This window comes from Fundulus heteroclitus, unplaced genomic scaffold, assembly GCF_011125445.2.
Source record: "Fundulus heteroclitus isolate FHET01 unplaced genomic scaffold, MU-UCD_Fhet_4.1 scaffold_70, whole genome shotgun sequence".
In the NCBI taxonomy this organism is placed as follows: Eukaryota; Metazoa; Chordata; class Actinopteri; order Cyprinodontiformes; family Fundulidae; genus Fundulus; species Fundulus heteroclitus.
This window is the reverse complement of record NW_023397143.1, coordinates 217601-474406: the sequence shown is the minus strand read 5'-3', so window position 1 is coordinate 474406 and position 256806 is coordinate 217601. Positions and strand designations below refer to the sequence as shown.

The 256806-nt window shown below is 39.5% G+C and overlaps 11 protein-coding genes across 20 annotated transcripts; 1 reads left to right on the top strand and 10 right to left on the bottom strand.

Moving 5' to 3' along the window:
• Positions 1-16694: 16694 nt before the first annotated feature.
• On the bottom strand, positions 16695-29550 carry LOC105935802 (eosinophil peroxidase-like). The gene is made up of 13 exons (XM_036133906.1): positions 29487-29550; positions 29317-29404; positions 29055-29230; positions 27295-27427; positions 26877-27006; positions 26574-26780; positions 26124-26487; positions 24340-24500; positions 23999-24257; positions 23747-23917; positions 20941-21178; positions 20059-20270; positions 16695-16846 (listed from the first exon to the last, which is right to left on the bottom strand). The coding sequence occupies exons 1-13, from the start codon at positions 29548-29550 to the stop codon at positions 16695-16697; spliced, it is 2355 nt and encodes a 784-aa protein (XP_035989799.1).
• Positions 29551-59554: 30004 nt separating this feature from the next.
• Positions 59555-86053, bottom strand: LOC105935801 (eosinophil peroxidase). Of its 5 annotated transcripts, none has more exons than XM_036133923.1 (17): positions 85846-86053; positions 67991-68064; positions 67829-67894; positions 67661-67748; positions 67370-67545; positions 67123-67255; positions 66704-66833; positions 66409-66615; positions 65958-66321; positions 63363-63523; positions 63022-63280; positions 62770-62940; positions 61292-61529; positions 60969-61180; positions 60802-60839; positions 60546-60695; positions 59555-60282 (listed from the first exon to the last, which is right to left on the bottom strand). In XM_036133923.1, exons 1-17 carry the CDS (start codon positions 85938-85940, stop codon positions 60274-60276), a joined length of 2571 nt encoding a protein of 856 aa, XP_035989816.1. In that variant the 5' UTR covers positions 85941-86053; the 3' UTR covers positions 59555-60273. The 5 variants fall into 5 exon arrangements, with proteins under 5 accessions (XP_035989816.1, XP_035989819.1, XP_035989820.1 ...); XM_036133926.1 differs by lacking the exons at positions 63022-63280; positions 63363-63523; positions 65958-66321; ... (5 more) ...; positions 67829-67894; positions 67991-68064 and adding exons at positions 81901-81991; positions 82072-82330; positions 82413-82573; ... (5 more) ...; positions 85434-85521; positions 85602-85667 and having other exon boundaries at positions 62770-62849; positions 85757-85901; XM_036133927.1 differs by lacking the exons at positions 65958-66321; positions 66409-66615; positions 66704-66833; ... (3 more) ...; positions 67829-67894; positions 67991-68064 and adding exons at positions 83732-84095; positions 84183-84389; positions 84478-84607; ... (2 more) ...; positions 85434-85521; positions 85602-85667 and having other exon boundaries at positions 85757-85904.
• Positions 86054-98938: 12885 nt separating this feature from the next.
• Positions 98939-103984, top strand: LOC105935831 (prosaposin). 2 transcript variants are annotated; one of them, XM_021323505.2, is made up of 10 exons: positions 98939-99142; positions 99234-99283; positions 99770-99844; positions 101659-101781; positions 101897-102007; positions 102098-102178; positions 102270-102450; positions 103376-103434; positions 103515-103580; positions 103656-103984. In XM_021323505.2, exons 1-9 carry the CDS (start codon positions 99091-99093, stop codon positions 103569-103571), a joined length of 789 nt encoding a protein of 262 aa, XP_021179180.2. In that variant the 5' UTR covers positions 98939-99090; the 3' UTR covers positions 103572-103580; positions 103656-103984. The 2 variants fall into 2 exon arrangements, with proteins under 2 accessions (XP_021179180.2, XP_012731869.2); XM_012876415.3 differs by having other exon boundaries at positions 98952-99142; positions 101897-102010.
• Positions 103985-104298: 314 nt separating this feature from the next.
• On the bottom strand, positions 104299-117543 carry mat2aa (methionine adenosyltransferase II, alpha a). The gene is made up of 9 exons (XM_012876412.3): positions 117237-117543; positions 114561-114638; positions 113866-113988; positions 111090-111202; positions 110858-111001; positions 108730-108948; positions 108398-108580; positions 108150-108283; positions 104299-106525 (listed from the first exon to the last, which is right to left on the bottom strand). Exons 1-9 carry the CDS (start codon positions 117328-117330, stop codon positions 106423-106425), a joined length of 1191 nt encoding a protein of 396 aa, XP_012731866.2. The 5' UTR covers positions 117331-117543; the 3' UTR covers positions 104299-106422.
• Positions 117544-120720: 3177 nt separating this feature from the next.
• LOC105935796 (inositol polyphosphate 5-phosphatase K) lies at positions 120721-135794 on the bottom strand. The gene is made up of 13 exons (XM_012876366.3): positions 135326-135794; positions 132825-133421; positions 130180-130287; positions 129896-130004; positions 129707-129823; positions 129146-129321; positions 127383-127494; positions 127123-127232; positions 125404-125614; positions 125186-125323; positions 125043-125108; positions 124855-124959; positions 120721-121902 (listed from the first exon to the last, which is right to left on the bottom strand). The coding sequence occupies exons 1-13, from the start codon at positions 135376-135378 to the stop codon at positions 121417-121419; spliced, it is 2388 nt and encodes a 795-aa protein (XP_012731820.2). The 5' UTR covers positions 135379-135794; the 3' UTR covers positions 120721-121416.
• Positions 135795-139379: 3585 nt separating this feature from the next.
• On the bottom strand, positions 139380-143441 carry smtna (smoothelin a). Of its 2 annotated transcripts, XM_012876378.3 has the most exons (9): positions 143345-143441; positions 143160-143262; positions 142579-142685; positions 142325-142400; positions 140974-141102; positions 140848-140899; positions 140576-140690; positions 140335-140486; positions 139380-140241 (listed from the first exon to the last, which is right to left on the bottom strand). In XM_012876378.3, exons 3-9 carry the CDS (start codon positions 142660-142662, stop codon positions 140094-140096), a joined length of 756 nt encoding a protein of 251 aa, XP_012731832.2. In that variant the 5' UTR covers positions 142663-142685; positions 143160-143262; positions 143345-143441; the 3' UTR covers positions 139380-140093. The 2 variants fall into 2 exon arrangements, with proteins under 2 accessions (XP_012731832.2, XP_021179187.2); XM_021323512.2 differs by lacking the exon at positions 143345-143441 and having other exon boundaries at positions 143160-143316.
• Positions 143442-145994: 2553 nt separating this feature from the next.
• Positions 145995-168981, bottom strand: slc35e4 (solute carrier family 35 member E4). Of its 3 annotated transcripts, XM_021323511.2 has the most exons (4): positions 168616-168981; positions 164513-164701; positions 164091-164350; positions 145995-148262 (listed from the first exon to the last, which is right to left on the bottom strand). In XM_021323511.2, exons 2-4 carry the CDS (start codon positions 164680-164682, stop codon positions 147733-147735), a joined length of 960 nt encoding a protein of 319 aa, XP_021179186.1. In that variant the 5' UTR covers positions 164683-164701; positions 168616-168981; the 3' UTR covers positions 145995-147732. The 3 variants fall into 3 exon arrangements, with proteins under 3 accessions (XP_021179186.1, XP_012731890.1, XP_012731889.1); XM_012876436.3 differs by having other exon boundaries at positions 164091-164701; positions 168616-168980; XM_012876435.3 differs by lacking the exon at positions 168616-168981 and having other exon boundaries at positions 164091-164932.
• A 3647-nt stretch (positions 168982-172628) lies between these two features.
• osbp2 (oxysterol binding protein 2) lies at positions 172629-195882 on the bottom strand. Its single transcript, XM_012876431.3, has 14 exons — positions 195373-195882; positions 192642-192847; positions 187270-187520; positions 186947-187115; positions 185791-185911; positions 185616-185682; positions 184189-184326; positions 183822-184067; positions 183554-183674; positions 179661-179764; positions 179469-179564; positions 178911-179095; positions 178604-178824; positions 172629-176792 (listed from the first exon to the last, which is right to left on the bottom strand). The coding sequence occupies exons 1-14, from the start codon at positions 195531-195533 to the stop codon at positions 176650-176652; spliced, it is 2229 nt and encodes a 742-aa protein (XP_012731885.2). The 5' UTR covers positions 195534-195882; the 3' UTR covers positions 172629-176649.
• Positions 195883-198838: 2956 nt separating this feature from the next.
• On the bottom strand, positions 198839-214829 carry atp6v0a2a (ATPase H+ transporting V0 subunit a2a). Of its 2 annotated transcripts, none has more exons than XM_012876429.3 (20): positions 214073-214829; positions 213463-213541; positions 213195-213292; positions 212264-212401; positions 211422-211519; positions 210314-210440; positions 210142-210224; positions 209952-210045; positions 209649-209861; positions 205522-205672; positions 205283-205422; positions 205018-205175; positions 204823-204913; positions 204620-204738; positions 201809-202019; positions 201599-201718; positions 201402-201518; positions 201046-201163; positions 200770-200941; positions 198839-199801 (listed from the first exon to the last, which is right to left on the bottom strand). In XM_012876429.3, exons 1-20 carry the CDS (start codon positions 214181-214183, stop codon positions 199699-199701), a joined length of 2541 nt encoding a protein of 846 aa, XP_012731883.2. In that variant the 5' UTR covers positions 214184-214829; the 3' UTR covers positions 198839-199698. The 2 variants fall into 2 exon arrangements, with proteins under 2 accessions (XP_012731883.2, XP_021179183.2); XM_021323508.2 differs by having other exon boundaries at positions 214371-214828.
• Positions 214830-216101: 1272 nt separating this feature from the next.
• On the bottom strand, positions 216102-221491 carry nfkbil1 (nuclear factor of kappa light polypeptide gene enhancer in B-cells inhibitor-like 1). Its single transcript, XM_012876449.3, has 4 exons — positions 221083-221491; positions 220865-220977; positions 217570-217681; positions 216102-217498 (listed from the first exon to the last, which is right to left on the bottom strand). The coding sequence occupies exons 1-4, from the start codon at positions 221354-221356 to the stop codon at positions 216912-216914; spliced, it is 1086 nt and encodes a 361-aa protein (XP_012731903.2). The 5' UTR covers positions 221357-221491; the 3' UTR covers positions 216102-216911.
• Positions 221492-236473: 14982 nt separating this feature from the next.
• aplnrb (apelin receptor b) lies at positions 236474-238486 on the bottom strand. Its single transcript, XM_012876445.3, has one exon. It carries the CDS (start codon positions 238376-238378, stop codon positions 237308-237310), a length of 1071 nt encoding a protein of 356 aa, XP_012731899.2. The 5' UTR covers positions 238379-238486; the 3' UTR covers positions 236474-237307.
• Between the last annotated feature and the right edge of the window lie 18320 nt (positions 238487-256806).

Here is a 256806-nt window from a genome sequence, read left to right as displayed (position 1 = left end):
GTCCACAAATGTAGCCCTTATGGAAGAATGACAAAAAGAAAGCTAATTATTAAAAGAAAACCACAAGGAGTCCCAGTTTCCACAAATCATGTAGCCACGGCAGAAAAGAAGTGGAAGAAAGTGTTCTGGTCAGATGAGACTGAAACTAATCTTTCAGGTGTGGGAAAAAAGCGGAAGCTGGTCAGATTGGGTAGGAAGGTAGGTGGAGATAAATACAGGGCAATTATGGACAAACCTGTTAGTCACTGCAAAGGACTTAAGACTGGGGTGGAAGTTTACATTATTTACGACTGAGATTTTGAAGTTGTGGCATGAAAAAAGTTCAGTAGGTAGGAAACGTTTTGCTAGGCACTGAAGATAATATCTACGTATTAATCTTAATATGTCTCCTTGTATTTGGTGCTGCAACACCCCTAAGATCCTCTACTTATCTGCTCAGAAATGCATTACTCTTCAAGGCCCCTGCACTTTTCAGTATTTCCAGGAAACCTTCTCCCACAAACCCACCCCCGTCTTCTCCAGAGCCTCCTCTGCATTAGTGCTTTCCTGAAAACGTGGAATCCACATGCATCTCACTGGCAATCTTCTATAAGGTCATAATTAGTAATTTCACAGTGAAAAGGAGGGGAAAAGGGAGTCTGCGTGGGGATACTTGATATCTTGGTTTCTGCTTGTTGGCAGACTGTTCACTCACAGCTCCTCTGCTGATGAATTGGACTCATTTGCAGGAGGCAAGTCAAATCCCGGTCCTGCTGGTATAATTCCAGATGTATAATGCATAGGTTGGAAAACTTAATCCAAGCTTTTCATTTTACTGTGTGCAGAAAACCATGAAATTCTTTCTAGTATGTACAACATAGACCGCACGATTGTTGCTGCTGAACCAAAGCAACTTCTAACTGCAAAATTTGACACAAAAACAAAGACTTTCAGTATCAAATTATGCTAATCCATAAATACAACCAGAGAGCACATTTACCATACTTTATGGCTGAAACAAAACCTAGCTTCTAAGAAATGTAATTTATCGGTTTTCACATCATGATTCAATTTGGCAAAAGATAACAGAAAAGGAAATTTTTACTGTAAATGTCTTCACTGAGAGAAAGTGGAGCAACAAATAATAAGAAATGTTCATTGCATGGAGTCACAAAGATGTTAAAAATCATTAGTGTGCTGAAAGCTTTACCCCCCCTGCCCCCCAACTAATTACAATAAACCCTTGTTTGCACATTCTGCACAGATAAAGGACTGTACAAATGCCTTAAAGTGCCTCTAATTCCTTTTTACGTTCTTGTAGTCACACTGTAATGCAGGTGTTGGTTTATAATCCAAACTTGTGACCTCTAAAAGACTGCATAAGGCAACAGATTTAAAGCATCAATCTCCCCAGTTTGTCCAACTAAACTCCTGCCACTCCCTATTAATGATGTTGTGTTTAGGATGAAGTTTTATGTTTATGGTTTAATCTCATGGGCACATAAACACTGCTGAAATGAAAAATGTGAGCCCAAAATGCAGATGAAGAAAGTTGCTGTCCTCCTATGGCTATTACATTTTATAGAAAGTGATTATGCTATATAGACTGCATTTTCTTATGATAAACGTGTAATATTTGTTTTGTCTCTCTTAGGGACTGCAGATGGAAATCAGCTCTGAGAACTACAGCCTGGTTTTCAATGTTTCATTGATTAATGCTTTTGTACATGGTCTCCGCCAAATAAACTAAATAAACTAAAAAACTAAAAACTAGTGGATTAACGAGGTGCGATGACTGAATTGAGGAGAGAGCAAACTGAGCGTGAACATAGACTCTTGTGACATTTTGAAGTTGTCTTAATGAAGAGTTAAGGCTTTCTGAACGTGTTTATTAAAGTTTATATATATATATATATATATATATATATATATATATATATATATATATATATATATATATATATATATATATATATATATATATATATATATATATATATAAAGTTTGAGAACATTATGCCTTGTTGGGTCTATGTGTTATGTATGATTCTGAACCGGTGTCTCACCAAAATTTCATTATAGTAACACATAACGACAATAATGATTATTTATTCTAAATGATACAGGGATGAAAAGTCTTCTAAATTTAAGGAGTGAACCGGTGTTGTGTCTACACACAATACATAACTTGTTCAGGCAACAAATCTTACGGGAAATTGGATCACCACCCGTTGATAACAAGTTTATCAGGTTTCTAGTTTAATCCAGGGAGGATACAAAAGAAAACAATGATTAAATCATAAAACTGTACAGCATCAGCAATAAGTTAACTCCCAAAGGGCTGTGGGCTGAAAACCTACTGAAAATATGCTAGAAAAGGATGATGTGTCTCAGGATCTGTCTCTTTTTGTCTTTTCAGATTTTCTTTTATTCCTTAACCCTGCTCATAACACACTGCTCATCTGCTTTTTTGTTCATCCTTAACTTGCCTACTATCCTGATTTTTTTTTAGTTTTTAACTTGCCTACTATCCGGATTTTTTTTGGTACTACTGCTAAAGACTAAAAAGAAAAAGTTTGCTAAAAGATGCCAAAACCTAAAATACTAAGCAGCAAATGTCTTGGGTGGAAAATGCAAAGAAAGTTTTGTCATAAAACATCCAGCATGCTGTCATGTGATACTTAAATTGTACCTTCAGGGTACTTATGGCATTTTACAAAGCACCCACAGAGGTAGTGTCATATCAAATAAATTAGAATATGTGCTTTGAAGAAGGCCTTCTATCAGATTAAAAGTATTTAAGAAAACAACAACCTTCAAGATATAAAACACTTTTCATTAAGCTCACTTCGCTCCATCAGAAAGGTTTGTTACATATCTGATGTAATATTCCAAACACAATCAAGATCAATATTACTTTATTGATCCTGTCAGGGAAATTATTTAGTCCAAGTGAACACAAAAAAAAAACAGTGAAAATAGAAAAACAGTAAATAAAAAGTTAAACTGAATATAATCGAATATGAATAGGAACACTAAAAGGCAAAACCTGCAAGTCAAATAAAAGTTTCTTGATACTCCAGGTTCACTTGCGGTCCACAGGGATCAGTCCTTGGACCAATTCCCTGCACTAGACTATAGGCATGTCTTGATGACATCAAAACCTGGATTATTTTAAAATTTCTGCTTTTAAATTCTGACAAGACAAAAGTTGTCATCTTTGAACCAGAGCCTTAAAATAAACTTCTTTATCAATCAGTTAATCAGAATGGCGTTAAATTGGCCTCTGGTATTAAAGTAAAAAACCTTGGTGTTATTTTTGACCAAGACATGTCATTTAAATCCCATATTTAACAGGTTTCCAGGGTTTCGATTTTTCACCAGGAGTGACTCTGAAAAACTAGCCCAAGCATTTGTTACTTCAAGGCTGGACTATTGTAATTGTTTACTATCAGGAAGTCCACAAAATGCAGTTCGAAGTCTTCAGCTGATCCAAAATGCTGGAGCAAGAGTTCTGATGAAAATCATCAAGGGATCATATTTCTCCAATTTTAGGTTCCCTTCATTGGCCTTCTGTTAAAGGGCTTTATATGTGAGAAGGAGAATTTAAAATTCTCCTTCTCACATATAAAGCCCTTAATAATCAAGCTCCATCATATATCAGAGCTCTGATTACTCCGTATTTTCCTAACAGAGCACTTCGCTCTCAGACTGCAGGTCTGCTGGTGGTTCCTAGAGTCTCTAAAAGTAGAATGGGAGGCAGATCCTTTAGCTATCAGGCTCCTCTCCTGTGGAACCAACTCCCAGTATTAGTTTGTGAGGCAGACACCCTGTCTACGTTTAAGACTAGGCTTAGAACTTTCCTTTTTGACAAAGCCTATAGTTAGAGTGGCTTAGTTTACCCTGAGCTATCTCTATAGTTATGCTGCTATAGGCTTAGGCTGCTGGAAGACACTAAGATCTATTTTTTCAATTCTGCTGAATTTTCATACTGTTCTCCAATTTTGTATTATTTGTTGTTATTTCAACTTATAACTTTATGTTCTCTTTGTCCTTTTTCTCTTCATAGTAGGTATATCTGGTCTGGCGTTCTGTTAGCTGTGACACCATCCAGGGGTGCAGATCATTTTCCTTTACTCTCTAACATAGAAAGGATTCCTGCAGACGACTGTCCACTGTGGCTCTACATCCTTGCATGAGGAGTGAATGCTGCTTGTCAAGACTTGATGCAATCTGCTGGGTTACCTTAGATAGGAAACCTTTTGACCAATCTGTCTGGATGAGTTGATTGAATTTGACTTTGTAAAGTCCCTTGAGATGACATGTGTTGTGAATTGCCGCTATATAAATAAAATAAAATTGAATTCAATTGCGTAATGTATTTAGCCTTGATATTTCAATGTACTGTGAGCTAAAGTATCAGATGTGGAAGTATGCAACTGATTATACAATCAACCAGGTCATCATTAACAGTTCAAGTTGTGTATTCTAATGGCATTGAGATTTCAATGACCTCCTTAAGTGGCCAGTCAGTCCTGCAGCTCAGCGACCTGATCTTTTGGCTACGGCTGCTCTCCTGACCAGCCAGGATGGGGGGAAGGGGGTGCCTGTTACAGGCCAGGATGCTCTGTACCTTCCTATAGCAGCACCTCCCAGTGACAAACTTTAATGACAAAATTCTCTCTATTCATCAGATCCTCAGCTCTGTTGTCCCACCAACCATCTCCTTTGAGCCCCCTCCCATCTCTTACATTTATTCCTTCTCATGTTTTGGCCTCCTTGACATTGCCACCATCTCATCTTGAATTCCGAATCCTCAGCCTGTCTCCTCGAGCCCCTTCCCATAATCCTTGGCAAGTCATGCCTTTTTTTTCTCTGCTGCCTCACATTGCAACTAATATCCATCCCCCTTGACAACTGGAACTGTTCCCACTTCCTTTAAAGTTGCAGTCATCACTCTAGTTTAAAAACTGGTTCTGGCCCTAATAACTTTAGTAACCCCAGTAACTTTAGCAACCCCACATCGAGCCTTCAATTTATCTCTCAAGTCCTTGAAAAAACAGTTGCCTCTAAACTTAACCCCTGGATTTTGCCCCATCATAGCAACGAAACAGATTTGAATTCCTCTAGGAAGCTGATTTGAGTCTTCTATCCATACTCCTTGATCTGAGTGCCGCCCTTCCACACTATAGGCACCGTTCCACCGACTCTACTCATTTTAGATCGCCCAGCTTGGCTCTTCCCTACTCGGTTTATCTTTGCCCATTTTGTGATTCAACCAGACTAGAAATGCCTGGAAGAGGGAAAAGCCTTCTGGAGGTGGCTTTAGCCTCCATCCCTCATGCCCCACTCCCTGTTTGCGACATTGACATTTTGAAGAAATCTGTAAAAAATGGTAAAGAAAACAAAAAAAACAAAAAAACATCATTATACACGAAGCGTAAATAAAAGAAAAAATAGAAATATTGTTTCTTAAACTGTATATGCAATACTGTCTTGGATATTTTTAAGTAGTAATCCACAGGAATAAATATTCGGATCACACATCTAATAATAAAATAAGTCACAACCTCTCTGCTGTCTGCTTTGAATTTGTGTGTTTGAGAGAGAGAGAAGAGAGACAAAAGCAGAGATGCGGAGCCGTAACCCACAAGCTTTGGGCCATTCAGCCGAGCGAGCTACCAGGGGTTTCCTGAAGTCCGAGCTTCCTAAAACGGCCACCCCTACCAAACCAGACTGCTGCTACTTCAGGCTGTTTTCAGTCACAAAGTTATCATTTACAGCTTATATGAGTTATTTTGCCTCAGCCATTGCGGGAGCAAGGAGAACACGCTAATAAAAAAAAGGGTACCTGCTTTCAGCGGTCACCTCTGCGAAAGCACCCCATTGCTCCCCTTTGGTGCTCTGAATTTGAAAGGCAGACAGCCGCTGCCTTGTATTGTATAAGGTTTGTAGATGGACACTTCAGAGGCAAAACTTAACAGCTTTCAATGTAAAATTAGGGAAAGCTTTGATAAATTCTCAGATCTGATACACTGCGTCTGGGCATAGAAAGCTGAAGCGTCCTTTTTGTAAACCCTTTAGGCATGGTTCATGGTTTGTAAATAATAAAATTATATTTCAGTTTGACCCACTCTGTTCATAGTGGTCCTTAATATTAATGTCATTGCTCCTCAGTTTTTGACTTACCTGGAGAAAACCTTCTCATTTCTCCTCACCAGTCACTGAAAAGCAGTGTGCTCACCAGTGTTGTAGTACTCGAGTCCGACACTCGAACTCGAGTCCGAGTCATTAGCTAAATTTAGAGACTCGTGACTTGACTTGGACTTGAGCACTGATGACTCGAACTTGGACTCGGACTCCTACATTCAGATCATTCTGACTCGGAAATTGAGAAAAAGACTCGACTTTCATTAGGCTATAATTTTAATATGTCATTAGAATATTATTTGGTGTATGATTTTAATATCTAAATGGCGTACCGCGCACGTGACGTCACCATCTCATGAGCAACGCCCCTTGCCGCTAAGGTAGGGCAAATAGTGTGAGAGCGCACGTAGCAACCAGCCATTACACATGCAACAGACACAACTATATGACCGACTTTTCAGCTGTTAAACTTTCACAAGAGGATGTCCAGGCGCCCATTTTACTGGTAGAACTGTGGAACAAGTTCTACCACTACCGTTTTTTTCTGTTTGTAGTCACCGTCCGGGAATCGATATAAATTGTCCGGCCTGCCGAACAATTTAGTCCGGTCCGGTGGCCATGCATTATCATTATCCAACGGCTGTATCTCCTCGCTGCATCGACCGATCTGCACCAGATTTGTGTGAGTCATGGGCCGGAGCCGCGGCGGTGGCCAATAGGCCGGAGCACGAGGGCCGATCTACAGCGAAAGAGTGGAGGAAAACGCATATTTGCCCTGTACGTGATATGACGTCACGTTCTAAAAATAGCTCGCTCGCCGAACGCCATTATTAGTGCAATGGAATGTTACTGCTTCATGTCATACATCACACGTCACGGCATGTTTCTACAACGAACTTGGATCAATAGTGACTCGACTCGGACTTGACTCGGATGAGTAGTGGACTCGACTCGGACTCGACTCAGATTTTTTTTTAATGACTTGGACTTGACTCTGACTTGAACACTGGAGACTCGAACCTGGACTTGGACTCGAGGCATAGTGACTTGACTACAACACTGGTGTTCACTCAAAAGTCCTCTCGAGGTAGCTTGGCTTGAACCTGGTCTTCATCAGACCTGGAGGAAGCCAGGCTGGCCTTGACAAAAAACTGCTCCTGAAACACTCGCAAGTGAGCAGAGCCGTGCTGTGAATAGCTAAAACTAGCCGGTGAAATTGGGCATCATCTCATACTCCATCTTCCCCCAAAGGCTCTCTTCTTCTACTGGGATTCTAGATATTCTCCTCTCTTGATTCTTTTTGTACCTAACTGGACACAGTCAGTTCATTCTCCTATTACTTCTGGCATACCTCAAGACTCGGTCCTGGGCTCACTCCTTTTTATTATTTATCTTCTCTCCCTTGGCGCCATCCTCCGGCACTTCAATATCCAGTTAGACCTCTCCTGCAAACCATCCACAACATTACCACACCATCATCATCTTTTCTCCTGCCTCTCTCTATCAACTCCTGGTTCCCAACCAACTTTCTTAAACTTTACTCAGATAAAAACAGAAATGCTCCTAACTGGCACCCATTCCACCCTCTCAATAACCAATAACCCTGTATTTTAACCATCGACAATTCGCCTATCTCCACCTGTCTTTAGGTAAAGAGTCTCAGAGTCATCGTGGATTGCATCCTCTCTTTTCACTCCCCATATTAATGATATTATTAGGTCTGCTTGTTTGCATCTTGGCTCCAAAAACTGACAGAGGCAGTTTTTGGACCAGTCCAATGTGTTCCCCAGGTAGACACCCAGATACCCGTTGGTCCCTACCACCTCTATGTCAACCCCGTCAATGCTGACTGGCAGACAGGGTTTCAACTTAGCGGTACTAGAAGTCAGATGTGTACAGGGTGAAGAGGAACCAAGGTAGCATCAACCCTTGTGGGGCCCCTGTGCTGCCAGAGGTACTTTGTATCTACACCATAGGTACCCCTTCTGTGTCTTCTAGGTATCCTGCAAGTACTTCTGTATCCCTGATGATTCCCGAGAACGTCGGACAGATTCCTGCAGTGCTACAAACATGAGGGTGGTTTTAAAACTTTGCAAAGATCAGCAGATGTTTGATCAGTATTCTTCTCTGTAAATGAACCTATGTGTTGAAAGTGGAACCAGATGCTCAGTGCCTATCATTTAGGAGTTCTTTCGCCATATAAATAGTAAGAAATCGTAATAGCGACAGTTAAGCATATTATGTTCATCTCAGACAGTCCTTGCTAACGTTTTCACCTAGAAACTACCCAGCAGTTAAATCGTCATTTCACTCTGAGGTAACGCTGGAGCTGCTGGGTGTTAAAGGCTTTGCTCAAGGGCGCCTGGCTGATGACGAGGGAGGGGCAGTGTATGGTCTGTTGGTTTTTTACTACATAATTTAATATCGTCAAATGGATATACTCCTCCCTCTTTTGTTTAATTTTAGTTTTGAAGAACAATGCTGGTATATGACCTGCAGGCCTAGGAATACCCAGTCCTTATATGGAGCAGCTGAAAGAGAAAAAGCAGGAAGACCTGAGCAAACTACTTTGTAATCTGTACCCTGCCAGGGTAAAGTCATTAAATCATGCTGTAAATTACAATTGAGGCAGTTGCATTGTTTTTGGAGGACACGCTGTCCCCCAGTCACATAATGTTCCTTCTTAGCTTGTGTAAACAATAAGGACAAATCAGAGCCAAGTGGAGCTCCAGAATAAATCCTCCCTGAAGACAGCTGAGTTGCACAGGCTGTAAATTTTAGATGCGGATAATCAAGGATGAGGATAAAACTTCAGTAATCTAATAAAGTTCCATGTTAATTTAAGAAAACAATAACTTAGGATCAAGAAAGAAATAAATAAGTTAAGAAGCATTTGTAGCCTCATAAAAATGATCTCGTGAGTCACAGAAACCTCAGCAGAATAAAAACAGGCATATTGCAAATGTTTCCTGTTTTGTCTCACAGTTTAATATTTTTCCAGCATATAATGACTCAGGATGCTCTTTATTTTGGCTTGCATGCATTTGTACTTCAGCTTTGAGGATGGCTAACATTTTGATTCAACGTACCAAACGTTCCTCCAGAAAATTAAAAACATGTGCTTCATGACCAAATCTGTCCTCTACCCTAAGACTCCAGACAGTCAGAACCAGCTGTTCTGGGCCATTCATGTGTTTTGTTGGTAATTCATTGAACTTTTTCCATGTCGAGGTCTCTTCTTTCGCTCTGTCTTTATGCCCTGCACCGCTCCTTCACATGATCCCGAGACACATCTGTAAGGGATTAGCCTGGTTCTTCAGTCCACGTCTCTGGAATGCCTCACTGTTCCTGACTTTTTGGGCACAGAAACAAGCTTTAAGGAATTTGAATAAATCAGAGATGAAGGAAAAACTGTGACTACATTGAAGACGTGAGAAAAGAAGATAATCTTCCTCAGGTCCTGGTGCTAAATTTATCATGAAACCGAAACATAAACATTTGGAGTCATTACTGAGTCAGTAAAAAAAAAAAAAAATGTACAGTGTCTTGCAAAAATATTTGTACTTCTTGAACTTTTGCTGCTTTTGCATAACTTGAAACTTCAACGTAGTTTATTGTCTTTTTATGTGTTGGACCAAAATGCGAAGTGGAAGAAAAATTCTACATGGCTTCAACATTTTTCTTTTCTTTTTTTTTTTTTAACAAATAAAAATCTGTGGGACTGGACTTGTATTCAGCCTTCTTTCACAGACCAGGTTGGGGAATCTGTTGGCATGGAAAGTGTTGGCCACGAGCTTCACAGATCTGGGCTTTATGGAAGAGTAGCAAGCAAAAACCCCCTGTTGAAAGAAAGCCATTTGAAGTCCTGTCTGCAGTTTGCCACAAGTAACAAAGCAAACATGTGAAAAAAGGAGCTCGGGTCAGTTGAAACCAGATTTGAGCTTTATAGCCCACATGCAGGCTAACTGCGCCATCACACTATAAAACGTGCTGGTGGCAGCATCATGCTGCTTGGGTAATTTTCTACAGCAGGTATAGGGAAGCTGATCAGAGTTAATGGGAAAACGGATGGAGCTAAATATGGGACGATCCTGGAAGAAAACCTGTTCAAGGCTTAAAAAGACTTGAGAATTGGGTGGAGATTTTAGTTTTAATTAAATGTAAAAAAGAAAAAAAAAAGAAAGAAAAAAAAGAGTGTGGCTACTTTTTTTCAAGGTAATGTAAAGTAGAGGTTTTAGGTCATTAGGGTCTACTTTGCACTTGAAAAAAATACAGGAGAAAAATTTTAAGTAAAATGTGAAAACACGATGTTTGCCTCCTGCTATACAATGATCCCAAAATAACTTATTTTAACATCTGTAGCTATTTTACAATAGCCACTTACTGCATTGTTTGCTCTATGTTATATATTTATAGATTATAACTCCTTCAAAAGTGAGGCAGGACCACACATAACCCTGAAAACGTCCATGGTAAATCCAACAGCCTCTGATCGGCTTCATGTGTTTTGTAACATTCAGATTCCTCTGTAAATATGTCCAGATTTACTCCAACACTTCCTTCCAGTAGCTAGTTTCCCCTCAGTCTGTTCACGTAAAGTTCAGCTAATGCTCTATGACAAAAACAGACCATTTGAATACTTTCTCCTGTGGTATGAATAGTAGGTATGCACTCCCGTTGGAGCACACAAGATTGAGGTTAAATAACACATAGAGACACACATACACAGTCTGGTGGACTACGTGGCAAACTGCACATGCACTGTGTTTTCTTCAACCAAAAAGCGGTAGGCGGAGCACTTTATCGTGACGCAGCCCAGCAAACTTTACATTGTGGGGTTATTCGTTCTCCTGCTGAGTCCACATCCACTGAGATGCAGGCAGAAGTCTCTGTTAATAATATAATAAAACATTAAACAGTGCTCATAATCAATCAGGAAAAAAAACTCTGTGTGCATGTTTGTATTTAGATTAACCATATGGTCTGTTGGTTTTTTGGGGGTTATTTGCCTCTTGGAGTAAAAAAGAAACACAATAAGGAGTGTCACTATCCTTAGGTTTTTTAATAAAAATATATCAGACAACCCTTACTTTCAGATTCAGACATAAAGTATCATTAGAAATGATTTGGACTGTTAATTTTGGTTTGTTAAATTTGTATTTTTCTTATTTGGCATTTGATCTTTAAAATCTTCTTCTTGGGCATCAAAGACAGACACATATATCCTATCAAAATCCAGATTAGGTACGCAGGTATCAAATTTTATTCATCTTAATTTCTTTGATGGTTGAAAAATGCCCATTTTCTCCAAGTAAGTAAGGATTTGCTTTTGCTTCCCCTAAACCTCTTTCTTGTGTAACATTTGCATGTTTACGCCATATTCACCTCCGTTTATACTGAAGACACCACTGTCTTCTGCTCTTTGCAGACACATGCTGTCCAGGTGGTCTGGGAAACAAAGTTCACCCAGGGATCCCAGGGGTGAGTAAATGTGTGTGAGTTTGAGTTTAGGAGATAAATCTGGCTTATAAAGAATTTAGAGATAGTCAAAGACACAATTAAGGATGACATTGAAGCAGCTCTTCTTCATTTTATAAATAAAAGCAGACAGTTTGAAGCACTGCAGACATTCCTTTTCCATTTACTAAACTTCTCTTTTTCGTCGATGTAAATATAAATAATTTGTGTTGAGTTGAAGGATTCACAGGGAATCCTTCAACAGTAGAAGTTACAAAGTCTTGGACAGCAGAGAGAACTATTGCTATTTGAAAATGTGGCAACATACATATATATTTTTTTGTTTTGTTTGAAGGCTCCCTCTGTTGGACAGACTGTAGGTTTTTCTCTTACTCAAAATTCTCTGTGCAACTTAAAGCACCACCTGTTCAGGACTACAGCATGTGAAAAAAAGAAAACCCTACAGAGACTCTACCTATAGCAAAGGAGTATTTGTTTTAAATACAAAAGAATCACCTAATTTTGTTTCACTTTGGTTCAAATAGAATTTAATTGTCTTTATTGTGTATTAGTATTGTAGTAAGAATGTGTAAAATAGTTTAAAAGATATAGTTTCTGTTTTCCACATTTAATTGTTTGTAATTACATGATTTCACACGAAAAAATGCATAATTTCTGTACCTTTAAGTTTTTCGTCTTACCTCTTTTATAATTCCCCCCCACTGAGGGTGGATGCCAGATGAACCTGGGTCCTCATGTTTGTCACCAAGGGCATTTTTAGGGTCTTGAAACATTAGAGGTTTCAGCCTAAGACCAAAATAGTATAAATCAATTCATTTTCAAAATCAGTTTCTTTATATAACGCCAATTTATATAAAGTTTGGCAGCTGTAGGTTTGGCAGCTGTAATAAATAGAAACCTGGGATTATTCTTATTGTCCTCTATTAAAGATGAATAAGACGCCACTCTAGCTCTATGAAGGGTCTTTTTACACAACAGTAGACTTTTTCCAGATTAGGTAGGATTCATCCAGATGTGCTGAGTGCCATTTTCTTTTCGATTGCATAGTGTTGTCCTAGACTCCTGTTATTACTTCTGTTATTAATTAACTTCTTTTTCAATGGGGCTACAGCGTCTAATACAGAGCGCAATGAGGAAGTCACACTATCTACAAGAACATAAATTTGTGAGGGGGAAGAAATTAAGTTGCTGCCATCTGCTGTCTGTGACACTAAATAAATCGAAAATGGAGCAGCTTCTTTAAAACTTGTTATAGCATTGTCTGATAAAGATCTACTATAGTGAAACTTTCTTTCTAGGATGAAGAGCTCTTTTAAGCTAAACTCAAAAGTTTAAAAAAATGGCCATGATCACGTACATGAGATGATGGGCTTGTTTATAAGCAATTCAAAATGAAAATTATATAGGGCATGTCGTACTAGTTCTCTGCCTTGGCTAAGTTTTGATTGAATGTAAATTATTGTGAACAAAGCAAAAAGGTTCCTTTTCCTTGGCTCTGATTTTGTAAATAGTTGAAGTGAACGATGAAGAGACACAGAGTTGGATTGATGAAAAAAGACATTTTGCTGAAGGAAATAATGACAGCTTTTGGGATATACAGAAACAAATGCTTAAAGGAGCTATAAGTAAAATATTAATGGGATGGAAGTATCATTCCCAATAAACAATCGGTCCTCTCCATCAACAATATCTTAATCAAGTTTTTCCTCCTTTCAAACCTGGAGGTACGGGACAGAATTACTTCAGTTCAGAGTGTAACCCGTGTTTACTTCCTGGTTTCTGAGCCAGTCATATCAGAGTTCCCAGGGTTCTCAAAACAGAGCACAGCATTTGATATTTTATCTTGGCAAAGGAGCAGCAGCCTACAAACATGAAAGCCAGTAAGAGAAACAGATCAGAAATAGAACAGAATACAGCATACATGTGGAAGCAAAAATTCACAACAGCAACACACAGTTTAAAAACAGCATATTAGAGTGGTGTGATTGACAAGCTGTTGTACCGATTTGGGCCACAAGGTGTCAGTATTACACACTTATTTTAATAATCAGGAAAGCTCTCCAAAAAGTTGATCAAAATTTATTTTTTACTGTAATTATGTTCTTTCTTTCATGAACGTATTCTGTTTCCTGCATCTTTTCAGTCCCACATTCAACATGAATTATTTTGATGTGGCCTGCCACAAATAATAAATAAAACATTTTACAACACATTCTGCTGTTCTTCACTGACCATGTGAGCCATGACACTTCTTTGGTAATATAGAGCAGGGGTAAGTCTGACGTAGCTTTGCAAACTATTTTATTCTGTTAATAAAGCTGTTATCCTGGCTGTAATAGCATGATTGCAAGCGGAAATAAATGTGTGCTTGAACTTTAGAAATAAAAAAATGTTAGGTAGCTGACTTTTAATTATATCGTTTGTGGTAGCCACATTTATTATGCTCAGAGACCGCAGCATATGAGAAAGCAATACATTATGGTGTCTAAAAAAACAGATAGCTTGTATTAGGTTATGCAAATAAGTTGTGTGATAAGGAGAATGCTGGTGTTTTATGTGCATGCATTGTTGGGTGATATTGGAGTATTGCCTGATGGGCCCTGACCATTTTCAAATGCATTCTGCAGTCCATAACTCTGACTGTAGATGGGTTTATTTTGCAACCTTTTTAACCACTAGCTGAAAAAAAATTTACATGAGTGGATTTTTCAAAAAATTTTGGTGTGAAATTAAGACGCTGCAGTAAAAGATGGATTTATTTTAACATTTTTCTACACCTAATACCAAGAACATATAAGCTGGAAATTCAGCTGAACACAGGCCGCAACTTAAAAAAGGTTTATTAAAAAACTGGTGGGAAACAGGAAACTGCAGGGAGAATTTTTTGGACCGGGCCAAGTTTCAGCTGCATCGTGCATCGTGTAGTATATAGACGGAACCTCTCACGACCACCTCTTAAATCAGGAATCGGATGGTTGGATGAAAATCCAACATGTTTGAAATTCAGTCGGCGCTTGTGAGTGATCGTGAGAGCATCCTGATCTTGAAGCAGAGCTAATAGGGTCTACGAGCCGATTTCCCTCAACCTCGTGCACTGCAGATGTGCAAATAAGGGAATTCTTCTTCTTCGCCTATGAAAACATGGAGAAGCATGGCAGCGGTACGTGTGACATGGAGTCAAACTACGGAGGAGCATCTCATAGAATTGCCAAATGAGCGCGTTTCATTGGAGTGAGCCTCATATTTAACAGTGAGCATGGACACTTCCGTCTTTTTCCTTCTACTGTTTACATTTACAAGTCGGACAAGCGCCATCTCTCTACGGGACTGAGCCCGAGTTGTGGTTTATGGACGTACAGTGTAAGCAATCAGATCGCATCAGAGTGTCGGGCAGTACAGTGTAAAAACAGATATCGTGAGCAGTGAACTTTTAAATCCTGCGGTTTCATTGTACGGTTTCAGCTGTATCTGAGTACAACAATTGAAAATATCCTACAGTGTATGCCCAGCTTGGCTGAGGAGAACTCAAGATCAAAGGCAAGGCAAGGCAAGGCAAATTTATTTATATAGCACAATTCAGTACAGAGACAATGCAAAGTGCTTTACATGATTAAAATATAGGAAAATAAAACAGAATAGTGTAGAAACAAAAAAAGAACATTTGAAAACAGTAAAACATTTTAACTTGAACATTCAAAGGCAATTTTAAACAAATGTGTTTTTAATCTCGATTTAAAGCCACTGACCTTCTCAGAACCCAGGGGGTAGCATTAGATCCAATTAGCTGTCCCACGAGTTCCACTTGTATCCGGACACTATCATATGTCATGGGCTAAACAAGCAGCTTAGTCCAAAAAACAAACTATAAGGTCGATGTTAAAAAATCAGAAGCAAATGGAGAAATCCAACAGGGGCAAGGCAGGGGAATCCAGAAAACAAGGCTGGGTCAAAAACAAGCAAGACAGGCAAAGAACCCTGGCTAGGCAAAGAACATAAGGCTTTCAAAAACGTGGCAATAGGCGTCTTTGAAGCTCCTATATATATATATATATATATATATATATATATATATATATATATAAAAAGGGGCAGAAACAGGTGCAGGCAGTCAGGCTAATTGGGCCTCAGCGGCAGAGATCACAGGTGCATGGAATTACCTTCATTATGGCAGAGCCAGAATCATAGCAACATCTTTACGTGGGGTGCTAAGAAATGTGGAGGGCACCCCACAATTAACATCTTTGAGTTGTCTTTTTAGACGTTTCACAGCTCCTTCTACTTTTTAAAAGCATTATTTTAACCCATATTCATAAATTCATAATAAAAAGTCATAAATATAGTGATTGCTCAATTGCTTTTGAATGTAATAATTTTTAAGTATTCTCATTTCGTCTTGTATATTTGTTATTTTGTATGTATATACATATTTATATGTTTTGTTGTCGCTGTGTACAGAACTTTGGACAGAGGCATCTGTATTAAATGTGCTATATAAATAAAGTTGACATTGATATTGTTTTGGGAACCCCTTGAACTTTCATATGATTGGAAACCAGGAAACCAGGAAGTAAACACAGGTGACACACTGCACCAAAGTTGCTCCAGACCATACTTCTAGATTTGAAAGGAGAAAAACTGGATAACAATAGAAAATGATTTAGGTTGATTTTGCAGTGAATTTCTTTCTTATTGTTCCTTTACGAAGCACCGCTGGCTAGCTTCTTCAACTTTAACATTAGCACTGTCACTAAGCTTGTTGAAGGTAAATTCTGCCCCAACACAGACTATTCCTCAACCACAACTTTTTTTTAGCCATTAACTTTTACTTTTAGCAATGCAGCAATTCTTGATAAAACCTATACAAACATGTTAGCTTTAGCTACTTTTTTCTGCTAGACTTCACACATAACAAATGAGAATAATTTTTTTTATGAACCAACATCTTGAGTCAGTTTCTAGTCTGTTACCTAATTAATACCCTAGTGACCTCGACAATCTGTGGGTTCGAATCTCACAGAGGGCCATTCTGGGTCCCTGAGCAAGGCCCTCAGCCCTAGAATGCTCCCTGGGCACTGCACAGTGGCAGCTCATTGTTTCCTAAGGCAGTGGCCCTCAAACTGGGGTCCCCGGACCCTGGAGGTCGACGAACCATGGGTTGGGTGTCCCTGAAACGCATGTTGTTGGGCCTGAGGAGGCACTGCTGTAGATGTGTCGGGGTAAAAGGTAAAAGCCAAATCAGCTAAAATTAGGAAGTATAACAGTTACATCGAGTTTGGCTTTATCGAGAATGAGGATAAAATCTCTACCCAATCACTAATATTAGGTGTATTTATATATATATATATATATATATATATATATATATATATATATATATATATATATATATATATATATATATATATATATATTTAAAACAAACAAAATTCCTAATTCATTTAACAGTACAAAAAGCTGTTTAAAAATACTATCAGCATGAGGAATCTAAAATTTTACCACTGCTAAGGGGTCCCTGGCCAGGAAAAGTTTGAGAACCCCTGCCTTAAGGGATGGGTTAAATGCAGAGGATGAATTTATTTGGAATGTATGTTGCAATTAAAAAAAAAGTTAATTCTTAATACATTTTTACTGTGCAATTTGTGATATGGATGTGAGTGAATTACTTTTTTCCGATTACCCTTATGCTACAGTTGGAATCATGCCGTATTAACTCATACTACAATATAAATGCCAGTGTGAAAAAGGGACAATAGCTTCTGGGAAAAAGCAATTGTTTCTTTGGTTCAGGGTACTTTACTAAAATATGAGCAATAAACTTCTAATAAATTAAACCAGGGAAGAGGAAGAATGTGAAGAGAAAGGGAAGGGAAGGAGAAGAGAAGGGCTTACTTTGACACTTACTAATATGTCCTACTGGCACCAGTAGATGCGCCACAATTTCCTGGTTTACTGAGAAACGCTTTTTTCTGTCTGCATATAGAATTGGACCTTCTGCATAAATGTGTAGCAGTTTGATGATCTGATGAACCTTTTGTCCTTCATGTGTGTAGCTGCTTTAGCAATAACTGTTTAGCTTTTCACTGAACTAAGGACAAAATATTTTTTAAATCATGATGCAAATCCAGCTTGAAGCTATACCAGAGATAGAGGCATAGACAGTCACAGCTTTAACTTTTAGCTGTAGCTCAGGTGAAAGTCCCTCTTATCTCTGTTCCTCATGATGACTTTGCTGAAGGTTAATAGTGCAAACCTCTACCTCATGTCTACTGGGTAAATGTAAGCGATTAGTTGTAACTTGCAATTAGCCCATTCTGAGTCAGCATTCAGGTTTTAATGCTAACTTCAGCCTTGCTTATCCCACTTCCACCTACGGTTTCCCTGTTGGAATAGTGAACAAGGCAGGCCGGTGGCTCTGGGCTGCCTGTCCGTCCATAGCTGTGCATGTAGTGGCGCAGTTGGAGTGCTGCGTTTTGCACAGATAATGTTTTTAGTCTTCTTTTTCATTTGCACATTATCAGCTTATGTAGCAATTATATGGAACATCCTAGAAACAAATCTGATTGTTTTAAATAAAATTATTATATCTAACGTGTTTTGGGGTCCTAAAGGAGCTGTAAGTAGCTAGTAGCTAATTTTGTATAGCCATTTATTAATTTAAGAAGATCCACCCACATGAGCCTCTGTTGAATGGCATGTTTTTTTGTGTTTCCCCGTTTGACATGTGGCTTACAGAAATTGGCTTTTGTGCCATGTCATATTGATCCCCCAAGGACACATACAGTCATAGATTACACATTTTAAGGGTACCAAAGAGTGACCAGTGAATGGGAGTGATGATTTTGTTAAACACTTTTATATCTTGTTCACTGTAATTTCCCTCTGGGATTATTAAAGTATTTCTGATTCTGATCTCAACCTTCTTATCACCAACTGATTCAATGTATTCATTTTATTTTTGTGTTTTTTGGTTAGCGATTATGCTGCTACAACAAAAGCTGAATTTATGTTAAGTTTTCACATCTTCATGTGAGGTGCTAAGAAATGTGGAGGACATTCCACATTTAACATTTTTGAGTTGTCTCTTTAGACATTTCACAGCTCCTACTAAAAGCATTATGTCTACTTTGCAACAAATTCATCATAAAAAGTCATCAATACAGTGATTGTTCAATTGCTTTATTGAGTGCAGTGTTCAATGTAAGACAACAAAGTTGCAGTAAAACAAAAATATTGGCAGACAAAGCATACCTTATCAGAATCAGAATTAATTTTATTCTCCAAGTTTGTGGGTATAAACAAATAATTTGACTTTGTACTTCAGGGCTTGCAACATGTAAAAAAAACAGGTGGTCAAGCAGAACAGAAAACTACAATATATAACAGAAACAATATTTTATGTGGAAAAGGTAAGAACAGGTGCGGCATGTTAAAGAAAGGTTTGAATTCCAGTAAGCATTAAAGGAAATAGTAGATACAGATTACAGAATCTGCATCAAGACGTCAAGATTATTGGTTTTTGGTCCAAAAGTATATTCTATGTTGCAAACTTTACTATCAGCCAATGGGTATTTGAAGATTTTAAGATGTATTTCATCCATATTTACCTACAAAACTTGTCATATGTAAATCAGAAGTGCACATATCACATGTAAACATCACCAACCTTTAAAACCTAAACTGTCTCAAACCAAGTTTTGCTTTTCTCCATTTAAAGCCAAGTATAAAAATATGTTTATCTAGATTATTCATGTCTATTTTTTGTCTTCAATTCTGGAACATTAAAAAAAACCTGCATGCGATTTGCATCTGACTTCTTTATTTCAGTAGGATACCTGAGTTAATAAGCAGTACAGCTAATACTGCTGATTGATCCCATCCAAATTGGCCTTATGCTGAATTATGGTTAAATAAAGTAGACTGTAAACTGTAACAGATTTGGTCAATTACAACCTATGCTTAATAAGCAAAAACTAACAAAAACTACCATATTCTTACAGTAAAGAGTAAACTGAGGCTATAGTTGTAAGATCTGTCTTTATCTGATCATCTGCTGCAGAAGTTAACAGATGTAAAAGCCCAGAGGTCATTGGTGTTTTTGAAGCTGGAATTTCAGCCTGGAAAAGGTGTGTTTGTGTCCCATAGTGAAGAACCAACGTCTCGAGAATGGCCAGCTTGAATTTCTTTTTATTGTAGTCTTTTTATTGTGGTCTGGGGGGGCGGGGGTGGGGGGGTGGTCTGGGGGGGCGGGGGTGGGGGGGTGGGGGTCTCTGAGACTTTATGGTCTTTATGATCTGAGGAGAAACATAATTTGTGTCAGAAAGCTGAGAAAATTATAGAAGTGGAATACAGTTTGTACAAAACTATCCAAATTCATATGAAAGAACAAACCATACACGTCATGTAAAACTGGACTGAGGTTTTTCTATTGGATATAAAAGCAGCTTCTCTCACCATGGCCACAGGGTCTCTCTCTCCATGCCGACAGGTCCAGACGAGGCAGAGTGGAGCACTGCACCACACGGTTTCTGTTTGAGATGAGCCTGAAGGCATCAGGAGGCACAGCAGTGATGCCCGTGTTGTCACAGATGACTCTGGAGAGCGTAACAGCAGACAAAGCCTCCCTTTGCTTTGCTGTAAAAACGCCGGGGTTCTGCCACCACAACCTGAAAATTTTGGTAAATATATTTTAACTTAACTCTAGGGTTTATTTTTCGACCATAGTAAGTAACCCAAATTTGAGTTCTCAATGAGTCATGCATTGATATTCCTTCAGCTCTCAGCAGTAATGACTTTATGGGATTCTTCATCAATAAAATGTATTCTATTTAAAATAAAATAATTGCCATCCTCCCAAACACGATTACCTCGTCCTTAGTAAGTGAGGCGGCATTGGAGGAACGTTTACAACTAGATCGGTGTTTGAACTGTTTAGACACAGTAGAGCTGTCTGACTATCTAAAATTTTATCTTCATCTAAACCTTCTACTTGTATGTTACCATATAACGTAAAAAGGATTCCTGGATCAATGTGTGCTTCTGTGCTTTTTTTGTCTCTCTTTTTGTGTCTCTGCTCTGTCTTTTCTAACCTCCAGTCGGTCGAGGCAGATGACCGTTCACACTGAGCCTGGAGACGACTGTCCCTGTGACTCTACGCTCTTTCATGAGGGGTGAATGCTGAGTGACAAAACTTGATGCATTCTACTGGGTTTCCTTGGATAGGAAACCTTTTGACCAATTTGTGTAATCTGATTGAATTTGACTTTGGAAAGTGTCTTGAGATGACATATATCATGAATTGGTGCTATATAAACAAAATTGAATCAATTTACCGACCTGTCACCTTCACGGATCTTCTTGAACTGAGTTGCAATGAGACAGGCAAACAGAGGCCCCACACGGCCGCCGGGCACAAATGGCTCTGAAACGCCTCCAAGCCACACATCAATGTTTTCAGGCGTCCCGTAGAGCTGCAGTAGCTTACGAGCCAGTTCAGTATTCCTCAAAACCCGAGCCAGCTGAACCTGGTTGCGGGGCTGGGACAAACCACAGAACCTGCGCCATGCATTGTAGCCTGAAGCAGTAATCAACATGAGGATGAGAAAGTTTAGAAACATCAAGAAATAAGAAACGTTTGTTAGAATAAAAACGTAAATTAACATGGGTCATCAATGTGTAGTAATATTTTGATGTTAATATTCTGAAAGATTTCCTCTGATGAATTGTGTGACGTCTGTAAATACAAACATAGATCATCTGCATGGGGTAGGTGTTGTGGCCTCTTGAAAATCTTTAATCTATGCCATGTTGGCATGTTGCTGCTACAAGGGGTTCAGTACAGAGAGCAAATAAAGACATTTAACTTTATGGGAAATAACAGTATTTCCTCACAACTCAGTCCTTTCTGACCATTTTTAATAACATCTGAGTTCAATCTAATTGAGTTCTCAACCCCCAAAAGGATTAATTATAGTAGGTCTTTATCAGACAATGATGTTTCAAACTTTAAAGAGTCTTACCCCCTTTTAAGTAACACAAAAATACCCAGCAGAAGGCAACAATGTTATTTCGTCCCCTTCACAAATTGACGCTCTTGTTGCTGGTGTTACTTCCTCATTGCGTTTTGTTACTGATAGGAAGCTGGCTCCCTAGTTTAATTCAGAGTTGCGTTGTTTGAAGGAAAATGGAGAGAAAATGGCCCTCTACGCATCTAGAGGAATTCTACCCAATCTGGAAAAATAGCCAACTGGTGTGTGATAAGACCCCTCGCAAAGTTAGAGCAGCATATATCATCATTAATAGAGAAGAATAAAAACAATCCCATGTTTATTTTTAGTACAGTTGTCAAACTTACACAGTTATAGGACTGTTGATCCATCCATTCCCTTAACGCTTGGCAGAAAGGACTTTAAGGGATTATTCATACATAAATATGATTTTAATTAAAATAAAATCATTGGCATCCTCCCAAACATTATTATTTCATCCTCAGTAAGTGAGGCAGCGTTGAAGGCATCATTAGAACGTAATTGGTGTTTAGACTGTTGAGAAGCAGTAGAGCTTTGTGAGTTATCTAAAATTTTAGCTTTATCTAAACCTTCAACTTGTATGTTGGACCCAATCCCTGCCAAGTTATTTAAGGAAGTATTCCCTTTGATTAATGTGCCCATTTTAGACATGATTAACCTATCCTTGGTAAATGGATATGTACCACAGGCTTTTAAAGTATCTGTTATTAAGCCTTTACTTAAAGTTAGAGTCTGCGATTTTTCTGGAAGTTTCCCCATGTCTCTTTCTGAATAACTGCGCATGCGCATGACAAGACCGTCTCTACAGCTCCTCCAAGACCTGCTCTACAGCTCCTCAGGGGGATCCTGTGAAAAAAAATCTCCCAAATTCCCTCTGGTCTTATTTCTGACCTTCTTTTCATAAACCTGAACGCAGTTTGCTTCTTGTGACTCTTAGCCATGTTCAAAGTATGAAGTGAGAGCAGTGGAGCTTCAATCAACGTCTAACACCGAAGCTAACTGGATACATAAACACTAGAAGTGTGCATACTCATCCAGCAAACTGAAACTAACAAGGAACATGCATGCACATTGGCAATACATGGGAGTGTCAGGATGATTGGTATGAGGAATAACCAATATAAAAGGCAATGCAACAGGAACTTGTAGGACAGAAGGGGTTTAAGGCAGGACCAAACCTCTGACCAATCCAAGCCATTCACACTGAATATCTAATTTTCCTTTCTTATATAAAATTCTTGAGAAAATAGTTGTTAATTAAGTACATCAGCATCTATTTTTCTCACTCTGTTGAACTATCCTACTGTTCTCTAATTTGCATTGTTTGTTGTTATTTCAACGTGTAACTTTTTGTTTTCTGTCTTTTTTTCTCTCCATAGTAGATACACCTGTGCTGGCGTTCTGTTAGCTGTGACATCATCCAGGGGAGGCAGATCATCCGCTATTACCATATAACATAGAAAGGATTCCTGGATCAATGTGTGCTTCTGTGCTTTTTTGTGTCTCTGCTCTGTCTTCTCTAACACCCAGAGACAAAATGTTACTAAGACTAAATGCAATCTGCTTGGTTTTCTTAGATAGGTAACTTTTTGACCAATCTGTCTGTTTGATTTGATTTAATTTGACTTTGTAAAGTGCCTTGAGATTACATGTGTTGTGAATTGGCACTATATAAATGAAATTGAATTAAATTGAATCTTTAAATCAGTATTTCTCAATCAGATGGCAGGGTGATTTGGATCTTATTATATACGCCATGCTGACTGGATTCATATGAGATGATCCAAATACAAACCCGGAACAAATAAATATAATTTATGAAGCAGATTAAAAAAGCTATTTGTTTGACCAAAGTGCTGCACAGTACTAAATTATATCATTGAACTAGCTTTGATTTTTCTGGTTAATGTGTCAAATAGTGGAAATATACTAGAACCATTTATAAAATCCATCAGATCCGTGTGATCTTTAGTTCATTTTATCTGAAGCTTTCTGGAGTTCACTGGAAGATAGTAGAGAGTCAAATGAACTTGCTTGTAATGTTTAAAGAGTCAGATGCTTGAGAATTGACATTTAGATTCTCAGCTAGAGGGTGGACTAAATAAATCACGTACCAGGCAGGCCATGATCCCGACCCCTCTGCATGTCCAGAGAACCCAGGTCCAGAGCCAGCTTCCGGACAAACTGGAACAACCTCTCCCTCAGAGCATCCACCATCATGTGGTTCTGGGTGGCCAGTTTAGCAGGACCACCTAACAGACCACGCAGCAAAGGGTCGACTCCACCTGGAGAGTGTTAAGAAAAAATGAGGGCTTCATCCTAAAACACAATAACAGGATTTCTGCATCTATCTCTGTGCTGCACACCTTCAAAGATCACTCTCCACGGAGTGAAGAAGGCCTTGTACAAGGGGACACTGGGGAACAGAGGGTGCTCTCTGTAGTTTGCATCCAGTCGGAATGACAATGGCTGGACTGTTAGGTGACCAAAACGGTAAGCGGCTGTCGCAAACACATTAGAAATGCTGGGGTCAACATTGGGGTTGTAGCCGGGGTAACGTCCAAGCTTGTGGCGCATTGCAGCAGGACCCACGATGTGAGGCAGATGGTCCCTGAAGACAAACAGCTGACACAGAACAAAACAGCATGAGTAAACAACAGACTTTGGGGAAAATGTGGATTCTCACTGAGTCTTGGGGTGTTTTTACCTGGGTGTAAGCACCCATGATCTTGCGGGCCTCTTGGTAGAGTGTCTCACTGTCCCAGTGTGGGTTCAGCCTCTTCAGCTGACGAGCCAAACGGTTGTGTTCACGCATGAACAGGGTGTGGACGGATATCAGGCCAAGGTTTTCATTTAAGCGGCCATCACCTGCACAAAAATACATTAACCCTTCGTTTCCTGCTGACATTTTTACTTATGTGCTGCAAATGATACATTACAGTAATTTAGTGATAAGCCATTTGATAAATGTTAAACATTAGAGATAAATATGACTTAAAATGTGCACTAGGTTTGCTTTTTTGCAGTTGTTTTAATTACCTTGCTGAATGAGAAAACATTGTATACTAACACAGTTCAGAGGATTTATAGACTTAAGTCTGTTATGAAGTTCTAAAACAGTAAAATATAATGAAAACATTGTTCCAAAATGAAAAATCTTGTGCTTATAATTATACCTAATTTATTCAAATCAGTCACGTTGGCTTCAGTCTCTTCATGGCAGAAGATGTGAGATAATTTTATTTAACTGTAATTTATAACAGTTTTATATATCAGCTCCTCTTTATGGTTGATGTAATTAACGGTAAATACACAGAAAAACAGCAACGGTTCTTCTACATTTATATTTGAATTACATACAAATATCATTTGTCCTTTATAATTTGTTTAATTATTTTGTTGTTTCAGTTGAAAATTAAAAGCTAATGAATAAAAATGTTAAACTACATACTACATTTGATTTCTACAAAATTAAATTAATTTATTCCAGATGTAAGCATTTGTGTTTAAAAGTTACACTTCTGATCAAGATTATTTTTTGGTTTTGTTTGTCAACTCCAAATCACTAGTTGAGCAAAAGAATTGTATTTTACAGGGTTTATCGGTTTATTAGTGATTCTGTTTCTGTTTGTTTGTCCTGTTCTCATTCCTTCAAAATGACACTAGGAACAAAAAGTTTTTGTTAACCCAACAACATTTTTTTTTTTTTTCCGCAACATAGACTAATTGCTGTGTTTAAACCCATCTGCATTTTTGGAGATTTATCATTGTGGTTTTATTTTCTTTATTCATTGTACAATATGAAAAGTAGTAAAAAAATGAAATAAGTGTTATAGCTATTTCTCAAGTTTATATCTCACCTTAACTAGTTTAGCAGTGCTGATGCTAGGCTCAAACATCTCATTAAGCTGAGCTTATTAAAGTTAAATAAAACCCTAGAAATGGTTTTTGATTCATTATATGGCGAACTTGAAGCATTGCCACTAGAAATTTCTTACCAAGGCACGCCTATATAGAGTAACACCATATTTTTAAAAATCCTTTTTGGGTTTTTCACAGGCGCCACCATCTTGGCATCCTCAACAACTCAAATAACAACCTGTCACTCAAATATTTGACTTTGTAAAGTGCCTTGAGATGACATGTGTTGTGAATTGGTGCAACACAAATAAAATTGAATTCAAATAACACAAGAACATTAATAGTCATGACGTACCAAGTGCACCAGGCCAATATGAATATGCGAAAGATTCAATGGAATAGTCCCCATTTTCAAACCCTGATTCCCCAGATTCGTGTTTGGTTTTGAACATATAAGGTTAAATTTCTGCCATCTTGCACACAGCATGTATGGATTCTTTCAAAGTTAATGCTTGTGAAAAATGGTTATATTTAAGTAATTTAGTTGGGTATGTACTTTACATGTTTTTAATTTGACAAATTTGATCTTTTATCTGTTAAGCTTGATAGTTTTCTCAGAATTTCACAAACCTGCGATAAAACAGGGCACCTCCCTGGCGTTGGAATCGTGGGTGATTCTTCTGCGAGTGGCGCAGACTTGTACATCCAGGGAGTGGAAGGGCAGCAGCTCACGGCCATAGTCCTTGAATTCGGTGTTAACCCGCAGCAGGCCAGCATCACCCGTGAAGTCGCGAAGGAACAGAGCAAGCTTTTCATCGGAGCCATACACCTGCCCCAGATCCAGAAAGGCCGTCAGCGCATTCATCTGCTGCCTCTGGTTGGCTTTTCCACCAAAATTATATGCAGAGTAACCTGTTCCACAGGCAGGGGCGGATCTAAAGAACGGGAGACAGGTGTCTGGGCGGGAGGGGATGCGGGGGTCTCCAGGAGGGATCTGAGATTATATGAAGAGCATGAATTTTATAAAAAAAAAAACAGAAGAAATGAAATTCTAAATTTCGTTTGAGCTTTGTTACCAACCGAGATAGGGTTGCAAGGTTCACTGTGCTCGCAACTCTCATCACAGTTCAGCCCGTTGCTAAAGGAGCGGATGCTGGGTGAGGTCGGTGTGAAGATGATGTCATGATCGTTCCACTGACCGAACAAGGTCACCATGTGAGAGTACTCCGTGTCATTGACAACTCCTGCATCTGTTGTCCTCAGGATGTTGTTGGACACCTGTCGCACCTGAAAGAGGAGAGCAAAACATTTGATTTCAAACAAAAATCTATAACAAAAATTTGGACAAATAATAATTTAAGAGCCTCTTAACAAAGCCGGTACCAATGGGAGCAAGAAGTTGTTGAATTTGCGTTTTCTGTTCCATCCTTTTGGTTGGGAGATGTAGTCGTCGTACTGAGGGGGCAACCAGCGGGTGAATGGAGTGTTGGCGGCTCCAAGGCGAGAGTTTTTTCTGCAAAACAAAAGTAGAAAATTTAAATTTTGGAAATGGTGTTTTGAAACCCCACAGGAGTGAACACATCTTTTTTTGAACCAAGATGTTCAGATGCATTTCACACAACACTTCTCTAGAAAGTAAGTTCAGCTTATTGGTTTGAAAAGAATATTCACGAAATGATAGTTTGCAAAAACAAACCCCACATAAATGTCTAAGAGCAAGTTCTTAAGATAGTTGATCAATTAGTAACACAAAACTGATGTTTTAGAATAAAGCAAATCTTTATTTCTGGTTAAAACTTACAGGTTGTTGCAGACGCCAGTCGCTGTACGATACTTGTTGATATTTGGTTTGTTGTGACAAGATGGATTCCTGATTCGGGCTTCACATCCAGTTATCCTTGCAAGATCTATAATGTCTTGGTCAGTGAGCAAATCTGAAAGATACAGTTTAAGGATCCATGTATCCTGTTGTTTTGTATCACATTGGTGAACAGTAGCCCTACATAGCAGTGCCCATATTCACAAAGATGCCTAAGACTGAAAGTAGAATTTTAGAATTTTCTCAAATTTTAAGACTTTTCTAAGAATTTTACCTCTGTGAGAAAAAAAGTAATTCACAAAGCATGTTAGTCCTCAAAGTCCCTTTTTGAATAGCCGCACATGCGCCATACCTTGTTCTTCCATTCTTCTGGGGTATCTCGGAAAAAAAAATCTTCCATATCCACTCTGGTCTTATTTCTTTATACAGAGGCCTTCCTCTTCTTCTCATAAACATTCAAAGTCTACGGTGATGAGAGCAGTGGAGCAACAATGAACAGTGGAATTACAATAAACCGCTAACCGCTAAGCTAACCTAGCCTAGCCGTTAAGCTCACCAGATACGGAAACACTAGAAGTGCGCATGTGAAGCCACCAAACGGAAAGTAGTAAGGGACATTGACGCACACTGGCATTACATGAGTGCGTCAGAATAATTAGCATGTGGGTCAATTAATAGGTAAGACGATTCCCCCAGAACTGGAGGGACAAAGAGGGTGAGTGTATAATGTCTATGGGTTAGAGCAGGAACAAAGCTCTGACAAATCCCTGTCCTTTGGACCGAATGGCAGAGATTGGTTAGAGTTTTTACAGGCCTGAAGTTCCCACAGGGAGCAATGTTTTAACCTCCTTTTTGTGAATACATAATGTATTAACTACAAGTTCCTTGGAGCTCGGGGAGAGCATGTGAAAGAAGTACGAGTTCACACAATTAAAAAAGGGGATATAAAGAAGCCGGAAGCATAAACTTTTCATTCATCCTTTTAACAGCGTCCGAAAAGTTCTCTGTTGCTGATTATAGATAGACTTGAGCTTTGTTACCAACCGAGATAGGGTTGCAAGGTTCACTGTGCTCACAACTCTCATCACAGAGCGTATTTTTACTTTCATCAAGTATGGGTGAGTACATTGGCCACCAAAAACTTATATACAAACCCTGTATATTAAATGACACATCTGCTTCCTTGTTCGGTGAAAAAACAGTAGTTTGCATCCAATATTTAAATAGAATGGTCAACTTTATTGGGAGTATAAAAAGTAAGATGCTTTAATTTGTAGTTACCCATCTATTGTTGCCCTATTTTACTTTGACAAACCAGATGTTGTTAGCATTCATTTTCATATTTTAATACAATTGCTTATCATGGCTGGAGTCCAACGGACAGGAACGGAGCAGAAAATTAGACTTGTTCCGTATTTTTTAACATTCATACAAATATTAATATGTAGATAAGATCAACTTACCATCCACAAAGGAGGTTATTTGATCAATTATTTGATTATTTAAGTTTTATCATTAGTTTTTTGTTTTATTTTTACTTTCTTGTATCAACCAATCACAGCTCTTAGAAGACAGTATCACACTGTTGCCTCCTTTCTCTGAATCACTGTTAAGCTAGAACTCATTGCCAGCATTTTTAGGCTAAAATAGGAACTCTCTGAGAGGACTCGGTGAATCTTTGTGAATAGTACGGGCACAGACTCAACCAGAAAAAGAAACACTCAACTGTGATTGTGACAGACCTGTTGCATTGAGGGAGCGCTTGTGCATATGATGCACTTTCTCCTGGACCAAACGGAGAGTCTGTGCCATGTAGTCGGCAGAACGCACTGCTGAACGAGTGTCACCACGGGGCTGCTTCAGGAGACGAAGAGCATCATGAGGCTGCACCACATCCCTGCGGACAAGTCTTAGGCTCCTACAAGAGATAGGATGGATAAATAAATTCTGAGCTGTGCAGTTTAGACACTTATCACTAAAGATAAGAAATCTTGATGAACGCACTCTTCTCTGGAGTACGTGTATGCATCATCTACTATTTTCTTTGCTTCTTCAAAGCATTGCTGAAGAAAAGGACTGCCAAGTGTTTCCCCTGAAAAATAATAATAATTATTTATCTTGTATTAAAAATACCAAACGTGTAAAAAAATAAAAGTGCCTTAGGAGAGATTTACTTGTAGGTTCGGAGTAGCTGGGCACCAGGGTGAGGCCCAGGATAAGAAGGACAGAGAGAAGCATCTCTGAAACAAAACACAACAGATGTCAGCAGATAAAAAAAACAACATTTAAATTATAACCAATTCCTCTATGGATTAAAAGAAATCTTTCTACCTGTGTCTGAGAAGGCTTCAGTGGCGTGTTAAGCTGCTCCTTGGGATCTGGAGGTAATGATGCTGTGTTTATCCATGTTGCCCTCCTTATTTATATATTAGATCGACCCAAGGCCTCGCCCATTTTAGGGGATGAGCAGTTGAGACTACTGTCAGAAATTGCATTTCCTTCTTCCTTTCAGTGTTTTGCAGGAAATGCAGTTTTTAGCTAGACATTTACAGCTTCTGGTCCACTTATAAGACTAATGATCTTATCTAGAAAGCTAGCAAAAACAACAACAGAACAATATTGGTTGGGTTGGTCAGAAACACCCATACTAATGTGATAGACAAGCTGGTGAAATATTTTTTTTAAAGTATGCATCTATTTATTAATGGGTGTCTATTTTTTATATTATTGCTAGTAAAATTGTAAATTTGTTCCAAGAACCACCACTAGGGGTCGAATGGAAACAGTTCTAGTGCGCAAGCATAAAGTTAGGTAAAATGAACTGTTGGAATGCTGGAGAGTAGTCAAGAACTACCTGCCTCGTCTGTTTTCTTCTGTTTAACTATTGTAACCTGTTTTCCAGGTGAGTGATGGGTATAAATCAAATTTTTATTAGCAGAAAATACATTTCATTAATCACTTTGTTCTTTTACAATATGATACCTAAAGGAGAGTTAATATAAAAGTCAGTGATGAGCAGCGCAGTACTTGAAAATGCCAGATGAAACCAACTGCCATGGCTGTTTTATTCCCTTGTTTTTCAGTATTATGAATTAAATTGGTCAGGGCTCCTGCATTATCTATTTTCTTTTTTTAAAATTATGTTTATTAACTGTGCAGTATTATTTTACAAGCAAATGCCTTGCTGTTAACACAAATGTGTAAATTTATAGAAACAGTTTCTAACCATTTGAATTGAGCAGAGATAACAGATGATGATGAATAGTGTGAGTGTGAATGAATAGACCAAGTGAAGAGCATTTTAAATTCAACAGACTTTATGAGATAGCTGTGAAATGATACACTAAACAAAGTGCATATTAAAGTCACAGAGACAAATGTGTTAATCTAGGTTATTTGTGTCTAATTTATGTCTTCAATCCTGGTACATTAAATAAACCTGCATGAGATTTGCAGCCAACCTCTTTGTTTCAGTAGGATACCTGTGTTAATAAGCAGCACAGCTAAACCCAGGAGATCTCTGGTTGGAAAAAAAATTGTTTACTGGTGTTTAATTTTTAGAATCAAACTTTATTTCGCCAAATTTGAGGGTAAAAACAAAAAATGTGACTATAGATTCCAAAGCTCGCATCATGGAAAGAAACAAGCAGACAAGTAACAGTGAGCAGACAACAACTACAATCTAAACAGAAAAGACATTTTCAGGGGACAAAGGTAAAAACATAAATAGTATTTACAGGGGATTTATTTATTGCAGCAGAATAAATGTCGATCCTGACTATAATGTTCATCAGAGACACAGCCTTGGGATTATAACATAACGTTATAGCAGCACGTTGTAACACGTTCAGCTCCTATTTTCTAAAGGCATTATTTTTACTTCGCATCAAATTCACCATACAAAGTCATCAATACAGTGATTGCTCAGTTGCACCGAAAACTCTCCTCCTATCTACTTTCATCACCACAATATAAACTGTTGTTTCTGATAAATGTAACTGTTTCTGAATAGTATTTAGTCCATTTTATGTGTCTATAATGTAAATAGTGACATTATTAGTACACTGCATCAGTTGCCCACCAATTACAATGTCTTAGTCGTACTGTCCCTGTTAAAATAAATAAAATTAAATGAAAGCTGGGCCAGCTGCGTGTGCACGTACAAGACTTATACAAGCGCATACATGTGCATGTGCATGTGAACAGCTGCCACTTGGCTTTGCTCCTCCTCCCCCATAAAATACCACCACCGTGTTCACCTGAAGACAATCAGGACCCATTATTGCCACAGAAAGGGTAAAAAAAATGGTCAGATAAGGAAAGAGACAAAACAAAGATTGGTTGAGAGCATTTGGAGAGCAGAAGCAGCTGCAGTTTGACTCAGAGTTAGCTTTTCTCCTCCAAACTGGTGAATAACAGCATAGCGCTGCACAGTACTAAATTATATCATTCAGCTAGAATTGATTTTTCTAAGTTAGAATGGCAAATAGAGGAGATATACTAGAACCATTTATAAAACCCATCAAAGCTATGTGATATTTTTTAGTTGTCCTTTTGTCTGAAGCTTTCTGGAGGTCACTGGAAGACAGTGGAGAGTCAAACAAATTTGCTTTTGATGTTCAAGAGTCTTGAGAACTGAGGTTCCCGGCTAGAGGGTGGATGAATTAAATCACATATCAGGCAGGGAATGATCACAAACCCTCTGCATGTTCAGAGAACCCAGGTGCAGAGCTAGGTTCCTTGTGCTTATAATTTGCTCCATTTTATTTAAATCAGTAACTTTGACTTTCGTCATACCAGAAGATGTGAAATAATTTCAATATTTGTAATTTTTAACAATTTTATATATCACCTCTTTATATATCACGTCTTTATGGTTGGTGTAAATTAACAGTAAATACATAAAGATATCTTGAAAGTACACAGAAAAACAGCAAAGGTCCTACTAACTAAAATCGGCATATATTTGCATGACAAAAATGTGTCCTTAAGTTTAATTAGTTGGTCTTAATATAGTTAAAAATGAAAAGCTAATGAATAAAAACGTTAATCTACATACATTTGATTTCTATAAACTAACTTGATTTATTGCAGATTTAAGCATTTGTGTTTGAAAGTTACACATTTGGTCAAGAACATTTTTGGTTTTGTTTGACTGAGTCAATCCCAAATCACCAGTTGAGCAAAACTATTTTATTTGACAGGGTTTATCGGTTTATCAGTGATTCTGTTTCTGTTTGTTCTGTTATCAGTCCTTCAAAAGGGCTGACACCAGGAACGGAAAGTATTGTTCATGCAGTAATAATTTTGTTGTCAATGCATTGCCACAACATAGACTAATTGCTTTATCTTTAAACCCATCTACTTTTTGAAGACTTGTCCTTGTCTTTTTTTGTTTAAATTTTTGTTTAAATAAAACGTGATTTATTCAATGTCTGATGCATTTCTTTGGGCCATATAGATAATCATGTCAGAACATACATTAATCTACTCGTGAAAAATACACATTACGAAAAAGAATTTGCACGCTTGTTAAATGTTAGCCATTAAAATTATTTGTATAGCTATTTATCAAGTATTTTTAAATGTTGTTTTGTTCTAGCAATATTATCTCCTATTTTTTGTAATGCATTCTAATCAAATGTTGATTAGAATGCAAATGTCATGTTGCTAATAATCAAAAAGAAAGGAAAATGTGTGTAAATTCAGTTTTTCTCATTTGTGGCATCCAGCTGAAAATGTAATGTTTATCAATGGGTTGTCTTAAGAATATAACATAGTAATAACTTAGAACTGTTCTAAGAGTTGTGGTTGAGAAAGCGTCTTTGCTATATATAAAATTCAAGTTTCTATCTAGCTTTAGCTAATTCAGTGACAGCACTAAACCAAAGTCAAACACGCTTGCTTGTGTGATGCCATCTCCTGTCTGGCTTTCGATTGCTGCACACAGCACTTCTCACTTTTCAGGCTGGTGCATGAAAGCAGAGAAAAAGATTACACCTGCAGCAATTCTTTTCAAAGTTTGTCTTTTTGCACCGCCATCCAGGAATTAATTTACCTTTCGGCACTCTATTCTACTCCCAGGGCAGTGCGGACAGAGAAGCTGCTCCTCTGTCCAGTTCAGTTTTCTCTGCCTTTTTTTCCCTCCATTATACAAGCAGGCAATCAAAGTAAAATGCTGACACGTGAGTGTGCATTAACATAAAATAGACAAAGTAGTAAATTGACCAGTATAGCAAGTAAACAACAATAAGTCAAAATAATAACGATTCAATAAGGTACATTCAAACATACCGATGCTCAGTGGTGGTTCTAGACCAAATTTAGCAGGGGGGCCAGGGTGGGGCCAGTGTTTTTTCACAGGGGCACAGAACAAATGATTGGGGGAAAAAAACTAAGCAGGTCAACATTTCGTTGTTTAATATATTAAGTAAGCCAAAGAGCCAATTGTGGCTCTGGAACTGCAGGTTGCAGACCCCTGATCTTTTCTCAATACAGCAGGAGCTTAACGTGAAACAGCTTAATTTTTAATTATTGTTATTTCTGTATATTTATTGTTATATTATTATTGGGTAAAACCATAAATGTAAAAAATACAACTGATCCGAATGACCAGTCAGTCACGGTATCTTTGCCAGCATTTATCTTCCTAAGAAATTTAATATCATGTCTTTAGTACAGGGGCCATAACAGGGGCCAGGAACAGTTCTACAGGGGCACTGGCCCCTGTTGGCCCCTGTCTAGAACCGCCCCTGCCGATGCTGTCTGAAAGTTATTGTAATGAACAGAACCAGACAAGACAGGTAACGTTTAAAGACAGTTTATTGGTCAGGAGACAGGCAATGGGTCAGAATCGTGATAACGGAGGCAGGCAGGTTACCTGACTCCGCCAGATAGATTTGCTCCGCATATCCATCTGGAAACCTTCCGTTGAAGTAATTTTGGGAAGGGGCGAAAATACTGGTTAGCTGATTGGCCTATGTTGGTGATAGACGGGCCAAATAAACCAATCAGATTCGTCGTCGCTCGTAACAGAGCGACGACGAAAACACAACCACAAGCCAAGCTACTCTTGCTGCTGCAGGTAAAGGCTCGTTAGCTCAGCAAAGAAATACTCTGTAATTCCGATAAAACTTGCTCGATAGCCACGCTAACGCTAGTTTCATCGGCTGAAACCGCCATGTTGTTTAGACTGAACTGACGCGCTTCCCGTTGCGTCACACCTCAACCCGCCTCAAAGCCAACGCTGATTGGACGTTCGTTTGGTGAACGGCTCCAAATTTTCTTTAACGGAGAGTATCCAGACTGATCTGCGAGTGAAACCTTGAAAGCTCGCGAGATCAGGATGGTCTCACGAGGCTAGCAGGCAGGATGATCGAGGGGATAAACCAGTGTCCGTAGTGCGAGAGCCGGTCGTGAGTCAGAGCTAAGTGATCAGAAATCCAGAGACAGTCCAAATCAGAATCTGTAGTCAGAGTCAGGGCACAGAAACTGGTCAGGGATCCAGGTAGCACATATAATCAGGTCTGACAGGGGAAATGCAGGCTCTGAGAATCAGGAGGCAGAAACTGGTCAGGTAACAGACAGACAGGATGTAGGACACTGGATTTGACTCACCTGTGACTCCTAATGATCCGGCAAAGAAGAGTAGGCTGAGGCAGGTATAAGTAAGTAGGTGAACAGGTGACCGGAGTTGAAAACTAATTAGCGGCAACAGATGGAGCTGATCTGGAGAAAGGTGGTGGCTGAAGGAGGACTGAACTGATTGGGTAGTGGCTGTGGCTGAGAGGTGAACAAGCTAGCAGGAAAAGTCTCAAACAGTCCAAAAGCAAAAATAAACAAAACCCAAACTATGACAATTATTTGATAAATTATTTGATTATTAAAGTTTCGTCATCATATCACACATCTCTTAATCCAGTCCAATCGGTTAATTTCTCTCCATTGATTAGAAGTCATGCAGTTGTGTGTGTGCTTTTTTGTTGTTGTTTTTTTTAGTTTCTTGTATCAACCAATTACAGCTCTTAGAAGACAGTGTCACACTGGATCATCCACACTGCCTCACTAAGATAGAAATTTCAGCTGTCTCCTTACTCAGAGTTGCGCTGAGCAACTATATGAGTCACTCTAAAGCTAAAACTCTTTGGCAGGATTTTTAGGCTAAAATAGGAGCTCTCTGAGAGGATTTTGTGAATCTTTGTGAATAGTACGGGCACAGAGTCCTAAAGATAAAAAGAAACAGAAACTCAGCTGTGACTGTGTCTGACCTGTTGCATTGAGGGAGCGCTTGTGCACATGATGCACTTTCTTCTGGACCAAACGGAGTCTGTGCCATATAGTCGGCAGAACGCACTGCTGAACGAGTGTCACCACAGGGCTGCTTCAGGAGACGAAGAGCATCATGAGGCTGCACCACCTCCTTGCGGACTCGTCTGAGGCTCCAACAAGAGATAGGATGGATAAATAAATTCTGAGCTGTGCAGTTTAGACACTTATCACTATAGATAAGAAAGCTTGATGAACGTACTGTTCTCTGGAGTATTTGTATGCATCATCTACTATTACTTGCTTCTTCGAAGTATTGCTGAAGAAAGGGATTGCTGAGTCGTTCCTGTGAAAAATAAGAATAATGATTATTCTTTTATTTAAAAAACAAACATTCAAAAAAAATGCCTTAGGAGAGATTTACTTGTAGGTTTGGAGTAGTTGGGCACCAGGATGAGGTCCAGGACAAGAAGGCCAGAGAAAAGCATCTATGAAACAAAACACAACAAATGCCAGCAGATTAAAAAGAACATTGAAATTACAACCAATTCCTCTATGGATTAAAATAAATATTTCTACCTGTGTCTGGGAAGGCTTCAGTGGCGTGTTAAGCTGATCCTTGAGATCTGAAGGTACTGAAGGTAGGGATACTGTGTTTATCCATATGGCCCTCCTTTTATTTACACACACACACACACACACACACATATATATATATATATATATATATATATATATATATATATATATATATATATATATATATATAATTGTATCTAGAAACCTAGCAATAACAATAGCAGAATAATATTGGATGAGTTGGGCAGAAACAGCCGTACTAATGTGATAGGCATAAACTGTTGATCAGTTGTGTTGATTATTAATTTCATCTTAACTTATCTATTTATTATCCCTATTTTTGCTACTAAAATTGTTCCAATAACCACCATTAGGTGGTGGACGGAGACAGTTGTAATGTGCAAGCAGTAAGTATGATAAAATGACGGAATGCTGGAGAACGGTCAAGAACTATCTGCCTTGTCTATTTTCTTCTGTTTGAAGGAACAATAAGTAATAGTGACACCTAGTGGTTAAAACTGGGACACCACATACACATACACAATTCTTTTCACAGAGACCTGCAATTTACCCAATGGTCATGCGGCTGTGAAACTCCACTGAATTTTTACTTCCACAGGATAGGTATATAATGTGGTATTTTGTTCTATTTCTGCTCTGCTTCTCTTACAGGCTTCCATGTTTACAGGCTACTACTTTTTGCCAGAACAAAATATGAAATTCTGCCCTCTGTTTTGGGAATCCTGGGAACTCTCCTATGATTGGCTCAGGAACCAGTAAGTAAACACGGGCTACACTCTGCACTGAAGTAGTTCCAGATCGTACTTCTAAGTTTGACAGGAGAAAATTGTGACTCTAATAATTTGTTGGACAGCTGTGGCATTGTTTTGTTAAGCTTGCAATGTCACAAGATTTATTTCCACCCAGGGTTGCCTTAATTTTTCACTAAGATCTTGCAATGATGATGGTAGAGTGCCCGCTGCATAAAGCCTTCTCCTGCACATCCCAAAGATTCTCAGTGAGGTTTATGATCTGGACTCTGTGGTGGCCAATCCATGTGTGAAAATTATGTTTCATGCTCCTTAACCACTCTGACAATTCGAGCTCGATGAATCCTATGCCAGTGTCATCAGGGAAGAAAAAAATCCATTAATGGGAAATTGAGTGATTAATTATCCCCTTGCTTTCAGTTGCAACTTTCCTTATTGGCTAAGGAACCACATAATCACCAACAGCCACAGTACAGGGATTTAAAAATGCATCCGTCCATATTGATATGCCTATTTATTGATTAAACAAAAGGAAAATATTGATTCATGTCGTTATTTTTAAAATGGACCTTTGTTTTGAAATTTACAAGGTATAAAACTATAGTGAATCTTTTATTAGTAGTAGTATCGATCTTTTATTGATCTGATCTTTTATCTATTGATTTGATTTTTTTATTATTATAAAATTAGAATTTGTTTTTTTCATTAAATGTCTGCTTAGAAATAAAATGGTAAAATCATGTTTGGGTTTTTGGTGAGTTAATATCAATGTAAATATTAGTGTTAAATGGGCAGATGATATCGCATCATATCCATTGCATCGATAAGCAATCATACCAGGCTTTGTGATATCTGCAAATATCGTATTGTCATCTAAACATATTGATACAAAATCATATGGTGATAAAGCTGGTGATTTACACCCCTACCACCTAATATGGAATGGGAGTGACAAGGTAACAGGGCTATAAGCCACATAATTTAATTTATTGGCATGAACATAGAAAGTGACACAATATTACACAAATCCACATTTCAGTCAAATGTAACAGATGTGAAAAATTAATCAAGATTAAGAAAAATTACATGACCTATTCCTGCTTCCTTTAAGAACTTAAGAACGCAAAAAATGCAGAAGTCAAAATGTAAACATTATCAATTAAATAATACAGGGGTCCTACATTGATCTTTTTCTTTCTAAAATTATTTGCAATTTGATCCCATAGGCAAATTAATTGTCTTCCTGTTAACACAAATGTGTATATTTATAGAAACAGTTTCTAACCGTTTGAATTGTATGAACAGACATACCAGATGATAATGAATAGTGTGAATGTAAATGAATAGGCCTTCTGAAGAACATTTTAAGTTCAACTGACTTGATGAGATTTTATAGCTCTGTAACAATACATTAAACAAAGTATTTTTGTTTTATCTGTTTTTGGGGAAAAAAGAAATATAACTCAACCAATAAGATAATTTAACATTTTTAATAGGAAACAAAAAAATACAGTTGGAATGCTGGAAGAGGAAGAAGGACAACATCAGCAAGCAAGAGGTAAAGCCTGCTGTGGGAGATCAGGAAGAACCTCTTTACTCTGTCGGCAAGTGAACTTTTTCACCATACTACAAGTGAACTTTTTCAGTTTCAGAACTGTCAGTAAAGTGCCAGGAAAAGACCAGTCCACTATTATTGTCAAATATTACTAAATTAAAACAAAAAATTCACAAATGTCTGAAGAAAAGAGTGGAGTACACCAATAAAATATACAGAATTTAACAAATACAAATTGCATGCAAAACAATCTGCATGCATTTTATTTAGGTAGATTTTATACAATATTCGCAGAGGGAAACCATAGAAGTTTAACAAATAAAATGGACTAAAATGCAGTTCAAAGCCTTCAGCTGATCCAAAATGCTGCGGCAAGAGTTCTGATGAAAATCAACAAGAGGGATCATATTTCTCCAATTTTAGCTTCCCTTCATTGGCTTCCTGTTAAATCAAGAATAGAATTTAAAATTCTCCTTCTAACGTATAAAGCCCTTAATAATCAAGCTCCATCATATATCAGAGCTCTGATTACCCCGTATGTTCCTAACAGAGCACTTCGCTCTCAGACTGCAGGTCTGCTGGTAATTCCTAGAGTCTCTAAAAGTAGAATGGGAGGCAGATCCTTTAGCTATCAGGCTCCTCTCCTGTGGAACCAACTCCCAGTTTTGGTCCGTGAGGCAGACACCCTGTCTACTTTTAAGACTAATGTTAAAACTTTCCTTTTTGACAAAGCTTATAGTTAGAGTGGCTCATGTTACCCTGAGCTATCTCTATAGTTGTGCTGTGATAGGCCTAGGCTGCTGGAGGACATCAGGGTCTAATTTTCTCACTCTACTGATTTCTACTGTTCTTCAGTCTACTGTTCTCCAGTTTTGCATTGTATTACATTGAAATGACTGTCGTCATTTCAGCTTTTAACTTTTTGCTCTCTCTCTTTTTCTTCATAGTAGGTACACCTGGTCTGGCGTTCTGTTAACTGTGACATCATCCAGAGAAGACGGCTCACCCGCTACTACCATCTAATGTAGAACAGATTACTAGATCAATGTGTGCTTCTGTGCTTTTTTGTCTGTCTTCTTGTGTCTCTGCTCTGTCTTCTGTAACCCCAGTCGGTCGAGGCAGATGACCGTTCATACTGAGCCCGGTTCTGCCGGAGGTTTTCCTTCCCGTTAATGGGGAGTTTTTCTTCCCACTGTCGCTTCATGCTTGCTCAGTATGAGGGATTGCAGCAAAGCCATGGACAATGCAGACGACTCTCCCTGTGGCGCTACGGTTCCCCAGGAGTGAATGCTGCTTGTCGGGACTTTGATGCAATCAACTGGTTTTCTTATATAGGACATTTTTGACCAATCTGTATAATCTGACCCAATCTGTATAATATGATTGAACTTGATTTTGTAAAGTGCCTTGAGATGACATGTTTCATGATTTGGCGCTATATAAATAAATTGAATTGAATTGAATTAATACATTTGTTAAATTCAAGCCATTTTTAAGCTGTATTTGTTCAAATTGCGTATGTGTCAGGAGTTTGTGGATTGAACCCGAATTTAGCCACACACAGAGCCACAATTAAAGAGTCTTTATTGCAGGGTTTGAGCAGTGGATGAAAAAACCAGGAAACTATACCATACTGGAGCAGAAGTGTAAAGATGGCTGGAGCTGGACGGCAGAGGTGGTGAGGGAGCAGATGCTTGGCAGACGGAGGACGAGGAACACACGTAGACTGAGGGCATCTGAAGATTGAAGACGGACCAGCAGTGGGGAACAGACTGAGGGAGTTTATATAGGAGAGCTGGCAGGTGTATTGAGTCCAGGATAACTAGAGCAGCAGGTGAAACAGATCAGACTTGGAGTGGGACTGAGCAGAGTGGAATCATCCGGAACTGTCCATGGTGAAGCAGGAGGAACTCATCCCTGACAGTATGTGAATGTGTTAGATTCAAATAATTAAGATAATTTTGAACGTATGGTTTTAGCTCTAATTAACTTTCAAAACATGTTTTGACAAGGACAAGGTGGCAAACGCTAGGCCATATGTTGGCAAAGACTGCCTCAGAGTAAGAAGTTATCCTTTTGGGTTTAGCGTTTCTTAATTCATTGAAATATAACAGTGCATACTAACATTTTATTTCTATTCATTTACCCAAGAGACTGTCAACCATTTCCTTGACAACCACAGCAGAGAGAATTGACAACAGCTGCCCCATTGCTAAAGGCTGGTTCACATGGCAGGATATTTAGCCTGATTTTCACCCCAATCTCCCCCTTCCAAAAGGCGTCAATTATTGCTGTGTCTCTTAAAATAATCTTAAAAGATTATCCTGTCATGTGTGGTGTGTTAAGAGCAATCGGGTCTCTTCGGTGGAACGTTGGGACGGCTCCAACCTCAAATTGGGGATATTCAACATGTTTAATTGTCTTGCCCCGATATCCTAGTGTATCGTTCCTTGAGGACAAAAGAGCATAGAGCCAGTTGAATGTTATGTGTAACCAATCAGAAAGCGAGTTGAGGGATTCCCCTGAGGGACCCCCCCTCCTCTCCCAACTCGCCTCCATGTTAAAATTATTCCACAAACTATCGCCATTATCCTTTCTGATCGTCCATCTTTATTTACTCTGAGCTCATGTTTGATCTTGAGAGGATTCGGAAGATTTCCCGTCTGTCATCTGAATATCTGTTTGTGTGCGTTGTGTTGAGCTTGTCGTCTGACCGAACACCACACGCTGTACAAACAAACATATTTTATCTAAGATTTTATATTGTTATGTGTGGTGTCTCTCAGGCTTTGAAAATTGGCTGACAATTTTAAAATCCTGCAATGTGAACCAGTCTTAAGAAGCACTGCTAGCTTGTCTGTTTCTAGTTTTAGCATTAACACCGCTGCTAAGCTAGTTGAAGCTAAAATTCTGCACCAACACAGAAACTTCCTAAACCACAACTTATTTTTTAGAGTCACATTACTTTTGCATTTAACAATGCTGTTTTTAGTTAAAGCATTTCATCTAGCATGCTTGATTCACGTTTTAAATGATTTTTAATGCTACCTAATTAATACTCTAACACCCTCAATAATCTGTGGGTCCCAATCCCACAGACTGCCGCTCTGGGTCCTTGAGCAAGATCCCTTTTTACTGTACAATTTGTGATATGGATGCTAAAGCTAATGACTTTTCTAAATACATGCTATAGTTGGAATCGTGCCCTAGCTTATATTTCAATATATGTGCCTGAGTAAAAATAAGGGACAATAGCTTTTGGGTAAAAGTTATTTCTTCTTTGATTTAGGATGTTTTACAATAATATGAGCAGTAAACTTCAAATAATTTAAGACAGAGAATAGGAAGGGTGTGAAAAGAAACCAAGGAGGAAGAGAAAAAAGAGGCCTACTTTGAAACTTACTACTATGTCCTACTGGCTCCAGTAGATGTGTCACATTTTCCTGGTTTACTGAGAAAAAGTTATTTTCTTTTTACATGTAGAATTGGACCAGCTGCAGGAATGAGAAGCAAGTTGGTGACCTGAAGGATCTTTTGTCTTCATGTATGTTGCTGCCTTTGGAATAAATGCTTTGCTTTTCACCAAACTGAACTGAAATCATGATGCAAATCCAGCTTGAAGCTATACCAGAGAGGGTTCCTACTGTTTTCTACCATACCCAGAGCTTTTACCTCAAACTTTAGCTCAGGTGAAAGTCCCTCTTACCTCATGATGACCCTGCTGAAACTTAATAAGGTAAACCTCCACTTAATGTCTATTGGTGATTAACTTAAACTTGCAATTAGGCATTCTGATTGAGCAATCCATGTTTTACTGCAATCTTCAGCCTCAGTTATCCCACTTCCACCTGTTCTTTGTGCGCCACACACACCAGGCTCCCCTCTTCAGTTGGCCCCACTGCTGCTCTGATAGAACCGTTTCCCACTGTTTCCCTGTTTGAGTAATGAACAAGGCAGTCCTACAGTTCTGGACTATCAGTCCATCCCTGATGTGCATGTAGCGGCATATTAGGGGTGCCGCGTTTTGTACAAATAATTCTTTTAGTCTTCTTCTTCTTTCTTTTTCTTTTGGAACAGGTAATGATTATATGAAATACAATAGAAATAAATCTGATTGTTTTTTAAAAAAAATCTTAAATCTTATATTTGGAGGGTTTAAGGCTTTTTTTAAGAGACATGTACTTCTTAATGTCTTCTGTAAGTTTCTGGGCCATTAAGAAAACATTCGGGTCTGATGCCCTAGAAGTCCATGTCTAACGGCGCGCCTGTTTGTCACCGTTCCAGTTGATTTAAACCTTTAGATTTTTACTCTGACATATTGGACATATTGGTGACTGTAGGCAAGCAGATTGTTCAATTGCTTTATTGAGTGCAACATTCAATATAAGACAACAAAGTTGCAGTAAAACAAAAATATTAGCTGACAAAGCATAATGAAAACATGTAAAAAAAAAAAAAAAAGAAAAAGAAAGAAAGAATTCAAATCAGAAATTAGCACTACTGACATGATATCATCAAAATGGGGGACTGGAAGTGTGTTACTGATTGACCTTGCTGCAGTCACCCCAGGTTCTTTTACTGAATAATTTAATGTTTCTACTGTAGACTTCTGTAGGAGTCAAAGACTCATGAAACCACAATTATGTTTACCATATTTAATCTAAAAGGCAGAGAAAGGCTTCAGTTCAGTACTACACTTTTACACAACAACGCTGACGTCACCTCCGGACTTCCGAGAGAGAGAGAGAGAGAGAGAGAGAGAGAGAGAGAGAGAGAGAGAAAGAACCAGATTGTGAGACTCCGAGCGAACGTCCTGTTCTTCCTTCCCACAGGCTTTATAGGATCAGATGTGTTATGCCCATTCAGGGGCGTGTACAGCATGATAACAGTTTTTTTTGTTTTGTTTTTATGCATTCGTGTCCCGCCAACATTTTTATCCAATGAGTCATTGCGTCCAATCTAAGTATGTCAGTCTCTGGCCTCGAGAGTCCGTTTATCGGTGATCTCCATGGTAACCGATAATGCAGTCCAGTCTCTGGGGTCACATAATCTCTTACAAGTGTTTTTGTTTAAGGTGAGTGAAACTCCAAGCTTTTCAGAAGAAACTACCTCATTGGTGTCTTGTTCCATGGGGTCCTACAGATTGAGAGGCTCCTGGAGATCCAGAGGACCCTAAAGGTCTACACTCTACAGGGTCCACAGGGTCTAACGGTCTTGGAGATCCTGAGGATCCAGATTGTTCACTTCATCTGTCTGGGTTATATCCTGTTTATCAAAAGGACATAAACATTTACCAAAAGCATTTCCACAAAAAAAAAAATAAAAAAATCCAGCTTTATTTTGACAAAAGAGTTTGATTTTAGTAATACAGGTAAAAACTGACCTCTCCGTTACTAAACTTTAAACAACCAGCAGGAGATCCTGTAACATATAAAACAAGAATACAAAAACAACCAAAAAAACAAAACGAAAAAAAACAAACAATAATATGCGTTGGTTTTAACACTTGATAGCAAAAGAACAAACTATATACATCATGTAAATCTGGGCTGAGGTGTTTCCCAGCAATGTAAGAGCTGCTTTTCTCACCATGTCCACAGGGTCTCTCTCTCCATGCCGACAGGTCCAGGTAATGCAGAGTGGAGCACTGTACTACACGGTTCCTGTTTGAGATGAGGCTGAAGGCATCAGGAGGCACAGCAGTGATGCCCGTGTTGTCACAGATGACTCTGGAGAGTGTAACAGCAGACAAAGCCTCCCTTTGCTTTTCTGTAAAAACGCCGGGGTTCTGCCACCACAACCTGAAATTTTAAAAAATTTTGGTAAATATATTTTAACATAACTCTAGGGTTTATTTTTCGACCATTGTAACCCAAACTTGAGTTCTCAATGAGTCATGCATTGATATTCCGTCAGCTCTCAGCAGTAATGACTTTATGGGATTCTTCATCAATAAAATGTATTCTATTTAAAATAAAATAATTGCCATCCTCCCAAACATGATTACCTCGTCCTTAGTAGATGAGGCGGCATTGGAGGAATGTTTACAACTAGATCGGTGTTTGAACTGTTGAGACGCAGTAGAGCTGTCTGAATATCTAAAATTTTATCTTCATCTAAACCTTCTACTTGTATGTTACCATATAACGTAAAAAGGATTCCTGGATCAATGTGTGCTTCTGTGCTTTTTTTGTCTCTGCTCTGTCTTCTCTAACCTCCAGTCGGTCGAGGCAGATGACCGTTCACACTGAGCCTGGAGACGACTGTCCCTGTGACTCTACGCTCTTCCATGAGGGGTGAATGCTGCTTGACAAAACTTGATGCATTCTACTGGGTTTCCTTGGATAGGAAACCTTTTGACCAATTTGTGTAATCTGATTGAATTTGACTTTGGAAAGTGTCTTGAGATGACATATATCATGAATTGGTGCTATATAAACAAAATTGAATCAATTTACCGACCTGTCACCTTCACGGATCTTCTGGAACTGAGTTGCAATGAGACAGGCAAACAGAGGCCCCACACGGCCGCCGGGCACAAATGGCTCTGAAACGCCTCCAAGCCACACATCAATGTTTTCAGGCGTCCCGTAGAGCTGCAGTAGTTTACGAGCCAGTTCAGTATTCCTCAAAACCCGAGCCAGCTCAGCCTCATTACGGGGCTGGGACAAACCACAGAACCTGCGCCATGCATTGTAGCCTGAAGTAGTAATCAACACGAGGATGAGAAAGTTTAGGAACATCAAGAAATAAGAAATGTTTTTTAGAATAAAATTGTAAATTAACATGGGTCATCAATGTGTAGTAATATTTTGATGTTAATATTCTGAAAGATTTCCTCCGACAAATGTTGTGACGTCTGTAAATATAAAAATAGATAATCTGTGTTCTAAGGTGGTTTTAAAATTTAAAGAGTCTTACTCCCTTTTATGTAACACATAAATACCCAGTAGAGGGCAACAATGTTATTTTTTCCCCTTCACAAATTGACGCTCTTGTTGCTGGTGTTACTTCCTCATTGCGTTTTGTTATTGATAGGAAACTGGCTCCCTGGTTTAATCCAGAGTAAATCAGTATTTCTTAATCAGAATGGATGGAAATGGAAGGGTGATTTCAAATTTATTATATATGTCATGCTGACTGGATTCATATGAGATTATCCAAATCCAAACCCATTTCATTTATGAAGCTCATTAAAAACGCAATTTGTTTGACCAAAGTGCTGCACAGTACTAAATTATATCATTGAACTACCTTTGATTTTTCTGGTTAGTGTGTCAAATAGCAGAGATATATGAGAATCATTTATAAAATCCGTCAGATCTGTGTGATCTTTTTATTTCTTATGTATTTGTCATTTTATCTGAAGCTTTCTGGAGTTCACCGGAAGATAGTGAAGAGCAGACAGAGTTAACTTGCTTGTAATGTTCGAAGAGGCAGATTCTTAAGAATAGAGGTTCGTATTCCCAACTAGAGGTTGGATGAATTAAATCACATACCAGGCAGGCCATGATCCCGACCCCTCTGCATGTTCAGAGAACCCAGGTCCAGAGCCAGGTATCGGATAAACTGGAACAACCTCTCCCTCAGAGCATCCACCATCATGTGGTTTTGGGTGGCCAGTTTAGCAGGACCACCTATCAGACCACGCAGCAAAGGGTCGACTCCACCTGGAGAGTGTTAAGAAAAAATGAGGGCTTCATCCTAAAACACAATAACAGGATTTCTGCATCTATCTCTATGCTGCACACCTTCAAAGATCACTCTCCACGGAGTGAAGAAGGCCTTGTACAAGGGGACACTGGGGAACTGAGGGTGCTCTCTGTAGTTTGCATCGAGTCGGAAGAAAAATGGCTGAATTGCCAGGTGAGCGAAACGGTAAGCTGCTGTCGCAAACACATTAGAAATGCTGGGGTCAACATTGGGGTTGTAGCCGGGGTAACGTCCAAGCTTGTGGTGCATTGCAGCAGGACCCACGATGTGAGGCAGATAGTCCCTGAAGACAAACAGCTGACACAGAACAAAACAGCATGACTAAACAACAGACTTTGGGGAAAATGTGGATTCTCACTGAGTCTTGGGGTCTTTTTACCTGGGTGTAAGCACCCATGATCTTGCGGGCCTCTTGGTAGAGTGTCTCACCGTCCCAGTGTGGGTTCAGCCTCTTCAGCTGACGGGCCAAACGGTTGTGTTCACGCAAGAACAGGGTGTGGATGGATGTTAGGGCGAGGTTCTCGTCCACACGGCCATCCCCTGCACAAAAATGCATTAATACTTAATTTCCTGCTGACATTTTTACTTATAAAGACCTTATGAGCTGCAAATGATACATTACAGTAATTTATTGATAAGCCATTTGATAAATGTTAAACATTAGAGATAAATATGACTTAAAATGTGCACTAGCAGATTTGCTTTATTGAAATTGTTTTAATGACTGAATGAAAAACATTTGTATACTAACACAATTCAGAGGATTCATAGGAGTAATTCTGATTTTATTAATTTTTTTTATTAAACCAGTCACGTTGACTTTAGTCTCTTCATAGCAGAAGATGTGAGATAATTTTATTTAACTGTAATTTATAACAGTTTTATATATCAGCATCTCTTTATGGTTGATGCAATTTAACAGTAAATACACAAAGAAATCTTGAAAGTACACAGAAAAACAGCAAATATTCTACTAGCTATATATTTGCATTGCATAAAAATATTACTTGTCCTATTAATTAATTATTTTGTTGAATCAGTTGAAAATTAAAAGCTAGTGAATAAAAACATTAAACTACATACTGCATTTGATTTATACAAAATTTAATTGATTTATTGCAAATTTAATCATTTGTGTTTGAAAGTTACAAATATGGTCAAGATAATTTTTTGGTTTTGTTTGACTGAATCAATTCCAAATCACTAGTTGAGCAAAAAAAATTGTATTTTACAGGGTTTATCGGTTTATTAGTGACTCTGTTTCTGTTTGTTTGTCCTGTTCTCGTTCCTTCAAAATGACTGACACTAGGAACAAAAAGTTTTTGTTAACCCAACAACATTTTGTTTTTTGCCGCAACATAGACTAATTGCTTTTTAAACCCATCTGCATTTTTGGAGATTTGTCATTGTGGTTGTATTTTATTTATTCATTGTACAATACGAAAAGTAGTAAAAAAATTAAATAATGTTATAGCTATTTCTCAAGCTTATATCTCACTTTTACTAGTTTAGCAACAGTGCTGATGCTAGGCTCAAACATGCCAGCAAGCTGAGCTTATTAAAGTCAAATAAAACCCTAGAAATGTTTGTTCATTCATCACATGGCAAACTTGAAGTATTACCATTAGAAATATCTTAACAAGGCAACCCTATATAGAGTAACTCCATATTTTTAAAAATCCTCGTGTGTTTTTCACAGATGCTGCCTTCTTGGCATCCTTAACAACTCAAATAACAAACTGCAACTCAAATGTTTGCCTTTGTAAAGAGCCTTGAGATGATGTGTTGTGAATTGGACTACACAAATAAAATTGAATTCAAATAACACAAGAATAGTAATAGTCATGACATACCAACTGCACCAGGCCAATATGAAAATGCGATAGATCCAATGGAATAGTCCCTATTTTCAAACCCTGATTCCCCAGATTCGTATTTGATCTTGAACATATAAGGTTGAATGTAATTTGAAGACATTTCTGCCATCTTGCACACATAATGTATGGATTCTTTCAAAGCTTGTGAAAAATGGTTGTATTTAAGTAATTTAGTTGGGTATGTACTTTACATTTAATTTGACAAATTTGATCTTTTATCTGTTAAGCCTGGATACTTTTCTCAGAATTTCACAAACCTGCGATAAAACAGGGCACCTCCACGGCGTTGGAATCGTAGGTGATTCTTCTGCGAGTGGCGCAGACTTGTACATCCAGGGAGTGGAAGGGCAGCAGCTCACGGCCATAGTCCTTGAATTCAGTGTTAACCCGCAGCAGGCCAGCATCACCCGTGAAGTCGCGAAGGAACAGAGCAAGCTTTTCATCTGAGCCATACACCTGCCCCAGATCCAGAAAGGCCGTCAGCGCATTCATCTGCTGCCTCTGGTTGGCTTTTCCACCAAAATTATATGCAGAGTAACCTGTTCCACAGGCAGGGGCGGATCTAAAGAACGGGAGACAGGTGTCTGGGCGGGAGGGGATGCGGGGGTCTCCAGGAGGGATCTGAGATTATATGAAAAACATGAATTGAATGAAAAAAACAGAAGAGAAAAAATAATCAAAATTTCGTTTGAGCTTTTTTACCAACCGGGATAGGGATGCAAGGTTCACTGTGCTCGCAACTCTCATCACAGTTCAGCCCGTTGCTAAAGGAGCGGATGCTGGGTGAGAACGGTGTGAAGGAGAGGTCATGATCGTTCCACTGGCCAAACAGGGTCACCATGTGAGAGTACTCCGTGTCATTGACAACTCCTGCATCTGTTGTCCTCAGGATGTTGTTGGACACCTGTCGCACCTGAAAGAGGAGAGCAAAACATTAAATTTCAAAATCTAAAACAAAAATTTGGACAAATAATTTAAGACCTTGTAAACTAGGCTGGTACCAGTGGGAGCAAGAAGTTGTTGAATTTGAATTTGTTCCATCCTTTTGGTTGGGAGATGTAGTCGTCGTACTGAGGGGGCAGCCAGCGGGTGAGTGGGGTGTTGGCGGCTCCAAGGCGAGAGTTTTTTCTGCAGGTTTAGCAGGTTTAAAGTTTGGAAATTGTGTTTTGAAATCCCACAGGAGTGAACACATATTTTTTGGTCCTTGACCCAGAATGTCCGGGGGTGTATTTTACAAACACTTCTCAAGAAAGTAGATTCAGCTTATTGGTTTGAAAAGAAGCTTCTCTAAATGATAGTTTGCAAAAATAAACCCCACATAAATGTCTAAGAGCAAGTTCTTAAGATAGCTGATCAATTAGTAACACAAAACTGATGTTTTAGAATAAAGCAAATCTTTATTTCTGGTTAAAACTTACAGGTTGTTGCAGACGCCAGTCGCTGTACGATACTTGTTGATATTTGGTTTGTTGCGACAAGATGGATTCCTGATTCGGGCTTCACATCCAGTTATCCTTGCAAGATCTATCATGTCTTGGTCAGTGAGCAAATCTGAAAGATACAGTTTAAGGAACCATGTATCCTGTTATTTTGTATCACATAGGTGAACAGTAGCCTTACATAGCAGTGCCCATATTCACAAATAATCCTAAGACTGAAAGTAGCTCTTAGTGACGTCATTTTAGAATTTTCTCAAATTTTTAGATTTTTCTAGGAATTTTACTTCTGTGAGAAAAAAAGTAATTCACAAAACATCTTAGTCCTCAAAGGTAGAGTTGCCAATTTTTCCGGAAGTTTCCCAAAGTCACTTTTTAAATAACTACTTGCGCAAGACCGTCTTACCATGTTCTTCCGTTCTTCAGGAGTATCACATTTTAACAGTGTCTGAAAAGTTCTCTGTTGCTGATTATAGATAGACTCAGCATATTTTTACTTCCATCAAGTATGGGTGAGTACATTGGCCGCCAAAAACTTCTATTTTTTGTATTTATATTCAAACCCTATATATTAATTGACACATCTGCTTCCTTGTTCGGTGAAAAAACAGTGGTTTGCATCCAATATTTAAATAAAATGGTCAACTTTATTTGGAGTTTAATTAACAAGATGCTTTAATTTGTAGTTACCGTTACTTTGACAAACCAGATGTTGTTAATACTCTTTTTCCTATTTTGATACAATTGCTTAACATGGCTGGAGTATGACGGACCGGAACAGAGAAGAAAATTAGACCTGTTCCGTATTTTGATGGTGAACGATGGAGAGCTTGTCCGCTGATGGTGACGCTCGGAGAAGTCACAGACAATGTGGAATGGATCTCGTTAATTAAAATAACAACGTAGTTGCTCTGTCGGGCGGACATGCACGTACGTGAACGGAACGAAGCGGTCACAGAGGATGAGGAATTTGGGGCAAGAGTGTCTTAAGCAGGAAAAATGGCAGAATTAGAGAGAGCCGTTTGATTGATGCACCACCTAAAAATTGATGTGTGATTGACCCACAACCTAAAGAAGTGAGCACACAAACTTTTTGAACATTCATACAAATATTAATATGTAGATAAGATTAACTTTATCATCCCAAAAGGGGGTAATTCATTATTTTCACTAATGTGACATATTAAAGGTTGTCACTCCTTTATTCTATGTGCTTGCAGGTTTTGCTGTTAAAAGATTGCTAGTGCTCGAATTCATCCCTTTCAACCATTGTCTTGATATCAGCTTAAGAGCTGATCATCACCAGACAATACTTAACAGATATAGGGGTATTTAATAAACATTAAATAACTTTAAACAGTGTATAATTGCACAACAGTAATGGCGTCCCTGGGTGGGCCTTCATGAACACAGCATAAACTGCACACATATCAGAGTATAACCAGTGACGTTTTTAGACTTTTAGAAAAATAAAAGTTAACTAAAAATTTACTTAGCTAGTGATAATAAACTTTACTACAAAGAGCTTAAATTCAGATGCTTGAATCAAGGTATCTGGTATAACCAACAGTGTCAGAGTGGATTCAACTGTAAAGTTAATCTTACTGACTGAACCAAATTTTGTTGCACATCTGTCTCCAGATGCTGTGACTTATCCTCTTGTTCGCTTAAACCACAAGTCTTAAATGAAAGTCCACAGTTATGCGTTTTCAAAATTAATGACCAGTCCAGGAAAGTTAGATGCTCAAATATCTAACCTAAGATGCTTCGCATATTCGTCTAACAAGAAATTTTAAAGGCTTATTTTGTGTTGTGTAGAACATATTTGTCTCCAGATTTAACTCCTAGTTAATCTGAGGAGTCGCCCTATTTATGTGGAAATGGGGTGATGCTCTTAAAGCTAAAAGTGCTAATTTCCCTTAAAAGAAATGTGAGAAGCACACGCTAAAAAGCTAGTAATTCCTTAGAAGGTGAAGCCTTGCGCAAAAGCTAGCAATTCCTAAAGAAAGGTATGCAGTCGCTACAGAGCTCGTAAGTCCTAAAGGTTTAGCGTTCTTAACACTGAAAGAACAGTGTCGTCATAAGCCGCATGTTGAACGGTCAACCTGCGCACCTGTTTCTACACCCACAAATAAGTATTTGCAAAATGTATGTTTAAACATAAAAGCATAGCTGAGCATGCACAGACTGGATCTTGTGTTATTTTGAAAGTTTTGTCATAACATGTGTTTGTTTTGTTAGCAAGATGGAGCCAGAACGTCTCACATCTGAAGCTACACCTTTGGTGGACCAAGCAGACATAGAGAGGCAGAAGGTTGTCGTTGCCGACCTCATCAACTTATCTGCAGATGAGTGGAGCAACTTAAACAGTTTTAACCTCGCTGAATGCGATAAAATGATTAAGGAACTAATGCATTTTATTGCAAACCCAACTAAAGATGCTCTGATTACAGATGTTCTTTGCCAGATCACCCTGCTGCATCAGCAAATATCCCAACTGAAAGCTAAACAGTTTCTTCAGTTACAGGTTGAGCATCAGATAGTTTTAGACAGGATGGAGGAAGCTGACGCTGAGACCAAGGACCTCAAAACTCCTGATGTCAGCAAGGCTACATCTCACCAGAGAATTGCGTCCTCCACCCTTCAGGTGAAATTCTCACATGGTCAACCTCAGCAGGTTGAATCATTGCAGGAGCTAGAATCACAGAACAGCTCTGCAGTTTGTAATGCATCACCTATAACAGAACCAGTCTTGCCAAAATTTTGAACAGAAACTCTAAATTCTGAGTTTACAGAAAGTATTTCCACAGACTCCATGGGAGATGCTGGAAGTCAGACTGTCCACAGTGAAGCCTTGCTTCATCCTGCTGTAGTGGACAGCCCAAAATAGTTCCAGGTAAATAACTCTGCAGACACAGGTGGTTCAGATTGGAGAGATGAGCAGAGATCACACCTGACTCATACCACCACCTGCCCTGACTCTGTGCCGCCCCCTAAAGCCCAGAAGAGTCACACAGGTGGCCCACACCAACCTAAGCCCCCACCACATGTCAGAGTTCACACCTTGGAAAACTCTCAATTAGATCAGGAACATTCTTTCTTACATCAAAAGTTAGTTCACAGACCTCCATTAGGTCATGAACATAACCAATTTGACTTCCCAGGTGGTCCAGGTCCACCTCATAATTACGGTTTCCGTATTCGCCAACTTTTGTCCCTTGCTCGTGACATAAAACATTTTGACCCAGATAATCATGATTCCAACATTCATACTTATCTGAAGGAAGTCGAACGTTGTCTCTTTGACCTGCCATTTCCCTCATCTCGTGAGAAACTAAAGCTTATTTGGAAAACAACAGCTAGAAGCGTTCATGTTTTCATTAAAGCTCTTGCTCCAGAGATTCGTTACAGTTATTCAGCTCTTTGCAAAGCTTTAAGAGAAGAATATTCTGTGTACAGGGATCAGGCTTCAATAACTCTTGATCTTTCCAGCGTCATTCAACAGGAAAAGGAAACACCCAGAGAGTATTACTATCGTTTAAGGAACGTTTATTCTCAGGGATGTAACTCTCCCGGTCCTGAAGAGGACCCACTTTTTAAGTCTTTGTTCCTTCATAATTTACACGAGAGTGTACGTTATGAAGTGACCATGCATTGCAGTGAAAGTTACTTTTCCATGCATGAAATCCGCAGATATGCCCAGCTTGTTTGGAACACTCGTTTACAATTTGACAGGAAACAAAGCAAGCGTAGAGTCTTAAACCTTCAGACAGGAAACAGGCCTAAGAAAAGACACAGAGTCAGTTCTTCAGTGATCCAGCAGACCGAAAGGTTTGGAGACAGGCTGCCACGAAAGCCTAGGCAGCCAGATGAAGGTCAACTCTTTTACAATGCAAAGCCCCAAGGTCATATTGGTAAAAGGTGGAACCATTCCAAAGAAATGATCACAAAGAAAAACTTTGAAAGTATCTGCCGAGATTTTCTGACCGAGTTCGTTGCATGTTTAACAAGATTAAACAGCGAGCTGTTTGAGTCCAAAAGCAACCGCGCAACTTATCATGCCTCAGCGTGATAAGGTCAAAAATAATGTCTAGCACAGTTTACTCTGTTTTAACCCTTTCTTATTGCCCTAGGACTTAAGAAGTGGAGGTTAACCAACATTTCACCACGGTGTTTAGAATTTGTTTTGTTTTGTTTTTGTTTGATTTTTGGGTTGGAATTTTGGTGTGTATGTCTAAATATTTGTGGCACATCCGAAGGGATGGATGTCTCAATATTTTATAGTTAGGGTCAGCTCCCTGCCCAACATGCCTCAATCCTTCCCAGACACACGCTTCCAATGGAACTGAACTTTCAATGACTGTCCTCTCATCCACAGGAACCCCTAGTAACTCTTTATCATTCCAGATCACGGCGGATGGACTTTTGGTGAATCCGAAAATGGAGAATCGGATCTGCCATTCTCTGATTTAAAGAGGGGAATGGTATGCCATAATAACGCCATGATGTATAATTGATCTTACATTGAATTCTGAACATGTAGTATGGAGGAGGCAACAAAAGGAATTCAACTCCTGCTGCAAACATGAGACCCCCACATGCACAAAGGGCGGCCCCTCCTCTCTCAGCAGGATGTCAGCTGTGACCACTCCCCACAGATAGTCACAGCACACTTCTTCAGACCCTCTCAGACTTCTTCAGACTGCAAGCTGCACAGATAACCTCCTGCTCAAACCAGGAAAGAGCTGCTTCAAACCATGGGGCCTGCACGGGCCTGACCGATACACAAGCCAGCGTCTGAAGGAAGGTACCCGGACCAGCCATGCTTGACCCAGGGTCTGCTAAACTCATCCGCCTGCTTCAATGGAGGAGCTCCTTGGCATCGGAGGAACTGCTGGGACAGAGCTAAGTTTCACTCTGACTTCTGCGCAAACCAGCTGCAAAGTAAGGATGCCGAAACAGCTTTGTTAATTTTTGTCAGCTGTTGCAGGAAAGCAGACGCGAGACGGTGGATGCCTTCCCTCACCAGACAAGCTGAGCGATCAGACTATTAAATGGACATCAGTCCAGGCCTCCAAGCTATCCTGATCACATGGCACCAAGCTGCCCGACCACTCTGTTTGCTCATAGCTGCAGAGCTAAAAGCCTTGCCCGCTGCTGAACAGCCAACAACTTCCCTGCTTTCAGTGCTCACCCTGTGAATGGCCAAAGTGGACAGAACTGACACGAGGCAAGAGACAGGTTTAGACAAGGAGCCGAGGGACAAGTTAAAAGGTTTTTTGGGAAATGTTTGTAACTCGTTTGGACACATGGTACCTTTAGAACAAAGGACTAATGGAGATAGCTCACGCTAGCCTTTCGTTCCACGGTACTGCTAATATCATTTGAGTGTGTTTGTATGGTCATAATAAACGTTAGCTCCACAAGGGTTTCATACAATGATAGGACATTAATGTTTACATTATCTAGCCCACTCATTATGATTAAAAATAAAGCTAAAACCTTTATTTGTTAGCGCTGAATGCCCGCTAGCCAAAATGCTATTAGCCTTGCTAACATCTGGTTCCAGACATTTCAAAAGGACCTTGTTTTAAAAGCGTAAAGCGTAACTGTTCTGCTCCGCCATCCTTCAATTGTGTTATGAGCCTTATTCCCGCATTAATATGGTATATTAATGCCGGTTTTAAAGGCAATTTTGATAGCTCTAGAGACTTTTACCAGGTTAGCGACTGATCGCTACAGCGACCCCTAGCGCCCGGAGGTAGAATCGCATAAACAAAGGCAAGCGATTCTGAATTAAATGATTTTACAGGACAAACCGGTCCTCAGAATGTTATTTACTCAAAATAATGTTCTGGTTAACTTGTGCTTTGCATTGTGAATGGGTTGAAACACATGACAAATGTTGTTCTGAATTAGTTAAGCTTATTTAACCACAATTCACATTCTTCAAGGTGAACTTTGGTTCTTTAACTTAAACAAAATATTATTTCATCAAATAATGTTTTGTTTAACTTGGGCTTTGCATTGTGAATGGATTGAAACACGTGCCAAATGTTTTTAACTCCATTCCATGCTTTTTGGAATCAGATCTGTAGTGAACAATGATTCACTGAATTATTCTGACTATGATCAACCACCTTATTTTGTCTTTTGTTTGTTTTTGTATGTAAATAGTTCCTTAGCTTAGTTTCTTTTATCTTAATTTTGCTTAGTAGTTTAGTTAAGTTTCACTAGCCTAGTAGAGAGGATTTGTTAATTGAAATATTGTGTTAATTCAGATAGACAGCGTTACATAGTGATGTTCTCTGGATGTTCATTTTATTTCTGTTATTAAATTTTTAAACTTAAAGAAGTTGTCACTCCTTTATTCTATGTGTGTGCAGGTTTTGCTGTTAAAAGATTGCTAGTGCTCAAAATAATCCCTTTTAACCGTTGTCTTGATATCAGCTTAAGAGCTGATCATCACCAGACAATACTTAACAGACAGAGGGTTATTTAATAAACATTAAATAACTTTAAACAGTGTATAATTGCACAACAACAGCCTAAATAATACTTTTTTTTCTCCATTTTATGTTGGTTGTTTTGCCAAATACAACCACGTTATACAAGCAGGCAATCAAAGTAAAATGCTGACAGGTGAGTGTGCATTAACATAAAATAGATGAAGTAGTAAAATTACCAGTATGATAACTAAACAACAATAAGTAAAATCAAAATAATGATGAAGATAATACATACTAAAATTTGGTACATTCAAACATTTTGAGGCTGTGTGACAGTTATTTGATCAATTATTTGGTTATTTAAGTTTCATAATTAGTTTTTTGTTTTGTTTTTACAGCTCTGAGAAGACAGCATCACACTGTTGCCTCCTTTCTCCGAATCACTCTTAAGCTAAAACTCCTTGGCAACGATTTCTAGACTAAGATAGCAGCTCTCTCTCAGAGGATTCAGAGAATAGTACAGACACAGACTCTTAACCAGAAAAATAAACACTCAGCCGTGACTGTGTCTGACCTGTCGCATTGAGGGAGCGCTTGTGCACATGATGCACTTTCTCCTGGACCAAACGGAGAGTCTGTGCCATGTAGTCGGCAGAACGCACTGCTGAACGAGTGTCACCACGGGGCTGCTTCAGAAGACGAAGAGCATCATGAGGCTGCACCACGTCCCTGCGGACCCGTCTGAGGCTCCTACAAGAGATAGGATGGACAATAAATTCTGAGCTGTGCAGTTTAGACACTTATCACTACAGATAAGAAACGCACTCTTCTCTGGAGTATTTGTATGCGTCATCTACTATTTTCTTTGCTTCTTCAAAGCATTGCTGAAGAAAAGGACTGCCAAGTGTTTCCCCTGAAAAATAATAATAATAATTTATCTTGTATTAAAAATAGCAAACGTGTAAAAAAAAATTTGCCCTAGGAGAGATTTACTTGTAGGTTTGGAGTAGCTGGGCACCAGAGTGAGGCCCAGGATAAGAAGGACAGAGAGAAGCATCTCTGAAACGAAACACAACAGATGTCAGCAGATTTAAAAAAAACAACATTTAAATTATAACCAATTCCTCTATGGATTAAAAGAAATCTTTCTACCTGTGTCTGAGAAGGCTTCAGTGGCGTGTTAAGCTGCTCCTTGGGATCTGGAGGTAATGATGCTGTGTTTATCCATGTGGCCCTCCTTATATATATATATTAGATCGACCCAAGGCCTCGCCCATTTTTAGGAGATGAGCAGTTGAGACTACTGTCAGGAATTGCATTTCCTTATTCCTTTCAGCGTGTTGTATGAAATGCCGTTTTAGCCATACATTTACAACTTCTGGTCAACTTATAAGACTAATGATCGTATCTAGAAACCTAGCAAAAACAATAGCAGAACAATGTTGTATGGTTTGGTCAGAAACAGTCATACTAATGTGATAGCCATAAACTGTTGACCAGTTGTGTTGGTCATTAATTCCATTTTTTAAAAGTATGTATCTATTTATTATCTCTTTTTTAAATATTATTACTTGTAAAATGGTACCAACCACCACTAGGCAGTGGATGGAGACAGTTGTAATGCGCAAGCACCAAAAGTAAGAGAAAATGAGAGCTGTCAAGCAATATCTGCCTTGTTGATTTTCTTTTGTTTAAAGGAACAATAAGTGATAATGACACCTATTAGTTAAAACTGGGACACCACAAACACAATTCCTTTCACAGAGACCCAACAGTCATGCGGCTGTGAAACTCCACTGAATTTTTACTTCCACAGCATAGGTATATAATGATGTATTTTGTTCTATTTCCAGTCCACTTCTCTTACAGGCTTCCGTGTTTGCAGGCCACTGCTTTTTGCCAAAATAAAATACCAAATTCTGCACTCTGTTTTGGGAACCCTGGGAACTTTCATCTGATTGGCTCAGGAACCAGGAAGTAAACATGGGCTACACTCTGAATCAAAATAATTCCGCACCGTACCTCTAGGTTTGACAGGAGAAAAACGTGACTAAGACATTGTTGATGGTGTTAAAGAATTGACCTGGCTGCGGACAGCCCAGGTTCTTTTGCTGAATAATGTGGTGTTTCTATTGTAGACTTCTGTAGTGATAAAAAGACTCTTGAAACCGAAACAGAGAGTGTTTAAAGCTTCAGTACTGGGGTCTCATACACAACAACGCGACGGGCAGATATCTGAAAGCCAAAGAGAGCCCTGTTCATTATTCACACAGACATTAGGTAGTACCCATTGTGTACACACATTCAGGGGCGTGCACAGCATGATATCAGTGTTCGATTCATCACATTGGTGGAGAAGATCATGCTGTAATGCAGACGTGTCTTAGCTGACACATCTTCCCCTAATCAGTCATTCTGTCCAATCTAAGTATGTCACACTCTGTGTCTCCAGACTCCGCTGTCTATCTGTAATTTCCATGATAACTGACTTTGCAGTCCAGCCTCTGTAATCTCATAATCCATAACAGTGGACAGGACAAATTGTTTATAGAGAATGTTACTTCCATCCCTGGTGACAAGTGAAAATGATTTAGATTGAATTTAGAGTAAATATATTACTCATAGCTCTTTTAACTATAATAACCTGTTTTTCAGGTGAGTAGTTGGCAAAAACATAATTTTTATTAGCAATAAGTACATTTTATAAATCACTTTTTTCTTTTACTGATAGTGATACATATAGCCTAATGGAGGGCTAAATACAGTGCCTGGGCAAAAAAAAAGTCACCACTAAAAAACAGGTCACACACTTTAATATTTAGTTGGACCACCTTTAGCTTTGATTACGGAACACATTCGCTGTGGCATTGTTTTGAGAAGCTTCTGAAATGTCACAAGATTTATTTCCACCCAGTGTTGCATTAATTTTTCACCAAGATCTTGCATTGATCATAGTAGAGTGCCCACCGTGTAAAGCCTTCTCCTGCACACCCCAAAGATTCTCAATGGGGCTTATGGTTTGGACTCTGGTGGCTAATTCATGTGTGAAAATTATGTCTCATGCCCCCTGAAACACTCTTTCACAATTCAAGCCCGATGAATTCTATGCCAGTGCCATCAGGGAAGAAAAAGTCCATTGATGGAATAACCTGGTTATTCAGTATATTCAGGTTGTCAGATGACCTCAATCTTAGAGAACTGTCGCTGAACCTGGATCTGACCAACTGCAGCAACCCCAGATCATACACTGCCCCCACAGCAACCATCATCTCAGACGTAAGGGAGATATAGTTTTTACAGAGTTCTATTGAGTGACTTATCATCCCCTCGCTTTCAGTCACAGCTCTCTTTAGTGGCTAAGGAACCACATTTTCTTGGAAATTTTAATATTTTTGGTGTGAGATTATGCTGCTGCAATAAAAGATTAATTTAGTTTAGGTTTTTTCTACATCTCTACATGAAGTGCCAAGAAATGTGGAGGGCTCTCCACATTTACCATCTTTGAATTTTCTTTGTAGATATTTCACAGCGCCTTTTACTTTTCAAAAGCATTATTTTTACTTTGAAACAAATCCATAATAAAAAGTCATCAAAACTGTACAGTGATTGCTCAATTGCTTTATTGAATGCAATATTCAATATAACACAAAGTTGTAGCATAACAAAAATACTGGCAGACAAAGCATAACTTATAACATTTATAAAGTACAATTTTTAATATTCCTAATTTCATACTGATTGTTCCCATCCAAATTGGCCTTATGTTGAATTATGGTTAAATACAGTAGACTGTAAGTTGTAACAGAATGAAACAGATTTGTTCAATTAAAACCTATGCTTAATAAGCTAAAACTAACAAAAAAATGCCATATTCTTACAGTAAACATTAAGTTGAGAATATAGTTGGATAATCTGTCTTTATCTGGTCATCTGCTGCAGAAGCGAACTGATGTAAACAGAGTTTAAAGCCCAGAGGTCACTGGTGTTTTTGAAGCTGACAGTTCAGTCTGGAGAAGGTGTGTTTGTGTCCCACAGTGAAGAACAAACGTCCTGAAAAGAAGACGCTAAAGCCCAGCTTAAAAATGTTCATTGTAGTCCCAACTTTCTGGTCCGATGGAAGAAGTATTGAGCCAATGGCTAAGGAACAAAAACAGGCTTGTCAGAGTGCTGTGTTGGTTCTGTTTGTTGTTTGACAGAAACAGAATCTCTCTGGGGAACGGCTGTATTTGCAGATAGGCCAAGAAAACAGACTGCAGCTGTATGGCACTGATGTTTAAATATTGGTGGAACTGGAGAGGCCTCTGAGGCTGTATGATCTTACAGGATCTGAGGAGAAACATAATTTATGTCAGAAAGCTGAGAAGCAGGTTGTACAAAATCATCCAAATTCATATCTTCCTAGAAGAAAAAAATAAATCTGAGCTAGTAAAATATAGAAATAAACTGCTGTGTTTATGAAAACGTAAAAAAACAACAACTAAGAATTCAAATTATAAATTAGCACCACTGACATGATATCATCAAAATGGGGGCCTGGACGTTTGTTTGTTGAATATCAGTGAAAATCTAAGCTTCTCAGAAGAAACTACCTCATTGGTCTCTTGTTCCATGGGATCCTGCAGATTGAGAGGCTCCTGGAGATCCAGAGGACCCTGAAGGTCTACAGGGTCCACAGGGTCTAACGGGTCATGGAGATCCTGAGGGTCCAGATTGTTCAGTTCATCTGTCTGGGTTATATCCTGTTTATCAAAAAGATATAAACATTTACCTAAGCATTTCCATAAAAAAAAAACTGCATTGTATTGACAAAAGAGTTTGATTTTAGTAATACAGATGAAAACTGACCTCTCCGTCACTAAACTTTAAACAACCAGCAGGAGATCCTGTAACATAAAAAAACAAGAAAAAAAAACAACAATATACGTTAAACACTTAAAAGCAAAAGAACAAACTATATAGATCATGTAAAACTGGCTGAGGTTTTTCCCAGCTATTAAAGCTGCTTCTCGTACCAAAGCCACAGGGTCTCTCTCTCCATGCTGACAGGTCCAGACGACGCAGAGTGGAGCACTGTACTACACGGTTCCTGTTTGAGATGAGGCTGAAGGCATCAGGAGGCACAGCTGTGATGCCCGTGTTGTCACAGATGACTCTGGAGAGCGTAACAGCAGACAAAGCCTGCCTTTGCTTTACTGTAAAAACACCGGGGTTCTGCCACCACAACCTGAAAACGTTCAAAATGTTGATAAATAATTTTATTTAACTCAAAGGTTTATTTTTCAACCTCAGTAACCCAAATTCGAGTTCTCAAAGAGTCATACAATGACTTACTGACCTGTCACCTTCGCGAATCCTCTGGAACTGAGTTGCAATGAGACAGGCAAACAGAGGCCCCACACGGCCGCCGGGCACAAATGGCTCTGAAACGCCTCCAAGCCACACATCAATGTTTTCAGGCGTCCCGTAGAGCTGCAGCATCTTACGAGCCAGTTCAGCATTCCCCAAAACCTGAGCCAGCTCAGCCTGGTTGCGGGGCTGGGACAAACCACAGAACCTGCGCCATGCATTATAGCCTGAAGTAGTAAACAACACGAGGATGAGAAAGTTGAAAATTATTAAGCAATAAGCAACATTTTTTTTAATCAAACCAAAAATAACAGGTCATCAATGTATAGTAATATTTTGATGTTAATATTCTGAAAAATTTCCTCTGATGAATTTTGTGACTGCTGTAAATATAATCTGTGTAGGGTAAGATGTTGTGTTCTATACTGGTCTCTTGAGTATCTTTAATCTTTGTTATTTTGTTATACTGCTGCCACAAGGGATTCAGTACAGACATCAAATAAAGACATTTTCAGTGGACATCCATCTCTTTATGACAAAATCCAATTTGGGAATATTAGGTGAAGTATAAAGTGTTACCAAAGCCGAATAGGAATTTCCGGCGCTTTTCAGTATCTAATGGAAATACTATGACTTTAGATTCTTTTTGTGGAGTAAGGCTAGTCAAGGTAATGATTTTTTTTGTTTTTGTCCTTACAAGTTAAAAGCCCAAACCAACAGATACTGTTAAAAGTTAATGCGGGCTCAATAAAACAACATAAACAATAAACATACACCTAAAAACAGAATTCACATTATAACCACAGCAATTCCAATAAAAATATATCTGCTTAAGAGCCTTCTTATAAAGTGAGCCCACATGGGCTTGAAAGATCAGCCTCTCATCAACAATGGTTCCCAGGTATTTTACACTGGTTCCCACTCTCAATATTTTCACCACATATGAATATTTCCTTTGCCTTTGAGACATTTAACTTTAAAAAATGAAGACTCACACCTGTCTGTAAATCTCTAACCACTGACCAAGGATCAGGGTCATTACTGATGAGGAAGAACAAGGTGAGAGAATCATCAGGGGACTTAAGAATATGATGTTGTGATACTGGCAGAGACAATCCTTACTATAAAAATGAAATAAATAAATAAAAGGGACAAGAAGAAACACCCCTGACGGGTCCCAGAAGAAGAGGACATCAGTGAGAACCTAATTAACTCTCACCTGCATAGACTGTACATCTAAAAAAGGATTTAGTTAATGTGTAAAATAGTGAAGATATACTTGACTGGAACTATTTATAAAATCCATTGGATCTGTTTGATTTATTATTTGTCATTTATCTGCCCCTTTCTGGAGGTCACTGGGAGATAATGGAGATAACTAATTTGCTTGTAATGTTCGAAGAGTAAGATTCTTGAGAACTGAGGTTCAGATTTCCAGCTAGAGGTTGGACTAAGTGAATCACGTACCAGGCAGGCCATGATCCCGACCCCTCTGCATGTTCAGAGAACCCAGGTCCAGAGCCAGGTGCATGACAAACTGGAACAACCTCTCCCTCAGAGCATCCACCATCATGTGGTTCTGGGTGGCCAGCTTAGCAGGACCACCTAACAGACCACGCAGCAAAGGGTCGACTCCACCTGGAGAGTGTTAAGAAAAAATGAGGGCTTCATCCTAAAACACAATAACAGGAATTTTGCATTTATCTCTGTGCTGCACACCTTCAAAGATCACTCTCCATGGGGTGAAGAAAGCCTTGAACAAGGGGACACTGGGGAACCGAGGGTGCTCTCTGTAGTTTGCATCTAGTCGGAACAAAAATGGCTGGATTGCCAGGTGAGCGAAACGGTAAGCTGCTGTCGCAAACACATTAGAAATGCTGGGGTCAACATTAGGGTTGTAGCCAGGGTAACGTCCAAGCTTTTGGCGCATTGCAGCAGGACCCACGATGTGAGGCAGATAGTCCCTAAAGACAAACAGCTGACACAGAACAAAACAGCATGAGTAAACAACAGACTTTGGGGAAAATGTGGATTCTCACTGAGTCTTGGGGTGTTTTTACCTGGGTGTAAGCACCCATGATCTTGCGGGCCTCTTGGTAGAGTGTCTCACTGTCCCAGTGTGGGTTCAGCCTCTTCAGCTGGCGAGCCAAACGGTTGTGTTCACGCATGAACAGGGTGTGGATGGATGTTAGGGCGATGTTCTCGTCCACACGGCCATCACCTGCACAAAAATACATTAACACTTAATTTCCTGCTGACATTTTTACCTTATAAAGACCTTATGTGCTGCATGTGCTGTAATGATACATTGTGGTAAGTTAGTGATAAGCCATATAATAAATGTTAAACATTAGAGATGAGTATGACTTAAAATGTGCACTAGCAGGTTTGCTTTTATGATAATAGTTTTAATTACTTAGCTGAATGAGAGAACAAATTTGTATGCAAACTAGGGCTGAGCAAGTTAACGCGTTAATTTTGCGTTAATTCATTAGACTATTAACGGCGATATTTATTTTATCGCGCATTAACGCATGTTGCTCACATGCTTTCAGTCAGTGTCAGTCAGCACGCGCGCTGACTGCAGCGCGCTGTGTCACGGCAGCACTCTCCCGCTCCCCTCCCCTCTCGTACATGGCTCAGCGGCGCCAGCCAATCAGCACGCAGGCTCAGCCTGGCCCGCCCACTCAGCTCTCACATAAACTTAACACACAAACAGCTGAGAGAGGCCGCAGCAGCGAAAAAACATGAACAGGGGAAGTAGCACCGTTTGGCTTTATTTTAATACCGCAAATGAAATCAAGCTGTATGTTTTGTAAAAAGCCGGTTCATTTCAGTGGAAACACAACAAATTTATCTAAGCACGTGAAAAAACATGAAAACGTCAAGCCACAGAAACAGAGAGTGGAGACGAAACTTCTGTCATTGCCCCGACAGACTCACAGACGTCTCTGACTGAGGCGTTTCAGTCCTCCATGGAACATCCAGGTAGATCAGTGTTCATCTTCAGCAGCAGTTCATGTTAACTTTCAAAGTAGATATTATCTATCATATGTTACTGGAGCCCACACAGAAAATGTAATTAAGACCATGAAAGAACCCAGTACATATATTAAAAAAGTGTTATTTAAGATAAGATAACATTAGCTAATCCTTTTTTTATCCCACGACGGGGAAATTTATAGGATTAAAGCAACAGGCAGGTGCACACAACACAGACAAAATTACATAAGGATTGATATATATAAGAGGTGGATTAGCGAAAAAACACTGAACATAACATTATTGTTATTATTATTATTATTATTTAACTGTAATAATAAAATAATAACCTCAAAACCCAAAAGGTCAACAGTTTCATGATACATCAAGCTTAAGGACTGGCTAATATACAGCAGGTCAAAAAAGGCCATATTTTGGCTGCAGTGCTTGCTGTTCTCTTATGAAGAAAAGATCAGCTAGTGCACTAAATTCAATAGATGGGTTGAAAATATCCAGTATAAAATAAGATAAGTGCTACAAATGTTACAACACTTTTGTTCATATGGCAGCAGAACATTAAAATAAAAGTGCTCTTTACACTACTTTTGAATTCATTCTTGGAGTTTGCGCATACAATGCGATTAATCATGATTAATCGGGCAAATTATGCGATTAATCGCGATTAAAAATTTTAATCGTTGCCCAGCCCTAATGCAAACACAATTCTAAGGATTTATAGGCATAAGTCTGATGTCTAATTATAAAACAATAATATATAGTCCCAAACTGAAAAATCTTGTGCTTATAATTTGCCTGATTTTATTTAAAACAGTCATGTTAATTTTAGTCTCATAACAGAAGATGTGAGATAATTTTATTTAACTGTTTTTTAAATGCAATGTTTGTATCAACTCAATTCATGCAATATTATCTCCTGCTTTTTTGTAACAAATTCTAAACATTTTGATAATAATCTATTGAAACGTGAGTTAAATTAGGTATTACTATTCTCATTTTTCATGTAAGCATCCAGGAGAAAATATTTTTTCAGTGAGTTGTATATTTAGAACTGGCATAAGACTAGTGGTTTTTCTGCTGGGCTACATCTGAAATTTGCATTTGGCTTTAAGTAGTTTAACGACGCCAAGTCAAACTCAAACTCGCATGCAAGTTTAACTTCTAAACAATGAAGCCATTTTTGCCAAAGAACAGCACATTGTAGCTGCATTTGTCAGGGAAAATATCTGCATGTAATCTTGTTAGAACAGGTTTAAAAAGTTTGTATCCAGGTAGTTTAGCAACAGTGCTAAATTCAAACATGCTAGCCAGCTGAGCTAAACTCTGAGGTAGATGATTCTGAAACACAAGATGTTAGCTGTGGTTATAAGAAGGTATGTTTATCATTAATATTTGTGGTTGTCAAAATGGTTTACATACCACCTTTTTTGTTGTTATTTCAACAATGTTTTATGCCTTATTTACTAAAAGTTAATGTTTTTCTGTTTGTTTTTGTTTTTTTACAATGGAAAGATGAACCAGAGGAGCCATACCCTCTCAAACATTCGTTGGAATTGAAGTCATTTAGTTAAGTATGTAGATTTACATATTTTGTTAAACAAATTTTATCATTTAGCTGTTAAGCTTACTTCATTTGTTCTTAGAATTTCACAAACCTGCAATAAAACAGGGTACCTCCCTGGCGTTTGTATCATTGGTGATTCTTCTGCGAGTGGCACACATTTGAACCTGGAGGGAGTGGAAGGGCAGCAGCTCGCGGCCGTTGTCTTTGAATTCGGTGTTAACCCGAAGCAGGCCAGCATCACTGGTGAGGTTGCGAAGGTTAAGAGCCAGCTTTTCATCAGAGCCATACACCTGCCCCAGATCCAGAAAGGCCGTCAGCGCATTGATCTGCTCCCTCTTGCTGGATTCTCCACCAAAATTAAATGCAGAGTAACCTGTTCCACAGGCAGGGGCGGATCTAAAGGCCGGGATGCAAGTGTCTGGGCGGGAGGGGATGCGGGGGTCTCCTGGAGGGATCTACGATTATATGGAGAGCATGAATTTTAATCAAAAGAACAGAGGAGAAAAATAAATAAAAAATTTGTTTTGAGCTTTGTTACAAACCGGGATAGGGATGCATGGTTCACTGTGCTCGCAACTCTCATCACAGTTCAGCCCGTTGCTAAAGGAGCGGATGCTGGGTGAGAACGGTGTGAAGGTGAGGTCATGATCGTTCCACTGGCCAAACAGGGTCACCATGTGAGAGTACTCCGTGTCATTGACGACTCCTGCATCTGTTGTGCTTAGGATGTTGTTGGACACCTGTCGCACCTGAAAGAGGAGAGAAAAACATTTTACTTCAAAATCTAAAACAAAAATCATGATAAATAAGTCAAGACTTTATAAACTAAGCTAGTACCAGTGGAAGCAAGAAGTTATTGAATCGACGGTTTCTGTTCCATCCTTTCGGTTGGGAGATGTCATCGTCGTACTGAGAGGGCAGCCAGCGGGTGAATGGGGTGTTGGCGGCTCCAAGGCGAGTGTTTTTTCTGCAAAACAAACATAGAAGTTTAAAAGTTTTGAAATGGTGATTTTGAAATTCCACAGAAGTGAACACATCTTTTGTGGTCCATGGCCCAAGATGTTCGGGGTATATTTCACAAACACTTCTCTAGAAGGTAAATTCAGCTTATTGGTTTGAAAAGAAGCTTCTCTAAATGATGCTCTGTTGAAATACACCCCACATTTATTTCTAAGAACAGGTTCTTAAGGTAGCTGATGATTTAGTAACGCAAAACTGACGTATAAAGTAAGTCTTCATTTCTGGTTAAAACTTACAGGTTGTTGCAGACGCTGGTGGCTGTACGATACTTGTTGATATTTGCTGTGTTGTGACAAGGTGGATTCCTGATTCGGGCTTCACATCCAGTTATCCTTGCAAGTTCTATCAAGTCTTGGTCAGTGAGCAAATCTGGAAGATATAGTTTAAGGATCCTGTTAGTTTGTAATCACATTGGTGAGCAGTAAACCTATATACCAAAATCTTAACCATAAAAGGAAACCCTTAGCTGTGACTGTGTCTGACCTGTTGCATTGAGGGAGCGCTTGTGCACATGATGCACTTTCTCCTGGACCAAACGGAGAGTCTGTGCCATGTAGTCGGCAGAACGCACTGCTGAACGAGTGTCACCACGGGGCTGCTTCAGGAGACGAAGAGCATCATGAGGCTGCACCACCTCCTTGCGGACTCGTCTGAGGCTCCTGCAGGAGTGGAGATGAAAATATCTCTAAGTTTAAAAAGAAATTCTTAGCTGTGCAGTTCAGACACTACAGAAAACTGTTTATCCTTGTAGATTAGAAAATGTGATCTACGCACTCTTCTCTGGAGTATTTGTATGCATCATCTACTATTTTCTTTGCTTCTTCAAAGCATTGCTGAAGAAAAGGACTGCCTAGACTTTCCCCTGAAAAACAAAAAAATTAAATTAAATATTATGTATTAAAAAAGCAAACAAGTAAGAAAGCTGTCTTAGGAGAGATTTACCTGTAGGTTTGGAATGGCTGGGCCCCAGGGTGAGGCCCAGGATAAGAAGGACAGAGAGAAGCATCTCTGAGAAAAAAAAAAAAACAGGACAAAAGTCAGCAGGTTAAAAAGCACATTGAAATTTTAACCAATTCCTCTATGGATTAAAACAAAGATTTCTACCTGTGTAGTGGTGGTTCAGGTGCTCCTTGAGATCTGGAGGTAATGATGCTGTGTTTGTCCATGTGGCCCTCCTTATATATATATACATATATATATATATATATATATATATTAGATCCACCCAAGGCCTCGCCCCTTTTAGGGGATGAGCAGGCGAGGCTACTGTCAAGAAATGCATTTCCTTCTTCCTTATAATTGTGTTGCAGGAAATGCTGTTTTTAGCTAATCAGTTACAGCTTCTGGTCAACTCATAGAATGAACAACCTTATCTAGAAACCTTTGAACAATAGCTGAACAACTTCCATTGGATGGGTTGGTCAGAAGTGTTGTATAAAATACTGAAAACTCAGAGTCAAGTAAAAGTATAAGTACCTCTCCAAAATATGACTTTGGTAAAAGTCCAAGTAACTGACTGAAATGTTACTTGAGTAAAAGGCTTAAAGTATCTGAAATGTCTTGTACTTAAGTATGAAAATTACTGTAAAAATAGATGTACTCAAGTAATGTAATAAAAAGTACAAGTAAAAATTAAAACAAAGCAAATGCAGTTTGAATGACATTTTTTAGATGTTGGTAAACCTTGAAAGTCAAATTTACTTAAAATAATATAAACAACCAAGTGCAGGAGAAATTTAGACCAAGTTTAGACTGAAAATACAACCTTTTTGTAATCTTTCAGTTTTTCTTCATCAAGTAAGGTCAGTGCTATACACTTTAAAATTGTACACAACCAAGTGCAGGCAAAGGGACTGCATACTAAGAACATGGTTAAGTGATAAAGTGATAGTTAACTTACAGAAGTGGTAAACTTGCTAATAGATACACCTGCGGTTGCAGGTATCATTTAGTTAAGAAAATTAGGACTTCCGGCTCTACTAACAAATAACATATTTGGATGATGCCCTCCCTATCTAATCACTCCTCGCTTGTTATGGCGGAGAATTCTCAGAACTCTACTCTGCTTCCCCCTCCCCCGCTGACACCTGCGGATGCTTTCTGAACTGCTGGCCGGCAGATAACATCAAGGACAATGGCCTCTGGAGAATGTTCACGGAAATAAAAACACTTTCACCCAAACAGACACACATAACTGATGCTCATATAAACTGATGAATTTACACGCGACTAGTCTCAAATGTTTACCTTCTGCTATATGTGTTTCATCTTATTTGTGCTTTTTGTGCAAGAGGTTTTTGATATCTCAAACTGTATCCTGTTGTAGGATAAAGTACGAGTTATGTTTTTTCCTTCCCACCTTCCTTTTTTGTGGCCTCTATCTTTTCACAGAGTAATGGCAGCACCATGTGGGCACCGTGTAAGGCGGTTCTTTTGCAGCAAGGCCTCAGTAAATCGTCTCCCCCTGAAATGTTTGTAATGTTTGTTTGTTTATGTTATGCCGATTGTACTGAAACAACAGTATTGTTATGGGATTATTAAAGTATTTCTGATTCTGATTCTGATATTAGATGCTCTACCTAAACCACAAGGTTAATTTAACCTGCTTTACTACTGAACCAGCTTCTTATCCTGTTGGTGGTGATCAGGGGCAATTCTAGGATCTGACCTTTATGGGTGCTCAGTCCCCAGTGTTGACTGTGATTCCTGGCATGAACAACAGGGTTTTCATTTTTAGTCCAGATGTAAGATTCCTAGAGTTGACACACTTTTGAGCTAAAGCTCGTCAAACAAGCTACAATATAGGCCCATCCAAAAGTAGTGACAAACAGATTGAAATGTTTTCACTCGATAAAACCTTGTGCATTTGTGAAACCTGCATGATGGCAATAGTTAGACTAGCTATACTGATAAAAGTGAGGAATTAGTTCCCGAAAGACTTAGGGCTTAGTTTACAAGAGAGACAAATCTAGCAATTTTTGTGTGTGTGTGTGTGTGTGTGTGTATATATATATATATATATATATATATATATATATATATATATATATATATATATATATATATTATATATATATATATATATATATATATATATATATATATATCTATATATATTTATATGTGTGTGTGTGTGTGTGTGTGTGTGTGTGTGTGTTTGTGTGTGTGTATATATATATACATAGTGTGTCTGAATTATAAAACATCAAAATTATACATTAAATTATACATTTGACAGATACATTTATTGTATTTACTCTGCAATGGAAGTAGAAGTGTAACTGATACTAACAGCATTTCAAATATTAAATAAAAATTTCAACAAATGCACAATTGGGTTGTAGTTGCTCTGTACAGCCCATTTCATGTAATTTATCTTAACATTCCAAACACATTTCTTAAATCATATATCTAAAGTGTAGATAACAGCTTCTCCTTACCTACATTTCTCAGACAACTAATTATTTCCCTAACAATAGTGAGTTGTCAATGTTTAAATGTGCAGTAAATCTTAATACATAAGGAGCATGGAGGACCCAATACTGTACTTTGAGTAAGATTGGTGACACCAAGACTGAATTGTTACATGAGTGGTTGTCCATTTCAACATTGAAATAAGAACATATTAATATACTATTGGAACATACTAGTACGACTATTAAAGAACAGCAGATTAAACTTTAAAATATGTAAAGGCCTATATTAAATACATTTTGCAACCACATCTACAGATTAAATAATAGACCCTTTTCACATGACGTCACTTAACTTCCATTTTGAAGAGGAGCAGGGTATCGCTACATCCGGCTACATGCTTTTATATAGAAATATCGGGAGGTCAAGATGTATTTTACTGAAAATCAGCGAGATTTCATAAGGTAAGACTGAGAGCACAATATTAAACGTGTCGTTTTGACTATCTTTATTTTCCTTAGTATTTGTAGCGATCATTGCTGTTATATAGATGCTTTGATCGGGACAGTAACATGAAGATCAAAGCTAACATGCAGCAGTTTTTTAGCTTACCTTACCGAACTTTTACCCATCAGAAATCAGCGCGATTTCATTAGGTAAGACTGAGAGCACAATATTAAACGTGTCATATTGACTATCTTTATTTTTCTTAGTATTGGTAGCAATCATTGCTGTTATATAGATGCTTTGATCGGGACAGTAACACGAAGATCAAAGCTAACATGCAGCAGCTTGTTAGCTTACTGTACCTATCATTAATCAGATGTAGATGTTATAAAATTATTACTGTAGCTCGTTTGTTATTATAGAAATAAATCCTGTTTTTCACTGAGTGAAAAGAAACATTTATCTGCTACATTGTTCCCCTTACTTGATTATGGTGACGTGTTGCAGTCACTGAATTCAGAATAGTTTATTCCATTTGAACCTTTTTGTTCATTCCTAAAAAAATTACCGTGGGTCTATTGGACAGTACTTCTGTTTCTGAATTGTGAATTTTGTGTGTATTATTATGAATTTTCTTCATAATATTTGCACTTTATATTAATGCACTTTTTTCTTAGTTTTTGTGCAAAATACTGTGTATTTTAAGTAGAGGCCTGTTTTGTTTATTATACTGTATTATTAATGACATGTGCTGCTGACCTCTTAGTCAGATCAACCTTTGAAAAAGAGATCTTAATCTCAATGGGAGTTTATCTGGTTAAATAAAATGTTTAAAAAAGTATTATAATTAATCTAATTTTAATTGTCCTCCTCGTGTCCATCTCTCAGCAGCATCATATCCACCAAGCATGGCACAATTACAGAGAAACTGCTACTGCAGTGTCTCACAGTGCTCGAACAACAAAAAAAACTTTCCATATCTCAGTTTTCATGACTTCCCGGCTGATGCATAGATTCGTGCCCATTGGGTGACGGCAATAAGAAGAGACGAGGGGCCAAATTTTAAAATCCTTCGCAGCAACACTTACGTCTGCAGTCAGCACTTCACTTCAGAGGAGACCTACGTTTCTGCAAGTGGTCGAAAGAAGTTAAAGAAGGGAGCAGTACCATCTAAACTCCAGTGGAATGATCGGGGCAAAGGTAAGAGTACAGTATTTAAATTGGTAATAAATTACTAGATAACTTTCACTCAGAACTCAAGAACTTACCTTAAGGGGTTCATGCTAACTCTTTCTTTTAAAAAATGCTGTTTTAAGTATGGCAATCACATTGCTTGTTTGAAATAACATCAAAACAATAACAAAATTTTTTATTGTAGGAAGAGGTGAGCAATCTGCAAGGCGAGCAAGAAAACGCCTTGCAGCTGACAATGAGATGCTTGTTCCAGGGAGCAGCACAGAGGACTGGTCCCACCTGGAGGCAGTGCAAAATGATCATGACTACAGACTTATGCTTAGACTTAGACTTAGACAACTTTATTTGTCATTCTGTATGCACAGATTGCGTACAGAACGAAATTTTGTTTGTATACAGCTTGAAAATTACAGTGAATTGCAGTAGATTACAGGATAAAGTAAATTACAGGATAAAATTACAGGATAAAAATTACAGAATAAAGTGCAGCAGTGATTTAACAGTACAGCAATTGAAATGTAAACAATGCAGGAGAAAGAGACAGTGTGCGATCACAGTGTACAGGTGAGTATTTCTTAAAAAACCATTTGTATGTGCAGAAGTGATTTGTGCAAGAATGCATTATAGTGACTGAGAGTTTGGCAGCATTTGTACTGCTGGGTAAGGATGCAATGATGCAAATGTGCAAATACGCGAATGTGGTACAGAGTCCAGTTTATAGCTTCAGCAGTTAAACAGTCTGATGGCGACCGGGAAAAAGCTTTTGCAGAACCTGGTGGACCTGCAGCGGATGCTGCGGAACCTCTTCCCAGAGGGCAGCAGGGAGAACAGTCCATGGTGGGGGTGTGAGGGGTCCCTGATGATGTTACGGGCTCGGGACCCACAGCGCTGAGATGAAATGTCCTTAATGGAGGGAAGAGGAGCCCCGATGATCTCTTCTGCTGTCCTCACGACTCTCCTCACGTTCTTCCAGTCGGAGGCACTGCAGCCTCCACACCACAGACAGAGAAAGCTGGTCAGAATGCTCTCTATGGTGCTTCTGTAGAAAGTCGTGAGGATGGGCGGGGGCAGGTGGGCTCTCCTCATCCTCCGCAGGAAGTACAAACGCTTCTGTGCCTTCTTCACCAGTGACGTGGTGTTCACAGACCAGGTGAGGTTGTCTGTGATGTGCACCCCAGGAACTTGGTGCTGCTGACTACCTCCACAGCTGAGCCGTTGATGAGCAGTGGAGCGTGGTGAGGCCGGTTCTTCCTGAAGTCGACGATGATCTCCTTCGTCTTCTCAATGTTCAGGTTCAGGCTGTTGTCTCTGCACCAGCCCACCAGCTGCTCCACCTCCTCTCTGTAGTCCTGGTTGTTGTCGTCTCTGATCAGGCCCACCACCGTTGTGTTGTCTGCAAACTTCACAATGTGGTTGGTGGTCAACCTGGGGACGCAGTCATGATTCATCAGGGTGAACAGCAGGGGGCTCAGGATGCAGCCCTGAGGGGAGCCCGTGCTGAGGGTGATGACATCAGAGGTGTTCTGTCCGACCCGGACTGACTGAGGTCTGTTGGTGAGGAAGTCTAGCAGCCAGTTGCAAAGGGGTGTGCTGAAGCCCATATGTTCTAGGTTTCCCACCAGGTGCTGTGGGATGATGGTGTTAAACGCTGAACTGAAGTCCAGGAACAGCATCCGCACGTGCATGTTCTTCTCCTTTAGGTGTGCCAGGCTCAGGTGAAGAGCAGAGGAGATGGCGTCCTCAGTGGAGCGGTTCCGTCGGCAGGCAAACTGGAACTGGTCGAGTGTTGGGGGGGAGACTGGAGACGATGTGTTCTTTCACCAGCCTTTCAAAGCACTTCATCATGATGGGAGTCAGTGCAACTGACCGGTAGTTGTTGAAACAGGTGACTTGAGGTTTCTTTGGCACCGGAATGATGGAGGCAGACTTGAAGCATGCTGGCACTGTGGCTTGCTCCAGTGAGGTGTTAAAAATGTCTGTGAGGACACCAGCCAGCTGACCTGCACACTCCTTGAACACCCGCCCAGGTATGTTGTCGGGACCTGGGGCCTTCTGCGGGTTGACTCTCCTCAAAGTCTTCCACACATCGGCTGTGTCAAGGCAGAGGACCTCCTCTTCCTGATGGGGAACAGCCTTCACTGCTGGAGTGCTGTTTAGTGCCTCAAACCTCCCAAATAAGTTATTTAGTCCATTGAGGAAGTCCGCATCAACTTCACCAACTGGGGGTGATTACCCGTATGTCTTTCCACATGCTCCTGGTGTCGCTGGCGTCATGGTAAAGCTCCTGGATTTTCTTAGTGTGGTTCCGCTTTGCTAACCTGATGGCACGGTTCAAGTTGGCTCTCGATGACCTCAGTGCCTCCTTGTCACCAGACTTAAAGGCTGAGTTCCGAGCTTTTAGTGCTTGACGGACCTCCACAGTAATCCAGGGTCGTTGGTTGGCTCGGGTGATGATGGTCTTGGTAGTGCTGACGTCCTCAATGCATTTGTTGATGTAGGCTTACACAGTCATGGCGTACTCATCAATGTTTATCTTGTCGTCATAAGTTGCTGCAGCCTTGAACATGTCCCAGTCAGAGCACTCAAAACAGTTCTGGAGCGCCTCCTTCAGTCCACACCCTCACCTGCCTCACCGTAGGTTTAGCTCTGATCAGCAGGGGCCTATATGCAGGGAATAGCATAACAGAGAGATGGTCTGAAGAGCCCAGGTGGGGGCGGGGGGGCTGCCTTGTATGCGCCTTTAATATTTGTGTAAACCAGGTCTAGTGTGTCCTCTCCCCGAGTTGCAAAATCCACGTGTTGGTAGAACTGAGGGAGAAAATGCTGTCAGAGGTTGGGGTAAAACTCATCATCCCACCATTAAAGAAATCAACCCAGCTCAGCAAACCAGACACTCAGAAGACCGAGGCCATCGCCCGTTTGAGGATTCCAGTGGAGAGGGCCATATGCAGGGTGAAGGAATACCACATTTGGGATGCAATTGTTCCGCTGTCCATGGTAGGATCAGTGAATCAGCTGTGGGCCATCTGCTGCCTGATGTCAAATTTCCAGGGACCTCTTGATATCAAGGGGGACAAGCCCGTCTGAGGCCCGCTAGCTTGGATGTTATCTTACTGCAAAAGGCTTTACAGCTATGACACTGTAAGACTGTAATTTGTTGGATGTAAATGCTAAATGGTTGTTTTGAAAATGACATTGTGTCTTGCTTTGAAGTTGAGAACTAAAATAAAGAAAAAAGAATGCATTATTCATTAAATGGTTACTTTATTTCACAGATATGTCCACTGTTTAAAAGTTTTGAAGTAACCCAGAAAATTGCTCACACCAAAATCAACAAATATTCATAGATGCTGCAAATACCTATGTCTTTTAGAACAAATTTAAACCAATTTTTTTAATTTCTATACATCTGTTGCTGTGGACGAACGTCTTTAAGTTTTTCATCACATGAAGATCTGGGAGAGGCCCTGTCAAAAATTGAGAAACAAATAAGTTTGATTTAATTTACATTACAATGTCATCTATAAAAATAACTCATCTTATAAAAATATTTGCTAAGGAAGATGATGGCGAGATGAAAATAGAGCAGAGGAAAGATAAGACAGAAAGAGTCAGCCGAGGACCCGGTGTCACATCACAGAGGGGGCTTCAGACTCATTGTCTTCTGCTACCACCAGCAGGGGAGATTTATGACCCACTCAGGTGCTGAAATGCCGCTCTCCAACAGCGTGCAGGTGCGTCTACACTCACTTCCAGGAAGCTCTCAGCGACCATCTCCTTCCTAAATTTTTTTTACGATTTAGGTTAAAATTATAGATAAGATAAGATAAGATAAGAGATAAGATAGGCTTTATTGATCTCACAATGGAGAAATTCACTTGCCACATCGGTTCATACAAGAAGGTGCAGAGTAGGAAAGGTGCATTCAGTTATATACAGTGAATCTTCATATATACAATGGATCAAAAAGGATACAAAAATACAAAAAGAAATAGGAATGGGCATATGATGTCTTATTTACATACATAGTGATGTATATGTATATAAACACATAAACATACTTATATATATATATATATATATATATATATATATATATATAAACATACATATATATATATATATATATATATATATATATATATATATATATATATGTATGTATATATATATATATATATATACACCTACATACATACGTACCTACACGTATATATGTGCATATACATTCGTGTATACATTTGTACATACATACATACATGTGTACTGACATATGTTCAGGTGGTTAAAGCAACAGAAGTCACTACATCAGGATTATTGCACGGGTTGTGGCCTAGTGTATTAATTAGATTATTGCACATTAGTCATCGCACATTGGTTATTACTATTGTGGTTACAGTTATAGTGCAGCATTGTATAGTCTGGTAGCAGTAGGAATGAATGACCTGCGGTAGCACTCCTTTTTACAGACAGGATGTCTAAGTCTGTCACTAAAGGAGCTGCTCAGCTCCTCTACAGTCTGGTGCAGGGGGTGATTATAACAGGTTATATATATATATATATATATATATATATATATATATATATATATATATATATATATATATATATATATATATATATATATTAGGGCTGGGCAAGTTAACGCGTTAATTTCGCGTTAATTCATTAGACTATTAACGGCGATATTTATTTTATCGCGCATTAACGCATGTTGCTCACATGCTTTCAGTCAGTGTCAGTCAGCACACGCGCTGACTGCAGCGCGCTGTGTCACGGCACGGCAGCACTCTCCCGCTCCCCCTCCCCTCTCGTACATGGCTCAGCGGCGCCAGCCAATCAGCACGCAGGCTCAGCCTGGCCCGCCCACTCAGCTCTCACACAAACTTAACACACAAACAGATGAGAGAGACCGCAGCAGCGGAAAAACATGAACAGTGGAAGTAGCACCGTTTGGCTTTATTTTAATACCGTAAATGAAATCAAGCTGTATGTTTTGTAAAAAGCCGGTTCATTTCAGTGGAAACACAACAAATTTATCTAAGCACGTGAAAAAACATGAAAACGTCGAGCCACAGAAATGGAGAGAGGAGACGAAACTTCTGTCATTGCCCCGACAGACCCACAGACGTCTCTGACTGAGGCGTTTCAGTCCTCCATGGAACATCCAGGTAGATCAGTGTTCATCTTCAGCAGCAGTTCATGTTAACTTTCAAAGTAGATATTATCTATCATATGTTACTGGAGCCCACACATAACATGTAATTAAGACCTTGAAAGAACCCAGTACATATATTAAAAAGTGTTATTTAAGATAAGATAACATTAGCTAATCCTTTTTTTATCCCACGACGGGGAAATTTATAGGATTAAAGCAACAGGCAGGTGCACACAACACAGACAAAATTACATAAGAATTTAAATATATAAGAGGTGGATTAGCGAAAAAACACTGAACATAACATTATTGTTATTATTATTATTATTATTATTATTATTATTATTTAATTGTAATAATAAAATAAAAACCACAAAACCCAAAAGGTCAACAGTTTCATGATACATCAAGCTTAGGGACTGGCTAATATACAGCAGGTCAAAAAAGGCCATATTTTGGCTGCAGTGCTTGCTGTTCTCTTATGAAGAAAAGATCAACTAGTGCACTAAATTCAATAGATGGGTTGAAAATATCCAGTATAAAATAAGTGCTACAAACGTTACAACACTTTTGTTCATATGGCAGCAGAACATTAAAATAAAAGTGCTCTTTACACTACTTTTGAATTCATTCTTGGAGTTTGCGCATACAATGCGATTAATCATGATTAATCGGGCAAATTATGCGATTAATCGCGATTAAAAATTTTAATCGTTGCCCAGCCCTAATATTATATATATATATATATATATATATATATATATATATATATATACACACACACACACGCAATAGAAAACAGTGGAGTGGAGTTAAAGGTAGGTGTATACTTTGTCAATCAAAGACCAGGTGCGTTAGTGGTTGGCTGCGTGGAGCACCAGGCCCCGCCCCCGCTGGCGCACAGCAGCGCTTCGGGTGAACCTGTGCATGTATGCACCTCTGGCACCTCTCTCTCTCTGTCTCTCTCTCTCTCTGTCTCTCTCTCTGTTTTGTAACGAGTAACTAAACCAAACATTGAAAATGTATCGGAGTAAAAGTATGCAATTAAGTTCGGAAAGTTATCAAAAAAATTTATACTCGATAAAAGTATAAAGTACTCAAAAATATACTTAAGTACAGTAGTGAAGTATTTTTACTTTGTTACTATACAACACTGGAAACAACCATACTAACACAGAGGCCTGGAGATCAAGATATTTTAATAAAAAGCTCATTTAAATGTACATCTTAAAGAGTAAATTGATAAAAGCAGAGAAGTAACAAAATCCAGAAAAATAATTAAGCCTGGCATTTCATTTTTAGTCCTTAAAAGAAGTAATATTTGTTTTGTTTTGTTGTTGTTTTGAGAAGCTTCTGAAATGCCACAAGATTTACTTCCACACAGGGTTGCATTCATTTTTCACTAAGATCTTGCATTGATCATAGTAGAGTGCCCAACGTGTAAAGCCTTCTCCTGCACACCCCAAAGATTCTCAATGGGGCTTATGGTCTGGACTCTGGTGGCTAATTCATGTGTGAAAATTATGTCTCATGCTCCCTGAACCACTCTTTCACAATTTGAGCCCATTGAATCCTATGCCAGCGCCATCAGGGAATAAAAAGTCCATTGATGGAATAACCTGATCATTCAGTATATTCAGGTTGTCAGCTGACCTCAATCTAAGAGAACTGTTGCTGAACCTGGATCTGACCAACTACAGCAACCCCAGATCATACACTGCCCCCACAGCCACCATCATCTGAGACGTAAAGGAGATATAGTTTTTACAGAGTTCTATTGAGTGATTTATCATCCCCACGCTTTCAGTCACAGCTCTCTTTAGTGGCTAAGGAACCACATTTTTTTGGATATTTTAATATTTTTGGTGTGAGATTATGCTGCTGCAATTGAAGATTTAGTTTAGGTTTTTTCTACATCTTTACATGAAGTGCCAAGAAATGTGGAGGGCTCTCCACATTTACCATCTTTGAATTTTATTTGTAGATATTTCACAGCGCCTTTTACTTTTCAAAAGCATTATTTTTACTTTGAAACAAATCCATAATAAAAAGTCATCAAAACTGTACAGTGATTGCTCAATTGCTTTATTGAATGCAATATTCAATATAACACAAAGTTGTAGCATAACAAAAATACTGGCAGACAAAGCATAACTTATAACATTTATAAAGTACAATTTTTAATATTCCTAATTTCATACTGATTGTTCCCATCCAAATTGGCCTTATGTTGAATTATGGTTAAATATAGTAGACTGTAAGTTGTAACAGAATGAAACAGATTTGTTCAATTAAAACCTATGCTTAATAAGCTAAAACTAACAGAAAATGCCATATTCTTACAGTAAACATTAAGTTGAGGATATAGTTGGATGATCTGTCTTTATCTGGTCATCTGCTGCAGAAGCGAACTGATGTAAACAGAGTTTAAAGCCCAGAGGTCACTGGTGTTTTTGAAGCTGACAGTTCAGTCTGGAGAAGGTGTGTTTGTGTCCCACAGTGAAGAACAAACGTCCTGAGAAGAAGATGCTAAAGCCCAGCTTAAAAATGTTCATTGTAGTCCCAACTTTCTGCTCCGATGGAAGAAGTGTTGAGCCAATGGCTAAGGAACAAAAACAGGCTTGTCAGAGTGCTGTGTTGGTTCTGTTTGTTGTTTGACAGAAACAGAATTTATCTGGGGAACGGCTGTATTTGCAGATAGGCCAAGAAAACAGACTGCAGCTGTATGGTACTGATGTTTAAATATTGGTGGAACTGGAGAGGCCTCTGAGGCTGTATGATCTTACGGGATCTGAGGAGAAACATAATTTATGTCAGAAAGCTGAGAAGCAGTTTGTACAAAATCATCCAATTCCATATCTTCCTAGAAGAAAAAAAAACAAGCCTGAGCTAGTAAAATATAGAAATAAACTGCTGTCTCTATAAAAAACATGTAAAAAAACAACAACAAATGATATGAAATGATGACATGATATCATCAAAATGGGGGACTGGACGTTTTTTTGTTTAATATCAGTGAAAATCCAAGCTTCTCAGAAGAAACTACCTCATTGGTCTCTTGTTCCATGGGATCCTGCAGATTGAGAGGCTCCTGGAGATCCAGAGGACCCTGAAGGTCTACAGGGTCCACAGGGTCTAACGGGTCCTGGAGATCCTCAGGGTCCAGATTGTTCAGTTCATCTGTCTGGGTTATATCCTGTTTATCAAAAAGATATAAACATTTACCTAAGCATTTCCATAAAAAAAACAGCATTGTATTGACAAAAGAGTTTGATTTTAGTAATACAGATGAAGACTGACCTCTCCATCCCTAGACTTTAAACAACCAGCAGGAGATCCTGTAACATGAACAAACAAACAAAAAAAAAAAACCCCAATATATGTTAAACACTTAATAGCAAAAGAACAAACTATATAGATCATGTAAGACTGGCTGAGGTTTTTCCCAGCTATTAAAGCTGCTTCTCGTACCAAAGCCACAGGGTCTCTCTCTCCATGCTGACAGGTCCAGACGACGCAGAGTGGAGCACTGTACCACACGGTTCCTGTTTGAGATGAGGCTGAAGGCATCAGGAGGCACAGCAGTGATGCCCGTGTTGTCACAGATGACTCTGGAGAGCGTAACAGCAGACAAAGCCTGCCTTTGCTTTACTGTAAAAACACCGGGGTTCTGCCACCACAACCTGAAAATGTTTCAAAAGTTTGATAAATCATTTAATTTAACTCAAAGGTTTATTTTTCAACCTCAGTAACCCAAACTCGAGATCTCAAAGAGTCATACAATGACTTACTGACCTGTCACCTTCGCGAATCCTCTGGAACTGAGTTGCAATGAGACAGGCAAACAGAGGCCCCACACGGCCGCCGGGCACAAATGGCTCTGAAACGCCTCCAAGCCACACATCAATGTTTTCAGGCGTCCCGTAGAGCTGCAGCATCTTACGAGCCAGTTCAGAATTCCCCAATACCTGAGCCAGCTCAGCCTGGTTGCGGGGCTGGGACAAACCACAGAACCTGCGCCATGCATTGTAGCCTGAAGTAGTAATCAACACGAGGATGAAAAAGTTGAAAATTATTAAGCAATAAGCAACAATTTTTTTAATCAAATCAAAAATAACAGGTCATCAATGTATAATAATATTCTGAAAAATCTTCTATGATGAATTTTGTGACTGCTGTAAATATAATCTGTGTAGGGTAAGATGTTGTGTTCTAGGGTGGTCTCCTGAGTCATATTGCTGCCACAAGGGATTCAGTACAGACATCAAATACAGACATTTTCAGTGGACATCCTTCTCTTTATGACAAAATCCAACTTGGGAATATTAGGTGAAGTATAAAGTGTTACCAAAGCCGAATAGGAATTTCCGGCGCTTTTCAGTGTCTAATGGAAATTCTATGGCTTTAGAGAGGAAACACCCCTGACGGGTCCGAGAAGAAGAGGACATCAGTGAGAACCTAATTAACTCACATCTGCTTAGACCGTACATTTAAAAAAGGATTTAGTTAATGTGTAAAATAGTGAAGATATACTTAACTGGAACTATTTATAAATCCATTGGATCTGTTTGATTTATTAATTGTCATTTTATCTAGCCCTTTCTGGAGGTCATTGGGAGATAATGGAGATAACTAATTTGCTTGTAATGTTTGAAGAGTCAGATTCTTGAGAACTGAGGTTCAGACTTCCAGCTAGAGGTTGGACCAAGTGAATCACGTACCAGGCAGGCCATGATCCCGACCTCTCTGCATGTTCAGAGAACCCAGGTCCAGAGCCAGGTTTCGGATAAACTGGAACAACCTCTCCCTCAGAGCATCCACCATCATGTGGTTCTGGGTGGCCAGCTTAGCAGGACCACCTAACAGACCACGCAGCAAAGGGTCGACTCCACCTGGAGAGTGTTAAGAAAAAATGAGGGCTTCATCCTAAAACACAATTACAGGATTTCTGCAGTATCTCTGTGCTGCACACCTTCAAAGATCACTCTCCATGGAGCGAGGAAAGCCTTGAACAAGGGGACACTGGGGAACCGAGGGTGCTCTCTGTAGTTTGCATCGAGTCGGAACAAAAATGGCTGGATTGCCAGGTGAGCGAAACGGTAAGCTGCTGTCGCAAACACATTAGAAATGCTGGGGTCAACATTGGGGTTGTAGCCGGGGTAACGTCCAAGCTGTTGGCGCATTGCAGCAGGACCCACAATGTGAGGGAGATAGTCCCTAAAGACAAACAGCTGACACAGAACAAAACAGCATGAGTAAACAACATACTTTGGGGAAAATGTGGATTCTCACTGAGTCTTGGGGTCTTTTTACCTGGGTGTAAGCACCCATGATCTTGCGGGCCTCTTGGTAGAGTGTCTCACTGTCCCAGTGTGGGTTCAGCCTCTTCAGCTGGCGAGCCAAACGGTTGTGTTCACGCATGAACAGGGTGTGGATGGATGTTAGGGCGATGTTCTCGTCCACACGGGCATCACCTGCACAAAAATGCATTAATACTTAATTTCCTACTGACATTTTTACCTTATAAAGACCTTATGTGCGGCATGTGCTGTAATGATACATTACAGTAATTTATTTATAAGCCATTTGATAAATGTTAAACATTAGAGATGAATATGACTTAAAATGTGCACTAGCAGGTTTGCTTTTTTGATAATTGTTTTAATTACTTAGCTGAATGAGAGAACAAATTTGTATACAAACACAATTCAAAGGACTTATAGGCATAAGTCTGATGTCTAATTATAAAACAATACCATATAATGAAAAACTGAAAAATCTTGTGCTTATAATTTGCCTGATTTTATTTAAATCAGTCACGTTAATTTTAGTCTTATAACAGAAGATGTGACATCATTTTATTTAACTGTTTTTTAAATGCAATGTTTGTATCAACTCAATTCATGCAATGTTATCTCCTGCTTTTTTGTAACAAATTCTAAACATTTTGATAATAATCTATTGAAACGTGAGTTAAATCAGGTATTACTATTCTCATTTGTCATGTAAGCATCCAGGAGAAAAAAAAATTCAGTGAGTTGTATCTTTAGAACTGACATAACACTAGTGGTTTTTCTCCTGGGCTACATCTGAAATTTGTATTTGGCTTTAAGTAGTTTAACGACAGCGCTAAAGCCAAGTCAAACTCAAACTCGCATGCAAGTTTAACTTCTAAACAATGAAGCCAAAGAACAGCACATTGTAGGTGCATGTAATCTTGTTAGAACAGGTTTAAAAAGTTTGTATCTAGCTAGTTTAGCAACAGTGCTAAAGTCAAACATGCTAGCCGGCTAAGCTAAACTCTGAGGTAGATGATTCCGAAACATAAGATGTTAGCTGTGGTTATAAGAAGGTGTTTTTATCATTAATTTTTGTGGTTGTCAAAAATGGTTTACATATTACCTTTTTTGTTATTATTTCAACAATGTTTTATGCCTTATTTACTAAAAGTTAATGTTTTTCTGTTTGTTTGTTTTTTTACAATGGAAAGATGAACCAGAGGAGCCATACCATCTCAAACATTCGTTGGAATTGAAGTAATTTAGTTAAGTATGTAGATTTACATACTTCTTAAACAAATTTTATTATTTAGCTGTTAAGGTTACTTCATTTGTTCTTAGAATTTCACAAACCTGCAATAAAACAGGGCACCTCCCTGGCATTTGGATCGTTTGTGATTCTTCTGCGAGTGGCACACGTTTGAACCTGGAGGGAGTGGAAGGGCAGCAGCTCACGGCCGTTGTCTTTGAATTCGGTGTTAACCCGCAGCAGGCCAGCATCGCTGGTGAGGTCGCGAAGGTTAAGAGCGAGCTTTTCATCGGAGCCATACACCTGCCCCAGATCCAGAAAGGCCGTCAGCAAATTCATCTGCTCCCTCTTGCTGGATTCTCCACCAAAATTAAATGCAGAGTAACCTGTTCCACAGGCAGGGGCGGATCTAAAGGCCGGGATGCAGGTGTCTGGGCGGGAGGGGATGCGGGGGTCTCCAGGGGGGATCTAAGATTATACAGAGAGCATGAATTTTAATCAAAAGAACAGAAGAGAAAAACAAGTAAAAAATTTGTTTTGAGCTTTGTTACAAACCGGGATAGGGATACATGGTTCACTGTGCTCGCAACTCTCATCACAGTTCAGCCCGTTGCTAAAGGAGCGGATGCTGGGTGAGGACGGTGTGAAGGTGAGGTCATGATCATTCCACTGGCCGAACAGGGTCACCATGTGAGAGTACTCCGTGTCATTGACGACTCCTGCGTCTGTTGTGCTCAGGATGTTGTTGGACACCTGTCGCACCTGAAAGAGGAGAGCAAAACATTTTACTTCAAAACCTAAAACCAAAATTATGATAAATAAGTCAGGGCTTTATGAACTAAGCAGGTACCAATGGTAGCAAGAAGTTGTTGAATTTGCGGTTTCTGTTCCATCCTTTCGGTTGGGAGATGTCGTCGTCGTACTCAGAGGGCAGCCAGCGGGTGAATGGAGTGTTGGCGGCTCCAAGGCGAGAGTTTTTTCTGTAAGACAAACGTAAAAGTTTGAAAGCTTTGAAATTGTGATTTTCAAATCCCACAGAAGTGGACACATCTTTGGTGGTCCATGGCCCAAGATGTTCGTGGGTATATTTCACAAACACTTCTCTAAGTTCGGTTTATTGGTTTGAAAAGAAGCTTCTCTAAATGATGCTCTGTTGAAATACACCTAACATTTATTTCTAAGAACAGGTTCTTAATGTAGCTGATGATTTAGTAATACAAAACTGATATTTTAGTATAAGCAAGTCTTCATTTCTGGTTAAAACTTACAGGTTGTTGCAGACGCTGGTGGCTGTACGATACTTGTTGATATTTGCTGTGTTGTGACAAGGTGGATTCCTGATTCGGGCTTCACATCCAGTTATCCTTGCAAGTTCTATCAAGTCTTGGTCAGTGAGCAAATCTGAAAGATACAGTTTAAGGATTCTGTTAGTTTGTAATCACATTGGCGAGCAGTAAGCCTATATACCAAAATCTTAACCAGAAAAGGAAACCCTCAGCTATGACTGTGTCTGACCTGTTGCATTGAGGGAGCGCTTGTGCACATGATGCACTTTCTCCTGGACCAAACGGAGAGTCTGTGCCATGTAGTCGGCAGAACGCACTGCTGAACGAGTGTCACCACGGGGCTGCTTCAGGAGACGAAGAGCATCATGAGGCTGCACCACGTCCCTGCGGACTCGTCTGAGGCTCCTGCAGAAGTGGAGATGAAAATATCTCTAAGTTTATAAAGAAATTCTGAGCTGAGCAGTTCAGACACTACAGAAAACTGTTTATTCTTTTAGATAAGAAAGTGTGATCTACGCACTCTTCTCTGGAGTATTTGTATGCATCATCTACTATTTTCTTTGCTTCTTCAAAGCATTGCTGAAGAAAAGGACTGCCTAGTCTTTCCCCTGAAAAACAAACATTTTAAATTAACTATCATGTTTTAAAAAAGCAAACAAGTAAGAAAGCTGTCTTAGGAGAGATCTACCTGTAGGTTTGGAATGGCTGGGCCCCAGGGTGAGGCCCAGGATAAGAAGGACAGAGATAAGCATCTCTGAAACAAAAGAGGACAAATGTCAGCAGGTTAAAAAGCACATTGAAATTTTAACAAATTCCTTTATGGAATAAAACAAATATTTCTACCTGTGTCTTTGAAGATGTCTGTGGTGGTTAAGGTGCTCCTTGAGATCTGGAGGTAATGATGCTGTGTTTATCCATGTGGCCCTCCTTATATATATATAGCAGATCCACCCAAGGCCTCCACACCTTTTAGGGGATGAGCAGGTGAGGCTACTGTCAAGAAATGCATTTCCTTCTTCCTTATCATTGTGTTGCAGGAAATGCCGTTTTTAGCCAATCAGTCACAGCTTCTGGTCAACTCATAGAATTAACAACCTTATCTAGAAACCTTCGAACAATAGCAGAACAACTTCCATTGGATGGGTTGGTCAGAAACAGCCATACTAACACAGTGACCTGGAGATTAACGCTTTAAGATATTCTAGTAAAAAGCTGATTTAAATGTAAATTTTAAAGAAGAGTAAGTTGATTAAAAGCAGAGAAGTAACAAAATCCAGAAAAAATAATTAAGCCTGGCATTTCATTTTTAGTAGTTGAATGAAGTTATATTTGTTTGTTCATGAAAAACAACTTGTATGCATTCTATCTGGGTAGATTTTATAAAATATTTGTGGTTGGAAATCATATTTTAACGAATACAATTGACAAGTAAATATGCTGAATTCAAGCCATTTTTGAAACTGTACTCGTTCAACTTACTTATTTAAATCTGGTAAATCCAAATAATTCGGATTAATTTGCTCGTATGGTTTTAGCGCTAATAACCTTTTAAAACAAGTTCTGAGAAGGACAAGATGGCAAACACTGCTAAGATGTGCCATTTGTTGCCCACCACTTAACTGTGAGTTTGAGTAAAGCATTTCTTAATTCCCTGAAATATCACAGTGTGTACTAACAACCACAGCGGAGATGGTTGACAGCCACTGCCTCATAGTTAAGAATCGCTAGCTAGCATCTTCAAATTTAGCATTAGCAGTGTCGCTAAGCTTGTTGAAGCTAACATTCTGCACCAATAGGAACTTCCTCGACCATAACTTTTTTTAGCCATTAACTTTTGCTTATAGCCATGTAGCCATTCTTGATACAACACATACAAATGTGTTAGCTTTAGCTACTGTTTTCTGCTAGGCACCATTTACAACAAATGAGAATAAAAAGTTAATGAACCAAAAGTTAGAGTCAGTTTCTAGTGACAACGTTCCATCAAGCATGCTTGATTAGTGTTTTAAATTATTTAATCCGACCTAATTAATATCCTTGAAAATCAATCTTTAGGGTGAATTTGTTGATATGGATATAGGTAAATGACTTTTTTCTAATGACCCAATGCTACTGTTGGAATCAAGCCTTAAGTAAAAAAGTAAAATGAAAGGGACAATACTTTTTGGGAAAAAGCTAGTTTCTTTGCTTCGGGATACTTTACTGATGCCATTACAGGTGATAACCTTTAGTAGAAGTACTAAAATGGAAACTAAAATCAAATAAAAAACAGAAACAGTTCCTTAAGATAAGAAATCCAAATAATACTGAAAAGGAAATCAAATATAGAGCTTCCTTGTGTTTTATTTAGCATTAAATAATAAAGCCTAACCCAATGCTGTATTGACTGAAAATGTGAGTCACAGAGATAAGTAAATATGCAAAGAGCTTTTGCATTTGTGAGAGTTGTGTAATAAGGAAGAAGGAACACAGACGTAGAGTCAAACATAACGTTTCTTTGAAAAGTGTGTGTATTTTTGCTGCACATACAATAGCTTTTTCATGCTGCTGTCAGCATCGCACACTGTGACAAAGTTTCACACAAACAGAGCAAAGTCTCTCAACCTTGGTTACTACTGTCAAGTTTATTGAATGGTGGTGGTGGTGGTGGGGGGGGGGGGGGGGGGGGAGAGAAGTAAGATACAGAGGCCCAATGATTAAATGTTTGGATGTCCATAGGAAAATAATACCACCAAAGTGTTCATATGTTTCTTGTTGGGATCGCTTATTACATTGCGTGTTTGGAATTTTGCCATGATAATTGTGAGGAATACAAACTTAAATCTTAATCATCTCTTGAATCCATTAAACGAAGAGGTTAATTTTATATACAATTAGGCAAATTCTGTTAATATTCTAGTTGTCAGATTAAGATCAAGTTCAGTTAAATGCTGATTGACATGCAATGCCTTTAAATTACGTTGATCATCTAATGCTAGTTGGTCAAAAGTTAGTAACCCTAGCTAATTGCATTGGATGTTTGACCTTGCAGCATTCCTTCATCCTGATCAAGCATCTCATGGCAGTGGAAAGAAACATCTACCTTTAAACAGGAAGCAAAATCTCAGCTGAACCGGGTCCAGTGTGGGTAGCAATCTTCTTTGATTACCTGGGGGATGTGAAGGCAGGGGGGCAATAAGACAATCAGAAAAGCAGTGGACCAGCTGCACTTATTATTGCAAGAAAAAAAACTATGTAAGTACAACAACTTAATGGCTGGTATGGCTATCAGAGAAAATATTGTTATATGACAATAATCACATTGTCAATGGCTCCAACCCAAAAAAAAAAAAAAACGACTCAGGTACACAAAGAAGCACTGGGCTACACTGAGAACCTTCAATAGAAATGTGGCTAAAGAAAATAGCAATGGGGCCAGATTATGTAAATCTCTGTAAAAAAAAAAAAGAAGAAAAATGGTACGCAAAAGTGGATATCAGCAGTATCTCCATAAGTAAATATCTGTCTAGAAAAGTAAACCAGTTTATCACATAATTTGGGGGCCAGTAGTACAGACCTATTTAATAAATGTGATTAGTGAAAAGTTCATTAATTTCTCCACCTCACTTAACAAAGAGAGAGGTGCATATTATATGGATCAGTTACAAAGGTGGATGTTTTATTATATTAAAAACATAGCTATATTTACATAGTTATATTTATGATAATTATGATTTTCTCCTTATATCTAATGAAACACAATATTTAGAAATCACATCAGACATAAGAAACTAAACTAATGCAGACAAGTGGACTTAATGAAAAGCATAGTTAATACCTGCTAAAAGGTTATTTTTAAAAGGTACTTTCAGTCTGACAAACAAGTCTCATTGGAACATAGATTATAACATATTGCATATGACTATGTATGAATATGTACTTTCTACAGAGAAAAAAAGAGAACACAAAGTTATTTAGCAGCTGCAACATTTTCAGTTTTGAATTTGAATTCAGATTGCATGCTACATTTACAGGTTGCTTGCATGAATTTACATATGGACTTGTGCTTTTTATAGATAACATCATCCTCGTGTGTATTTTTGCTGTAACTCTGCTTTTTGTACTTTTTTTAAAGCTTATGTTAATGAAGTGTAAATTATGGATGTTTAACTGTATTGCTGTAATCATTTAACCACCTTTCCTAAATACACTATGATGTATGTTATTACTAGTAAATATATGGGGTTAAACTCACAGCCTTTTACTGTATGTAGCCATATAACAGGAATGCTTCCTGGATGCCTTATAACAAGATGCAATAAAAATCTCCTTAATTGTGCTGATAAACTCAGTAAAAGGGATTGTGTGTGACGGGGCTCTTTTATCTAGCTCTAACATACAAATCAGCAGCTAACAGCAGACCCAGGTTGTCGTCTAGGCATAAAAGGTCACATACCAGAGACATTTCAACGCTTTTGCAACATTCAGTGAAGAGTTGCGCTTGTGTTATAACCCCTTTTCAAAGGAAGTTAAAAAGAAAAGCAGAAACAGGCATGAGAAGCTGTTGGTCAACTCAGAAGTATGGCAACAAATCACCTTACACCACTTGAGGTGAGTCAGACGTCATTACCACATGCCATGAAAGCACAGAAACAAATAAACCCCTAAATCAAATGTTACTTGAACAAAGGTGCATACTTTGATCAGTGATTCGCGCATTTCCCTTAACCAGGAAGAAGAGCGCATTTGATACAATGCATGACTCATTTATGTAGACAATAACTTACTAGACTTAGGAGGTGTTGTGCAGACCTCACCTTTTCTATGAAAATAATGAGGAAGCTTTGTCCCCAGCGGTGAAGACAGTAAGTCCACAGCGTCATCCTGGAGACTAAAAGGAATTCCCGACATGCAGGATTTCTTATCGTTATGCCTTTACTAATGAGAATGACATCAGTTTAATGTAAATGTTTAAACCATTTTGACCCGACTTGTGAATGCACGCAAAGGAAGCAGAAAACAAATAAGAGATTTTGTAGTTCTGTCTTTTGTATAGAAAGCTGTAACCTTTAAAGGTTGCGCTGAAGTTGTCACTGAAAATCAAAAATCAAGTTTGACTACAAACACTGGTGCACTGACATTTCTGTGTAAAGATGGTTCCCTGCCACACATATTAACCCCTTTTATGCTAATAAATTAACAGAAACAGAAGTAATAAAGTTAGGTGTGCAGTAACCGAGTTGCTGAAATGTTAAAGTGTTGTGCAAAACAGAGAAGTCAGTCTGAGAAAATCGTTTAATTTTTCAACACACAACCAACCATCAGATGGTTTACAGGCCCAGGCAGAATTTTGCATTTTTCGACCGTTTATTCAGAGAATATTAATAATTAAAGAACAAACTTTTCTACCACTCATGGTTAGTTGTGGGTGAAGTAGTTTAATGTCAAAACAATGGTCCATGCTCTTTTTAAATCATGATAACCAAAACTATACGAAAGGACACTGATCGACAGTTCACATTACCTATTTCTTAATATTGTGTATTACTCCCTTTTACATCGATAACAACTTGAAATCTTTTCTCCAGCTGCGGATCAGTCACTTTATTTTCTCAAGGTGCATAAAAAGCCCATTGCTCTTGAACCAAAGCCTCTGTTTCTTTTAAATCCTTAGGCTTGTCTAAATGGCTCGTTATATCCAGGTCTGGAGACTAATATGAACATACCAGAACGTTTCCTTTTTACTGCTTAAGCCAATGACAGCCAGGTCGACTTGGCCTTGTGTTTTAGATCATTGTTCTGTTGTAATGGCCAAGTCTGTCCCATGCAAAGCTTTCAGGCTCACGAGTGCAAATATCCTGTAGCATTTTCTGATAGCTTGCTGAATTCATCGTCATAGAGTTTGACTAACACGCTCTGTTCCTTTGCAACTCTCACATCCTCAAAACATCATCCATCGACCTCCATGTTTCGCTGTAGCAATGCTGTACTTTTTTTATGCTATTTCCTCTCCAAAGGAAGCATTGTTGGTTGTTGGCATTAAAATTTTGCTTGTTTTTGTGCTCTTTTGCATGACCACAGTTTTTCTAATGATTTGAACCTGCAGCCCTTTTTTCTTCTTCTTCAAATACCTCCTTGTTGCACATCTTCAAAATGGCTTCAACTAAACACTAACAATGTGTGAAAGAAAAGTTCTCATATGACTCATTATTTGATTGATATTATTTTGAAAAGAATAAATCTAAATAATATCAATTAATAGTGGCCAGACTGGCAACCTGTGCAGGGTTTGCTCCGCCTCTCGCCCATTGAACTCCTGGAGATAGGCACCAGCAACCCCTCGCGACCCCATGAGGGATAAGTGAGTAAGAAAATGGATGGATGGATCAATTAATTGTATAGTGATTGTATACTATTCTTGCCCCTATCATCACTTAAAAGATGCTGAAGAAGCCCTAAAATAAATGTTTTTTTTGTTTTTTTTGCAATGACACAATGTCACACTAAGATTTCTAATAATCCAATATTCCAAAATTATATTTTTTAGCATTTTATTGTACTAGGGCACCTGACAATTTTTAAGAAATAAACGTAACTAAAGCAAGTTTTTTTTGTTTTGTTTCGTACTTTCTTAAGTTGTTCACAAGGTCTAGGAAGTTTGAATTGGTATTGTATGACTTCCTGTTTCTCTGAGAAATAACATGAAGTATGGAGGCTAATTTCTCTTAGCCACATTTCAAAAATGGGAAAGACAGGAAAGCGTGTCATTCAAGTAAGAGATAGTGGTTCATGAGCCACGATGTGGCTACAAAAAAGCTACTCTGCTCATCCGTTTTTATAGACACAGAAATAAAGAGAAAGAATGAAAAAATTTGACACAGAGTGTATCCGTGATGTGCTTTTTCAGTTTGCTACACGTGTTTTTAATAGCTCATGTCTGAAGCTCTTTGAAAGTTTTTTTCTTCAAATGTTTGGTTGCTTAGTGAAAAACAATCAGCGACAAACTGTTTTCACATTGTTGGGAAACAATTTTCTAACCTGTGAGTCATTTGAATACAAAAAGGGTTGGAAAACTGGAAAATGCACCAGTCATGTTTACAGGAAACTTGTTGCAAATTGGACCTTTAGGCACTGAAATACTAGCATGGAGTCACAAAGACATGGTTTGTCCTTGTGTCTCTAGTCAAAACTATGGGAAATACTGAGAATAACACAACTGACAGAAATGAAATTTATGCATCAAGAAGGTCAATCTGTCAGGCAACAAATGATCACCTGATAGATGATGCTTCTCTCAGTTCTTGTTTCAGTTCTTAGTGGGGTTTTTTTCTTAAATATACAACTTTTAAACACTTTCATAAACCGTTTTCATACTCTCTCTGTGTTCTTTAAGCATACTCTGTGTAGAATGCTGTCATGTTTAGGTCTGAACTGAAAATTATTCAAAAAGTAGCCAATCTCCAAAGAAACAACCTCAGAAGGCCTGAAATAAAGCCTTAAAAATATATTGATTAAGACCAGCCAACAGATGCCAAGACGCTCAGGCTCCTTGAAGTGAAAAATAAAGAGATTTTAGCTGGGCGAGGCCATTTCAAAGAAACATGGAAATTCCAAAGGAACAAACACAAAAGAAAAAGGAAAGTGTTGCAATACATCACGCAATCCCTTCTATTGTCTCAGTTTTGACACCAGCAGCACATGAACCCAGAACAAAAAGGTGTTGTTACCGTCAGAAAAAACATCTAAAAATTAAATTCTACTTCCTTCTCTGTCTGTGAGTTTTGTGTTTATGCTGCGCTCAAAATGAGCATTACCATTGTGCTGCATGCAAGGCTATGCAAGGAAAAAAGCTTTTAATTTCTTTATCCCTTTATAGCGGTGCATATATGCACATTTTAAATGACCTAGTAACCTGAATAGTGCTATAACTTTGTTTTCCTGTAATATCAGTCTTGGTCCGTCATAAACTGCAGGTCACAAAGATAAGAGAAGATATGTACAAAGCAACCCAGCTTTGATTTACAGTGTTGTGAAAAAGTATTCATGCCTCTTCAACCTCTTTGTATTTTGTCAAGCTACAACCAAAAAAGAAAAATGATAGACGTGTCTCATGTTGATTTTGTTACAAATCAATATCTGAAAAGTGTGGCATGCATTTGTTTTCAGTACACCTGAGTCAACATTTCTTAGAACCATTGTTTTCTGCAATTACACCTTCAACTCCTTGGTGGTCTGTCCCTACCATCCTTGCACAAGATCAGACAGACTGGATGGAGAGCATCTGTGAACAACAATTGTTACGTTTGGAAACAGATTAATAATATTAATAGGAGATATCTATCAGACTTCTTCAGTTCCTAGGGTAAATTACCCAGGATAACCGTAGTAAAATCACAGCGTAAATTTAGGTCCATTTTATTATTGATGTTGTTTACCACTTCTGACCAGTAGGGCGTGATCTTAGTACATTCCCAGAAGACATGAAAATGTCCTGCAGACACATTCCCACAATTCCTCCTACATTTTGCCTTCCCAGTGTCGTTACAATGTTTGCTTTTAAGTTAGGTGAAGTAATATTTTTAAGAGGTATCACTACTCTTACGAGGGTAAAATTTCTGGATACACTACTCAGTGAGTAACTTCATTAGATAAAGAGCAGATTTGTTTTAACCAAAAATGCACCAGAGTGACGCACCTACAGTGTGTTAAAGTGAGACACAAGCTTTGTTGTTTTAATGTTATTTTCTGTCTGCCAAGCTCATTGAGATATTGTCATTGGCAGTGCTTTGCACTGTTCTAACATTGTATATACATTATCTTCTGTAGGTATTGGCTTCATAAGTTTCATGTTGAAAAAGATGATTCTGAAAAGTGTTTCTTCTGCCTGACTATTATTTTGTAATTAATTTTTGCATATTATTTTATTCTGGTCTTTAACATAACAGAATCTGTACATCATTTTTTATTTTTTGTCTGTCCGGTTACATAATTTTAACTATTAAATTAGATATTTTGAGTAGTAACTCAGTACTTTAATAGCATTCTTTCTGATTACTTTTTTACTCTTGCTTGAGTAATTTCTTGGTTGGCTACTTTTTACTTTTATTTTAGTCAACATATGATGAAGTAAGGCTACTCTTACTTGAATAACATTTTTGGCTACTCGACCCAGCTCTGACTCGTTTTATAATTAACCAGGGAGCCAACAATAGTGTCCTTGACTGGATTTCGTTTGTTCGGCCCTGAAATGATTCCCTTGAAATTATTCTTTGCATGAAAAGACCTTGGGATAAAATATTTTAGAAGGTGACGGTTGTTAATATGTTATGGGCATTGAGTTATTTCTCTGGCTGACTCATTTGGCGGTGGGAGTCTGTTTTGGTGTACAGCATTTCAGTGCAGACCGAATAGAGTCGGGATGGACGGGACAACTTTCACTGATTGTGTGTACCAGCAACCGTGGGCTGGCCTCAAAGGAAACAGGCAGCCAAAATAAACAAGGGTCATTAACTATTAAGATTTTATTTCTATAATTTCAGCTGGTGATGTCTTTATTAGGACATGTTATATGCCAATTAGAGGATCCAGACTTTGGTTGAGAAACTGAATCTATGTCTTTGCATTTGTATGTTGACCAATACCATACAGAGTCAGAGACTATAGCAGAAATATTTCCAAATACTTAGAACTCAAGAATTTTCCAAGTGTAGTATTTCTTCCTATACTCCTTGTGCTGTGTCAAAAGTTATGTCCTGTAATCCAATTGTGGCAAAGAAAATAGACAAGAACTGTGAAAATACAGGAATTAGAAAGAAGCAGGCATTCGTGTCGCTTCTTTAAAATTAAGAATACATTTCAATTTTAAAAGATGTTTAAAGGGTTTAAAATTAGGCATTATCAGAGCTAAATCTAAAGCAGATTCCTCAGTGATAATCTTTTGATATCTACAGTCAGATTCAATAAACTACTTGAGTATGTGCTCCGATGAGGTCAGTTGAAGAGTCTAAAAACAGATTTTGAAAATAACCTAACAGGATGTATTAAACATACTTTTAATTAAGCCAATATATCTGTCGGTCTGATGTCAGATTCTAATCTTAAATGTTGTGTTTTCATTAGCTCTAAGGGTAAAATCACTGTAATTACTGAGACAACTGGACTTTTCAATAATATTCAAATACAGATAAAATGTTAGTTTTTATTTTATTGAATTACCTATATTATATCGCATTATATGTATTATGTACGCTATGACGCTTAAAAGGTAAGAGGCAACTTGACTCTTTCTCTTATGTTTTATGTATATTTTGTCCTTTTGTCCTAATTTTTTGACTTTTAAGAAACAGTGAAAATATATAAGTCATACAGACACTTCTAATCAGAATTAGTCTGCGAGACGAAATTCAGGACAAAACCTGACAGCTGTCTTGTAAATAGAGAAACAGTTTAATGACAAACTAAGGAAAATTATGCCGCTGGACAGGATGTGGAGCTTAGAGCCACAAGACTGCATTATATTGCCTCATGCAGGCCGGAGTATAAATAAAGCCCTCAAGATCCTGCACGTTTGATCTGGATGAGAAAAATGCTCTTTCTGTTGGAGGCCAATTTGTTATGAATACATTTGGCGATGGCGAAGCCCTTTTTTTGGCCTGAACACCTGCCACCAAAAATGTCTGTGCATGTGCCTGTACTTATGTTATGTAGATACATGTGATTGCTCACAGTTGGAAAAAGAAATGTCTAAACCTGTACGACCGCGAGCAGAAGCAAACAAACTCTCAAAATTGTCCGCTTCCGTTCTGATGGGGAAGTGTGACGCCCAAGTGAAAAATAACTAAGACATGTTTATGTTTTATAGTGAAAAGGAAGTAAACTTAAATGGTTTAAAATTCTAACATATCAAGAATTTTTTATAAAATTGTAAATGCAACAATATGATCAAAAATGACCATTTTGTGGGGGGGGGGGGGGGGGGGTACAGTAATGTACAGGTCTGCGTTTTGTTTTCCAGGTATTTAGTGAAAGATGTGCTTGCGATCTCAGCCGTCAGCTTTTAGACTGATAGCATCAGTTTGTGTTGCGCCCTGAAAACGGTTATCATGAATAAACAAAGCTCAGACACGATGCTTCCATTCATGCAAACGCAGCAGCAATGAGGCATCACGGCCAACAGCTCCCCCTTCAGTCCTAAGCAGGCATGACTAATCAATCATAAGATCACTGCTCAGAAAGGTTTAGTAGGTGGATCACAGATCCAAAAGGTTTTCAAATAGGAAACCATTTTAAGTTGTTTTACCCTTTTTAAAGACAGTTTTTAAAGGAAAACTTTTCTTACCTTCACTTTTTATCTTATTTGAAATTGAATTGTTGTTAATGACTCTTGTAACCACAAATTGGTATTTTATGTCACTACAACTGATTCTATTCATTCCATATCCAATGTTCAGTGTATCACATTTGCTTGAAGAATACTGAAATAGGAATACAGAGGAATCTATTAGCTTTGCTCAATAATAAGGTGCTGCATATAGGCATGTGCTGCAACTACAGAAGAGTCCTGTAGGCGGCGCCACAATCATCGCAGTAGGGAAAGACGAAGAATAAGTCAGGAAAAAAACGTGGTTTGATTTATAGGAGGAAATACAGAAGCTTACAGAGTTTATAGACAAAACAAACAAGAATAAAAAGAACAGCGAAAAGAAGAGAGGTAACTGGATATAGTTGGGAATACTTTTGAACCGTAAAATGGCAGTCAAGTTATTAAAGATTAAAACCGTAACATTTGTAAAATGAATACACAGAACTGCAATAAAATAAAACAACAGATTTGAGAAAACAAAAAAAGAGACAAATCTAAAAAATAAAATCAAACAAGTTAGTAGTAGTATGCCTTGTTTTCTAAGAAATATCTTTCTACATTTTCTACTTAAGAACTACGAAGCCCCTCTGGTGAAATGGACAGAATTTTTTTTTTTAAAGATCTTAAGTCGTGGCCACGCCTTACTAAGTTGTGGCCACGCGTTACTAATGTGTGGCCACGACTTAACATCTTCAAAAAAAAATTCTGTCCATGTCACCAGAGGGGCTCCGTAAAGAACACCACATATCAGTGTATTTTATAGGGTTTTACTGGAACAGACCAACACAGAGGTGCGCAGAATTGTAAAAGAGAAAAAAGTCAACACCTTTTTTTCCATCTATATTTTTTTCCAAATAAAAACCTGAAAGTGTGAAACGTGTTCAATCTACGTTACTCTCATATCCCTAAATAAAACTCACCTAAATGAGGAAATAGAGACATCACGTGTATAAGGTGCAGCCAGTCTAAACATTTTCAGAAGCATAATTTTCTGTGAAGGCCTCAGAGGTTTGTTAGAGAACATTAGAGAACAAACAGCATCATGGAGACCAAGGAACACAGTAGACAACGCAGGGAGGAAGATGGGAAGAGATAAAAAGCAGGGTTAGTTTTTAAACTATCCCAAGCTTTGGAGATCCAATGGGTCATTAGTGAGCCCATCATTTGAAAATGGAAAGACTCTGAAGGACTGGAGAATTTATCAAGAGCATAAGTTTTAACAGTGGACTTCACAAAAACCGGCCTTTGCAGAAGACAGAAAACTGTCATTAGCCATGAGGGGAACTAGGCAATCATGTGAAAAAGGTGATCAGATGAGACCCATCATCCACTTAATGCAAAAATGTGGTGCAAAAGTAACACAATGTGGAAGAAGAAGCTCTGGACAGTTGAAACCAAGATGGGACTTTCTGGTCACCCCCACATTAAAACGTGGTGGTGGTGGTGGCAGCATTATGCTGTGGGTATGCCTTTTTTCTTCAGACGATTATGCTAATCAGAGTTGATGAGAAGATAGAAGGAGCTAAATACGGGAGAATCCTGGAATAAATCTGAGACTAGGGTAGATGTGCAGATGTGTCAGAATGACCTTCAGCTAAATCTGATTAAGAATTTGTGGTAATATTTGAAAATGACTCAGTTTGGGTTACCTTGCAAAGAAGAATGAACAAAAATTTCCATTTCTGGACGTGCACAGCTGCTAGGGACGTATACCTCAAAACACTTTCAGCTGTAATTCCAGAAAACAGACATTTCAATTTTGTTCATAAAATGTTTAAGTTCTTGAATCATGTATATATTTTTTCTCCACAACGATGCACTACTCTATGTTAGTTTATCACATAACATCTCCATAAAATATATCGGGGTTTGTGGTTACAATGTGACAAAATGTCGCGGGGGTGGGGTTAAGTACATCGCAACGCATTGTGTACAAATCACAACAGATTTAAACACTTGCTCCAACAAAAAAGTGTGATTTTTTTCAAAAAATCACACCTTCCTATTGTTAGAAACAATAGGAAGGATTTAAAAACAGGAAGATCGCCATCCATGCTTTAAAAAGAAAAAATGTCCAACTACATTCTATTTCTAACAGGGGCCGCCAGTTAATAGCTTAGCACTGGAGTGATTTGATCTCTCTCTGAGTTACATTTTAACTTTTAAATTGTACAACTGGTTGCTATCAGTTGTACAATTTAATTGAGATGGAGCCTTTTAGGCCAAACAGTTAGAATAAGGTTCAAAATAAAATAAATAACAGTTACGCAGGCTGCCTATTTTGCCTAAATCACAAATCAGTCACACAAGTTAACAACTGCCCTAAACTTCAATAGATAGACTTTAAAATGCCACTAATACAGTTTGTTTTCAGAAAGATAAAAATACAAACTGTTTATTATTATTATTATTTAAAAGGATACACATTTACCTGATTTCCATCTATTTAAGACACAAATTAAGACAAACAATCTCCATTACGGGTTTTAAACAGAGTTAATGGGAGTGGGCACATGTTTCTTTAACATACAACACAGCTTCAACACAGGAAACAGAAGGGATGAGAAAAAGATGTTTTAAATAGCTTCATCACTATAACTGTGATCACATCTATTTCATTTAAAACATGTTGAGCGTTTACACGCTTCGTATGAGGAACTGAAACCCCCTCTCAGCTGCACTGAAGAAAAAAAAAACTTGGCATTGTATTTTCTTTTATCTGTGTCTGGTGGGTGGGGGTCAGAACCGGTGAACTTTCAGGTATAAAATTCACATGCCGTTCCCTCAGAGACGTGAGAAGCAAATCGCTTGAACAAGAAAATCCCAGAAGGCAGCCATGGCCATGCAGATATTACCTTTGCTTCTCATATTTGGTCTCCAAGGCTATGGTAAGAAAATTAACGTAAATCTTTTTACAAAAGTTACACTTCTCAAATGTCATTAACATCCTTAACTGCGATGCTAAATTTCATCCTGCAGCTCTGACTGCAACTTACGACATGAATCACTTGCAAAATCTTCCTGATGAAGTAAGAGATTACAACTTTTTACAAGCATATTAACATTGTATGTAAACAGCCTGGATTAAAAATACATAATTCAGATAGGATGCTTTTGCTTAGAATGAAAGAAATTGCACTGCATTTTCAACAGTATTTCACAAATTACTCAACCAAAACCAACAAATACCAAAATTATTTTAAAAAGGTCCATCAAAAACATTTTGTTTATGGTGAAACAGTTTTGCATTTACTAACTTTCTTTTTGCACAAAAATATACTATAAAGGGAATTATGAGTTTCAGGCATTTAAATTGTATTAAATCCAACTTAACAGATGAGTGGAAAGATTTAAATCTGAATGCTACTGAATTGCTTAAAGATTGTGGGGCACTTTTTAAATAAAGTTAATTTCATGAAGGTAAAATTCTGTCCTCCTACATGTGCTTTAAGAACAATGTCAAACAGGATAAATTTCAATGAATCTGTCTTCATTATGCAATATTTTATATGCAGACGGGGGACGTTTGCCAGGACTGCACCCAGATAGTCACACTCCTTGTTGACATGCTGTCCAACGCTGACCTACAGGTAAGAACAATGGGGCAAACATACCTGGGCGTTCATATTGGACCACTGATAACACTATCAATTTTCTTTAAGTTTACATTCAGAGGTCAGGTCTGAAAAACACAATGTTCTGCAGTCAGTTGCTAATATACTTGCGGTTGAATAGTTACCGGTGAATAGAAATGCTATTTTTAAAACAGGTTTTGTTATCAGTGGAAACACGTTTTTCACATTCCTTGATACCAAATGTCACTGATCAAGTCATGTGTGAACTGCAAGACAAACAGTACAGAAATGTTCCTGTTTTCTCACAAATAAAAAGTCACTTCCTCTTTTTTACTAAGAACAAAAACTGAAAAGAGAGTTCTCGGGAAGATGTTGTTTCTGTCCACATCTTTAACATCCGCTTTCTTAATCCTTAACTAAACCAAGCGATTGTTGATCTCAACGATAGTGAGCCATAATGTAGTAGTTCTCAAAATTCAACATGCAGCATTTTACTCCAAAAAAGTAACCATTTTACACCTTGAACTATATTTTGCTTGATGACATAAACCAATGAACAAAGATTAATGTAAGTCTTTGGAAATACAATCTTTAGAAAAGGCCCTGTGGTTTCATAAATATAATATATACATTTGTAGAGCTATTTGTCATGGGACAAAAGAAAAATATCATTGAACACTTCTGCAGAGAGATTTTCAAAGTGAATGTGATCAATCTGCTTAAACACAACAGAAACTTTGTAAATCAACTGCTGGTCAGGCACAGCACTTTCTGTGTAGAGTTTGCATTTGCCCCTAATGCATACATGTTTTCTTTTCTTCTCCTTTGCAACCAATATAGCTACATGTTAGGTTAACTGTAGACCATAATGCCCTTAGATGGAGCTTTTTTTGTCAATTGTTTTTGTGATGCATTCACAATCTCTCCAGGATGTACCCTGACTCTCCTTGCTGGTGTTTTCCCCCCTAGTTTAAAAATCCTGCAAGGATCACCAAAAGATTACACTAAAAATGAATCATCTTAAAATAATTAACAAAATTACCTTCCCCAAACATAAAATTGAATGTGGGTCTAAATTAAGCAGTTGTTATGATGCTTTTTAGACTGGTCATTAGAAACCAAACTCTGAGAGCAATAATATTATCAGTTCACTTCACCGTTGCTATCAGAAACGCGTCCCATTTTAGCCGGCAGGCGTACAAATAGCTGTCTGGATTAGCTTTAGCAAACAAGTTTGGCCAACTAGCTGCATACGTTCTTGAAATGTTTTAGCCAGTAAGCTATTAATTTAACCATGTGAGATTTCAAATTTGCAGCTCTCAGAAAATATTTATCTCAAATGCTACATCAAATTGTCAGTGTCAACCTAAGCCTCAAATTTAGTCAGCTACACTAATGATGAATCTCTGCAAAAAGTTGTACAAATTCATGAAATGTTTTAGCCAGTGGTACTTTCGTTGATTTGCACCAACCAAAAATACATATAACATACACTAAACTATTTTGGTCAATCATGTTGTACGTTTATACAGCTGGCTTTAGGAATCATGTATGGTGGCCTTAGTTATGTCCTTTTAAGATAATAAAATTAGCCAACAAGATGGATAAAATTTATCCAAATTACTTATAATCCTGGCAGATTTGAGATCAACATAATTATTTAAGTACCAGCATTTTTCCGCTGAGTGGAAGCAATAGTAACATGTTGGTGTGGTCCAGCTTCTGTCATTGATTTGTTTTCTTGTCTGTTTAGGGGTGCTCTCCATTTAGGAGCAAAGCGGTCCAGTCTTTCTAAAGTCAGTAATTGTATTTTTTTTTTTCCATTTCAGAAAAAGATCATGGCAGGGATTGATGGTCTGTGTGCACATCTGCCAGGGCCAGCTGCCAAACTCTGCAAAGAAGAGGTGGACAAGGCGCTCCCACTAGCCATCACTTTTGTTACTGGTGTTGTAGTAAGTTGGAGACCTGAGTCAAGTTGTGGCTTTTTCAAAAACAAACACCTAACGTACGTATATATCAAAAATAGGATGAGTCATCCTCTACATTTTGCTCCTTTTGGTTCTGCAGAAACCAGCAGAGGTCTGCAAGTTGATTGGACTGTGTGGCTCCGATGAAGACCGTCAGAAGATGCTCAGCTACTTTGTTAATGAGGTCCTTAAGGCTGCTGTGAAAAGTGACGATGTCAGTAAACGCATACTGCACAATGATGTATGAAAATGTAACACCACTATTTCTTTTTCACCCAAGATTTTTGTGTTTGTCTATCAGGGCGAGCCTGCAACACACTGCTCCTTCTGTATTTTCTTGTTCAAAACTTTGGAAGAGATGCTGCCTAAGGAAAGGACTGAGGTGATTCGTTTTTACAGGCGGGGAGTACTTTACGTGCAGCAGCACACACATTAAATGCAACCTTTTCTTGCTTCCTGCTTCTCGTCTGCAGGGCGCCGTAATCAAACTGCTGGAAGAGATTTGCCACATCTTGCCAGCCACGTATCGTCACCAGTGCGAAGACGTTATTGGCAAGTTTAGCAAATCAGTGCTGGATGCAATCTTGGGCTACGCCACTCCTCAGGCCATCTGTGCCCTCATCCACCAGTGTAAAGGGCAGGAGGCTCTTGTGGGTCAGTAATTGTCTCTAAATGTACACTAATCCAATACTCTACATTGCTGCAGGTTTAAGTCACAACTTTATTTTTTTTATCTTTGTCTATCAAATAAAAGGGCCACCAAAATAAAAATAAATAAATAAAACGCATCTATTTCTGTTCCTGAAGTGTGTTAAACATCTGAAAACTGGGAAGATTTTCTGAGAGCTCAGGTTTGGCCTATTTAAAGAAACACACAGGCAAACCCAAAAACCCAACCTGTAAAAAAAAAAATGCATCTGCTATATGTGTTCAATAACAAAATTCTTCCAAAATACAGTTTTTCATACAAAACATTTGAAATTCCAATAATACCAAGATTGATCTTCTTCAATGGACCTGATTTGTTTGACATATGTTAGAATATGGTGAAAATATTAGTTGAAAATAATTTGGACCATTAAGTATTCTGAGATAACTTACTAAATATTTGCTTCCACTTTTTTATGAAGGTGGAATCCTGAGATACACATTTTAAGACTGATTAATCAACTTTGAACCTGAAAAAAATTATTTTTTAAAATAAAATGCGAAAGTGGGGAAATTAGGAAAAAGTATTTTTAACATGTTTACACCATGATATCGAGCTTTATTAAATCTGCATAAAGTAGAAGAAAAAAAAATGTAGTCAGCATTTACTAAAATGTGTTAATTTGCTTCTTTGTAACAGTAACGTAACTAAATTCCAGGTATTTAAGAATTTGCCGTAGGATTTTCCTTCAATTAGAATAAAATAAGCCCAACTAAAAATTTTAATTATCAAGGGCTTTTAAGCCAATAGCATCTGGCCACCATTTTAAGCTTCAAAGAGCATTAGTTTTATAAACTCAGATAAAATATGTATATATACACAGAGGAAATACATATTTAGTTCCAACCAATTTTCCCTTTGAATTCACAGACCCGTGTACACTAACGACATACAGATGCAGAGATGTCAGCACCGCCCTTAAATGTGGAGTAAGTATAAGTAAACAGTTGAAATGAAACAACCAGCTTGGCTTATTGGTGTTAATATATGGCCTCTCTTCTGTATGCAGACTTTGTTCTACTGTCAGAAATTTGCCTGGAAGCCTCTGAACTACAACACAATCTAAACTGTTCAGGTGGGTAAATGCTGACGAGTCGAGGCATATAAAGACTTAACTGCAATAATATATTTATTTTTTTTCCTTCAACAGGACAAGGAAGAACAGGCGTTACGCCAGTGAACACTCCATCGTCAAAATGCAAATGTTTTCTTTTCGATTGCATTTCTTTTCTACAGTAATTTTGTATCCTATTGTCTATTGCATTTTGATTATACTGGCTGGACTGAGGAGAACGCCAACAAAATGATTTAGCTGGACTGGAGTTGCAAAGAAATTAAAAACTGAGGTTGAAATCTTCATGTTCCAGTTGCTTTTGTGTACAAATAAACCATCACCTGGATCTTCAGGTTTTTAGCCTTTAATAGATGCCATCATGTTTTTTTTCCCTATTATATTGGAATAAAATGATCCTAATGCGATTTCACATATTCAATAACTTTATACACCTTTTCCTTCCCCACAGGTTGAAATATTCTGAAAAAACAACTGTAGCCCATATTTTAACGCCTTGCACCAGAATTGAAATTGAATACGAATTTAAGCATGATAACCCGCATGCTTGCAGAGAGCAGAAGTGATAGTTAAACCAAGAATGGAAACTATTTTTGGTCGTTGCATTTCCCCGCTTAAGCCGATCACTTCTGCTTCTATGTTCTCACTGGTATTTTCATATACACATTTGGTCACCGCTTAAAAGAAGAACCTCCATGCATTGCATCGAAAGAACAACAAGTCAGACTCACGAGCTTTTAATTGTGGAAAATTCAGGACAGAGAAGAAAGACAAGAAGGAACCAAACTGAATTTAGGTTAATTTGCAGTAAATGAGAAAAAGGCACTTTTTTTAAATACATTTACTGAACAAAGAGACACTTTCAAACTCCCGGCTGCAGACAATGTAAACAGGCTGGTTTCTCTGTACAACACCAACCAATTATTTGTCTGAGTCGTGGATGAGGTTTAGAAAGCAAACATTGTAAAATAAAAATATTTGACCTCAAGTAAAACCCATCAGCTAACTGGACGGACACAGTGAGCGCTCCACAAATCCATCTGGCGTAACCCTACGTCAAGTTTAAAAATGGCTAAAGATTTTACCTTGATACCATTCCTAAGCTCTTTTCCCAGCTGTACAGAGTACAGTAACCCATTACTGCCCCTCCCAAACCTGTTGCTGCACATTGCAGTACAGCAGCAGAAAAGACGCTCCTATGGACCAGCTGTCCCTCCTTATTAAAGGTAACACTGGCTTAAAGCTACAGATGGCAAGCTAAGAGCAGCACATCTGTTAACCAGAGCCCAAAGTAATTAGTTAGAATAAAGTCATCTACTAACATCAGGCTGTTACATGCATTTTTCTCTGTAAAGACCAGAATGGCAAAAAAAAGGTATAAATTACCACTAGATGTAACAGGTGTTCAGGTTATATGTTGGCTTAATAGGTTTAAAAATACATTACTGTGGACAGCTATAACAATATGCTGACTTTGACAGCAAATGGGGCCTTTCTGCTTAAAGAAAATTAAAATTGGTGTAAATGCAGTTAAACTGTGAGAATCCAAAGCCTACCTACTGTAAAACACTAACAACCACAATATTGAGCAAGAGAAAACCAAAAGCAAATCTTAACTTCAGTGGTTTTTTAGATTTAGATTTATGATATAGCCCAACAGAACTATGATCTCAGTAACTGGAGATGCTATAGTATATATCCCAGGGATTTCTATGTCAAGGAGGAAAGTTACTAAGAGAGCTAGTGGGGCAGTCCAACGTTGAGTTGATATCTCCACAGCATTGGGAATACTCGTTTAAACACTTTTATACAGTTGTTGAGAGGACAGGAGGGGGCAAACTGGTTAGTTAGGCAGAATTTCATGTACTCATTGGGGCAGAGATTAGATTAGATTTTATTTAGCAGACAATTTAAAGTTAAAGCTGAAAGTTTAAACATTCACCTCCTAACCGTGTTTCACATTTGGTGCTTCTAAGCACCAACTGTTGAGAAGATGAGGAGTAATACATTCAGTGCACCAACATCTTTGTCTCGCCTGGGTCCTCTGTGCCTCATCTTCCAACATACCTGTCTGCTCAGTTTCAGGTCCTAGTCAGACAGAGAGAGCTCAAAAGCCGTCTCAGACTGCTCCGGTCCCGCATTACATAAATAATCAGTGCATTGAGCCAGCATGGGATAGAGACGTGATTAAATCAGAGGATGATGGAGTGTTTGCATTCAGGAATATGGTACATCTGTGCCTTTATGTTAGTCAACTTACTGACAATTTAAACCTAGAAAATAAATACCTACAAAATACTCTGGGTGCCGTCCAACATAACCATAAGGTAATTAGCAGCTTCTGACTTCTCTGTAAAACGTCAGAAAAACACAATGTTATGAAGGAAAGGCACATGTAACTAAATAATGAAAAAAAAGTCTGATTTTCATTTGTAATGTTGAAGTTTGAGGAAAAAATAAATAGAAGTGATGTTTTTTTCCCCCTTTTCTCTTGGATAAAAGCAAAGGAGCACAAACTGGCTCACCTCTTCATCTGTACCGGAGTGAAACATGGCAGAAATGTTAATGTTTGCCATTTGGAAACCTAAATCTGAAATCCACCGTTAAAGAAAAAGAAATTTATATAGTAAATGTGGAAAAATTATATTGTTTCATGTAAAATTATTGTAAATTTGCAAATAGTTGGACAAAGGCCATCTAGGTTGATGGTGTTCTGATGTAAGAGCAAAACAAAAGTGAAGAAGAAGAAGAGGAGGAGAGGATGGAAGGTGGGGGAGTGTGCTAAGGGAGAAAACCAGGTTTATACGTAGGACGGTGGAGGTGTGCTACAGGAGAACAGGGTGCTTCAGTATTTCAGCTTCTTGGGCACCTCCCATGAGAACATGTCCCGACCAAAGTGACCGTAGGAGGCCGTGCGCTGGTAGATGGGCTTCTTCAGGTCGAGGTCCCTTAAGACAAAACAAAAATTATGATTTTTTTTTAAGTACCGTATTTTTCAGACTATAAAAAGGCACACTCAAAATTGTTCAATTTTCTCAAAAATTGATGGTGCGTCTTATGATCTGGTGCGTCTTATACATGATTAAAGTTGTGTTTACTGACTCATTTTATGTGGTACAATGCGCTCAAAAATCTGTTAAAATGTGTAAGTATGACTTTAGATAGCATCGAAGCCGCTGTGCTCAATGGATATTCAGAGCACTGTCACTACCTGATTGGACCCCTGAGCTGTCTACAAGACTGCCTGACTGTAATGTTGAAACTAGAAGTGCATTCATGCAAGTCAGCTTGTGCTAGCAGCAATAAACCAAGTAAATTAATTCAATATAACATTGAAGTTTGTTTTGGCTTTATGTTAGAAACAGGACAGTGTAGTCCAACTACTCTGTCCTCCCGACAGAGACGGATAGCTCTACCTCTGAGATAGTATGTGTGTACGCGGAGAGATGTTACACACTACGGGACAATATTTAATGCAGTTTATAATTCGGTGTGCCTTATGGTCTGAGAAATACACAAGTTTAAAAATTTTGCTCTATTAAAAGACATGAAAAAAGGTATCATTGTGTATTTAGCATACTTTTTTATCCTGTTTGCTTAATACCAAAGTAATAAGCAAAAACCTTAGAGAAGGGTTCCACATTTTCTTGAATCACTTTGCCTACAATGCTTTTCAAACAATTAAAGCCCAGATGATGACATTGTGGTTTTGTACGCTTCTGATAGGTTAATTCAAAACATTGGATTTAATTCGAGGCCCAACTCTGGATGTCTTTTAAAAAAGGCATCACCTCAAACATGCTGCTTCCTTGTGGGTCACAATTATGGGCCCATCAACCTGAAAATTGTCCAATTCTGCTCAGTGGTTGATTCTTTAGTGCACGTCTACAGTATTTAGAGCCACCTGGGGAAATTTATAGTAAAATGTTGGATTACTAGTATGTTTAGATGTTTGCTTGTATAATTTAACATTTATTGGAGACATTATTTCTTTATACACAAGGTCAAAGCAGGCTCAAACCACCTTCAACTCATCAGTTTGGGGTCTTTTGATTCAATTCTGCACACTTAACATGTTTTTTGCTGTACCCACTTACAAAAATAATTAATCATAAAGGCTTTAGTGCCCATGAATAACAGTAAAAGTCTTCCAGTTGGTTATCAGGACAAGATGTTTGTCCTTTAAACCTGATCTTGACCTCCATAGTTCCTGTTAACTGTTTTTTTCTGCAATTGCATGGTGGAAAAAAAGGAAATAATTTCACAAAAAGCTTTGCAGTTCTCTTTTCTGAAAAGTGTTAAGGAGTGGCGAGTTGAGCTAGGATGACTAAGGCAAGATCTGTAGGGCTAAAGGTCAATTTATGTGTTGAATTTTCATCTTTTTAATTGCGAAATTGCATAAAAAAGATTTAGTGGTCTAAAAATCAACTTGCAGAACTTTTTCAAAAGCAACCAATTGCAAATTCTTGCCTTTTTTTTTTTATAGAGATCATTAACTTGTTAGTTAAAAAAGATAAAACAGAATATTTAACTAAAATATTGCGACAGGCTACAACGGACGTCCCGTTTTACCTCACAATAACTCCTGGACGGAGATCAAAGTTCTTTCTCACGATGTCCAGCAGCTCTCGCTCACTCTTCTGAGAGGTCCCGTAATGGAAGATGGAAACAGACAGAGGATGGGATACTCCTATAGCGTAGGAAACCTAAAAACAGCAGACAGATCCGTTTATATATGCAACTTCAGACGTTTCTGGTGGATGTAGATCTCAGTTTATTACGTTTAGTTTTCCTAAATCGTAACTATGGCGGATTCTTACTTGGACTAAGACTCGTCTGCAGAGTCCCGCTTTCACCAGAGATTTGGCCACCCAACGAGCTGCGTACGCTGCAGAGCGATCAACCTTTGTGTAGTCCTTCCCAGAAAAAGCTCCACCTCCATGGGCTCCCCAGCCGCCATAGGTGTCCACAATGATCTTGCGTCCGGTCAAACCGGCATCACTCTGTGGGAAAGAAATGTACATTTACAGATATATATATTTTTTTTAAAAAGTAGAAGATAATAAAAATGTACAATGTGTACCTTATACTGAACTATGTACAATCCAGATGTTTCTAAATTGATACAGCAGTAATAAAGCCATTCTCTCACCTGTGGACCTCCAATGACAAATCGGCCGCTGGGCTGCAGGTGGTAGATGGTGTCGTCGTCGAGGTACCCAGCGGGAACCACGGCTTTCACCACCTGTTCCTTCAGACTGTGACGCATCTCCTCCAAACTCACGCACTCGTCGTGCTGCACAGAGATCACGATGGTGTGGACGCGCAACGGCACCACGGCTCCTCGGTCCTGCCGGTACTGAACGGTCACCTGGATGGAAAAGGACAAGAAGAACGCGAGATTGAACAAAACCTGCTGATGCCTGAAATGTTCCACTGATTTATGAAGGCATACAAGAGTTTGAAAGTATTCTCATGGGTGTCGGCTAAAAAGCTATATAGTTTTAGGGTACAAATAACTGGTTCAAACAACGGGTTTAATTTGTTCGGATCAGAAGGACGTCAAGAGTGAGGATACCTGAGGGATAAAACTGGAGAGTGCAAAACATTAGTCGTTTCTCATAATGTACCTGAATTGCTAAATTAATTTAAATTCCTGGAATGTTTAACATTGTTTTTTAATCTGTTATATAAGCAGGACAAAAAAAAAAAAAGAAAAAAGAAAACACAAGCACACACGGGAACCAAGTTTATCCAGAAACATTCAGTAACACCGACTAGTAAGAAACAAGGACACTTCTCAGCCAATAGCAGCTTGTTCAGTAATAAAAACGTTTTGCATTAAAATTAAAATTGTAGGCCAAATTGTTTCACCAACAATACCCCAAACTTAATATATCAATGATTCTGCAATCGCCCGCTGAAGGTGGGGGTGTAACTTCAATTAGCTCTATTCTAATATTTTTTAACTAGGTAATTAAGCCATTAATTGAGCCAATTTAAAAAAAAAAAAAAAAAAAATGCTGGAAAAAAACAACAACAACAACAATTTTGGATTCACGATTGTAGCCATCAGGCTTGGACTACTAGCTCTTGTTCAGATTTCTACAGAGTCACCACTAGATGGCAATATTACCCCTTTCGAAGAAATAAGGCCCTTTGAACGCAACATTGTGCAACGACTTCATGGTTAAGTCATACATCTTTCTTCTACAACAGCTGTCGAAATATTTTCATGTCCATGGTTTCTATAAATCCCCAAATTCAAAGCTCCTAATGAAACAAACGTCCTTCTGTGGTGTAGCGGGTCAAGTCTGTCCCGTTTCTATATGATCAGGGTTTGAATCTCGGCAGTCAGGAAGGGCATCCGTCGCAGAAACTGTGTGTAGAGCTGGGTAATAAATACATTTTATCAGCTGATTGCAGCTCCTGAGGATTTAATTTTGGAAAATAGTTACCTTTTTTTTCTCTACTGGGCTTCCATGAATCTTTGCACTATGAGTTTAAAAAGCAGAAATTGTTTTGGTAATAGCATGTGATGTTGAATATATGTTTAGGAAAATATATTGTCAAAAAACCGTTTTTTGACAATATAAAACCCTAAAACGAGGCACTTTGAGTTATTTACTCATTTTTTAAGTTTTTGTGAAGTTACACTAATGAAGTGTTCTTAGATGTGTAATACAACTAGCAGTAATAGTTTTGTGTTACATTTTCATTATTTACTACGGTGGAGCCGACCATCTTGTTTCATAAGCATGCTTTGAAGCGCATAATAAGTTGCGCTTTTATTTCAATAATCTCATTTGACCTGAATACAAAGTACATTTTATAAAATCATTTCAGCCATTTGTTTTAATGAAACAAAAGGGAAGGAAATTGATTAATCGGATTTGGTTAAAAGAGAAAATCAGATTTTATTTCTAAGCCATACCGCCCAGCCCAGACTTTCTGTGGCGACCCTTGGAGGCCACAGCAGAATGGACTCACTCACCTTTTACCTACTTTGCAGTTCATTTCCAACTGAGCAGTGTGATAAATGGCTAAGTTTTTTCTTATTTGGGCTTTTGGTTAAAATGATGAATGACTTGGACAAAGACTCAAGTTAAATATGGCAAATCAAAAATAAAAAGACTATCATTCGACTATAAACCAATGCAGAAGTCATATTTCCATTCTTTGTTTCATTATCTTAAATCAAGTCTGGATACTTAAACATTTTACTATGCTCTTTTATTTATACTTTTACAAACGTTACGGGGTGACCCTGCTCGTCTAACCTGAGTTTTGGAGTCGGGTCGGACCCACGGCAGCGTTCCATCTCGACGCAACTCGGCCATCTTGGCGTTGAGCTTGTGAGCCAAGACGATGGTGAGGGGCATACACTCCTCGGTCTCGTCGGTGGCATAACCAAACATGAGACCCTGTGAAGAAGATGCAGACACCAGTCAGGACATCGACAAACTAACAAGACTATATAGTCAGTGGTCCAACTGCGGACCGAACACAAACCTGATCGCCGGCTCCGACGTCCTCTTCTTTACGGTCAAGATAAACGCCCTGAGCGATGTCCGGAGACTGCTGCTCCAAAGCCACCAGCACATTGCAGGTGTTGTAGTCAAAACCTGTGAAATAACATGACCAGCTGTCATACAAGAGATTTTAAATCAACCTAAATATCATTCTCATTTGTCCCCCAGGATGAAAGCAACATCCCCTATAACCTATCGGTCCTCTACCTCAACAATATCTTAGTTTTTCTCCTGTCAAACCTTGAGGTGCGGTCCAGAACTACTTTGGTTCAGAGTGTAGCCTGTGTTTACTTCCTGCTTCCTGAGCCAATCATAAGAGAGTTCTCAACACAGAGCGCAGCATTTGGTGTTTTATTTTGGAAGAAAGAGCAGCAGCATGAAAATATGAAAGCAAGTAAGAGAAGCGGACCAGAAATGGAGGAGAATACATCCTATATCCGTCTTGCGGAGGTAAAAACTCAGTGCCATCTCACAGCAACAACGCACAGTTCAGTAAATGGCCGGTCTCCCTGAAAGGCCTTGTGTCTGCGATTTTAACCAATTATTACTCATTGTTCCTTTAAATTTCTGGATTTTTTTGCTGGATTGTCTTTTTAAAGGTTCTGGGTATTAAAGCGAAAACACTGCTGTAAGCCTTCTTGTACAGTAGTCAGGTCTTATTAACTGCTGATCCCCCAGAAATAAAACGCAATGCTAAAAATGGATTCCATTTTTTTTGTCTGGTATAGGACAGTTTCACTGCTTTTATAGCATTCAGAATAAATTTGATCCTTTTTTTTTTTACATTTAGAGCTCTTGGACTTGTCAAAGAAGTTATGGTGATTCATAGATTAAAGTAAGACACACTTAAGCTAAACTTTTTTTCATTTGCAAGACCTAGTTCAACAACCAAGGGTACAGTTCAATCTAAATAAAAGCTGTCTAGGGATTTTTATATATATATATATATATATATATATATATATATATATATATATATATATATATATATATATATATATATATATATATATATATATATAGTATATATATATATATATATATATATCTATATATACTATATATATCTATCTATATATATATATATATTATATATATACTATATATATATCCATATACACATATATAGATATACACATTTCTTTTTTTTTTTTTTTTTTTTTAAAACATCTCAATTAGGCAATTCATTTATTAAGCCAAAAACAAATATACTGATGGGTAAATTCATAAAAAAATAAATAAAAATAATCATACAACCAAACAAAGCATATAAAAAAAGAAGAATAATCAAGTTTAAAAACTGTTGTACTTAAGGACTATTGAAGTTTTGCATTTAGTTTGGATTTTTCTTTTTCCAACTTTAAGACAGCATTAGTCCCTTGTGCAAATGCTGAACATGTAATATTTTAATAGCTTGCTGGTTCAAAGCTAATTATTTAACAGTGAAATTAAAGTGGTGCAGCATGAAGTGCAGCCCTAAGACCCCTCTAATCCAGTCTTTCATTAGGCTGCAGAACACTGGATTAAGAGGCAGACTGTACTTTTTAAATGTGTGACCTGCAAAGCTAGTTGAGACCAGACCCATTTCGGCCACAACCAACCTCTGTTCTAACTTAGAAAGGCTAAAAACCTCACTGCCCCACGTTTACCCTCTCAATGGCTGCTCCTAAATGTTTGTATAACTCCAATTTAATTTACTTTCCCAAGGACTTTTCTGTTTAATCACTAACCTGCCCAAAAACAACAAAATCTGTTCAATCCAGAAAACCATTGCTCCAGTGAGCAATTATGCACCAGAGACCAACCGCCACAGACGGTTTAAATCTCCTTAAATGGATGTAAGGAGATTTTGTGGCATTTAATCCTCCGCTGAAGTATCACAATTATTCCCAGGCATAGTTCTGATTGATAACGCAACCTTGTTTCTAATTATAACCCCCCCATCTGGCCGAGAAACCTGAGCTCAGAGGTCCCATTTCAGAAGCTAAAAGTTGTTTTGTAGTCGACTTCATCCAGACAAATAAATGAGCAACAGTGCAAATTTATTATTAACTTCATGTGTGGAATGGCATGAATTTGTATGGCCTTTGTCCTGCTGAGCAATCTATCTCATTCTAAGTTGATGCCGAAAAATCAAGAAGAAAAATTAATTAATAAACACATCACCTGAAATTTCGTACCACTTCACATCAGTCCAGTTTCCTCTGCAGCCCCACAGCTCTACGCCGACCTGCAAACCTAACCTGAAACTTGGCAATGGATCGGTCCCGACCAAATCGATAAACCAAAACGTGCCATAAAAATGGCCATACAGGATTATTTTAGCCTTGTTTTGGGCGCTTTGTCAAGGTCATGTAATTCTAAAACTTATGAAGCAGAGCCTTTTTTTTTTAAATAGAAATATCGTTCCTTGTCTCACAGTGGGGTCATTTAGGTGTACCGCCATCACAGGAACAGGTCAATAGATGCACGTAGATTCACACAGAGGTTAAGAATATGAAAAAAAGTGTGTGGTTTAGTAAAAAAAAAAAAAAACACTAAAAAAGAGCAACATCTGCTTGTTTGGCTAAAGAGTAAAAATAAAACATTTTAACATTCTAACTATAACCAGATAGTTTATGTTTAATAAAGCCAAATTTTACATGCTATAATCAAATAATCTCTTTCCCATAAGCCCGAACTGCTTTTCAAAGGCAAAAAAGTAATCACGTGACTGGATTTGAATCAAACTAGCAGCTTTCTTTCTCTAGAAGTACCTTTGGAGGAGTCGTCGTAGCCAATGTCCTTGATCGTCTCCCTGACAACCTTCTGATAGTCAACGTTGGCTCTGGAGGTGATCTCCCCCGCAAGCAGGATCATCCCCGTCTTAGCTACAGTCTCTGGAGACAAAAAACATTTAGTGTAAGAGACAGATCTAGTTATAATTAAACACCCGTACTCCACTCTAGGGAGATATTGAAGATGTGCCGGTAACGTTGGACTCTGTTGCCTTCAGCGTAGACCAAGAACAGAGCAGCACGGCAACACTGATCAAACATTTCCAGTTCTGTTCAGCTGGAGACGATGAGGAGCTCCAAACCACAAACAGGCAACAATTTGCACTTTATGCATCTGGTCCATTAAGGACCAACCTAACTGCAACCTGAAAGCTTTTAGAGCTTTCATCCTCTGCATCGCTGCGGGATTCAGCTACAAAGCAAACAATAATTACACAGAACCAGCAAAGCAAACAAAGGGGACCTTCAGCCTATAATTGAGTGTAGGTAGGATGGGTCAATTTTTTTTCCTTCTTCCCCAAACGAGAAATTATTTCAGAGTAATAATCCTGTGAAACATCTGAAAACCTCTCCCCGTGTAGGAGAAGTCCAGGGCTGGTCTAAAAGCAGGCTTTAACACTGCGGCTCTGGTAAAGAACAGATTTGATGGACGGAGCTGATCTCCAAACGCTTACCACAGGCCACTTTGGCGTCGGGGTCTTGTCTCAGGTGAGCGTCCAACACGGCGTCGCTGATCTGGTCACAAATCTTATCTGTGGAAGAAAAGCACATAGCATTTGTCATTAAACTATTACTGAATCAAACCATTTATATAAGCAGATCTACTGAATTCTTTACATATCAAACAAATTAACCCTTTTCCCAAGAATCAGAGTGCAAGTGCACACAAACTGTCTCTGATTTGAAACCCAAATCCTGGCCAATTAAAGTGTTACATCTGCCCCACTAATCCCATGTTCTCTTACGTGATGCAGCAGTTCTTTATCAGCGTGGCTAACTTTACTTTGAGAGGACGCGACATGACAGAAAGCAGCAGACAGCAGCCCATGGAAGCTACGATAATCTCCAGGTTTTTTTTTTTTTTACATTTAATGCAATCTTCTATAATCTGCTCAGGCTGTGCAGCCAGGAAATGTAGTTATGAGACTCCGATAAATATCACCGGCCAGCAGAAAGGTCCTCAGGGGTTATTTTTATTTGATCAGTCATATCTCAAAAAAAGGTCAAATGGCCTGAACAGAGACATCAATGAATGCAAAGCAAACATTTAGAAGACACAATCCAGAGTAAATTATAAGCAAGAGCTTAATGTGGTTATTTGTCTCCAAAAGGAATTAAAGCTATTTGCATTTGTTAAGTACAAGGATAGGAAATAGATGCAAGTTAGGATGAAAAGGCAAAGTGTGGCTACAAAAAAAAAAAAAAAAAAAAAAAAAAAAAAGGACATAGAAGGGATGAACTACAGTGCGTGTCATCTTGCCATCTCTAGATCCATTTGGATCTGTGTGACATCAACCATTGCACCGTTGGTGAAAGTGGAAGCACTGCATCGAGGTCCAGGGTTTGTTTTTGGCTGTACGTTTTTAGCTGACAGCATCCAAATACACCAAAATGGTTTATAGATCATTTTACTTGCTACTCATAAATGTAAAGCCTGTGCAGCAAATAAAAAAAATAAAAAAAAGGCACTGATTAGACTTCTTTACACCCACAGATGGGGAGGTAGTCTGCCCAGTACTTAGAAGTAGAGGTAAGCCTATTATCCTCAGCAGTAGAGCTGGTGTATTGTAAAAGAGAGAAGCTGGCCGGTGCAACAGGCCCCAAGTCTGTAGTTCACAAAACGCACAAACAAAAACTTATATATAGTTATTAATCTTGTAAAATTGCCTCTTCTTCTTAATCTACTCTGAAAGATGTTTGTGGTAAATTACAGCAGCGTTCTATCAGACACTGCATTGTAAGTCGGAAACCGAGCAAAGATTAAAAGAAGAAATTCACATCCAATCCCAGCACGGAGATACTTTACTACTCTAAAGCAATCAGAACTTCCTTTAATAAGCTCAAGTCAACCCTTAACTGAATGTATTCAACAACAAAAATGTGCTCTTTAAAAAAGGCACATGGCCATTTGTAAAATCTTTAACTTATTTACAGTTATGGTTTGAAAGCTTCAACTTTCTCTGACCATATAAAGAATTTAGTGAAAGACTGCTGCCCCTCCCCAACCTGTTGCTGCACACTCCATGTCAGCTGGCTGAAAGAAGGCTACTCCGCTCCTTCTCGTTTAAACAAGAGATCCAACTAGTTTTGAAAGCTAGAACATTTAACCCAACTAAAAACGTAAAAATGTATATCTACCTGCTATACTTGCTCTATAAAGAGCTAAGTGGGCAGAAACAAATTATTGTTACTGGGCTTAAAAAAAACAACAACTAATTATACATTTGGTGGGTGTTGATCAAAATAGTTTGCCGTTTTGACTATAAAACAATTACATTGATTATTAATCAATATTTTAAATAACTTAAGCAACACCAGAAATAATTGTCGCTTTTCTGTCAAGCAATTAGATTGGTAAACATTTTGGTTTCACATATTTGTGTAAAAAATGACAATGGATGGATGTTCTTTCAGTTTATAATCAAAACTGACACAATTTTTGACACTAGCCTTTAAACCATATAGTGATAATTATCTAAGCCATTAGTGTAGTCCATTCCAAAGTAAAAGGTAATAATGCCAGGTTTGATCAGTCCATGATTTATAGATGCTGAACTCTTCAAACCTCTGGATAGCCATGAAACAACCCATCATTTATGAGCCAAAAGCAGATTGCATGAGAACATGTGACCATCAGGCACAACAACCCCTGACACATGTTAGCTTCAGCACCTAGCACTGTGGCTAGGTGCTGAAGCGCCCAAAAAAATACCACAGATCTAAAATGAAGACATATAAAAGTGTGTGAAACTCGCTCCTGGAAGAGATACAGTGATGGACGCCTGTTTTAGCTTAGCTTAGCTTTTAGCCTGATGAAACATAGTGGTCCATAAAAAGCCGCTATATTATCCAGATTTCTGCTGGAAAATACTTCTGTTACTATCTGCGATTTATTTGCCAATTCTTGTTTCAACTTTATTGCTGATTCAGACTTTTAATACGTGTTTTTATTTTTTTTTTAAAACTAGCATTCAGAGCTAAGTGATAATCCAAGGCAGACACGCGCACAACAAACCAGCCACATGACCTTGTTTGAGAAGCTAACGCGATGCTAAGCTAGGCTAATTATCTGGGTCAGGGAAACGGACGGTGGTCCGCACAGACCCAGGCGGAAAACGGTCAACACTCACCGGGGTGACCTTCTCCGACCGACTCGGAGGTGAAGAGGAAGCAGTCTTCATCGTGGAGCGAGTGGCTGTACAAGCCGTTCAGGTGGCCGTTCATCTTCAGGCGCGGTTAGCTAACGCGGGCTAGCGGCGGATTGCTGGGAGCGGACTGTGAAGCTAAACGCTGCCTCCCTTCGCCCGGGCACCAGCAGACGACCACGGCTTCAGCCAGCTGAGTGGAAGCCGGTGGAGCAGAGAGCTGTATTTATTGGACTCCTGCAGTCCCTCCGCTTACTGATGCAGAGCCCGGCTGGACCATGTGGTGCTGAGGGGGGCGTGTCCTGACTCCAGCAAAACAAACATATCCACGAGGAGAGAAACGGCAGCCATTACTTGAATATTTACATCACCCAATGTATCATCTGCATATTTTCCTTTATTGTAAGCTATATTACAGTTTCTGTGTGTAGTCTACTAACATTTAACGCACAAACCCATCTGTATATGTCAATAGTACCTCAATCAATTTTGTTTATCCTCCTATATGGTCTCACCAGTACATAGATTTCATCTGTAAATGTAGTCTATATATATATATATATATATATATATATATATATATATATATATATATATATATATATATATATATATATACATACATCATATACACCATTTAGGCTGCATGCTTTTCCTGCTTATTGCCACTCTGGTTAGATGCTACACCGCATGTTAATGCTCTGTACATCTGTAATAACAATAAAGTTGAATCTAAACGATTTAATCCGCAGTTTCACAGACATTTATCTTAAATACAGAAAATGAAAGATAAAGAAACAATACGTTCATAAATGGGTATGTACACCCTATATTCATTTCTAATAAATGTATGTGTATTTTGCAATGTATAATAGTGCAAATATGCCTATTTTTGTTTCGCGGTATAGTAGCTGACAACTTACGTATAGGGTTTAGTGCGTTTTTCTCATTAGGAAATCACACACAAACCTTAGCTGTCAAGTCTACATAATAAGCACAAATAATAACATAAAAAGCAAGGTGGTACAGCGAAATGTCGATAACGTTCCCTGCAATTACAACTGCACATTCAGCTTTGAACATTGGAGTCTAAAATTTCCCTTCAGCTTTCTATATAATGTAGCTGAAGTGCAGTCAGACTGCATAGAGAGCATATTGTCTGTTGGAGCAGCAGCCTATCTGTAGCTGAGAGGAAGCGGCTGAATAAACTCATCAGGAGGGCTCTGTGCTGGATGTCCTCTGCACACGTTAGTGGAAGACAGAAGGACTGCAAGTTAAAGCACATCACTGATGGCTAATGCCTCCCACCACATGCATGGAGCTGTTGCAGAGCTCTTTTATTGATAGACTGCTGCATCCCAGATGCTCTAAGGAGCGCTTCTGCAGGTTGTTTCCCCCGGCTGCAGTCAGACTTTATAATCTGCTCCCAACAGACATTATAACTGTTTACATCACGCTAATGGTTCCACAGGTTCTGATCCGGCCATTAATTGTTTACACTGTTCCCAGATGATAAAGTAAGTTGCACATGCCTTAGCTAGGTATTCTGCCGCACTATCATGCAAGTTGCATATTCCATTATCGTGCATTATGTAAACAGGCTGGAGTTTTTTTTTTCCACTGATAAATATTTTCCACTGTGCAATATTTAATATTTAATCTGGTGTTTACTTTTATCCTCTACTTTTGGTGTTTCTTTTAAGCTAATTTTAGATTAGTATGGTTTGTGCTTTTTTTCTTCCTCTTGTCATTGTAAATAGTTGTGTGTAACTGTGTGTAACTGTGTGTGTGTGTGTGTGTGTGTGTGTGTGTGTGTGTGTGTGTGTGTGTGTGTGTGTGTGTGTGTGTGTGTGTGTGTGTGTGTGTGTGTGTGTGTTTGCCACTGTCACACCCGAATTTCCCCATTGCGGGACAATAAAGGGATTGTTATTCTTAAATTTAAATTCTTAAATACAATCACAATATTGCAACATATTACAAACTCCTTTTTGAGGGTTAACATAATTTTGTACGCGTATGAAGATTTTTCTTGGTATATTTGTCCGTTCATTTAAACATTTTATTTTTAAACTTAGGTCTGAATTAAAATAACTATTTCAAATTTGCTACGTAGAAGCTATTGCAGTAAATTTTGAACAGACCCCTTCTTGATGTCATATTCAGCATATTAGAATATGCCCTTGGATTAGGCTTGTCAGCTCATTTAAACATAACAACCTATAAGCAGGTATTGAACATAATTTTCATGAAGCTAACGATTTTGTATTTTTTTAATTGGTCTGTTGTAACATTGTAATCTTAAATCTGATATTTTCATTTACTGTAAGTGGGAAATCATCCTATTTTACAGAAATAAAGACTGTGTAATTCATCTATGTAATGTGTCACTTAGTGAACTGAGTTACTGAAATTAATAAACTTTTCAACATTACTAGAATTTATATACAAAGTCTATTCTATATAAGTTAAGAGCTCTTGGGGGCTCCTTGCTGACTGGAGCTGCAGCTGAACTCGACCATGCCTCAGGACAGCTCTGGTTGTGGCAAATTAGATCACAGATCTGTCTGTTTCAGGGTTACAAAGGGAAATAAAACTAATCAGTACTGCTCTGCCAAAACCAATTTAGAACTTAGAATTTAATTTCAGACAAGGAAAAGTATGTTTTATATTGGCTGCACTTACTCTCCTTTTTTTTTTTTTTTTACATAATTTATACAACTAATGACCTGCCGCTTATGCTAAAAAAATACTGTTGATCCATTTTTTTTTTTTTTAAAAAAGGACCACCCAGCATTCACCAGATGAAACTTTGTACTTGAAGCCAGTTCCCCTGCGCTTTTTTTTCTCTTATCATCCTCCATCTGTCTCTGCTTTTAGGTCTGCATGTAATCCAAAGCAATTACCTTGATTTAAAAATTGAAGGCACACCAAAAGCATTGTTTGCATGCAGTCCTTCAAAAGAAGAATAAGACAACAGCACGATATCTTTGACAGAACTGTGTACGTCTCAATAGTTTGATATTTGCTTTGCCATTTATCTTGTCTGTGAATTACGTTTAACACATTATTGATCGCATGCTGCAGAAAATCCATTTATAGCCCCTTATTTCCTTTCTAAAATCTAATCCATACATTGTGTAAGATGTTTGCTTTATATCTGTGCAGAATTAAAGTGAACGTTTTAAGCTCTATTTAGAAACTTCAGAGAAACGGTTTTAACTGGGCAGAGAATACAAAAACTCAAATGTCATCTACCGTTTGGTTGTTTTTAAGCTGATTTAAAGGAAATAAGTTGTGATCTTTGGTCTCTTAAAGTACTTCTTCACCAGGATGCTAAAGTCCAAATCATGTGACCAAATATTTGCTGTTAAAGAAGAGGCTACAGACACTTTTGCAGTTCTTAAAATTCTCCACGCATCCCTTGCGCAAACATGCGGAGGATTATTGTCCTTTCAAGAGGGGAATCCAATAAATGTGATTATCTATCGTTTATTCGCTCACATTTTATTTGCACAATAAAATCAACACTCTGTCCTTGATGGAAAACAATAAGTGGGTGTCAGCATCCAGCTCTGACGAGCCGGGTCCGCATTCACAAAGCTGCAAAGAAGAATAAGAGCATTGGCCTGGAATTACTGTTCACATGTAAATGTAAGCACTGACGTGACGCGTGTGTAGTTTTGGACACGGAAACTAAACATCTGTGTACAAACAATGTCTTACAGAGCGAAACCCAGCATGTTTTAGCACACTCAAATGAATAAGTTAAGTTGAAATTGTTCGGTTTCACAGAGGCACGTCCTGTCGTAACTGTGAACTATGACACCATCAATATTGGGTCAGAGTCCTTACTTTGATACAAGACTGCTTACATGGCTCCGTGTTGCTTTCAGTGATAACTGGTCCTGTCTGTCACCACTTTGCCCGGACTGCTTTTACATTCAGCTCGTTTAGATTATCGCTTCTGAGTTCATGAGAACACCTAGAGAGCCCGCTCACATTTTTGACTCAAAGATATACAAACAGCACAGAGTTGTATGAGATGATGCGAGAGTCACTAACAGGAAACTGCAACGCTGCAACTGTGGAACGTTTGCAAACTACATTAGAGTCGATACATGTGCAGCTTTTCTCGGATGAGTACACGCTGCCGTTTCTTCCTATTTTACCTCCTTATAGTCTTTCTCGTGTCTGTCTCGACTTGCTTGCCAATCTGCTTCACCCCAGTGGGGCTAACCTGAGCTGGACTGTGTTCACCCAAGATGGCTACAATCAGGGCCTCCGGCGCAGTCACCCCGCTGCCCGGAGACACTGGGCTGCGGGGGCTGAGGGGGCTGATGGTGGGAGACGGCACAGTGTCGGGGGAGACCAGGCGCTCCTTCTTAGCAGCAGAGCATGGCGAGCGGCTTCGTGACTGGCTCTCTTTGGAGCGGGGACACAGGCTGAGGCCCTGCAGGGCCGGGAGGGGGTTGGAGGAGAGCGCGGGGACGGCTGGGCTACGACTACGGCGGTGACGGTGATGGCGTTTGCCAGTCTTTGGGCTCGGACTGCGGGAGTTTGGAACCAGCAGAACCATGGTGCTGTCGTCTTCTGAGCTGACGTTGGAGCTGTCGGAGCGGCACACTGTGGGGCTGTGAGCTGGCATCCTGATCTGTTGAGGATGGAGGATAGAGGAAGGTTAAAAGCAGAAATCGAGGGCTTTGTAAAGGTATTAATCCCCTTGAAATGTGTCACAATTTGTTGCTTCCATAACTACAGGGTATTTTATTGGAATGTATGTAACAGATTGAGTAGGGTTTAATTGTGAAGTGAAAGGGAAATATGCCTGCTTTTCAACATTTTGTACAAAAAAAAAAACACTAGAAGGGTGGATGCTCTTGTGTTCGGCATCTACCATACCATACTATATTTATTTATAAAGCGCTTAAAAACAGCCAACAGCTGAAACAAAGTGCTGTACATTGCTACAAACTAAAACGCATCTATTAAAAAGCTAAGATAAAAAGACAATGCATGAAAATGCTATAAATAAACAATAAAACCAATTTAAAATGAAAACTAAAGTCTCTCTAGTGGTAAAAGCCAAAGGATAATAGTGGGTTTTAAGGCAAGTTTTACAAGTGGGCAGTGAAGGAGCCTCTCTTATGTGCAGGGGAAGGTTATTCAACGATAGAAAAGGCCCCGCCCCCTCTGAGCTTCCTCTTAGACCTCAGTACCTCCAGGAGATGCAGTTCAGCTGACCTGAGGGACCTTTGAGTCATCTACAGACTAAAAGGTCTAGAAATTCTTGTTTGCAAAATAGCTCAGGCTCATGTCATTTTGGTTGGAACGTGTGTGTGATCGCAAGTGTTCAGGTCTTGCCAAAGACTCCCTGTTTGATTTATGTCTGAACAACAAGAATAGAGCTACAAATATACAGAATCAAATCGTCACAAAACCCGCGTGTGCAACATCCCAAGTGCAAAACGCAACAACTAGTAAGCTATAACATTTTAAGACTGTGATTGCCAATTTGGCCGGTTGCTCTGACCTTCACTTTGAAGATTTGAATTTCCCTACTTTTAAAGTTCAAGATGCAAGATTAGGGCGTGGTGTTGATGGAAAAGAAAGAGAAGAGTGAGGAAATTGTTGCTTAATCACAATTAATATATCATAATGGCAATATTTAAGGATAAAATCACAAATCAATGTGTTCCCAGTATTGTACATAATCTTAACCCAACCATTAAAGTTTGTTTGAATGTCTTCCTGTTTTCCTGCTGAAAGGTAAACCTGGCTTGAGGTTTAAAGCTTAGTCTTGAGTCTTTTGTTGGCTTTCAGGATTGCCCTGAACTGCTTCCAGTCCCTGTAAAAGAAAATTATTCCCAAAGCATAATGCTGCCACCACCATGTAATACCATAGAGATGGTGTTTTCAGGGTGATAGGTTCGTTTCTCACCACTCAATTTTTTTATATTTTGATTTAGTTTCAGTTATTTACGGGCATTGGAGTAAAGGCGAATTTTTAATAGTTAAAAAAATACAAATGAATTTTTTCACTTCCCTCCTCTGTACGTCTTTGTCTCGGTCTCACCTATAACCAACATAAAATACTCAAATGTTTCTTGTTGTAATCTGAAAAAACGAAAGGAAAAATGTTTTAGTAAGTTTCAACACTATTGTGAGGCACTCTTAGTAACATAAAGAGTAACTGTTTGGGAACTTCATTCTAGCAGGTTTGGTTAGACCAAACAGACACAGTTTAAACGGTCAATTTCTTCATTAAAAACTAGTTTGGATGGCATCACAAAAAAACTTTAACAGTAAGAGATATGAGAATCTTTACATTTTGAGCATTTGCTGATAGGAAACATCCCCATTATTTTCCACTAAAATGTAAATGTCCTGTTCAGTTCTATACTTCACCTCAGTTTATTGTAAATTGCCCTAAATCTTTATTTACCATTAACGTTTTCTCACTAGCTATATTTAGGTAGAAATTTATATTTTACAAGGATTGTAAGAACAATATTTACAGGACAATTTAAATCATGCGACTATAATTTCCTTTAAAACCACTAAAACTTAATGTGTAGCGAAGAATCAAATTCATGTTTATGCAAAATATTATTATTTTATAAACGATCATAAAGTGGCTTCTGGAATTACTGGGACCTCTGCTAAAGCTGCGAACAAAAGCCTTAAATTAAGTGACTGATGTGGCAATTTGATGACCCCAAAATGCAGTTCCCTGCAGCACCCCAGCAGTTCTCTGACGGTGAACTTTGGAAACGCCTTTTACTGCCCTTTGCATCAACCTGATTGTGTGTGGTGGAAACACCGGGTCCATTTCCAGCCTTGCTGGCCAGAGATCAAGTTTATTCCATCTTTCTAATTATTACTCTGAATGCAGAAATAGGCAAGTTTAGGTGATTCCCTGTTTTCTAGTCTTTTTTTTCCTCCAGCAAAAGCCTCATCAAATTATTATTTTGTAAATAAGTTACTAGGTTTTCTTCCACTTTCGCTGAATTTCTCCTCCCTTGTTGCTGTTGTTGTCTGACTCTTTCATTTGCAACGTGTGTGAGTGGCATTGAGACCAGCATAAAGTCGCATGTAAGCCAAACGTTTAAGAGCATAAGGTATACACTCATCTGGCCGGTGCTCCTTTCCATTTAAATGTATGTTTCAGACTTACACACACAAAAAAACAAACCCAAATTAACCCAAAATGGAATAGGAAGCCTGAGAAACCAGACACGTTTTATGAAACAATATATGTGATAATTACTTTTGATTTCATAATTCATGTTTATTGTTTCCTGCAATACTGATCGGGGCGGCTTCCTATTGACAAGCTGCTGCTGCTTTACTTTTATAGTAATTTTGTAGATAAAATATTAATTAATCAATCAATCAATCAATCAATTTTATTTGTCAACTGCAATTTGCATTGCAATCGAATATCGAAATATTGTTTAATATGAGTTATTTTCCAAAATGAATAAATCTAATCAAATACAAAGTTGAACCATATACCACATGTACAGCAACAATATTTCTACATTAATCTCTTTAAATGTACCAAATTAATTACAGTGAATATATCAAATTAACTAATTGTTACCTGAACGGGTGAAGACAAGCCAACGATACTGTTCATGATATTACTGAAGTAGCCCAGGATGTATTCACAGTCATCTCTCGGTAAATCCTCTTCAGCGAAGGTCACCTGTAGAAAAGTAAAGCAGTCAACTCTAAATTAACCTACGTTTGATCTGAAATGATCTCTGTGAGCTCCGGTCGGGAACAAACCTGCGTAGCATGCTCTCCTTTGGCCCAGACATACGCCTGGTAATCCTTGTGATGCCTGAACCTCACCTGTTCAGTGAGAAATGTGCTGACAATGCTGGGAGGAAAGTGTCAGAATCTGACTTGAGAATGACTTTATGACCTACTTTGTATATTGCTACCCAGTCCCATGAGCTGCGTTGATATGTTGAAGCAACAGTGAATCGGACTGTGGCGTCTGATGCGTTGCACCACTCCTTATTTACCTGCAGCTCCACCAGAGGAAGGTCGACCCTGAACGGGAACTATAAGACGGAGGTTTAAATGAATAAACTAAATTAGGGAAAATTTGGTCATTGCAAAAGCAAAAGAGAGGTGGCCTTACTTGCAGTGAGAACAATGAAGAAACAGGCTTGTGATCACTGATGGTGAAGCCCATGTGACTTTGATACTTATGCTGTATCACTTTAGTGGCTCCGCCCAACCAGGAGGTCAGACCCCGCTGCAGTGATGCGTTGTGGGTAGGGACAGGGGAACCGGTGCGACGAAGGCGCCACAGGATGCGGTCCGTCCAGGCAGGCTTTCTCTTCTTAGCACTGATACACATAAAGCAGAGAGTGAGCCTAAAATGTAAAGGACACATATCGTACATTAAAGAGATATAAACAATTACGGAGCGTAAGTCATAGTCAGTCTTTCCTTTGGTTTTCAAAGCGGATACATTTTTTAAAATGCTCCTTACTGGGGTAAAAAGAGCCTTTTTGTGTCACACCCACTAAAACGGAAAGAACTTCCATATATGGATGATGGCATTACATCTATAATGGCACTGTTGTAAAAGGCAACACTCTATATCAGTAGTGAAAGAGTTTTTTTTTTTTTTAATGGGACTATGTTGTATGGATGTGTGGCCACTTATTGGTCACATAATATGGTCACCACTTTTGTGACAAAGACGTTCTATCCAGGAAACATGGGGTTTTGGAGGGGGGGATGGCTCTGTGGGCATAGATACACACAAATAGGAGAGACTGATGTGTCCTCAACCACCAATAATCTTTGCAAGAAACACTTTTTGTACATTTGAGTCTTTAAGGGAAGCAACAACCCAAAAGAAGAGGGATGAAAAAACATAGTTCATGCAACATCTTAGAAAGATGAGCAGACAGCCCTCCAAGGCAAATGCAGCTGTTGCCTTGGCGCCTTCTTTTACTGATAGATAGATGAAGCAATATTATTTTTCTGTGCAGAAATATTAAGGAGAGAGCTTTAGACTCCAGATTCTTTATAATTAATTTAACTTCTCTCCCAGCCACTGGATGTGTAGAACTAGCTTTAAGAGATCTTTTAGGGCTATAACACCATGATGTGAGAAAACTACTTGCAGATTGACTTAAGTGGCGTTATAAAAGGTGTTCATGAAAAGGAGTTTTGAGAGCTACATTACTCTTGTGAAGTTAAAACCTCAGTAGTAAAATATGGACTGATTATGAGTAGAAAAGTGAGACTCTGACAATCTCGAAATGGTTGTAAACCATTCTGCCTATATTCAAAGAAATGTAACCATTGATGTTGTTGGTACCTGAGTGAAGATGCTGGTCAGAACTGGAGCGGGATTAGCAACATTATCCAAACATTTTGTGTTGAGAATTACAGTTTTTTTTCTTCAAATGACAAGTGTTTCCGCCCTCTGGTGAGACTGTCAGCTTATTAAGTCTCCAAGCTACTTTTCTCAGACATTTCCCCTGACTTTGTCCTCCTCCCTGGCTATATTTCCTTTATTTCTATATTAATGTTATAAACTCAAAATAAGGCAGAAGGCTTCGCTATCTCTACTCCTGTCTTGAATCAATATCAATGTCAATATATGTTATGCATTTTTGCAGTAGTTTGGCATTCCAGACATTACATCACTCTTTGGCCACTTTTGGCCATGTGCTCACTTCTTTTGTTTCTTGCTTTTTAATATTATTTGTATCGATTTATGAAGGATTATGGTATAAAAGCCTGAACCCAGCTGAAAATAACAAAAAGGAAAATATGTGCTATTTAGAAAAGCTTAACACGGGTTAGTTTGTGATGAAGATAGAGCATACGAGCAGACCTGGTGTCGTAGGTGTGAGTCCCCACATCAAACTTATATGTAGGTGGAAACTTAAGTGGTCCCTCCATGAAGCCCTCCAAGATGGACTCTGTGTTTTTTGCCATGTTGAGCTGGAGATAAAACAAAAAAAAAGGAGACAGACAGAACATTTACGTGGATAATTTTCCTTTATTTAGAGCTATAGCTCCATCTGCTGGCTGCAAACAATAAACAAACCAGAAGAACCATGCCTTGGTTTTTAAAGGATGAAGGTATCTCACCTGATCCCGCTCCCACAGAAGAGGCAGCTTGCTGCTTTCAATGGCACATTTCACCACATGGATGTCGTAGTCTTCAATACGGAAATTTAGGTCCCCAAACCAAAATACGACGCTACAAACACAAAGCATAGGCTTGTCATGTAGGTGTGACAGGGAAGTCTTAAAATAGTGGACTACCAATCTTAAAATGAAGTGCTTCAAGCACTGCTGGATTCATGGTGTCTTTGAAAAGAGGTTGCTTTTTTTATCTTTTAGATTTTTGAAACATTGTTTGACCTCATGTCCCTTATGATAAAATCTATTTTTTTAGAGAGAGAGAGAGAGACAGCTAAAAAGGCACACCGGTGTACAGGATACAGAACAGAATAAATAAAAAACACGTACTTAACAAAAAATAGGAATAGAGCAAATAATTAAGACATCATAAAATAATTTACGGCTGATTGAAGGACGGAAATAACATTCTTCAGTCATGCGGTTCGTAAGTAGAGTTTTAAATCCGTTGAGGGAAATAAAGCTTTGAAGCCGAATGAAAAAAGAAATAATGTGTTGTCTGTTGACTGTTAAATAAATAATGGCTAAATGTGGTGTATTAACTATTGTTTATGTGTTAATAGGTGCCTGGTTGAATGTGTGTGAACTGCTCTGAACAATTAGGCAGGATACTGTACTATCTTTTTTTATAATTCATTACATGTGTTTCCATTATGCAAACCTGAACCTTTATTTCCCTGGAGTTTAATTACCCCAAACCTTAAATCACCCCTAGGCTGTTTGTTAGGTGCTTGGCTACAGCTGTTGCTGCAAGGTGTCTGTATGTAGGTGAGACAGGACAACCAAACAAAAAAAGATTGCATTACTTCATTATCTTTAATAATGATGAATTATTGAAGACATTGATAAATCAATAGTAGACAGCTATCTTTTTTTATTTGACAAAATAATATGTTTTACTCTGGTATGAGCAATTTAACAACTTCAATGCATTAAATATTTTTTCTGGAATAGTTTACAATTAATGTTACTCTTCTTTGAACCACACAAGGTCAAAATTATACATATGTACATATAGGCTCAAATATTTATATGCTATCCAGCTGCTATTTAGATTATCATACTTAGATAATTTAGCTGTGATTGCTTAAATTGGTATTTTCGCTGCCACTGACCTGACTTTTTATCCATCCATAACAAAACCAGTTTATATACGTTGGAACACCCATTTGGGTTTAAAGTGAATGATTTGGAGATAGTCTTCGTTGTTCGTCATACCATATACCACTTTAACCAGATCATGCTTTCAGTATAATGCTACCACCACCATGCTTGACAGCTGAGAGGCTCACTTTGACTCCTCCACACATACTTCTTTACATTGTGGCCAAAAAGTTCCAATTTTCTCTTGTGTGAACAAAAACCTTTTATCCAGAGTTCGTCCATCAATTCTGTTGAAAATGCGTGGACTACATTTGAAAACTACATTTGCCGGGAATCTAACTAATTTAAATGAACGCTATCAATTCTGCCAAGAAGAGAGACCAAACGTCTTAAATGTGTATATTTAAGTCTGGATCATTTTAGCCTGTTTGAAGTACAAGAAATTAATAAGTTCCAACTTGTGAACCCAAATTTTTTTTCTTTTTGAAAATGATTGAAACTATAGTTTCTATAATTATTATATCCGAACAAAAACAATAATATTTTATTCTTAATGAGCCCATAAACCTCTTCTAGCATGACTTATCATAGGTAACATCACCCACTCGTGGTCCAGGACACCAGTGGCGGTCCCGCCTTCGAACTGCTGCTGCTGCAGGATGCTTTCAAAGTCTTCCATCCGCTGCTCCAGGTTCCTCATGTGAGCCGGCAGGTGACAGTTGAGAAAGCACACCGGGTGGCCGAACACCGTCATTCTTGCACTCACGCCTCCTTTATTCCCCTTAAAAACGACAAGAGAGTCTATTTTAACAGTTGCATAACTCGGAGAAATAAAGGACAACCAGATTGCATCAACCGGATCTGCGTCCAGGGACTAAGTGTTGTGTTTTTTTTTATCCTGACATTAAGCCACAGCATCAGAGAGCCAGGCGGCCTGCTGCTGCACTGACCTCAAAGAAAAGGTGACTGCAGCAGCAGCAGCAGCAGCAGCAGCGGCAGCCAGCGGGGGGATGCTGACATCAACGTGCACGGGAAGGTCACACGCTGACATGTGCACCCACGCATTGCATGCAGCCGCCAGCAGGAAGGGAGCACGGGCTCTACCTCTGCGGGCAATGTTCCCAACAACTTGTGCAGGATCAAAACACAGACTTCAGCGTCCTCACCCAGTATCCCCCGAGTCCCGTCCGTGTGCTCTGCGTCTGCACACCTCTGAGGAACGGAAGGTGGCAGATTTTAGAGAAAACGAGCAGGAGCACGCCTTGCATTCGCTGGGACGCCGCCTGAGCAGACGAGAGAGATCGGATTGTTACGACTGGACAGAGAAGAATATGACGAGCGATAGATGCACCTACCAGAACATATCCGAAAGGACTGAGCGTGTCCATACAAAGCTCACTCCACTGGTCTGAAAAAAGAACGTCTTTCAGCCTCTTGTTTATCATTGAGTTGACCTCCTGGAGTCTGGGTGGTGACAAAAGCAAGAAAATGTTACAAACAACCAAAAAAACAAACTTTATTATATGTTTTTTTTTCTTAAAGGACAGCGACTGTAGGGGGGAGAGAGCTACAGATGACTGAGTGGGCATCCACTGCTGTCGCTCTGGCACTGCTGAGTCGGCCAGAACTACTCGCTTACCCGATGACAAACATGTCGATGCTCCCATCTGCAACATTTGGTCCAAACAGAGACGTGATATCATCTGGCGGGACAGCTGATCCCACGTTCCATGTGACGATGTACACCCTGACCAACACATGAGAGCAGTGGAAACGCTGCATTAGATTCACGTTCTTTTGTGTAGGTTAAAGTGGGACAGGATCTGCGTAATGTAATCCTCAGAGGAGAAGCTCCCATCAGGGCTTCTGTGTATGGAAAAAAAAAAATCACAATTAAGCACCTCAGCGAAGCTCATTGATGACTAAGTATTAAAAGTGTCGGTGCGTGCATGAGCGTCCACATGCCACGAGTACTAGCAGAGTCAGAAAAAAAAGGGATGGAGCTGAATGTTTTATGAAATTGAACAGACGGGTGGCTGAATAAGCTCACATTTAAATGTCAAATTCAGCACAAATAATTCTGTGGGTTTTCTCAAATGGCAATTGAATCGTTTTATTATCAAAACAGTGAGGAAGCTGTGAAAAACTCCATCAGCAAAACAAACATGGAACCGTTTTTTGTGGCCTTTAGAGTAAAAAGGACCACTGATCCTGAGCTGTGAGCAACTTTTAGTTACCTTTAAAACTAAAATGCAGAACTACACCCAGCACCTTGCAAAAGTATTCATGTCCTTTTTTTTCCCTCAAACCTCAACATATTTTACTGGGATTGTAAATGAGAGACCAACACAAATTACTACATATTTATCAAGTGGAAGAAAAAAAAAGTGCTGGTTTTCAAAATCTTCAGCAGCTAAATATCTGAAAGGTCTGGTGTTCCAAAATGCGTTCAGAACCTAATCTCCGCATAAATCCCTATGTTCTGTGAAGGCCTCAGAGGGTTTGTTAGAGGACATTAGTGTGCAGACTGCATCATGAAAACCAGAGAAAACAGCACTCTGCTCAGGAATAAACTCACGGGGAAGTTTAAAGGAGCGTTAGGTTAGGAAACAATCTCCTCAGCTTTAATCGACTTCCAGCAAGACATGACTGTCCTCCAAAAATTGTTGTCAATAAATTTTGCCTTGAGCCGCAAGACCTACATGATACTTAAAAAAAATAGCTTATCAAATGTAATAAATAACTTTATAAAAATTGGATTTTTTGTTTTATGGTGAAAGAAATACTATTTAACTTGTGGGTTTTGGCACAGAGAAAGAACACTAAACATTATTCTGTTTGCTTTGGAAATAAAAAACAGATTTTGCATTAAAAACTCATTTAAAAATGGCCAAAGAAGCTTTTTCTACATCTTGATATTTAGAAACACTGTTAAGTTCTATGTAAAATGAATCATTTAAATCCCTGACCTAAACTAACAATAACGAAGCAATGTGAGAATGGTTACTCTGGAGGAGCTGCAGAAGTCAATCGCTCAAATGGGAGAATTTATTACATGTTTTTATTGAAGAGTGGCAAGAAGAAAGCCATAAGAGGTAAAATCTGCCCTTTACAACAGGTCAAGTAGGAGAAAATATGTGGAAGAAGGTGCTCTGGTGAGATGAGACCAAAACTGAAAGTTGTGGTCAATGTGGAAGAAAACTATGCTTGAGACGAAACCAAAACAGCACCACCACCCACAGGATGACACATGGTGGTGGCAGCATCATGCTCTGGGCGTGTTTTCTTCATGGACGGAAAGATGAGTGCAGCTAAAGACAGGTCGACTCTGGAAGAAAACTTGTTAGCCGCTGAAAATGACTGGAGGCCAGGGTGGAGCTTCGCCTTTCAGCAGGACAACAACCCTAAACATGTAGCCAGTGCTACATTTGAGCATTAAAATAGCCCAGCCAGTGCAGACCTAAATCAAATTGATACTCAGTGGCAATACTTTAAAATAACATGTTCACAGACATTTTCCAAATACCAGGCATAAAATGTGGATGTCTCTATATGTGCAAAGCTGGTAGAGACATGACCTCTTAGACAAACAGAAGTCCTTCAAAATGTTGACTCAGGATGGGGGGGATACAAATGCACACCGCACTTTTCAGATTTTGTAAAAACATGCCTAAACTATGAATCCTTGTTTTTTTTTTTAACTTAACTTTTGCTATAAAGCTGTATTGCTTAAAAATTACAGTGAAGTACCCTGAAGTTTGTGGTTGTAATGGCACAAAATCTGAAAAAGAAAAATGTTAGAGGGGTGACAAAGGTTAAATAAATTTACAGTCTAACTGATTCAGCTCCTAAAGTATTTGTTATTTTGTTTTTTGTACAATAAGTACAATAAGCAGATGTCATATTTACAATGTCTGCATTTATAAGGAAATAATTTTATATTTCCTTACAACCAATTGATTATACTAAGTTTTAAAGGTAATTCATTTATATGTTCTAAAGTATTTTATTTTTATTACTAATTTAAACCGAGTTTTGGCAAGCAGTCGTTGTTTTTGAGCAAAAGCTACAGCTAAAGTGCCAGCGGCTGTGACTCGGTGTCGGGCTCCTACGGCCTTTAGAGAAATTTGCTGCTGTGATTCATTGACAGGGAGGGCCAAACGTCAGTTTTCTTCCAGCCCCTTTCTGTGTAACTGCACCTGCTATAACCATCAGGAAAACCAGTGGAAATGACCGGATCTAAAAAGTTTAAAGAGCTCCCCATCAGGGTGCTGCTGGTCTCACCTGAAGTCGTTGTTCTCCCCTCCTGGCTTCTCGGACTGAGCCTGGCTCTGCGTCGAGCTCCCTGGTGAAGGGGTCTTCTGGGCTTGAGCTTTCACACTAGGTTTGTTGGGACTGAGGGTGGGGGTCAGGTTAGGACTAAGAGTTGGTTTTAGGTAAGGCTGAGGGCTCTGGGGGCTGTTCAGAGGGAACGAGGGCTCTGACGTGGAATGTGGCAATACGCTGGCGCTTTGAGGACCCGGAATGCAAACAGGGATCAAATCTATTTCCTTAGAGGACTCCAGTGGGATTTTGGTGAGCTTTGAAGACGTTTTAGTCCCGAGAGCAGTCGGTCTGGGCCGACTTATGCTTGCCAGTTGCGGTGGAGTGGGCCTATCCTCCCCCGACTGCATCCGGGCTGCCTCTTTCGCAGGCACCAGCGTGGGACCCAGTCCTGACTGCTTTTTGTGCCCCTCCGATGGATTGAATGAACGAGGCTCCGGGAGCGCAGGCCGTGAAGGTAAAGCTGGGCTCACTCTGATCACTGCACAGGGTCCAGGCAGCATGTTGGGACCACAGGGGTCTGTGCTGATCTCTTTCGCCGGCCGGCGCTCCATCAGCCTGCAATGGATGCATAAAACTGTAACAGTTTTCAAAGTGGCACAACGACAAAATAAATGCAACATTCAAAACGCATAAAAGAGAATCTCCATCTTTAAATTCCTACTGTTTAGAGAGTTGGAATATCATTAAATTCAACTTTTTGAGGAATTGGTCTCATTAAAACAACAGATTTCATAGTATTTTGTTTGGATTTTATGCAATAGACCCAATATAGAGCATAATCAGAAAAGCAGAAGTGGACATTAAATGAGTTTAAAAGGTTTTTACATTGCTGTGCTGTGCAGATGCGTTCACCCCACTTGGTTCAATAGCTTTTAAAACACCTCTACAAACTTTTTCCATCAACAGACTTTGCAATTTCTTCTCAGCAAAGAAGTCTGAGGTTGTCAGCAAATGCTGACAACCTCAGACAGATTGGATGTAGAGCATTCATGAACAATTTTTAAACCTTGGATTTCGGTTAAATGTAATTCTGTACTTTGACTTGTCCAAAGACGTGAATATGCTTTAATGTGCACCACCCTATTGTTGCTTTGTCCATATGTTCGGGGTGTAGCTGATGAACCTCCACCCCATTCTCAAGTCCTTTGCAGCCTCTAACAGGTTTTCTTCCAGGGTTGTTCTGTGTTTAGCTCCACCCATCTTCATATCAACTCTGACAAGAATCAATATTGCTGCTGAAGAACAGCATCCCCACAGTATGATGCTGCCACCACCTTGTTGCATCATGGGGATGGTGTGTTCAGGATGGCGCGTGCAGTCTTTCTTTTCTGCGACATGAAGTGTTTTGCATGTAGGCTAACATGATTTTGGTCTCATCTGTGATAAGCACCTACATTAGTTATTGTGTCCCCTACATGATGTGTGGCAAACTGCAGATTGCTTTCCAACCATGGCGTCCTTCTTGACACTCGCCTCCCGGATCAAAGCACTCTTTGTCCACTCTGTCATTTTAGATGATTGCTTTAAGTGTCTCTACCACTCTATCCCGGACCTGTCTGCCATGCTTCTTGTTCTCTGTTGTGCTGTTTGTTATCTAACAAATCTCTAGGGCCTTTCAACGAGCACCTGGATTTATATTGGATTAAACGCAAGCAAACTCCACTTATTAAGTTGTTGATTTGAACGCCATTGGTTGCACTGGCATATTTCCTTTAAAGGCATCAGAATACAGGAGGTTTAGTAAGTATGGACGTTTAAATGCACGCAAGGTTGTGACTGTAACATGTCAAAATGTGTTGCTCAACAGTTTAAGAGATTTGAAGAGTTTTGTGTGGAAGAAAAATTTAATCATATCCTATTTCCATGTCAGCACATAACTGGACTTGGTAATGGATTTAAGGCTTTCAGACTACGTTTAATGTCCCGGACGATGGCCATTAACCCCTAACCGTCTTATAGATGAAGTGCATTATATTTTCAGTTGCATAAGTAAAATGTGCATTAGTAAAATAATCAAGGATGCATGAGCTGGGACACCCAGCTGTGCTGCTGATAATAGTGCACATCAAAGGATGTCAGACAGGCAGCTGCAGGGCAAAAGGAAGAGGATGGATTACATTAAAGGAGGGCAGCAGACCTACCTCCATTTTACTGTCTGTGTGCCAAACACAGAAACGATACACCTCTCCTTTAATTATTTAAACTATGCAAATTCACATCTCTGTCTATCAGAGAAACTTGGCTCTGATGATGCCGGACGAATTAATAGAGATCAGACACGTTTAAATTTCACTTTCAAAGTCAAAACTTTCACAGCCTATATACGTGGGCCTTATTTCATATTCCAACCCATGAGTCTGCAAAAATAGACAAATAAATAAATAAAAAACTAACTGCAAAAAGATAAAAGCCTGGAATTTGAAAGGATTAACTTGAACAGTAAAAAAAAAATGTTTTACCTCTTGTGCGTATTTTTAAGTCCAAGGTGAACCGCAAGGGTGATCTCATACATGAAGCGACCAGAATAACATTAGTCTCCCTTTTCTCCCATGACACACAGCGATCAAAGCCACCAGCCTGTCACCGACAGCCAGGATCGATTAATGGACCGGAGGCAGCCCGCAGCAGGTCGGACCCGTCGGTTCCGCGGTCAGCGGACGTCTCGTCACGTTGCAGTCAGGACGGAGAGCCGCCACGCGTCGTGCGTCCGCTCCCGGACCTTTGCATGTTCATTATTTCTGCTACACTAAAAAAAAAAATTAAATCTCTAAACACTGACGGCATCATCCGGATCCTTCATGCTGTCTGGGTGCAGCGGAGTTGGAGCAGCTGCGCGGACTGGACAGCAGCATCCCGGCTGTACCTCCAGCTCACCTACCCGGCTGCACTTCTCCATCCCCCCTCCCTCCCTCCCTCCCTCCACGGCTGCTGGGGGCGGGCAGAACAGGGCAGAGAAATTTAAAGCCGCCAAAGTGAAGCCGGACAGAAACAACAGCGCATCCGTCCTGCGGGTGACGCATGAATCCGACAACTAGTCTGTGCGTCACTGATAAGCAGCATTGATCAACATATCAATACAGTGATATGATTACTTGCTTCAGCTGTAGCAGTGATATAAACGTGTAAATATCAGGGTGCGTTTATGCATTTAAAATAGAACTTTTGTGATATTTACCTGCAAGATCAACCCATAATAAGTCTAATTTGTGTATATTAAATTTAAACATTGATCATCGTCCTGATCAGACCCAACTAATCTTTTTTGAATTTCAGGCTGTGTCGCTCAGACGCCCCCCTGTTGGGAAAGCTGGAAACTGTACGTCAACTTGTCAGCAATCATTTTTACTGGCGAACGATGATCGCCAGACTGTTTGGAAACATCATAATTATCATCATCATCTCCCAGATATCATGATGGGATGCGACAGTTGCTGGTCGACAATCAGTGCTCATATCTTTCCTTCTTGGGATTTAGTTCTCACGAAGCTCACTGGGCATCAGATCAGCTGATTAATGTATTTTATCAGCATTTCCTAATTGTTTCATCTCTACTGAAATCTCCTTTCAGCCTGTCGTTTAAACTTGTGAAGAATAGTATTTACATTGACTGGCACCATGGGCAAACTGCAGACCACATTCAGAAACATCAATAATACGCAAACATTTGTCAACTTGTTTAAAAAGTATTTCAATGAATGAACAACATAGGAGTTGAGATATTACTTGCATTTTTTATGCGTTAAATATTGATTATTAACTATGTGGGTGCATGTGCATAGAAATATGTCTGCTGATAGGTTTAAAAACTACGCTTGTCATGTGTGAAATGTACAGGGAAATCAGGGTCAAATCACGATTTTCTAATTCTTTAAGATAATTCAAATATTAAAAAAACAATACAAGCGCCACATTAATATATATTTGCATGTCTATATGTGTTGCCTATATGAGCCTGTAATGATTTTATTCCCCCAGGTTTCCTAATTGTCATATTCTTTGGCCAGACTATCAGCCTATCAACCTTGAGGGCTATTGTGGGAGTGTGGGAGGGCAGCATTTCATCAGATTTTCCTTATTAAAATTTTCACCTATCAACAATAAACTATATTTTGTATATAAATAAATTATATTTAAGGGAAACAAGCAAACTAGTCTGATTTATATCCTAAAAGGATTCGTAATTCATTCCAGATTAGCAACAAACGTAATAAATAAATAAATAATAATAATAATTTGAAAGACCTTGCTTCAGCAGGAATTGCACCTAAACAACTTTTTTAAAATATGTTGTTGCATCCATCAAGCTGGCAAACCAAATGTATGCTTTTCTTGCGTTGTGGTGTAGGGCCATACAGAGTTATTTAAATGGACATAAATGGCTGCAAATGGCCCCCACGCAGCACTTTGGACACCCCTGCTTTAATGCAAAAATAATCAAAGATTTACAATTAAGTATCATTATTCTTACTGATACATTTTTGCTATGTTGTTGACTCCATTTATTATGGAAGCAGAAGAAGCATGTAACTGTAAGAGCTGCAGAGGGGTGGGGCCAGTTTAAACAGTTTTTTGTATTACACTCATTAACACAAATCTAACTAAAGCTGAGATGATTTTGATGGGACTAAATGTAGCATTGTCAGTTTCAGGCCTTTTCTATACATTGTAAATTACTGTTAAGGATACTAACATGTTTTATAGATTGGGAGCTGAACCAAAATGCAGATAGGAATTGGGACGAGCATGATAAGGTTTTGATTATAAGAACAGAGAGTTTACAGGTCTTGACTGAACCAAACAGGACATGGTGCACTGACTGATAAAACAGCCAAAGTAACTGAAGAATCCAGCAATAAACAATGAGATACCAGGAGATTAAATACTGGAGCAAGGAGTTGAGAATGACAAAGGAACCACAAGAGCAAATCAGAGAGAGCTGTGGCAGAAAAAAAGCAGGGAAGCTGAGGGAGAGAGACTAATTAACAGAGTGGGAGCTTAAGACACAGAGAAATAGGGAGGGATTCAAATACACAAAGAACAGAACACAAGAATAAACTAAGAGACTAAACACAAAGGAATGAACTAAAATGGAAAACACTCTGAAAAATAACTCAATATGACAAGACCAACAGAACATACATAACGAATTATCAAAAGCACAAAAAGAGAAACTTAAAAACCTGTGGATTTGGTCACAGTTAAAATCAGAGATAAACCCTAAAACCTTCTTTTTTTCCCTTGTCTAGCATCAAATCAGATTAAACTTCACTTGTTTCCTGTATAGGTCAGTTGGGATTACTAAAATAATTTATTTCTGCTATATGCCAGAAGGGCGTTATTTATTTTGATCAACTTTCTTTGCATTCAGGAAGTTTATATACATTTCTTTTGGATTGTGTGGAATTGCATTTTTTTGCAATACAATTTCAACCATTTTGGGTGACCTCCAAAAAGTTTCCTTAATAGATTGCTGAAATTTTTGGCTCATTCCTCTTTAAAAATGTGCTGCAACAGAATCACATTTGTAGACCTTTCCTCTTCTACTTTTTTGTTTTGCTCCTTTCACAAATTTCCAAGGCAACAGTGCTTTATGATGACCACTCCGAAACATTGACTTTATTGTCTTTTAGCCCCTTGGAAACCAAATGGTCTGCATGCCTATAGTTGTTGCTCGTTCTGAAGACCCATTTACGCCTAAACTTAAATTTCCTGTCTCTAGATGTTGGTTTTACCATAAGGTAGGGATCATGACCAAAAGTTCCCAGATACAAGCAGTCGAAATGAGCCTTCACACCGGAGGGTGGCTGACTATGCCTTAGAGATAAGGTGAGGAGCTTTGTTATCTGTGGAGAGTTCAAAGCAGAGTTTCTGCTTTTCCACATTGAAAGAAGTCAGTTGAGGTAGTTTGGACATCTGGTTCCTCCCTTTGTTTTATTTTCGCAGGCATGTCCCTCTGTGAGGAGACTGAGGGAAGACCGAGAACTAGCAGGAGGGACAATATATCACGTGTGGTATGGGAACACCTTGGGATCCCCCAGAATGATACTGAAGGATGTCGCTGGGGAGATGGATGTCTGGGTTTCTCTCCTGGACTGCTGTTGCCCCGCCACCCCGTCTGGGATCAGCAGAAGACAATGAATGGAGGGAATATGATGCGGCCACCTCCGTACTTCACAGTTGGGATGGTGTTCTCAAGCTTTCAAGTTTGGCCATTTTCCTCCAAGTGTGATGACGGTCAGTAGACAAACATTGTATTTTTAGTTTAAGCAGTGTGTCTCCTTATGTTGTTTATAACTACATAATAATGGGACAATAGAATATCACCCACAGCTATCTGGAAATGTTAACACAATTATCTTATTAATATCTTGGCTGATTTCTGCAGATCTTGCCCTGATGCCATGAAAAGAAACACAACGTTTGAGCCGTGAACTTGAAATCCGACCAAAATTTTGTTCTGTTCTGGCATTTAAGGACAAAAATACAAACATAATTATCTGTCTTTTTATAGAGTTTATGTATATATGTGGTAACAGCGGTAAAATGAAAAAGAAAAAAACTATTTGTTAGAGGTTTATGCATCTTAGAAACATTTTTACACTATAACCCCGAGACTACTTTTTATGATGCTGCCTGCTAGAGGCCTTAAACTGGGAACAGCAGATTTAATAATAAGCACTTGTGTTTTATTTCAAAACCTTCAGTCAAACAGAAAGCACAATTTCTATATTCAAATGTGTTACATAAAATGACTTGGTTAAGTACTTTAAGATGAATGCACAATACTTTTCACTCCCTAACATTCGGGCATCATAATCTCCACATTTTGTGATAAAATTCCCAGTAAGAAGTATAATTTTTGTTGATTGTTTATGCTGTGTAGGACAAGCAGGACGATGAAATGAGTATTTATTTAACTGACTCGCAGACTGCATCACGTCCTGAAGAGCGTCACCATCACAAAGGTCATGCTCAGACTCACAGCGGGATTAATACAGATGTGTAATCTCAGAGGAATGAACTAACCCTAAACACCAGCTGTTCTCTTAAATCACACAGACAGCAACAGTTCGCTGCAAACTAATACCAGCCATTAGTCACTGTGCATTCACAGTGAAATGTCTCCCAATCGAATAGTAAATATTTATCTGCAAACGATCACAAAGTCATCCTTTTGACCTCCGGTTCTGGCGAGCGCGTCCGTCGGTAAACAATCACAATGACCTCTTATGGGCGCTTCTTGGTTTTGACGAGCCCCTTCTCCACCAGACAGCGGTAAAACTCCTGGATGTACGTGTACACACACTTCCAGTCGGGCTCCTTCATCCGGACCAAGTCGTCAGCATCCAGCAGAGGGGCGCATCCGGCCAGCCTCCTGAGGACCGGATTGTCAGCACAGATAACTCAGACACTAAGCTCTCAGAAGAGTACACCTATTCTTGTCTTGCTTTGAGAAACGAGAACTCACTCTGCCGTGCCGAAAGCCAGCTCGAAGTTGTCCCTGGGCTTGTAGGGGTTCAGGGTGGAGTATTCAAATGCGTCGGGGAAGAATCGGTGCACCAAGGCGCAGAAGGCTATGCCATCTTTCCAACTGGAGGAAAAGTTCTGGATGTCCACCCCCTGTTTTAGTCACACGAGAGAGGGACAGAGCTGTGCGCCGTCCAAACGGGCAATAAATCAAAGCAAAAGCGAGCGGGATGGAGATTTACCTCATAAGGCTCTGTTTTGGCCCTGCACCAGTCCAGAAGCATTTGTTTGACATTTTTAGCGTTGGGAGGTTCAGCAGAGGAACATTTCTGGGCTGAGACGGCAGCAGCTCCGACCCTACAGAGTAGAGGAGATGAAAACAGGCATTAGTGATCTCTTTCAGAAGAAAAATTCATGTTGCAAAAATAATCGACATATTTTAACTCCTTATGCATGTTTATTTAACTGATTTTGCTCCTGAAACATGAAATCCAGATCCAGAAATGTCGCTCACCTGCCTGCTGTCCTGCTGACTGGAGTGGCGGACTGTGGCTTACCTACAGACTCTGAAAATACAGCACATGCAACTTCAGTAATGATAAAAAGCAGACGACAGGGACAACAGCGACGTCAGACTTACTGTGAGTCGACGGCTGCTGGTTCATGGAGGCTCTTCCGATGCTAACAGCTCCACCCGTTGTCCCACCTTTATTCAAGCCCTGCTGTCTCAGGTCCTGCTGTCTCACCCCGCGCTCCTGCTCCCGTTTTTCTGATCCAATAAAACCCCAACTCAGAAAAGTGTGGTAAGCATTTCTATTCAGCTTCAGTATATGGCAAAACAGAATCCACCTGTGTTTAAATTGACCTCTGTATGAATCCAGCTGTCTTGTGTAGGCCCTCAAAGGTTCGTTAGAGAACAAACAGCAATATAAAGATTGAGGAACACAGCGGACAGGTCAAGGAGAAAGTCGTGGAGACGTTTAAAGGACATTTAGGTCTTAAAACAATATCTTAAGAGTTGAACGTCCAAGCCTATCGAGATATGACCCTTTGATCAAACTGACAGGAAGGCAGAGAGGTCTTTAATTAGAGAAACAGCTAGGGCCCCAGTGGTAACTCTGGAGGAGCTGCAGAGATTCCCAGATTCAGTAGGAAATTCTACAGACAGGAAAGTCGTTCTCTCTCTACAAATTTGGCTTGTGTAAGAGAATTAAGACGTTGGACGAAAGCCATAAGTAGTCACCTTTGCAGTTTGCCATAAACCCTGTTGGGGGACATGCCAAATGTGTAAAAGAAGGTTGTGGCTGCATCCTGCTGTGGGATTGACAGGAAAGCTGCTCAGAGTTGATGGGAAGATGGATGGAGCTCAGTACAGGACAATCGTGGGAAAAAAAAAACCTGTCAGGTGCTGCAAAGCACTTGAGATTGGGCTGGATGTGCACCTTCCAGCAGGACAACAACTCTGATCACAGAGACAGCCAGACAGACGAAAGGGTTTATATCCCAGCGTATTTAAGTATTAGAATGGCCCAATTAAAGTCCAGACCTAAATCAACTAGAGAATCTGTGTCTTAGACTTAGAAATCACTGTTGACAGACACACTCTACACTTGAAGGACCGTGAAACTTTATCAACAAGACTGCAGATTTTGGATTTTATCCTTTGTTTGTTGAACGCCACAACAAATGACTAAATATGTTTTATGAGTACTTCAAGGTTTGCTAAAGTCTCAGCAGACCTTAGTCTCTTATCTCCATGCAGCTTGGAAGTAGAGGAAGTTGGCCAGAAAATGTTTGGCGTCTATTAACAGATGCTCTCGGTCCCATCTGACAGAGCTTGCATCTAGGTTTGCAAAGCTGGTAGAGACGCTCCAAAAGATTTGCAACTCTTAGCTACAAAGTACTGACTGAAGTGGCTTTGATACAAATAAGCGCCACACTTTTCAGATTTTCATTCGTGGTTGTATGTTGTTGTTGTTGTTGTTTTTTACCTCTCTTTTTCTTGAGCAGATCCCTCAAAGCAGCTCGAATCATCCGCCTCTCTTCAAAATCTGCTGCACTGTCCAGCTGTCGGGAAAGAACAGTTGCTAATGACATTTTCAAGAAGATATGATATGGTACAATTTTCCCAATTAAAGCAAAGAAAAATCAGGCGTTGCTGTTAGTTAAAAGGTAATAAGATCCAAAAAAAAAGCAAGAATATTCAGTGTATGCATGATCACAGAGTCGCTTTCCATTGCCTCACCATTTTGTTGAGAACGTCTTCATCGTCAATAGAGGCCAGTTTTTCACTGGTCAGTGACGCTGACCCTTCAGTTTTTGACTCCATGTGTTAGAAGTGAGCCTGGCCGACTGTAATAACCAGAAAATGTTTATAAGAATATTTTAGAGACAAGAATGGGGAAACAAAAAAAAAAATTCAGAAGCAGAACAATCCAAAAGATTCCGATTTGCACAAATTAAAATATTCATTTTGTTAGAAATGCAAAAAGAGCAGAAAGCCAAGAATTGTTTTCTTGCTGAAATATGTACAGCAGCTTCTGACCGAGCAGCTGTGTGACAAATTATTAGTCCAACCGAAGTGCCTCTTGTTGCATCAGAGCAACTGGCAGGCTGCACTAAAAAGAGCCTTAAACATGGACAAATATAGTAATGTGAAGGAAGAAGCTGAAGAAACAATCTGATGGCAGAACTAAGCAATCTGCTAAGAGTCTGAGAAAATATCTTGTGCCTGATGTCACAAAAGGAGCAGAACATGGTAGCATGCAAAAGAAAATGGGAAAATTAAAATAGGGAATCAGTGGGTAGATGTCTGGTGAAGCTCACCTGATATGAGGATGAAAACCAGCTCCTCTGATGGCAGAGTTTTGGACCCAACACTCCTGTCTCCTTTTTCTTATTCCTCTGTTAAACAACTGTGTGAAGAGAACTGTAGAAGATCACGACTTACATCTCAGTGCTTTGTAAGGATGCTTGTTCAGAGGGGGAGAGTTCGGATTGCTTATACGAACCTCCCAAAATAGGATGAAGGAGTAGGAGGAGGAAACACGCTGAATCCATCCATCTTTGTCACCTTCACCTCAGAGCCTCTGCTCCTCTTGTCACCGGATCCAGGATGATCTGATCCCAGAGGTATTGGGAATCTCTTCAGATCAGTGTTCTAATGTCTTAACATAAATCCTTCTTTTTTTACTGTTAGAAAAAATTACCTTCAGAGTAGAGCAGCCAAGTGGAACAGGAAGGGTTAACGGGGGTAAAAAGTGAGGAGCACTGCCATATTCAGGCAAAAGACTGAGCAGGAACTGTTTACAGGAGTGGAGGAATCTTTAAGAGGACGGACAGAGCACATATTTGGCGATGAGTTCAACACGGACGTCTGCAGGGAAGCAATGCCAGCAAAACATTGTAAAGATGATCAGTGATTATTTAGGGTTTTAAAAGTTAAAGGACAGTTAGGAGTCAGGTTAGTTAATCTGAAAAACAGGTAAACTGCTCCACCTAGTGGTGAACTTTTAGAACAGGAAATTTCCCTTCTTAAAAATCACAAGGGTTGTAAATCACGCCAGTTTCACCTAGATTTAACAACACAGTCCTAATACTGAAGCAGTGGCATGTGTTTAACTCTAATCAAATTATGTCAGACCACAAAGTGATGTGTTGAAGCAGTGTACAGCTATTTCCTGTGATGGAAAATTCCCACACAAATATCCACCTTATACAGTTAGGCGATTCATGAAGCAACACTCAGACTGAACAGCAGTTTTCAAGCCCTGCCACGGATTCTCATTTATCCTCCTTCTAAATTGTAGGTGCAGACTTTGATTTGGTCATTCTTAAACATGAATAAACAATTTCACGGTAGCTAGGTTTCGACTCCTTGTTTTCATGGAAGGGAGCTTCTCTCCTAGTTTCAAATCTTTTGCAGAACCCAACAAGTTTTCTTCCAGGATTGTTATCTTTTTTTTTTTTTAGCTTCACCCATTTTGCCATTAACTCCTATCAGCCTCACTTTCCTGCCTGCAAAAAAAACCCAAAATCCCCAATTAATGTTGCTGCTGCCATCATGCGACCCCCAATGGGATTTTGTATTCAGCGTTGGTGTTCTCCTTCACACAGTGCTTTGAATGTTGGACAAAAAAACCTGACTGGAGCAGTTTCTTCCACAAAGGGGACTTATTACTGTGGCCGTTTTTTTTTTTTTTTTGCCACTCTTCCAAAAAAGCTATAACTGTGGGGTAGCAGACAAATTCTCCTTCCACAGATTTTTCAAACAGGAGCTGTAGATGTCTGCAGCTCCTTCAGTGTGATCGTGAGGTTTTTTTTTGGCTACTCTCTCAGATTAATGTAAAGCTTAATGTTTGCTTTTAGTTTCTATTTTTCCATGTTCTATTTTGTTTCCACATTTTATTCCTACTTGGTTTTATTCTGTTTTTTTTTCCTCCTGTATTTTAATCATGTAAAGCACTTTGCATTGTCTCTGTACTGAAATGTGCTATACAAATAAATTTGCCTTGCCTTGCATAGCTGGAGCAGACGTGTCCCTTCATCAGATGATGCGCCGATCAGTGTGATGTATAAAACTCCTGAATGCTGCTAAGTAAGCTAATCCTGCTTTGACGTTCTCCACAACTATCCCAGACAGACAGAAGTAACAATTTGATATCCATTAGGTCCCCAAGATGTTAGATGAGACATGCATTTAAATGAGCTACCTTGGGTTATACAACATTTTTATATTTTCATCATTCCTTTTTTTTAAGCCACAGATTAAAAATAGTCCAAAGACATTACCATCACAGCCTAAAGCAAAGTTTTGGTAGCGCAGTTGACAATTTATTCATGTTTGTCAACTTTGCAAAGAGGAACATCAACTTAGTGATGAGGGGTTTGAGTTTCTTTATTTGTTATTCCAGTCCAGATAATTCACATCTTTTTTTTGTTCCCCCCTCATCTGCAGGATGTCCAAATAAGGCAAGAGGCAAAAATGGTTCATTCTTGTAGCAGTCGAGTTTAAACCAGCCGTAAAGGACTACAAAATACATAAATATAATAAAATAATTATTTACATCCAACAAGCTTTGCACTCAAAAGCAAATATGTACAAATGAACCATTGGCTTTAAAGGCAGAAACTCTGTACCTTGTCAGTGCAACACAAGCAAACCCCCACCCCCCCAAACATCGTTCTCCATTTAACGTATTATCAATTTAACATAATAATAATAATGAGAACATACATTTGTTTTTTTCTTTGATATGTAAACCAACAAGACTTTATGAAGAAAAGCAACAATCAGTCAGTGATTTGCAACATTATAGTGAAAGTAGGGCTGGGCGATATGGCTTAAAACCAAAATCTCAGTTTTATCAAACCAAATCGGATTAATCGATTTTTTCCCCCTCTCCTTTTCATTTCACGAAAAGAGTCATTATTTTTAAAAACGTGATTTTATTTCAAGCATTTTGTGTGGGAGTTGACCTGAATTCAAAGTGCAACTAAAACATGCTTGTAAAACAATATGGCGGCCCTGTCATTGTAAACAATGAAAATATAAGTAGTGGTTTTACACAATGAACTCAGAACAGGCTTCACTTCACTTGTGTAACTTCAAACTAACTTAGAAAAAAAGTTAATGAGTAAATTAAAGTGCCTCGTCTTATTGTAAAAAAGAAAGTTTCCTCTTTACAATATTTTGAGAATATATTTACCAAAACATATATTCAGCATTGCACGCTGTTGTCTTCAGGGAAGCCCAGTGAGTGCATTTGCAAATTAAAATCCTGATTTTCCAAAAATTAAATCTTAATAAACTGTAAGTTCAAATTAATCGATTAGATCGATTTATCGCCCAGCCCTAAGTGATAGTTTTGAATATTATTGAATGAGCATTGAGTTCTGCATGTCCTAAAAAACAGCTGAGGTATTCAACACGAAAACAGTGGAAATGTGTGCGTTACATGAACAGAATCGACACGTCTGTATAATTGAAATAAATAAAGAAGTAACAAACGAAAACCCAGCTTAGACACTTTTAAACTATACATTTTAAAAATATGGTTCTAAGAAACAACCTTCCTACATTTATTTACCCTCATTATTTTAGTGTGTTACATATATTTGTAAATGGCACCCTGGCAATATAAAATGTCTTTTTTTTTTTAGGCAAAACAAGATGAAATTGTGATGAGAAAACTTTTATATATAAGCACGTGGAGCTTTTTTGTAAGATTTCAAACTCCGAGCAACAACAACGAGGAGTCAGTGACACAACTTGTAAAACAACATAAAAGGTAAATATTTGGCATACCAAACATGCTGAAAGGAGGGTGGGTTATTATTCAGGGTACTTTTAGGAGCAGCAGCATGCAGTCTGGGTGTTTTTCACAAAAAAACGAGAGCCTTAAAAGAGACGAGTGCTTATTAACATTAACTGTGTGCAGCGCTCCGACACAAGTCTGCAGCGTTTACAGCCAGTCTTTGCTAAGGCTCTTAAAGTAAAGTCAATATTTTCTCATAAAATCCATCAAAAATGTTGTGGAACACTCAAAGTGTCAGTGAGAAGATTAGAGCTAAAAAGAAACGCTAAGCTTCCTTTTCTTTACCTTTTTCCACAGGGGGGAAAGAAAAAGCTAAAGTTGAGCGAGACTCCTTAGAGAACTCGTGACACTAATTATCAAGGAAGACGACGTGCTGCTGGAAGAGAGAGAAGTAATTGGATCGACCCAACAGAGACTTCTGGAGAACACAATGTAGGCCTTCAAGAGAGGAGTCACAGAAAGGTTCATAGTGGAGAAAAAAATAATAATAAACAGGCCTCTTGTTGATGATGTGCTTCAGTAAAGAGGCGTCTGACTCCTGCTTCGCGCAACAACGAAAAAAGCTGCCATAAAACCTCCGTCCCCGTCCGCGATGGAACCAGGTAAGGAGTCGGGGAACAGTACGATCAAATATAGCTTCCAAATACTAACTCAGCTTACTCTGATTCAGGTGCAAAGGGCTTCCAGAGTCCGCCGCAACTCTGAATATCACCGCAGAAGACTGAGGGTCCCCGAGAACGCCGAGCGGAGCCCCTCTGGAGCTGAACACGTTTTTCACAGTGGAGTTAGAGTGAGAGACAGAGTCAGTAACTTCAGAGGTATCCAACAGTTCAGTGTGCTCGTGCATGCATATAGGGCTATAGGCTGGATAGGAGTGCTTTACAGATGAGGAAATTATTTTAAAAGCTTCCATGAGTTTTTTTTTTTAACTGCAGAAACTCTGATTTTGTGACAAGAGCACGTATGAGTTGGAATAAGGAGGGGGAAAAAAAATGCTCTACCACTCCATCAGTGACAGTAAGCACTTAAATCATACAAATTACAGTGAATCCAGTATATTTTTTTTACTTTATACTTATTGCTCAGTCCGTTTTGTCCTTCTCTTTACCGTCCACTCTCTGCAGATGGTTCGCTGGCTCAAACCCCTCCTCTGTGACCAAACCCTCTCCGTTCTCAGAGTGAAAGTCCACGTCGGTGCCTCCGGGCTTAGCCTTGCGCGCGTCCATGTAGCCGACGATGAACTCCGAGTTCTGGTAGAGGAGCATGCCGGACAGGGTGAGCACGGCTCCGGCGCAGCTGAGCGCGGACAGCTCGCTGCCGAACAGCAGCTGGGACAGCAGCAGGTTGCCCACCACGTTCAGGTTGCCCAGGATGTGCAGGGTGACGGCCGAGGTGAGCGTGATGACGCAGCAGCTGGCCAGGTTGTACATGACGGAGCCCAGGCAGCTGAGCAGGATGAAGAGCCACAGGCGGCGGTCGTAGTGCAGCGGCGACTCCAGCAGGGCCCAGTTCTCCAGGGCCAGAGCGGCCACGGCCAGGATGCAGAAGCTGGGAATGGACATCAGGTAGAGCAGGAACACGGAGTTGATCTTCTCCTCCTGAAGTAAAATGCCTGAGAGGAGAGAGAAATGGAAGAAAACACCGTTTGTTACCCAAGTATTAAATAGCCAGACACCCACTATAATGACGAAAGTATCCGGTCGTCTGACTTCAAGGGTTTAATGTGATGTTAAGACGCCCTTTGCACCTCTAACAACTTTAATAGAAGCGCTCATAAACCTTGTGAAAAGCATTGAAGGTTTTGACCATTGCTCTGAAAGTGCATTTCTGAGGTCAGACACTAATGTGGGACGAGGCGTCCAAGCTCACAGTTTCCTCTCCAATTCATCCCAAAAATGGTGGTGAAGATTCTCCAGGTCATCCAGGTCATGGTCATTCCAAAAAAAGTAAAAAAAACAAACAAAGCAACTGGACTTGTTTTCCGTAGTTGAAGACATTTCGCTTCCTCTCCAGGAAGCTTTCTCAATTCAAAAAGTCTGGAGTAATGTGGAGTACCAAGCTTTATACTACTGCCAAACAAAGGCCTTGTAATGACTTAGATAACATGCAAATTCAACAGAAACAGGTCCACCCCTTAGTAATGGGCGGTCATCCTAAAAATGTTTGATCAGGTTAAAGTCCAGACTCTGTGCAGGACTGTCGAGCTCCTTCACACTAAACTGGCTCATCGGTGTCTTTATGGACTTTTCATTCTTTTCCACAAAGTCCAAAATATCTTGTTATGGGGAAAGGTTAAGAGGCATGTCTGAATCAGCTAACCTGACTCCGCCAGATGGATTTGCTCCGCATATCCATCTGGAAACCTTCCGTTGAAGTAATTTTGGGAAGGGGCGAAAATACTGGTTAGCCGATTGGCCTATGTTGGTGATCGACGGGCCAAATAAACCAATCAGATCAACGAAGCATATGACGTACTAACAGCGACGACGAAAACACAACCACAAGCTCTGAAACCAGTCGGGAGAAGAGCAAAAACATCTTTTCCTCTGAGAAAAGTCTCCAGAGCAGTGTTTTGCTCTTCTTTCAGTGAAGAAATACTCTGTAATTCCGATAAAACTTGCTCGATAGCCACGCTAACGCTAGTTTGATCGGCTGAAGCCGCCATGTTCTTTAGACTGAACTGTCGCGCTTCTCGTTGCGTCACACCTCAACCCGCCTCAAAGCCAACGCTGATTGGACGTTCGTTTGGTGAACGGTTCCAAATTTTCTTTAACGGAGAGTAGCCAGACTGATCTGCGAGTGAAACCTTGAAAGCTTGTGAGATCAGGATGGTCTCACAAGGCTATGAATCAGCCACCTTTCAGTGAACTTAGTGACACAAGGCTTTGATCCAGCTGCTTGACCTATGTAACAAAGTTGGCCGGTCTTTACTTACTGACTCTGCTGAAAGTTGGCCATTTCTTAGCACTACGACCTTCAGCATCCACCTCCCTCATTCTTTTTTATGCGGTGGGACACACGGGTGTAGTAATGACAATTCAGCGTGTTTTGTAGTAAACAATGCCAATTTGTTTTTACCTATTGTGTCTTCCAAGCCTAGTCCTCAAAGCACACTCTCTGTTATACGTAAGACATATGCCCGCTCCAACATCACACAAATAGTGACATTTATTGAATATTAGCACATCTGTGGCACGCTGACACATTCTATTTTCTAGTGCATTCTGAGAGAAAATATAATTGATAGAACAGAAGGATACCAGAACTGGCAGTAGATAACAATGGCCTACGTGTTGGCTGATGTTGGAGAAATGTGAATGTAATCATTTTATTTTCATTAAGTTACAGGCATTTGGCCTGTTTCAAGAGCTGGCTTGCAGGAATGTTCTATTGTTTTAACGTCAAACAGGAAGAACAAATGATTCTCCCAGATAAGGAATGTCTGTGTGTGTTAAACCTACACCCCTCTTTGTGTGCCGACCCCCATGTTGTAAACTCCTGACCCCTCCTGTCCCTTTTTTGAAGTTGATAATAAAGGCAGGGAGAAAGAGGCGGCTCAGCACAGATGAGCCAAGACTGTCAGGGAGCGCTGTTCTTCATTTGGCTCTTCTGTCCTCTTCTACAGAAAAGTCTAAACTTGTATTTGTGTGGTTTTCTTTGTAGGACAATATATGATTATTTATCATAACTATTGCGGCGTATCAATTTAAAAACTTATCCAAACGCCGCGGCCGGCTGAGACAAGGGGTGTAGGCTACTGACGACGCGTCACGCTGAACCATTACACACGTTGATGTCGTTTTATTTTTCCATCTCACGATCATAACACAAAACTTTTACTTACATTTATGAGCCGTGCATGGATACATCAAACCGTGCGTTGATGACGGTTAACAGAAAGTTTCTCCCCAAGCTCACCCAGCCGCCGTAATCCAGGTCGCTGTTGAACTCAGGTGAGCAAACAAACTAATACAGATGACACCACACCCACGGTGCCACCCACAGATACCAGTGACGTCACATGCGGGTGCCCATACACCCATAGAGAGGATATTATTGTCAGAAGAGCACAAGATATACAGCAAAACAAAGTATGGCTCCTACATTTCCGGCCCCAAATTATTTCATGATAATAATTCACCACCACCATCACCTTGTAGGAGACACCAATGCACATTCAAAGTGAACACACAAGTTCATCAAAGTCCAATTTATAGTCTTAGATCCAAGCAGTCTAATAAAGTCAGACCAGTCCATTCAAAAGCTCAAAGTTCATGCCCAAATAATCCACAGGTCTTCACTGCTCTTCTGCTTCCTGCAGAAGACAGACTTTGGTTATTGGCCTGCCCAAACAACTTGTTTTAGTTTTAATCCGTACACTCCGAACTAGTCCATTTTTGTCTGGAACAGTGTCCACAATTCTTCCTGTAGTCCAAGTATTGCGCGGTGCCATATCATCCACTAGCACCACTAGATCTCCAGGAACGAAGTTTCTCCGTGCAGTATTCCATTTCTGGCGCTCCTGAAGCTCAGGAAGATACTCCTTCACCCAGCGCTTCCAGAACAGATCCGCCATATACTGCACTTGTTTCCACCGACGACGAGCGTACAGATCCTCCTTCTCAAACACTCCAGGTGGCAACAACGGCTGTGTCTTGAGAAGAAGTAGATGGTTAGGTGTTAATGCTTCCAGATCTTGAAGATCTGTTGATGCTTTTGTTATTGGACGGCTGTTAACAATAGATTCAGCCTCACAAAACACAGTCACCAAGCCTTCTTCGTCCAAGGTCTGAGTCTTTAAAATAGAGTTGAGCACCTTACGAACTGAACGGATCAACCTTTCCCAAGCACCTCCATGGTGTGATGCTGCTGGAGGGTTGAAAACCCATTTCACATTTTTTTGTAGCAGCACGTCATTTATGAGTTTGTGGTTCAGCTTTTCAATGGCCTTCCTTAATTCTCGTTCAGCGCCCACAAAGTTAGTACCGTTATCTGAACGGATTTCCAGGACTTGACCACGACGTGCAATAAATCTTCTGAGACCATTAATAAATGAGTCTGTGTCCAAAGATGATAACACTTCAAGGTGTATGGCTCGTATCGCCAGGCAGGTAAAAATGAGCCCATACCTCTTGACCACAGCTCTTCCACGCTTGACCTCAAATGGTCCAAAGCAGTCCAAACCAACTCTACTAAAAGGAGGCTCATCAGGAGTAATTCTGTTATGAGGAAGATCGGCCATTTTTTGATGTCCAGGAGCAGCAGACAAACGACGGCAGATGACACACTTGGCCAGAATTCTTCTTATGGCAACACAGGCGCCAGGAATCCAATACTTCTGACGCAGATGAGACAGCATGTAGTTTCGTCCACCATGTCCTGTTACTTCATGTACATGATGGAGAATCAAATTAGAGATGTACAGATCTTTTGCCAGTATAACTGGATGCTTAGCTTCAACTGGCATAGAAGCTCTACTAAGCCGCCCCCCCGACCCTAATAAGACCACCATCCAGGAACGGACTTAGCTTGAAAAGGTGACTCGTCCTTCTCACACCCTGCCCTTTCTCCAAGTTGGCCAGTTCCTCTGGAAACCTTGTTCTTTGGCAAAAACGAATTATAGCTGATTCGGCCACAACCATGTCTTCCATGGACAGAAAACATTTTGGCAATTGAGCTTTAACATTTTTCATCTGAGCCTGTACTTCTTTCTCCAGCTGCTCGGCATTCAGGTCAGATTGAAGAAAAGTTTCTCTCAGCAGCTTTCGATGTTGTACCAGAGACACCAGCATGGTCTTAAACTTGAGAAACCAACCCACAGCCCTTTTGAGACGAAGCCAGGAGGAAAAGTAACCAATGAGCTTCTCCATTGGACTGACCTGCTCAACTTGAACAGTATTTACAAACTCAGTCCGAACCTCTGGGTCTCCAACAAGAGAACTTTCCAAGATCTCAGGGTTTTCGGGCCACCTGATTTCAGGCTCGCATAGAAAATCAGGACCGCAGAGCCACACACCAGTCTTCAGAAAGGACTGAACTTTAACACCTCTGGAGGCAAGATCCGCAGGGTTGTTAGATGTATTCACGTATCTCCACTGAGAGATGTCAGACAGCTTTAGTATTTCAGACACTCTGTTTGCAACAAATATCTTGAATCTTGATGTTTCATTTTTTATGTATTTCAAAACAGATGTGCTGTCTGTCCAAAAAACTGACTCCTGAAGGTCCATTTGCAATTCCTGTCTCCACAACTTGTCCATCCTACTAGCCACGACTGCAGCAGTAAGCTCCATACGGGGAATGGTGATAGGTTTTAAAGGAGCGACACGTGCCTTCCCCATCACAAATGAACTGTGAAGATGTCCTTTGTTGTCTTGGAGTAGTAGGTAAGTCACAGTTCCAAATCCCTCCTCACTTGCATCTGCAAAGTGGTGGAGCCGAGCAGAAACAAGGTCACCAAAGTCAACAGGTTTTAAGCACCTACTGACTTTGAAATTCTCAAGGTGATGAAGGTCCTCCAGCCAGGACATCCATTCTCTGGTAACAGAGCAAGGCAAAGGGTCATCCCATCCCAGACGCTTCCGACAAAGGCCTTGGAGGAATATCTTGGCAGACAAAACAACGGGTGCCAGAAAACCAAGTGGGTCATAGACCGAGCTGATCACAGACAATATTCCTCTTCTTGTGATTGGTCGGTTTTTGAGGATGATTTTAAACTTGAATGAGTCAGACTGTACACACCACTGCACACCAAGGGCACGCTCAACAGGCAAGGCATCACTGTCCAGATCCAGATCTTTCACTTCTTTGGCTCGCTCCTCCTGAGGGATAGTAGCAAGGACTGTGCGTCGGTTACTGATCCATTTTGTGAGTTTAAAACCCACCTTTAGCACACAACATGATGAGCTCTCCACACAAAGACACAGCTTCCTCTTCAGAGCAAACAGACACTAAACAGTCATCAACATAAAAATGGTGTAAGACTGTGTTAATAGCCAAAGGACTGAAATGCTCACGATTGTCCTCAGCACACTTCCTCAGAGCGAAACAGGCACAACTAGGGGAGGAAGTAGCGCCAAATAGATGTGCCACCATTCTGAACTCCACCAGCTCCTGACTACAATCTCCTCCTGGCCACCACAAGAACCTCAACAAATCACAGTCCTCAGCTGGCACTCTGACCTGATGAAACATGGCCTCAACATCTGCCATGAGCACCACAGGTTCTTTACGGAATCTTGTGAGGACTCCTACAAGCAAACTTGTGAGGTCTGGTCCTTGCAGAAGTTGTGAGTTCAGTGATGTCCCCTGAAATGTGGCACCACAGTCAAAAACTACCCGCAGCTTCTTCTTTTTTGGGTGATATACCCCATGGTGCGGTATATACCACACCCTCCCATCACAACGGGCCAGCTGCTCAGTTGGAACTCTCTCTGCATAGCCATTAGCCAGCATTTCAGACATGAATGTGGTGTAGTTTGTACAAAAAGACGGATCTTTATTCAAACGTCTTTTGAGACTCAATGCACGCTGTATTGCAACTGTCCTATTGTTTGGCATTTTAAAATGTCTTTGCTTTACTGGCAGACCAATACTGTAATGACCATCAATGAGCTTGGCCGACTCTAAAACAGACTTCATGAAGCGCTGATCCTCCCTTGATAGCCCAGATTGTTCTTCATGCAGGGTCTCAGGGAAATCAACCTTCAGCTGCTTCTCCCAAAGCTCATCAAGCCTGGCCACAGAGATCCGATTCACTCTAATGTCAGGAAGCACATACTGGTCACTGATCTGGTAGTCTCCTCTGAGCGGGCCATTCACTGTCCAACCCAAGATGGTCCTGATTGCATAAGGACCTCCATTCACTGAACGAACCACCTCCCATGGCTCTAGAACTTGAGGTACATTGGTCCCAATCAGAAGGTCCACATCCGCATTGATCTCTGGGATTTTTATATCACTAAGGTGTGGCCATCTTATGAGATCTTTTGAGTGTGGTATGTTCCCTTGATGTACAGGCATGCTTCTCTGTGTAAACATCTCAGGCAAACTACAAAAGTTGTCTGAATTCAGCCCAGCAACTTCTAAACCAGACAACATGTAGCTGTCCACAACCTTTTCTTGACCCATAGTCCTGAGGAGTATTCCCAGCTTCCGTCCTGTCAGATTCAGCCGGTTCATAAGTCGTTCTGTACAAAATGAGGCAGTACTCCCCGGATCCAAGAATGCATATGTGACCACAGTCTCGTTTCCCCTTTTGGACTTCACCTGTACAGGTAGGATAGAGAGCGTACAGTCCGGTCTACCGGCCCCAGTCAAGCCACTAGACTGCACAGACATCAGAGCACCTTCTCTAGCCACTTCCAAGTCATTATTAGCCTGTATTGCGCTCATTTGTTTTGCTTTGGAGTGGACATGCAGCAATGTGGGGTGCTTAAGGTTGCATACTCTACACAATAAACGTTTTCTGCAATATTTACTCATGTGCCCAATGCACAGACATCCAAAGCACATCTTGTTTTCCTTCAAAAAAGACATCTTCTCATCTTGAGTCCTTTTATCCAAGAGAAGGCAAACATCCAAATCATGTCCAGCTCCACAAAACGGACACACCTTATGTGAGCTACCTTTTTTGTTTCCAGGCTCCACTTTCTTCTTGGCAGGTGCTACATTAGTGGCAAAACTGCTGCCTCTGGCTCTTGAGCTAGTCTGAGACTTGACAATTTTTGCATCTCTTTTTCCTGTAACAGGTGCATCTTGTATGTTTCCAAATAAAGGGTCACTTGCAATCTTGACTTGCTTTTCCAAAAACTCAACAATGTCAGGAAATGTGGCTCTACGATGGAATTTCTCCTGAATATCACAGGCCACACTTCGCCACCGATCCCGCAGCTTATAAGGCAACTTCTTCACTATGGTTTGCATATTTGTAGGCACATTCAAGTCACTTGCAGTAGTTCCCATAGCGTTATAACATTCACGCAGCAATAGACTATAAGCCTGTAAAGCTTTGATGTCTTCAGCTTTAACCATTGGCCATAAAAGCACCTTGTCCATATAAGCAGAAGCTATTTTGAATGGGTCACCAAAATGCTCAAGAAGTAGTGACTTTGCCTTAATGTATCCATTTGAAGGTGGCAGATGTTGACAGCTGCGAACTAAATCTCTGGGCTGACCTCTAGTATATTGTTCGAGGTAATACAGACAGTCCTTATGACTTTGTGTTCTTCCTTCAATGTTGTGCTCGAATCCCTGTATAAAGGTCTGGTACTGCAGTGGGTCTCCATCAAATATCTGCAGGTCTTGCTTAGGTAAAAGGAAAAGTGACTGTTGTTCAACCAATAACGATGTTATTTGATTTTGCTTCTCTAAAACAGTGAGGAAACGCTGATCAGGGTTATTCTGTCTTACAGGTAAAGTTGGGTCAAACTGGGGGTGAGTTTCTGATGGATGTAAAGCACCTCCAGGTATTACATGCGGATCAGCTCCGGTCACAGCAGCAGGCAGGCCAGCAGCAACAGGCAGCGTGGAGAGAGTTGGCTCACCAACCCCAGTCAGAACAGCCGGCATACGATCAGCAGTGGACCTATTGGGCACTGCAGTCACAACAGTGGTCAGAGTAGGGAGACCAGTCATATTAGCAGGCAGCATAGGCAGAGTGGGCATCTCCATTTTGTGTGTCTTTGGCCTCACAGCATCATAACCTAAAGGCAAAACACCATCTACAGCCTCCAAAGCCGATGACTGTGTGGTGAACTTAGATACAAATGCTGCAGCATCAACATTTAGCTGTGTTCTTTTACTTTCTTTTAAATAGGCATTCATGCCATCTGATTTGGCAGACATGTGAGACACATGAGATCCCTCTAAAGCCTTTAACACACTCACTTTAGCCATAGAAGCTGCCAGGTCCATGTCTAAATCCAGCTCCTCCTTCTTTCTTCTTAACAGCTCCTGCTGTTCCTCCATTTTTCTCCTCAGCTGTTCCTGCTGTTCCTCCATTTTTCTCCTCAGCTGTTCCTGCTGTTCCTCCAGAGCATGCTTCTCCTTCAGCAGCTTCTGACGAGCCATAAGAGCAGCTGCTTCAGCCTCAGCTCTCAGCCTGGCTGATGATGCAGAGGACAACGTTTTACTCACCACCGTGCTGCGTTTCTTCGATCTTTCGGACACGTTAGAAACACTGTCACATGGCCTGATGTCATCTTCAACTGCATTATCAATGTTATCTTTGGAAACAGCAGGCCCCAAACATGCTACGACAGCGCCCTCTTGCACATCAAATAGCCATTTATTAGTTTTTTCCACAAAAGCGGTTTTATGTTCTTCAATACTGTAAAACCAAGCATTTTGTTTTTCTTGTTCTTCAGGAGGGAGCATGGCAATCAGAACAGCATGCATATGTATTGCCTCTTCAAACATACTTGAAATTTTTTCAACATATGACTTTACTTTTTCTACGCTGTCAGCACTTTTCATTAGGTCTTTAATTTCTTTTATTACACCTTTGATATCTCTTACTTTTCTTTGCCGTTCTTCTTGAAGCTTCTCCACTTTAAGTTCAAAAGCCTTGGGTGTAAGTTTTATTTGTCTTTTCTCTCTCGTTTCATTTCCAACATTTGATCTGGTATCCATAGACTCCATTTTTTTATTCGCCAAAACAATCCAAAAATCACAAACCACAAAGATTTCTGCTTGTAACACTCACACAGCGGCTTAATTTATGGCTTAGGTTCTACGTAAACAAGGTGCAACGCGTTGTCAATCATTCCCTCTAACTATCCAGCGGGGCTTAACTAAACTCAACCCTAGTCTTCTGTGTATACTAGCGGTGGGTATTTATGTGCCTATTTACCGATAGTCTTGAACCAGACTGACCGTCTTAGAACCAGAACTACGGCGGCACTCCCAAGCGCAATGCTTAACCCGCTTGACACACGAAACAAACCACTACAAAAAGTGCCAAACAAACAAAACCAGTACATCACCTTATGTGAATGTACCGCTGAACCTAGCAGGGAATATAATCACGCAGAACACAACAGATCCAATCCAAAATGATGCAGTCTATCTTTTCACCGTAGGAAAGTGTGATAACAGAACGAGCAGCAGCAACAGGTTTGTGAATAAATGGGCGTCTAATCCAGCGTGCGCTCACGTCTATCATTTACAACTTTATGAAAGCAACCAAAAAACGCCCAGCGTTGTAATGACAATACGCTTAAATCTGCGCTTCAACAAAGTTTCTGTTAACAAAATATTGCGGCGTATCAATTTAAAAACTTATCCAAACGCCGCGGCCGGCTGAGACAAGGGGTGTAGGCTACTGACGACGCGTCACGCTGAACCATTACACACGTTGATGTCGTTTTATTTTTCCATCTCACGATCATAACACAAAACTTTTACTTACATTTATGAGCCGTGCATGGATACATCAAACCGTGCGTTGATGACGGTTAACAGAAAGTTTCTCCCCAAGCTCACCCAGCCGCCGTAATCCAGGTCGCTGTTGAACTCAGGTGAGCAAACAAACTAATACAGATGACACCACACCCACGGTGCCACCCACAGATACCAGTGACGTCACATGCGGGTGCCCATACACCCATAGAGAGGATATTATTGTCAGAAGAGCACAAGATATACAGCAAAACAAAGTATGGCTCCTACAATAACCCTATTAGCTGACACAGTAACCAACCATTTAAACCAGAAGTGTTAAAGCAGAGAAACATCTAAAACACAAAGACAATGTGTATCGTGAGGATCAGGAGAAACTGATCTATGATTTAAAGCAAGAGATCTGCAACCTTTACAATCCAAAGAGCCGTTTTTACCCTCAGTCTGCCTAAACATATCCTGTAGAGCTACTAATGTCACAGGACCTTTTGAAAAAAAGCCAACTTATTTTTTTAAAATATCTAATATAGGAAATTTGTTGTCATTATTGAAGATCCACAATTTTATTTTTATTTTTAGGTTAAAAAAATGACAACTTTTGCGATAAGATGACAGATACATTTTCTTCTATTGGATTTTGATGTTGGTCAAAAATTTGATTAAAAAAACTGCACAGTTTCCAGCCTAATGACAAGAGATTTTTTTTGTGTCTTTCTGTCGCGGAGATTCAATGTAACCATTAAAATGAAAACTGTTAAAACCTATATTTGTTTTTATATCTATATATATATAAAAAAAAAATCAACTGGTACCTTATAATTTTTAGCCAAAGCTATAGAGAGCCATTGTGGAAGCTCCACAGGGTTACATACGGCTCCAGAGTCACAGGATGCGGACGTTAGCAGAGGGCGAAAACCCAAATAATGTACTAAAAGATTAGTAAAATAATATGATCGAAGATAAGAGTCGGAATCCAGCGTTGTCGTGCCAACAAAGCCTTAGTAATTTAAAAAACTTACATAACCAAACATAGCAGAGAGTTAAAGTCCTGCATCATCATCATAATAATAATAATACATTTTGGGTGAACATGTTTATGTGCCAGAATGTTCCAGTAAAAGTTAAGCACACAGATGTCTGACCTCATACCTTTTAAGATAAATATACTGTTCATGAAAATACAACGGCCTATAAAAGGAACCAATTCTTGCTCATGTCTGCTACAGATCTACTCTTATAATAATACAGTATGTCCACCTGCACTTTACAGTGTTAAAACAGATCTGTGTTTGGAACATTTCCATCTAGTTGCATTTTCTGCATTATCTAAAATATTAGATTCATCTGAAACATTCAATTTGTATGTTAGTTATTTGACTTTTTTAAATATGTATATGTCAGTAGCTCACTCTGGTTGCATACAAGTTTTTATGAAAGATTATCACGTCCTGCTGGCGTATAAGTTGACATTCTGGTGTTTTATGTTTTGTTTTTGTTAGTAAATAAAGCCTTTTGTGGCAATTTACAATTTTAACGGAAGTACGTACTGCGCATGCGCAGCAGGGGTTAAAACAAGGGAGTGGCTAACAGCTATAAGCAAGGGAAGTTGTAGCAGTGAGATAATCTAAATTTTATTATTTGTTTTAGAGTTTATATATAATCAATATTTTTATACCAGAAACTTTGAGGAATCTCACCATAGCATTAAATACTGGTCAAACTGTTTAATGCATAGACTTGTTTGTTGGTTGCACTTTGCAGTTTATGTTCAACAAGGATGGATGTCCAACTCAACAAACTATTCTCTTGAATAATAACAATAAAGAACAGCTCAATGTCTTGTTTTAAATAGTCCTTGTTTACAAACATCTTTATCTACATGTCATTTTTGTTGCTTGTAGTTAATACAGAGAAAAGTCAAAATTAAATCACAATCACAATTATGGTGAAATATATCTCAATTTTGATTTTTGGCAAAACTGTAAAGCCATACTTTGGACCACACCCGTTCACACTGAGCCTGGTACTTCTGGAGGTTTTCCTCCCTGTTAAAGGGGAGTTTTCCTCTCCACTGTTGCTGCATACATGCTCAGTATGAGGGATTGCTGCAAAGATATCAACAATGCAGACGACTGGGCCTACATGCTCTTTGTGAATGCTGCAAGTCAATGACTCGATGCAATCCGCTGGGTTTTCTTGGATAGAAAACTTTTTCAACATTCTGTCTGTATGACTTGATTGAATCGACTTTGTAAAGTGTCTTGAGATGACGTGTTGTGAACTGGCGCTAAACAAGTAAAATTTAATTGAAATTGAGACAGATGTATAAGAGATAAGAGTTGTTGATAACATGCATTTATCTTGTAGTCAGTAATTGTGGGTTTTGTTTTGGTTTTGGGTTCATAGATTAAAACCCTTGGCTTCCTGTTTCATTTTCATTTCCTAAACTGGAAAAGCAAGCTCTATCCAGCAACTCCATGCTTTACATCACCTAATCTGCAGCATGTATAATGGCAAGGCGTTGTTAAGGTGACATTAATAACTCCTTGCTGTGTTTTCATAGTCAAATGAGGAGGAACAGACAGCTGAGTCATCTTCAAACAGTGATAACAGGCAGGTTGATAGCAGGAATAAAGTTCCTCTTTGGAGGCGGTTTCATACCTCCTGGCGCTGTTTGCCAGTGTGTGTTAGTATTTCTCTCCATCTCTTCATTTGGAAAATGTTTCTGTAGAAAGATCTTTTTAACATATTTGTCTCTCATCTGCACTACAAAAAGGGTACTGAAAGCAAGTAAAAGTTTCATGAAATGAGTGTATTTTTCCTTGATTTGAGCAGCTAAATAAGGCTATTTGCCAATGGAATGAGTATTTTTACCCCTTAAATATAATAATTAGATATCCTGCACTCGAAATAAGATGATGGAGATGGATTATTCTTATTTTAAGTGCAAAAATCTTATTCCATTGGCAAATAGTCTTATTTAGCTGCTCAAAACAATGAAAAATACACTAATTTTAAGAAAATTTTACTTACTTTTAGTTCTCTTTTGCAGTGTGTAGGTTTTTACAGGTGTGCCGCTGACAAAATGAAGCGGACTTTGCAGATCGCTGACAAGCTACAGCCAGAGGGATCTCATTGAAAGCTTGCCTTTACCTCACAAACTGCTAACGTGTCATCGGAAATTAGTTTGATGGTTAAACAAAAAGACAGATTTGACCTGAAGTGGGACAGAGAAACAGAATACACCAGGGGGGAAGCGCTACAGCCGGTGGGAAGATGAAAATAGCCACTTGAAAACTGAGACTACGTCTTGGAACATTTGATTTGCAGGGCCCGTGTTTATATTCACTGATCCAAAACACGAGGGCGGTACTTCCTAGCATCCTCACTTTGCCTCACCTAATGAAGAAAACAAGCAGATTTCTGCAGTCTTGTGTCGCCGGTATAATAACCTTTTCCACGCCAGCATTACAATGCACAGAAGGCTACATGTTTCAGTAACTTCAATTTAAAAACTTTTTAGATCATTATTTCAATTTACCAAAAAACGTTAATTCAAATTGCTTTTTACAAAACACAACAAATATTTCCATCCACCGTATAAAAAGACTGAACCATTTCTTCCACTATCTGGGATTAAATCACACTGACCCCTTTCCTGTTTTATATCAGAATGCAATTTTTTTTTGCACACTAAAAACTAGAATACCAACAGATTATTTCCAGTGATTGTTCAAATGTAGACTTTTGCATAGTTCGATTACTATGCCTTTAAACAATTTGGAAAAGCCCAGATGATTTTGTATTTGCTTTGTACGTAAGCTTCTTACAGACCGTGAGAATACCTAGCAAACATGCTGTCCATGAATGAACATGTCCTATTCCCCAAAAATGTGAATGTTTTAGAATGAAACATGTGAATACACCTCAAAAAAAAGAAAAGAAAAAAAAAAAGACCTTCAGACGATGGTTGGTGAAGCTGGAAACAGTGTTTTATCCTTTGCATTGAACAAAGTTCTTAACTAACATGGGGGGAAAGGCCAATTGGAGAACCCATTACTCCAAGATCAACATAAGAAGCCAGATTACAGTTTGCATATGCGCTCTGGGACAAAGGACTTAATCTTTGGAGACATTTACTGAAGTTTGTGTCTGCAGTGACCATTGTTACAGTTGGGTGAAAAAGGGGGAAGCTTGCAAAGCTGAGACTGTGAAGTACGGGGGTAGACGCATCATGCTGTGGGATAGACTGGTTCACTTTACAGAATAGATGGGATAACATGGAAAGAAAATTATGTATAAATATTGAAGCAGCATCTCAAATAGTTATCCTAACTGACCTAAAACAGGAAAAGTTTAGTTTGATTCAACATTAGAAAGAGGGTTAAAGAAGTTGCCTCTTTTTTTATTTGCGAATACATATTTAACATCTGTTATAATTTAAACAAGCTTCACTTTAGTAACCAATGTCTTGATTTCAAATCCCCGAATAGCCAACAATAGGCCGGCTGCAGGAGGAGAATCTTTTCACTGGTTTGAGGAAAGCAGGCGATGAATTTACTATCTGTGCTTTTCTCAAACAGACATCTGATTTATGACACACTGCAGCCACGGATGCTTTCAATACACTTAAAAAACACAGAAAAGGGTAATGGAAAAGGCATAACAGATGGAAGTATTTAAGGCTTTTAATGAGATGTGTGAGGTCCTGAAAGACTGATTTAGCAGTCCATTCATCCTAGAAACCAAAAAATCTGGCTTTGTGTTACATAACAAAACCCCAAGCCTCCGTACAAGTTTTTAAACGCATGCCTTCTTTAACAAGGTCCACGTTATGGAGTGTAATGACATTAGAGAGGATTAAGTGACTGCAGACAAACACTCATCTGTGGCGCAATAAGGGCCCAGAAAGCAGCAGCTGATGCAAACAAACGATTGAGTAGGAGCTGAGAACATTAGATAAGTAGGAATAAACATCAGAACAAGAGCTGGTCCACATGTCATCAGTGTACTTTTCATACAAAAAGTTCAGTTTGTCCTCACGACTTTTGTATGGATAAAAACCGTCTCCTGAACAATCCTCCCACCCCCTTTTGGAAAACTCTTGAATGCAGTTTGTCGAGTCGAGTCAGAAAAACACGAAAAACAAAGAATTCAGCCGGTGACTCAGATTCCAGGAGGTTAACGCCGTACGAGATGTTGGCCATTTTCGGCTCACAAACTACTGGAAACATGAGATCAGACTCACACAGCCGCGCAGCAATGTTTTTATTATGTTCCCTAAGAAACCAGGGGGACATGCTGCGGTACCGTTTTACCTAAATGTGAGGGTGTGTCTGGACTGTGGAGTGAATCATCAGCTTGTAAAAAAATTCCACAACCGCAGACGAATGCGGTCTCCAGAGGAAAACTCTTGAAATGCTCCCTGAAGACATTGGCAAGTCAAAGAACTAGGGGTCACAAACCTGATGAGATCTAAATACCGTCAACTGTCTGATGGGGTAATAACTAACACATAAACTCTGCACAACATTCGTCTATTTGCACATTTCGCATCATTGCATCTCCATCTGGCATTACAAACGCTGCCGAACTCTTGGTTTTTAAATTCTGTACATACAAATGTTTTTTCTTTTTTAAATATTCCCCTGTACACTGTGACTTTCTCATGCATTGTTTACATTTCAATTGTTTTACTTTTAAATCAGTGCTGCACCTTATACTGTATTTTAAATCTACGGTAAATTGCAAGCTGTATTCTTGCACAAATGCCTTTGCACAATCAATTTCTGCACATACTGATGGTTTTAAAAAATACTCACCTGTACACTGTGACTTCTCCTGCATTGTCTATATTTAAATTGTTTACTTTTAATTCACTGCTGCACCTCATACTGCAAATTCAATTCTTGCTGCAGTTTTACAAGCTGTATGCAACAAAATTTCGTTCTGTACGCACTGTGCATAGAAAACGACTAATAAAGTTGTCTAAGTCTAAATCTAAACTGGAATAAAAAGAAGCGTAGGCAGGGGTACTCACTCTGCTGAATGGACTTGACACCCCTCAACATGGTCGCCGCTAACACGAAGAAGCAGCCGGTCTGATCGAACTGCACTTCGCCCATGATGCTGAAGGACGCTCCCAGGCAGATGGGCATCATGGCCGTGTATTTGAGGATGTGGTGCTGCTTGCCCAGAATCAGGGAGGAGATGGCCAGGGTAAAGAGCGGGGTGGTGGTGTAGATCATTTGTGCAAACGACAGCTGGACATAGGTCAGACCGATGTTTCCGAAGGCGATGCTGGCACAGAAAGTCAGACTCAACAGGAACACTTTACACTTTGCGCCCGGGGTCAGATCCCGCTCGGCGGCGCCTCTGTGTCGAATCAGCCGCAGTTTGATCAGCCCGTAGTCCACCACTATGGCCGTCAGCATGTGCAGCGCCGACAGCAGCAGGGGGTACCTGAAGTTGTAGACGGCAAAGATCCATTTGTTGAGGCTGGAGATGGTGGTGCCGGTCACCAGCCAAACGATGACGGCTGAGAGCAGATGGAGCATCTCTGCAGGTGGCCTCCGCCGGCTTCTGTCTCGCAGAGTCGCCTCGCATTTTGAGGAGCCATCGGCGCTGATCATGTTCGGAGCATGGTCCTCTCTGTAAGGCAAGCACATGTTGAGCTCGTTCTTCTCATCTCCAAAAAAAAGAGAGACTTTTCAAACAGGAGATCCTGAAAACAAAATCCCCTCTCAGACGAAGCTGTTTTTTTTTTTTTTCCCCCAAGGTGGTTAACCGGTCTTTGTTGTCTGTTAGAGGCGTTCTTTCAAGCATCGCCTGAGAACACGTGTTCCTGTTTTGCATGACAGCCGGGTTGTGTAACTCAGCCTGTGTTTGTAAGATGACATATGCTTCAGTGGGAAAACAGTGAGGGGGAAGGAGGAGGAGACAGAACTGTTTGGGGAGGGCTGGAAAACCGGTACGGACTATGGCAAGCCGGTTTGTCATATAAAGAGTGAGCCAGTCAAGATCACAACAGATATTCATAATTCACTTTTTCAAATTGAAAAGAACGTTTCAGCAGATCAAATTTGACATTCGATACAAACGTCAACATCTTTGATCTAATTAATACAAGGACAGAATTGTGTATTTCATATAAGTTTCTTTATGCTCTGGATATCTTGAAGTACAGATTTGTGAAACAATATTTGCCCTTTTACAGGCTTTGTCCGTTTTTGCTTTTAATTTTAGTCAAAAGATATAGCTTCAATTCAATTCAATTTTATTTATATAGGGCCAATTCATGAAGCATGTCATCTCAAGGCACTTTACAAAGTCAAATTCAATCAGATTATACAGATCGGTCAAAATTTTCCTATATAAAAGGGAACCAGTTGATTGCATCAAAATCCCAACAAGCAACATTCACTCTTCCTGGAGAAGCGTAGAGCTACAGGGAGAGTCGTCTGCATTGTCCATGGCTTTGCAGCAATCCCTCATACTGAGCAAGCATGAAGCGACAGTGGAAATAAAAACTCCCCTTTAACAGGAAGGAAAAACCTCCAGCAGAACCAGCAGAGCTTCAGTAAATACAAAACACAGCTCCCAAATGATTTAATGTGCAAATGGGGAAAAAAGGTAAACCAACTTGGCCCTATGTGGAAAAAGTAACTGCCTCTTAAATCTATTTACTGGTTGTGCCACCCTTGGTGGAAACAGGCATCAATTTTTAGCGATAACTGGCAATGAGTCTTTCATGAGGAGGATATTTAGCTGACTTTGCTTTAGTTCTGCCACACTGGGTGACTTTTGAGCACGAATGGGCAGCTTAAGGTCATGCCACAATCATGGGCTTGGATGATATCCCAAATAAGTTTAAAACAAAAAGGCATGACAAGGTCCAATTGCTTTTGAAACCAAAGAGCAATAATTATCACATCGCTGCCGCTAAAATAATATCGATTATTACTGGTACAACAATGCTGACAATGAGATTTATAGTGAGCTGTTTCAAATACTCATGACAATTCGTTTTGGGGGAGTGGGAGTCTAGCAGTGTCCTGGAGGTTTTGGGTTCAACTTCCAGAGACTGCCACGCTGAGTCCCTGAGCAAGACTCGTAGCCCCAGAAGGCTCCTCGGGGCCTGCATTCCACCTGTGGGAGAGGTAATCGCCTCATGCCTAATCAGGAAACAGTATCAGTGGTATTTAAGCATGGACTTTGACTAAGCCCTTAGAAATATTCACTTTGTATTTTTAGAGCCATTCAAACGGGGGCTAAATGGTGTCATAGTCCTGCTGCATAACCCAGATAGATGACCTTGAGGTCATGAACTGATGGCCGGATATTCTCCTTCTGGATTGTTTTGTAGAGTGCAGGGTGACTGATCTGAACTCCTGATAGTCAGACAGGTCCTGACGGCGCAGCTGCAGCCAAATACACCAACACCACCATGTTTGGCTGTCAGAACTGTGTTTTTTTTCTGAAGTGTTTTTGTTACTTTTACAACAGATGTGACTCTTCCGGAGATTTTCACTTCTGTCGGTTCAGTCAGTTCACAGAACATTTTAATCTCAGGGATCGAGAAATTTAGCTTTTTGTGAACGTAAGATGGGTCATTATTTTCTTTTAGATCAGCAGCAGCATGAAGAACATTGAACTTAATTGAGGCAAAAGGGACCAGCAGCGCTTTAGATGTTGGGTTGAGTTATTTGAAGACCTCTTAGATAACTGATAACCTTTTGGAATACTTTTCTTAGGCAGGCCATTCCTGGGAAGGTCCACCACTTTTACCTTGTCTTTATTTAAAAGTTTATTTCTTTTTATTTATCTGGGACAGTGAGTGGAAAAGATTAAACTCAAGTAGCAAAGACATACAGTACCAGATTATAGCTTTTTCCAGTTTATTCCCATCTGCAGCTGCAATAGCAGGTAAAAAGAAAAATTAAGAGGAAATACAATATATGGAAATAAAAAAAAGATTAAGAAAAGATAAGAATATGTTTTATCCGTTTGATGATATTGGCTCTCACTGTGATTCGTTGAAGATCTATGTAGAAGCCATAGAAATGGCTTTCATTTCAATTCAATTCAATTAAATTTTATTTATACAGCCCCAATTCACAACAAGTCACCTCAATGCACTTTACAAGGTCAAATTTAATCAAATCATCCAGACAGATCGGTCAAAATGTTTCCTATCTAAAGAAACCCAACAGATTACATCGAGTCTTGACAAGCAGCATTCACTCCTCATGAAAGAACATAGAGACTCAGGGACAGTCGTCTGCATTGTCCGTGGCTTTGCAGCAATCCCTCATACTGAGCATGCATGAAGCGACAGTGGAGAGGAAAACTCCCCTTTAACAGGGAGGAAAACCTCCAGCAGAACCAGAACCAGGCTCAGTGTGAACAGTCATCTGCCTCGACCGACTGGGGGTTAGAGAAGACAGAGCAGAGACAAAAAAGCACAGAAGCACACATTGATCCAGGAATCCTTTCTATGTTAGATGGTAATGGCAGATGATCTGCCTCCCCTGGATGATGTCACAGCTAACAGAACGCCAGACCAGGTGTACCTTCTATGATGATAAAAAGACAGAACAAAAAGTTAAAAGTTGAAATAACAACAAACAATGCAAACAGTAGGAGAACTCAGCAGAGTGAGAAAAAATGACCCTGATGTCCTCCAGCAGCCTAAGCCTATAGCAACATAACTACAGAGATAGCTCAGGATAACCTAAGCCACTCTAAAGTTTTAGGCCTAGTCTTAAAAGTAGACAAACCAAAACTGGGAGTTAGTTCCACAAGAGAGGAGCCTGATAACTAAAAGACCTGCAAAGTGCTCTGTTAGGAACATACGGAGTAATCAGATCTACTTTATGTTGTGAACTTCTATTTTAGTTCGTTTTTTTTTTTATTCTGGTGACCTTAAAAATTGGTTAACTGTAATTAATTTATAAGTTTTGGGAATAATTATATTTTTGACAGAGGGGAAAATTAGTCTGGATAGCCATTTTTTGTCTTTCAGGAAATGATATCCTTATTTGAAATCTGTATTTTAATTTACTCCTGTAATATCTACTACCAGGAAGGGAACTATTACTGATATTTTATCCAAAACTATCCATTTTATGCAGTTTTAGTTGAAGCAGCTACGTTTTTGGGGTTTATTGGGACCTTGTTCGTTCAGCTATCTTTAATTAAAATTTTGTGCAATAAGGTTGATGTGACTAGAGGGAGCATAGTTACTAACATTTAAAAAGAAGGGGTTTAAGGGGACGTCAGAGCTTTGATTATATCTGACATTGACCTGCCATATCTGCACAAAAGGGAGACTCGGCGGATTGGTTATTGTCTTGTCATGCAGTTATGGAGTCACAGACACGAAACGGAGTGTGTATGATGCACTAAAAATAGGAGTGCTGTAAGCATTAAGCAACACATTCGACATTTCATGAATGAGCTGTTTTAGAAAACGCAACTTTCCTCATGCTAATCAAGTTGAAATTACAGCTAGCAGTACAATTTTTTTTTGTTTACCCAGGCGTTAGCTTTAAACAGCAACTTACCTCAGTGTCTGTTTCTCTTTCGCTCAGTCAGATGATGCAGAGGAGCTCACTCGGTGCTCCTGTCGCTGCAGCTAAAGTTATGCCTTCGTTCAAGCCTCCGTGGGACGACGGCTTCCAGTCACAACCATTGGGGGGGAAATACCCGGGGCTACTTGGTCGCAGAGGGGGTTGACAGGCTAGCTGGCAGGACTGTGGTGGCTGGGTTCAGGCAGCTCTCCTCAGAACTGAGCTGTAACTTGACAGGTCTCGCGCTAGCGTCGGCACGTCAACCCTCCTGCCCCTGCGCTAGCTAACGGCAGGTTGTTCGTTCGTTTCAAAACATTAGCCGTTTCTCCTGCCTCACTTCCCGCGATGTTAGCGCCCTCAAATCTCGCGTGAATACAAAAACATGTTCATCAACATATTTGTTGCAGAAACAGAGGGTCTATGTTTTGTAGATGCCGTCTTGCTTCCCCGGGTTGGTTGATTTCGTACGACCAGCACATTTTGTCCTAATCTACTCTCATTCTATTTTGAAGCATATATAAGCATATGAAAGCATATAAAAAGCATATAAAAACATGTTAAACCTTCATAAAAATTTATAAAAACAGATCAAAGTACATTCCACAGTTTCTACCGTGCTCCTGCAGCGACCTCCGCATCTCCAAATCCCCGTCGTTCGGACACAGTGCTATAAGCCAACAGACGGGAAGGGAGACGCAATTCACCTTCATTTAAAGGGCAAAGCTTCCCATTTTATTTAAACATTTAACATGAGCACAGGCTACGTACCAGGATACCAAGAGCTAGAAACTCAAATTAGTGTGAACGACTAAGCAACGTTACTTGACAAGTGATCAAAGTTGCTATTAAATTAATCTATTTACTAAATTTTCAAAATAAATAACGAGCCTAACCCCAGAATCCACAAAACTAACATTTTCATCCTATTTATCTCAATATATTTAAAAGCTGCAATGCAGAGTGGAATATTTACAAATATCAAAGTGCAATGTAGAGAAAAGGTAAAACCTTGTATTGTGCTGAAAATCTCTGCGATCTGTATGAACTTTTGTATTTACACACAAGGGGCAGAATAAGTATTGAATCATCCGTTTCCTTACCAGATATTGGTAACACCTCATCCAGTCCACTCATGGAAATAAATATAACCATTGATGCCAATAAATAACATGAAAAAATAGAATTAAACAGGAGTGTTGAGCATGCTTGTCAATGTCAAATTGTCAATGTCAATGTCAATGTCAAATTTATTTATATAGCACTTTAAAAACAGGTGTAAAACTGCACCAAAGTGCTTTACAATAAAGACAACAACAACAATTAACAAAACAGAATGGTAAACACTGCTTCAAATAAAAGCCAAAGAATAAAAATAAGTTTTAAGAAGCGATTTAAAATGATCCAGGCTGTGGGCAGATTTAATTTGAAGAGGTAAATTGTTCCACAGAACTGGAGCAACAACAGAAAAAGCCGATCTCCTTTCCTCTTAAGTCAAGTCCGAGGATCTGTCAGTAGTAGTTGATTATTTGAACGTAGACTTCTCGACACAGACTGGAATTTTAAAAGGTCTCTAAGATAAGAAGGAGCTAATTGGAGGTGCTGCTTATTGAAATGTATTTAATAATTTGTACAAAAGCCTATTGTACAAAGTATTGTTGTTAGTGATGACAGGTTCAAGGCGCCTCCAGTATGAAGAACCTGGTTGTGTGCCTTACTCCGGTATTATTTTGGTAAAATGTTGGTGAAGATTCACTGTCATCAAGGTCATGATGGATCCAAAAATGGTTAGAAAATAAAACAACTGGACTTCTATTCTGAAGCTGAAGACGCTTCGCTAGACCTGCAGGTGAGGTCTCATTGGAGCTTGGATTCACATGCAAATTCACCTGGAACTCTGGCCGGTTCCAGGTGAATTTGCATGTGAATCCAAGCTCTAAAAAGCCCTCGCCTGCAGGTCTATAAAGCTTGGAACGGCACACTGCTCCAAACATTTTGAAGAAACCAGGAAGAAAGCTTCCTGGTTGGGAAGCGAAACGTCTTCAGCTTCAGAATAGAAGTCCAGTTGTTTTATTTTCTAACCTTTTTTGGGTTATTTTTGTCAATTTTTTACACAGTCTTTAAATCCTGAAAACGTTGTGGGGCCCTTCTATGAACGTTCATTGCATTAAGTTACTGTATGAATCAGGTCAGGTGATGGTTTGGCACTTCTAGCAGCTTTATGTTCTCCCTCTAAAACAAACAAAATACTTTCCTTGGCCATGTCTGGAATCATTCTCTTGCTGATACGTCCACCCTGCTTTCATGTTCATCATCCTACTAGATGTCAGCAGATTGTCAACAAGACAGTCTCAGCACACGTTACGTTCATCTTTCGTTCAGTTATATGAAGCCTTAGTATTGTAGGCTGGAAAAACAGCTCCACACCATCATGTTCCCACTTCCAAACTTCACTGATGGTTTGGTGTTTTGGGATGAAATGCAGTGCATTTTAAATGTCAAACATGATGGCATCCAAAGAGTTCAATTTTGGTCTCTGTGACCAGACTACACTGTCCTAGTCTTTCACAGGCGTATCTAAAAGTTGCCCAGCAAACTATAACATGCTTCAATATGCTTTTTCTCCAGCAAAGGGATCTTGTGATGCACATAAAGGCCATGTTGGCTGAGTGCATTCACTGAAACAGCTGTGCATTCTAATTCCATTTTTTTCTGAGTGCTCCTCGGCTCTTGCGCAACTCTTTAGGTCCTTCTTTTCACTCCTGTCTGAAATCTTGCAGGCATCACCTGTTCATGGTTTAATGATGTTCTTTCCGCTTCCAGAATATGACCACAATAATGCTCAGCACCTTTACTTGCTCAGGAATTCTTCTGCAACCAACACCACAAAAAGGCAGCGAAGGTCTTGAGGGAGCTCACCGGTTTAGCCCAACATGAGATGTCCTCATGTGTGACACCTTGGTAATGAGGAACCCTTTAATTGGCCATCAGTTGGGACTAAATCCACTGTTATTAATTTTCACTATAAGTGGCAGGATTGTATAGTTTATAGGATAGCTTTCTGATTACTGATAAAGCTCAGCTGATGTCTAGACCTTCCATGCCTTTTTGCACCTTCCTTTCTTCATGTGTTCAATAATTTCCTCCTGTGTCATTCAATTATATTACATCTGACCTCATTTTTTTTGACTGCTATGGTATGATTTTTATGCACGTGTGAACTGGATGGGTTGCTGCTGCCACCTGGTGAACATTCTGTCAATTGCACCTTTAGAACTACAGTCATGTTTAATAAATTCAAATACGCATATCTAAGAGGCTTCTTTGTCAGATTAAAAGTACCTATAAAAAACAACAACCTTTATAACGATATTAAACATACTTTTGTTTAAGCCTCAATTTCTACATGAAAACTGGTACTTTTTTATTGGTCTGATGCAATATTCTAATCTGAAATGCTGTGTTTTTATTAGGACTAAAGTTCAACTGGAGTTGAAAAAAAAAAACAGAAATAAAGGCTTTAACCCATCATCAATCTGTTTATCTGTGTTTGTCTATATAATACACAATACGTGTTTATCTATATAATACATCTCCCATAGTGATTTGAACTGCCGTAATAAATTAACCTTTCAATAATATTCTAATGTCTTGAATATGACTGTACATATACTTAGAAAATGTATGTGTTCCATGTCAATTTGACCTGCTGTGTAAAACATAGTGTAAAAACTAGGGATGGGATTACGCCTGAAGGTATAACAGGCATGTGCAAAGATGATTATGAATGAAAAATAAAAGTAACTTTAAACTTTTGCAAAACAAGTCAGCATTAAAAGCAGTTGCCGAAAGATACTGGACACAATTTAAAAACCCAAATATAATGCTTTAAATAAAAACAGTTAAAATAACATTGTTCTATTAACAAATAAAAAAACAACTTTTGATTCATTTCTGATGCCGTAAACTATGAGAAACACAACTGAAAAAAAGGACTTGACAATGAACCATATCTTTTAGAGTATTTTTATTTGATTTGAAAACTGAAACTCTTTGAGGTAACTGGGCACAAAAGGTGAATTTACATCATGTTTCACTGGCAATTCACAAACACTTAGCAAGGTTGGAAAGCTGCTCACTACAAAAGTGCATTTGCACTCTGAAACCATGCATAGTAGCTACTGTGTGTACAGCGATGGAAAACCCCACATTCTGTACCACGTCTCAGCAGATAAACAAGACTTTGTGCTTCATTTGAATAGGATTCCATATATTATTTAGAATAGTATTACATACAGCATCTAATCTTCTTACATTCTCACATTTAGCCTCTGCAAAATCTCATTGTGTTTGGTTTCGACGACTCAAAACCAAAAGAGTGAATATTCAAGTAATGTCAAACCTTTTCTTTTTTTACAGTGATATAACAGAAGAACTTCTATATTCCACAGCACTGTTGCTAAATACAGGTCAAAACTGACCTGACAGCCATATATGTGAACCATGCCCTATTATTATGCACAGCAGGGTATACATACACAGGTAATTATTGGCTATGGGGGATATTTACTAGTGAAGTTCATGTGCATGTTAGCAACTAATCCACCGCTCATCTAATGGAAATCTAAACTAGTTTGACATATTAGTGCTTTTCTTGTACTTAAATAGCTGTCTATATTGCATTATTGCTGACAATTAGCATCTTCATAAAGTGACAAGAACAAGGAAATAAAATCATAATAACATATACACATAAACTGATATACATATCTGTTATGGATATCATAGTTTCTTAAACTTTAAGGAGGGAAAAGTTGTTCAACACTGATATCCTAAACTGAGTGTTATTACTAAAAACAGTCACCTGAAAGCATTCCTTATAAGTCTGAATAGAATAAAAAACATCTATAATCTGTATAAAATTGCTTGTGTTTCTATGTCATACTTATGTCATACACAATGGATTACCGTTTTGTTAAATACTCTAATTAAGGCTATGATTACCATTAAGCACCGATATAAGTTCTTATTGTGTGCAATCGTGGAGGTTTAACTGATTTATGCATCAGAGAAACTCTTAAAATTGAGTCTTGACATATTTCCAGTTGGACTGAAGACATGCACCTTGAGAGTTGTCAAAGTATATGTTTTAATTTTTTGTTTTTTAAAAGGAAATTGAGCATCTTCCCTCATTTCTCCACAAAACAGTTTTTGTTATTTTGTGGACTAGATTGATGATAAAAATATCTTGCTTCCAATAGATGTTTTCTGTTCCAGCCTGAGAACTAAGAAAAGGTGTATCATTCAGAAATTATGTTTGTTTATGCATCCATCTTTTTTAAATTGTTGATTGAGGAAAATAAAATAAAGAAAAAACACACTGAGACTCCAGCAGCACAGTATTAGGAATACTAATGGACTTATGATTTATGCCAATCTGTTAGTTTCCCTATTTTTTTTTAAAACTTGTTCCCAAAAGAAAAAAAAAGATGTAAAGGGAGGAACATGGATAATAAAGAAGGATGGGGGCAACTCAGATATAATACAGAGATTGAAGTTGAAAGATAAACAAATCCGACCCCTGAGCTGTCTACAAGACTGCCTGACTGTAATGTTTAAACTATTGGTGCATTCATGTAAGGCAGCCCGCGTTCGGAGTACCCACTAGCAAAAATAAACCAAGTAAGTTAATTCAACATGAAAGTTATGTTTATTTTGGCTTTTTTTTTTTTTTTTAGAAACAGGGCACTGTAGTCCAACTACTCTGTCCTCCCTACAGAGACTGAAAGCTTACCCTCTCAGGAGAGAGCTGTGTACCGGGGAGGGGTTGAGTTATTTTTCACACTTGGGAAGAATATTTAATGCACTTTAAAATCCGGTGCGTCATATGGGCCGAAAAGTACGGTAGTTGTGGATGAAAGGGGGAACAAAGTGCAATTACAGTGTCTAGTTTTTGCTATGCTTAAATTCTTCAAATCATCATAATCTTTTTAACGTCAGACCAGGACAACTCAATTAAATTCAAAAACTGTTTTTAAATGACAATTTAATTGTATAAGGGTTAAAAAAAAAGCGATCCGAGCAAATGAAGACATTGATCTTGTCCACCTCTGAAAGATCCAAAAGCAAAATGAATGTTTCTATTTCATTCCTTCTGACCACCAGAGGGCAGTGCTGGATATCCCACACGCATGCGTAGAGGTCGAGATCTTATACCAACAAAGTCACATCAGTGAATGTGACCTGGGTGAAATAACTATTTAATCCTTTACCTGTTTAATAAATTGGGGCCGTTTTGGCCTAATGAAAAATCTTAAAGATTTGATTATTATTCTATAATCCAAACTAAAGAAATAACCTCCTAAATGGTCTGCTGGAGAAAAAGCACACTTCTGAATCAGTTTTTGCCTGCCTAGATTCATACTAATCTATGAATTGTTGCGATCATTCCCACATAATGATGTTGTAACTGTCGTGCTTGAATGCAGAGTATTTGTTCTCAGTATTTGTTCTCCAGCCCAGACACTGCTGGGAATAGACGCTCTTAGCGACCTGTCTTATTAGATCCGATTATTCTGCTTCTCTTCATCAGAGATCAGCTCCTTTTTTTTTAAATCACCAGCAGAATGTCATGTTTTTTAAAATGTTATTTTATGTTTAATAGGTCTTTTAATTAAACTCCTAATATAGTATAGCAGCAATAGCAGCCCATCTCTGTATATATTTTTTTAAATTCAAAGCTTGTATTACCTTATTGATTAGGTATTTGACCAATTATCTCAGATTACTAATTTTATTCAGTAAGGGTTAAAAACTTTAAATTATTGTGTGCTTTTTAGAACTTTAAATGTAGCAGAAGAGTTTTCCTTGTAATTTTTTCCAGACCTTTTTGTTACAGATGTTTGCCCCCTGAGCTGGGAGACCCGAAACTGACAGACGGGAGTCTTCTGATGGGCTTGAATTACCACTGATATTGATATTTGATTACTTGAGCTTAGTGTTGTGGCTGTCAAAGGAAATGGTTGGAATATATAAACCCAAAAGAAAAAAAAATCTGCTTTTGATTTGTAATTGTGGAGGATCATGTGTAGAGAGATTAGGTAAACTTCAAGTAATTACTTGGGGAAATTTCTGAATCACTCGTACAATTTGGCTTTTTCCTGGACAGATTGATCACATTCAATTAGACACCCTAATGGTTTAAAATCAAAATATTTTTGCCTTATAATCTCTAAACAACCCAGAAATGCCTGTTGTTAAACTTCTTAAATACTCAAAAATTCTGTAGTTTGTAGTCTTCAACATCTAGGATGAAAATATACAAATAATGTGTCTATAGAATTTTTCATGGACTCAATAAAACTCCTTTGGTGCTAAATCAGTCATACATACAATCTCTCAGGGTTTGCGCTGATCTGTGTTTGGAGTGAACTGAATTAAAGGTGTTAAACTGATGGAGTGCAGCTTCAACAAAAAAATCAGTTCTCTGTGACCCAAGGTCCTTGTTTTTAGAGGTCACTCCGGGTACAGCTTGTTCTGCGCGACATTATTTTCACAATTTTGAAAAATAGAGTGGTACAAAGTAGCAATGAATGTGACGGATCAGTAAATAATGCTCTGCTGAGACAGCTTTACAGCACAGAAGAAGGCTTTGTCCCACTCCTTCAAAGACTGATGTCCCTACTACCCATCCTTGATTAGAGCGAGGACATTCAGTGCTTGTAGCAGACGCCCAGAGAGCTCCACGCCCCCCGGTTTGCACGTGCACACTCAGTTGGGTGTGTTTTTCTGCTGAAATTGGTTCTCTGTAAACTAAAGCCCAATCACACGCGCCGACAGGCACACAGAACTCAAATTGCTCACATAAATAAGTTCTGCAGAGCGCTTAAGCGAACACCAACTAAAGCCATGCATCCTGGTAGCACAGCTGTAACAGTGAGGGAACAAATATACACAGGAAGTGGAGGCTGGAGGTTTTGTGCTTTAAAAGCTGAGTGTAAATACTGCCGCCTGCTCATCTGAGCCGGATACCTAGAAGATCTCAGGACAATGACTCCAGTCTTGTCTCTCTTTAGCTTCCCAGTAGCCGCCTCTGTACAGGTAGGACGCTTCTCCTGTGTTTTCATCTGTTCTCTTCTCAAACCACACTGGCTGGTAACCTTCAATGTCTTGCCCTGAAAACAAAGAGGTAAACAAGCTTAAGAAAAAGAAAACTTCCAAAATAAAATTATTAATATTGGTATTATTGTGATTGGTCAACACAAAGTAATTGTGCAGTGTAAAAAAAAAGGATGCACAGGTTTTTAACTTTTTAATCACTTCAAATCTGTAAAGGAAACCCTGCAATTAGTAATCAGCCTTAATCCTTTGCAGCTTATGTAAAGTATTGTCCCCTAAATGTAACTCTATCCATCTTTAGCTCATCTCTAACCAGCCTCCCTAAGCATCCCCACAGCATCGTGCTGCTACCGCCATGTTTCACCATGGTGGTGTGTTCAAAGGGATCTGCAGTGTTAGTTTTATGCTATGCTAGGGCGGGACGATATGGCCAAGACTTTTATCACAATATGTTTCTTAATTTTATAAACAAAATAAAAGCCTCAGAAAGATGCCTGTACAAACTTATGATAATTATTTTGCCATGTTTATAAAACTCTTCCAATATAACATTTTTAGAAATATTGGCATAAAAAAATAAAGCCCATTAAACTACATAAAACCCGGAACGTCAGTCAGTGACAAATGCTGTAATCATAGACTGTAACGTATATTGAAATCTTGGAAATGTCATATCACCGTTACTGAATAAAGTTATATCGCAATATATATTGATATTGAATTATTGTCCACCCCTGTGCTATGCATAATGTTATCAGAGTGTAGGCTATCAGAGTAAAACGGACCGAATACCCTCGCACACCAAACTTGAAGTCTCCGATGTGACAAAATGTGCACAAGTTTAAGAGGTATGAAGACTTTTGCAAGTCATTGTAAGTCAAACCTCAGCTAAAATCTGGATTTTCTTTTTCAGATTCAAAAACAGCTTTTTCCCAACAGCTGTACTGACATTAAATCAAGCCACTAACTGATGTTTCTATGTGTGTCTGTCTGTATTTAGTGTTGTATTGTTGCGTGTTCACACCGCGATGTGAGCATGCCATGCAGTACTGGAAAGAAATTCCACCAATTTGTTGTGTGGTCGTTAATAAATAAATGTTGATAAATTAGCTTAGCTTTAATTTATACTCCAGCTTTCTCTGCTGTATGTGTTAATAAAACTCTTCCAATATAACATTTTAGAAATGGAAAAACTAATCAATGCGTTTATTTTTAGTCGAATTGATTACTGCAACGGTGTTTTCACAGGTCTGCCTAAAAAGTGGATCAGACAGCTGCAGCTGATCCAGAACGCTGCTGCCTGCGTCCTCACTAAGACTAAGAAAGTAGAGCACATCACCCCAGTTCTAAAATCCTTACACTGGCTCCCTGTATCTCAGAGAATAGACTTTAAAATCCTTCTGTTAGTCTATAAATCCCTAAATGGCTTAGCACCTAAATACATCACAGACTTGTTATCAGTGTATCAACCTTCCAGACCACTAAGGTCTTCTGGCTCCAGCCTACTCTGCAGAACCAGAACCAGAACCAAACATGGAGAAGCAGCATTTAGTTCCTATGCTCCACTTATCTAGAACAAACATCCAGAAAACTGTAAAGGTGCGGAAAGCCCGAGTTCCTTTAAATCAAGATTAAAAACACATTTGTTTAGGATTGCCTTCAACTGTTCTAGTTAACTGAAACACCACTTCTTTGTTCTATTTTCTATCTACATTTTATTCCTACTTGCTTTTATTCTGTTTTATTTTGCTATATTTTAATCATGTAAAGCACTTTGCATTATCTTTGTACTGAATTGTGCTATATAAATAAATTTGCCTTGCCTTGCCTAATATTGTTATGATTTCGAGGGTTCCAAAGAACTCACCTTCCTCCAGAGCCTGGTTAGCTTGTGCCTCCCTTTTTTTTCTCTCCACTCTCTGACGGTCCTCAAGCCGCTGCTTCTCGATGTTAGCCTCGTCCCACAAGCCCGCCTCCATCAGCCGCTGGTCCGGTCGCAGGCGGCTGTCGGTGGGTGCAACGCCGTCCTCCGGCTCGTTCAAGGTCAGCGCCAGGGCGGAGAAATAGTGCATGTTCTCCGCGTTGTCTCTGCGAATAGAGGCAGAGCTTTCACACGCGCGCTCATTCAAGCAACGCGGACGCGGCGGCAAAGCGTTAGGGGTTCAGAAACGTACGGAAGAGGGTATTTTTTCCACAGCAGCTTGGGCTGAAGAGTCTGATAAACCGTTTTTTGTTTGCCTTCAGAGCCTCCACAGCCACGGCTGCTTTCCACTATTTTTGCACTTTCCATTTTGTCGTCCCAGGTTCCTGACAGGATGTAATGCGCCGTGCCCTCTCCGTCCTCCACTACCCCTGTCACCTAGAAAGCGTGAAGAAAGGGGCAAAAAAAGTGAAGATTTCGGCTACACGACGTTATAAAAAGTCTGGAAAGGTGTGAAACTAAATACATGCATTTTATCGGTCTGGAAGAACATCAAATATGGGAAAAAATTTGCATTTACAGACTACCTATCTCATAGTGATACATAATCACTGATCGACCAACCCAGATCAAATTAAATCAATTCCTTCCTTAAAGCTGGATTTTGACAGATGAGGAAAATGTTTTCCTCTTGACTTGGAAGCTATGCTGGAACCCTGGTTAGATGCGTAGTCTGCTCTGTGTCGAAGGTGCCGGTTAGCACATGTCTAGCGACTGCTTGTCTGTAACTGAGCGGAAAGGCGAGGCTTACTTTTCGTGGGACCTCCCTGGAGAAGTAGCTGTATGGGGAGAATTTGAGACGGCAGGTGTCCTTTGTGGTGGTGTTCACTATGTCAATGTCCCCAGACTGTCAGCGGTGTAAGGCATGAGAACAGTGAGACGTTAACAGCTTCTATTTTACCCCATTAGTTGTAATTTCTATCATTTGTAAGCCTTGACCCACCTGATCGATCCAAAGTTTCCCTACAATGATGTTGTGCACTGTTGATGTCACTTTGCTCCACACATAATGGTTTCCACTTGAGTGGAACTGCAGGTGAATGTTACCTGTGGCGAAGACCAGAACACACAAACACACCGTCAGTCTGGATTATTTGTATGTTACAGATTCAATTTGGCAAATTTTTACGTTAATACAACACCCTACCCAGGTATCAGTACCTTTTGAATAGATGTGTAAAAAAAAACCAACCTTAAAATGAATGAATCTTTTATTGCGTTTGCACAATCTTTGGAAAGACAGTGAAAAATTTTGTTAAATTGCACAGAATTCACAATTCTTTTGGTGTGTTTAAAGGGTAACTCACCCCAAAAATCAACGCTTTTGCTATTAAACTGTTAATATGGTTGTCTTATAGAGCTGTCTACATATCCTGATGATTATTTTGACAATTTCCTGTCATATTTGTCGAAATTCTGCTTTTGCGTCCAAAACCGTCAGTGTGGCGCCCTCCTAAGGTTCAACGGGTGTCTTGCATCGAATGTTGGTTCAAAGGTTTTTGTGATGTCATTTTAGAAACTGACGTGTCAGCAGTTCTGCCACTGTAGAGTATAAAAGCAGCTCCGTCTTGTGCCTCCGTAGCAAGTTGGAGTTTGAATAGTGAGTTTTGCCGTCCTATCTATTTTTAGGTTAGTGATTTATTAGCTTAGCATTCAGTTATTTAGCATTTATTTAGCTCTTACTAGTAGCCCAGACCACACCCAGGCCTCACCTCTTGCTCGTTTCCTGGTCCGCCAGGCATCGCCTCCTCTTGCCACATTTTTCAAGTATGAGACTGGGTGGCGTAAGGCTCTGATACCGGTGTGCGTTACTCTTTAAGAACACTGTGGCAGACTCCTGCTGTTAATATTTTGCCTACTCTCTTTTGCCAATAGGATATACACCCATCTTCTAGAACATTTCACAAGGTTAGGGTATACAGATACAGGGATCTTCCACCAGTCCTCTTTGCGCAGCCACTCCAGGTAGTTCTGAGTCATTTTGTGTTCTGTGTCAATTGTGTTCTTCTCTCTTCAACTCATTTTACAGGGATTTAGGTTTGGGGACTAAAATGGTCATGGAGAAAGATGGATGTGTCTCTCACAAGCAGAGCAAATGTCAATCTATTTTTAGTTTTCTGGCAGAGGCCATTATTAAAGACTTTTTAGAAAGCAAATAGGCCCACAGCATATTGGTTTAGTATTAGTGGACTTCAGGAAACCAAAGGTTCCCCACAGCAGCTGTGGCAATAGCAGACACAGAGTGGAGTGACTGAGAAGATATTTTGTTTCCAGGCAATTAAGACTTTTTAAGTCTCTGACACCTCACACGGAGAGCCTTTCTTTTTTTGTGTTGTGTTCTACTGCTTTACAAAATAACACAAGAAAATGTTCTTCAGCTGATAGCTCAGTCGGCTAATAAATAGTGAAGCAAAAAACCGAACAAGTGCACCTCTCTCCTCCTTTCAGTTTTAAAGCTGCTGAAGTCTAATATGGCTAATAATAACACAGGTTGTGGCGCAGTCAGACTGAAGCTGACAATTAGAGCAGAAAAAGCAGGAATCTGCAGCAATCCACCCTGGAGCTGTAGTTGATCGGATCACTAAAGAAAGTAATATGCAAAATTACCAGAAAGACAGAATTTGTACAGGGCTGCTGCTGTTTACAATTGCAAGGACAAGATTATTGCTTTTACTGTAAAATACTACATATATTTTTTCTTTGTGCCAGATCCACGTTTGTGTTGAAACACAATTTATTTCGGTGTATAATGATCCTTTATTTTTCCATTTGTAGCAGGGCTGGGCTATATGGACCAAAAATAATATCTCGATATTTTTAGACTGAATGCTGATATACAATGTTTATCTTCATATATTTTTCTTTTCATAAAGTAGTTATAAACAGGCGTCTCTGAATCAAAGCTTTATCCCAAAGGTCTCACAGACACATTTTTTTTAACAAACAGCTGTAGATCAATATGAGAAACAGCTGAAAAATAACCTACTGGAACACATAAAATTAGAATTCTACAACAACATAGACCATCAAGATACAAACGAAATAGTCTCATCCCATATCTCTTTTAAAAAAAATCAAGATATATTGCCCAGCCCTACTCTGCAGTAAAATGTGTCTGTGAACAGCAAATTGACAGGTAAGTGGAAGCAATTATAATAAAATAAAATAAATGCATGACTGAATCAGAGGTGAATACTTATATAGAGGATATTAAAATGTACTCTTGTGTTATCTTCTCTACTGTTTTGCCAAACAAGGAAGAGACAATTAAACTGTATTTCTTTTTTTTTTTTTAAAACAAGAGCTTCATTGTTTCCTACTTAGTTGTTTTGCTCCTATGAAGTAAGTTCAAATATTGTCATATTTTATTAATCATTACTTTTGCTCTTTACTAGAAAGAACCCTTTGACTTCAAAAAAAATTTTGCGGCATTAAAAGTGGTATCTAGTAATTTTCTTAGTATTGGTATTAAGTTTAAAATGCTAGTATCTATCTGCCTGTCTACGTCCTCAACCAACCCAACAGTAGACATGAGGTCTACAATTACTCCTTGTTTTAACACCGATTTCACCAGGAGTGGGTCCTGGTATTTTTCCTGGCTTTCCTACCAGATCACCCATTGGCATGTAGACAACATCTAATATTTACTAAGGAGACTTGATAACCCTAAGATGCTACTGTTTGCTGCAGTTGTCCAACAGTGAGCTTTGGAGTCTTGTTTTTTTCATCATTCCTTACCATTGCCCTTACTGTGTGTGGTGGAAAGTTAACGTGGGTCCCTGTCCAACCTTGTTTGTCACAGTTTCAGTTGTTTTTTAATTGTTCTCCTAACTGTAATATAAATGCAAGTTCACAGGAGTCACGATTTAGCTCTTTCTTGACCCCTAAAGATAAGCATATATCTGCTTTGTTCTAATGATATGTAGTCTTGTCTTCAACATTTAAAAGAGTGGCTAAAACAAATCCTCTGTCCTCATAAAGAAACAAGAAGTAACAGATTACTAACTAAAAGTTTCTAACAGGGCTGGACGATACAGAAAAAAAGCATATCGATAAAATTTACATCATATTGATCGATATCGATAACTATCAACAGATTCAAAACATATATTTTAAGTGCACCCCTGGCCATTTTATGTTGTTGCTTAGCGACCCATTTTTAGATACAGAACACACGAACACTGAATTCAAACTCAACCTTTTATTCAACCAACTTTTTGCCAAAACTGCAGGTATTTAAAAAAAAAAAAGAAAAAGTATGCACTCTCTCTGAACTTTTTGAAGGGGGCGGAGCATTCCTGGGTCTGCGTTTGTTAGAGAGGGTAATGGCAGACTAGTGTGTAGAAAAGCTCCACGCCCCCCGATACGAGAATGTAATTATGTAATATTAACCTGATAGGCTAAAATGCCTATCATGTAGGTTCTATATCAGGGAAAACTGTTTTATATAATTTTTTATTGAGCCTTTTTTTTCTATCATTCATATACGTCTATCGGTCGATATATGTTGTTATTGAATTATCGTTCAACCCTAGTTTCTAGACCCTCTGCGTGTTGTCCAAGAGTAAAAACCGCTGCAGTTACATTTATTTAATTGGTACCATAAGAGGTACAACGAGTGATTCTGCCAGAAATAAAATCTTAATGTGCACTTTTTTTCTTAATAAATAAGTTTGTTTGACTTAAAGGTTGGTCTGTGTTAAAAAAAATTGTGTTAAATTATACTGCTGCAAAAAAAGATTAAATCATGTTAGGATTTTTTTTTATACACATTTACCAGGAGTGCCAATAAATCTGGATGGTGCTGTTCTTTATTTGCTGCTGACTGTTTCTTACCTAATGGCATGACAGAAATATATTTCCCACGAAACTTGCTGTCAATGGTTATGTGTTGCCACAGAGTCCACCCTCGCTCTGACGCCACATGGTGGGCAGCAGCTGGTGGATGATGGCTGACCTGAAATTAAACGGCATCAGCTGGCGTCAGTGAAAGCTACTAACTGCAGACCCATCACACCATTTGAATGCTTAGATTGGTAAATCGATGCTTGTATGCAAACTAAACGTGCGGTGACGAAGAAGTACAAGCGTGTTTGCGTCTCGCCTGCTCAGAGATGGAGCGATAGCCGTACTCGTCCATTCGGTCCAGCTCGTACGTCTCCCCCAGCAGAGGGTTGAAGGGCTTGGCGGTTCGATGGACTGTGGTTGAGTAGGATGAGACAGAAAAGGCGGCCACGAGGCACATCTGCTCCAGGGAGGAGTCGCAGCGAGCCGCCCGGTCCAGCAGCTCGCTGTACTCCAAATCCTCCGTCAGGCGCTGCAGCATCGACAGTGGCTCGTTGAAGTTTACCTGCAAGAAAGCCTGTCGTTTGTTTCTGGAGAGACGAAATTCACCTCTAGAGTATAACAAAAAAAAAAAAAAACAGCCAATTACCCAACTCGTATACGTGCAAAATAGTTATTTGATTTACAGGCATGGGAATCCTGGATAGGTCTTTTCCGATACAGTTCTTCATGATGCTCCACAAGTTAAGGGAGTAGTTTGGTTTGTCAGGGATACGGCTGCGCCTTGTTCTCCGTAGCTGCATCTGGTTTGTGCCAGAGGTGTCCTTTAAATTACAAAATACACATACATATTTTAAACTACGACACTTATTTACACCCTTTAAATTTTTTTCTTGTATTTTCGTCCTGTTACGAACACCAACTTCAATGTATTTTAATCAGGATTTTTTTGTGACGGAGCAACACAACACAGCGAATAATTATGAGGACGAAGGGATTTTGTTTTTTTGCAAAGTTTTGTCATAAACTTATATTGAGCCCCTTTTACTGTGATACCCCTAAATAAAATCAAATGCTGGGCTGCATAGATCCAGAGCGCAGGTACCAGAATCTGTTGACAGGACAAGTTTTGCACTCCTTTATGTTAGTGGCAAGAAGAAAATGGTTGGCAAAAGAGAGCTATTTGAAGATTGCTAGAAGGGAACACATCAAACAAGGCTTAAGACGGTGCTCTGGTCAGATGAGATAAAGATTTATCTTTTTGGGTTGCATGACAAATCCTACAAGAAGTGGAAAGCCAAAACTACACCCTAAACACAACATCCCCCTGCAGTATCATGTTGTGGAAATAGTTTTCCTCAGCAAAGGCAGGAAAGCCGGTCAGAACTGATGGGAGGAAGGACGTTAGTGTTTAAAACGTGACAAAGTGTGAACAAATTCAAGGGATATGAATAGTTTTACACTCTACATCTCACTCTGCTGAGTTCTCCTACTGTTCTCCAATTTGTATTGTTTGTTGTTATTTCAACTTTTAACTTTATGTTCTCTGTCTTTTTTCTACTTCATAGAAGGTACACCTGGTCTGGTGTTCTGTTAGCTGTGACACCACCCAAGGGAGCAGATCATCCGCCATTACCATATAACATAGAAATTATTCCTGGATCAATGTGTGCTTCTGTGATTTTTTTGTCTCTGCTCTGTCTTCTCGAACCCTCAGTCGGTCGAGGTAGATGACTGTTCATACTGAGCCTGGTTCTGCTGGAGGTTTTCCTTCCTGTTAAACGGGAGTTTTCCTCTCCACTGTCACTTCATGCTTGCTCAGTATGAGGGATTGCTGCAAAGACATCAACAATGTAGACAACTCTCCCTGTGGCTCTATGCTCTGTCAGGAGGAGTGAATGCTGCTTGTCAAGACTTGACGCAATCTGCTTGGTTTTAGGAAACCTTAGGAAACTTTTTGACCAACCTGTCTGTATGAGTTGATTGAATTTGTCTTTGTAAAGTGCCTTGACATGATGTGTGTTGTGAACTGGCAGTATGTAAATAAAATTTAATTGAATTGAATTCAAGACAGGCATATTTGACATTTAGTGTTAAAATAGTTTGGACTTACACTCTCGTTGTGAGTCCAGTCATTGGGCACTCCTCCACTCATCATACTCTGGTTACTGCCTGAGCGCCTGAAATGGAAGAAAGTGGATTGGAAAGATAATAAGATAATAGCGGTTAGCGTCGCTAGAACGCAGCGTTGACATCTCAGCGTGTTTACTGAACGTGATGCTCCCTACTTGCGCTGGATATTGCTAGTGGCAGTCACAGTTATGAAGGAAGGGGCGTCCTCCATGGCGTCAAAGAACTCCGCCTCTTCATTTTCATCACTCGCGTCCCCTTCTTGAGACCGCTCCACACCTGCAGGAGCAAACATGGGACAGGTTGGATGAAGAAGCTTCTATTTGTATAAATCGTCAATTTATATATTTTACTGTTATTGTTTACTGAGGGCTCGTAAATGGGTTGAGTAGATAATGTATACAATGGGATTCCATATTTCAGTTTAATTAAGCAGAATCAAAAATAATGAACAATGTGTTGTTCATTGTTAATTTACTCAATTTACTAATATAATTTGGTATCACTGAGCATCCATCTCAACAAGTAAAAGTAATGTTGAAATATAATCAAATTCAGTTGAGATTTTAACATTTAAAAGAAGGAAAGGCTTTATCAAATTTGACTCATGCTGTTAGATAAATTCATATTTTTACACTGGTATAGCGCTCAATAAGCTGCATCATAAGGTGTGCTAAGTACCTGAAATCATAAAGTAAAACCCGAGAAGGAAGAGTCTTTAAATGAGAAGGTTATTCAGTTTATAGTCTGTTGCTGCAAATTAGTAGAATGAAAATTTTCTAAATGCTTTTTTGAACAATTTGTGAAATATAATCCTTATAATTCACTAGAAGTAATTGAACGAGGGAGAGTAAACCTTGCAAATCTGTGCACAATACAGGTTAAAATGTTTAAGGCTCAGCTGCAACACTTCCTCACTCCTGTCAGCCAGTGTTTTTTTCATCCATGCTGTTGCTTCAAACTTTTTTGATGGATTCAAACCTTTTCTTTACAAATATCCGATGCAAGTGTTGCTTTGAAGCACTGGATTTTGTTACTCCTTCCATTTTAGCTGAAGCAATAATTAATATGTGCATTGATTTTTTTTTTTTAAACCAATTTTCAATCATCGTTAATTAAACTGCCGTACCTGAATATAGTTTAGCTCTGCTACAACAATCAAGTTGTCTTGAGTCTTTTGTCAAAGAAATGAGAAAGAATAACAAGCTGTCATAAGAGGGCTACTCCCCCAAAATGTTTACTGAGACCAACATTTTTCTTCTATATTATAGATAGTAGATTTGTCTCTATGTGGCAATGACAGCGGTGTCTCACCTGTATATGAGGTGGGATTCTCCCTCCAGGCTCTCTCCAGGCTGTTGTGCTGTTTGGCTAACTGCTCAATGGTCTCCTCCAGATGGTGGCGCTGTTCTCTCTCATAGTGCAGAGCCTTCTGCCACCGCTGGCTGTGAGATTCTGCCACATCCAAAAAGTCCCGGCAAGCCTGAGGAGAGCGTGGGTGAACGCAACAAACATCAAAGCGGACGGCGGGCTCTGAAGCGACGCCACATTCCCTCGTTAAGAGACTCCCCGCAATTAATCAGTTTAGCCTTTACGCTGGCCTCCTCCGAGCAGAGGCGGGGGCTGTGTGAACTCACATTGATCATAGCATTAGAGGTGATGCGGAAGAGGGTGGCTCGCTCGTTAACGGCCTTCACTTTGTCCGTGCCTTCGGTGGACCCACGCAGGTCTTCGAGCTCGCTGAGGGAGCGCTGGAGGGCGGCGCCGTGCTTTCCGATCAGCTCATTGCAGGTGCTCAGATCCTCCAGCTTGGTGGCCAGAGACTTCAGCGCTCCCTGGGTGAGGGCACGGTCCTCCTGAGGCACAGGGGTTTCATCTCCTGAGTCGTCTTCACACAGAGACACCAGTGCAACCAGTTTAACAAGTGGCCCGTTAAAAAAAAACTATGTCTGAGCAGTCATCAGCGCGTTAACGATGATGATGAGGCTGAGTCAGCTTTTAAAACGCTCCAAGATTAGAGCGAGACGACTTAATGGGAAACGGATGGGAGAGGATAATAACACTTCACACCCTGATCACTAAACAACCCGCCTTCCACAAAAAATCGGAAAAGCTGTGAATGAACACGGTTGCCTTGGAAACGTGGGCCTATGCAATCAGGAGGCAAGGCTATTTTTAGATGAAGAGGGAGAAAAAAGGATGACGCATTACCCCTTTTTCCTCCTCTCTCTCTCTCTCTCTCTCTCTCTCTCTGGCTCTCCCTTCCCTTAGCTGGCATGAGCCGAGCTGCGAGTCTCTAGTCCTTTCAGAGCGTTTCAAGGAGACTGGATTGATTACCAAGCATTACAAAGCACATTTACTATACACAGGCCTTTGCACGAGTCTTCATGAACCTCGAACTTTGGTACGTTTTGTCGTGTTACAACCACAAACTTCAACGTATTTTACTTGGATTTCATCTGATTGATCTACACAAAAACATTCACGCCGTGTGTGGCGGAAAAGTAGCACTGCACATCACCCTGAACAAACCATGTTAGGGAAAAACAAAAAGCTGGTGGCACAATCATGCTGCGGGGATGCTTTTGTTCAGCAGGGACGGGGATGGGAAGTTAGATGGAGGTAAATGCATTGCAACACTGGAAGAAAACCTGTCAGGCTTAAGATTGGAGGGAGGCTTGCCTTTAACAGGACACTGCCCAAAAAACACACAACCAATAGAATGATTTAAATGAGAATGAAATATGTTTACAGAGCTTCTCCACATAATCTAACATTGTTTCAGCTGCTATGCAACAAATACAAATCCATGCATCTGTTTAAAAAAAATGTTTTATCCATAAATATTTTTGAAAAACATCTATTCTGTCACTTCCACTTCCCAAATATGCTTATATGTTGATTCTTCAGAAAGAAAAAAAAAACATTAAAACACATTGAAGTTTTTCTTTGTTAGGTGACAAACTGTGTTAAAGTTCAAAAGGTGCGAATACTTTTGCAAGGAATGGCCTTTAATTTTCTTTTAACAACTCACAGACCTATAACTGCTATAATCCAGTTTAGTGCCGCTCCTGTTCCTTAAAATACAGAAATTTGGGATTACTGTTAATTGCTTTTCCAAAAAAAAAAAAAAAAAAGTGCTTTCTTACTTTAGGATTCTTTTAGCCGTGAAATATTAAGTGAATGTTGAAGCCTAAATTTGTGCATGTAATTGGAAATAAAAAAATAACGCAAAAGATTACAGAAATATGAAAAGTCCTGCATTTGTGTAGAAATTGGCTCAGAGCCTATATTGCTTAACTGTGTTTCTTTTCTACACACTAGTCTGCCATTACCCTCTCTAACATAGAAAGTACCCCTGTGTCTCTGCTCTGCTCTTTTTACCACATTTTATTTTATTTGACATGTTGTAGCATTAACAGAAACACAAAGAGCAAACAATGCAATTAACGAACAAACAAAAACATAAACAGGTCCAGGACAATCATAATTATTAAAGCGTTAAATCTGCACACTATGAAGCACAATCTAAATTTAACACACCCACTGGAGGTAAAACAGGGAATGTGGAGGTTTTCATTTCAACGCGACCATTTTCTTTGTGAACGTTAAACTTCGGGTGAAAAAGGAATATTAATGTGTGTGGACAAACTATTTCTTATTTTACCATTTATCACCTCTCATGTTAGTCATTTTTATTTTTTAAATATCGGCATCTTTCCGCTAAGTAAAACTGGACTGATATTAACAATTGATGTTTATTTCCATCTACTTGTTCTTTGTGCCAGTGTGAGAGGATGGTGTTGATCATGCGATTTTTAAAATGCATTTATTTTGGCCATATGAGTCGACAGAGAGAGTAATGCATTGCAGCCAGAACTGTGTGTGTGTTTTTTTTTTAATGAAGCACAGAGGCAATGTCAGCAGTGTGGTCATTTTTCACGGTATTGAAAGAAGACGTAAAAAAGCAGCGTGTAAGTCTAGACTATAACCCACATTCAAAACTCTGTTAGCATAGCTTTCAGTTGGTACAAATAAATGTGCGTTGGTGCATATATATATATATATATATATATATATATACGCAGATCAGTGAATATTGGTTATTGGACATAACAGCAATAGTAATATCGATATATATGCCCAAATTGTCATAGCGGTGCATCCCTAATTTTAACCAATCTGTCTGTATGGTTTGATTAAACTGACTTTCTAAAGTGCATCGAGATTATGTGTGTTGTATAAACGTAAAATGGAATTGAACCGAATTGCATTTTAAATAACCCCCCCAAAGAAAACACATGCATCTGCCTCTATCCGATGTAATGACATGTTTCTAGGTCAAAACTGTATCTGTTAAACGAAACACTGCATGATAAATCCCAGAACTCATAAGCATGTAGTTTGAATCTAGGCCAGTATACTCTGGCCTACGAGTTCAAAAGCATGGAGACAAACTACCACACTCTATTAAAAGGGGGAAGAAAAAAAAAAACAATCAGGGCAAACTGGATTAGGGAAGTCTCTGGAGAAAAAAGATTAAAAATGAGAGGCTGAAATATACTTCAGGCTGTAATGGTTCCATGACCCACATATAGCAGCTTTCTGCCGCTCAAGGTGGTAAGAATTCGATTTCTCCGAGGCCATCTGCCATCCAGCATGTTCATATGGAGATGCAAAGCCATTAAGCTCGTCCTGGAACGTAGATGGATGTGTGGGGGAATGACACACGGCGCTGGTGAGTGCAGTAATGGGTTGTTTTTTTTTCCCCCAACGCTGGAGAGTCACAGGAGAGTCTGAGAGCAAACGGTGACTCATAGTTAAATCACACGAAGACACCCACAGGTGATAAAAGGAGCGTCATAACGGACGCGGAGTGGGAAGAGAGTCGGTATGTGCATTTACAGAACACATAACAGCCACAACACACCTCTATTTTCACAGATTCCCAAATGCAAAGCTCAGAGGTGCCTATCATGTGACGGGATATCAAGCAATAGGTGCCTCACTGCTTCTGCAAACTCCACTTAATTACCGCCGCTCTGATCCGTTCAGCCAATTAATCTGCTCTGGGACCGAGCCCGGTGGCTGCTTATGGGTGGCTAATCTGTAATCGCCTCACCAAAACACAGCGGGATTCTCAGCTCTGCTTGCCGTACAGTCAGATAAAAACGAGCGCCCACTAAGCCTTTCACAACTGAAAACAGCGTGTATGGTGATTTCTGAACTGTCCATAACCTCAGATGCGATGCAAAAACGGGTTTGTTCCTTTAGATTCTCCTTTATACGTTGGCTTCCAGTCCCGGACGCAAACAGAAAATCTGCAAGTGAAGCATTGATTTTTATCTCGCAGGTACAACCCTTTCCTCCAGCCCTGAAGAGTGCCTACAAAGCACCTCTTCAGGCACTGATCTGTGTTACTGCTGCGTTTAACAGTGTGCTATATAAACACAATGTGTCATTTTTTTTACACCTCTGAAGCTACCTCTGCATTTTAATTGAACACATAAAGGTGAAACTAAAAAAAAAACTCCACATTGAGACACTCTTCGGACAATAACAGAGACACAAATTGATTCAAAAGGCATGCAAAGCACAAATGATCCACCTGAAATCCTGTTCTGCTCTACATATTAGAAAAAAAACGTCTTACTTACAAGGCGACACTTAGCGAAAAAGCTGCACTCGGATCTGCCTTTTGTCCATGAGTGGGAAAATATTTTCAATGAAAGCCTCTCACACGCGCCTGCTATGCCTCTCCCTGGCTCTTTCTTTTTTTTGTTCCTTTACCCCTCCTGCTACCAGAACAGGAGGAGGAGGAGGAGTCAGGAGAGGAAGGTCATTTCATTCAGCACTCACTGCCATCCCGCTGAAGGAGACAGGGACGGCGATAGGATGCAGAGTGGGAGGGGGGTGGATGCACATGTCTAAGCTTTTTTTTAATGTATCTGTATTTCAAATCAAGAAGGAAGTGCTCATAAATTCAAGATTTCCTGATTTAGGTCATATCCCATCCGTTTCTTATATTATTTAACATATAATCATATTCGTAGTAAAAGAAATGTAGGAATTTTTATTGGAAATGCCCCTTTTGGCTTTACAGTAATCAGCCATGTCCCAGCAGACAGCTCGGTGCTGCCCTCTGGTGTCCTGTTTTTTAAAGGACACTTTAAATGATGAAAAATGTTTGCTTTTAGGAAAGTGGGCCAGAAGAACCATTTTTCTTCTTTAAAAGTCTGTTTTCTAGGCCAGGCAGTCTGCTTTGATACAGAATTAAAAATATTAAATAAACTGACCCTTTTAAAAATATTAAATGCTACACAGTAGGGCTGGACGATATAGAAAAAAAGCTTATCGATAAAAAAAAATGCATATCGATTGATATCGATAATTATCAAAAAGATTTAAAACCTGGCTCTTATGATATTGCTAAATGACCTACTTTTAATAAAGAACACATAAACACTAAATCTCAATTAAATACTTACTTAACCAACATTTTTACCCATAACTGATTTTTTAAAGAAAAATAACTGAACTTAAGAGACCTGGGTGATGTTATTAAATACTGACAAAGAATAAACTAAAGTGACCAGTAAAATGACCAAAATAAATGTAACAAATAAATAAATAGAATAGCCTATTTAGGTGGGAATAGTGCACTAGTTACTCCTCAGGTTCCATTCTCTGTCTATATAGTCAATTGAGAGGCTGATGCAGGGCTGACGTCCGAGGTTGTGGCGTGGGAAGACACAGATTGCAGCTCATTTTGCACTGATTCCCTGCACTCGTTGCACAATTTAGGGAGCGCTGTTAGAGAAAAACCCGGAATTTTATATCGCGGATCAAGAGTGGCGAGTAATTTTTTGAAGCCAGGTTTTTCAACTGCAGACAACAGCAGCATATCCATCATCCATTATCGTCCAGTCCTACTACACAGTCACTGCTTTCATCACGATGCATTAGTGAGATTTTAATGGCTTCGAAATAGGAGGAACGTTAACCGTACCCGAGTGATGGATCAGGAGCGTGGCGTTGGCCTTTGCCTGTTGCAGGGCCGACATCCATCTCTGACACTCGCCCTCAGATGTGGCCTTCAGGTGGTAGCTTCGGCCTCCGCTGGTTAACACAAAATGACAGGTGTCACCCACCTCGATGTGAGCTTTGGCCAGGGGAATAGTGCCCCGGCAAGTGTGCGCCATCTCTGCCTGAGTCCTAAAGGAAAAAAACAAACAAAAGAGGCACAGATATTAATCAAACTTGTGCAACAGAAGAACAAAAATAGGTGCTGCCTCTGCTAAATAGGTATGTGCCTTTTTCATGTCATTGACAGTATTGCTGGCTCTGCACCTTCCTGTTAGCTGTGTTTCTCACCAAGAGGGAGTCACAAACGGAGCTATTGCTGCAATTAGCTAGGTGTAAACCCCATTTACCCACAATGAAAGAACTCAGAAATTGTTTTTTTTTCCTGTCTGTGTTTGGTCCTCTCAACCCCAAGTAGGTAGCAGTACACTGGTTCTGCTGAAGGTCTCTTCCTGTTAACAGGTGCGGTTGCTTCCCACTGTCGCCACATGCTTTCTTAGACCTGACCTGTTACCAGTTGGCATTATATAACCAACTAACCTTGACAGTACTTCACTGTAAATACGATCAATCTTGAATTGAATCAGTGTGACTGGATGTGGTATTAGTATTAATTAAAGGTAAACAATATATTTAATTATAGCTGTATATTAATTAGACCTGATGTCTGGTAAAGTGCTTTGAGATGACGTTTATTGTGAACTGGTGTGATATAAATAAACTGAAACGAATTTTTAAAAGCAGCTGGATCATCATCCAAAACAGCAAAAAATGTGAAAATATTGCAGCACCACAATGATTTATGAGATCAAAGGGCAGCCTCCCAATCAACACGCAGAAACGCTTTGTGAACCTGTAGGGCGGAAAATGCACTTCAGGGAGACAAATCAGAATTTCGCTAAAGAGTAAGATTGTGATGTTTAAAACTGGCTGCGATTGCTTTCTTTTCTGAGCATGGAAGCATTAAAATCTGCTGAGCTGCTGTTACACAGTTTAAGCGAGCAAACAGGAGAAAACAAAATGGATGGTAGGGCAATGGTATAACCGGTGTGCTAATCTGTGAACAATGAACAATATACCACAGATTCATCACTAGCAAAATGTCACTATACACTGTACATACAGCAAAGAACTGCTTGGACTGCTGCAATACGTGCTAGCAAACAATTTATACGTGCTGTGCATTCAATTCAATTACATTTTATTTACATAGCACCAATACACAACACATGTCATCTCAAGGCATTTTACAAATTCAAATTAAATCAAATCACACAGACAGATTGGTCAAAAAGTAGATATCAAGTCTTGACAAGCAGCATTCACTCCTTCTGAAAGAGCGTAAAGCCACAGTGGAGAGTCGTCTGCATTGTTGATGGCTTTGCAGCAATCCATCATACTGAGAATGCATGAAGCGACAGTGGAGAGGAAAACTCCCATTTAACAGGGAGGAAAACCTCCAGCAGAACCAGAACCAGGCTCAGTGTGAACAGTCATCTGCCTCGACCGACTGGGGGTTAGAGAAGATTGAGTAGAGACACAAAAAGCACAGAAGCACACATTGATCTAGGAATACTTTCTACGTTATATGGTAATGACTGATGGAGGGAACTCTTCATAGTAGGTTCAAACTCTCCAAGCCTATAATATTTTTGGAGAATCTTGCTGTTTAATGTAGCATAAAAAGGGTTGGGAGGTAAGGAAGAGGCAATGATGCCACAACTAAGTAGTTTGTATTTGAAAACAGCTGATGTCCATGTTGGGATGGGCATGGGCGGTTCTAGAAAGGAGCCTTTACTGTTATGGCCCATGTAGATAAATCAGTTTCTTATTATGGCACATAATCCGTAACTGATTGGTCCCTTGGACCAATTTCATTTTGTAACCTTACAGTTTTAACTAAACAATGATTTAACAATTAAGGTGTCAAATTTTAGCCTCAGACGTATTGCGATAGGATAATAGTTTTCATCTGCTAGATCAGGGCTCAGCAAACAGCAGTTCCAGAGCCACAAATGGCTCTTTGGCTCACTTAAATACATTAAAACAATGTAATGTCGCCCTGTTTTTATTTTTGTTTCAATACTTTTTTCCGTGCACCCATGAAAAAAACACTTGCCCCGCCCCGCCCTAGCAAACTTGATCTAGAACTGCCACTGGGGATGGGAGAGTAATGAATTTGTATTTCTTTTCCAGCATCGGGCGGGTACACCCTGAGCAGGTCCACAGTCTATCCATCATGGGAAAACATAGAGACCCGCTCACACCTAAAAACAATTTTTGAGAGACCAATTAACCTAATAGTCATGTTTTTGGGGGGAGGAAGCTGGAGTACCTGGAGAGAACCCACGCATGCACAGGGAGAACATGCAAACTCCATGCAGAAAGACCCCCAGGACCGTTTTACTGCAACAAAGCTATCCACTGCTCTACTGTGCATCCCGCTGTAAAAATATTATTTTTAATAATTTATTATACACAAATACATCAGGCATGATGATATGGACAGGTCTTTATGAGTCAATGTTTGCGACTAGAAAAAACAAAAAGTTTAATGTCATATTCCTAAAAAAAACACACACACACAAACAAACAAAAACTACAACCCTGCACCGCGTCATTACAAACACGCTGCGTCGGCCGCAGGACCCCGTCACCTGTAGTAGGACAGCAGGCCGTTGCTGAGGACGAACCAGCGCCGCTGGTAGCCCTTCAGGTAGTTGGTCCATTTGAAGAGCCAGCCCCTGTGGGTGTCCAGGCACGGCAGGTGGAGCCCGGGGAGCGTAGGGGAGGGCAGGCTCCTCACCAGCTCGTTCATCTGTTCCCCCGCGTCGGCCGGCCGCGTCCCTCCTCCAGCGGGACGCACGGCGCAGACACTTGGCGTGGAGTTGGAAACAGCTGCGCCGTAAGCTAACAGCAGCAGCAGGAGCAGCAGCAGCAGCCAGGCGGCTTTACTCCGCTGTTAGCCTGCAGTTGTTCCCCTGCGTCCCCGGGAAGAGAGGCGGACCCGCTGTAAAAACCATCACGCTGGTATTTTTAGAAATGCAGGAACACTAAACCACAAACACTGCGCTGTAATGCGGTGCTGCTGGAGCCTGTGGGCGCCAGGGGAAAGGAGAACACGATGACGTCCTCATTACAGGATTGCAGCTTATGGATGCACCCCCCCCCCCCCTCCTACTCCTCCTCCCCCTCCTCCGCTTGACATATGGCATTTTCTGCGATTTCTGCTGTGATCTACAAAATAGAGGCACAGCCAGGGCCGGTTCTACGCCGGGGCGAGAAGGGGGCACTGCCCCTCCCTCCCAAGTCCTTGCCCCCTCAATCAGCCAGAAAAAAAAGCATCTTTGTCATCTCTGTGTCCTCTCCGCTCCTCCTCAATGTGTGTTGTGCCGTCTGAAAAATTATAATATATAACCACATAATATATAACCACAGAAATTTAGTACAACTATCTCTCCTGTCAAATGCTTTCCTGTTTTTATTTTTGTTTTGTTTTGTAGTTGAAGCGTTTCAAAAGAAGGAAATACACTGGCCGCATAACGTAAGCGGCATTTTTTTTAAAAGCGTAAATTCACACCAGACGCTGCCAAGTACACTCCACAGCTGCATGTTTCTGCGCAGAAAAGACGTTTCGCCAGGGCCAATGTTTTCCCCCAGGGTGGAAAGTTTGATTTCATGCTGAAATCAGGATAAATGAAGTAACTTTGCAGGATATCCTGCAAAGTTACTTTATTTATCCTGCAAAGTTATTTTATTATCCTGCAAAGTTACTGTATTTATCCTGCAAAGTTATTTTATTATCCTGCAAAGTTACTGAATTTATCCTGCAAAGTTACTTTATTATCCTGCAAAGTTACTTATTGTGAAATCCGCTGCAATTCACTAAAATTCTCAAGCTATATGCAAACCGAAATTTCGTTCTGTACGCACTCTGTGCATACAAAATGACAAAGTTTGTCTAAGTCTAAGTCTAAAAGTATGGGTCCCTGAAAGCATGACATGAAACATCATTAGCTGTTTTTAATATTTGCTTTTAGTTTCTATTTTCCCATGTTTTATTTTTGTTTCTACATTTTAGTCCAACTTGCTTTTATTCTGTTTCATTTTCCTATATTTTAATCACGTAAAGCACTTTGCATTGTCTTTGTACTGAAATGTGCTATACAAATAAATTTGCCTTGCCCTGCCTTATATGGAAAGAGCACCAAGTAGGAGGCACACCTTGACCCAAGCTGGGCAGGAGGGGTAGAGGTCCTAACTAAAGTGGCTGTTGGATAAATCTTATTCTATTTCCACAGAGAAAACACAAATCACCAACTCCATAAATTGGCTGGAGCATAACGTGATCACATAATGATGCCTGCTTCCCTCACATCTGTGTGCCTAGGATCGGCCCTGCATACAGCACTTTTTTTTTTTTTTTTTTTACCATTTCAGCATGTTTAAAACCACTAACCTCAGTGCCTTTAATTGGGTTTTTATGTGACAGATCGGCACAAATTAATACATAGGCCTAGGTGTGAAGAAGGGAAAACACATGGTTTTCAATTTGTTTTTTAGAGCACCAAACTGAAAAGCGTGGCCCTGCATTTGGATTCAGCCCTGATTGCTGTGATACCCCTGAATAAAATGCAACTAATCTCACTTATTTAGAGTAATCCTCTTGACAAATAAAGTTCGTCATGTGTAAAATTTACAGCTGTTCTATGACGACCACAGACATTTGCAAACTAACAGCGTCATGACGACAACCGAAGACACCAACTACTACAAGCCTACTGGAACAAGGAAAACCATGCTAAGGTTCATTCAGCTTACCACAAGCCATTTATGGGAAACAGCAAAGATGTGTGATAAGGCGCACTGATGAGACTAAAATGATCACTACTTACCTACATATAATGCTATATATGTAGGTCTCAGGCCAGACTTGAAAATTAATGTTTATAAACGCTTTCCTTCCAATCTGACTGAGACTGAGCTACTTTGCAAAAACACAATGGCAATCATGTCGATGTGCAAAGCAGAGAGAAGTATTCCTCTAGTGACAATCTTCTGTCATGTTTTTTTTTTTTTTGTCTCTGCGATTTCAAGGTAACTGTGAAGCGAAAAAAAGTTGTTGCCAATCATAAGCTTTGGTATTTAATGGTATATAAATAAGAAACTGTTTTATTTAATTGGTCCCAGCCCCAGACCATTTCCATGTTTTAGAGAGGACACTTGTAGTATTAATGTCTTAGAGGCTTTTGGCAACCTTAAGTTAGGCCAGGTACATGCACGGCACTAGAATGGAGCAGCAAAAACAACAATAATAATTTTATATATATATATATATATCAGTATGCAAAAAAAAAAAAAAAAAAAGGAAAGACAACTGTTGTTCAAGGCTAGTGTGATAAATTACAAAACGATTTGGTCTTAATTGAAGCTTAACATGTATCCAGGGATTATAAATTACCCAGAATTCATGTAAATCAATTAATTAGTCAATTTAATGATGAATAAATCGTGAGTTAATAAATTATGTAGAGCAAACGCTGAATGACATTGAATTGCACGGTGCGATTACAACCACTAGAGGGCCCTGTTTTCTCTTCATAGCTCTTGTTTACCACAAACTTACTGATTTTAATATTGCCACATATTCTGTATAAACCCTTTGGGGGTTAATTTATTTACTGAATAACACAGAAATATAACCAGAACTAGAAAAAGAATTAGAGTAACGGAAAGTTTCACTCACAACAAGGGGAAATAACCAATCAAGTCGATCGAGCGAAGCGATTTTGTCCACCACATATTGCATCCTTGGCAATTTAGATATAGCGCACATTGAATATGTTATGACTGCGTTTTAAATACTGTTCTGCTCTGGCATATAATATACGCAGACTACAGGTGGCTCTGGTGTGAAACAAAGGATCAATATATGGAAAAGCGTCTCATGTCCACTTTTAAGTACGGTGGAGGATCTGTAATTATGGGGGAAAAAAATAAATAAATTCCCCCCAAAACTAAATGCTGAAAGAGATAAGATGAGGCTTTCCACAGAAAGGTACCAACCTCTTCCTTCCATAAAAACACATCATCAATGAAAGCAAAATAAACGGTTTCCCCCCATTGCCTTTGTCAAAACCTTTATTTGACACATCAGAATTGTAAAATATTACTCTTGTACAGATATGAAGTTAGATAAATATCATGAATTATTATAATCAACAAATGCAATAAACCGTATAATCAAAGGAGGATCTAACTGTATGCTTTCTGATGGTTTTCTTTCAGATCATTTAACATTTGCCTTCATTAATAACAAGGGAGCAAAAGTGTAAATAAATGCATCAATAAGTAAATATGCAAATAGCAACAAGTAACTATTTTTCGTTTGGCATCATCACAGTCAGTAGTGAGAACTTCACATTGTACAATCATCTCTGCAAAGTGCTTTATGGTAAAAAGAAATCTCAGTAAAGGGTGGAAATGTTTACTGTGTCTTTTGATTTTGGATGCCTGCAGCTTTACCTTTATTACAAGAAGAAGATAAAATGGCAACCCTTTACTACATGTCTATGGCACTGCTTGTGGCTTTGACTTTGCGCTCTTTAAATACTAAGCATACAAAACACAGCACAATGCAAATAAAATACGTTTAAAAAAAAAAAAAAAAGATAATAATCACTCAGCTGGTGACAGAAAGTGCTGAGCAGCAACTCATCCAGGAAGTGACATGGTCGACAAATGAAACGTTGCTTTGTACCTCTGTCCGTTCAGAGGTGTGCTGGGTACAGTAGTAAGGCAGTCAGCACGGGCCGATAGCGTTTAAAAACCGCGTCAAGGTGAGAAACGTTGCTACGAGAATGAGTTTCAGTTCAGAGTCTTGAGGGTTCGTTGTTGTCACAGAATGAATCGTTCCGCCCGGTTCACAAAACCTTCACAGTCGCAAAGTCTGCTTAAGCACGAGTCCAAGCGCCTCGGGGAGGTTAGAGCAAGCCGTCTTGCTCAAAAACCGAGGGCAGCTGGGAGAAGTCGAAGGGCAGGAATTTGACGCCGGTCCCGTGGTAGAATTTGTTCTGAAACTCCACCCTGGGATAAGAGAGAAATCCACCAAGAACGCTTTAATGAGGACAGGATAAACATTCAAATAATAGCTTAACGTCACAAGAACAAAGACGACTTAAAATATCTTTTCATGCTCCCTGCATATTTATCATATCATAGCTTGCTTAGATTTAAACATCAAGAGTTCTCAGTGGTCCAGTTGGTGGCGCTGTTGCCTTGCAGCAAGAAGACTTGAGCTTCTGATACAGATTTTAGGAAATTACAAATTTTGCTTGAAGAACTAAAAGATTTAAGAACAGAAATAGTTTTTTCTGGACCTCCAGCCACGATCGGTCATTAATATTTATATTAGGAGCAGAGTCGACATCACACTAAGTGTGAGGAAGGAGCTACTCTAAAACAAATCTTCACAAATTTTTATAATAAACTATATGTTTACACAGTCAATATTTTAACCTTTTGTTTTTTTTTAATGAAAACCAAAAAAAAAAAAACATAAAACAGAGCTTCGCTGTGCTCCGTTCAGCCTTCCTGTTATCTGTTGAAAGTCCTGCTCTTCCTCGTCTCTCAGATGTAGTTTCCTTTCAATTAACTTCTTACATCTGTTTTTTTCCTCTGACATCATTCTACACCTCAACCATCCTGCCAATAGCTAACTTTTGAGTCTTTCCGGTGACAGCATTCCCAATAAATCGTGTTTATTTTTTTTTTTTGGTTTTAGCGCAGACCAGGTAACGCTTAAATACGATGCATTCACTGACAGACCGAGATTAGATCTTTGACTTCTCGACCAGCTGGTCAAGGATCGACCGAAACGAAAACAACCTCGCCGTGCATCTACGTTGTTTAGTGTGTTACGACTCAAATCGAGGTCGTATAGCAGGAATCTATCAACGTTACTTGGGGGATTAAAACGTTCTGATCTTAGAAAGGTGCACCCGTTCTCTAACTGTCCACTACTTTTTATAAAACCAAGCAGGGCTGAGTCTCACCAGTGAAGCCGCAGAGCATGGAGGAACGCCGACAAGCCCTCCATGACCAGCAGAATCGACACGGTGAGCGTGGCGAAAAGGCCGAACACGGGGACCAGGAACACCACGCCCACTTTTTCGGTGATCCTGAAACCTAGGCGCAGCACCATGGCCCACAGCACCTCTGACAGCTCTGCAGAAGGTTAGGTGATTAAAAAACGGAGAACAAGAGAGGGAGTCAACAGAAGGCACGAGGCGAAAAGCTCGCCCCCTCTCACTTCCTCGGCAGGTACTTACGGGCGTGAGCCAAGCTGAGCGCCCAGAGACGCAGGTAAGACGCCGTGTTGGAAATGCAGCCCAGGCAGTACTCTATGGTGTGGATGGCCTGGTGCAGCAGCACATCTGCAAAGTCAAACTACAAAACGGTACATGGGGTGTTAACGTAACTCTGGTAATAAAAAGATTGAATTAAGATAATCTAATCTCCTGTTCTTGCTATTTTATATCCATTTAACATGTTCGGATCATATTAAATTTAATCCACAGCGGGTTCTTGTTCCGCTGGCCTACTTTCTCCTCCTTAATGTGCAAACAGCATTAACTCGTCGAAGCGGACGAAAGATAAAAAAAAAAGGGGGTCACTGTTCTCGGACCTGCTTAGGAGGAGCTTCTCTGCTGGTCGCTTCATCCAATCCCTCCTCTTCGTCCTCCTCATGAATGGACGTTATGGAACCGTCGTCCTCGCTCACACGCCTCACCCTCTCGTAACCCTGAGGGGAGCCGGACAAACCACAAATGAAGCCCTGTGAAGCGAATTGGGAGAGCGCGGAGGCTTTGACGGGGGACTCACCCTGCGTCTGCGCAGGCCTTTGCCGCCGCGGTGCTGCCAGTACAAGTAAAGAGGTTTCCCCAGCAGCAACACGGGAACGGACAGCATGGCGATCAGGAGGAGGAAGATCTGCAGGCCGGTCTGTGAAACAACGCCAACGAGATCAAACACGGGCTCCGGTTAAAAAAGACGATAAATACACTGGACGAGGAGACGGCGGCCGGCGCCCACCTGCCCTGGGTACAAGGGGGTCAGATCCTTCCCCTGCATGACGAACATGTTGATGAAGTGGATGAGGATGCTGGGAGCCCGGCTGGAGTTGCACGCGCTGAAGGCCAGCCACTTGTAGAGGATCATGAAGACCAGGTAGCCGAAGAGACAGAGCAGGAACAGCAGCTCGGGAAGAAACAGCAGATAAACGCTGAATTTCTGTCTGAAATGCCTGGGGAGAAAGCAGAATGCATAAAAATGAAGAACGAATGTGTTAAATTATTGGAGTATTGACTGGACTGACGAATGGGTTACAAAATCAATACGAAGACATTTTTTCTGAGGAATGAATTAGAAGTAGAGGCCGAAGCAAATGGTTCATCTCTGGCAGAGGACCAGGGGGGGGGCATCTATATTACCCTTTATAGCAATCTCAGGGGTTTATCCTACAATAGAGCAATGTACTATTTTTCTCTGTGTTCTCTGCTCTTCATGGCGGTGTTTCTTCACCAATGTTCTGTAAAAAAACCTTTTCACAGAACAGCTGAATTTATGCTGAATAAATTAAATGACACACAGATGCGCTCTGGATCTACAAATTATGTGACTTCTGCTGGCGATTAGTCGGCGCCAAGTTTTCTTTAAGGGTATCAGAGTAAAGGAGGCACAGTACAAAATGCTTTCTGTATTTACAATTTTGAAAGCTACATATGCCTTTCCTTCCACTTCACATGTAGGCACTACTTTGTGTTGTTCTGTCTCTTAACATCCCAATAAAAATACCCTGAAAAAAAATAATGCGTAAATCTTTTAAATCAAGATTAAAAACCCATTTGTTAAGGATTGCCTTTGAATGTTTGAAACATTAGTGTAAGTCTGTAGTCCAACAGGTTTTAAAATGATTAATATATGCTCTTAGTTTCCATTTTCCTATGTTTTATTTTGTTTAAATTTTCCTATATTTTATTCCAACAGTTTTTTTGTACTCTTCCTATGTTTTAATCATGTAAAGCACTTTGCATTGTATCCTTGTCTTCATAGGAATGCATGTTGCAATGACAAATAAAGATTATGATGATCATGATTATTATTATATATTTTTGCAATGTGCTGTTGATATGTGGTGCTAAGAATGGTTATTGCCTACTTAAAATGGTGCATTTAGTGACAAATGGGGAATTGGAATAATCTGTTACCAGCTGGAAAAAAAATAGAGGATGCCTCTAGTTTAGGTTTCCTTGTTGGGTTATAGCGCACTCCTAGCAGATATTCATCAGCTCTTTTTTAATCAGGACTACAGTAAATTATATTGAGTAACTTCTGAGGAGAATTTACAGCTAAATGTGAAACAAAATGCAGGATGACAAATAACCCATCGTCCCTCTCAGATGAAGAGGCTGAACAATTTTACTCTGAAATATCTGGAGATAAAAACACAAATATTTCATCCTAATCTAAACTAATACAAACCTAACATTTTGAGAAGATGTTTTTAAAAGTCAAGAGATTCCAAAAAGAAAAGATCCAGGATTGTTTTCTCCAGAGTTTTGAATTTGTAGGGAATGAAAGTGGATAAATACAAGCTCTTGTAGTGGTGGGACTGTGCAGAACTCTGACATTTTTTGGAGACAGATCACACTCTGGCCAAGACTCGGTAAAATGTCCTTCACCGTCACATTAAAACGGAGCTGAACCTTGAGTTAGACACAGCTTCCAGACAGACATATTCTTATCTGGGCTTTATTATGAAACCCTGAAAAATTAAAACAATAAGGTTTGAAAGAATAGTAAATTATCTTCAGCCTTGGTAAAGATAAAACGTACGTGGGCTAAATTCCTCCATGATCAGCTCCAGATGACAGTGTGACAGGGCGACAGCTGCATGCTGGTTAACGCTGACGCAGAAGGAAGACGTCAGACCAGGGGAATGACGGACTGACCAACGGGGACGCGAATCAGCACCAAGCGAGCGCTGAATCGAACCCATGATGGTTTTTACTCACTTCAATGTGTTTTTGTTCACCTTCTTTGCCTTTGTGCACCTCCATTAGAGACCAGAAGCCAGCATACCCGGCACAATTACTTCTTAAGGTTAAGGATTCGGTTCTAAAGGCCAAAGAAAGGAAACATGCCGATCCAGTCACACTGCAAAAACGGATCTAAAAATAAGTAAAATGCTCTTAAAGTTAGTGTATTTGTCCTTGATCTGAGCAGGTATATAAGATTATCTGCCAATGGAATGAATATTTTGACCCCTAAAATGAGATAATTAGACATCCTGCACTCTAAATAAGATGATGGAGATGAGTTGTTCCTATTTTAAGTGCAAAAATCTTATTCCATTGGCAAATCATCTTATTTACCTGCTAAAATCAAGGACAAATACACTCATTTTAAGAACATTTTACTTATTTTTTTTGTTCCATTTTTGCAGTGCAGGAAAGACGACCTTAAAGTCAAGTAAAAAAAAAAATGTTTCGCAGAGATTCTCCACAGTTTCAGGGAAACTATCCAGTTAATTTAGAAGTTTCTTATGAATCCAAAGCTTTGGTAAACATAATTCAGCAATTACGGGGGCCATGGTTTATATTCTTGACTCAAGATGGTCTGCCTCTTTTTTTTTCCTAGTCTTAAAACTATTTCTCTTGAAACTCAAACCGTGTTAAAAATCTCTTTTTACACATTGGTTCCTGACGTTCTAACCCTTTAAAGCTTGTTCTCTGCGCTGCTTCAACAGCATCACGAGCACGCCGGGTGTTGTGTTTAACAAGCGGCATTAGACGGGTGCTAGGTAACTGCACGCGTAAAAAAGGGATGTTTAAAGCCTCTTACAAGTGGTTGAAGACACTGAGAACCACGCCAAAGCTCATGTGAATGACGCCGATGATGACTGACATCTTCATCTTGTAGGAGTTGAGGAAGGACAGCCGATTCACAGCCAGGTTCCATATCTGGTTGAACGACAAAAGGCAAATCAGTACGCAAGACATGCGGCCTACTGTGCCGACTCTGGCCTTAAGAGTGCATTTACTCACAGGATCAATGCCGAAGGGGTACACTCCGCTGAACACACCAGTGACATTCGGGTCTAATGTGAGCAAAGCGTTTGTTTGGACCGTTTTGTTTCTAAAATGGAAAGACAAGGGGGGGGGGACAGGTTGTGATGGATTTGTTAAAAACACTGCCGCTGTTCGTGGTTTTCAGCGGAAAAGGTGTGGCGTCATGCTTACGTCCACTGCTGACTGGTGAACATAGCCTTAACGCTCCACCCAGAGCCAAATATATTCAGAGACTTGGAGAAACAGTCGTTGTAAACGAGACCGGTGTACATGGAGAAAAGCCCCATCATCAGGATGATGTATCGCCCATGGAAGAACGTCATCCATATCTGGGATCAACAGAGAAAGTTGGCGTGAATAAAAGATAGATATATATATAAAAATGACGATAATTCAACTCTACATTCTGGATCCAAGAGAGAGCATTTATTTCCACCTCGTTACTAGAACGCCTCTTCTTTTGGTTTTTCTCCGTCAGCACCATCCACAGGCCGAAGAGACTCATGATCAGCCCGTGGCCGAGGTCCCCGAACATCACGGCAAACAGGAAGGGGAACGTGATGATGGTGTAAGGAGCTGCCAAAAAAAAAAAAAAACATTACGAGTAGTTTTATTTATTTATTTGAAAATCTTTGGTAAACGTCCCTTTTCCCCTTTTGGAAGACGAGGACCTACCTGGGCTAACCTCGCGATAGTCCCCCACCCCATAAGCCTCCACGATGCTCTGGAACCCAGCGGTGAACTTGTTGGATCTCAAAAGGGTTGGTGGCGTGTCGCTGCTTGGGATCCGGTTCACAAAGGAGGGAACAGTGGCATCGCCTTTTCTCTGATTAGAAAGACGTTAAGGGGAGAAAGTGAGGGGTCTGGTAATGGCATAAAGTATTCTGCAAATAAAGGGAACGTCCTCTAGCAGACTGTCAGAGGGGCTTTATTTTTACATTTTATTTAATGTGAGGAATTGTTCCTGCAGTGTTTTTGATCTGAAAAACATCTTGCAGGACCGTTGACACATGAGAGAAAAAGATGCATAAGTATGGTTGGTCTTAATAAACAGAAATGCTACTTATACCCATTTAGTATTTTGCCATCGTCCCGAGTCAGTTCTTATTTCTTTACATTTTACGTCCAAGCAGCTACATTTTCTTGTAATCTTTTAAAGTGGCCTTTCTCAGCAGTTCTTCAGGCTATCTATGGGTCTTTAAAAGGCGTTGTTCAAACTTTGGCTGCTCCTCCTCTCCTTTTCTGTCCAGTATCTATCTCTTTACAAATAAACTGGTATTTTGTCTGTTTAGCTTTTAACTCAAAATGTACGAATGAGTCTGATATTAAATAAAATTGGAATTTAGCAAAAATAAATAAATTAAATTAACTTTTATCACACAAGACAGAATTTAGTTTTTGTTTTTGACAAAAATTTAACAAGTATCAAAGATACAAATGTTCAACACATGTTGATTCTTAAAGTGTTATAAGCTAAATGCTTGCAAGAGTCAAAAGCTCAACTGAAGAAGGATGCATTTGCAGCTGGATACTCAAATCAATCAGAATCAGACAATTCTTAATTTGATCAGTGATTATTAGCAGCCTAAATGTAAAAAAAAAAAAAGATCATTAAATGCATCCAAACTAAAGAATTCAACCATTTATGGTCTAAATGCATCAACGGACAGCATGTAGTTTAATGTACTTTTTTTTAGTTTAATACAAATCTGAGCGGGCTTGGAGATATGATGAGCTATGATGAATAAATTGGGTTATTTTTGTAATTATTCATTTACTGATGAGTTCAAAACTACTACCTCTATCAAAGAGCCTGCAGGGGATTTTATTTCCTTTTGTTGTGTGTTCTAACCCTTAGAAACCCCAATAATAATAATAATAATAATAATAATAATAATAATAAATTTGTAATGCACTTTATGTTTAAGACAAACCTCAAATTGCTACAGGTAAGATCACCATAAAAGAAAATAAAAAAAATAGTGCAGCAACATTATTGTGCAATGAGAAAACTCATAGATCCTGCTAAAAAGAAATGTTTTCAGTCCATTTTTGTAAAGTCTCAGTAGTCTGTGATTCTCTCCGATGGTCAGGGAGGACATTCCAAGTCTGAGGAGCGGCTGAGCACACATGAACATAGATGCAGTGAGAATTGAGACGACCTTTAACCGTCGGCTGTGGCAGTCATTAACAGCAGTGGACGATCTGCAGCTTAAACAGCAACACAACTGAACTCCCTGTTCCTCAGTCGTACGTTGTAGATTGACCATTTAAAGAAAACACGCTGGTGTACTTAAATAGTACACCAGCGTGTTTTCTTTGCTTCCAGTTGTGTCTCCGTCGACTCTGATAAGATCCTGAATGTACAGCCTAGTTGACTGAAGTAGTAAATTAAAAACAACGGACGCAAATCTGCAGTCAAAACGGTTCCCACGGCACAAAGCACGCACCTATTTAAATGCGTTTTTCTCATGTATCAATTATTGCAAAAGCAGTCAACTAATAAACTTCCAGTGCTGAGAGAACGTAAACCTGATGTCTCTAAAGTGCAACAGGACCACACATGGGAATAACTGAGCTGTTGTCTTTTTACAGAACATTGCGTCTCACTAAGCAGCTTCTTGTTTAAACACCAAAAATGAAGCAGAGGTGAAACGGCAAACCCTCTGAGTGTGTTTTTTTTTTTTTTTTGTACCAGTGATATAATTTTGTCACTCATCTTGTTTTAATGAGTCTTTAGAAGGTCTCTTGTCACGTCTCTGTATGCAGGGCAGTGTGCCGTCCACACTTTGTGACGCTGCAGGTAATTCTGATTGAACAGCAAATCAACTAACAGCGCACAGCTTCATGAGACAGCAGTTAACTGATTAAATTATTAAATGAATGAAAATGTACTAAAAAAAAAAGGCAAATAAGGGTGCGGTAACAGTGTTTGGAGCTCTGGCCGTCCCGGGTTCGAGTCCCCGCCCCTAGACCTTCGCTGCACATCTCCATCACCGCCCCATCTCTCGCTCTCAACCCCTTTTTCTGTCAGCTTACTGCCAAATAAAGGCAACTAGTTAAATGAACTTAAAATGCAAACTCTTGATAGCAGTTCAGTATTTTAACAGGTTATGGCAAAAAGCTGGGTAACAGTCTGGTGGTTCTGCAGCTCTGACGTCGTTCAAAAAGCCCTTGATTCAATTGTGCGAGACCTCTGTAAGAACTATTGTTAGATGTTGCTTTCCACCAATCAGTGCTTCTTGATGGTCTGAAGCAGTGGCGCCACCAGGGGGTGGCCAGGGGTGACCATGGCCACCCCAATGCCATGTCCTGGCCACCCCACTAGCCAGTGTAAATTGTAGTAGCATCAGTTTAGCATTCAATCCGATTATGCACAGCCGGCAAGGCAGCCGCTCTTCTTGACCTTCTATCATGCTTTATTTGTATCTGCCAGTATATACTTTCCCCTACTAATTGTTTTGTTTTGTTTTTCAATAAATGTACACCTAATTCCTGATATAATTACACAATAACAAGGAATTGTTGTTCAACTCAAAATGTTAACTGTACTTTTATTAGATCATTCGTAACATTAAAAATCAAACAATAAACCAAAAGATGTTAGTAGGCGTTTACTTAAGTCTTTGAAATAGTTTTCTACCGGCAGCGTTACTACAACAGTAGAATAAAATCCTGAAATTATGGCTTTTAGTTTCAGTGCGCTGCCCCATGCGTTTTAATGGCCCCATCTGCCCCCCCTATGAAAGGTTTCTGGAGGCGCCACTGGTCTGAAGAGTTTTTGTGATTTGAAAAACGCTTCCAAAGTATGAAGGTTAGTATCCCAACAGGAGCTTGAGATTGTTATTCGTGCTTTTATTTCCTCTTCTTTAGAGTATCATGATGAGCTTTTCACCTGCAGCATCAACAAAATAAGCCCTTGATCACCTTCACAGTAAGTCCATAACTCTTCAGTGACTCTTACCTGCGAGGGGCTCGCCTTAATCCAGTTTTAATGTCTTTGAATGGGTCGCCTGTTAATGGCAGAATTAAATTTAAAATACTGAATTTTTACATCCGGGTCCTGCGCTGGGTCAGGCTCCTACGTAGATTAACGGTTTGACAGGTTAAAGCCTCATACTCCAACTCCAAGCTCTAAAGCCCTCAAACCAAAATGAACTAGTAGTACCAAAGTCCAGACATAAAACTGAAGCGGATCGCTCTTTCCGACATTCTGCTTCGACTGTGGAACCACCTTCCTTTGTGTTTACATCATCTTAAGAGTCTTGACTGTTTAAAAAGCAGCAGAAGATATTCTTATTCAAACGTGCGTTTCCTTAAGATCCTTTATCGTAGCTTTATTTTTATTTGTTTTATTTTTAAATTAATGTTTCAATCTTTACGTTTTTTTTTCTTTATCTGTGAAAAGCCTGTTAAAACTAAAATTGAATTATTTACTTACTGATGTTTTTTTTTTTTATCTGTGAAAAGCCTGTTAAAACTAAAATTGAATTATTTACTTACTGATGTTTTTTTTTTTTTTAAAACAGGAGATATATTAGAATAATAAAGTTTCTCAGGCCAGTTTAATAGATTTGATCAATTTCCCCTCACTATCGTCTGCTGGGCAGAATTATATTTATACAAAAAAAAACAAAAAAAAAACACAAGAACCACTCTTAAGAGGCAGCTGGAGTCCATTTAAATGGTTTTTACATACATGTAACTTTTTTTCCTTGAGCACGGACGTTTTTTAATGATGCCATTTGTAGGGCGGGATTATTAGACGTTTCTGTTGATAATCAGCTCTGGCTCAAACTCACCGAACCCTTTTCTAGCGCCCCCCTCAGGTTTGCCAGGTCACTGACGGGACACCACACCTCAGCGATCAGACACTTGTTGGTGACGTCGAAGCTGCACAGGTTGAGGATGTGATAGATGGCCTTCATCTTTTTCACCTGCACGACCCAGGTGTAGGCCGACTCGGCGGCCTTCTGCAGGACTTGCCTCAGGTAGTCGTCGGTGCGATGAAGCACCTGCGGGACACACAGCGGTCATTTAGGAAACCCCCCCACAGAGAGACGCCCCATGCTCGCTGCCATCTCTCCAGAGACGTTGGAGCCTACGTTGTTGAGATCCTGGATCCGTGTTCTCAAGCTGTCCAACACATCTGCGCGTTCCTCGTCGTTCTCCGGGTGCGGATACAAGTGGCAGTGGTAACTAAGAGCGACAAGGACAGATGCTGACGGCAAGAAAAAGGGAATGCACATGGGGGCTGAAAGGTGAAAAAAAATCAGACAGCGGAGGTTTACATACCAGTCGCAGATTTTTTGAACTTTGTGTCCGATCTGATCGCCCCAAAAGGAGATGAGAAACACGACGCTTTTGCTTATTTCCCCCTGAAATCACACGAATCAGAAGCCTTCAAGTAACCAGCAGCAAAGCAGGCGTAGCGCAAGAAGTGACTTCTCTTCAGTTTTTGTCTCACGGTGTCGAGATCGGTCAGGCCCTCGTCCACCTCTGCGTAGCTCAGGATCGTGTAGCCTTTACACACTCTCCACAGCATGCGCTCGAAGGCCTCCACCTTCACCCGCTGGATGAGTCCTGAAATAAAACTGCACCCGGGGCGGATCGGGTTAGGCTGATGACGCGTCTGCCAGCCAATTCGTGGCATCTGGTGCCGTGACTAGGCATGAGTCAGCTACAGTTATCGAGGTTTAATGAGACGCCAGAGAAAGCGATGAGGAGATCAGAGTTTTCCTCTACTCTACTGAGCGATTAGTAGCACAGCGCTGCCCCTCCCCCACCTGTTGCTTTACATTGACATCAGCCGACTAGAGAAGGGCTACTGCACTTTTTCTCACTTACGAGAAAGTCAGAATTTGCCAGTTTTATATGTAAATGTACGTACTGGAAGAAAAAAAAAGGAAAAGAAAAAAAGGAAAAAAAAGGAAAGAAAAAGAAAAAAGGAAAAAAAAGAAAAAAAGGAAAAAAAGGAGAAAGGAAAAAAAGAAAGAAAAAAGAAAGAAAAAAAAGGAAAAAAAGAAAGAAAAAAGAAAGAAAAAAAAGAAGATGAAAAAAAGGAAAATAAAAAGAAGAAAAAAAGGGGGGAAAAAAGGAGAAAAAAAGGAATATTTCCAGTACATACATTTTGATGTATGTTGAAATTAATTTTAATTTTACCGTTTGCAACCTGTGAGTTGACCACAGGCTGCTACTGGACTGAACAAGTCGACTAATTTACCAGCTATTATCAGACTGATGTACTTATGTGACCCTAAAAAGCTGAAAAGTTATATTATTCTGCACAACAAGTCCATGAAAACTTGCACTAACTTTTATTTTGGATTTTTGTTTGAGTTTAGGCATTGAATTCAAAGTGTCAACAATTAAATGTTTATAACAAAATTACTTATTAAAACCCCTAATAATGAATATCTTATGCCATTTTGTGGCAGTCAGAATAGTCAGAAAAGTTTTAAACATTGTGTATAGAGTTTGAAATTGTGTAAATACCATAAAGTTGTGAAACTGGTCTTTTACTCAAGGTAATCTTACAGTTTGAAGTGAAGTAAACACTTGATGCTGCAGCTCACCCAAGTTTGGCTCCAAGTCTCTGCATGCCAGTGCTTCCAGTGACCGAGTCCGTCTCCATAGTGGGGAACTCTTCATACTGGGGACCCAGAGCCTCATGCTGATATAAAAAAAAAAAAAAAAAAAAAAAAAAATACATGTGAATTTTCGTACCTGCTTTAATTAAAACAGATTATTCAAATTTTCTATAGGACAAGGAGCTACAAATCATTGTAGACCAAAAATGTAAAAAGAGTTTTGAACATTTGCCATATTAAAACATGGCAAATTATTTTGGGCTTGATTGCAAAAATAACAAAAAAAAAAAAAAAACAGTTTGACAAATCTTATCAATAAGAGCAGAGTGTTGGTCAGTCTTGCTGTATTTAATACATTTTAACAAAATTTAACTGAATTAAAGGCAGAGTTTGGTCCACCACAGTCTGCATTTGAGTAAAAGTTGTCGGATAGATGCGTTCCTAATTTACTAAAGAGAATTAAAAATATAAAGACAAATACTTTGTGTTGTACATTTTCAGTTGCAAGATGATTTTAACTTGCGTGTAATATTTTTCTCATAATTAAAAATCTCCATCAACCACCTGGGCTTGTGGCCTATATCTTTTTTTTTTTTGCGGTCGGGGGCCATACATAATCAGTCCTGGGCCCACAAATAGCCCCCAGGACCACACCTTGGACACTCCTGGCTTAAATTAATCATTGAAAGTTTGCATTGTCTGTCTTGCGACAGTTTCGTTATGTGAAGCCAACATTAGTCCAAATTTTAAAAAAACAGAACTTGCTATAGACACATTATTAGTCAGCATAGAAGAAACAAGCAAGTTGAAGTAAAACAAACACTGACTCTGGAGCGGCTGTGTATGAAGGTCCGTGTGATCTTCAGCATGTGAGTGTACTCTGTGAGCTCCAGCAGGTTCCTCTGCAGCTTCTCCTTGTTCTTCGCCACCTCGCTCAGCTCCATCTCCAGCCTCTGAAGCTGCTCCTGGACGCCAAGGAGAGAACGCCAGCTCAGCATCGCACACAGCGGCAGAATAACCCGTTCCCATTAAATGGGAAAGCTTTTAGTAGAAGGTTAAAATCTTATATTATCTTGTGTCAATAAAAACAAGAAGACCCATTACTACATTTCCCAGAATTCTGTTAGAATTTAGGCCCATGATGGCCGTTTCATTACTACTAATCTTTGTCACAACAACGACCTGCTGTCTTGTTGACTAAGGATGTCATGCAGAAGATCAATTGTAAAGGTGCTAATAAATATTGTTACAGCCCATTATTTCTTAACTATGGTTTCCCCACTGATCCAAATAAAAGACCGACTTTTATGAGCGTTTTAGGAGCTTATCCTACAGCAGGTTTTTCTTTTTAGGCTTTTTAAACTTAAAAAAACAAAACATCTTTCAAAGCAGCTACCTTCCACTCCTAAAAAAAACACAACAACCGCCTCATGCCAGAAAAAAAAACTGTGGTATTGAGTGGATTTTCCCCAACAGTGCATGGTTTTGAGGAGGGAAAAAAAGGGATGTTTGGTAACAAATCTTATTAGGGGTTTAAAGAGCTAAACAAGAACCTTCAGAGGAGATTCCTCAGATGCTGACAATAAGAAGCGTTTGTTCTTTTTAGATGAATTTTAGGAGTTTTGGGCAAGACTAAAACGCATTTATTTCATCTGACCCTGTAGCCGTGATACTCTGCATCTTCGGTCACAGAAAGAATTTAAATCTAATTAACACGACAACCTCACAAAACAACAACAAGCACTTCTGTGGACTTGCCATGATCTCCAGGACCTGTCTGGGTGGAGGAGCAAGCGGGCTCTCGTCTTCTTGAGGAACAGCGATTCTAGCCTTCTGGATCTCCCTCAAAAGGAAGCCTGCGTGTTTTAATGATAGTCATCGTTCAGAAAGGAATAAGGCCGGAATAAGGCACCAGCACATCACAACCAGCCTGCCATTCACCGCTTTACTAAAACAGATGGTTATTTGTTAAGAAGGCCCGCTCGGGCTGCTGCCGTCACCCCAGGTGCCACACAACAAGACCTACCCAGGATCCTCTCCATCTCCTCGCATCTCTTGATTTCGCTGACGAAGCGCCGCTGGAACGAGCTGACGCTGGGGTTGAGCTGAAATCAGAGGAGCACCATTAGTCAGGCGGAGGTGACAGCGCAGCAGCACGCGTGTGGAAACATAATAACTGGCACCGCAGCGGTTTAGACACTGTAAAATAAATACATTTTAATAAATAAAAAAAAAAGGTATAAAAACTGCTTTATTTTATTATTAGTTTTTAAAAGAGCCATGCATTACAGTTCTCACAACTTTGTTTTTGTCAATCTTGAAAATGTGAATAAGTGCACTTATATTCATCAAGTCAATTTTATTCTATTGTTTTATAGTGGCCTAGGGTGGGAAGAAGAGGGATGGGTGGATCATAGATAAACAGGTGAGTGAATGAATGATTGATAGCACAACATGGATGGTGGAGGGATGGATGATAGACAAAGCATATGGATGGAAGGAACTTTCTCTTTTTTCCACGCTTCCCCACAGCTGGCCAATGCTTAAACTCAACGCCACAGTTCCTTGCAGACTGCGTGGGGAACCCTCAAAAACACTCAGATATCTGCGCATCCCGTGCCTCTGCGTGTACTTACGTCTCTGAACTCGACCAGCCCCAGCTCTCCCAGCTCACTGATGCAGTCGTATTCGGAGCCGGACTGCAGAAACAATTGCGCCAGGCACATCTCCTCGCTCCGAAACACCATCTTTATTTATTTATTTATTCTATCTGCCAGAGACAGAGAGCCAGACAGGTCCGTCCCCCACCACCACCACCACCTCCTCCTCAGATAATCTCCCTGCGGCCGAACGCTCCTGAACACCGGGCTGTCTGCTAGCAGCCAACGCGGCACATTACAGAATCCAACCGACGCGATCAAACCATTAACTTACGCCGATTAATTACTGTCTGATAACGACGACGGAATCGTCTTCATCCCGGCTCTGCTTTGTTTCCCCCTCCTTGCCTCGCTCTGAAATCAACATCTACGTGCGAACAAAAGACAGGCGGCCCGTCTCTACAGCGTGCTCCGGTCGCGTCGAGCGGTGGGAGAGAAAGGCGTCATCCTGAAGCCTCCTTCACCTAATACACCTGCCGCTACGGCGCAGCGGAGAGAGGGGGGGACGGTATCCCAGCAACGCTGACCGGAAAGAGCAAAGACGATCAACAAGCTAACAGGGAGGGAGGGAGGGCAGATAAATAAATCATCAACCCGACCTGAGGACGCGCTGCAGACAGCCTCGCGTGTTAAACAAAAAAAAGCCCCGGACAGAAATAGGCGACGGCCTTTATTCGCTCCACGGCAATTGACACAGATTGCGTCTCCGGGTTGCCAGGTAGCGTCGCCTCCCCCCCGAAAACAAGCGGCTTTTCGCTCTGCTTTAGAGCGCCGCTGTGCTAGCTGGATTTTATTTGTCCGCAAATGGTGTCTGTGTGTGCATACATTCACCTGTCTATATATATATATATATATATTAAAATATATATATTAATATATATATATCTATATCTATCTATCTATCTATCTATCTATCTATCTATCTATATATATATATATATATATATATATATATATATATATATATATATATATATATATATATATATACACACACACACACACACACACACACACAGTCTCATAAAAAAATAAAGGGCTCTCTCACACATCACACATCTCAGTCCGGAAGAGTTTGCACTCTTCCGGACTGAGATGTCTGATGTTTCTCCATGTATCTGTTGGACCCACTTCTCCAGAGTGGGGGTTATTGCTCCGATGACCATGGGCACCACTGTTGTCTATTTTACTATATATATATGTATATAATATATATATATATATGACAGTCATATAGCGACTTCATTTATTTCAAACATACATAAACACCCCTAAATCAAAACAAAAGGAATTGTCTCAAGTTGTATGCCAAACATACTGTACATAGTCCGGTTGGTAAATCAAACTATTGTTATTAAGATAGTAAATGAAGAAAAACATTACTGTTAAAAGGTGGCCTATTGTGTTTCTATTGTTTCATGATCGGCTTTTTGAGTAAACGTTGCCATGTGTTGGTGATATCAAGGCAGGTCGTTCCTTTGTCTTTTGTGAGTTATGAGGGATTGGCCGTATTCTTTAAAGGGGGATTCTATTTGCAAACCTGGCAACCTCCGTGTTTTTGCGTTCCACCGCTGTAAACTGGCCGACTACATGCCCCGCTTTGCATATAAAATTTCCATTTGTCTCAAACTCGCTTGGTTCTGATGTTTTTAGAATAATTTTAAACAGACAGTAAGGTAATACACCATAATTATGAACATTGTTTAATTGAAAACACATTTTTTTCTTTTAGCAGACATTTTAGAGAAACGCTGTACTACAAAAATATTTTCAGCATATTCAATGTAGTTTTTTTCCTTTTTTTTTTTTAGGACATCTGGCTCGACAAACCAAAACTTTCAAGGCTGCACTTGGCAACACTATGAAGCTGATAAACTATAGGTTAACCCAGGTATTGAGTCTCCAGACGTGTGAAAATTCATGGAAAACGGCACAGCTGCAATATGAAGACAAATAATATCATGAATCAGGGTGGTAAAGTGGCTCAACAATAACAGAGAACATGTAGAAATGAATGTATTTATAAATATTTGACAGCTACAAAAAGCACAAATACAGACCCTCATGAACATGAATGTCATATTTATTCTGGGATGTAGATGAAGAATTTAGGTTGTTTTTTCTTTTTTCTTTCTAGGGTGGGATGATCATACAACAAACGCACCGGTACCACTGGCCGCCAAACGGACCCTCAGCATGATGCTGCCAGCACCGTGACAATTGATGCCGTTTTCGTTTTAGACCTCTTGTTGTTTGGACGAGGTCAATCTTGTCCGAGCTGATTAGTTTTGTAGGACTTGCTGAATGACGTTCCTTAAGGCCTGATCTCAAAACATAAGGACCGCACTTACAAGCTGGATCCATGTCAAGAAACCAGCCTATTCAAACTCTAATTATCTCCACAATTTCTAACACTAAGAGTTATCAGATATCCTTATGTGGTTATACCAAGAGCTTGCTCATGTGTGTCTGGCTTATCTCCAGCTTGCAAAAGGGAATTTTAAATGAAATGAAAGAAAACAAGCCTTAAATACAAACTTATGTAACCAATTCTTTTTTATTAATTTTTTACTATAGATGTTTTATGCTGCACCATCATGTCATCCTAAAAAATAACTGCTCAAACAGACTTTCTAAAACCCAAAATCTCCATCTTTTTAATCTGCTTGTACCCTCTGTATGAGGATACAAGAACTCCTATATGTAGCACCCATGACTTCTCTATAAAGTGGAACTGAAGACACTGTGAGGGCAGCGTTGCCAATAAATAGGGTGCAAGTCCTGGCTTCTCTAAGTCTTCTCCGACACGCAGTGTTCAAGTCTTCAGACTGTGAGCCAGGCTGTTGAGTTCCTGGGACAGAGCCGTCACCGTGTCCAGAATCCGCCGCTTGTCCTTCTCCTCCAGCCGAGCCTCACAGCGCTGGGCAAACTTATCGGGGTGCCAAAGCGCCTGCTGCTTCCGGAGCGCCTTCCGGAACGCCGCCTCGTCCTTCCGGTCCACGCCGTGCAGCATCACGTCCAGCATCTCCTTGACGGTGCCTCTTGGGGCCGGCCAGGGGATGTCGCCGTAGCTCAGCTGGGGGCTGCCCGACGACGACGCGGCGGCGGCGCTGAACGTGGCGGCACACCGCTCGTCGTACTGCTGTTTCTTTCCCCGCCGCGTCTCCTCCTCTTTGCGCGCTGCTCGGGCCAAATACTCCTCGTGTTCCCTCTGCAGCCTTTCGAGCAGCTCCTTGTTGCTTTCCTCCTCCTTTCGCACGTCTTTTTCCTTCTTCCCCTTAAAAGACGACCTCGCCAGTCGTTGGGCTTCGACGTGTTTCTTGCTGAAATACTCTCTTCTGATGCGATCCGCCCAGTCCCCGAAGTCTTCCTCTTCTTCGTCGACGGGTAGGTAGTCGTCGGCTGGGCGAATAAAAGCAGCACAGTTAAGAGCAAGAAGAGATCCCACCTTCGATTTAGAAAGCAACACTTACCATCATACGCTCCAAAGGTTTCAAAAAATTCATCCTCGCATTCGCCAAACAGCTTGTCCTGCCACTCCTTCTCCGAGTCGGCCTCGGGTGGACGACGGACTCGTTCTTCAGGCTGAGGAAACAAAAGGAGAAAGCGTGTAAATATCACAGGGCAGGCAGGAAAACCTACTCAGGGAGCTGAAATGTGAAAGTGCATGAAAAGTCATGTTTAACGCAGATTTTTAAGACCCTATTTATTTTAAGCTGATATTTGTCTATTTGACACTGTTTAGACCACTGAGCTATATAATACACTGGAGTGCTAATCGCCCGCTTTGAAGCCACCAGCCGCCATATTGGTACTCCCTATTTTCCTCCAGTAACTAGGGAATATGTGCACTACAGCATCGAATAACGAGGATTTTCTCATGTTCAGGGGGGGCTTAAGACTTTTAAAATGTCAAATGCCATATATTTTTATGTTATGTTCTAAAATTATCAAGTACTGAGAAAGTCATGTGCTGAGATATTTAGCATTTTATTCATATATATATATATATATATATATATATATATATATATATATATATATATATATATATATATATATATATATATATATATATATATATATATAAAACATTTATAAATATATAAATAACAATATACAAAAACATATTTACATATACATATATATATATATTTACATATACATATATATATCTATATAGATCCTATATACATATATATAGAGATATCTCTATCTATATCTATATATCTATAGATATATATCTATATATATATATATATATATACACACCACACATATATATAGATATCTATATATATATATATATATCTATATATCTATATATACACACATCTATATATATATATATATCTATATCTATCTCTATATCTATATATATCTCTATATATATATATATATCTCTATATACCCACCCCCCTACTTCTATATACACACATATATATAAATTTAATATGAATAACATGTAAAATATTTCAGCACATAATTTCCTAGTAGTTAATAGTGTTAGTACATCCACTGACTGTAGAATTACCTATGAAACGTTTTCACTCAGCCAGAAAACTGCTTGTCGTTGCAACCAAATCCTATGGGATTCTGTGAGAGTAGGGAGTAGCAAGATGGCGGCCAGTGACTTCAGTTTTTCGGCAAAATCAGCACTCCAGCGTATTATATAGCTCAGTGGTTTAGACCAATATGCCTCGAAGGATCTTGTTTATTTTCAGCTTCTGCTTTAGATTCTGTTTTTGTTCAGCGTCGCAAGTCAACTGCTCTCTTAATTACAGCCATTCGGTGGTGAAGTTTTTGTCCCTGCTGCTGTTTACAACTAGCTTAAACATGCTAAACCATCACCTTATGGAGCTCAAAACAGGTTAAAGGGCACCTCAGAGAACCGTGTAATAAAAGCGATCGGTAGTGAAAGGGTTTTTTAGTTCTCAAGGTTCTTGAGAATAATTCAAACCAAATTAAACAAACAAAATAAAAAAACATTTTCCTCCATAAAATATAAAGTTTAACAAGTCATTATTTGCTTCAGGAAATCATCAAATGAGAGCATACACCGCTTTGCTAGTGCCTCTTGTTGCTCTTGTTATCTTCATGGACATACCGCTTCTTATTTAAATGTCTTGTCAACATTTATATCTAAATCTTCTTGTGCCCTCTGTTCTCAGGGAATTGACTTTCTGATTGTGCCTAAAGTCAGGAAAAAGTCTGTAGGTGAGCGAGCTTCTTCATTTTGGGCACCTGAGCTTTGGAACCGTCTTCCTCTGGATGCCACACAGGCTGCAGGCACGCTCTGTGGATGTTTTAAAGCAAAGCCAAAGACCCACTTGCTTTGTTATGTGTGGTGAGATGCTTTTATTGTTTTAAGTTTTCATATTGTTATTTTAATTATTTATTGTATCCCTTTATTTTCTAGTCCTTTAAATATCTGTTTACCTGCTTGTACAGCACTTTGATTAAAAGTGCTTTATAGATAAAATGTATTATTATTATTTAATAAAATGAAAGTGGGTGCTTTTTTCGACCATGCATCACTTCAAACCCATATTGGGCATATTTTGTATCTGCTTTGACTTCATTTGCTATAACTTACTCATAGCCGACTGTAAGAAAATATAGTCACGTATCACAAAAATTAATCAGTAGGTCAATCTTAGTTGTTGTTGTTATTGTTTGATCAGTGGTCCTGATCTGTTATATTTCATTAGAATAAACAGAATGGGAATCAGATGCTACTAGACGTAACAGGATGGACATCTTCTAAAAGGTCCTACTTTTGTCTCGTCAGTCCATAGAATAATTTTTCAGAGGTTGGACAGGCCTTTATGTTTTTTTCATCCACAGATGTTTTTACCCATTGAATTACAACAATTTCCCTCTGGGATTATTAAAGTATTTCTGATTATAAACTCTCCCACGGATGTTGTGATTGGTCAGTTTTTAACCTGAGGCAGGTGAGGTGAATCACATTTAGCTTCAGCATTAAAACTGGTTACACTTGAAGACCTTTTAAAAAGTGCTTTAAAACGACATCGTTTTGAAGTTGAAAGATTATTTCAACAACCTGACATTTACTCCTCTCCGTTGCTACAGGCAACAAATACTAACCAACCAAATTACATTCAATCAGGATCAGAATATCGTGTATAAAACCTCAGGACAAGACTTTGCTGTCCACCTACACCTTATGGACAAAGGACGCTTTTTTGAGGACCAAAAATGTTTCTTTGTCCAAAATGTTCACATTTTGGACAAAGAAGACAGATGGTTTGAAAGGGAGGGAAGCCATTTACGTTAAACGTTAAACAGAAGAGGACGACTCAGGTTTCCACTTTTAAAAACTTACAACACAGCAATAAGTTTGATTCCTTCCAATTTTCACCTCAATCCTCACCTCCATGCAGGTGATCACAACATCTTCCCTGTAAACCAGGCCAACGATCACCCTAACGACTCCCCATTACTAAGGGGGTGGACCAGTTTCGATTTAGTCTGCATGTTATCTAAGCCCTAACAAGGCCTTTTTGGTCCAATAATATGAAGCTTGGAACTCCACACTACTCCAGACATTTGAATTGAGAAAGCTTTCAGAAAAAAGTCCAGTTGTTTTGTTTTTTAACTTTTTTTGTTGGAACAATCATGACCAGGATGACTGAGAATCTTCACCAGCACAGTGTATAAAACGTAGCTACAGATAATTGTCTGTGCATTGTCATCAAGAATAAAGTTATCCACCAGACATTGTAGATCTAACAGGCTGTTTACCTGTGGATGTTTCATCCAGTTCAGCAGGTCTTGAGGTGTGACTCCAGCTCTGTTTGGAGCATTCAAAGCTTCAGGACATTTTTCCTTGAGAGGCACAACGAAGTCATCATAAACTACGAGAAAAAAAACAGAGATAAAGAAATAACAGCTCCACTCAAACCAAACAGCGACGCGTATTAGTTTTGATCCAGAGCAAGCCGCCGGCGCCATTTCCTCACCCGTCTTGCCGTCTTTGAGCGCCCTGTTGGCGGCGGCGTGCAGCGCCGTGTCTCCCCGCCGGTCCCTGCGCAGAACATCGGCTCCGTGCTTAAGCAGCAGCCGCAGCACGGCGTCGTCCTCCAGGGAGCAGGCCAGCTGCAGCGGGCTCCTCTGCCTCTTGCCCTGGGAGAAGTTCACATCCAGGTCCTTGTGCTTTCGGAGGTACGACTTGAGCTTGAGAAGACTGCCCTCCTCCACGTACCTCCACACCCGGGCCTGTCTGTGGGACACCATAATGCCAACAAACACCGGGGATTACATATATCTACATGTTTACGTCTACATTCAGAGACTGATTACAGATATACGTCAGGCCTCTGTTAGCTGTACCGCCCGGTAAATAACTCCGACTGTTGCAGTAGCTCCAACATCAAGGTTCCGGGGACATCATTTATTGTGTTCCCCCAGGTCACCACTAGGTGTCACTGTTGGCCTCGTTTTGTGAGGTCAACCCCCTACTTTACGGCATGTCCATTTGTTTTATGCCAAACAGCCTCTAGAAAGCATGTAATTAATTTCTTTCAGATCAAATTCAGCGTTCAAGTGACCCGAAACGTTATTCTTCTCGTCATGATTTCCCCATTCATTCGTTCGTCCACGATTAAACGATATTACTCTCTGCTGAGAGTAATATGGATATCTAAGAACTGAATTCTTTCAAAGAGAAACTCCCACACTGCAAAACGAGATCTGAAAATAAAGTCAGATCTCCAAGAAATGAGCGTATTTGTCCTTGTTTTGAGCAGCAAAATGAGAGTATTTGCCAACGGAATAAGATTTTTGCACTTAAAATAGGAACAATTCATCTCCATCATCTTATTTCAAGTTCAGTATATCTAATTATCTCATTTTAGGGGTAAAAATACTCATCCCATTGGCAAATAGTCTTATTTAGCTGCTCAAATCAAGGAAAAATCCACACATTTCAAGAAAACCTTACTTACTTTTAGTTCCCTTTTTGCAGTGCATCTAAGGATCTTGCTATCCTGTTGACACTAGTGATCATTTTATTTGAGATGTTTAATCACAAAAAACAGCCCACGGACTAATTTTGTAAGAAACTACTGTAACTATTGTAATAGTTAATGTATATCAGATACGCTTTCAAAAAATAACTGTGATGTGATGACAGACACTTGCGAAGATAATTTATAACCCTAACCCATCTATTAACAATTTAATAGGATGCCGTTTAATTTTCAAAGTTTAGTTGATTTTTGTTATGACAGGTACCAACTACATTGTAGACATCCAATATATCGATTTTTATAGAATGTAAATATACTTCCGTTATCCACAATGCTCATGTAAGAAGGGTAGATATGAACGGCAGCTACGCCAACACATGGCAATTTGCAAGCAAATATGTAAACTTGCATGTTTCTTTCGAGTAACAGTGACGTCTGAGATATCTGAATGTTGATGTTCGAGAGATCTTTTGGATATAAGAAATAATATTGGTTTTACTCTAAATTAAGTCATAGATACAATAGTGTGAATATCTATTTGCCACCTTTAAGGTTTCCTCTGTTTTAGATTTTTAGTCATGTGTATTTTAATCTCAGACAGATAACCCGGGTTATACAAAATGCTTTTTTCAAATGATGATTTCATCTTTTAACTGACAAACGCATCCAAGCCAACTAGGCCTTATGTAAGCAAGTAATTGCCCCATTGTTAAATCATGAGTTAACTGTGATTAATCAAACTTTCTGGAAAACTGGGTTCAATTTTAAAAGCTTGATACCTGCCCGACCTGGAAAGTCAAGAGATATAACCTGTCTGACAAGATGAGGTGAGCTAAAAGATCTCAGAAAGCAACACATCATGCCTCAAACTAAATACAGGAAATACTGATTAAGAACTAAGTAATAAACATAAATTCTTCTGGAAAGGGCTCCAAGGTCACTTCTAAGGCTTTGGGATTCTAGAGAACCTCAGTTAAAACCATATCATGAAATACAGAAAACCTGGAGGGGTGATCCTTCCCAGGACTGGCTGGTCTACCAAAATTACTCCAAGATCAGGTCGATGACAAACCAAGGAGGTCACAAAAGAGCCCTGAACAATATGTCCAGCCATAAGCTGGTAACCTTAAGCTAAAGCACACCTGAGTTATGCAGCAGGATGATGATCTGAAGCACATCAGCGCCACCTCTGATGTGCTTAGGAAAGAGGTTCTGAACGTTGACTAGTCAAATTTCAGACTTAAAATAGCTGAGATGCTGAGAGAGGACCATAAAAAGGACCTTTGTGCTCCAAAAATCTTCATTGTGGCTGAATTAAAAAAATTCTGAAAATTGTTGCCAGGGCTTGATGGCAGTTACTGCTGCCATGTGGAACAACCAGATTTTAAGGTTTAGCCCTAAAATAATTAAATGATCATTTAAAAGCAGTATGTTAGATTTACTTTGGTTATCTATAGTTAAGTGAGACAAATTAGCAAAACAAAACAAATGTGTAAGTGTGCGGCTACTCTTTTTTGCAGCCCTGTTGTATATAGAGTAAATATTTGGTCTAGCTGTCAAATGTCAAAAATGGCCTTTTAACTTATTGTCTAATCAGTTTTTGACAGTCCCAGTTAGGTTTTCATAAAACACAGTCATTTGCAGAGATGCTGAAATGTAATTTTTCTCAGTAGAAGTGCTCCCACTTAATTAGGGTCAAGAGGGAGGTGTTGCCATCTCTCACCAGGCAGGTGGATGAGGGATGAGTATGTTCAGATCACAAGTCTATCGCAAGGTTAAGAATTTTTACTTAAATTTGTCATATATATATATATATATATATATATATATATATACACACCCCGCCTCTCGCCCGGTGAATGCTGGAGATAGGCACCATCCCCCGCGACCCCATGATGGATTAAGCGGGTCAGAAAATGGATGGATGGATATATATATAATATATAAGACTGGTAAGGAAGGAAGATTACTGCTATAACTGAAAAGCAACAAAAAATGATAAACAGGAGTTTGATTATATGTCACAACGCCATTGTGGTTCCCAAATTTTCCTTCTCTGTCCCACATAATTACTGTGGCATAGACTTGTGACCCTGGCTGCCGCTTGTTGAACTGTGCAAGCATTGCTATTAAGTCAATTATGCACAGACAAAATAACAGGACAAACTAAATTTATACAAACTTTACTGTAATTTGATCGATTTATGTCCACTGCCATTATCTTTAGTATGTTAAATTGCTGCGTACTATAATAAAAATAATTATGAACTTTTATTTCAGTTATGCAGATCATCTCATACCTCTAGCTTTGAGTAAAAAAACAACAACAACTGGTGTTTCACGATCCAACTTAGTAAAACATTAGTCATTAAATATTACCAGCTCAGGTTCTTGCCTCTGAAGTCAATTGACTTCCAGTAGAAGTGATGTTCTAGTTTTTAAGGATAAGGCTCATCTATGAAAATGGTCTATGTGATGAGTCTTGTACTTTCAGGGAACCAGATCCCTTTATGAAAAATTCTTCTATAACATCCCATATATATACAAAGGTTTGATCACTAAGGCACTTTATAAGTCATGTTAAATTATCCCACACCCTGTTTAAGTTTTATTTAATGACCCTGGACTTCAAACTGATGACTAAATCTGGTGTAGTGAAGCAGCTGGAACAGCTGGCCAGCAGCTGACTGCCTTCTGTATCCTTGAAGAATGAACAATAAGCCTTTATCTAAACGAAGCAGGGACTTTATTTTAACATGTGGATTTGATGTCACCTAAAGAACCATTTAAATTCCTGCAGATGGGTAGAGAAGCAGACATCTTAAACATGTTTTCTTTTGTCAGAGTCACTGAAACACATCATATGTTTCATGCTTTGCTCATTAAAAGTAATGATGAAGAATCATTACTTTTCAGCAAGAGAGTTCAGGCTCTCTTGCTGAAAAGGTTTGTTTCTTTGAAAATTCCTGAAGGTAAACTTATATCCAACAGCTGTTAGGTTGAAGATTCGAAACGATGTTTGCTTTTTATTTTATAGGATTCAACTGTAAAACATCTGAGCGCTGTGCCTGGATCTGAAATAGAGATTAAATAATTTGGATATGTTTGATCAACGTCTAAGTCAGTTTTTAATTTGTGCTTAATTGTTTTATTGCTGTTCATAATCATCAAGAGTTTTATGTTTTAAGAATATGGTTCTTTACTATTCTAGAGTTTATCAATATTTTATTTATTATGTATGGTCTTAACTTTAGTTGTAAAAATAAAAAGTTGATTTAAGTCAATTATTTTGTCTTTCTCCTTCCACAATATACATTTATCTCCAGTGTTTCCTCCCAAAACCTAATCTACAAAAATGTGTTTACACATTTCCTTGTACGCAATAATGAATTGATTTCCTCATAGCTTTATTACAAATAATACATTTCTATATGTATTTTTATTTGGCTTAATTAGTGTCATCCTTTCATGTCTCATTTTTAAATGCATGTATTTCTGTTTCTAACCTCTGTAAAGCACAGTGTTACACTTGACTGTATGACAAGTGCTCTGTAAATAAGGTTTGACTGATTGTTTTAGCATATCAGAGAGGCTAATCAACACTAGTTTGGAGTTCAGCCAGGAAACATGAATATTAATTTACCCTGATTTGCCCAATCCTGTCCCATTCATCATTAGCAAAGGGCTCTGCTAAGCTGCTGCCAACACAAAAGCTCAAATAAGCTACAACAAAAACAGTGTGAGTCTTGGAAACCTCATGAGAGGAAGGTGTTTTTCCTTTGAAAAAGTCATGTCAGAATATCTATTGGAGTAAAAAAAAAAAGGAAAACCAAGCAATCTTGCTTGATTACAAGCTCTGTTACTGCAAAGCAGCAACTTCAATAATAGTACCTGAATAGAAATCAACACTTTTCTGTTCTTTTTCTAAAATTCTTCATCAGAAGTGTGCAAACAACAACCCTTTTGTCTTTCTATCACTTTTATTCATTTTCTGCAAGATTTGTAGATTTTGAGAACTTTTGTTCAGCATCTATATAATATAATAGTGAATGTAAACACATCAGTAGTAAATCAGTGGTAAATTTCCTTAGATGAAGGTTTTCAAACCTGCAGCTTCTATGTAATATGTAACCATTTGAAGGAAGAGAAAGTGCATCTGGGTTCCTATGGGAGATTTCAAAGCTGCTCTTCTTTCCAACAGGGAGGAATTGCAGTATTATTGCTAAATATTGTGATGACATTGACCATAATTCAGCCAAATTTTCCCTACTTTACTGTTTAAATTTACTTCAATATCTCACACAGTAAAAGTACCGGTACACACCAGGTTAAAGCATCAACAGACTCCACTCAGCTGGCCAGATATGTTTAACATTCAAAGCAGGAATGCATAACACATAGTATATAAAAGTATAATCGACAAAACAGGAAATATTGAATCTGAGCAGTCTTTTGCAATTGCAGTATTGCACGGTTTAGAATTTCAATGATGAGTGCGATTCAAGACGTTGTGGACTTCTAACACTGACCATGCATTTTGGATTTTTTACACGTCAGCTCAGACATGGAGATACACTTTTTTTTTTTTTTTTTTTGATTATTCCTGATTGATCTAACTGTCTCTATGTGGCTAAGCTTGCATGAGCTGCCATCAGATGACAACCGTTGTAAAAATGTGACTGAAGGACTGTGATGCTGTTTCCACCTTTGATTTACCTTTAAAAGATGGATGGATGTTAGAACTATGAGCTACATACAGGGAACAAACACACACACACACACTGAAAAATGGGCCACACTAGCCATCAAATGACCAAGCAACTTCATTTAAATAACTTGGAACTGTAATGTCTGTAACTGTAATGGTGTTCCTTAACCAGAGTCCAGTGTTTTTATCATTTGCCATTCTTAAATGCTTTTAGCTGTAAGGTTTGGGTGATTACCTTGTTGGAACACCCATGGCTTGTTTTGCTCCAGGATGCTTTAGTACTCTTTACTCTTCATTGTTCCCGGCTCAGAAAACAAAACTGAGCCCCTTTCATGTTTTATAGTTGCTGTGGTGTTCTTTTATTTGAAAGGTTTTAGGTTTTCTTCTCTTACTTTACAGCTGATGTAAGATGCCCCTCTTTTAAAACAAATAAGTGGCTAACCTAATTATAAATATATTTTACATAAAAAAAATATCGAATTCAGACAGCTACAATTCCCAAAAAAATTTATTCTATGCTCTGTCTTTGAAGGTATAATAACTCTGACATTTTGTGGTCTTGAGTCCCACTGATGTGATGTTCTTAAAGAAAAACCGGTTTGACCAATGTTTTCTGTCTGGTGGGATTAACTGTCTGCTCCACAGCTCCTCTTTTTGTTCCATTCACGGCTGATTTAAAATGAACAAAGTCCAGAGGAGGAGCAAGCCCATCAGGGATCCTATAGATAGGCAAACATCCGTACGCCTTATGAGTACACATAACTAAGAAGGGTATATTTCTTTTAAATTACTAAAATCATGGAAAATATATATATTTTTTATTTCATTGTGAGTGTTTGTTTGCAGAATGATTCTATAGATTTTAAGGCTGTATCACTGTCCACACACGGAAAGCTAAGTCACTGAACAGACCTGGAGCCAGTTTGTAGCCCATGGACCTCGAGCTGATAAACACACGGCACTCAATTCACAATTTCCAATCATAAATAAAGTTTTCTATGTTGATCAATATACAGTATAGAAGCTTGGACCAGGTGCAGAGCCATATGGGACAGTTGTACAACTATAAATTTTGTTCATTATGTTTATAAATATAAGTACTGAACAATACCAAACCCAATATAAAGTCATGGCTTTTGACAAACGGGGACATAGATTTCCGATTTCTAACTATACAAGCTTTAAATAGGCTTAATGGCTGATGAAATGCTTGACAGCACTCGTAACACTAACGTTCAATAAGCCATAAATAAAATCTCCTGAGCTAGCAAGTAATATTTAACTAAACATATTTTAATTTGCCCACACCTTCTTCTGCAGTTTGGTCATTAGTAAAAAATAACGACATCTGCACACATTGAATCCCATTATTTCTACACACACAAAGTAAGTAAATGTACAGATTGTCATAAAGCACAGTAAACCCTTTATAGACCCATGTAGGACAGCAGTTTAAAAAAATGGACTTACAACTTCACTATATTCCATTGTGTATAAGCTAAAAATATTTGTGCCCAGTATCAAGCCCTGTGGGACACCAATGGATTAACATAGGAAACTGTATTATCATATTCCAGTGTTAACAGCTTTAAATAAGCTCAGTGGCTAAATAAAAAGACACCTGTGAGACCAAATAAGGGTGAACACTTAGTTTGAAACATAACTATAACGCAAACATAAATAATCTTTTTAGTGTTACCGGGAAACTTGTCCAAACTAGTTCCGTATTTTTAAAAAAATAGAGAAGAAATGTATTCTTTTTCACAACATATTGTTTGTTTACTCTATCACAATCTAAATGCATGCATGTTTGGACAGTTGATTTCACTAAACTGAAGCATTGTTTCATTGGGGGCCAAATACATAACTACCTACCTGGGGGTTGTTTTTGGTGCAGATGAAACGCAATAAATGTTCAACATTTTGTTACATAATGTTGTAGAGCTCTAAAAACCCATCTGGACTGAACTCGAACCTTATCTACCAATAGTTCGTACCTATATATCTAGTGATAGGCATTAGAAAAACATGATTTATATTCTCAACAGGAAGGTGGGGTCTCCACAGTGAGACTGAGTAAACACCAGAATGTTTGTGCACAAAGATTTATGCCCTCGCGACGTGTTTTAAGCGAGTAAATTATCACACGGTGGCACAAAGAGTGTGCAGAATGAGAGCGTTATCACCAAGTAATACTAAATGCGGATGTGAGGTCAGGCCAAAGCTACCAAATTTACATCCCTTATTGAGACGCTGGAAGATTAAAGACGCACACATGTTTCGTCTTTGCCTAAACTGATAATCAGCTGAGCTTACTGTCTCTCTGGGTGATGCCGTGATGGAGTTATCTTTTTTTTTTGTCGCTTATTACCTGTAAGGCAGACATCGTTGCAGCTGAGGCTCTTAACTGGTTCAGGCCTGTTGGACATGACAGGGCCTCCATTTAGACCTGAGGGAGGGATCGAGGCACAAAGGAGAGGATAGAGGAGAGAATGAAGGGAGTCTCTGTACCCATTGAAGAGGATGATCCTCTCTAACCTAAGATCCGGAGACTCCTACGGCTTGGACTCTTCCGCTCCATCGGAAACTACGTGTCTCCACTAACGATTGCTCTGTGTTGTGTGAGCGTCTTTGAAAAGGCCTTCAATCTATAGAGGCAGACAGAGAAGAAGGGGTAGATGCATCTAATTTGACATTTCATGGCCTTGAAAGTTTGTCACTGACTTATTGCCTAGAGGTTTACCCTTATCTAGAAGATAAAGTTGAACATAACGCATTTATCCTCGTATAATAATTGCAGACACGTTTGTCAGGTGAGCATCTTGTACTCTGTAAAAGCATATAGATGTCTCTAAAAGACAGGATACCCAGTTCAGGAACCACTACCCTGACCACCCTCCGTCTACCCTTCCTGCTTGGCCTGCTGGATCCTTTCTCCACCGTCAGGCCAGTCATCCCCTGGGGAGGTTGTTCTGGACGGGCCGTGTGGCAGGAAGCTGAGGGTCCTCCAAGACTCTTCAGGGGTCAGCATCTCATCCTTCCCCAGCAGGGCCGGACCGGGCTCCAGGTCCGGTCTGCAGGCCGAGTTGCTCTGCCTCTATTGTTAGGACAGGGAAGAAATATGTGCACGCTTCCTTTGTCTGTTTTCTGCCTGACCTGGTTTATTGGATTCTGATTTATGACAGCAGGGACATATGTTTCTGACATAAATGTGAGCTTGGCTGCAAGCCTGCTTTAAAACCTGCAGCCCTTCGCCTCCCATTGATATGATAATGAATGACTTAAGATGGGCTAATAGAAGCTCCTTTAGTCTCTGCCAATACACATCGCTCAGAAACTATCGAGACTGGCAAAGATCAGGCTTTTTTTCTCATACTTAATCAAGTTACCTTTGCAGACAGATGCCAAGAGCAGATTCTTTTTTTATTCAGGCATATACAGAGCCCTCAACATTTATTGGCAGCTCTGTTATATGTTTTTGTTAAAATCAAAGAAATATCCAACTACATTTATCCAGAGGGAAGAATTACCAATCATTGTTTTTGATAAAAATCATTCCAACTACTGACACAACTGAACAGCCATTTTTTAAACATAAAATTTAATGAAAGGCTGGTTAAGTCTTTTTAATATATTTTCATGCATAATTTCCATAGAATATTCAGAACAGAATAACCAATGGCACAAATAATAATTTTCTTTTAATTTATTTGGTTGGGGTTTTTTTTGTCTTATTTTTTTCCTGTTTATTTTCCACAAATATGAAACTTTTCAACCATGAACATGTTTTGATCTCCTTTTTTGAAAATCTGAAACTAAATCAAAATAATTGACTATAAAGCAAGACAGTTTTGTATTGTAAGTATTTATAAAATCTTACAAATTTTCATTTATTTTGAAGGGTCAATTAGATTCTTTGGTTCCAGACAAAAGTTATGTAATAGAAGCAATAGAAAGCAGAGCTCTTTGGATTGTAAAGGTCACTGATCCCTATCGCTCAGAGTCTTGTTTCCTCCCCTATGCACTCATCTGGTCACCTTACCTCACAGGCCTTGGTGTCTGGTGACCCAATTGCAGTCCATAATTTTACATAATTATCCACCTGACAGATTTAGATCTGACCCATTTTCAGTTTCAGACAGGGGGCCGCCAAATGTGTGTATTTTAAGTTATTTCCTGTTTTTTTTTTTTAACTTCACTCTAAGAAGGTTTGTAAGGCCTTTGCAATACAAACAAGCCCAGAGCATCACAGATCCTGCACAATGCACCACATCTTAAGGTGCTTTTCCACATATTCATGCTGCGTTTCAAGTCAGACTCAACAAGAGAGTTGATTTCCAAAATGCTCAGCTTTAGTTTCATCTGGACAAATCTTGCTGTAAATTTGAACTGCACAAAAAAGCACTTTGTGATGTTTGGAGAGAAAAAAAGGCCTTTGCCTGTCTTTCCTCCCAAATAACCAGGTATGTAGATGGTGTCTAAATTTTACTATGGAGACACATTGAGCCTAAGAAACCATTCTTAGAGGCAGTTCTCTAAAGGCTGGTTTAAGTAAGGAGCGCTTGCTCATCCGTCATATTTTTCTGCACGGGACTGTCCGTGCCATTAGGAATTTTAACTAGGTGCACGGAGCAGAGGGGCGTGGCAGCCAAAATGATGCATTATGGCCGCACAGAATAAACATTAAGCATAAACCAGCCATAAGAGTGAGCTATAAAGATTTTATTTTACCTCCTTTGTTATCCTTCCCACTTTGTGTTGTCACTAAATACTAAAACATTGTCTAAACTTCTTTGTGCTAATCCCATTAGTTTAAACTTTTTATTCATTGCTCCGACAGCAGGTACAGGCAAAATTAGGCAACTAGCTTGCTTGTTGTCATTTAATGACCTATGACACATCAGCTTTGTTTAAATTTAGATTTTTAACACAGGCTTCTTTTGAGCTTGTTTGTCGTCATCCTGAAGTCATTTAAAGTTATCCATTGCAGGTTAGATACTGCCTGCTTATACTTTTCCCCACAACACCCTAGTTTAAAAAAATGTAAACCAAGCCTTTAACGTTTGGCAAATAAAAATCAAGTGTAAAACATCCTTGACAAAATAATGGTTTCGAAGGGTAAATGACCTCCTTTTGAGGATGCTATACCTTAAATAAACAGTTCTCCATTTTATTTCTTACCATTATAATTCTTCCGTTTGAGCCTTTAGTTTAATTTCTTGATGTGAAAACTGTGTTTATGTACATGGAGGTGGGTAGTAACTAGTTACATTTATTCAGTTACATTTACTTTAATAACTTTTTGAACAAAATGTACTTTTAGGAGTAGTTATACTGCACTATACGTTTTACTTTTACTTGAGTCATATTATAGCTCAAGTATCACTACTCTTATTTGAGTGAAATTTCTGACTACTCTACCTACTATGAGTAGTTTCATGAATAAAGAACATATTGTTTTAACCAAAAATGCACCGGAGAAACACAAACCTACAGTTTATGTTAAAGTGAGACTTCTTATTTGTATACAAACTTTGTCATTTTAATGTTATTTTCTATCTGCTGAGATCATTGAGTTATTTGGAGGTCAAATGAAGGTACAGTAGACAGTAGATATTGTCATTGGAAGTACTTTGTATTGATCTCACATACTGTATATACATTAACTGCTATAAGTATTGTTTTCAAGTTTAATGTTGAAAAAAAGATTCAGAATTGTTTTTTCAGCCTGAATTAGATGTTTTTCTTTATATATTCTGTTCTTTTTTGTCTTTAAAAATACCAGGATTTGCACTTAACCTTTTGTTGTTGTCTGTCCGATTGCATAATTTTTAAATATTAAATCATCAGTTGTTATGATTAATTACTCTGCACTTGAGTAGCCTTCTTACTGAATACGTTTTTATTCTTATTTGAGTATTTTCTTGGCTGACTACTTTTTACTTTTACTTGAGTAAAAATATGTTGAAGTAGTCCCAATTTTTGGCTACTCTACCCACCTCTGTGTGTACATTTATTTGAAATATCTTCTTTTGTTTTGTGGTTTTCTTTCTATGTTTGTTAATGAATAAATAAACAAATCCCCAAACTGAATTCTGAATTTGTTTATTAAAGATTATTGACCAATCATATTAAACTGTTGCAAAGATACCGAACTGTTTTTAGTTTATACACTGCAAAAACAGAACTAAAAATAAGTAAAATGTTCTTAAAATTAGTGTATTTTCCCCTGATTTGTGCAGGTAAATAAGATGATCTGCCAATAGAATAAGATTTTTGCACGTAAAATAGGAACAATTCATCTCCATCATCTTATTTCATGTGCAGTATATCTAATTATCTGATCTTAGGGGTCAACATACTCATTCCATTGGCAGATAATCTTATTTACCTGCTCAAATCTAGAACAAAAACACAAATTTTAAGAACATTTTAGTTATTTTTAGATCCGTTTTTGCAGTGTAGATTAAATTAAAAACTGTTATTTAACTGAGTTGAGAAATTAAGTAAAGATGCAATTAGCTTTATGATTTATAAAGAGACAGAGTGCTACATTCAATACAGAATCACGCCGCACCGCTCCTCGTCTTTGCACAATGTCCGTTTTTGTGGCATCTACACAGCATCAGGAGCTCCGGTAAAAAACAGTTTTTCTCTCAAAATACCTTCCTGGGATTTTGCCAACATGGATGAAAAACAAGTGAAAACACAATTTATGTTCATTGGCGATTTTTTTTATTAATTAGTTTTACCCGGGAGGCTTATCTCTGACCTGTATGACCTCTATTCATTTTCCACTCTCAGTAGAGGAAACATTGTGAGTGTGATCATTTCTAGACTGTCATCTCAGACAAACACCCAGGTCATGTTTGATCAAAGGGCATAAATCACTTCTGTTGGGTTGCAGTTTGTGCACTCCATGCCGTGAAATTGGCGTAAAACTATCACATAGGCCTCATAAAACCCAAAAAGCCATGAAAACAATCTGGGAAGATTATCTTTCATAGCAGTGTTCTGTCTTTGACGCTAACAGGTGGAGGATAATCTAGTAAAGCTTGTAAAAAAATGTCTGCAGCACAGAATCTTGAAATGCACATGAACTACTTCTTCAAAGGCTGCAAAGCACACGCGTTGAGTCTTGGTGCACATCAGTCTACACAGAGCCTTAAAAAAGGAATTTTTTTAAACATTTAAATGTTATTACGTTGCAACCACAAACTTCAAAGTACAGTATGTTGCATGTTCAACGTTGTTTAGGATTTCATGCCCCAGACCATCACCAGTTAGTGCAGTGGAAGAAAACTGGAAGTGCAAAGAAAAGGATATATGGCTTTCAACATTTTTTAACAACTCAAAATTTAAAAACGCGTGGTGAGGATTTGTATTTAACCCTCCCTGGGTCGATATTTTGTAGAACCGTCTTTTTAAGCAATTACAGCTGCAAGTCTTTAGGGGAATGTCTCTATCTTTTCCTTGTTTTTTACATTCAAGGACTGTAATTTTTGCTCATTCCGTTTTAGAAAAAAAATGTTCAATCTCAAATCAGGACTTTGGCTAGGCCATTCAAACTTATTAATGTGTTTTGATCTAAAACAATCCATTTTAGCTCTGTCTACACGTTCAGGGTTGATGTTCTGCTGACATTTTAACCTCCATCCCTGTCCAAAGCCCCTTTGCAGCCCCATCTGAGCTGTGGACCTTTGCAGCTCCTCCAGAGTTAGCATTTTCCTCTTGGCAGCTTCCCTGATTATTACCTTCCTTTGTCTCCAAGATGACCCTTTTTTGCACTAATGTTCTGCAACAAACATCTGTATTCTTGACCAAACAGCTAAATTCAAAGGCGATCCAGTTAGCCACAAGGGTAGTCCATCTGCTAATAAGGGGACTAGTCACACAGGATTTTATTTAGAGGTAACTGATAAAAAAGGGGGTAGCATACACACTATACTTTTCAGATTTTCATTATGTATTTTGAAAACCTTCTTTCCCCATTTCACAAAAAAACTACTTGTTTTTGTATTGCTCTATTACATATTTCCATAATACTTTGACATGTGTGTTTGTAAATTAAGCAAAAACCTTGTAATACAAGATTTAACCCCTTTATTTTTGCAAATAAGACCTAGGAGGACCCTGAGCATGTTCTCGGTGTACAATTCGGTTGAAATCTACCAAAGAACACGTTTGCAAGTTACTTGTTCATATGTGATTACTACTGCTGAGACAGAAAGGAACAGAAGTACTCTTGGAGCAGCTGTTGAATTTCTTTCTTCTCTACAAACGGATATGTTTGACATATTGGAAATGAAAACCAAAGCAGAGCCTCCTTATGCCATATTTACTCAAATGGAACAGGAGCATCATTTTCAATGGTTTAGATGAAGCCATGCTGCCGGTATTACCAAGAGGACAAAAAAAGGTGAACACCCACTTCAAATCACTAATCAAGGATTAGGACAATCCCTCTGTCTCCCTGCTGTTGCTGATTATATCCTGTAAAAAGCTTATTACTGTCAATTTTGTTTAGTATAGAAATGTGAGCTAAAGCTAAATGCCTACTGTAATTTTAGCTTGGTGAAACATTTTGCTGAGGCGTCATGCTGCTGATGGGGGACAGTATTAAAACATCTAAAGCGAGGTTCTGGTTAAAGGTTGGCAGCAGTAATTAACTCTCCTTGTATTAGTATACATCCAGTTTAGCTGGCAAGGAGGCTACAATAAACAGCAAATCTGAAAGGGACCAAGTTTAAAATGAACTTTTAAGATCTGTAACCACTCCAAACTCAAAAACATCATAGTCGTTCATGCAAATATGGTTTAAATTGTCTTTAAACTGCCATCCTATATGCGCTGGATGGGTAAATACACAGAAAATGCTGATTATTTTAATTAGCACTGGTGGCTGGAGGCTGTGTGTCACTGATGAGCTTACCTGTGAAAAACAAGTGCTAAGATAGGAACATGTAGAGATTTTTTGGTTGGAAAAACTACCTCATAAGACAGTTTAAAAATCCCAAATGTTATATCTTTACACTGCCACACTTTTCTATAACTAAGATCAGAAACATTTCATATTGTTTTTTTTCTCAGCACCTTTTTCCCACTTTCTCATTGGTGGTGCACCGCCTCCCACTACCATTTACCATGTAAATATTCTGGATTTCCTGTCTCAAAAACCTTTCAATGTAAAACTGAGAGTGGTTTGAAGGTTCATAATACACTGCTCACGTAAACTGCAATGATATTTTAATGATATTTCTGATTTTATGATATTTAAAAAGAGAGACTTTGAGCCGCTACATTCAGCCTCTAGGAAAGACTACGCTTCAGACGTTATTTTAGGAATGCATTTTGGTAATTAATGCCTAAGATTTTCACATTGTTTGAGAGACTGCCAAATACTCCTGTGGCCGATCCAGTTTAGAAACATTTGTTCTCGCTGGATTGTTTGCGCGAGTGAGTTGTTGGAGGCGAGGGAAACAGAAGTCGAGCGTGCATTTCCTGCAGACATGTGCTTTGATTTCAGCCCCTCCGAACACAATGGGAGGGGAGACGGACTTCTCCCGGCAATGCCTCGACAGGAAGAAGCATACTCACCAGACAGGAGAAAATACATTCCAGCAAGACTTAACAAGCCGTCAGAGGGAACATAGCGACACCAGAGAGAGTGTTTGTTTCTTCGGAGCACCCTTTTTTTTTTTTTCTCTTTAATACAAATAAAAAATAATAACGTATTTACAAAATTCTTTCACGTTGCTGTCAGCAGGAAATTCATTGACATTTATCGTCTGCAGACAGAAGCAGACGGCTCATACCTTCATGCTCACATAGCTGGCAAAGCAGTCACCTTTTAATTGGACCTTTTACCAACCTGAAACCATTTGTCTGCCATCTGTCTGTCTGTCGGCAGGCAGGCCCCCCCCAAACTCCCCCCTCCTCTCTCTCTCTCTCTCTCTCTCTCTCTCTCTCTCACGCACACGCACAAATTTACAATTTACAACATCTTATCTCACTCCGACACCTTCCTCGCTGATTAGCACACCCTGCCTACATGCACACTTGGAGACGTGGGTGAGACACCGCCGGCTGATCTGGTCCCTCCACAAGTACTCGCTAATGACAACAAGAACATCAGCGGCTGAAGGCACAGCTTGCCCGGTTCAAAAAGTCCTCACAGGAACCAAAAGGGATCTCTGGGGGCATCTAGTCCAGTTTTTTTTTCTTGACCAACAGAGTTTCACGCATTTTCCCCCCGATGTTCAGTTTCACAGGCCTGCCACTTAAAGAGAGTCTTGAGTTTCGGTGTGATTCAACCCCCCCCTCCGTTTACATCAACAACATTCAGTCCTCTTCAGTCCACACAGTCAGAGGCCGAGGGGTGGGTGGGAGGGAGTGGGACAGCCGGGCAAAGGTGAAACCCTGAAACTGGTTGCAGATGATGCTGCAAAGTTTTGTCTTTCAACCTGCCCTTTTCTGCATTGTTCACGTCTTTCCCCCCCCCTGCTGCGGTCACACCTTCGTGGCCAGAGACTGAGCTTCTGTCTTCTGCGAGGAAAGGGAGCTGTTCGGACTGGCGTGCAGGAACTTCTTCAGGTTGAGGAGGCACAGGCACTGGGACCTGAAGCGGAGGTCGAAGAAGGCGTAGAGGAAGGGGTTGAGGCAGCTGTTGACGTAGGCGAGACACGTAGCGTAGGGGTGAGCCAGCAGCAGGAAGCGCAGGAACTCGCAGGTGGCGGGCACCAGGTCGACGTACGACAGGGCATCGGCGGTCTTCACGAGGTGGAAGGGCAGCCAGCAAACAGCGAACACCACCACCAGGGTGGTGATGATCTTCAGCAGCCGCCTCTTGCGCTGGTCCTCCTTGCGCAGGGTGTTGAAGTGACGGGTGACGGTGCAGCCGATGAAGCAGTAGCACACCATCATCGCCAGGAACGGCAGGAGGAAGCCGAGGGCCGAGGAGGACATGCTGAGGCCGGCGATCCACAGGTTCTCCTCCTCCTTGCCGGTCACGACCAGGCTGAAGTCCATGGCGCAGGACGTGCGGTTGGTTTGCTGGTCGTACTTGGTCGTGCGGAAGAGAAGAGTCGGGGCGGCCAGCAGACCGGACAGCGCCCAGATGGCCGCCAGCGAGGCCCGGATGTGTCCGCGGGTGCGCAGCTGGGAGCTGGACAGGGAGTGGACGATGGCCAGGTAGCGGTCGAAGCTCATGCAGGTGAGGCAGAAGACGCTGGCGTACATGTTGAGAAGCACCACGTAGCTGCTGATCTTGCACAGGGCCACTCCGAAGGGCCAGTGGTAGCCCATGGCGGTGTAAACGGCCCAGAGCGGCAGGGTGACCACGAAGGTGAGGTCGGCCAGGGCCAGGTTGCCGATGTAGACGTCAGCCGCTCGCCGCTTGCCCTGCGCCCTCCACACGGTGAAGATGACGATTCCGTTTCCTGAGAGGCCCAGGATGAATATGAGCATGTAGAGCACCGGGATGACGGCGTACGACGGCTCCCACTCCGAGTAGTCGCACATGGTGGAGTTCTCTGTCTCCTCGTAGTCGTAGTAGTCGTAAGGAGCTGTGTTCACTTCCATCTTCTTCTTTTTTCTTTGACTCGATCTGTAGAAAAACAAAAAAATATCTATATAAAGGCAGATAGATCCTCTGTAGCTGAGACACTGTAAAGTCTGTGGCTGTGTGTGAAATCTGCATGCCCTTATATACACACCCCCATTCGATTTACACCCTCCCATGACAACTCCTCCCCTCGCGCTGATCTTCCCCTCTCAGCACTGCCTACCCCCCATGCACTCATCCCGCCAGTCACTCCACTATCAACAATACAAACCTCTTTCAGACTTGAAAAGTTTTTTAGATTTCATTTAAAAAACAACAACATGCTTTCCACATTTAGGAAGTCTGTATGTAAAATAAAAGTTTCAAGGTCACAAATCTTCCATCTTAAGACATGTTTGTGTCATTTGTTTAGATGAATGAGAGCTCATGGGACATGTTTGGACAGCAGGCTGATGGCAGTAAAGCCTGGGCAGGTTTCATGATGAACACACATTTTAATATCAATAGAGGGGTGTTTCGTTACTGGAGTACCCTCATTTACCTGAAGAAAGGGGAAACTATTGACATTTCTTCGCCTGTCCTGTTTCCCCAGTACATGCTCAAACATGCCTAAGCACAAAATTAGAAAAAAAGGGACTTTAAGAGATGTCATGTTTCCTTCTGATTACCTCTTAAAGAAAATACTAATCACTATTTTTTAACCTTTGATATTGATCCTATAGAAACATGGGTCATTGACATGTATTTACTTTTAATTTGAACTTTTTTGGTCATTCTTTTGAAGTTCCCTAAAATAGTTACTAAAATAGCTTAAAGTTCAACAAATGTTCTCCTACTATAAGAAGCCATACAAATAAAACAACAATCATCTAATTTGAATCAGCACTTTCAATCATCTTGTTACCGAAAAGTGCTTTAAAAATAAACTTGCACTGCCTAGTTTTAAATCATCTAAGTAAAAATCAAGCCAACTTGATTTAAATGTACAGCAGGTATAGTTCATAATGCAACAAAGAGTAACAAAAAACACCCTCAAATAATATTTATCATGTCTTGCTTGGTTTAAAATCATTAAACTTTTACTATTTATATTTTTTAAAAACCTAAAATAGTGTTTGGGTGGAACCAACTGTTGTTAACTACTACTTTTTCTACTCAAATCTATAAAGGAAAATAAAATTCAATGAAAATTCAAAGGTTAAACCTTTACCCCTGATCCCTACAGTGAAGGGATTTAGTTGCCATGAGGGGAGAGGAAGGGGTTTGGTGCTCGGTGTTAACAGCCTTTTCTGGACAGGACGTTCGTTGCAATTTGACACATTTAATATTCACATTTATAATCCTGTCACAAAAATCGTTTATACATATAAAAAAGAAACCCCAAGCATTTTGTTCCATCTTTTTAAATCAAATGTGAGTTTAAACCAGTCTTTACCAGGGCCAATAAAGTGATCAATCTATTTAAGTCTGAGAAAAGGGGCATTATTTTTTTTTGTGCTGTCATTTTGAATATGAAAAGAAAATCGATACAAATTTAACATTCAGCTCATTCATTTGCATCCACAAAAATTAAAAACAGCTTGTATTGCAAGTTAATCTCCTTTTATTTTAAAAAGGCAATTAAACAATAACGTTGTATTGCTTTATTCCTGAATGAATTACCAAATCATACGTGAACCCCTGGAGCCTCTTTCTTAGCTCAAATCTGCATTTCTGCAGTGAATTTAGTTTTCTTACCTGCCATTCAAAAATTCTGAGTACAGGTTTAAAACCTTCCTAGATTAGTTGTTTTTACTTGTCACCACTTTTGCATGAGATTGTTTTTTTTATTTCTGATTTCTAAAGCAAACAGTCTGTGTTCTATAAACTTGCTGCACTGAGGATGCAGAAAATCATGAATTGGTCTCTCAGGCTTATTCAGACACAACAACTATAGGACAGTAAAACTGAGTCATTCTGCAGACAAAGGCAGTGTTTGTGTGTTTTAGAAGATAGCAGGATATTTGTATCCTGAGGAATTAGGGAGACAGAACTACTCCTCTTTAACTCAGCTAATCAACAGCAGGATATCTGGGCTCCACACTGAAGCACTATTTAGTTAAAAAAAATAGTGGAAACAGTGAAAACCTGACTCACACAAAACTGGAAAGTACAAAAAAAAAAAAAAATCACAAAATAACATTGATTGTTTTATGTTTGTGTTGTATTATTAGATAGTGGAAAAACTGCCTTGACATATTTGGTTAGCTGTTAGCTTGAGCTTAAGAGGAGCAAATAAATAGTTAATACACCTTAATAGCACAATAACAAAGAAACATTTACATCATTCTGTTCTTGATACATTATTCTTGTGATGATTACAGAACACGTTCGGGCCTTTCTTCATTAATACATTGTGTGAATACTGTTAGGCAATCCCAATATGGCGTTTTTGAATGTAATAAAATTGTCTCTTGGGTAGGCTATGTAGATAAAAAAAACAAACACCATCTTTAAACGAATGAGGGATGACCTGAAAAACCAGACTCTGATCACCCGTATCAGCGTATTTATCTGCCGTGTCAACTCCACTGCTACAGGACAGCGCTAATAATAATACTTAACTCTGTTTGGTAGGGAATCTGATAGAGAATTTGTGTAGGGGGCTAAAGATTAGGGTGATGGCAAGTAGGCCTTCCAACCTTAGAGATAATCAAATCACATTGTTTTATGATTTAAAAAAAAAAAGTCTTGTCTAATTTCTATCTGAAACTAACTACTTGACAAAAATCAATCTCAAATTTAAATTTACCAGAGGTATGAATAATTTCGGCCTTAACTGGACATCCATGTGTCAAATTGTACGTGCGCCATATGCTGCAGCCTTCATAGACAAATCTTTAACCCACTGAGCTTTTCCCAGCTCTAACGAAAACCAAGATGTAAAGCCACCGCTCTGGTGCTCTTAGATAGTGGCTCTACGCATTTTAAAAAAGCCATTTCAGTATTCCTCCGTGCACACTTGAAATGTACTTTTGTTTCCATATTTCCTCTTTTTCCTCCCTGATACGTCTGTCCCTGGATATTTTAAAATGAACATTAGCATTTTTAGCTGTCGTAGTGTTTTAAATGCAAAGAATCCCATTTTTTTTCACAAAGCAGTTCACACTGTGTCGACAGCAGCTTCTCAGCTGTATTTTCTGGTCCAGGTGGGGCGTCTCAGTCTTCAGCGTGCCTCGTCTCTCAGCGGAGCAGCAGCAGTGGCGCCGGGGCATTGACCTTTAGACACAACTACTGTATCACTCAACAATCTTCCTTCAAATGATCCCCCCCCCCCACACACACACACAGCCCCCTGCCATCTTCCTCCTCCTGTCCCCCCCTTAGTCATCCTCCTTCTTCCTCTGATGATGAAGAGGGGGATTTATTCCTCTCTTTCGTGTCTGCATCCACCAATGTCACTTACCCTCAGGCAGCTGCTGTTGTCGCCAGCCACTGTGACCGTCTGAAATCAAACCCACATGATTGTTTTTGAGTTCCTCGACCCGGACGCTGTCCTCTGTTGATCGCTTATAAATTGTCCGCCCATGCGACAGAAAGTGTTGCAGGATGCTTTGGCAAAACAGGAAAAAAGCAAAGTGAAGAAGTGAATCACAGCGGGCTTCCTATCTGCGCTCGGGCGGGACTGTTTTTAGCTCCGTTCGTTAACGGCGAACGGGGAAGAAACGTCCGAATAAGACACAAAGGCCTCGATGATTAATCCATCTATAAACTTTGGTTTTTCCCACAGTCCGCTCATTTGACCTGCTGTGTCCGAACGCATTTGGCGATGATGAAAAGCTGCTTGTTCGAGACGAGGGCAACACGTTTGCTCTTCCAGATTGACAAGTTCCAGTTGGACAAAGCCGGAGAACATGTTGGCGAGCGTCCATCACGTCACCCGGCGTGCCGCAAACGGTGCTCCCACAACATTCAGCTCTTGTTTTCTCTCCTAATTACCCACCTGGGTGTCGTATTAATTGCTGTTGATGTTTTCCTCTCATGTGTGGCCTCACGTTGTTGAGCCACACACCATGCACAAGTGGAAAACCGTCACATTTTGATTTTGATTTTGATGCATTTCCCTCTTATCCAATGACGGGCTTCCATGAGTGATAACTCAGTTACGGTGAGCTGAGGGAAGGACTTTGAACGAGAACAGAAACGAGCAGCAGGGCTTTGATCTTTAGTCGTGACAGACAGAGTCGGGGCTGTTTATGAGGCTTTTTTTTTTCAGTGATGCTCGTCGCACTTCGGGACTGTGAAGTGTGGGCTCTGGTTGTTTGGGTGTTTGTGGGGGTCCGACAGTTGTTTGATGTGTGTGTTAAGCTGTCGGACCACATGTCCTTCTCAGAGACAACTGGCTCTTCTAAGTGCTTTACTTTTGATCTGGAGAACGCTGGCGTTAACCTGACCCTAGCCAGATGACTTTTGCTCCGCCTAGCTCCACTCATCCATCTGGGACAGATCCATAGGAACGGCGTTTCAGAAGGCTGGGCCTTATCAAAAATCCTTGCATATGATTGGATAAGCCACTTGTCTGTCATCTTTATCGACGTGCTATTTCAACCACTCACACCGAAGCTAACCCGTGACGCTGTGAGAAAAAACAAAACTTTTTTTTTTTTTTTTTATGTGTTTGCGGCTCTAGTGGCACGCATTTTATTGACAGTGAGCTGACAGGAAGAGGGGGGAAGACAGGCGGCAAAGCGCCGCGGGTCGGAGTCGATCCCGCTCCGACCGCGTCGAGGACTAAAGGCCTCCTAATATGGTTCACGCTAACCGCTCCGCCACGGGCGCACCCCGGAAAACAAAACTTGCCAAATCCGGTCGGGAGAAGGGCGAAAACATCGTTTCCACCAACAAAAGCCTTCAGAGGCGTTCTCTGATGTTCTTTTAATGAAACAATATTAGGTAGATTGGACAACACGTAAGAAATAGCAGCATCAATGTTAATGCTTGCTTCCTCAATATGAGCCGCCATTGCTGTCTGAATCAAAACAGTCTCACGGTCGCTTCTCCACTACGTCACATCTATGAAACTCCAGCCCTGCGTCCTGATTGGCTAGACAATAAAATTGGTTGGAGAAATCACTTTCTATGGCAGAGGTCCCAGATAGATGTGAGTGAAGCTAAGCGGAGCGATATCAATCCGGCTAGGGTCAGGTTACACTGGCGTGAGTTTATCTTAAAATCAATGACGTGGAACTCCCCAGCCAACACTGACAGCTCTGATGTTAATCGGCCCCCTGGGCAAACGATGAGCAATCAGGACCAGTTACAATACCGGTCATATCAAGGCTGATATTCACCTTTAATTACCAGCTCCTATTAAGGCTAACACCTCCAGCAGGCCGTAAAAGTGCTACCATTTGAGCCTCATTAGTTAATTCACTGCTTTCCCTTCAGTTGATAAGGAGAATGACACCAAGTTGTTAGAAATAAGACCCCCAATGTCACCTCCTCCTTAATCTGAGGTTGTCTGCAGCAGCTCCAGTCAGAGCCTGTCCTGGGGACACGGCCCACACACGTCAATATATTTGGACTGCTCTATGGGGGGGGGGGGCACGCAGACTGCTGCAGAGCAGAAAATTTATGCCACACAGTGCTTGTGCACATGCGGAAGTGGAAACCATAAATTGAGCTTTACAGCTGAGCCAGGGAGGGTGCCATTGTGTTTGTGTTTGGCTGTAAACATTCAGTCGTAAGAATGAGCTTTGTGTTTGCGGCTTCAGGGCGCAGAGTGTAGTCGGGAGAAAATAGTCCCTGCATTAAAACTGGCGTTGCACCGATACCGATACCAGTATTGGACGGGGCTCCGATCCAGCACTAAAATGGTGGTATCGGTATCGGCTAGTACCAACAAATAGGTCACAGATACCATTTTGATGTTTGTATGTCACTTCTCTCTCCCGACTAGTATTACACATGTTATATAATTTCATGAAAGTTGCACTATTTTGGTATTTGAGAGCCAAAACTCAGGGTTTAAAAGAGATTTTTCAATTATTAATGTAATTTTACTGTCTTTCTGTTGCACTACTATTATACATGTCATAATTTCACGAATGTTGCACTCTTTTGGCCTTTGAGAGCCAAAAGTTTATTAAACTATTGTCACCCATTCCAGGTAGACAATAAAAAGTTCTACTACCCTAAGTTGTATGCAGTTCTTCATATATACACACACACATCAATTTCAAACAGATGGTATCGGTATCGGCCAAAACTGCACAGCCAGGTATCGGGGCCAAAATAAATGGCATCGGTGCAACACTAATTAAAACCTGTTGGCCGTTCCAGTTTTGAACACCTGAAGATGAGTTACAGGCAACCCGCTTGTACTTTAGAGGAGTCGAAACATCCTTGCATGCAATAACTATCACCACCACTTTGTGAGCTGGTTACCTGCAGAAGGCGCACTGCATCCCTTTTCTACCTGGATCCCGGTTCCAGCTTTAATTATTAACATTGGTGAAGAAAGTAGAACTATACAATAATATGCAAGTTTTAATGGTCGAACCACTTATCAAACCAGACACCCCTATTCTCAGTTTGACTAATTTTGAATCCAAAAAAAAAAGAAAAAAAGAAAGAGTTAGTTCTGCAAAAGGACTTTGGTATTTTCCGTCATAAATCATCAGCACCAGAAAAGATTGACCTCGTCTGCACATCACGCTCGCGTTCAGCACAAGGTCACCACATGCTGTTGTCGTCTTCTCACTCCTCTGACCCCTCCACGCGGGCAACGGGAGCTTCCCTCAACAACCCGCTAACCTCCTGCCCCGCTGACTGTTTGTGGCTCAGTTGACCGGGGGAGTCTGTTGATAGAGACCTTCCTGCGTTCAAAATGTTGTTCTCATCTGAGCCAAGTGAAAAATATTTACCGGGGGATTGAGCGCGAGGAAAGAGGGAGAGAAAGGAGTTTATGCAAAAAGGTAAAAATAGTTTGAGACTTTCCATCAGGGTCGGCAGTAAATATCTAACTGTCTGATCGTGGCGGAGCGCCTCTTCGTCTCTTAAGAGGCGCTCCGCCGTGACCATGCCCGTTTATCAGATAAAAGAAGCGGAGAGGGAACACAAATCATGCCAGATACACTTTGTTTGCACTCTAGAGCCGGTGTTTGTGTTAGCTCACTGTCTGACACAAGATAGCTGATAAGATGGGAGGCGGGTTTGATTAGAGAACAAATACAACAACTGACAAAAGATCGGAGGGGAAGAAACACGTTCCCGCCCAGGGGCGGTTCTAGACAGGGGCCAACAGGGGCCCATGCCCCTGTAGAAACGGCCCTGGCCCCTGTTATGGCCCCTGTACTAAAAGCATGATGTTAAATAAACTTCTCATAATTATTTGCAATGGCAAAGGAACCATAACTGATTGGTCACTTTGACAAATATTATTTTTTACCTGTACAGCTTTACTCTAAAAAGAATTTAAAACTTAAGATGTTTCACGTTTAGCCATATTGAGCAGGGGGCAAAGTTTTCAACTGCTAGATCAGGGGTCTGAAACCTGCAGTTCCAGAGCCACAAGTGGCTCGCTTAATATTATTACACAGTTAAATATTAACATTTTATTGTTTTTATTGTTTTTTTGGCCCCACTTTGGCCCCCCTGGTAAATTTGGTCTAGAACCGCCCCTGTTCCCGCCTTTTCTTGTCATGCTTTGGTTTATTATTTACATTTTGACGATTCCCTTTCACCAGACCCCCATTCTTCCACGTTACAACGATTGGCAAGAAAAGTTTTTGTCTCCTAATAGCGTTTAACTAAATAAAAAATTTAAAAAACACTAAATAAATAACAGTACACTATTTTATTACGGAAGTACAGTGCCGTGAAGAGGTGTTTTCCTGCTTATGGGTACACTGCAAAAATGGAACTAGAAATAAGTAAAATGTTCTTAAAATTAATGTATTTGTCCTTGATTTGAGCAGGTAAATTAGATGATTTGCCAATGGAATAAGATTTTTGCACTTAAAATAGGAACAATTCATCTCAATCATCTTATTTCAAGTGCAGGATGTCTAATAATCTTATTTTAGGGGTCAAAATACTCATTCCATTGGCAGATAATCTTATTTACCTGCTTAAATCAAGGATCAATACACTAACTTTAAGAAGATTTTAGTTATTTTTAGGTCAGTTTTTGCAGTGTATCTCCTGTTTTTATATTGGCTGCCAAATCAATTTTAACATTGTTCATCCATCCATTGTTTCTACACGCTTATCTGTGCAGGGTTGACGGGTGGGGTCGGTGGTAGTGGTGGTTGGGGGAAGGCTGCTGCCTATCTCCAGCAGTCATTGGACGAGAGGCGGGGTAGCCATTATCTACAGTGGAGCAAAACATTGAACAGTGGTGAACCTTTCCATGTGTGGCCAGTCTACCAAGATTATTCCAAGAGAGCCTCTTAAAAGATCTTTGAACAATACCTACTGGTGTCTATGAGTTAACAATAAAAAAAAAGACAACCACTGCTGACCAAATACAACACAAAGGCTTGTCTAAGATGTCAGAAAACATCTTAATAACACCCCGAGACCTTTTATAAAACTCTGGGGAAGCTCCAGTTACATCTGCTGTAAAACTAACATAACATTTCAGATGAAGAACATCATTACAACACTTAAACAAGGTGTTGATAGTCTGAGATTGCTTTGCAGGGTTGGGAACAGGATGACTTGTTACATGTTGCAGCCCACAGGCTTAAATCGGAGGCAATCAGACTTTTGCCTCCAGTTGTCTCCGATTTAAGTCTGTTTGTTGTTGCGATGACTGAGAAATGGCTAGGGCAGGATGGCTTGTTGTTTCTGCCTTTTAGCAGAGAATGCTGAAGGAGGATGTTCAGGAATTAGTTCATGGCCTTGAGGTCATGAACTGAGAATCATTCAATTCACCCCAGCAAGCTCACAAAATGAAAGTGTGGCCTAGTCAAAGTCTCTCAATCTAAATGCTGTGGTATGGCCTCAAACAGGCTGTTCCTGCTTCATAACCCTCCACTGTGGCTGGATTAAAACTATTCTGATCAAAATTCGCCCGTATCACTGTAAAAGACTCACCACCAGGTATCAGAAACACTTTACTGAAGTAGTTGCAGCAAAGGGTGGCAAAACCAGTTCTTAGGTTTACGGAGCAATGTTTGCTTTATATGGGGCCAGGTTGGTAAGGATTGCTTTTTGCCCTCAGTAAATAATCACCAATAAAACCACTTAATATATTTATACTCAGGTTATATTTGTCTGATACAGACATCTAATTGATAATTGGAAACAATTACGGTAACAAAAAACAACAAAGAACCAGAAGACATCTGTAAAAGGGACAATTAGTTTTTAGTTATGACAGTTCACTAATTCACTAATCGCCCTGCATTGAGCAAAAACAGGAACTAACGGCCACATGGCCCAGGACGGTAACATTTTGTGATTGGTATTCAACTTCATTTACAACATCTATAACTAGAGTTGTTGTTTTCATCCTCGTCATGTTCAAGCTTCAAGAATGGGTTTGAAAATTGGATCTTTAACATCACAGCTATGCTGCCAAAGCAATAAAATAGGTGTGGACATTCGTAACTTCTTTCCCAGATAGATATTGGTTATTTACTTATATACGTTACATGAATACAGTTTTCAGTTGTTTCCACCAAATATATAGTCACTTCTTAACTTGTTTGCACCTATTTTCCACTGGATGGTCCTGTTATGTTACCATTCATTCTGTCCTGACTTTAGGATTTTACTGCATATTTCGCAGATAATGTTAAAACAAACCCTTAAGATGTGTTCTCAACTAGTCCAGTAAATGCTTGGAAATAAAAACGTGGAGAGAAAAAAAGTTTGCAAACACAAGAATGAAATCCCCTGTTTCTGTGCCTTGAATGCAACACCAACGGGAGGGGAGTGGGAGTGGGGGTGGGGGGGACAAGCCTGGTGAGATTTTACCCCATGCATGTAACATGAACTGTTTTGTATAGGTCGCAATGTTTCTCTGAACCTCACATAGCTTTTGAAACATAAGACGTCAGTATAGTTTGAAGGTTGAGAGACGCTCACACAAAGAACACGCCCAGAAATCCTTCATCTTCGTGCGTGATGTAAAGGCCGTGACTGCAGTGGGTGCAACACAATAAGCTATTGTAATTTCAAACCAAAGGTCCTGCTGCACATATGCTTTTGTCGTTAGTTTCAATTAGAATAGGCTCTGAGGTCAGCTGCTAATGTGAGTAAAAAAAAATAAAAATCTTACTGTCTCCTGCACACACACATACTATCATACACGAGAGTAAAGAATTCCAACCCAGTCAAATTTTCTTACAGTGTAAGAAAGCTTTAACCTTAAAAAAATAAAATAAAAATACATGCATTATGATTCCTCCGGTGAGGCTTTGGCTCTAAGGGTGTAAAATTATTTGGTGAGTGAACAAGCTGCTAAAATTTAGAAAAACCTCCAGAAAGTCTGCAGAACTGTCCCTCAAAATTGCTTCAAATGATTACAAGAAAGTCAGTTTGGAAGCAAAATAAGAAGATACGATTCAATGTGCATCTTTAGTGTCAGTGGCATATGCTATATAGACATAAGGGTTCACCGGTGGGTGGAAAAAGTGAAAAAATGCAGGAAGAATAATGAGAAAAGGCCACACCAAAAAATTCATAGATAAAAGCCACAGATTGTGATAATGGTGCACCAAAAGCAACCCTAAAGAGATGCAGAACTGAACGAAACGATGAGCTTCAGACAGAAACAAGTTAGACCGACACGTCTTCCTTGTATTTAAATGCCTGTTTGTCTTGCAAAATGCATGACATTGGTGATATGATAAATGCAGTTGCTCCTGTGTGCTTCTAAAATCTAATCATTAGCGCACATTTCTAGTCAATTGTGCATGATATCAATCATTTTAAAGTGTTGTTTTGTTGCTTTTCCAGATGGAATCATACGACATACAACTACAAAGATAAACTGAACTGAACAAGTTCAAAGCTTTACATAAAAACAAATATTTGGCTAATGAGAGTTATGCCTTGACCTCATGCTTTTTGCAGCCATCAATTAGCTTCCGGGACATTTCTGGCTGGATATGTGACTACTTTTATTCCAGAATTGGCAGAGGTAATTTAAACCGGTTTGCTTCTTTGGCTGTACTTTAATTTTAAGGTTAGAAGGCAAATTTTTAACAAGGTTGACGTTGAGGCTCTTAAGGAGGCAGTTCCTGAAGCTTGCTTTTAGCCTCATTTGATTTTCATTCGATGCATTTTTAGTAACATTACTTGGTTTAGACACCAAATGAAGATCTGCAGCGATGGCATGAAATTTCGCTCAGATGGACAGTAAACTGTCCATCTAAACCCTTTTCTACCTGGATCCTGGTTTCTGTTTTAGTTATCAGGATTAGTGAACTGTAAAGTAATATGTAAGCTTTAATGATCGAGAGCTTATAATCTTGAACTATTTTACGGTGTGTGACCTAATTTCATTGTGCCGTAAGCAGATGTGTATTTTGGTGTTATCATAATTTGCTGATGCTTCTTCTGTACATCATCAAACTCTTATCAGGGCCTCAGCAGCTCTCCTTCTCTCTCACAATCACACAAACACACGCAACCACGCTTGGACAGAAACTTACACAACGACACCACTACTCCCCCCCACCCCCCTCCTCCTCCACCTCTCCCAGTGTGTATCCTCTTCCCTCTCCCAGTTTCCTTGCTGAGGAAAAAGAGGACTCGATTGACAGGAAGAGAGGAGACAGTGGGGATGTGACACAACAATGGCAGGAAGTAACCTCAGATTGATGCAGATAAATGAAAAACACCATCAACATGGCAGAAAAGCCTTGACAAACATCCCCGGCAAAGAGGTAAACACGTAAGGCAAACAGTGCCAAGGGACTTTTTACAAGACGCATGTCTCGTCATGGACTGAAATAACAACGTTTGGCAACTTAATCAAACCAAACAGGGATGATCCAGTCTCAGATACCAGGGTTTGCGTTGCCTAGCTTTAACCCAGCCCCTGCAAGCAGTGGGTCATGGTTAGAGGTGTGCAGATTTTTACTACTGGTTAATACAAACCTGGACTCAATGGGCATCTTTACATCTCATGGCTGTAAGTTTATTATGGATTCTCCTTAAAACAAATATTAAGTCTAATTTAACATCCATCCATCCATTTAACACGCATATCCCTATTGGGGTTGCAAGGGGTGCTGGTCTATCTCCAGCTGTCAATGGGCGAAAGGCGGGGTTCACCCTGGACAGGTCACTTCTTTAACAAAAAAAAACCAAAAAAAAACAATAAAAATATAATCTTTTTTGTACTTAATCTTAAAACAACTATAGTCCAAAACTGTCACTGGTATAACTCATTTAAAATAAGTTGGTTTTTAGGAATATGCGATAAGGCTGAGGTCAGGAATTTAGGGAGGCCATTCCTGAAGCCCATTGTCGGCCATCTTGGTCCATTCAAAATGTAATCATTACGTGTTTTTGAGACCATTATCCTGTTTGAACATCAAGTTTTGTCAAAGTTTCCACCAAGTTTTCTTTTTTTAAATTACATTACCTTTTGCACAAACTCCTCCTGAACAGACCCACAGTATGATGCTGCCACTGCCACAACACCTGCCTGCTTGACTGATGGTTTGAGTGTTTTTAGGTCTGAACGCCTCACCCTGACTCCTCCAAACATAGTTATTGTGCTTAAGACCGTTGTGTTTTTTTCCCAGAAGGCGTTTGGACTAGAAATGTAGTGCACTTATTCTTGAAGGTGCCAGTTTTTGATCAGAAATCTGTGCACTGTTAAAAAAATCTGTTATCCACTGGTAGATTTTAATAAAATTCATTGGTTTCCTTGGAGGGACCTTTATTTGAACCAACTTTCAACATAGTTGAGGCCGGGTTTTTCCTGAAAGCTTCAAACACATCAAAACTGGTTCCAGAATGTACATTGGACCATTGGCTGAAAAACAGGCCCTCAGCTTTATGCTGCCTCCGCCATGCTCGACTTTAGGTCCGGCCCTCTTATAGTTCTGAATACTGAACCTTGACTCTTCTTCTTATTGTTGTCAAATAGTTCAGTCTTTGTGTCATCTGGCCGTAAGAGTTTCCAGAGAGGCTCTTGGTTGGTCCATGTGGGCAACAGAAAATTAATTTAAGCTTAAAGATGCTGATTTTGAATCAGGAGCTACATTCTCGGTTGGAACTCTATGCACTCTTAACCATTAAAGAAAAAAGACAAAAAAAAACAGCTGTAGTCCTGAAGTCTCTGAAAAGAAAAAGAAATTTTTTTATTTTTTGTTATGTTCAAGAGCATATATTTTGGTTTTAGATGTTATCACTTGGTCTGAAAGTTCAAAATCCACAACCAGATGGCAAAACGTCTTCTTGCCTGAAAGAAGACGCGTCATGAAATTGACTTGTGGTTTGAAATTCAAGGAAAGCTCTGTAAGGCAGCATTTTAGTTGGCTGGACGCAGATAACACATTTTATTGGCAGGATAAGGACAAATGTGGTTAAAATGAATTGCACAAATGACAACTATTCCTTAATGACTGAGACAGTGGTTGAAACTTAAAAAATGAAGTGGATTTTACGCCTTGGTACAGGCGTCACATTACATGTCCCTGTGAGGAGCGGACACAGGCACTGAGAGGGACGTTAAAGCAGAGAGCGGAAGAAGTGAAATGTAAACAAAAAGCTCTATCTATGCAGGTTTCCTCTTGATAATATAGTCAGACTCTTGCAACAACAAGCAGAGTTCATTCTCTGCATAACCAAGCCCTTTCACTTGTCTGAGCTTTATTCCTGCCTTATACTAAACGGCTTTAACAGCTATTTAGCTTTTCAACAGCTATAAATGTGATTTTTTTTAGACAGCTAGAGGGAAGGGGGGAAAAAAATTGTGATTTGCTTTAACTTTTTTTTGCTATGGTGATTTCTGTATCTGGTGATCTAGATGTTTCTTAAGACGCTCACATTGTTACGCCTGTAAACAAGCTTTTATTGGAAGAATACCACTGGACGTTTGATTCACGGTAAAAGTGAGGACACTCTTTGCTCGTCAGATTGTAGCACGAAAAATCAACAACTCCAACTTTGATTTACATTCATAGAAATAAAACAACCTAGCTTACTATCTAATGAGCCAAGAGCTGCAAGGGTGGGTCCAGTTTATGTCCACTTTAAATGATTTTATGTTTGCAACACCCTGCATTATGATTTCCTCTTTTTTTTATGCTTTTTATTTACTTAAACTGTGTAGTTCTAATGTTTTTTCTCTTTTTATGTGGTTATTTGCCACGTTTTCATGCTTTTGTGAGATGCATTGTGTGTGTTTTCCAGTTCTTTTGTTTTTCTGTGTATGAATGGCGCTTAAACTTGCCTCCTACCACTTTTTCCAACGTCATCATATCAGTACAAATAACCGTAGCATGTAAACCTGCCAACTGCATAATTACAGTAATAAAATAGCATTCACACAAGCTGCCCTGATGCTTTTAAGACTTTAGGTACCTCTGCCAGCAGTTTTGATTCTAACTAAAATAAACCAAACTTGGCTTAAGATGTCCAGCTGGGAATATGATGTAAAAAAATTAAATAAAAATAGATCGGGGGGGGATCCCCTGCTGGAACCAAACCAGAGCTCGCTATCATTTCCTGTTACAATTCATAACCGAGTCCAAAAACACTGACGGATCTGAGATCATTAGGGCCGCAGCTACTGTTCACCCAAGAAGAGCCATGAAAAGGACGCTGAGACTTCCTGTCCGCTGTCCACAAAGAAAGCATCTGTCCGACCCCTGATCCCTACCACTCCGCTTCCTGTCCCACACGTGCAGCCGATGCTACTTCAAACTTTTCACCGCAGCGTCTGGCCCCAAACACGTGGAAGGTCACAAACAGGAATGCCCAAAAGGTCCTCAGAGTGCTTAGTTACTCTGAGTGAACCGCCGTCAGGACTTAAGAAAGGGGGGCTTCCTGCCTGGAAAAGGGAAAATCTTTCAACTGATAAGGATTAAAGGGGAAATAAATCATTATTTTCTGGCGGAGGCTCATGAGAAGAACAACACTCGTGTCTCTTGCTTTAATTCAAGATTGTCGTGTCTAAACGATGACCTGTAAGTCATACTACATGTTTACAGCTTTCTGTGTAATGTGTAAGGGACTTTTTTTTTTTTGTAAACTGTAAATTAACACTCTTCCCTTTAAAAGCAGGATTAACAAATGGCGATGAGGTTTCAAGTAACCCCGCTTTCATGCTCCACTTTTATTTACCCGAAACTTTCAGCGGCTTCCATTCCCCTTTTGCAACCATGTAACCTTAATTGGTCAAAAGAAAATCCCATAAAGTTTACTTACCGTAAGTTTCGGGTTTCAAACCCCTGACCTTTTGGCCCCCTTCTAATCGGGCTTGGGGCATGATTGGGGGTGGCAGGTGGGGCTAAAGCTGCAAACCTTCAATCCCAGTTACCAAAAAGCTTTAGAAGAGCTTTACCGCTCCCGATGCCAGACTATAATCTCCCAGACGCTTCACACATATGGTATCGTGGGATCATCCCCGTTAATGTACTTGCTACTCCCCCCGAAAACAGTCACAGCGGTGAAACAGAACATCAAATACAAGATACAGTCTTACTTGCAGTTTCCTTGCGTACGCAGTGATGATTTCAAAACTAAACTAACATATGCTACTTTCTAAAGATTGAGGACAACAGCGTTATCATTTAAATCAAAGGGAGATTTCCCCCCTTAAACAGAGTCCTTCATATATTCCTGTTCCTAAATAGAAGTGAATCGTCAAACTGGGCAGCCGTATTTATATTGATCTCTGCTGCTATTATAAAAAGAAATGTAATCCTGAATGAGGCTTTCATCGCCTGGTAAAATCCAGATGTGACGTAAAGACGGTGAAGATGTTCTCCCCTCATGTTGGGCGCTCACCACCCTCCGAACCACTCAGAATGATGTGTAAAAAAAGCTTTAAAATACCTTTTTTTTTTTAAATACTTTTTACTGCAGTAGCCTAAACAGTAAGTTTTACAGACATCCCTTAATTTTATTGATATGAACCAAAAACTATATCTCGTTATGTTTAGGTTGAATCCCGATGTATGTTATTTATCTTGATGTGTTTTTCTTTTCATGAAGTAATAATAAAAAGGCATCTCTGAATCGAAGCTTTATCCAAAATGTCTCACAAGCACATTTTTTTTTAACCAACAGCTGTAAATAAATATGAGAAACCACTGAAAAATAACCTACTGGAATACATAAAAGAATGACTATACCGTAAAAAAGACCATCTCCATATAAACAATATAGTCTCATCTTATATCTCTTTTTAAAATTTCAATATATTACAGTTTTTATTGATTGCTTTGACGCAGCAGTCAACTCAAAACCCACATTTTTTTCAAAACAGTTAACGCAGAGGTCTAAACAGTGGCAACAAAGGTCAAAATTACACATTTTGTTTGCAAAAGGTTACAACTCTGCCAAAACAACTCTGGCAAATTTTGCCCTCAAACATCACAACCTGCACACAAATGTTTGAGCCCTTCCAATCATTCGTTACACAAGGGGCAACAAAATACAAAACACCACACTCAATGTGAATCAGTGCAGCATTGCTGGTTCATTGTAGCCAAAGATGGTACGCAGCTTACATGGCAGCGTCATTTGTAGTCAAATTTGCCTTCTTGCAAAAAATGGATCCAGAAGCAAATATGTTGTGATGCAAATTTTATTGATTCTTTATTCTTTTTTTCCAGATAAACAAATGAAATATTACAAAAAATGAAAGATTCCAACAGAAAATACTAGGGCTGTTTGTTCCTTCTAGTCCATTCTGTCCTGATGAATAGGCCACATGGCCTCATCTTCATCACATTCAATATTTTCCCCTGCGATGCACCTAGGGAAAAATCTTCTTGCATGCCTAATCCATCCTTGACATGCCTCTGCATCTATATTATGGGCAGCAGCAGACATTGCATTGAGCAGGGGCATCTGCTCATAGGGACAGTGATCATATACTTTCCATCTCCATGCACTGAAGAATTCCACTATAGGAATAGATAGAGATGTATATACTGTATAGCAGCAATATCTGCTCTCCGGTCGAAAAACTCTTACAATGGATGCAACCGTGTTTCTATTGAGAACAGGTTGGACTCTTTGTCCTGCACCTCTAAGTGAAAGGCCATGATTTACCACATGATCAATCACAGTTGCCTGAATTTCATCTGTAACTTGAACCCTTCCAGCTCCACCTCGCACACAGATTCCTCTTCCTCATAATCTTCTTCCCCTGACTCATCTACCTCTTATTCTGACTCTCATCTGCCTTAGACCATTCATGCTTGCAAAGAACAACAAACAACATGCCACCTTTTACGTAAAGCCTGCATTTCAAATTGAAAAAATGTGTAAAGAAGTGTCAATCAGGTGCTTCAGTGATTTCATTCTGATCAATAAATTTCTAAGAGCTTGGAACAAATTGTTTCTGTTTTGCTACCACAGCTAAAGCAATGGAGTTTGGACTGCTTGAATGACATCTGCGTTAACTGTTTTGCAAAAGGGTGGGGAAAATGAGTCAAACCAATGAGAATAGGTTAACTCATTTGCAGGAGGTGTCTTTTGCTCTGCTGAGATGGTGATGCTGAAAACTGAGAGGTTGCCAGTTTCTTCAAACAGGTCAAAGCAATCAACAAAAACTGTAAATAAGTGCTTTGTAAGAGGAGTTACTTCTAACAACAACTGGTGACTTAAAAACTTGCCTGCAGCAATAGTCAGAGCCATGGTTCAAAAGTTTAAAACAACTACAAGTGGGACGAACATGGCTGATGTAAAATGTTATTTAAAATGTTATTTGGATTTGGGTTCAGGTAAACCTGAATTTATGTGGCCAGCACACACAACGATTAGGGTGGTAAGTGAGATAAAAACTGCAGCATACATGACTCCAAAACCTGTACAAACCTTTCTTTGGGATGCCGTCCGGGATTTAGCATCAATTTACCAGATTTAGATTTTGCATTGTCTTGCAGAAATAAGCTAATTCTTCCATGAAAAAAGATTGTGCTGCAGCAAAAGTTGCTCCAAAACCTGTGTAATTTACATTTGTTAGATTTTAGTGCACTGGAAATTCTGTTGCATAAATAACAGAAATGTCGTTTTCACCGTATTTTAACCTTTCAAACCAATATTGGAAAAGCCAGAAGCTGCTATAATGCCTGGGTAAAAAGAGAATCTCAATGTGGTTTTGAGGGTATGTCTGGGTCACATCTCCAACCCCACCCCCTCGCTGCAGATTATCCATAAAGACAGTCTCCCATTAACCTCCCCCCCTGGGTTTTGGGTCTAGCCAGCGACATTGAACTCTGAAAAAGTCGTAAACAGACAGGTGGGGGAGCAGGAACGG

What these genes read in the sequence shown, in the direction of transcription:
- LOC105935802 (XM_036133906.1), bottom strand. Translation starts at nt 29,550, where the DNA reads ATGCTTCTCTCTGTCCTTCTTATCCTGGGCCTCACCCTGGTGCCCAGC. An exon ending in CAGCTACTCCGAACCTACAA is followed by an intron (nt 29,405 to 29,486) that starts GTAAATCTCTCC and finishes ATTATTTTTCAG; the next exon opens with GGGAAACACTTGGCAGTCCT. An exon ending in AGAGAGACCCTGTGGCCATG is followed by an intron (nt 16,847 to 20,058) that starts GTGAGAGAAGCT and finishes TCCTAATTTTAG; the next exon opens with CTGATTTGGCTTTTACCTTT.
- LOC105935801 (XM_036133923.1), bottom strand. Translation starts at nt 85,940, where the DNA reads ATGATAAGGAAGAAGGAAATGCATTTCTTGACAGTAGCCTCACCTGCT. An exon ending in ACCAGCGTCTGCAACAACCT is followed by an intron (nt 66,834 to 67,122) that starts GTAAGTTTTAAC and finishes TTTGTTTTGCAG; the next exon opens with AAAAAACACTCGCCTTGGAG. An exon ending in AACCATGCATCCCTATCCCG is followed by an intron (nt 66,322 to 66,408) that starts GTTTGTAACAAA and finishes ATATAATCGTAG; the next exon opens with ATCCCTCCAGGAGACCCCCG.
- LOC105935831 (XM_012876415.3), top strand. Translation starts at nt 99,091, where the DNA reads ATGGCCATGCAGATATTACCTTTGCTTCTCATATTTGGTCTCCAAGGC. An exon ending in TGCAAAATCTTCCTGATGAA is followed by an intron (nt 99,284 to 99,769) that starts GTAAGAGATTAC and finishes TTTTATATGCAG; the next exon opens with ACGGGGGACGTTTGCCAGGA. An exon ending in CTTTTGTTACTGGTGTTGTA is followed by an intron (nt 101,782 to 101,896) that starts GTAAGTTGGAGA and finishes TTGGTTCTGCAG; the next exon opens with AAACCAGCAGAGGTCTGCAA.
- mat2aa (XM_012876412.3), bottom strand. Translation starts at nt 117,330, where the DNA reads ATGAACGGCCACCTGAACGGCTTGTACAGCCACTCGCTCCACGATGAA. An exon ending in ACGTCGGAGCCGGCGATCAG is followed by an intron (nt 111,002 to 111,089) that starts GTTTGTGTTCGG and finishes TCTTCTTCACAG; the next exon opens with GGTCTCATGTTTGGTTATGC. An exon ending in TTGTCATTGGAGGTCCACAG is followed by an intron (nt 108,581 to 108,729) that starts GTGAGAGAATGG and finishes TCTTTCCCACAG; the next exon opens with AGTGATGCCGGTTTGACCGG.
- LOC105935796 (XM_012876366.3), bottom strand. Translation starts at nt 135,378, where the DNA reads ATGTATGAGATCACCCTTGCGGTTCACCTTGGACTTAAAAATACGCAC. An exon ending in GTCCTTTCGGATATGTTCTG is followed by an intron (nt 129,824 to 129,895) that starts GTAGGTGCATCT and finishes TCGTCTGCTCAG; the next exon opens with GCGGCGTCCCAGCGAATGCA. An exon ending in CTTCATTGTTCTCACTGCAA is followed by an intron (nt 125,324 to 125,403) that starts GTAAGGCCACCT and finishes TCCGTCTTATAG; the next exon opens with TTCCCGTTCAGGGTCGACCT.
- smtna (XM_012876378.3), bottom strand. Translation starts at nt 142,662, where the DNA reads ATGGAGTCAAAAACTGAAGGGTCAGCGTCACTGACCAGTGAAAAACTG. An exon ending in AAGACGTTCTCAACAAAATG is followed by an intron (nt 142,401 to 142,578) that starts GTGAGGCAATGG and finishes CTTTCCCGACAG; the next exon opens with CTGGACAGTGCAGCAGATTT. An exon ending in CCAAAACAGAGCCTTATGAG is followed by an intron (nt 140,487 to 140,575) that starts GTAAATCTCCAT and finishes TGACTAAAACAG; the next exon opens with GGGGTGGACATCCAGAACTT.
- slc35e4 (XM_012876435.3), bottom strand. Translation starts at nt 164,718, where the DNA reads ATGTGCTTGCCTTACAGAGAGGACCATGCTCCGAACATGATCAGCGCC. An exon ending in TGTCAAGTCCATTCAGCAGA is followed by an intron (nt 148,263 to 164,090) that starts GTGAGTACCCCT and finishes CTCTCCTCTCAG; the next exon opens with GCATTTTACTTCAGGAGGAG.
- osbp2 (XM_012876431.3), bottom strand. Translation starts at nt 195,533, where the DNA reads ATGAACGAGCTGGTGAGGAGCCTGCCCTCCCCTACGCTCCCCGGGCTC. An exon ending in CCTCTAATGCTATGATCAAT is followed by an intron (nt 187,116 to 187,269) that starts GTGAGTTCACAC and finishes CGCTCTCCTCAG; the next exon opens with GCTTGCCGGGACTTTTTGGA. An exon ending in ACTGGACTCACAACGAGAGT is followed by an intron (nt 184,327 to 185,615) that starts GTAAGTCCAAAC and finishes TGTAATTTAAAG; the next exon opens with GACACCTCTGGCACAAACCA.
- atp6v0a2a (XM_012876429.3), bottom strand. Translation starts at nt 214,183, where the DNA reads ATGGTGTTTCGGAGCGAGGAGATGTGCCTGGCGCAATTGTTTCTGCAG. An exon ending in GACAGGTCCTGGAGATCATG is followed by an intron (nt 212,402 to 213,194) that starts GCAAGTCCACAG and finishes CTTGGCGTCCAG; the next exon opens with GAGCAGCTTCAGAGGCTGGA. An exon ending in GAGAAGCTCCTCCTAAGCAG is followed by an intron (nt 201,164 to 201,401) that starts GTCCGAGAACAG and finishes ACCGTTTTGTAG; the next exon opens with TTTGACTTTGCAGATGTGCT.
- nfkbil1 (XM_012876449.3), bottom strand. Translation starts at nt 221,356, where the DNA reads ATGGTGTCCCACAGACAGGCCCGGGTGTGGAGGTACGTGGAGGAGGGC. An exon ending in ACTGGATGAAACATCCACAG is followed by an intron (nt 217,682 to 220,864) that starts GTAAACAGCCTG and finishes TTGTTTCCTCAG; the next exon opens with CCTGAAGAACGAGTCCGTCG. An exon ending in AACCTTTGGAGCGTATGATG is followed by an intron (nt 217,499 to 217,569) that starts GTAAGTGTTGCT and finishes TTATTCGCCCAG; the next exon opens with CCGACGACTACCTACCCGTC.
- aplnrb (XM_012876445.3), bottom strand. Translation starts at nt 238,378, where the DNA reads ATGGAAGTGAACACAGCTCCTTACGACTACTACGACTACGAGGAGACA.